This window comes from Mobula birostris, chromosome 4 (genome assembly GCF_030028105.1).
Source record: "Mobula birostris isolate sMobBir1 chromosome 4, sMobBir1.hap1, whole genome shotgun sequence".
NCBI lineage: Eukaryota > Metazoa > Chordata > Chondrichthyes > Myliobatiformes > Myliobatidae > Mobula > Mobula birostris.
Genome location: NC_092373.1, coordinates 190,317,596 through 190,577,092, shown reverse-complemented (window position 1 = coordinate 190,577,092; position 259,497 = coordinate 190,317,596). Strand labels below are relative to the sequence as shown.

Below are 259,497 nucleotides of genomic sequence, written 5' to 3'. Positions count from 1 at the left end.
GATGTCCTGGATGCTGGGGAGGCTAGTGCCCTTGATGGAACTGGCTAAGTTTTCAACTTTCTGCTGCTTTTTCCGATCCTGTGCAGTGGCCCCTCCGTACCAGACAGTGATGCAACCAGTCAGAATGCTCTCCACAGTACATCTGCAGAAATCTGAGAGTGTTTTTGGTGACATTCCAAATCTCCTCAAACTCCTAATGAAATATAGCCTCTGTTGTGCCTTTTTTGTAATTGCATCGATATGTTGGGCCCAGGATGGATCCTCAGAGATGCTGACACCCAGGAACTTGAATCTGCTCACCCTGTCCACTTCCGAGCCCTCGATGAGAACTGGTGTGCATTCCTCCAACTTACCCTTCCTGAAGTTCACAATTAATTCCCCCTTGACCAATGCAGCATAAAAAAACACAATAAGCACCAAGAACACAATAAAAAATAAATATAAATATAAAAGCAATCCTGTGAAATACAATGTATATGTAAGTGTTTGAGTGTAACCGTATATATATCAGATTAGCTTAGGTACGTAGGCTGATTGTATGTACATAAAGTGACACTAGGTGCAGAAATATCTGTACATAAAGTGACTCTGACAGGAAGTGACAAAGTGACCCTACGCAAGAGGAAATCAGTGAGGCAGCAGGGCTATCGAAAACTCAATAGGACAATGTCAGAATGAGGTGTGGAGTGTAAGTGTAAAGTGACAACACATGAGGGTTCAACCTTCATATTTCCCATTGTTTAGACAGAAACCCTTGATTTCACATTGAGCCACATCAGTGTAAAATTCTGTCATGATCTCCCTTCGCTTGGGGCTTCTTTACAGAATTATTAATTAATCTTTTCTCATTACACAGCACTACATTGAAAATATCCAGGTTGGTTCCTCATCAGACTGGTCTGGAAATCCATTTTGTGTACATCTGGCCATTTATTTCTGTACTAGTTGGAATTTCTGGCCTAGGCACAAATGTTAAATAGCCTCCTTCTGTGCTGTACATTTCTATGAGTATTTGAAGGATAGAGAACTCCAGAATTCTGAAGAGAAGCTGCATTATTGGATGCTACATCGTTTTTTTAGTAAGTTAAATCAAAGTAAATTTATTATCGAAGTATATATATGTCACCATGGCTCCTTGAGGTTCTCAGGGTCACGAGTGATCATGGGTACAAGCTCCCGCTACCTTTCAAATGCTGTCACTGTTGTGTGCCTCAAATAGCCCCCAAAAATCAAGTCCATCTCCTGGCTTAGCTACTACCCCTGGCAGAACCATTTCTACTGGCAGGAGAAGGAGCAAAGGCGGGTTACTGACACCTTAAAACCTATTGCTTCGGGCAGATGGGGCTCATCAGCCGTGGTTGACGGTTCGTCAAGAAGGAAAAGTCTCTGATCTCAAGTCTCCGCTGCCTTGTTGCTATACCCACTCATGGGAAGGGCTTCCAGAGTAAACCCCAAGGGAAAAATCCGGAGCTGGAGTCCCTTAGGTGTTCCTACGTTGAGAGTAACACTGACTGGCAACTTCTGCAATGCTGCCGGTGCCAAACTGTATCGGTCTCTGCCGTTCCTTTGGGTTCATCAGATGCATGGAGAAGGGGAGCTTACTACATGGGCAACGTCTTCATAGTGTTACGTCTCCGTCTGAATGTGCAAATTATAGTAATTTGTAATAAGTAGTATGTACAATAGGACAGTCAATATAGCATTAAAGTACAATTGTACCAGCATGAATTAATCAGTCTGATGGCCTGGTGGAAGAAGCTGTCCCGGAGCCTATTGGTCCTGGCATTTATGCCTTGGTACCATTTCCCGGATAGTAGCAGCTAGAACAGTTTGTGGTTGGGGTGACTCAAGTCCTCAATGATCCTTCAGGCCCTTTTTACGCACCTGTCTTTGTAAATGTCCTGAATAGTGGGAAGTTCACATCTACAGATGCACTGGGCTGTCCGCACCACTCTCTGCAGAGTCCTGCGATTGAGGGAAATACAGTTCCCATGCCAGGCAGTGATGCAGCCAGTCATGATGCTCTTATTTGTGCTCCTGGAGAAAGTCCTTAGGATTTGGAGACTCATGCCAATCTTCTTCAACCAGCTAAGGTGAGAAAGGCACTTCTGTGCTTTTTTCACCACACAACCGGTATGTAAAGACCAAGTGAGGTCCTCGGTGATGTGTATGCTGAGGAATTTAAAGTTGTTCACCTTCTCAACCCTAGATCCATTGATGTTTGTAGGGGTTAGCCTATCTCCATTCCTCCTGTAGTCCACAACCAGCTCCTTTGTTTTTACCACAATGAGGAAGAGGTTTTTCCTTGATACCACTATGTCAGGGTGATGACTTCTTCTCTGTAGGCTGCCTCGTTTGAGATAATTCCAATCAGTGTAGTATCGTCAGCAAATTTAATTAGATTGGAGCTGTGGGTGGTGACACAGTCATGGGTGTACAGAGAGTAAAAGAGGGGGCTTAGGGCACAGCCCTGGTGAGTGGGGGGTGTTCCTGTGTTGAGGGTCAGAGGGGCAGAGAGGAGCCCACTCTTACCACCTGCCAGTGATCTGACAGGAAGTCCAGATGAAGCTATCCATGGTCGACCCTGGCCGATGAAGACTTGACACATACCTCAGCATATACTATCCTGAGATTTGGTTTTTGCAGGCATACGCAGTAGCAAAAAGAAATACAACAGAATCAATGAAAAACTACATATAAACAAAGACTGACAAACAACCAATGTTCAAAAGAAGTTAAACTATGAAAATACAAAAAAAACCCATAAACAGTAAATACTGAGAATGTGAGTTATGGAGCGGTTGAAAGTGAATCCATAGGTTGTGCTGAGGTGAGTGAAGTTAACCAGGCTGGTTCAGGAGCCTGATGATTGAAGGATAATAACACAAGTTTCTGAACTTGGTGTTGTGGGACCTAAGGCACCTTTATCTCCTTACCGATGGCAGCAGCGAGAAAAGAGCATGACGTGCATGCCGGAGGTCCTTAATGCCTTGTTGTGGAAGTGCTCCTTGTAGATGTGCTCAATTGTGTGGAGGGCTTTTCCTGTGATGGACTGGGCTGTACCCACTACTTTTTCTAGGATTTTCCGTTCCTGGTATTTCAATACCAGGCCGTGATGCAACTAGTCCGGATACTCTCCACTGTCCATCTATAGAAGTTTGCCAAAGTTATAGATGACATGCCGAACCTGCGTTAAGCGTCTAAGAAAGGATTAGCGCTGGGGTACCTCCTCACGGCCCTGTCCACTTGCTCATCAAATACTATCTTGCAGAGAAATCAGACAAGTTAAAGAAGATAGATTCCCTGGCTCTTTTCCCCTCACTGCGGTAACAATAATTTGATGAATTTAATAAGTGTTCCTCCACATTTGGGATTCAAACTGATCCGTTAAAATAATCATTCCTGCTGGTTCAGGTAGCCACCAAGACTGAAAGAGCCTCACGTCTCCATCTAGTGGTAGAGCTGTGCAGCTACAGACTGGAATGTCGAAATCGGGAACTTGGGCAAAATTCAGAATCAGAATCGGGTTTAATATCACCGGCATATGTCGTTAATTTTTTTTTAATTTTACGGCAGCAATGCATTACAGTGCAGAATAAAAATTTATAATTTAAAATAACAAAATATATCTTAAAAAGTAAAAAGTAGTGCAAAAAGAGAGGAAAAAGCAGTGAGGTGGTGTTCCTGGATTTGTTGTCCGTTCAGGAATCTGAAGGCGGAGGGGAAGAAGCTATTCCTGAAACATTGAATGTGTGTCTCCTGTACCTCCTCCCTGCTGGTACGTCCTGGGTGATAGAGTTCCTGAATGATGGGTGCCACATTTCTGAGGCATCGCTTTTTGAAGATGTCCTTTATGCTGGGGAGGTTTGTGCCCAGGCAGAGTTGAGTTTACAACTTTCTGCAGCTTTTTTTTTCTGTACAGCTGCCCCTCCACATCAGGCAGTGATGCAGCCAAGTAGAATGCCTGGTACATCTGTAGCAACTCGACGCTGAGTTTGTTTTCTGTAATTCAATTATAGAAATAAAACTAAAGTCAAACCTCCCTCACAGATACAATATTCCTGATTGATTCGATACCATCTCCCGGCTGTTATTTGACCGCTTCTTACTGTTCATTGTTCTACCCCTGGAAGGGCGATGATTCGCATTTATTTATCTCACGGACATGGAAACGTAGTGAAATGCATCATTTGCATAAACCACCAACGCAACTGTGCAGGGGGAAGCCCGCAAGTGTCCCCACCCTTCCCACAGAGCATGCCCACGATGCCCAGCAGGATAGTACCGAACAGAACGAAGTTCGAAGTACATTTATTATCAAAGTACGTTGTTGTTTTTCCCTTCCACGCCTTGCGGCGCATCGGGCGGCAGTCTTGCCGGTTTGTTTTTAGCAGTTGTTTTTCTTTATGAGGCCGAGTTGCGAGCTTGATGCTCAACCCAGCACGGATGGAAAGTGTACAAGGAGCACCGATTCAACTCGCCTCGAAGATCGATACGGATGCCTTTACACCATCGGACGATCAAAGTACCTACATGTCACCATATACGACTCTGAGATTCGTTTTCTTGTGAGCAACGTAGCACTCCCCCCCCCCCACTCATTATTCCCAACCCATACGTCTATGGAATGTGGGAGGAAACAAGAGCACCCAATTATGGTTGAGAGTGTGGGAAAAAAAACTCCGTATGGACAGCAGTAGGAATTGAACCCCATTCGCAATCACTGGGGCTGTAAAGCGCTACTCTAACGACTGTACTACCATGCCGCAGGAATCTGTATGAATCGCAAAACGTTAGCAAGCGGTCCAACTAATAGATAAGAAGGCAAATGGCATATTGGCCTTTATTGCTAGAGTCTAGAAATAAGGAAATGTAAATACAATTGCATAGAATTCTGGTAATGCCGCAGCACATGGCTTTTATCCCCTTACTAAAGAAAGGATATGGCAGCATTGGAGACAGAGGAAAACAGGTTTGCTAAGATAATTCCTGGAATGACATGACTTTCCTATCAAAAGAGGTTAGAAATGGTTATATTCTTTCGAGCTTCGAAGAATAAGGGGGGATCATATAGAAATATGTAAGATGCAAAGGGGGCACAATAGGGTAAATGTTGAAATGTTGTGTTTGCGTGAGGGTAAATGTTCAAATGTTTTTACTCATGGGATGCTCTTGAATAAAGGGACAGGGTGATATATTAAGAAATTGCCCATTTAAACAAATGTGCGTAGAAATTTCTTCCAGCTGAGGATGGTGACTCTCTGGAATTCACTATCCTAGAGGATTGTGGAAGCCAAATTGCCGGGGAATTGAGAACTGTGGGGAATCTAGCACAGAAGAAGACAAGAGACCTGAGATAGACTGTCCATTATCATGTTGAACGGTGGGCCAGACTTGAGGAGCCTGGTGGCTTACTCCTGATCCTATGTCCTCATGTTCATGAGTTGTCTTGCTTTTTACAATCTTATTTATACTGTATCTTCGTGTGGCAGTGTGGAGATATGTCTCAACCAAAGGAAGTGTAAGGTGCTTAGGCACCTGATCAGGGTCACGTGAAGCTACAGGAGCAGATAGTGGATGGTGGTATGGCAACCACTGAAATCAGGCAGACAATTTCTGAAGAATATTGATAATAACTGGGGTCACCCATCTTGTAAAGTTACTGTCCAGGAGGAGGCAATGGCAAACCACTTCTGTAGAAAAATTTGCCAAGAACAATCATGGTCATGGAAATGTCATGATTGCCCATGTCAGAGTATAAGACCATAAGATACAGGAGCAGAATTAGGCCATTTGGCCCATAGAGTCTCCTCCGCCATTTCATCATGACTGATCCATTTTTTCCTCTCAGCCCCAATCTCCTGCCTTCACCCCTATCTCCCTTCATGCTCTGACCAATCAAGAATCGATCAACCTCTGTCTTAAATACAGTATACATAAAGCCCTGGCCTTCACAGCTGCCTGTGGCAATGAATTCCACAGATTCAGCCCTCTCTGGCTAAAGAAATTCCTCCTCGTTTCCATTCTAAAAGCATGCCCCTCCATTCTAAGGCTGTGTCCTCTGGTCTTAGACTCTCCCACCACAGGAAACATCCTCTCCATATCCACTCTGTCAAGGCCTTTCACCATACGATTAGTTTCAATTAGTTCACCCCTCATTCTTCTGAATTCCAGTGAATACAGGCCCAGAGCCATCAAACGCTCTTCATATCACAAGCCGTTTAGTCCTGGAATCATTTTCGTAAAACCTCCTTTGAACCCTCTCCAGCTTCAGCACATCTGTTTTAAGATAAGGGAACCAAAACTCCTCACAATACTCCAAGTGAGGCCTCAACAATGCTTTATAAAGTCAAAACATCACATCCTTACTTTTATATTCTAGTCCTCTTGAAATGAATGTTAACATTGCATTTATTTTCCTTACCACAGATTCAACCCACAAATGAACCTTTAGGGTATTCTGCACAAGGACTCCCAAATCCCTTTGTGCCTCAGATTTTTCTATTTTCTCTCCATTTAGAAAATAGTCAGCCCTGAGAATTACATCTGTCACAAACAGGATTTATATGGCAATAAAAATGAGCTAACTTATCCTTGGACATATGAGCCCTATGAACCACCTTAAACCGTATCAAGGCGAGTCTGGCACAGATATGTTCTGGTCTTGTCCTCTTAGAAAAATATTGGAAAGATAGTTTTGATATTATTTCAGCAGTTCTGCGTACAGTATTGATTTACAACCTCATCCTATTACTGCAATTTTTGGACTACCAGTGATAGACTCTAGTCATTTATCCAAGTCAGCTTGCCGTCTAATTGCATTTGTTACATTAATAGCCAGAAGACCCATTTTATTTATAGAACATAGAATAGTACAGCAATATTACAGGCCCTTCAGCCCACAATGTTGTGCCGACCCCCAAACCCTGCCTCCCATATAACCCTCCACCTTAAATTCCTCCATATACCTGTCTAGTAGTCTCTTAAACTTCACGAGTGTATCTGCCTCCACCACTGACTCAGGCAGTGCATTCCACGCACCAACCACTCTCTGAGTAAAAAACCTTCCTCTAATATCCCCCTTGAACTTTCCACCCCTTACCTTAAAACCATGTCCTCTTGTATTGAACAGTGGTGCCCTGGAGAAGAGGCACTGGCTATCCACTCTATCTATTCCTCTTAATACCTTGTACACCTCTATCATGTCTCCTCTCATCCTCCTTCTCTCCAAAGGGTAAAGCCCTAGCTCCCTTAATCTCTTGATCATAATGCATACTCTCTAAACCATGCAGCATCCTGGTAAATCTCCTCTGTACCCTTTCCAATGCTTCCACATCCTTCCTATAGTGAGGTGACCAGAACTGGACACAGTACTCCAATTGTGGTCTAACCAGAGTTTTATAGAGCTGCATCATTACATCGCAACTCTTAAACTCTATCCCTCGACTTATGAAAGCTAACACCCCATAAGCTTTCTTAACTACCCTATCTACCTGTGAGGCAACTTTCAGGGATCTGTGGGCATGTACCTGCTCTGCTCCTCCACACTACCAAGTATCCTGCCATTTACATTGTACTCTGCCTTGGAGTTTGTCCTTCCATAGTGTACCACCTCACACTTCTCTGGGTTGAACTCCATCTGCCACTTCTCAGCCCACTTCTGCATCCTATCAATGTCTCTCTGCAATCTTTGACAATCCTCTACACTATCTACAACACCAGCAACCTCTGTGTTGTCTGCAAACTTACCAACCCACCTCCCTACCCCAACATCCAGGTCGTTAATAAAAATCACGAAAATTAGAGGTCCCAGAACAGATCCTTGTGGGACACCACTAGTCACACTCCTCCAATCTGAATGTACTCATTTAAATGGAAAAATTCTAATTCCCCCACTACATTTCAATGGTTTTCCCAAACGATAGCATGCCTAAACTTGGGAAAAATTAGGAGTGGTACTATGGATCCTTCGGTTAAATTTGAAGAAACTTGGAGGCCATTTATTCAATATTTTCATATGATATAAGTTGACCCTTTCTGAATCCTTTAGGTAATTTTTTTCATGTATAGAGGAGCGGAGTTAACAACAAATAATTTTAGCCGAGGTAATATGACAGCCCAAGGTTGTTTGTTTCTTTTTAGTTTGGTTACTTTTTAGTTTAGGGGGTTTTCTTTCTCTCTCTTTATTAATATCTTTTTCATGGTCAATTACTATGAGATTGGGAGGCTAAACTATATTTGCTACTTGGAATTTGTGCTTGTACAGATCAACTGTTATTGTAGTAATCCCGATCTCTATGTATCATTACTATTATTGTTATGTTTAATTTTGAAACCTAATAAAAAGATTGAAAAAGAAAGAAAATAGTCAGCCCTTTCATTTGTTCTACCAAAATGCATGACCATACAGTTCGCAACTTGATATCCCGTCTACCGTTTCTTTGCCATTCTCCTAATCTGTCCAAGTCCTATAGCCTTTCTATTTCTTCAAAACTACCTGCCCCTCAACCTATCTTAATATCGTCCTCAAACTTTGCAACAAAGCCATCAATTCCATCTTCCAAACATTTACAATGTAAAAAGAACTGGTCCCAACACAGACCCCTGTGGAACACCATTAGTCACTGGCAGCCAACCAGAAGCAGCTCCCTTTATTCCCACTCTTCACCTCCTGCCAATCAGCTACTGCTTTACCCATGCTAGAATCTTTCCTGTAATATCATTGGCTCTTAACTTGTCAAAGGCCTTCTGAAGGTCCAGGTACACAACAGCAACCAATTCTCCTTTGGTCTATCCTGCTTGTTATTTCTTCAAAGAATTCCAACAGATCTGTCAGGCAAGATTTTCTCTTGATAAAACCTTGCTGACGACAGCCTATTTTATCATGTGCCTCCAAGTACTGTCCCCTGAAACCACATCCACAGCAATCAACTCCAACATCTTCCTAAACACAGAGGTCAGACTAACTGGCCCATAATTTCCTCAAAACTGACTCGACCTGCAGATGAAGTTTTAGAGGATCCTGCACAAGGACTTCCAAGTTCCTTTGCACCTCAGTTTTTTGTATTTTCTCTCCATTTAGAAAATAGTTATCCCTTTCATTCCTTCTACCAAAGTGCATGACCATACACTTCCCAACGCTATATTCACTCTGCTACTTCTTTGCCCATTCTCCTAATCTGTCTAAATCCTTCTGTATCCTATTTTCTCAAAAGTACAAGCCCTTTCACCTATCTTTATATCGTCTGCAAATTCTGCAACAAAACCATCATCCAAATTATTGACAAAAATCTGACCTCTGTGGAACACTACTAGTCATAAGCAGCCAACCAGAAAAGGCTCCCTATATTCCCACTCTTTGCCTCCTGCCAATCAGCAACTGCTTTATCCATGCTAGAATCTTTGCTGTAACACCATTGGTGCATAGCTTGTTCAACAGCCTCATGTGTGATCACCTTAATAGAAACATAGAAAATAGGTGCAGGAGTAGGCCATTCAGTACGATCATGGCTGATCATCCAACTCAGAACCCTGCACCTGCCTTCTCTCCATACCCCATGATCCCTTTAGCCACAAAGGCCATATCTAACTCCCTCTTAAATATAGTCAATCAACTGGCCTCAACTGTTTCCTGTAGCAGAGAATTCCACAGATTCACCACTCTCTATGTGAAGAAGTTTTTCCTCATCTCGGTCCTAAAAGGCTTCCCCTTTATCCTCAAAATGTGACCCCTCGTTCTGGACTTCCCCAACATTGGGAACAATCTTCCTGCATCTAGCCTGTCCAATCCCTTTAGAATTTTATACGCTTCAATCAGATCCTCCCTCAATCTTCTAAATTCCAGAGTATAAGCCTAGCCAATCCAGTCTTTCATCATATGAAAGTCCTGCCATCCCAGGAATCAATCTGGTGAACCTTCTTTGTACTTCCTCTATGGCAAGAATGTCTTTCCTCAGATTAGGGGACCAAAACTGTGCACAATACTCCAGGTGTGGTCTCACCAAGGCCTTGTACAACTGCAGTAGTACCTCCCTGCCCCGGTACTCGATCCCTCTTGCTATGAATGCCAATATACCAATTGCCTTTTTCACCGCCTGCTGTACTTGCATGCCCACTTTCAATGGCTGGTGTACAATGACACCCAGGTCTCGTTGCACCTCCCCTTTTCCTAATCAGCCACCATTCAGATAATAATCTGTTTTCCTGTTCTTGCCGCCAAAGTGGATAACCTCACATTTATCCACATTAATTTGCATCTGCCATGAATTTGCGCACTCACCTAACCTATTCAAGTCACCCTGCATCCTCTTAGCATACTCCTCACAGCTAACACTGCCGCCCAGCTTTGTGTCATCCACAAACTTGGAGATGGTGCATTTACTGTAATTCCCTCATCCAAGTCATTAATATATATTGTAAACAACTGGGGTTCCAGCACTGAGCCTTGCAGTACCCCAATCGTCACTGCCTACCATTCTAAAAAGGTCCCGTTTATTCCTACTCTTTGCTTCCTGTCTGCCAACCAATTCTCTATCCTCATCAATACCATACCCCCAATACCGTGTGGTTTAAGTTTGCACACTAATCTCCTGTGTGGGACCTTGTCAAAAGCCTTTTGAAAATCCAAATATACCACATTCACTGGTTCTCCCATATCCACTCTACTAGTTACATCCTCAAAAAATTCTATGAGATTTGTCAGACATGATTTTCTTTTCACAAATCCATGCTGACTTCGTCTGATAATTTCACCACTTTTCCAAATGTGCTGTTATCTCATCTTTGATAACTGACTCTAGCATTTTCCCCACCACCGATGTCAGGCTTACCGGTCTATAATTCCCCGGTTTCTCTCTCCCTCCTTTTTTAAAAACCGGGGTTACATTAGCCACCCTCCAATCCTCAGGAACTAATCCAGAATCTGAAAAGTTCTGAAAAATTATCATTAATGCATCCACTATTTCTTGGGCTACTTCCTTAAGCACTCTGGGATGCAGACCATCTGGCCCTGGAGATTTATCTGCCTTCAATCCCTTCAATTTACCTAACACCACTTCCCTACTAACATGTATATCCCTCTGTTCCTCCATCTCACTGGACCCTCTGTCCCCTACTATTTCCGGAAGATTATTTATGTCCTCCTTAGTGAAGACAGAACCAAAGTAGTTATTCAATTGGTCTGCCATGTCCTTGTTCCCCATGATCAATTCACCTGTTTCTGACTGTAAGGGACCTACATTTGTCTTAACCAATCTTTTTCTTTTCACATATCTGTAAAAGTTTTTACAGTCAGTTTTCATGTTCCCTGACAGCTTTCTCTCATAATCTTTTTTCTCTTTCCTAATTAAGCCCTTTGTTCTCCTCTGCTGGACTCTGAATTTCTCCCAGTCCTCAGGTGTGCCGCTTTTTCTGGCTAATTTGTATGTTTTTTCTTTGGAATTGATATTATCCCTAATTTCCCTTGTCAGCCACGGGTGCACGACCTTCCCTGGTTTATTCCTTTGCCAAACTGGGATGAACAATTGTTGTAGTTCATCCATGCGATCTATAAATGCTTGCCATTGCATATCCACCGTCAACCCTTTAAGTATCATTTGCCAGTCTATCTTCGCTAATTTACGTCTCATACCTTCAAAGTTACCCTTCTTTAAGTCCAGAACCTTTGTTACTGAATTAACTATATCACTCTCCATCTTAATGAAGAATTCCATCATATTATTGTCACTGTTACCCAAGGGGCCTCGCACGACAAGATTGCTAACTAACCCTTCCTCATTGCTCAATACCCACTCCAGAATGGCCTGCTCTCTACTTGGTTCCTCGACACGTTGGTTCAGAAAACTATCCCGCATACATTCCAAGAAATTCTCTTCCTCAGCACCCTTACCAGTTTGGTCCACCCAGTAATCGACTCCAACATCTTCCCAACCACTGAGGTCAGATAACTGGCTGATAATATCCTTTCTTCTGCCTCTCTCCGTTCTTGAAAAGTGGAGTGACCTTTGCGATTTTTCAGTCTTCCAGATCCATTACATAATCTAGTGATTCTTGAATGATCATTACTAATGCCTCTACAATCGCTTCAGCCACCTCTCTCAGAACCATCTGGTCCAGGTGACTCATCTGCCTTCAGACATTTCAGTTACCCAAATGAAATATGAAACAGCACGGAATGAATGAATTTAAATCTTCATCTCCAAGCTGCATCGAAGTTTGATATTTCAGAGAACAGGCTTGTTGGACTGGGGTTGAAGCAAGTTATCCTTGACAGTGAGAGAGAGCTTTGGGTTGCTTTCTCCACCCCCTCACCCTCCTGCTTCCTTTATTTATTAACACTCATGTAATAGTTAAATTATTGGATTTTTCTAATCCAGGTGCAAGGATGAGTGATTTGGAAGTGTGATCTTAAATCCTGTAACATTAGCTGGAGGCTTCTCCTTGGAACAAAGAACATTGAGAGGACATTTGATAGAGGTGAACACATTTGTGACAGGTTTAGATAGCTAAATTGAGGAAAAGGAACAGACACAAAATTCTGGAGGAACTCAGCATGTTAGGCAGCATCCACAGAAATGAACAGCCAACATTTTGGGCCGAGACCCTTGTTCAGGACTGGAGAGAAGTGGGGAAGATGCCAGAATAAAAAGATGGGGGGGGGGGAGGGGAAGGAGGATAGTTGGAAAGTGATAGGTGAAGCCAGGTGGGTTGGAAAAATAAAGAGCTGGAGAAGAAGGAATCTAAGAGGAGAGGATAGTGGACCATGGGAGCATAGGAAAAAGAAAGGGACCCAAGAAGAGGTGATGAGCAGGTGTGAAAAGGTAAGAGACCAGAAAGGGGAACAGAAGAAGAGGGGAAGGGGAAAAAATTATCGAAGGGGGGAATTGATATTAATGCCATCAGGTTAAGGGCTACTCAGATGGAATATGAGATGTTGTTCTTCCACACTGAGGGTAACCTCATCATGGCACAAAAGGAGGCCAAGGACTGACATGGCAGAATGAGAATGGGAATTAAAACGTTGGGTCCCCCAATTTATGATAGGTCTCACCAATGAGGGAAGTTAGTCCCCTTAGCGAGGACCGGGAGATGCAACTTTCAAATGAAGAGTAAAATACACAGGGAGAATATGAGGAAAATCTTTTATTACACAGAGAATTGTTATTTTCTGTGAATTAATCAGCTGGGACTGTGGGCAGAAAGTGTTTCCAAAAGGGAACTTGATAGACAATTGAGGGGAAATAATATGGCGAAAGAGCACCACCCTCGTAGAGGTGCACCTTCCTGACAATTGAATGGGTTGTTAGACCATTTGTCAAGATGGGTCTTCATTGCTATCTGTGACTTTTACACTGATGAGACCAGCAACAGATTGGGTGGCCGCTTTGCCAAGAACAATCACTCCATCCGCTGTGGTTGCCTGCATCTCTTGGTGGCCAGACATTTTAATTACTTTTCCCGTTCCCACACCAACATGTCCATCCACAGCTAGGTCAAGGCTAAATGAAAGTTAGAGGAACAACATCTCATATTCTGCCTCGGCGGTCTCCAACCCTGGGGGCATGAACATCAAATTTTCAAATGTCTGATAACCACTCCTCCTGTCCCTTTTCCCTTTTCTCTCTCCTCCTGACCTCAATGGCCCACATCACCCTCTCTCTTTCCCCTCCTCCAAGCTCTCCATCTGCCCCTCACCTGCACACTCCGCACCAGTTCTCCTCCTCACCCTTTATTCCATGATCCACCAAACTTTCCAATCAGATTCCATCACCTTCAGCCCTTTGTCACTTCCACCAAGCATCTCCCAGCTTCTGACATCATTCCCACACTCCCCACCCCCACCTGGATCCACCTATCACCTGCCAGCTTTTGTTCCACTCTTTGCCTCAAATTCTTTATACTGACTACCTCCCCTCTATCTTTCAATCCAGATGAAGGGTGTCAGTTGAAATATTGACAACATTTTCCTCCACAGATGCTACCTGACCTGCTGAGTTCTCCAGTGCTCTGCGTGTTGCTCCAGATTCCAGCACCTGTGGTCTTTCTTGTGCCTCCAATGTGATTCTTCCACCCTTGCTCATTGGAAAAAGGGCAGCACAGTAGCCGGGCAGTCAGTGCACTGCTTTACAGTGATCAGCTGTCGGGGTTCAATTCCCACCGCTGCCTGTAAGGAGTTTGTATGTTCTTCAAAGGTTCAGAAGATTCAAAAATTTAGAGTACATTCATTATCAAAGTATGTGTTCAGAACACAGCTCTGAGATCTGTCCTGCTGCGGCAGCCACAAAACTAAGAAACACCATGGAACCTATTCAAGAAAATATAGAACACCCAACGCATGAAAAAAAGAACAGAATTGTGCAAACGGCAACAAGTGAGTGAACAGCTCATAGAATATCAAACATCAAACCAGGAATCCAGCGGTATTCAGAACCCGGAATCCAGCGGTATTCAGAACCAGGAATCCAGTGGTATTCAGTTCAGCGCTGCACCACAAGTCCACTGCTGGCCACAGGGCCATTCTTCGCCAAAGCGTGGATTCTTGATTGCCAGATCCTCTGGACTCCTTCCACATTCGAAAGATGTACTGTTAGGGTTAGCAAATTCTGATGGTATTACATTGGTGCTGGAAGAGTGGCTGCCCAACACAACGCTCACTAGATTTGAAGTACACAGCACATTTCACTGTATGTTTTGAGGCACATGACACCAATAAAGCTGATCTTTATCTTACATAGAACATAGAACATAGAACATAGTACATACTGGCCACCTGGCCAAACTTCCCTGGATCCCATGCCTTTTGACTTTCTGAATAAGCCTACTGTGTGGAACCTTGTTAAATGCATTACTCAAATCCATATAGATCACATCCACTGCACTCTCTCATCTATATGCCTGGTCACCTCCTCAAAGGACTCTATCAGGCTTGTTAGACACAATCTGCCCTTCACAAAGCCACGCTGACTGTCCCTGATCAGACCATGATTCTCTAAATGCCCAGAGATCCTATCTCTAAGAAATTTTTCCAACAGCTTTCCCACCACAGACATAAGGCTCACTGGTCTATAATTACCTGAACTATCCCTACTACCTTTTTTGAACAAGGCGTCAACATTCTCATCCCTCCAATCCTCCGGTACCATTCCCGTGGACAACGAGGACATAAAGATCCTAGCCAGAGGCTCAGCAATCTCTTCCCTCACCTCATGGAGCAGCCTGGGGAATATTCCGTTCGGCCCCGGGGACTTATCCTTCCTAATATATTTTAACAACTCCAACACCTCCTCTCCCTTAATATCAACATGCTCCAGAACATCAACCTCACTCATATTGTCCTCACCCATATTGTCCTCACCATCATCAAGTTCCCTCTCATTGGTGAATACTGAAGAGAAGCATTCATTGAGGATCTCGCTCACTTCCACAGCCTCCAGGCACATCTTCCTACCTCTATCTCTAATCGGTCCCACCTTCACTCCTGTCATCCTTTTTTGTTCTTCACGTAATTGAAGAATGGTTTGGGGTTTTCCTTTACCCTACTCGCCAAGGCCTTCTCATGCCCCCTTCTTGCTCTTCTCAGCCCCTTCTTAAGCTCCTTTCTTGCTTCCCTATATTCCTCAATAGACCCATCTGATCCTTGCTTCCTAAACCTCATGTATGCTGCCTTCTTCCACCTGACTAGATTTTCCACCTCACTTGTCACCCATGGTTCCTTCACCCTACCATTCTTTATCTTCTTCACTGGGACAAATTTATCCCTAACATCCTGCAAGAGATCCCTAAACATCGACCACATGTCCATAGTACATTTCCCTGCAAAAACATCATCCCAATTCACACCCGCAAGTTCTAGCCTTATAGCTTCATAATTTGCCCTTCCCCAATTAAAAATTTTCCTGTCCTCTCTGATTCTATCCTTTTCCATGATAATGCTGAAGGCCAGGGAGCGGTGGTCACTGTCCTCCAGATGCTCACCCACTGAGAGATCTGTGACCTGACCCAGTTCATTAACTAGTACTAGATCTAGCAAGGCGTTCCCCCTAGTCCTCCTATTAACATATTGTGACAGGAATCCATCCTGGACACACTTAACAAACTGCCCCATCCAAACCCTTGGAACTAATCAGGTGCCAATCAATTTTAGGGAAGTTAAAGTCACCCATGATAACAACCCTGCTATTTTTGCACCCTTCCAAAATCTGCCTCCCAATCTGCTCTTCTGTATCTCTGCTGCTACCAAGGGGCCTATAGAATACTCTCAATAGAGTAACTGCTCCCTTCCTGTTCCTGACTTCCACCCATACTGACTCAAAAGAGGATCCTGCTACATTACCCACCCTTTCTGTAGCTGTAATAGTGTCCCTGACCAGTAATGCCACCCCTCCTCCTCTTTTACCCCCCCCCATCCCTTTTAATGCACTGAAATCCAGAAATATTGAGAATCCATTCCTGCCCTGGTGCCGGCCAAGTCTCTGTAATGGGCACTACATCATAATTCCATGTACTGTATGTATACAAGCTCTCAGTTCATCACCTTTGTTCCTGATGCTTCTTGCACTGAAGTACACACTCTTTAGTCCTTCTACCTTACTACTTTTACACCCTTTATTCTGCTTCACTTTCCTCAAAGCCTCTCTATATGTTAGATCTGGCTTTACTCCATGCACTTCTTTCACTGCTCTACCGCTCTGGATCCCATCCCCCTTGCAAATTAGTTTAAACCCTCCTGAACCATGCTAGCAAACCTACCTGCAAGGATATTGCTCCCCCTCAAGTTCAGGTGCAACCCATCCAATCTGTACAGGTCCCACCTTCCCCAGAAGAGATCCCAATGATCCAAAAATCTAAAACCCTGCTCCCTGCACCAAATCCTCAGCCACGCATTCAACTGCCATCTCCTCCAATTCTTACCATCGCTGTCACGTAGCACTGGCAGCAATCCTGAGAATGCCATCCTTGAGGTCCTGTTCTTCAGCCTTCTGCCTAGTTCCGGAAACTCACAATTCAGGACCTCATCCCTCTTCCTGTTTATGTCGTTGGTCCCAACACGTATCACAACTTCTGGTTGCTTTCCCTCTCGTATCAGGATGTCATGCTCCCGGTCAGAGACATCCCGGACCCTGGCACCCGGGAGGCAACAAACCATGCGGGTGTCCTTCTCACGTCCACAAAATCTCCTGTCTGCTCCCCTGACTATAGAGTCTCCAATGACGACAGCTCTCCTCTTCTCCGTCCCACCCTTCTGCACCACCGGGTCAGACTCAGTGCCGGAGGCCCTGCCACTGTGACTCGCACCTGGTCGGTAGTCCCCGCCAACAGTATCCAGGACCGGTAAACTTATTATTCAGGGGAATGGCTACAGGGGTGCTCTGCACTACCTGTCTGCTCACCATCGCTTTCCCCCCTCTGACTGTCACCCAACGACCTGCTTTCGACAGCCTAGGTATGACTACCTCCCTGTAGCTCTCATCTATGACTGCCTCATTCTCCCTTATGAGTCGAAGGTCATCCAGCTGCTGCTCCAGATTCCTAGCATGGTCTTTCAGATCGCCGAGCCGCATGCACTTCTGGCAGATGTGACTCTGCGGGAGAGGGGAGCTCCCCCACGACTGCCACATCTCACATGAGAGGCACATCACTGTCTCAGGAGGCTTTGTAAAGACTAACTGGGAACAAGCTCGTCCTCCGCCTATTCTCGTTGAAGCCTCTCGAGTCAAAGCCTCAAAGCTCCACTCCTTCACTGGCCCACTCACTCACTGGCCGCTTTATAAGAATCTCTCTCTCTCTCTGCCTTAAAAATAACCAACAACCTTGCTTCCACTGCCTTTGATGAAGAGAATTTGAAGCTTAATCCCACAAGGTGTTGCACTTCAGCAGGGAGGTAGGAACCTCCTGTTGCACCGGGGACAAGCAAGCCTGGTCTGGAAGCCTCCTCAGTGCACCTGGGTGGGACCTTTCTCCAGAAATGTCAGCAACGTCGGGTATAAACTCAATGGGACATGGTCTTGTTGACATTGTAGTTGGGGAAAAGCAGCATGGTGTTTGCCGCATTTCTGATCGAGCCATGTCCTCCCAAGTGATGTTTGACAAATGGACACCCTCTGGAGACCTGTCCTCTGCTGTTTCGGTGATGTAATCCCAGCATAGTTTGAATGCATTATGCACAGTTAACAGCCATTGAAAGTAACAGGTCAACTTCCACAGCCAAGTACTTAGCTAAATGCACTCGGTGGCCACTATATTGGGTACAGGAGTGGAACCCACTGTGGTTTTCTGCTGCTGTAGCCCAGCCACTTCAAGGTTCAATGTGATGTGCATTCAGAGATGCTGTCCTGCACACCACTGTTGTAATGTGTGGTTATTTGAGTTACTGCCACCTTCCTGTCAGCTTGAACCAGTCTGACCATTCTCCTCTGACCTCTCTCGTTAACAAGGCATTTTCACGCACAGGAGTTCACTGGATGCTTATATTTTTTGCACTGTTCTCTGTAAACTCTAGAAACTGTTGCGTGTAAGAAACCCAGATCATCAGCTTCTGAGATACTCAAACCACCCCGTCTGGCACCAACAATCATTCCACGGTCAAGATCACATTTCTTCCTCATTCTGATGTTTGGTCTAAACCTCTTGACCATGTCTGCATGCTTTTATGCATTGAGTTGTTGCCAAGTGATTGGCTGATAAGATATTTGCATTAACAAACACATGTGCAGATGCACCTAATAAAGTGGTCACTGAGAGTAGTTTAAATATGTTTTGTGTATGTAACAGCCATTGAAAGTAACAAGACAACTATTACATCCAGGTCATAGCAAAATATATCATCAGTTGACCTGATTTTCTTTATCAAGGCACATTGCATATCCTTATCCCACCAGGAAAGAAGCTCAAATTAAAGAATTTAGGCCACAATTTTGCATCGACAGTTGTTTTCCAAACTATAGCCCCTTCAGAGCACTGCAGTAGGAGAGCTTAAACTGAATCAGAATCAGAATCTGATTTAAAATTTATTTATTTATTTATCAAGATATAGGGCAGAATAGACCCTTCCAGCCCTGTGAGCTGCAGAGCCCAGTAATCCCCCGATTTAATCCTGGCCTGATCACTGAGCAATTTACAATGGCCAAATAACCTACCATCCGGTTAGTCCTTGGACTGTGAGAGGACACTGGAGCACCCAGAGGAAACCCACACAGTCATGGGGAAAACAAACAAATTCCTTACACAGCAGCAGTTTTCATATAATTATTGTGAGAGAGAACTTTTATACTGTTTGCCAGATTTTTTGGCAATAATTCGTGAATTCCAGAGAGGGAAATTTCCATTTCCTGAACTGCATTCATGCGGGGGTCTCCTGCACTTACTAGTTATTCTGCTGATTCCTATTGCTATCAAAACAATAACCCTTCAAAGCAACACACACAAAATGCTCGAGGAACTCAGCAGGTGAGGCAGCATCTGTGGAAATGAGCACAGTCGACATTTCAGGCCAAGACCCTCCTTCAGGACTGAAAAGAAAGGGTGGGCGGGGGGGAAATGCCAGAATACAAAAGAGGGGAGAGTGATGGATAGCTGGAAGGTGATAGGTGAAGCCAGGTGAGTTGGAAGGATAAAAGGCTGGAGAGGAAGGAATCTGACAGGAGAGGAGAGTGGACCATAGGAGAAAGGGAAGGAGGAGCAGACCCAGGGGGAGGTGATAGGCAGGTGAGAAGAGGTAAGCGGCCAGAGTGGGGAATAGAAGAAGAAGGAAAAAGGTTACTGGAAAGCAAAATCGATATTCCTATCATCAGGTTGGTGGCTACCCAGACAGAATATGGGTGTTGTTCCTCCTTCAATCCATTCATATCCTCTTGTATTATCCATGTTTTTGAATTATTCTTGAAGGCATAGAACTCTATTATCCCAGAGAAGTGAGAAACTGCTGTGGGATCAATATCACAATCAGGTTTATTACCACTGACGTGCTGTGAAATTTGTGATTTTGGGGCAGCAGTAAAGTGCGAGATGTAAAAATCCCTCTAAGTTACAAAGTGAATAAATAGTGCAAAAGGCAAACAGTGAGGTAGTGTTCATGGGTTCATGGACTATTCAGAAATCTGATGGTGGAGGGGAAGGAACTGTTCTTAAAATGTTGAGCATGGATCTTCAGGCTCTGCGTTCTCCCCTGATGGTGGTAATGAGAAGAGGACATGTCCTAGATGGTGAGGGTCTCTTTAATGATGGATATCCATTTCTTCAGGCATCACCTCTTAAAGATGTCGGTTACAGGGAGAAGGTAGGAGAATGGGGTTGAGAGGAAAAATAAATCGGCCATGATGGAATGGTAGAACAGACTTAATGGACCAGATGGCCTAATTGTGCTCCAATGTCTTATGGTCTTCTGTTCTCAATGTTCTCTTTGTTCTCAATGGCGTATTGTGACCAAACCAGATATTTTTGTCACCTTAGCAAAGGACTGTCAATATCGGTCAATCAGAAAATCCTGAAAATACACAGCTGGTCAGGCAGTGGCTGTGGAGAGAAAAGTCGAGGTGATGACTATTCATATTTGATATTGGAAGAACGATCATTAATGTTTCATTCTCCTCCCCAGATATCCCCCGAGCTGCCGTGGAGAGTAAGAGTAACCTGTTACCCATCCTACCCCCAGTTTCTCTTTACATTCCACCTCTAGATATCTGAAAATGAGGGCAGGATGCTACGCAGCAACTCAACAAGTCTCCATAGACAGCACCTTCCAAATCCATGACATCTACCAGCTAACTGGACACAGGCAGTATGGAAACAGCACCACCCGAAAATAGTTTCTTTTCGTGCTGCAGACCATCCTGACTTGGAAATATATCATGATTCCTTCAACATCACTGGGTTAGAGTCCTGGAATTATCTTCCTAATGGGACACATTAGTCTAGCCACACCTCAGGGACTGCGGCAGTTCAAGATGGCAGCTCATCACCATCTTCTCAAAGATAATTAGGGATGGGCAATCAAACACTGGCACAACTTACAATACCTGAATGAATATTTTTAAAAAAGAGTGAAGGTCATCTGGTCTGCTTTGCCACACCCAAAATGGCTGGATATTTCACTACAGACTTCCAAAGGGCAACTTGAAATGGACGTCAGATGTAACCCATGTTTCAAAGAGGTGTTCATTGTAATGGCAATCTCAGTCATAATCTGGTGTCTTTAATTCTGCATTGTTGGGCACTGGCCGAGGGTCTTTATACAAACCAGGAAGAGGGAGTCTTGTATTCAGATGAAAGGTGTTGGTAAAACAATTAAAATGGGCAGACTGTCTCTGCTCCTGACCTACTTAGGTACAAAGTCAATCACTATTTCATTATTTATCCAACTCACAGAACAAGTCTTGAAGATTCAATGCATTAGCAAAATCCGCACATCCTATCAATATTTAAACTCCCAAGGCGTCTGGCTGGCACATTACCTCATCCGCTGCTTCTTGTACATCAGCAACTCGCCCTCCGGGAGTTGGGCAGCCACTGAAACTGTCTTCAGATCAGGAAGAAAGGAAGTGATAATCATGCACAAGAAGGTGGTCTTTACTCTGAAATGAGGGAAAAAAATGAAAATGTGTATTCAATAAATCAATCTATTGTCTGTGTGGATTTTAAACACTTCTTGGATCCATTAAGTTAAATGAGCGCTGGTGGATGGCTGTGGTCAGGGTTCACTTCAGCCAATAATTGAACTGAATTCATTTTTAATTGAGCTCCGTTGCCTCGGGTTTTAATTTATTTGCACCGTGGTGCACAGCTGTGAATTTATTCTGAATGGCGACAGTATGAAGAGATGACATGCAACTCACACAATACTGGAAGATCTCAGCAGGCCAGGCAGCGTCCGAGGAGGGGAGCATAGAATTGACATTTCCTGCTGAGACCCTTCATCAGGACTGACCTGCTGAGTTCCTCCAGCACTAAGTGCATTGGTCGGGATTTCCAGCATCTCCAGAATCTCTCGTGTCCTTGAGGAGATAATGGAACTGCGTGTAGGAGACATGTATCTATTTTCTGTCAGTCTGTATTGTATTCCGTGTTCCATGTTTATTATGGCAGTTAGTAACGTGGGTCGGGGTTTGGTAGAGTTCAGTTATGTATTCATGTTTTGTCTTTAATTCAGCTTAGTTTGGGTAGAGTCAGGAAGTGGGCTGGGGAGGTGATTTTTTACTCTGACTGTTTGTTTCATTATACCACTAGTTTTAGTTTCATAACTTTTTATCACTTCAAGAAATGTACATCGAAACATAGAGTGAGATGCATCATTTGCATCAAATCTAATCAGTGAGGACTGTGCTGAGCAGCCCACAAGTGTTACCGCACTTGTGGCACCGACATGGCAATAACTCGCTAACCCTAACCCTGAGGACTTTTGAATGTGAGAGGAAACCAAAACACCCAGAGGAAACCCACTCGATCACGGGGAGAACATATAAACTCCTTACAGAGAGTGGTGGGAATTGAACCACTGATCTTACATCTGGCATTATAAAGCAATGTGCTAACCTCTGTGATACCACGCTGCCTATTTTTATGCTATCTCTACCTAACCCATTTTATTCTAATTGTGCTTGCATCAACTTCTCGCATTCCAAGCACCCCCATCCTGCTGGACAGGAGATATAGAAGCCTGAAGGATGTACCACCAGCTCAAGGACAGCTTCTATCCTGTTGTCATAAGACTATTGAACTATCCCCTAGTATGAGAAGATAAGACTCTTGACCTCACAATCTACCTCTTCGCCTTGCACCTCTGTCATTGTCACACTAAATTCATATAGTACGTCACCATTTACTACCCTGAGATCCATTTTCTTGCAGGTATTCACAGTTGAACAAAGGAAAACAAGAGAACTAATGCGAAGCTACATACAAAGACGGACCAACAACCAACATGCAAAGGAAGGCAAACGGTGCAAGTTAAAAATGAATAAATAATACTGAGAACATGAGCTGCTGGGTGCTCGAAAGTGAGTCAACAGGCTATAGAACCTGTTCAGAGTTGAGGTGAGTGAAGTTATCTACACTGGTTCAGAAGCCTGATGGTTGGGGTAATAACTTCCTGGACCTGGTGGTATGGGACCTAATGCTCCTGTATCTCCTTCCCAATGGCAGCAGTGAGAAGAGAGCATGACCTGGATGGTAGGGCACCTTGACGATGGATCCCACCTTCTTGTGGCAATGCTCCTGCTTTATTCTACATTCTGTCATTGTCTTCCCTTGTACTACCTCAATGGTAATTTTTTTTACCGTGCCCATGGTCCGTTCTTCATCAAATTACGGTATTGCTTTGCACTGTTGTAACTGTATGTTATAATTATGTGATTTTTGTCAGTTTTTTTTGTCTTGTGTTTCTGTGATATCATTCTACAGGAACAAATTGTATCATTTCTTAATGCATGAATTGCTAAATGACAATAGAAGAGGACTGCGTATCATAATTTAATCTAATCTAATGTACTGATGTGATGAAATGATCTGTGTAGAAGGCATGTAAAACAAATATTTTCATTGTACCTCAGTATCTTAGTCCAATTTTCCCTCTCCCAGATTCTACCACTAACCTACATAACAGTAGTATCTTACATAACCAATTAACCAACCTGTCATGATGTGCGCTGATAATGACTGAACCCAGGTGTGGAGGAATGATAGACTCCCACGTAGAGACAGAAACAAAAGTTTATACATAGCAATTACAACGGAGCATCGGTAGCTCGACTGAGCGACACCACGGGATGAATCATTCTCAAAACAATGACCCTGTGATAAGCACAAGTTGGGAGGCCACTTAAAATATCAGAACGTGGAAAACCCATAGTCAAAATAAACTTGACAAGATTGAGCAGAAAGCACAAGGGGTTAACAACTTTAGTTAAGACTACAATGAACAAATACAGGTTTCCTAGAAACCTCGCAGCCCAGTGGTCTATGGTGAGCCACACATACCTGAGGGGCTTGTGACATTACCACTCCATATTTATTTGGGATGTGGGATGAAACCAAAGCCCCTGGTTTCCAACACTGTCACGGAAAGAATGTGCAACTTCACACAGACAGCCTCGGTGAGCAGGATTGAACCCAGGTCCCTGGAAATGTGGGGCAGCGGCTCAACCAGCTGCACCTCTGTGCCAACTTCAAGTTTTGGGAAAACAATCAATCAGGAGATGGTCGCTGGAAACCTTTTCATCACAATGACTGAAAGTCAGTCTCATTTCATTTTTGCTTCTGATCTTCTGCCTCAAAATACGAGGCTGGCTGGACCTCCTGTGCCGAATAAAGTCACCACTGAGCATATGTTCAGGGTCTCCTGCTGCTGTAGCCCATCCTCATCAAGGTTCAATGTGTTGTGCGTTCAGAGATGCTTTTCTGCACACTACTGCTGTAATGTGCGGTTCCTGTCAGATTGAACTAGTCTGGCCAAACTCCTCTGACCTTTCTCAGTAACGTGGCATCTTTGCCCACAGAATTACCTCTCACTGGATGTTCATAGAAACATGAAAGACCTACAGCACAATACAGGCCCTTCGGCCCACAAAGTTGTGATGAACATGCCCCTACCTTAGAAATTACTGGGGTTACCCATAGCCCTCTATTTTTCTAAGCTCCACGTTCCTATCTAAAAGTCTCTTAAAAGACCCTATCGTATCCGCCTCCACTACCATTGCCAGCAGCCCATCCCACGCACTCACCATTCTCTGTGTAAAAAACTTACCCCTGACATCTCCTCTGTACCTACTCCCCAGCACCTTAAACCTGTGCCCTCTTGTGGCAGCTATTTCAGCCTTGGGTAAAAGCCTCTGACTATCCACATGATCAATGCCTCTCATCATCTTATGCACCTCCATCAGGTCGCCTCTCATCCTCCGTCGCTCCAAGGAGAAAAGGCCGAGTTCACTCAACCTGTTTTCATAAGGCATGCTCCCAAATCCAGGCAACATCCTGGTAAATCTCCTCTGCACCCTTTCTATGGCTTCCACATCCTTCTTGTAGTGAGGTGACCAGAACTGAGCACAGTACTCACTGTACTTCTTTTCCTTATTTATTTATTTATTTATTTATTTTCTTTACACAATTTTCTGTAAACTCCAGAGCTTGTGTGTGAGAATCCCAGGAGATCAGCAGTTTCTGAGATAGTCAAACCACTCTGTCTGGCAACAGCAATCATTCCATGGTCAATAACTCGAGAAAACAAATGAAACTGCAGAGGGATCTCGGCCACCTCAACTGTTTATTCATTTCCTAGGATGCTGCCTGACCTTCTGAGTTCCTCCAGTGAAACTGCAGAAATCTGAAAGAGAATTTTTTTTTTTAAGATTCCAGTATCTGCAGTTGTATTAATTTTCTGAAACTGGAAGGGTTTGGGCAAAAGCTTCTAGTATTTTTTTGTAAAGCACAACACAGAATGCTAGTGTTGCGCTATCATAGTACTAGGGACGCGGGTTCAATTCCACCACTGCCTACAAGGAGTTATAAATTCTCTCTGTGAGTGTATGATTTCCTCAGGGTGCTCTGGTTTCCTCCCACATTCTGAAGATGTACAGGTCAGGAGCATGCTGTGTTGTTGCTGGAAGCTAATCTTTAATCTGTCTGTTCATGCAAATAGACCTTTTGTGTATAGCATTTCTAGTTTGTCACAATTTTATCCAGCTCAGGTAAGTCCTCCCTAAATTTCCTGTGCACCAAAAACACCAAACACAGCCTTTTCAAATCTTTGCAACATGACAACATTCTTATACAATCTCCACTGTGTCATCTTCACTGTGGTCACATCTTCCCCATAAAGTGGTGACCAGAATTGTACACAATACTCAGGTTTTGGCCTGAGTATGAAAATAATTCAGCTATTACACTACCATGCTGCCCCTAACCAGATTTAAAGTAATTGCTGGAAGTTTTAGAGGAGAGAATGCATATAGGCATCCATTAGCCTTGTGAGACCATGGATTTGCGCCCTGGAAGGTTTCCAGGTGCAGGCCTGGGCAAGGTTGTATGGAAGACCATGCTGCATCTCCCCTCTCCACACCACCGATGTTGCCCAAGGGAAAGGCATTAGGACTCATACAGCTTGGCACCAGTGTCGTCGCAGAGCAGTGTGTGGTTCAGTGCCTTGCTCAAGGACACACCACACTGCCTCAGCCAAGGCTCGAACTAGTGACATTCAGATCACTAGACCTAGGCCTTAACTGCTTGGCCATGCGCCAACACACAGAGGAGAGAATGATTAGAATGTTTTCAACCAGAGGGAGTCTCTGTGTAGCAGAGGCACAACTCCTCACTGTATTTGTATAGTGCCTATGTGAAGAGCAGAACTGTGACCCATAGGTCTCATTTCAATTAAAAATAATTGGTCAACAATTTAGGAGGAGAGAAGAGGATTTGTTTTCATCCGAGGACAGGTGGACGTAGAAGCGCAGAAGGACTTGAGCGTGCACTTCAAAATGTGAGCTGTCAGGCTGTGGACCTTGTGCTGGAAGGTGCGATTAGGCTAGGTGGTCTGCTTCTATAGGTATAAATACAGATACAGATACAATGGGTCAATTGGCTTGCTTCAGTTCCCTAATTTTCTATGATGTTGTGGACATCGAGAGTTAACACAGGCAATTCCAAAGTTTACCATTCAGTGCTGCTGCAGAGTCAGGTGGGAGTGCTCAATCATCTCACCAGTTGACGTTTGATCAATTCTGGGAACAGAGTGCGGCAATTTGCAGTCTTATATGCGTGTTTCAAAAGGTTAATTGTACATTCCCTTCTTTCTACTCTTGAAGCATTACTCTGGACTGCTCTGATGATGATTGTCCACTATCAAGACCTTATTCTCTAATGCCATTGTGCAGGAGGTATAGATACCACATCAACAGTTAAACATGAACTTAAAGAGGGGTAACTTTGAAGGTATGAGACGTGAATTAGCTAAGATAGACTGGCAAATGACACTTAAAGGATTGACGGTGGATATGCAATGGCAAGCATTTAAAGGTTGCATGGATGAACTACAACAATTGTTCATCCCAGTTTGGCAAAAGAATATATCAAGGAAGGTAGTGCACCCGTGGCTGACAAGAGAAATTAGGGATAGTATCAATTCCAAAGAAGCAGCATACAAATTAGCCAGAGAAAGTGGCTCACCTGAGGACTAGGAGAAATTCAGAGTTCAGCAGAGGAGGACAAAGGGCTTAATTAGGAAGGGGAAAAAAGATTATGAGAGAAAACTGGCAGGGAACATAAAAACTGACTGTAAAACCTTTTATAGGTATGTAAAAAGAAAAAAACTGGTAAAGACAAATGTAGGTCCCCTACAGACAGAAACAGGTGAATTGATTATGGGGAGCAAGGACATGGCAGACCAATTGAATAATTACTTTGGTTCTGTCTTCACTAAGGAGGACATAAATAATCTTCCAGAAATAGTAGGGGACAGAGGGTCCAGTGAGATGGAGGAACTGAGCGAAATACTTGTTAGTAGGGAAGTGGTGTTAGGTAAATTGAAGGGGTTGAAGGCAGATAAATCCCCAGGGCCAGATGATCTGCATCCTAGAGTGCTTAAGGAAGTAGCCCAAGAAATAGTGGATGCATTAGTGATAATTTTTCAAAACTCGTTAGATTCTGGACTAGTTCCTGAGGATTGGAGGGTGGCTAACGTAACCCCACTTTTTAAAAAAGGAGGGAGAGAGAAACCGGAGAATTATAGACCGGTTAGCCTAACGTCGGTGGAGGGGAAACTGCTGGAGTCAGTTATCAAAGATGTGATAACAGCACATTTGGAAAGCAGTAAAATCATCAGACAAAGTCAGCATGGATTTGTGAAGGGAAAATTATGTCTGACGAATCTCATTGAATTTTTTGAGGATGTAACTAGTAGAGTGGATAGGGGAGAACCAGTGGATGTGGTATATTTGGATTTTCAGAAGGCTTTTGACAAGGTCCCACACAGGAGATTAGTGTGCAAACTTATAGCACATGGTATTGGGGGTAAGGTATTGATGTGGATGGAGAATTGGTTAGCAGACAGGAAGCAAAGAGTGGGAATAAACGGGACCTTTTCAGAATGGCAGGCAGTGACTAGTGGGGTACCGCAAGGCTCAGTGCTGGGAGCCCAGTTGTTTACAATATATATTAATGACTTGGATGAGGGAATTAAATGCAGCATCTCCAAGTTTGCGGATGACACAAAGCTGGGTGGCAGTGTTAGCTGTGAGGAGGATGCTAAGAGGATGCAGAGTGACTTGGATAGGTTGGGTGAGTGGGCAAATTCATGGCAGATGCAATTTAATGTGGATAAGTGTGAAGTTATCCACTTTGGTAGCAAAAATAGGAAAACAGATTATTATCTGAATGGTGGCCGATTAGGAAAAGGGGAGGTGCAACAAGACCTGGATGTCATTATACACCAGTCATTGAAAGTGGGCATGCAGGTACAGCAGGCGGTGAAAAAGGCGAATGGTATGCTGGCATTTATAGCGAGAGGATTCGAGTACAGGAGCAGGGAGGTACTACTGCAGTTGTACAAGGCCTTGGTGAGACCACACCTGGAGTATTGTGTGCAGTTTTGGTCCCCTAATCTGAGGAAAGACATCCTTGCCATAGAGGGAGTACAACAAGGTTCACCAGATTGATTCCTGGGATGGCAAGACTTTCATATGAAGAAAGACTGGATGAACTGGGCTTGTACTCGTTGGAATCTAGAAGATTGAGGGGGGATCTGATTGAAACGTATAAAATCCTAAAGGGATTGGACAGGCTAGATGCAGGAAGATTGTTCCCGATGTTGGGGAAGTCCAGAACAAGGGGTCACAGTTTGAGGATAAAGGGGAAGCCTTTTAGGACCGAGATTAGGAAAAACTTCTTCACTCAGAGAGTGGTGAATCTGTGGAATTCTCTGCCACAGGAAACAGTTGAGGCCAGTTCACTGGCTATATTTAAGAGGGAGTTAGATATGGCCCTTGTGGCCACGGGGATCAGGGGGTATGGAGGGAAGGCTGGGGCGGGGTTCTGAGTTGGATGATCAGCCATGATCATAATAAATGGTGGTGCAGGCTTGAAGGGCCGAATGGCCTACTCCTGCACCTATTTTCTATGTTAACAGTTATTATCCTTCAACCATCACACTCCTAAACTAGCAAGGACAACTTTACTAACCTCAACTCTGAACTGTTGACTTCACCTACAAATCTGTAGATGCTGGAAATCCAACCAACACACACAAATGCTGGAGGAACTCAGCAGGCCAGGCAGCATCTTGGGAAAAAAAGAACAGTCGACGCCTTGGCCCGAAATGTCGACTACCCTTTTCCATAGATGCTACTTGGCCTAATGAGTTTCTCCAGCATTTTGTGGGGGTCTTCTACTGTATCTGGTGCTCCCAATGCAGCCTTCTCCAGACTGTTGAGATCTGACATAGATTAGATGACAGCTTTGTTAAGCACCTCTGCTCCATCCGCAGACCGTGGGATTTCCTGGTGGCCAACCATTTTAATTTTTATTCCTATTCTGACACGGCCTCCTCTCTGCCACAATGAGGCTACTCTCAAGCTGAAGAAGCAACACCTCATATTCCATCTAGGTAACCGTATAACCATATAACAACTACAGCACGGAAATAGGCCATCTCGGCCCTTCTAGTCCGTGCCGAATGCTTACTCTCACCTAGTCCCACCTACCTGCACTCAGCCCATAACCCTCCATTCCTTTCCTGTCCAGCTACCTATCCAACTTTTTTTTTAAATGACAAAATCGAACCTGCCTCAACCACTTCTGCTGGAAGCTCGTTCCACACAGCTACCACTCTCTGAGTAAAGAAGTTCCCCCTCGTGTTATGCCTAAATTTTTGCCCCTTAACTCTCAACTTAACTCTCTTGTTTGAATCTCCCCTCCTCTCCATAGAAAAAGCCTATTCACATCAACTCAATCTATCCCCCTCATAATTTTAAATACCTCTATCAAGTCCTCCCTCAACCTTCTATGCCCCAAAGAATAAAAACCTAACTTGTTCAATCTTTCTCTGTAACTTAGGTGCTAAAACCCAGGTAGCATTCTAGTAAATCTCCTCTGTACTCTCTCAATTTTGTGACATCTTTCCTATAATTCGGTGACTAGAACTGTACACAATACTCCAAATTTGGCCTCACCAATGCCTTGTACAATTTTAACATTACATCCCAACTCCTATACTCAATGCTCTGATTAATAAAGGCCAGCATACCAAAAGCTTTCTTCACCACCCTATCCACTTGAGATTCCACCTTCAGGGAACTATGCACCATTATTCCTAGATCCCTCTGTTCTACTGCATTCCTCAATGTTCTACCATTTACCATGTATGTCCTATTTTGATTAGTCCTACCAAAATGTAGCACCTCACACCTATTAGCATTAAACTCCATCTGCCATCTTTCAGCCCACTCTTCTAACTGGCCTAAATCTCTCTGCAAGCTTTGAAAACCTACTTCATTATCCACAATTCCATCTATCTTAGTATCATCTGCATACTTACTAATCTAATTTACCACCCCATCATCCAGATCATTAATGTATATGACAAACAACATTGGACCCAGTACAGATCCCTGAGGCACACCACTAGACACCGTCCTCCAATCTGACACACAGTTATCCACCACTACACTCTGGCAACCCCACCTAGCCACTGTTGAATCCATTTTACTACTTCAATATTAATACCTAACGATTGAACCTTTCGAACTTTCCGAGTGAAACCTTGTCAAAGGCCTTACTGAAGTCCATATAGACAACATCCACCGCTTTACCCTCATCAATTTTCCTAGTAACCTCTTCAAAAAATTTAATAAGATTTGTCAAACATGACCTTCCATGCACAAATCCATGTTGACTGTTCCAAATCAGACCCTGTCTATCCAGATAACTGTACATACCATCTCTTAAGAATACTTTCCATTAATTTACCCACCACTGACGTCAAACTTACAGGCCAATAATTGCTAGGTTTACTCTTAGAACCCCTTTTTAAACAATGGAACCACATGAGCAATACGCCAATCCTCCGGCACCATCCCTGTTTCTAATGACATTTGAAATATTTCTGTCAGAGCCCCTGCTATTGCCACACTAACTTCCCTCAAGGTCCTAGGGAATATCCTGTCAGGACCCAGAGACTTATCCACTTCTATATACCTTAAAAGTGCCAGTACTTCCTCTTCTTTAATCATCATAGTTTCCATAACTACCCTACTTGTTTCCTTTACCTTACACAATTCAATATCCTCTAACCTGATGGCATAAACATTAATTTCTTCAACTTCTGGTAATTTATTCCCCTCCCTTTTCCCTCTTCTTCAATTTCCCACTATGACCTCTACCTCTTCTCCTCACTTGCCTATCACCTCCTCCTTGTGCCTCTCCTCCTTCCGTTTCTCCCATGGTCCACCTCCTCTCCTATCAAGTTCCTTTTTCTCCATCCCTTTCTTCTTTTCACCCAACACCTCCCAGCTTCTTATTTCATCCCCCTCCCCCACCCACCTGGCTTCACCCATCACCTTCTAGATTGTCCTTCTTCCAATCCCCCACCATCTTATTCTGGCATCTTCCCCTTTTCTTTCCAGTTCTGCTTAAGGGTCCTGGCCAGAAATTGTTGAATATGTTTATTAATTTCCATATTATTAAAGTATACAACTCTGAAATTCTTCTTCTTCGACAGCTATCTGGAGCAATCAAATATCAGAATTGTACAAGCATACTGTACTTTAACAATAAAATGAAAAGTTAACACGTGCAATTCCATCACCTACCTGACAGTGGTGTTGCTGAGTTTGGGAGCAGTGGGGTGAAAGAGCTCACCAGCTCCACCATCTGACGTTTATTGGTATTACCAGCGCCAAATCCTCTCAATTCCTTTCATTATTTGTGATTAGCGAGTTAGTGGTTATGTGGGATGCAACAATTTATATTGCACCTACAAATTTGCTGTCTAATACACATGCTTCAAAAGATTAATTGCACACTTCCTTCTTTCTGATTTGAAAATATTACTCCGGATTGCAGTGCACTGCTGTTGCAAAACAAGTTTCATACCATTTATATCTGTGATAATAAATCCAATTCTGAGTGACCCCCCGAATGGGACCTACAAGATTAAGTTCCCATTAGAGGTTACAGAGGGTGCTGACACTGGCTAAGTAGGCACAGTTCCAGATACCTGGACGTACACAGAAAGAAATTTACGCTCAAGTGCTTGCTAAGAGAGCTGATGGTTCAGAATCAGAATCAGTTTTTTTATTACTGACATAAGTCATGAATTTACGTATGTACTGTACCTTGCAGGGGCACAGTACATGATATAAACTATCACTATTAGTTACAATATAAATAGTGCAAATGTGAAATAGCAAGGTAGTGCTCAAATGGTCAGCTTCAAGGGAACAATTCAGAAGCTGAAAGTACTGCTACACTTCGTGATAATGACTGAACTTCAATCCTCTTTTGAGATGGAGTGTCCTGAACAGTGCTATATTGTTTCATTGGCTGAGATATGAAACTTAAGTTCCTCTAAGTGGGCAGATGCGTTTACTGAAACCGAACAACTGAACACAATAACTGACGTGCAGTTGGCACAACATAGTGAGGCAAGTTCTTTCAAAAGTTCTGTTCATTAGCTATTCATTCACTGTAACGGCTCCAGGGGTGTGGGAGTACAGCTGCAAAGCTAGACTGAAGCTGGGATATTGCACAGAACAAGTGCTGCAGTGCCTCAACTTTCTTGGAAGTTTGTGCTGATTTGACATGTCATCTAAATCTTTTGATATACTTTGACAGATGCACAGTCGAGTGTTTACTGACTGGTTGCATCACAGCCTAATATATGGAAACACCAATGCCCAGGAACAGAAAAGCCCACAAAAAGTGATGGATACAGCCCAGTCCATTACAGAAAAAGCACCCCCAGCCCCCATCTCCAAGCATATCTACTAGGAAGGAGTGCTGCCACAAGAAAGCATCATCCACCATCCAGGGTATGTTCTCTTCTCACTACTACCATAGGGAGGAGTTATTGGAGCCTTATGTCTCACACCACCAGGAAGTTATTACCCTTCAGCCAGCTCCATCACAGTCCCACTACTGAGGACATTTTCAAGAGGCAGTTTCTCAAGCTGGCATCCATCGCTAAGGACCCTTATTATCCAACATATGCCCTCTTCTCGATATAACTATCTGTCAAGTAGGCTGCCGTGCACAATCCTGATTTGATGGAGACAGATGTGAGAGCACGGAGGAACATCTGATGAAACTTCTGAAATGCCTGCTTCGCTGCCGCTGCTACTGTGTGATCCAGAATCTCCAGAGGAGAAGGCCCCCGAGTCCTCGGCCTTGCTTGTTGCTCGGCGGCTGGGGCAGGGTTGAAGCGCTTGGCAGAGGATGGTGCTCATGTCGGAGGCTCAAAGTTTTCGGACGGACTCAGAGTCCGCTGCGGTCCGGTGCTTCCACTGGCGCACCATGGGCAAGTTTGCGGCGCTTGGAGGTTCATGGCAGGGAGAGTTTCTCCCTTCTACCGTCTGCGTGAGATGATGAGGCTATTGAAACTTTGAGACTTTTTTATACCGTGCCCATGGTCTGCTCTTTATCAAATTACAGTATTGCTTTGCACTGTTGTAACTATATGTTATAATTATGTGTTTTTGTCAGTTTTAGTTTTGGTTTGTCCTGTGTTTCCGTGGTATCACTCTGGAGGAACATTGTATTATTTTTTAATGCATGCATTTCTAAATTACAATAAACGAGGACTGAGTGCCCTCATAATCTAAAAAAAAAGACCATAAGACATCAGAGCAGAATTACCCAATTTGGTTATCAAGCCCACTCCACCATTCCTTCACGGCTAGCTTATTATCCCTCTCAACCCCATTCTCCTGCCTTCTCCCCATTACCTTTGACATCTTGACTAATCAACTACTGTTTCAAATATACTCAATAACGGCCTCCACAGCCATCTGGGGCAATGAATTCCATAGATCCTCTGGCTAAAGAAATCCCTCCTCTCGTTATAAAATCAGTGTCCCTCTATTGAGGCTGTGCCTTCTAATCCTAGACTCCCCCACACTTTTCCTGTTCCTCTTCCTCCTCCACAGAATACGGCACTCAACAATTCAGAGATAGCTTCATCCCTCAGTCATCAGATTTCTGAATGGTCCATGAATTCTACCCTGGTATTTCATTCCTTTTCTTGCAGTTTTACTCACTTTATGTCTTTGCACTGTACTGTAGCCACAAAGCAACATCTTTCATGAATTTGATTCAAATTCTGGTTCTGTCAATGTGACAAGCAGGTCACTGGTGTAGTACTCAGGTAGTGAATAGTGGATGGACAGCACTGAGATCTTCTCCGTATAGAACAGTAGTCCTTTCGCCCACAAAAACTCAGAAACCCTTCATCCTTCTCCAACGTCCTGTGAATGCTACCACTCCCCCCTTTTTCCCCCACATTTTTGGCTCCTCCTCTTGCCCCTTCTCATCTACCCACCTGCCTATCACCTCCCTCTGCTGCTCCTTCTCCTTCCCTTTCTCCCGTGCTCGATTATCAGATTCATCCTTTTTCAGCCCTTCACCATTTCCGGCGTTCACCTCCCAGCTGCTCACTTCATCCCCTCTCACCTGGCTTCACCTATCATCTTCCAGCTTGTTCTTATTCTGGCTTCTCCCCTTTCCTTTCCAGCCCTGATGAGGGGTCTCATTTGAATCATCAACTGCTTATTCCTCTCCATTGATGCCGTCTGTCCTGCTGAGTTCCTCCAGCATTTTGCGTGTGTTACCCTTCATACGAGAAGTCACCTTCAATATCAGTGTAGATGTACCTGTAATCGGGTCAGTTGTTTTATTAAATTTATTATCACTATGTTCAGGATTCAATTTAAAATAAAGCACACACAGGCAAAAAAAAAACGCAACAAGGGCAAATCTCCAAAAGGATGCATTTTTATATATATTTTTTTAAAAAGTGTATTGAATTAATTAACTGAGAATTTCCAAGCACCAGTCAGCGGCAGGATGGGCGAGAATCTATAAAACAAACACTGATCACACTAAGCAGGACGGTGGTGATGGGACCTTTAAGGCTGAGAACCCACTACCAGGCTCAGACAAACCTCGAATGACATTAGCAACTGTAAATAATAAGTCAGTTCCCACAGTGACAAGACAGCAATCTCTGGTTCACCAGGGATCTGCAAACAATGGAATACCTCTCAGCCAGGGTTTACACCTTCAGCGAATTAGTGCTTGCCCTGGGAGTCAGAGGGAGCATCTCACGTGGCTTCCCTGACCTAGTCACAATTGCTGCTGTCGACACTGGTACCAGTACCTAGCAACAACAGGCAGTAATACAACTGGATGGGAATGCACACAGCCTAGGCTCTGCTCACAAATCCCTGACCACAATTTCACTGTCAATGTGAGATAGGTGTCCCTTCATCAATGTCTCCGTCAAGAACTGGTCAGTAAACCAGATGACAGTGGAGTGCCAACTCCACGATGTTTCTGAAGATCTGCGCATTCCATCTGCCCCTTCTGTAGTGACACAGATCCACAGAGGCAGCTCGTAATCTAGAAGTCTCAAAGACATACGCTGCCCCATTGCTGGGAGTTGCATCTCAGCCCACTGTCCATTAATCTTCACGCGACCTAAGCACAGATATAACCCACATCTCCGGGCCTTGTATTCAGCAGCACGGAGGCTGAGGTAGTAATCTACGTTGCCCCCACCCAGAATGAACAACTCAAAATAAGGCAACTGTGAACAGCTACTCCCGCAAGGCTGAGTATCTGTCAGGGGCTGCGTAGAAACGATGTTTTAAAAAAAAAGATATTTGGCAGGATAACTTATTGAATCAGAAAGTTTAAGGCAAAGTGATCTTCATATTGAAAGGAAGACTCAGTTCTGGTGGTTCGTCAGTGCAACAGTCTATCCCGACAGCAGACGGTTCCGTCCTTCATTCCAAAGTAAACACGCTCCGCCATGTCGATGAATAGCCCCGTCTCCACCACTCCTGAAGGGGTACAGAATATTTAAGTACCTGTCCACAGAGCACACACTCTCATTCCACATGGGACACATGGCACATTTCTCCCTTCAGCCTACACTGGGGGGGGGCATGTCCAGTTTCAAACATCCTGGGTATCTAAAAAAGCACGGGAAGGGGCTTGCTCCCTTGTTCCTTTGCTTTAGGCAATGCACATGATGATTGGGAAGGTATGCTTTGTGCGCACTTTTAACTAAGTATGTTTATTGAATATTCAGCTTTGTTGTGTCTGTAACTTGGGGAACCTCAACGTTTAGTCAAATTTTTACTGTTTGTAAATAAATGATTAATATACCTATTTGAAGCCAGTGCATTTCCTGTCTCACTTGCTGGACCCACGAACCTGACTGAACATTACATTTGGCACTGTGAGCAGGGTCTGGCTTTTTGAGCAGAATCGAATGTTTTAAAGAGGTTACTTAAAAGAGAGGACCCCTGGTATGAGAGATGCAGAGTCCCAGGGTGGACAGATAATAGTGTGGGCTTTGGAAGTCTTGCTAACTTACTGATGGGTTGTGGAATGCCGGTAGATTGGTCAGACCAGTTAGATTTCACTGGGATTCAAAAGGGACATCTCATTGTTTCTTAGACTAAATCATTGGGTTCTCTCAGGTAAAAAAGATTGCTGGTGGGATGCTTTCTGGCTGTCTGCAACAAATGTAAGGCATCAGTATAAAATGATAGCAAGTCTTAAGAATGAATTGGAAGATCTCAGTCAGCGCTGTTTTATTCTAAGTGAATCACCATTGACGGTTCAGAGTAGGGTTATGAAGTTAGAAGATATGTCGGCTAATGAATGTACAGAATTTAAAGGTGGCTCGAAGGGATCCCGTTAAGTTAATATCAAAGTGGATAGTAAAAGTTTTTTCAAGTATGTTAAAAATAAAAGAGAAATGAGATTGGATATAGGACTGCGAGAAAATGAGGCAGGAGAAATAATAACAAGGGAAAAGGAGATGGCTGACGAACTAAATGAGTATTTTGCATCAGTCTTCATTGTGGAAGACACTAGCAGTGTGCCTGATGTTGTAGTGTATAAAGGAAGTGAAGTGGGTGTAGTTACTGTTACAAGAGAGAAGGTGCTCAAAAAGCTTTAAGACTTAAATGTACACAAGTCACCCAGACCATAAGAACTGCACCCTAGGGTTCTGAAAGAGGTAGCATTAGAGATTGTGGTGGCATTAGAAATGATCTTTCAGAAATCATGCTGCCAGGGGACTGAAAAATTGCAAATGTTACTCCACTCTTTAAGAAAGCAGGAAGGCAGCAGAAAGGAAATTATAGACCAGTTAGCCTGACCTCAGTGGTTGGGAAGATGTTAATAGTCAACTGTTTAGGATGAGGTGATAACATACTTGGTGACACAGGACAAGATAGGACATAGTCAGCATGGTTTCCTTCAGGGAAAATCCAGCCTGACGAACCTGTTGGAATTAAACCACAGAAAACCATAGAAACTACAGCACAGAAACAGGCCTTTTGGCCCTTCTTGGCTGTGCCGAACCATTTTCTGCCTAGTCCCACTGACCTGCACACAGACCATATCCCTCCATACACCTCCCATCCATGTACCTGTCCAATTTATTCTTAAATGTTAAAAAAGAACCCGCATTTACCACCTCGTCTGGCAGCTCATTCCATACTCCCACCACTCTCTGTGTGAAGAAGCCCACCCCCCAATGTTCCCTTTAAACTTTTCCCCCCTCACCCTAAACCCATGTCCTCTGTTTTTTTTCTCCCCTTGCCTCAGTGGAAAAAGCCTGCTTGCATTCACTCTATCTATACCCATCATAATTTTATATACCTCTATCAAATCTCCCCTCATTCTTCTACGCTCCAGGGAATAAAGTCCCAACCTATTCAACCTTTCTCTGTAACTGAGTTTCTCAAGTCCCGGCAACATCCTTGTAAACCTTCTCTGCACTCTTTCAACCTTATTTATATCCTTCCTGTAATTTGGTGACCAAAACTGAACACAATACTCCAGATTTGGCCTCACCAATGCCTTATACAACCTCATCATAACATTCCAGCTCTTATACTCAATACTTTGATTAATAAAGGCCAATGTACCAAAAGCTCTCTTTACGACCCTATCTACCTGTGACGCCACTTTTAGGGAATTTTGTATCTGTATTCCCAGATCCCTCTGTTCCACTGCACTCCTCAGTGCCTTATCATTAACCCTGTATGTTCTACGTTGGTTTGTCCTTCCAACGTGCAATACCTCACACTTGTCAGTATTGAACTCCATCTGCCATTTTTCAGCCCATTTTTCCAGCTGGTCCAAGTCCCTCTGCAGGCTCTGAAAACCTTCCTCACTGTCTACTACAGCTCCAATCTTTGTATCATCAGCAAACTTGCTGATCCAATTTACCACATTATCATCCAGATCATTGATATAGATGACAAGTAACAATGGACCCAGCACTGATCCCTGTGGCACACCACTAGTCACTGGCCTCCACTCAGAGAAGCAATTCTCTACCACCACTCTCTGGCTTCTTCCATCGAGCCAATGTCTAATCAAACTTACCACCTCTCCATGTATACCTAGCGACTGAATTTTCCTAACTAACCTCCCATGCGGGACCTTGTCAAAGGCCTCACTGAAGTCCATGTAAACAATATCCACTGCCTTCCCTTCATCCACTTTCCTGGTAACCTCCTCGAAAAACTCCAATAGATTGGTCAAACATGACCTACCACGCACAAAGCCATGTTGACTCTCCCTAATAAGTCCCAGTCTATCCAAATGCTTGTAGATTCTGTCTCTTAGTACTCCCTCCAATAACTTACCTACTACCGACGTTAAACTTACTGGCCTATAATTTCCCGGATTACTTTTCGATCCTTTTTTAAACAATGGAACAACATGAGCCACTCTCCAATCCTCCGGCACCTCACCTGTAGACAGCGACGTTTTAAATATTTCAGCCAGGGCCCCTGCAATTTCAACACTAGTCTCCTTCAAGGTCTGAGCGAACACCCTGTCAGGTCCCGGGGATTTATCCACTTTAATTTTCCTCAAGACAGCAAGGACCTCCTCCTTTTTGATCTGTACAGTTTCCATGATCTCACTACTTGTTTCCCTTAATTCCATGGACTTCATGCCAGTTTCCTTAGTAATTCTTTGAGGAGATTACAAGTATGATAGATAAAGGGGATGTAGTGGATGTTGTATATCTGGACTTTCAGAAGGCCTTTGACAAAGTGCCACACATAAGGCTGCTTACCATGTTAAGAGCCCACGGTATTACAGGGAAGTTACTAACATGGTTAGAGCATTGGATGATTGGTAGGAGGTAGCGAGTGGGAATAAAAGGATCCTTTTCTGGTTGCCTGCCAGATACCAGTGGTGTTCCGCAGGGGTCGGTGTTGGGACCACTTCTTTTTATGCTGTATATCAATGATTTAGATGATGGAATAGACGGATTTTTTGCCAAGTTTGCAGGTGATACGAAGATTAGTGGAGGGGCAGGTAGTGTTGAGGAAACAGGTAGGATGCAGAAGGACTTAAGACAGATTAGGAGAATGGGCAAGAAAGTGGCAAATGAAATACAATGTTGGAAAATGCAAGGTCATGCACTTTGGTAGTAAAAATAAATGTGTGGAATATTTTCTAAATGGGAGAAAATCCAAGAATCTGAGATGCAGAGGGACTTGGGAGTCCTTGTGCAGAACACCCTGAAGGTTAACTTGCAGGTTGAGTTGATGGTGAGGAAGGCAAATGCCATGCTAGCATTCATTTCAAGAGGTCTAGAATACAAGAGCAAGGATGTGATGTTGAGGCTTTATAAAGTACTGGTGAGGCCTCACCTTGAGTATTGTGAACAGTTTTGGGCCCCCCATCTTAGAAAAGATGTGCTGGCATTGGAGAGGGTCCAGGGGAGGTTCACAAGAATGATTCCAGGAATGAAAGGGTTATCATACGAGGAACGTTTGATGGCTCTAGGTCTGTACTGGCTGGAATTCAAAAGGATGAGGGGTGATTTCATTGAAACCTTTGAATATTGAAAGGCCTAGACAGAGTAGATGTGGAAAGTATGTTTCCCAAGGTGGGAGAGTCTAGGACAAGAGGGCAAAGCAAATTGCAAGTTTAGGGGATAGGTACAGACAAAAAGCTGGCAAAACTTTGGCTGCATGGTTATTGAGGGTATGAGATGAGGGGAGTGCCAGAGTGAGCTTATCTAATGAGAGATGGGTGCCTTAGGGAGCCTATGGTCGCAACATGCGATCAATAACGCCCTGAGAACACCGTTTCCTCTGAGCATACATACATCGCTAGGATTTGGGTAACAGCAGATATTAAACTTAGGTATCCCACTTTCGCCGAATGGAATTTAAAACCTCAAGTAGAGTGGAGCACAGTAGAAGAGGGTACTAAAGTTTTGCATCAGTGGGCTCTTAACACAGATATATACCACAATAGTGGCAGCCCACCAGAGAATGTTGAATCATCTTCTGGAATGATGGGACGTGTGGTTACCTCAGCTGTATTTCCAATAAAAGGGGTAGTGCTGTCTTTAATAGCACCAGCCGTTGGTCATCCTATAAGTACGCAATTCAATTATTACAAGGTTTAGAGTATGCAGAAGAGGGTACGTGTAGCCAGGTACGAAAGTTAGATTAGCAGGCGGGGAGTGGGGGATCCTGCATGCCCTGTACAGAAATGTTTTTTAGCGTTGCAGGTAAATAGGATTCCAGGCCCCATCTTCTATGCCAGGTGAAAATACTGTCAGGAGGAGCAAGAAAGGGAGGCTGCTGAGGGGCAGGGTTATTCTTCAAGTTCTCTGCAGATGAGGGTTCCTTTTGTCCTCTGCCAGATTCCTCACATTCCATTCAGTGGTCCTGCAAACGATATCAGCTAACAATCACCAGCAGTCGGAATTGGGAGGGGGAGGGTTGGGTGGTTAATGTCTCCTTGTTGGAGGGAGAGGGTCATTCGACCTGTATCCAACCTTCCTAGTAAATGGAGTGTCAATGATTTGCATGTGGAAAAATGTGAGGTGTGGCCACAGGTGTCAGTTTGTGCGCATGTGCTCGCGTGTGTGTGTTTGTGTGTGTGCGCATGCGTGACCTTTAAGAGACTGTGAATGTGTTGGGTCCCGCCCAGTTGCTTTTTCCTTACCAGTTGTTCTTTGATTAGTGCTGTTTCTCTGTGAGAATTTAACTGTTTTTTTTGTTGTTCCATGGGAAGTTTTAAAGATGAATACAGCCTGGGCTTTGTGATGTGTTTAATTTAAATCACAAACAAGAGAAAATCTGCAGATGCCAGAAATCCAAGCGACATTTTACATCCTTACCTGGGATCATTTTAATGCCCACATTGACATCTTTCCAATCGGAAATATTGCTGAACTTCCAGTCCAGGATAAAGTTCCCATTATCCGTTACTACTGGTCCCTAGAATAAACCAGCACCAGATGCACAGTTTCATTACCATACAGAACTGACTGCCAAGTGAGTAGTTTCTCCGAGCCCTCCCAGAAGTGTCAGCTACAGTGTTACAGTCCCAGAGCCAGGGTTCTGAACAGCACTCACCTCACAATGGATGTTGTGCTTTCAAGCCCCATTAGATGCTTCATCTCACAATCTACACCAACACTGTACTAAAGATGTAGGCTTTCAGAAAGGGTACTGAATTGGGGGCCCATTCCCACTATCAGATGAGATTAGATTCGATTCGATTCGATTCAACTTTATTGTCATTGTGCCAAGTACAGATACAAAGCCAATGAAATGCAGTTAGCATCTGACCAGAAATGCAAAGAGTTTATTTACAAAATAACCGCGAATAAAAAGTAAGTGCTACAGCACACAAATATAAAAGTACTGAGACAGTACAATATGGGTGCAATACTGTTTAGCGCTGTGATGTGAGGTTCAGCAGGGTCACAGCCTCAGGGAAGAAGCTCTTCCTGTGCCTGCTGGTGCAGGAGCAGAGGCTCCTGTAGCGCCTACCAGATGGGAGGGGAGTAAAAAGTCCATGGTTAGGGTGAGATGCATCCTTGATAATGCTTTTCGCCCTGCCCAGGCAGCGTTTATGGTAGATGTTCTCAATGGTGGACAATTGGGTGCCGATAATCCGCTGGGCAGTTTTTACCACAAGCTGGAGTGCTTTGCGGTCCAATACAGGACAATTGCCATACCACACTGAGATGCAGTTGGTGAGTATGCTCTCAATGGTACAGCGGTAAAAGTCCGTCAGTATCCTGGGACAGAGGTGAGCTTTCTTGATGTTCCGCAGGAAATAAAGGCGCGGATGTGCCTTTTTGATCAGGATGGAGGAGTTCAGGGACCAGGTGAGATCCTTGGAAATGTGGACACCAAGGAATTTGAAGCTTGATGCACGCTCCACTACAAAGCTCCTTAATGACTTCCTCAGGTGGTCTGGCCAATATTTGTCTCTTAACCAACATCTTTGAGCCAGAACTCATTAAAGGTTGTGAATCCTTATGAAGCCACTCAGCCCCTGGAAAGGCAAAGGAAGTACCAATGGATGTAGTGTAGTGTACCCAGACCTGAGTGGGATTTATTGGGTAGTGGAGTGTGCCAGGACCTGCGTGGGGGTGTGCCAGATTGCGTAGCAGGGACCCAAGTTGTGCACCAGGACCCAAGTAAGGAATTTCAGAAGGATAATGAGCAATCGAGCCAGGAACTTAAGCATATAATACGGCCACCTCTTGTCTTCTCTTGGAGTGGATTCTACAATGTACTTCCAAAGTGGATCATTGGATAATGTTTTAACATGAATCCTGGTTCAGAATCAGAATCGGGTTTATTGTCACCTGCATGTGTTACGTTACATAATTCGTTGACTTTGTGGCAGCAACATAATGCAATACATAATAATAGAGGGGGAAAACGGAATCACAGTAAATAAATAATAAATAAATTTTATATATATATTTTTTTTTAAATTAAAATTAGTGCAAAAATAGAAATTTTTTAAAAAGCCTTCATGCTACGCTACGATATCTCCTTCCTAATGGTAGCAATGAGAACAGGGCATGACCTGGTTAATAAGCCGTCTTTTACCTCAGGATGGGACGGGAAGGGAACATTCTGTTATTATTGAATAAATTACTTAATCCAGCACAGGGTGTGAGAGAGGGGGTGGAACACGGGATTCTGCCCCCCACCCCCACCACTTCTATATTGTATATTCTATACTGAGCTGTGCAGATGGCTCACATGGCAGTTAAACAAAGTTAGCCTCTCCTTAAAGGGACCCAACACTGCACTCTGAGCCAAGGTTCAGAGGCCACTTTAAGTGAGCACTCAACTGCTTTGCTGACAGCCATTCGCAGATCTACATTCCCTCCGAACTTAGTGACGATCGCCCTGGTCACAGGCACGTAAGCCATCGGGATGACTTCGATTGGAACTCCTTTCTTCCAGTTCTCACCCAGGTTTTTAGAATCCTTCCTTAAAGTGAAAGGAAATTAACACAGATTATTTGTCACACTTACATGGAAATATACAGTAAAACGCGTCATTTGTACCATTATCACAGTCTGAGGATGAGCTACGAGCTACTGCAGGTGTGGTCATGTTTTCATGCCAACACAGCATGCACAACTTACCAACCCGTACGTCTTTGGAATGTGGGAAGAAACCGGAGCATTCAGAGGAAACCCACGCAGTCATGGAGAGAACGTACAATGTCCTTACGGACATTGGCAAGAATTGAACTGCAATCATTGAAACTGTAAAGTGTTATGCTAGCCTCTACGCTACCAAACTGTGCCTGTAAAGATCTGCCAAAAGATGAAGATACAAGACACTACAATCTTTATTGGTTTATTTGAGTCACTGGAAGGAAGATGGGCTTGACCAGATTCATCCAGACAGGACCTTGGGCCCACTTTGTCCATTGCCACTAATCTCATTTCACTGCATTCAGTTTCAACTTTTTTTTTTAAAAAAAGATTGTTATTTTAATGTTGTAACTGCCCCTACCACCTCCTCCGGCAGCTGGCTCCAGATATACACCAATCCCTCAGTAAGATTCTTGCCACCCCTTGTAAGTAAAGCCATCAAATTCCAGGCATCCAGATGAATCTATTCTGCACTCCAGCACCAGCATATCACCTCTATAGTCATGACCAGAACAACACTCAACAGTGCCTTACCAGTGTCTTATACGGCTGCAACATAATTTTACAACTCTTGGACTTTTGTCACTACGCTATCCACCTGTATCATTACTTTCAGTGAGATATGGACTTGTACCCCAATGTTCTTCTGAATATCAGTGGTTTCCAAGTAGATGTACAGCACAGCAACAGGTCACTGGGTCCACGTCGTCCAATTACACCCATTTGACCAATTAACCTGAATGCCTTTAGAATGTGGGAGCACACCAAGAGCACCAGAGTAACCCATGCAGTTATGGGAAAACCGTACAAACTCCTTATAGACAGCGGCAGAATTGAACCCAGTCATTGGTGCTGTAATAACGTTGTGCTACCATGCAGTCCCATTTCAAAGGTTCATGCAATATACAACTCTGACAATCTTCTTCTACTTCCATCTTTGATATCATTATTTTTCCCTTTCAGGGCTCTTTTAAAGACCCTGACCTGGAGTTACATGCTGACTCCAGTTCTTTGCGGGAATGGGACCAGTTCTCAGGGTTTCACGACTGGCTGTTGTTCTGCATGCCAAGGATTCAGCCTGAGAGCCCAGCCAGGATTTGGAAGCCTAAAATCTTGGGGCTCTGGAGACGGGTGGATCAAAGGCTGGTATCACAGCAGAAGACCCGTGTGTTGTCGGGGGAGCCTGGATATCTGCTATGGGCCCGAAGACCTGGGATCTTTGCTATCTGCAGGCACAGAGCTTGAAAAAAGCGACATAACAGGCCTTTAACATCATAAACCAGTGAATTGTTTGTTATGTCTCCCCGCTCGCTGGGAAAATGGAGACACTTCTTTCTCCATTATTAGGGAGAGGGAGAACCTGTGTTATGTCGTATGCTGGTGTGATACACGAAGTCTTTGGGGTAATTGCAAGCCTCTATCTTTGCTATTGCTTTGCTCACGCTCGAGTGTGATGCTTTCTTTTTGCTGCTGGTGGGGGGAGGGGTGATTGTTGCTCGCGGTCACTTATACGAGGGAGGGGGGAGCAGGGGGGTACTTCGGGATTCTCATATTTGGCTGTCGTTCATTCTTTGGGGGTACTTCTCTATTTTTGTGGATGTTTGCGAAGAAAAAGCATTTCAGCATATATATTGTATACATTTCTCTGACCTTAACCTAGACCTTTGAACCTTTGTGATAGCCACAAAACAAAGAAAAACTATGGAAGTTCAAAGAAAAACAGCAAACCCACCACAAAAAAAATGCAAAAGGAACATCGCCCCCACCCCTAAAACAAAACACAATAAGAACATCGACCTCACACTTATCTGGATTAAATACCTTCTACCACCACTCAGTCCCAATTAAACTATGTCCCACTGCATCCTAAACATCAATATTTTTAACTCCAATTTTTATGTCATCTGCAAACTTACTAAGCAGACCACCTGCACTGCTGACCATACCATATATATTTTAAAAAAAAAACAGAAGTCCCAGCACCAATCCCTGCACTACAGCACTTGTTACAGACTAGTCAAAAAATCAACCATCCACCAGAAGTCTCTGTCTTCTATCGTCAAGCAAGTTTTGGACCCAGTTTCCCAGCATGCCTCAGATCCTAAGCTCCTCTATCTTCTGGACCAGGCCTACCTTATGACAGCTTGCCAAAAGCCTTAACGAATTTCACATAAACAAGGGGTACAATCTGCCTGGGGGACTAATTTGGTGACGTTCCTCCAGAGATTATTTGGAAGTCCCTCTTTTACTAATTCCTTCATGAAGTAGTGTTGCTGCTCAGGGTCAGTAGTTAGAGCCAGCCTTTGGTGGCTTCCTTCTGTCAGAGGCCTATACCTGCAAACAAGACTTGTATCACGAGAGAACAGAAGAGAGGAGTTGGATTTGATTGAAATGGGAGATCTTGGGGATCCTTAACATGATGGGCACGGAGAGGAGATATCCTCAGGTGGGAGAATCTAAAACTAAGAGGTCACTATAAGGAGACACCATTCAACATAGACAAGGAAAATGTCCCCTCAGAGGACCTTTGGTGCTCCCTTCCTCAATGCGTGGTGGAAGTAGATGTTCTTTTATTATTTAAGGCAGGGGGAGACAGATACTTTACCCAGAGGGTGGTTATCTGTGGAATTCATTGGCACAGACAGCTGTGGAGGCCAAAGGAATGGGTATATTTAAAGCGGAGGAGAACAGGTTCTTGATTAGTAAGGGCATTGGATGTTGCAGGGAGAAGACAGGAGAACATGGTTGAGGAAGAAAATAAATCAGCCAGCTCAATAGACCGAATGGGTTAATTCTGCTCCAATGTTTTATGGTCTTATATTTAATAAGCAAATGGGCTGAGAGGTAGATGACAATGTGAAACTGAGCAACTGCGATTACTATCAGAAAATCACTATTTGATTAACTATTAGAGCAGAGTTGAGTGGATACGGTCTGCTTCGTTTCTAATTTGAAGGCACGTACACGCACCATTTTAGCTGAGACTTGACTGCTGTCCTGGACAGGGCAGGCAGCATTCCTTTGGGGGCAGCTAACAGCAGACATGTTCACCATTCCAGGACTACCGTGCTGTAGGTGAACACTTACTCCTGCCCATAGTGTGCCCAGGGTAGCTTCCTTCAGGAAGAATGCAACTCCCAGCCAAACTGCAATAGGAACTGCATTTCAAAATGAGATTCATGTGTGCAGGTGAACCTATCCAGGATTTCAGACCATTGATAGGCACACCATTCCTCTTCATCAAGGAGTAACAGGAATTATTTGGAGAGGTTCTTACCTGTAATCAGCAATAATGATAAACTTCTTCGCACAGCCAGCGACAATCTTCTCCTGAGTCAAGCAGCCTCTGTCAGAAGAGCAACAGTACGTTGTTAGGGCAGAGTGGTGGCAGGGAGCGAGGCACCAGATAGGCAGAGAATAGAGACTGAAGAGCCCTAACACTCAGGCTGCCACCTACTTTATCAGCAGAGAGCTTCTGGAATGATAAACAACAGAAGTCATATGAATCATGACACCGTCTTGACTTCCACCCCCAACTACAGCAATTCACTTACAGACAACACTCAGATTTTTGCTTTAAACTCCCAGTGGGAAGCCAACTCCCATCATAGCAGATGGCCTCCTCTACTGCCATTATGAAGACACTCAGTTTGGAGGAGCAACATCTCATATCCTGTCTTGAGTAGCCTCTGTCTAACCTGACAGGCCAAACATTGATTTCTCTAACTTCCTGTAACTTCTGCCCCTTCTTTCATCTGTCTTTCTCCATTCCCCATTCTGGTTCCCCCTTACCCCTTCTCTTCTCCTCACCCTCCCATCACCTCCCTTTGCTCCTTCGCTCTCCCATGGTCTACTCTGCTCTCCTATCAGTTTCCTTCTTCTTCAGCCCTTTACCTTTTCCACTTATCACCTTCCAGCTTTCCACTTCACCCTCTCAACCCCGCCTACCTTCCTCCTCGCCTGCCAGGTTTGCACTTCTTCCCCAATTTATTCCGGCTTCTTCCCCCTTCCTTTTCCACTGCTTATGAAGGGTCTCGGCCCAAAATGTTGACTGTTTATTCCCTTCAATAGATGCTGCCTGACCTGCTGAGTTTCTCAGTATTTTGTATGTGCTAACTCTGATCTGAGAGACGGAGCATTTCTGTTACAAAACTGCCCAGTTGAACATCTCAGAGGGATGGTGAAAATGGAGCAACAGTAAATCACACACTCCAGCATGGGCTCTTGAACCACTGAGCCAGGTTCAGCAAAGCTCAGTGAAGGGCCATCTCTCCAACAAATTAAAACAAAAAATGCTCCCTCAGCTTTGAAAGCGAAACAGAGTTAACGTTTCACAGTGAAAAACCGTTTGTCATGATCTGAAACAGGAACTCAGTTTCTCTCTCCATTAACACTCACTGACCTGCCAAGTATTTTCAGCATTTTCTGCTTTGATTTCAGATTTCTGTCATCTGCTTTTTTTTTTAAAAAAAGCTTTGCCGATGACATTTTGACTGGTGGAGGAGACTATGTAGGAGCTGGACAACACAAGAGAGTCTGCAAATACTGGAAATCCAGACTAACATACAAAATGCTGGAGGAACTCAGCAGGTCAGGTAGCATCGATGGAAAAGAATAAACTGTCAACATTTCAGACTGAGCTGCCTGACCTGCTGAGTTCCTACAGCACTTTTTCTTGACTAAGTTATTGAAACATCTTCAAACCAAAACTATATTACCGATACTCTCTCCACAAGGTGCTGCCTGACCCATTGAGTATTCTGTTTCTCGATTTCAATTGAGCAGCATCTGTAGTGCTTTGCTTTTAGACAAATAACTACACGAGTTGTTTACATTCTTATAAAAGGGTGGAGTGGGTCAGCAACTATAAAATTCCTCGATGTTATCATTTCAGAGGATCTGTCCTGGGTTCAGCATACAAGTGCCATTATGAGGAAAGCACGGCAGTGCTTCCATTTTCTTAGGAGTTTGCGAAGATTTGGCACGTCACCTAAGACTTTGACAAACTTCTACACATGTACGGTGATGAGTATATGGACTGACAGCATCATAGCTGGTATGGAAAACACCAATGCTCTTGAACAGAAAAATCATATAACAAGTAGAGAACATGACAGCCCTGTCCATCATGGGTGCAACCATCTGCACCACTCAGCACGTTTACAAGAGCGGTGTCACAGGAAAGCAACTTCCATCATCGAGGAGCCCCACTATCCAGGCCATGCTCTCTTCATGTTGCTGCCATGAGAAAGGTGGTATAGGAGCCCCAGGACCCACATGACCAGGTTCAGGAACATTTATCACTCCTCAACCATCAGGCTCTTGAACCAGAGGGGATAGCTTCACTTGCCCCATCACTGAACAGTTTCCAGAACCAATGGACTTACTTTGATAATAAATTCATATTGAACTTTGTAAATAAAATACCTACTAAAACAGCATGTCTTCTTCCATTTTGCCCCAAAGAGCTTTTTTTTTTAAAAAATCAACAGGACACTCAAGGTGTGACAATATCGAAGTTCCTGAGTAGTACTCACCCTCCGCCTTTGATTAAATTGAGGTTACAGTCCACCTCGTCAGCACCATCAATGGCAACATCAAGCTGTGATATAGTGGAAGAATAACACACATCAGTCCAGTACGTATGCAGTGTGACTGTCTCCACTATTCATTAGTCACTCTCCTGGATGCTGCTAATACAGTCAGAATCAGGTTTAATATTACCAGCATTCAGGAAATGTTTTAACTTTGTGGCAGAAGTACATGATAATAGAGGAAAAAAACTGAATTACTGTATGTGTGTATGTATGTAGAATACATAAAATTAAGTTGTACAAAAACAGGAAATAAAAAATAGTGAGGTATTTTCATGGGTTCAAACTCCATTCAGAAATCAGATGCCAGAGGGGAAGAAAGCTGGTCTTGAACTGTTGACTGTGTACCTTCACACTTCTGTACCTCCTTCCTGATGGCAGCAATGAGAAGAGGGCATGTCCTGGGTGGTGGGGGTCCTTAATGATGGGCGCTGCCTTTCTGAGGCACCACTTTTTGAAGATGTGTTGGATACTATGGAGGCTAGTGCCCATGATGGAGATGACTAATTTTACAACTCTCTGCAGTTTACTTTCATCCTGTGCAGTCGCACCCCTCCTCCCCCATACCAGACAGTGATAGCTAGAATAGTTAGACAGAATGCTCTCCACAATACATTTGTAGAAATTTGAGTGTTTTTGGTGACATACCAAATCTCCTCAAATTCCTAATGAAATACAACCATCATACTTTCTTGAGCTACACAGGGCCCTAAGACATATTGACCACATCTGGGGTGACATAGTCTTGTAGCTAGTTATGCTCAAAGCTCCAGGGACCCAGATTCAATGCTGACCTTGTGTGCTGCCTACGTGCAGTTTGCATGGTCTCCCCATGACTGTGAGGTGTTCCGGTTTTCTCCCCAAATCCTATGAACGTATTGGTTGATAGGTTACCTGACCACTGTAAATGGACCTTAGTATATATTGGGGCTGGTTTATCATCGTCACATGTAACAAGATACAGTGGAAAGCTCATCTTGCACACTGTTTTACACAGATCAAATCATTACACTGTGTAATGAGCTAGTACAGGTAAGACAATAACAATACAGAATAGAGTGTGAAAGCTACTGAAAGAGTGCAGTGCTGGTGAACAATAAAGTGCAAGATTATAGTAAGATAGATTGGATTCCAAAGGTTCATCTTACTATACAAAAGGTCTATTTAAGAGTTTTATGATCGCAGGATAGAAGCTGCCCTTAAACCTAATGGTACAGTGCTGTGCAAAAGTGTAAGGCACATATACTGTATATAGCTGGGTTGCCCAAGACATCTGCACAGTACTGTAGTAATTTTGTATTGCACTGTACTGTTGCCACAAAAAAGAAATCATGACATTTGAGAGTGATGATAACCTCGATTCTGATATGGGTCTCTGTTGTGGTTCCAGAGTGGGAAGGGGGCAGGGAAAGTGAAATCATGGTTGGGGGAAGGGAAAGGGAGAGGGGAGGGAGCAGGAAGTACCAGAGGGACATTCTGCAATAATCAAGCCAATTTTTTGGAAGCAAGTGACCTTGCCTGGTGTCTCAGGGCTGGATGTGACTGCAGCTGTGCCATGCCCCTGGCACGCCTTCCCTGCCACCTGTCCCACACCACATGATTCACAACATTCTTGGCTCCTGCCAGATATACAAACTCGCTCTCCGCTCCACATGCCCAAGACTTTTGCACAGTATTGTATGTGCTTTCAGGCCTTTTTAGCTTCTGCCTAATGAGGGTAGAGAACTCAGGACGTCTGGGATGGATGGGTTCTTTGATTATGCTGGCTGCTTTATCTATACTTCTCACTACCATAGTAGAGTCTCAGGCCGGGGGTGGGGTGGGGGGTGCTGGTTCCTGTGACGTACTGGCGATAGAATCCGGGGCAGCTACGGGAACCTGCTGGTTGGTGGGTTCCTCTGCACCTTCTCCCCTCACCTGTGGGAATGGAAAAAGCGGAGCATGTGTGTGCGCCCTGGTTTGTATACTTACACTTGTCTGGATCACTACACAGGACTATTTCTCCCAGCTTGCCTGAACACACAGTTCACGGTAACACGGAATGCCAGAACCCCACCCACCATCCTCCAAAAATAAACAATGTGAGCTCAACAAAAATGTCCTACCTCAGGGTGTCTATCCAGGTCACTGAGGGGCAGCTCATGTTTTAGGATGAGCTGACGAGCCTGCAAAGAAAATAAGAGAGATGCCCCAGCAAGTTGAAACTCCTGTATATAGATGCATGAAAAACCCCAGCTGCTTTGTACAAATAAAATCCCTTAGCAATCACAAGATGAACAGTCAAATCATGTGCTTAAAACTTCCTCTCAGTCATCAAGAAGAAACATTCTAGTATTTACACAAGAGAAAGCCTTGGCTCCTTTCCAAAACTGCTGGACAAAGGACATTTTGTTCTTGGCATTCTTAAATATATTCAACAATCAAGGGTTGGAAATTAAACGCCACAATTGACCTCTGTCACTCCAAATGTGACAAACCAAAACAGGACTTGCATTTATAAATTGCTTTCCACAAAAGACACTAAGTGATTTTTTTAAGTAAGCAGTCATATATCTATGAAATATTTGCAGTGTAATTGTACCGGCAGATCATTTGCATACTGCAGATAGCAAGGTGAGAATAATGTTACAATATTCAGTTCCAATGACAAAGACCCAATGACAGAAATTAGCCAGAGAACCAATCACCCTTCTGAAACAGTGCCAAGGAGAAGACAGGGCCTCAGTTTAATAATGCCTTAGAACACCATCTACAGGACACACAGTACAGCACTTCATGAATATTATCCTGATGTGTCAGCCCAAGTATTTGTTTGCTTGCATGCGTTCATCTGCGGACTGCAGAAAACAGTTTGTTCTTGCTGACATGTCAGACAGGGCCTTGGCTTTTTTTTTTGTATTACTATACGTTTACCGCTCTCATATGTGCTACATGTGCCCTGTGTTGTGTATAAGCGTTGGTATGTTCTCCACCTTGGTCCCAGAGGAACGGTTTCATGTGGCTGTATTCATAGGTATCATGTATGGTTGAATGATAATGAAACGTGAACATAAACATTCTCCCAGACTACCGATGTGAGCCTTAGGTCCCACACCACTAGACTCCGCTACAGTTATTACCCTATAACCATCAGGCTCCTGAACTTCACTCACCCCTAAACTGATTTCACAACCTATAGACTCACTTTCAAGGACTCTGCAACTCATGTTCTCATTGTACTTACAGTTGTAAGTGAAAGTTTGCGAACCCTTTGCAATTACCTGGCTTTCTGCTAGGTAATAACATAAACAATTGCACTTCTCGTCAATACCGAGTACACCATTTAATCTATCACAGTCCAGGCTGGAAAATGTATATGAACCCTTGTACTTAATCACTGGCAGAACTTCCTTTCGCAGCAATAACCTCCACAAAACATTTCCTGTAGCTGCTGATCAGACGCACATGGCGAGGAGGAATTTTAGACCATTCCTCCATACAAAACTGTTTTGGTTTATCAATATTTTTGTGATACCTTGCATGAACAGCTCTCTTCAAGTCTTGCCACACCAACTCAATTGGGTTCAGATCTGGACTCTGTCTTGGCCATTCCAAAACACAAATTTTCTTCTTTTTAAACCATTTGGTTGTTGATTCACTCTTGTGTTTCGTATCGTTGTCTTGTTGCATCTTCCAATTTCTATTAACCTTTAGGTGATGGACCACTACCCTGATACAATTTTGAACTCATTGCTCCCTCAATGATCGCAAGCCGTCCAGGCCCTGAGGCAGCAAAGCAGCCCCAAACCATGATGCTCCTTCCACCATGCTTCACAAGTTAGCATGAAGTTTTGGTGGTTGGTGTGCAGTGTCCTTTTCTCTCCAAACATCATGGTGTGCACTTCTGCCAAGAAGTTCAACTTTTGTCTCATCTGTTCACAGAACATTGTCCCAGAAGCATTGTGGTACATCCAGGTGGTCTTTTGCAAGCTTGAAACGTGCAGCAATGCTTTTTTTTGGAAAGCAATGGTTTTTTCCATGGTGTCCTTCCCGTGAACATTTTTCTTGTTCAGTGTTTTTCTTATAGTGGACACATGAACAGAGGCTTTAGCAAGTTTTATGGATTTCTGCAGGCCTTTTGCTGTTAACCTTGGGTTCTTTTTTACCTCCTTCAGCATTGTACATTGTGCTCTTAGTGTGATCTTTGCAGGATGCACACTGCTAGGGAAAGCAGCAACAGTACTGAATTCCCTCTGTTGGTAAACAATTTTACCTTACTGTGGACTGATGAATACTCTGGGCTTTAGAAATGCTTTTGTAGCCTTTCCGGCTTCATGCATCTCTACAATACTTCTAAGGCCCTCTAAAAGTTGTTTTGATTGAGGCATGATGCACATAAACAGATCTTTCCTGAGAAGAGCAGGTTTGGTCAGTAATCTGACTGTGTGTGTCTTTTTTTATAGGGAAGGGCACCTATATAACCCACACCTCCAATCTCATCTCTTGAATGGAACACCTGACTCCAACTACTTTTGTTGAAGGCACTGCCCCAGAGTTTCACGTACTTTTTTTTAAACCTGGACTGTGATTGTTTAAATGGCGCACTCAGTATTGACAAGAAGTGCAGTTGTTTATGTGTTATTATTTTAGGCAGATTGTTTGTCTATTATTGTGACTTAGAAGAAGATCAGAGTACATTTTATGAGTAAATAATGCAGAAAAACAGGTAATTGCAAAGGGTTCATAAACTTTGCCTTGCAAGTGCACTTATTAATTATTACTATGTTTTTTTATTTGCAGTCTTTTGCAATTTGTTGTTTTGCCAATCTTTGTGTTTAGTTGTTCCATCAAGTCCATTGTATTTCTTTGTTCTACTGTGAATGCCTGAATGAAAATGAATCTCAGGCTTGTATCTGGTGACATATACTGTACTTTGATAACACATTTCGTTTGAACTTTATCCATGGAGTGATTCGCCACCCGATAACACTCAAAGCTTGGAGGGAAAGGTGTTACACAGCTAGCTCAAGCCCCTTTTATTAATCAATAGCCATTGATCCATGCTGATCAGCATCAGCACACAAGTCAAGGTGGACCCAGATGAACTTCATTCCACTGACCCCATTCCAATCATTGCACTGCCATCATATTTGGGACTAAGTGCCTTAATACAGTAGGGCTGTCTTGCTCTTTCAGCAGGGCACATCAAGAAGGTAAGTTGTTCCTTCCCATCAGTATCAGCGGCAATATTTACCATAAGACATAGGAGCAGAATTATGCCATGGATTCTGATTCAACATTTCATCATGGCTGATTTATTATCCCTCTTAACCCCATTCTCCTGCCTTCTCCCCATAACCTTTGAGGCCCTAAATAATCAAGAATTGATCAACCTTCACTTTAAATATACCCAAATAACTTGGCCTCCACAGCTGTCTGTGGCAATGGATTCCACAGGCCCACAACCATCTGGCGAGAGAAATTTCTTCTCATCTCTGTTCTAAAGGGACCTCCTACTATTCTGAGGCTGTGTCCTCTTGTCCTGGACTCCCCCACTATAGCTCCATGTCCACTCTATGTAGACCTTTCAATATTCAACAGGCTTCAGTGAAATCCCCCCACCCCCCAGCGAGTACAGGCCCTGAGCCATCAAACGCTCTTCGTCTGTTAACATGAGCACATGATGACAGCAAGCAACATGGCTGTTTGATTCCCCAAGTTCCTACAATGACCACACTTCAGAAATACGTCCCTGGCTCTAAAACAGGGGTAGGCAACAAAGGTATTTTGAGCGGCCCGAATATTGGGATACTATGCTTATCCGGCCCGCCAGCAATTTTTCCTTATTCTAAGTGTTTCACACGACCACACTGATGGATATGCATGGTGTTTTGTTACACTGGCCCCAAGTTCTGTTTTGTTCCAAACCAAACACTGGTATATACGAATGACGGGAAGGCAGACTACCTTATTAATATGTATTAGGTACTCTCCGTGAACACGCAGGTTTTCAGATGGGATTGTTCAAATTTGTAAACAGAAACAGCGTCACTGTGTTTTAAAAAGAAATCTACGCTTAATATCCAGATATTTACGTGCTACAATACTTGTTGAATAACTCGTGTTTCGAAATAAAAAAATCGAAGAAAAAATTTCCAATGGCAATGAATGCAAAACACAGGAAGGTAGACACTGAGTGCCGAAATTTCCAAGACAGTTGGACACTAGATTACTTCTTCATTGAGCAAGCTGGGAAATCAGTTTGTCTCATTTGCCTGGAAAATGTTGCTGTGAAGGTGGTGACAAATATCAGGCGACATTACGAGATCTGCCATAGTGGAAATTTTAACAAGTTTACTGGGCAAGCAAGGAAAGATGAAGTTGAGCGAATGAAGGCTAGTTTCAGAAAACAAACATAATTTTTTTGCCAAGAAAAGCAGTGAAAATGAAGGAAATACCCGTGCCAGCTACCAAGTCTCAAAATGTATTGCAGAAAAGATGAAGCCTTTTACAGATGGAAAGTTTGTCAAAGAATGCTTACTGGCAATGGTGGATATTGCTGGTCCTGAAAAGAAATCTTTACTTGCATCTATCAGCCTGTCAGCAAGAACGATCACACGGCGAGTGAAGAAATGTTAAAAGTTGTTTAAGGGATGCCTGCAACGAATTGCAATTTTTTTCAATTGCATTTGATGAGAGCACAGGCTTGAGAGCCACTGCTCAACTTCCAGTGTTTGTGCGAGGAGTGACCTCAACTTTATTCAATTAATTCCTATGAAGGACACGGTTACTGGAGCAGACATTTTTGAAGCTTTGTTGAAAATGATGTCAGATATGAACCTTAATGTGTCGAAGCTAATTGGTATCACAACTGATGGGGCACCAGCAATGGTGGGACAAAAAAAAAGGCATCATTACATTGCTGCAAGGACAAATGGAAAACCTTGGAATCGCACAGAAACTGGCTAAAATTCATTGCGTTATCCATCAAGAGGCATTATGTGCCAAGTCTTTGAAATTAAAGGTTGTTATGGACATCGTTGTGAAGGCAGGGAATCTGATCCTATCTCGTGGATTGAATCACCACCAGTTTCAGCAATTTTTGTTGGATACGGAGGCAGAATATGGGGACCTGGCTTATTTCTGCAATGTACGCTGGCTTAGCCGAGGGTCGATGCTGTGAAAAGTATTTACATCGCATGAAGAGGTGGCAGTATTCCTTGAAAGCAAAAAAATGAGGATGCTTCACATTTTCGTGATCCTGATTGGCTTGCAACCTTGGCATTTCTTGGGGACATTACATCTCATTTAAATAACTTGAATTTACAACTTCAAGAAAAAAAAGTCACCGGATACATGAGATGTATGGTCATATTGTGGCTTTTGAAAGAAAGCTGCAATTGTGGGAGTATCAGCTTCAAAAAGGAAATTGTACACACTTTCCCACTTCTCAAAAAAAAGTAAAGCACAAGAATTGAATATGGTCCAAGAATTGAGAGAAGCCTTTTTTTTAATCTCGTTTTGCTGATTTTCGCTTGCATACGAATGAGTTCAAGCTGTTTGCTACTCCATTTGATGTGGAAGTGGACACTGCATCAGAAATTTTTCAAATGGAATTGATTGAGATGCAGTGTGATGACATATTGAGATCCAAATTTCATTCTGAAGATATGTCAGTGCTTGACTTCTATAGAAATTATAGAATTCTATATATTCCTAACTTAGTGCACCATGCAAAAAAGATGGCATCATTGTTTGGCAGCACTTACCTGTGTGAGCAATTACTTTCAAAAATGAAGCACACCAAGAACCATTTGAGAACAAGATTGACTGATGCCCATCTGCATAATGTCTTGCTCCTGGCATCAACAAGTCGGACACCCAATATTGAGAAGCTTTCAAGCAACAAACAACATCCAAGTTTCACACTGATTTATCGACTATTTGCATTAACATTTTCTTTTTTATTATACTTAATTTATCACCATTCAATGCATCATGTTCATATGTTTTATGTTTAAAGATTCTTCATGTCCTTTTAATAGATTCAAAAGATGCCTTGATTGAAATTAATTGCAACTAAACTGAGTTCTTTGATTACTAATTGGCATCCTTGGTTAAGCACAAATGACTTTTGAGCATTTTAATTTGAGGCAAAACATAACTGGATGCATTTAAATGGATTATTCCCATATTTCAAGTTTTTTTTATGGCATTTATCTGGCCCACCGTCCGCTCATTAATACGCAATCTGTCCCACAGAGGCAAAAAGGTTGCCGACCCCTGCTGTAAAACAATCAGAGACTTGATGAGATTATGGAAGGCCTTACAGAAATCCAGGTAATTAATGGAAATGCATGTCTCTGATGTTGCCACATGGCTATGAGGTAGAGAGTTAAGGAAAACAGCTTCACCTCACCTGGAAGGAGGAAGGCACACACACAACTTGTAGATTCTCTTCTTGAACCCGCTTGGCTGCCAAAAAAAAAAAAAGGACAAAGGTTCTTAAAAGGGCAGGACACAAGTCTGGTCGCAGTCTAGATTAGGGGTTCCCAACTATTTTTATGGAATAAAGCAATACCATTAAGCAAGGGTACAAGGGCCAACAGTTTAGGAACCCCTGGCCTAGATAATCATTAAAAGACCAAGTCTTGGGCGCAATAACTGACCTGCTGCAGAAAACAATGTACAGCAATTACTTGCACTGAATAAATCTTACACCTAGTACTCCAGGACATTGCCAAGACTCCAGGGGCAGAATCATAGAGCGAGGTTGAGTAGGTTTGCACTTTATTTCATTGGAGAATGTGGGGTGATCTTAGAGGTTTATTTCTATAGATGCTGCCTGACCTGCTGAGTTCCTCCAAAAGTTTGGATTTCCAGCATCTCTTGTGTATGAGGGGCATGGATTGTGAGTATTGACTTGGTCTTTTTTTTTTCCCCTCCCCAGGGTTGGGGAAAATCAGGAATTTGAGGGCAGAGGTTTAAGCTGTGAAGAAAGAAGTTTTAATGGGAAACCGAGGTGAGACCTTTTCACCCAGAAGGTGGAATGAGTTGTCATATTAAGTGGTTAAAGTAGGTACATGAACAACATTTAAGAGACACTTGAACAGGTAAATAAATAGGCAAGGTTTAGAGCAGGGCTTCCCGACCATCTTATGCCATTGGACCCCTGCCATTAACCGAGGGGGTCTGTGGACCCCAGGTTGGGAACTCCTGGTTCAGAGGGATCTAGACCAAATGTGGGCAAATGGGACAAGGTTAGATGGGCATTTTGGTTGGCATGGACCAGTTGGGCTGAAAGGCCCGTTCCCATGCTGTATGTCTCCATGACTCCAAGTGGTCTACTACGTCAGTGGTGCTCACCTCTGCACGCCTCCCTCTGCTCTCTTTCAGTAAGGTTTTCCGATGTGTCTCGTACAAGATGCCAACTGGTGCTCAGCCGAAAGGACTGCGCCCTCAGAGAGTAGGGGAGACTGAAAGCTCCACTCCAGAGTTTAGACATAAAATACAGCTTAACCATGAGTACTGAGGGAGTACAGTATTGTCAAGGATGACTTCCTTAGCTATAGGCATTACGTTAAGGTCCCATCTGCTTTCTTAAATGAAAGCATCTAAAATGAAATTACGGGAAAGTTACATACCTGGATAGAGTGTTGGCTGATTGGCAGGAAACAGAGAGTGGGAATAAAGGGATCCCATTCTGGTTGGCTGCCAGTTACCAGTGGTGTTCCACAGGGGTCCGTGTTGGGGCCTCTTCGTTTTACATTGTACATCAACGATTTGGATTATGGAATAGATGGTTTTGTGGCTAAGTTTGCTGATGATACAAAGATAGGTGGAGGGGCCAGTAGTGCTGAGGAAACAGAGAGTCTGCAGAGGGTGGTGAATCTGTAGAATTTGTTGCCACGGGCAGCAGAGGAGGCCAAGTCATTGGGTGTATTTCAGGCAGAGATTGATGGGTGTCTGAGTAGCCAGCGCATCAAAGGTTATGGTGAGAAGGCGGGGGAGTGGGACTAAATGGGAGAATGGATCAGCTCATGATAAAATGGTGGAGCAGGCTCGATGGGCCGAATGGCCGACTTCTGCTCCTTTGACTTATGGTCTTAAATGATGAGTATGCAGTGGCATGCAAAGGTTTGGGCACCCCTGGTCAAAATTTCTGTTACTGTGAATAGCTAACTGAGTAAAAGATGAACTGATTTCCAAAATTTCCAAAAGATGACACATATCTTTAATATTTTAAGCAAGAAAACTTTATTTCCATCCTATTCAAAAGGTTCAAAGGAACATCCAAACAAGCCTGATGCATTTTGGAAACAAGTCCTGTGAACTGAAGTTAAAATAAAACATTTTGGCCGCAATGAGCAAAAGTATGTTTGGAGAAAAAAGGGTGCAGAATTTCATGAAAAGAACATCTCTCCAACTGTTAAGCACGGGGGGTGGATCGATCATGCTTTGGGCTTGTGTTGCAGCCAGTGGCACGGGGAACATTTACTGATAGAGGGAAGAATGAATTCAATTAAATACCAGCAAATTCTGGAAACAAAAATCACACCGTCTGTAAAAAAGCTGAAGATGAAAAGAGGATGGCTTCTACAACAGGATAATGATCCTAAACACACCCCAAAATCCACAATGGACTACCTCAACAGGTGCAAGCTGAAGGTTTTGCCATGGCCCTCACAGTCCCCTGACTTAAACATCATCGAGAATCTGTGGATAGACCTCAAAAGAGCAGTGCATGCAAGACAGCCCAAGAATCTCATAGAACTAGAAGCCTTTTGCAAGGAAGAATGGGTGAAAATCCCCCAAACAAGAATTGAAAGACTCTTAGCTGGCTACAAAAAGCATTTACAAGCTGTGATACTTGCCAAAGGGGGTGTTACTAAGTACTGCCATGCAGGGTGCCCAAACTTCTGCTTCGGGCCCTTTACCTTTTTTGTTATTTTGAAACTGTAAAAGATGGAAATAATGTTTTCTTGCTTAAAATATTAAAGAAATGTGTCATCTTTAACTTTGCCTTTTGGAAATCAGTTCATCCTTTACTCACTTAGCTATTCACAGTAACAAAAATTTTGACCAGGAGTGCCCAAACTTTTGCATGCCACTGTATATCCAAAATGGCACAGACGTGCTTTGAACCATTTAGTATGGGTCAGATCAAATTTGGTAAACCAGGATTTAGAAAGCTGTCCCTGCAGCCCAGTTCAGAAAGGCTCAGATCTCCTAGTGTTTCCAATTAACACCTGACAGAATCACATGCAGGAACTAAATAAAGGTCCCCTTACTGCTGTGCTGAGACATAAATATTGCAGATACTGGAATCCGGAGTCACAAACAATCTACTGGAGGAACTCAATGGGTCAAGCAGCAGCTGTGGAGCTGTGGGGGTGGTGAAAGGAATTGTTGGCACTTTGGGTCAAAATCCTGTCATCGCTACAGCCTCCTTGTTCGACCCACTGAGTTCCTCCAGCTACTTGTTCCCCTACTGTTAAAGTAAGTAGATATACACTCAGTGGCCACTTTATTAGATACAGCAGGGTACCTAATAAAGTGGCCACTGAGTGCATGTTCATGGTCTTCACCTTCTGTAGCCCATCCACTTCAAGGTTCGTCGTGTTGTGCATTCAGAGGTACTCTCTTACATACCACTATGGTAATGCATGGTTATCTGAGTTAGTTTCACTACCTTCTCAGTCTGAACCAGTCTGGCCATTCTTCTCTGACCTCTCTCATTAACAAGGCATTTTCACCCACAGAACTGACACTGACTGGCCTTTATTTTTGTTTTTCTGTAAACTCTGCCTGAAAATCCCAAGAGATCAGCAGGTTTTGAAATACTCAAACTACCCTGTCCGGCATCAACAAACATCCCACGATCAAAGTCACTTAAATCCCATTTCTTCCCTATTCTAATGTTTGGTCTGAACAACTGATCCCCTTGGCTATGTCCACATACTTTTATGCATTGAGTTGCTGCCAAATGATTGGCTAACTAGATGTTTGCATTAACGAGCAGGTAGAAAAGTGACCGAATAAAGTGGCCACCGAGCATTCGTCAGTGATAATAAACCTGATTCTGATTAACAGCCTTACAATTGATCTCTCGGAGTCAAAAGTTGTCTGATGTAGTCTTGTGGCCTCTTTCTCCAAACCAAATACTATCTGATGTTAGTCAAATTTAATACTGACTGCTGAAGAGCCCTCCAGAGCTAGGAGCACAAGGATCTAGCTCTGATGTTCTACTGCTGGACTGCCATATTGTTGAGCCACTGCCATTCAGTCTAAATCTTTGTCTAAGAACAGGCTCAACCTCTCTGCTTTACATAAAAGATACCAAGGTATTATTTTAACAATGTGCAGAGGAGTAACCTCCAGATCCCTGATCAATAGTGATCCAGCAGACATGATGAAACATTTTCGACTGTGCTGTGCGATCTTACTGTGTGTGGTTCACTGCTGCATTTTCTACATTGTGACAATGGTTACAACCACTTTGGGAATGTTTTGGCAGGTTCTATGAAAGTTGCTCTGCAAATTCAGGTCTGCATCTCTTCTGATATGAGATACCTCAGAAAAGCTACATGTTCCAGAAGCGAAACCAGCCTCTTCTCCCTTACTGTTGAGAAACGTCACAAATTCAGGAAGTTCAGTAGCGTTTTTGCTTGTTGCTGCTTGCCCAATAATCAGTTAGATATTTGCCACCAAGCTTCACTGCCAGCAGAGCAGAGTGAGACACAAGACCTCACGAGGTGCTACCTTCTGGTATCAGCGGTATAGTGGCGTAGCAGTCAGCATAACCCTTTACTGGGCCAGCAATCTGAGTTTAATTCCCTGCACAGTCTTCAAGGAACTTGCAGGTTCACCCCCATTACCAGATAGGTTTCCAATGGATGTTTGGATTTCCTCCCACAATCCAAACACACACAGATTAAGGTTAGTGAGTTGCAGGCGTGCTACATCAGCCCCAGAAGTATGGTAACATTTAACGGGTGCGTCCTCTCCCAGCTGTCCTTGAGCTGTGTTTGACATCGATGCAAACTGATGCATTTCACTCTATGTTTTGACGTTTCAATGTATATGTTACAAATAAGGATAAACATTATTTCTTTCTCATCCCCTGAAAGATCCTCCTAAAGTGAAATACCAAAATAATCTTCCTTTGTGTTGGCTGAGGAACTTACAATACTGTGCAAAAGTCTTATACATTAACTGTAGGCTGGTTCTTGCTTGAGTTAATATCTGCTTTATTCACATAACTCCAGAATATTCCCTAACAGCAAGAACAAAAGGCATTGAGTTCATCAGGAACCTCATAGTCATACTTTATTGATCCCGGGGGAAATGACATATACAATACTGTACAAAAGTCTTTGCCAGGTTAAGTCCTTGGATTCAGGTCGACTCAAAAAAGAATGTCTTCTACAATGTGAACCCAGAAGGCCTTGCACCATCCAAACCCCACTCACCAAACCTGCTGTGCAATTCAAAACACTTCCACATGCCTAGCATTTCCCTGATATTTCTGAATGTGTTTGGTTAACAAACATCAATCTACCCCAGAAAGAAGTGCTATTTACAGAAAAGCCTTGCAGATTTCTACTGCCCTTGGCCTGTGGAAGTTTCCAAACTTTGGAAGATCCAACAGTGCTGATGAGCATGAAGATCTCGGTGTCCAAGTTCATAGCTCCCTGGAAGTGCCTACACAGGTTGATAGGGTGGTTAAAAAGGCATATGGTATGCTTGCCTTTATTAGTCAAGGCACCGAGTTCAAAAGTCAGGAAATTGTGTTTTAGCTTTATAAAACTCTAGTTAGGTCGCCATAGAAACCTACAGCACATTACAGGCCCTTCGGCCCACAATGTTGTGCCGACCATGTAACCTACTCTAGAAACTGCCTAGAATTTCCCTACAGCATAGCCCTCTATTTTTCTAAGCTCCATGTATCAATCTATGAGTCTCTTAAAAGACTCTACTATACGCCATCTGGAGTATTGCGTACAGTTCTAGTTGTCTCATTATAGGAAGGATGTCGAGGCTTTGGAGAGGGCGCAGAAGCAGCTTACCAGGATGCTGCCTCGATTAGAGGCCATGTGCTATCATGAGAGCTTGGACAAAACTTCGGTTGTTTTCTCTGAAGCAGCAGAAGCTGAGGGGAGATCTGGTGGAGACTTATAATGGTGGTGTCTGAAAAGAGGATGCTGTCCAAGTTGCATGCCATCTTGGACAATGTCTCCCATCCACTACATAATGTACTGGGTGGGCACAGGAGTACATTCAGCCAGAGATTCATTCCACTGAGATGCAACACTGAGCGTCATAGGAAGTCATTCCTGCCTGTGGCCATCAAACTTTACAACTCCGCCCTTGGAGGGTCAGACACCCTGAGCCAATAGGCTCGTCTTGGACTTATTTCCTGGCATAATTTACATATTACTATTTAATTATTTATGGTACAACTGTAATGAAAACCAATTTCCCCTGGGATCAATAAAATATGACTATGACTAACATTATGAGAGGCATAGTTAAGGGTATTTAGACAGTATCCTCTTCCCAGGATTGAAATGTAGAATACCAGAGGGCATGAATTTAAGGCGAAAGGGGGAAGTTCAAAGGAGATGTGAGGGGGAAGTTTTTTTTTGTTTTTACACACAGAGGTGGGTCCCTGGCATGCACTGTCTGGGGAAGTGGACATCAAGGAAAGCCCCCTCTCCCCCTGAGGGACAGGCATCCTATCTGGCTACAGCCAAAATAAGGAGGATCCTAGTCAGGGTAAACCCTTGTAAAGCCATGGGGCTGGACAACATACCTGGTCAGGTGCTGGGGGATTGTGTGGCCCATCTAACAGAGGTCTTAACAGGCATCTTTAATATCTTATTGCAACAGTTCTCTGTCCCTGCAGGCTTCAAGGAAGCCACCATCATTCCAGTGCCCAAGAGAGCGGTGGTAATTGGCCTAGATGAGTACCATCCAGTGGTACTGACTTCAACGATCATAAAGTGCTTTGAGCGGCTGGTAATAGATTATATAAGATCCCACCTTACAGTCACATTGGATCCCTTCCAGTTACCGATCAAACTGATGAACTATAGCTATGGCCCTCCACTCTATCCTGTTCCAGCTAGAAAACAATATCTCATACGCCAGAATGTTCACCAACTTCAGCTCAGAGGCTAGTGGGCAAATGGTCTGTATTGGGACTCAACACCCTTCTCTGTCCCTGGATCTTGGACGCCATGACGGAAAGACCCCAGGAAGTCCGAGTTGCCACAGCAACATCTCAAGCACCATCACATTGAGCAGGGCTGTCTACCAGGGCTGTATGCTCAGTCCGCTGCTACTAATGCTGGGGACTCACGACTGCACTACCAGATTCGGGTCAAACTGCATCAAGTTCACCGCCGGTACTACCGGTTGGCCTCACCAGGAACAAAGATGAGTCGACATAAAGATTTGAGGTAGAGAAGTTTGTCAAATGGTGCGAGAACAACCACCCAATGTGGACAAGACAAATGAGGTGATTGTGGACTTCAGGAGAGGGAAGGTGAACCCACTCCTCATTGCATATCAATGTCTCTGCCATGGGGAGAGTGAAGAGCACCAAAGTTCTTTGGTACACACATAATGAACAATCTAACCTGGACTCACAGCACCCCCGCATCAGTCAAGAAGGTGCAGCACTATCTACACATTCTGAGGAAACTGAGGCATGCAAGGCTTCCAGACCCCATTCTAACAACTTTGTACAGGAACACCATCAAGAGTGTCCTTTCTGGTTTCGTCACTGTGTGGTACAGAAGCTGCAAGGCACTGCAGAGGGTAGTAAAAACCACCATGAGGATCACCGCCCCCCCCATCATTTGTGATATTTACCAGGTGTGTTATATACAAAGGGCTCAAAGCATTGTTGAGGATCCCTATCACCGATCCCACACAGGGAGATAGCATACTTGACCATGGCTACTCTCCCTTCCGCCACGCTTACAAAGTGCTCCTTCATGCTCCCCACCCTGCCAATTTGGAAAATCAGATCACTCCTTCATCTTGTTGTTGCCAAAGTAAGGCAGAAGCTGAAACAAAAGGCATCCATAGTTAAAACCGTCCACAGTTGGTCTGACCGATCAGCCTCCGTGCAACAGGACGGCTGTGATGACATTGACTGGAATATCTTCCATGATGAGGATATCTCCGAGTGCATGGATGGGGTCACAAGTTTCACCTAGAAGTGCATCAAGGAAGTTGTCCACCAGAAATTGGTCAGGGTCTATCCAAACCAGAAACCAAATTCTGCCTCTCTCCCTGATGAGTTAAATATTTTTGATGCTCGATTTGATGTTGCCAATACTGATGAGCACCTGAAGAGACCTACAGCTGACGTGACCTGCAGCTTGGTCATCTCTGAGGCCAAAGTACACAGGTGTTTCCAACGAGTGGACAGTCGCAAGGGTGCGGGACTGGACAACATCCCAGGGCGGGTACTCAGGATGTGCGCGACACAACTGGCAGGTGTGTTTACAGACATTTTTAATCTCTCCCTCTCCCAATGTAGTGCACCCCCCGCTTCAAAATATCCACCATTGTTCCAGTACCAAAAAAGACCAAAGTAACATGTCTGAACGAGTGGCACCCTGTCGCACTCACCTCAATAATAAGCAAATGCTTTGAGAGGCTGGTCAAGGACTACATCTGCAGCATGCTACCACCCACACTGGACCCCCTACAATTCTCCTACCGAAACAATCGATCAACAGATGACACAATAGCCACAACTCTACATACCATCCCTACACATCTGGAGGAGGGATGCTTATGTGAGAATGCTATGCTTGGACTACAGTTCAACTTTTAACACCATAATTCCCTCCAGGTTCGACAAGAAGCTCAGAGACCTCGGCCTTCACCCTGCCTTGTGTAGCTTGATCCTGGACTTACTGTCAGATCGCTGGCAGGTTGTAAGAGTGGGCTCCCTCACCTCTGCCTCTCAACACAGGTGCTCCTCAGGGCTGTGTACTAAGCCCCCTCCTTTACTCTCTGTATACCCATGACTGTGTCACCACCCACAGCTCAAATCTGCTGGCAACACTACATTGATTGGCCCAACCTCAAATAATAATGAGGCAGCCCACAGAGAGGAAGTCAACACCCTAACACAGTGGTGTTAAGAAAACAACCTTTCCCTCAATGTTGCAAAAACAAAGAAGCTGGTTGTGGACTGCAGGAGAAACGGAGACAGGCTAACCCCTATTGACATCAATGGATCTGGGGTTGAGAGGGTAAACAGCTTGAAGTTCCTCAGCATAAACATCACTGAGGATCTCATGTGGTCTGTACATACTGGCTGTGGGGTGAAAAAGGCACAACAGTGCCCCTTTCACCTCAGGTGGTTAAAGCTGCTTGGTGTGGACCCCCAAATCCTCAGAACTTTCCAAAGGGGCACTATTGAGAGCATCCTGACTGGCTGCATCACTGCTTGGTAAGGGAGCTGTACTTCCCTCAATCACAGGATTCTGCAGAGAGTGGTACAGACAGCCCAGTGCGTTGTAGAAGTGAACTTCCCACTATTCAGGACATTTACAAAGACATGTGTAAAAAGGGCCCAAAGGGTCATCACCCCAAACACAAATTGTTCCAGCTGCTACCATCTGGGAAACGTTACCGCAGCATAAAAGCCAGGACCTACAGGCTCCAGGACAGCTTCTTCCACCAGACCATCAGACTGCTTACTTCATGCTAACACAACTATATTTCCATGTTATATTGACTGTCCTGTTGTACATACTGTTATAAATTACTATAAATTGCACATTACACATTATACATTTAGATGGAGACGTAACAAAGATTTTTACTCATGTGAAAGAAGGATGCAAGTAATAAAGTCAATTCAATTCAATTCTTTGACCCACTCCTATCAGGGGATACAGGAAAATCAGGACTAGGACGGCCAGACTGGGTAACAACTTCTTCCCTCAGGCTGTGAGACCAATGAATACCCTGCCGTCACTGAGGGCTCGTCACTTGGACAGCAAGCTGTTTAATGTTTACCTGTGCTCCTCATTAATAATTATAATTCAAAATATATGTAATGTATTTCTGGTACCACCTTGTTTTATGTGCTGTGTGTGATGTATGTTTTCTGGGTGGACTGTGGTCCTGAAGAATGTTGTATATACAAGACCACAAGACAGGCCATTTGGCCCATTAAGTCTGCTCAGCCATTTCATATTTCCACTCAGCCCCAATCTCCTGCTTTCCCCCCCTGTATCCCTTCATGCCTTGACCGATCAATAATCTATCAATCTCTGCCTTAAATATACACAAGGGCTATGCCTCCACAGCTGCCTGTGGCAACAAATTCCACAGATTCACCACTCATTGGCTAAAGAAATTCCTCTCCATCTCCATTCTAAAAGGACACCCTCTATTCCGTGTCTGGACTCTGGACTTGGCCTCTCCCACCATAGGAAACATCCTCTCTATCAAGGCCTTTCACCATTCAATGTTTCAATTTGGTTACCCCTCATTACAGCCATAGAGTCATGGAGAAGTACATCTCAGAAGCAAGCCGTTCAGCCCATCTAGCCCATGCCAAAATCATTTAAACTGCCTACTCCATCAACCTAAACCAGGACCATAGCCTACCATTTCCCTACTATCCATATACCTATCCAAACTTTTCTTAAATGTTCAAATCAAGCTTACATGCTGGCAGCTCATTCCACTCTCACGACCCTCTGAGTGAAGTAGTTTCCCCTCATGTTCCCCTTAATCTTCTCACCTTTCACCCTCAACCCATCACCTCTGGTAGCAGAGCCACCCAACATCAGTGGAAAAAGCCTACTTGCATTTACCTTATCTATACCCTTCATAATTTTGAATACTTCTATCAAATCTCCTCTCAATCTTCTATGTTATAAAGAATACAGTCCTAACCTATTCAATCTTTCCTTTTAACTCAGGTCCTCCAGTCCCAGCAACATCCTTTTAAGTTTTCTCTGTACTCTTTCAACCCTATTTACATCTTTCCTGCAGGTAGGTGACCAAAACTGCACACAATACTCTAAATTAGGCCTCACCCATGTTTTATACAACTTCAACATAACATCCCATCTCCTGTACTCAACACATTGATTTATGAAGGTCAATGTGCCAAAAGTTTTCTTTATGACTCTATCTACCTGTGACGTGATTTTGAATGAATTTTGAGCATGCATTCCCAGATCCCTTTGTTCTACCACACTCCTCAGTGCCCTACTGTTCACTGTGTATGACCTATCCTGGTTTGTCTTACCAAAGTGCAAAGCTTCACACTTGTCTGCATTAGATTCCACCTGCCATTTTTCAGCCCATTTTTCCAGCTGATGCAGAACCCTTTGCAAGCCATGATAGCTTTTCTCACTGTCCACTACACCTTCAAACTTGATGTCACCCGCAAACTTGATGATCCAGTTAACCGTATTATCATCCAAATCACTGATATAGACGACAAACAACAAAGGACCCAGCACCCATCGATCCCTGCGGCACATGATTAGTCACAGGTCTCCAGTCAGAGAAGCAACCCTGTACTACTGCTCTCTGGCTTCTCCCACAAAGCCAATATCTCACCCGATTTACCACTTCATCCTCAATGCTGAGCAACTGAACCTTCTTGACCAGCCTCCCATGCGGGACCTTGTCAGTTGCCTTGCTAAAGTACACATAGACAACATCAACTGCTTTGACTTCATCCACTTTCCTAGCAACTCTTCAAAAAAAACTCTACGATTGGTTACACATGACCTATCACGCACTCCTTAGAGGGAACATTGCTCAGAGCACTAGTCGCACCATGTTCAACCTTCTGATTCCTGACTTTGTCTGAGATCTTACCAACATCGATCTCCACAATTTCTTGACCAACTGTTCTGGCATTCTGGTTCCCATCTCCCAGTAACTCTAGTTTAAATCCCACCGTGCAGCATTAACAAACCTTTCTGCTAGGATCTCCAGTTCAGATACAAACTGTACAGGTCCCACCATCCCTGGAAGAGAGCCCAATGATCCAAAAATCTTATGCCCTTCCTCCTACACCAACTCTTTTGGCCTGATCGCTGTGACTTTCCTCTGTAAGGTCATTTCCCATTCCACCCTCTCCCCCCACCCCACCATCAGTGTTTAAAGCGGTATACCTATTGCTGAGGATGATGGCCACACAGGGGGTACTCTGCACTGGGTTCTTAACCCTCTTCCCCTCCTGACTGTCATCCATTTTCCTGTGTCCTACATCTTGGGTACCTCTCTCCATGTCCTATGTATTCAGCCTCCTGACTGATCCAGAGTTCATCTAGTTCCAGCTCCAACTCCTTAACACAGATAGTTAGAAGCTGCAGTTGGCTGCACTTCTCGCAGTTGTAGTTGTCAGGGACACCGGAGGTCTCCCTGCCTTCCCACATCCCACAAGAGGACCATTCAATTCTCCTGCCTGGCATCTCTACTATCCTGACTGAGCAGATATAACAAAGGGAAAGAAAAGAAAAACTTTAAAAAGGAGCTTTACTTTTTTTTGCTTTCTCTGACTGAAACCTCTCTTCTGAATTCCAGTGAATCCAGACCCAAAGCCATCAAAAGCTCTTCAATCCTGGAATCATTTTCGTAAACCTCCTTTAAGCCCTCTCCAGTTTCAGCACGTCCTTTCTAAGACAATGGACCCAAAACTGCTCACAATACTCCAAGTGAGGCCTCACCAGTGTTTTGAAAAGTCTCAACATTATATGCTTGCTTTTATATTCAGGTCCTCTTGAAATGAATGCTAATTTGCCTTCCTCACCACAGACTCAACCTGCAAGTTAACCTTTAGGCGATCTTGCACAAGGACTCCCAAATCCCTTTTGCCTCTTTTTTTGTATTTTCTATCCATTTGCAAACCCAACTTCCAGAAAAGTTGGGATATTTTCCAAAAATGCAATCAAAACAAAAATCTGTGATATGTTAATTCACAAGAAGCTTCATTTAACTGACAAAAGTACAAAGAGAAGATATTCAATAGTTTTACTGACCAACTCAATTGTATTTTGTAAATATACACAAATTTAGAATTTGATGGCTGCAACACACTCAACAAAAGTTGGGACAGAGTTAAAATAAGATTGAAAAGTTCACAGAAAAGTCATGCTACTGTGACAATTATAGCCACCTGGGCTCAGGAGTACTTCGGAAAACGATTGTCACTCAACACAGTCCGTCGCTGCATCTAGAAGTGCAACTTGAAACTGTATTACGCAAGGAGGAAACCAGACATCAACTCTATGTAGAAACGCCGGCGAGTTCTCTGGGCCCGAGCTCATCTCAGATGGACCGAAAAATTGTGGAACCGTGCGCTGTGGTCAGATGAGTCCACATTTCAGCTAGTTTTGGAAAAAACAGGCGTCGAGTTCTCCGTGCCAAAGATGAAAACAACCATCCAGATTGTTATCAGCGAAAGGTGCAAAAGCCAGCATCTGTGATAGCATGGGGGTGCATCAGTCCCCACGGCATGGGTGAGTTGCATGTATGTGAAGGTACCATTGACTCTGAGGCGTATATTAGGATTTTAGAGAGACATATGTTGCCATCAAGGTGACGTCTTTTCCTGGGATGTCCACGCTTATTTCAGTAGGACAATGCCAGACCACATTCTGCACGGGCTACAACAGCATGGCTTTGTAGACACAGAGTGCGTGTGCTTGACTGGCCTGCTGCCAGTCCAGATCCATCTCCTATTGAAAATGTATGGCGCATCATGAAGAGGAGAATCAGACAACAGAGACCACGGACTGTTGAGCAGCTGAAGTCTTACATCAAGCAAGAATGGACAAAATTTCCAATTGCAAATCTACTACAATTAGTATCCTCAGTTCCAAAATGATTAAAAAGTGTTATTAAAAGGTGATGTAACACAATGGTAAACCTGCCTCTGTCCCAACTTTTGTTGAGTGTGTTGCAGCCATCAAATTCTAAATTTGTGCATGTTTACAAAATACAATTAATTTGGTCAGTAAAACTATTGAAAATCTTTTCTTTGTACTTTTGTCAGTTAAATAAAGATTCACGTGAATTAACATATCACAGATTTTTGTTTTTGTTACATTTTGGAAAATATCCCAACTTTTCTGGAAATGGGGTTTGTAGAAGAAAAGTCTACCCTTTCATTTCTTCTACCAAAGTGCATGACCATACACTTCCTGCCACTATATTCCATCTACCACTTCTTTGTCTATTCTCCTAATTCGTCTAAGTCCTTCTGTATCCTCTCTACTTCCTCAAAACTATTTGTCTCTTTACCTACCTTCATACCATCTGCAAACTTTGCAATAAAGTCATCAATTCCGTCAACCAATCATTGACATATAAAGTAAAAAGCAGTCCCAAAACAGACCCCTGTGGAACACCAATACATACAGACATACATGTACAGCCAGACGACAATAAACTTGAGCTTGGCAGAGGCAGCTACATTGAAGATTTTTAAAGAGATATTTAGATAGGCACATGTATGTGACAGAAATGGAAGGATATGAACATCATGTAGGCAGAAGGGGTTAGTTTTTTTTAGCCATTTGATTATTAATTAATTTGTTCAGCACAACATCATGGGTCAAAGCGCCTATTCCTGTGCCGCACTGTTCTAGGTTCTAACATCACTCCAGGATGCCCTACCGCCATGATTTGGAAAATGACCATCATTAAGGCCCACTCACAAGGAAAGCCAACAATGGAAATGGGACTGAGAACAAGTCACAATTATTATGTGGTAACGCCTTTAAGAAAATTAAGCTGCAGAACAACTGAGATTGGTTTGCACTGCAGCAAAACAGATAAACCAAACAGCTGGTCACCACTTAGTGCCCAGTAACAAACTCTAGTTCAATTTGCTCCTGATGAGCATTTCAGCGTGAGGCCCACTTCAGGGCTGGTCAGAGAACATCAACAGATAAAGTGCAGGGTACCAAGTCCACACGCTGTTCTATGGTCTTTATAATTACACGAATGGGCTTCAGAAAATTGGTAAGACTGAAGAAAGCTGTGTTTCACCCAGAATATGCTAGTGGTATACAGCTCACTGCCTGAGTAGGGAAAACCATTACCATAATCATTACAGGTTTCCCCCACTATCTGAAGGTAGAGCTTTCCTATGAAAACTTCCGTAAGCCGAAATGGCGTAAAGCAAAGAAGCAATTACCATTAATTTATATGAGAAAAATAATTGAGCGTTCCCAGACCCAAAAAATAACCCACCAAATCATACCAAATTTGTACTTACACACGTGCGCAAACACCTGCCCGCACAAGGCTTAGTAGTCATAGTCATACTTTATTGATCCCGGGGGGAAATTGGTTTTCGTTACAGTTACACCATAAATAATAAATAGTAATAAAACCATAAATAGTTAAATAGTAATATGTAAATTATGCCAGGAAATAAGTCCAGGACCAGCCTCCTGACCCTCCAAGGAAGGAGTTGTAAAGTTTGATGGCCACAGGCAGGAATGACTTCCTATGACACTCTGTGTTGCATCTCGGTGGAATGAGTCTGGCTGAATGTACTTCTGTGCCCAACCAGTCCATTATGTAGTGGATGGGAGACATTGTCCAAGATGGCATGCAACTTGGATTGCATCCTCTTTTCAGACACCACCGTCAGAGAGTCCAGTTCCATCTCCACAACATCACTGGCCTTACGAATGACAGTCATTGTAGTCTTTCTCAGGGTAAACACAAGTTTAAAGCGGGCACCTTTTATCGTAAAAGCGAAAATCCTCTTCGGTTTTCTTTCGGTTAGCGAAATCAGGTACAGGTGTCCCCCGCTTTTCGAACATTCACTTTACGAAACCTCGCTGTTACGGAAGACCTACATTAGTTACCTTTTCTCACTAACAGGTGTTTAAGCTGTTACGAAAAAAGGCAGCGCGCGAAAAAAGCAGCATGCGATAAAAGGCAGTGTGTGCCCCGAGCAGCCGGCAGCACCTAATCAATTAACTTGTTTATTTCGGCTTTTTTCTTAAAGATGTGCTGGGTGCATCCCGGTTACTGCTGCATGCTTCGCGGATCGATATCAGTTCGCTGCCCGGAGGTTGGGGACCACTGCACCACCCCAACCTCCGACGACTCAGCCTAACACACCATCATCAGTGTGCTCGGCGCTGTCTTCCAATTCCGGTAAGTGATACTACATTGTACTTACATTATTTCTACTTTATATAGACTGTATTTTTATGTGTTATTTGGTAGGATTTGGCAGCTTCATAGCTTAAAGGTTACTGGAGAGAGTGTTTCTGCTGAGAGCGCTTACGCCGTGTTTCTGCCAAAAGCGCTTGCGTGAGATTTTCACTACGGAGAACAATGCGGCGACGATTGTAGAAAAGTATTTCTACTTTATATAGGCTGTGTATTTATCATATCATTCCTGCTTTTTCTATATGTTACTGTTATTTTAGGTTTTGTGTGTTATTTGGTAGGTTATTCTTGGGTCTGCGAACGCTCACAAATTTTTCCCCATGTAAATAAATGGTAATTGCTTCTTCACCTTACGACATTCCGGCTTACGAACCGTTTCATAGGAACGCTCTACCTTCGGATGGCGGGGGAAACCTGTACTAATATAGGTCTTTTGTAAAAGCAAAGTGGCGTAAAGCAAACTCTCGTAAAGCAGGGTACACCTGTATTTAATTATCAATAACATACAAGAACCAGGCAGTGTAAATTAATGGGATAGTTCTTTTGCAGCCAATATGGATGGAATTAGATTCTCTGATATTAAAATTATACAAACTAAGACTCTAAAACACAGGAGCATTATTACGCCACTTAGCTCCGCCATTCCATTATGACTGATTTATTAGCCCTCCCAACTCCGTTAAAATCACCATCTATGAGGGAAATACAGTGCAAAAACAAACCACTTGAAAGAACTCAGTGGATCAAGCAGCACTTAGCCTTCAGGATGTTGACTGGTCCATGTTCTTCCGGTCGTCTGATTCTGTTCCACATCTCAACATTTTTAGTGGCCCCATTGGACGAAGTGGAACAGGCCTTCGGCCCACAATGTTGTGCCAAGCCCAACAAGTCAATCAAATGGCCAATTAAACTAATCCTTTATGCCAACACAGGGGTCATATCCCTCCCTTTTCCTCACATTCATGTGCCAATCTGAGCGCCTCTTAAAATTCCCTAATGTGTCTGCCTGTAGCAGCCCCCAGACAGCACATTCCAGGCACCCACCACTCTCTGTGTAAAAACCTGCCTCTCACATCTGCTTTAAAATTACCCTCTAAATATACCTGATAGAATGAGGCAGCAAATTGTAGAGTGCTGCCAGGGGGTTGGAGAAAAGCTAAAGTTCTACCATTCTTTAAAAGACAGAGAAGGGTTAAACCAAGTAACTACTAGCCAGTTGTACTTCAGTTATAAGTTATTGGATTCATCTCTCAGGAACAGTATAAACAAGTTGATGTGCCTTTCCAAATGAAGTTATATACTGTGGCTCAGAAATGATGAGAAATTTCTCATCAATTATCAGATACAGTATCAATTACAGAGAAAAGGAGGAATTTCTATGGCTAGGGAGTGGTGAATCTGTGGAATTCACTGTCACAGACATTTGTGGAAGCCAAGTTATTGCGCATATTTAAAGCATTGGTTGATAGATTCTAGTTTAGGCAAGGAATCAAAGGTTACGGGGAGAAGGCCGGTGAATGGAGTTGAGAAGGGTAATAAATTAGCCATTATAGAAAGGCAGGCAAACTCAGTAAGCCAAATGGCCTTAATCTGCTCCTATGTCTTAGAGTTCAATGAGAGCCAATGTAAAGAGATGAGGGGGAGAGGCAATGGCACAAGCTGGCAGGAGATGGGAGATTCTGCGTGAATAAATGGGACACCCGAATGGTATGTTGCCTCCCAGGAGCCAGGGTCAGGGACGGCTTGGATCATGTCCACAGCATTCTGGAGGGGGCGGAAGAGTATTGGTAACAATGACATAGGAAGGAAAAGCAAAGAGGTCCTGAAGAGAGAATTTACAGAGCTAGGCAGAAAACTGAGAATCTTAAAATTGCTGCCTGTGCCACGTGCCAGTGATGGTTGAAATGGATGATTTGGCAGATAAATGTGTGGCTGAGAAGCTGGTGCAGCGCACAGGGCATCAGGTTCTTGAATCACTGGGATCTCTTCTGGGGAGGTATGACCTGTTTAAAAGGGACGGCTTGCACCCGAACGTGAGGGAGACCAATATTATCATGGGCAGATTTATTGGAGCTGTTGGGGAGGGTTTAAACTAATTTGGCAGGGAGATGGAAACCAGAGTGAAGGGACTCAGGATAGGACAAATGGTCAAAAGACAAAGATAGTCAGATTGCTAGGAAGGGTAGGCAGAAAATAAGACACAATTGCAACCAGCAGGGTAAGTATCAGTGCATTAAGGATGCAGAATCAAAAAGGGTAACATATGCAGCACTCAAAGTGTTATATCTCAATGCATGGAGTACAAGAAATAAGGCAGATGATCTTGTTGCACTTTTACAGATTGTTAGGTATGATGTGGCCGTCGCTGAATCGTGGCTAAAGGATGGCTGTAGTTGGGAGCTGAATGTCCAAGGTTACATATCTGAGGGATAGGAAGGTTGGCAGAGGGGGCGGTGTGGCTCTGCTGGTAAAGAATGGCATCAAATCAGGAGAAAGATGTGTCATAGGATCGGAAGATGTTGAATCCTTGTGGGTTGAGTTAAGAAAATGCAAGGGTAAAAGGATCCTGATGGCAGTTATATACAGGCCTCCAAACAGTAGCTGGGATGTGAACTACAGAATACAAGGGGAAATAGAAAAGGCATGTCAAAACAGCAATGTTATGATAGTCATTCGAGATTTTAACATGGAGGCCATTTGGGAAAATCAGGTTGGTAAAGGATCTCAGAGTGAACTTGTTGAATGCCTATGAGATGGTGTTTTAGAGCAGTTTGTCATTAAGCATACCAAGGGATCGGCTATACTGGATTCGGTATTACGTAATGAACCACAGGCAATTAGGGAGTTTAAGGTAAGCCAACTCTTAGGAAACAGTGATCACAATATGATTGAGTTCAGCTTGGAATTTGATGGGGAGAAAGTAAAGTCTGACATAGTAGTATTTCATTGGAGTAAAGGAAATAACTGTGGTATGAGACAGTTCACTAAAGTAAATTGGAAGGAGATGCTGGCAGGGATGACAGCACAGCAGCAATGACTTGCGTTTCTGGGGGAAATGAGGAAAGGTGCAAGATAGGTGTATTCCAAAAACAAAGAAATACTCAAATGGCAAAATAGTACAACCGTGGATGACAAGGGAAGTCAAAGCTCATGTAAAAGCAACAGAGAGGGCATACAACAAAGCAAAAATCAGCAGGAAGATAGAGGATTGAAAAGCTTTTAAAAACCTACATAAAGCAACTAAAAGAATCATTTGGAGGAAGAAGATGAAATACGAAAGCAAGCTAACAAACAATATCAAGGTGGATAGAAAAAGCTTTCTCAAGTATATAAAAAATAAAAGAGATGAAAGTTAATATAGGACCACTAGAAAATGAGGCTGGAGAAATAGTAACAGGGAACAAGATGTCAGATGAACTAAATGCTTATTTTGCATCTGTCTTCACTCTGGAAGACACTGGCAGTGTGCCAGGTGTTGAAGGGTATGAGGGAAGAGAAGTGAGTACAATTACTATAACAAGGGAGAAGGTGCTCAAAAAGCTGAAAGACCTCAGGGTACACAAGTCACCTAGACCAGATGAACTACACACGAGGGTTTGAAAGAGGTAGAGGTGGAGACTGTGAAAGCATTGGAAATGATCTTTCTAGAAAATTGGGACTCTGGCACAGTTCTGGAGGACTGGAAAATTGCAAATGTCACTCCACTCTTTAGGACAGGAGGAACGCAGCAGAAAGGAAATTATAGACTGGTTACAAACAAGAGAAAATCTGCAGATGCTGGAAATCCAAGCAACACGCCCAAAATGCTGGAGGATCTTGGCCTGAAATGTCAACTGTACTTTTTTCCATAGATGCTGCCTAGGCTGCTCAGTTCTTCCAGCATTTTGTGTGTTTACAGACCCGTTAGCCTGAACTCAATGGTTGGGAAAATGTTGGGAGCATTTGTTAAGGATGAGGTTATGGAGTACTTGGTGACACAGGACAAGAAAGGACAAAGTCAACACTGTTTCCTTAAGGGAAAATCTTACCTGATGAATCTGTCGGAATTCTTTGAGGAGATTACAAGTAGATAGATAAAGTGGATGCAGTGGATGTTGTATATTTGGATTTTCAGAAGGCCTTTGATAAGGTGCCACACAAGAGCCCATGGCATTACAGGGAGAAAATAGAAAAATCTGAGATGCAAAGCCACTTGGGAGTCCTTGTGCAGAAGACCCTAAAGGTTAACTTGCAGGCTGAGTCGGTGGTGAGGAAGGCAAATGCAATGTTACATTCATTTCAAGACGTCTAGAATTTAAGACCAAGAATGTGATGCTGAGGCACTGGTGAGGCCCCACCTTGAGTATTGTGAACAGCTTTGGGCTCCTTATCTAAGGAAAGATCTGCTGGCATTGGAGAGGGTTCAGGGGAGGTTCACAAGGATGATTCTGTGAATAAAAGGGTTATCATATGAGGAATATTTGATGGTTCTGGGCCTGTAGTTACCGGAATTTAGAAGGACGATGGGGGATCTCATTGAAACCTTTCAAATGTTGAAAGCCCAAGACAGAGTAGATATAAGAAAAGAAGTTTCCCCATGGAGGTGAAGTCTAAAACAAGAGGACACAGCCTCAGGATAGAGGGGCATCCATTTAAAACAAAAATGCGGAGAAATTTCTTTACCCAGAGAGTGGTGAATTTGTGGAATTTGTTACGACAGGCATCTGTGGAGGCTGGGTCGTTGGGCGTATTTAAGATGGAGATAGATAGGTTCTTGATTGGCCACGGCATCAAAAGGTTACGAGGAAGTGGGGCTGAGGACAGAAAAAAAAAGGATCAGCCATCATTGAATGGTGGAGCAGATTTGACAGACCAAATCGCCTAATTCTGCACCTATGCCCTAGCCCTACAGACAGATGGAACCAGATGATGACTGGCAGATGGAGTTAGGTAGAGGAAACGAAGGGTGGAGGTGGAGTCATAAATTGGAAGATGAAGTGGAGCCAGATAATTGAGGGATGATTGGCAGATGGAACTCATGCATAGGAATAGGAGAGCTAATGATTTGAAGGCTAGGGTGATGGGCAATGGTAACCAGGTGGCAATGGGGAAAGAAACTGGGTAACAAGGGGCCTGGGGGTAAGGTTTGGAAAGAATGGGAGGTGGATCAGAAAGAGAAAGAAACAGATACAGAAAGTGCAGGTACCTGAAATGGGAGTATTCAATGTTTATATGATTGAATGGCAGAGCAGTCAATGGGCTGAACGATGTAATTCCGTTCCTACTTCTTATGGTCGAAATTAGTTCCGGATAGTCAGCATAGATTTTTTTGAGGGAAGGGTTTGTTTTTTTAAGTAGTAACAAGTTAATGAGAGTAGCATGCTTGATATAATCCACATAGATGTTCATAAAGCACTCTGCGGCAAAGGGGTCAGATCAAAATTGGGATGCAAGGGAAGAAGTGGCAGATCAAATCCAGACTTAGAAGCAAAGGGAAATGAATGGCAGGCATTTTGGTGAACTGGCAGCCAGTTGTTCACATGGAGTTCCACAAGCCTGAGCACTCAATCCCTTGCTGATGATTACTGATTAATCATTAACTAAGTATTTTCTGAAGTGTAGCAGAGGTCTAGCACTCCGTGCGTGGAATACTGGCAGAATCAGGAATACTGCTCAGATAAGGTACTTAGAGAGCAGTGATCTGGACTTTGGGCAAAGGATATAATGTAAGGTACATGATGAAGTTTGCATTTTAAAAAAACTAGCCATGTAATACACTACAGGATCAGTAGCATCATCAGTTGGGTGAAAAGGTAACAAATGAAATACAATCCAGCAAAATCTGAGGTAATGTATTTGGAGAGATATAGTACAAATTAGCTTTATTTGTACACCATGTACATCAAAACACAGTGAAGTGCATTGTTTGCGTCAATAACACAGTCCGAGGATATGCTAGGGGCAGCCAACAAGTGTTGCTGTGTTTTTCGCACCAACATAGCAATGATACAAGGGAAGCGTACTTGTATCTTACTAAACCTAACCTGTACACCTTTGGAATGTGGGAGGAAACCGGAGCAACCGGAGGAAACCCACGCAGTCACAGAGTGAACATCCAACCTCTTCACACACAGCAGCAGGAACTGAACGCTGATCACTGGCGCCATTAAGCATGACACTAACTGCTAAACTAATATGCTAAGAAAATTACACCAGCTTATCCAGAAATACAGGAGTATCTTGAAGTTTAGGTTCTCAGGATAAAGATGGTAGGAAAGATTGATGAAGTTTGTTTAAAAAGACAGACAGGATATCTGACTTCATGAGCTATGGTGCAGGATACAAGGGCAGGGAGATTCTGTTACCATTGTATACAATGCTAGTTAAACCACAGCTTGAGCACTGTTCACCAAATTGTTGGATTAATAGGTTTACACAGGAGAATGCACAGAAGTGTATCACCTAAAGAATACTGGAAAATTTTGCTATGAGAATAAAGGGAGAGTGAATGAAGATGTATAATTAAAGCAAAAGTCAGGAAAATTAAATGTAATCGTTAGAATTATTGGTGTGGAGATGAGCGATTTACTTTTCCTGAGGGCTGTGGAGGGTTTTGAACTCACTGCCTGAAGGGGTGGCAGAGTAAGGAACTGTAATCAGATGTGAAAGCAGTTACCAGACCATGGATCTAATGTTAGCATGTGGGAGTCTCATTTCTGACCAGCGAAGGAGATCAAAAGCCTTGCACCATCGTATGACGAATCAAATGCCAGGTTGTAAATGTTCTTTTGATTCGTGGAGAGGCAGGTGGTTAAGTCAGTCCAGTGTGTGGTTGATCTGACAATCTCGGCAGTGCATCATCTGGAGGTCCATCACCTTCCTCCTCATCCCTTTCTTCTGTGTTCCACTCTCCTTAGATTCCTCCTCCTTCAGCCCTTCAACTTTTCCACTTATCACTTCCCACCCACCCACCTTCTGTCAGCCTGTACTACCTCCTCCCCACCTCCCACCACCCACCTTCTTAGTCTGGCTTCTGCCCCTTTCTGTCCCATCCTGATGAAGGGTCCCGGCCAAAAACTTTGACTGTTTATTCCCCTTCATAGATGCTGCCTGACCTGCTGAGTTTCTCCAGCATTCTGCACGTGCTGCTGAAGGTACATCTGTAACTTCAGTGCACAGTTGCACAAGGGCAGATCTGAAAAATCACCCCATTTACACCCAGTCAGCTGCGGTGGTAGCCAGTCAGGAGGTTTTGGGTTCAAGTTGCTCTTCAGACAATTAATCATCGTCACAATTGTCTCAACACAAAATTGCCGACCAACTCTCTTCCTCACCTACCGAGTTCCTCCAGAGTGCAAGAACAGGAAAGGGAGAAGAGCAAAATACTGTGATCTGGAACATGTTTCAAAGGGCAGTTGAAGCAGATTTCAGAAAGGTTTTGAGAAAAACTTACGCAAAGAAACAAGGCATGGTAGTGTAGTGGTTAACACAATGCTTTACAGTTCAGGTGACCCAGGTTCCTGTAAGGAGCATGTACGTGCTCCCTGTGACGTGGGTTTCCTCTGGGTGCTCCAGTTTCCTCCCACAGTTCAAGGACTATACCAGTAGGTTAACTGGTCATTGTAAGTCGTCCCATGATTGGGCTAGGGTTAAACTAGGGGGTTGCTGGGCAGTGTGGCTCGAAGGGCCAGAAGGGCCTATTCCACACCGTATCTCAATAAAATTTTTAAAAAGTTAAAAATCAACAAATTCGCTAAGACATGTTGGAAAGCTGCAAGCTCCCTAAAGGAAATGGCTGAACAGTCTCTTGCAAGGTCTTACAACCTTAAGACTTGACAGGGTCCTCACCATGAAAGACAAAGACTAATTCTAACTTTCTTTAGCCCAGACACCACTGCACGCCGAGCTCACTGTGACTCATCAGATTGCCAATTAAATGAAAGATGATGCAGCCGCTCCCTCCATCAGCCCGGTTCTCCATCTCTAGAGCATGCTGGATTGTGAAATACCCAATAACAAAGCTCAGCTACTTACCAGACAAATTCACCAAACACCATGGCAGAAAAATGGAGCAAAAGCAATTTCCTACTGATCATTATTACCTGTACATCTTAACAGAAAAAAACATGAGGCACCCACCTAATCTCTCCACAGCAAAGACTATTGTGGATCCACTCCCGATACCCAACGCTTGGTTATTCTAGGGGATAAACACAATAAGCTGGGTCAGTGTTTTCTTGCTAACATAATGCTGCACTTCTAGCTGTGATGGACTAAACTAGAAGCTTAATTTCCCCAAAACAGCGTTAGACAGCATTGTAAAAATTGTCAATGCAAAGCATTTGTACAGATGCTGTTGTACACCATTTGTTCACAATCAGGTTTATTGTCACTGACACGTCATGAAATTTATTGTTTTATTGTTTTGTGATAACAGTAAAGTGCCGTACAGAAATACTACAATAAGAATATAATAACCAAACAGTGCTAAATCATGAGATAGTATTAATGGACCATTCAGAAATCTGATGGCAGAGGGGAAAGCAGCAGTTCCCAAAACACTGAGTGTGCATCCTCGGGCTCCTGTATTTCCTCCCTGATGGTAGTAATGAGAAGAGGGCGTGCCCTGGATGGTGAGGGCCTTTTATGATGGATGCCACCTTCCTGAGGCATCATCTTTTGGAGGTGTCCTCGATGATGGGCAGGCAAGTGTCCATGATGGAAATGCTGATGACACTTGTTGGCCACTGGCCTATGGAAGCAGTGGTCAGCTTACACTCCTGATCAGCCACTTCTTATCAAGGTTTTTAAGGACCAGATCATGAAAGGCAATAGCTATTTCCAACTTTCTGTCCGGACACCAACATAAAACAAAGCAATGAGTTCTGATGACTTGACATGATTCCAGGAAAGGACCTCAAAAGACGTTGACTGTGGGCTGAAAGTGATGCAATTCCTGGGCAGAGTGCCAACCCCAGATCCGTATGACCACACCATGAAAGGCCAAGGAGAGTACCAACTTTCTTCAGCCCAGCTGTCAATATAAGCTGAGGTCATGGAGTGCAAAGGAGGCACAGTGCAGCAGCTGCTCACGGCACCAGTAACTTTGTTAAAATCTTAACACTAGGTGCAGTCTGGGTGGAGTTTGCAAATTCTTCATACAACATAGTAAAGCACAGCACATTACAGGCCCCTTAGCCTACGATGCTGTGATGACCTTTGAACCTCTGCCACGATCAGTCTACCCTTCCCTCCTACAAAGCCCATAACTCACCATTTTCCTTACATCCACGTGTCTAAGAATGTCCTAAATGTTACCATTGTATCAGTCTCTAGCAGTGCATTCTAAGCATTTACTCTGTCGGTTTCTTGAGACGATGTTGGTTTCTTCAAAGTAAGTTTATTATCAAAGTACATATACGTCACTGTATACAATCCTGAGATTCATTTTCTTGCAGGCATACTCAATAAATCTATAGAATAAAAACCATATCAGAATCAATGAAATACCGCCCAACTTGGATGTTCAACCAGAGTTCAGAAGACAACAAACTGTGCAAATGCAAAAAGAAATAATATTAAGTAATAAATATCAAGAATATGAGAGAAGCATCCTTGAAAGTGAGTCTATTGGTTGTGGGAACATTTCATTAATAGTGAAGTTATCTCCTGTGGTTCAAGAGCCTGATGGTTGAGGGGTAGTAACTGTTCCTGAAACTGGTGCTGTCACGAGGCTCCTGTACCTTCTTCCTGATGGCAGCAGCAAGAAGAGAGCATGCCCTGGGTGTTGGGAGTCCCCGATGATGGTTGCTGCTCTCCTACAACAGTCTTTCATATAGACGTACTCAATGGTGGGGAGGGCTTCCTCTGCTAGCCTGAAGACATGGCTAACTGGCCACTGTAAATTGTCCCTAAGTGAGAGTTAGAATCTGGGTGGGAGTTGATGGGAATTTGGGGAGAATAAAATGGGATTAGCATAAATGGTTGCTTGATGGTCCATGTGGTCTCAGTGGGCTGAAGGGCTTGATTCAATGGTGCTAAGGCACAGTCTAAAGTGTTTCACAAAAATTGAGAGTTTGTGTTCTATAGCCATGCAGCATTGAATCAGCCTCTTCAGCCACCATGACCACAGCACCATCACCCATATCAATCCCTGATCTGTGGCTTTGCCCATGAATCTCTTAGCAATAGAGGGTATGCAGCTGCCAGTAAATATACTCCTGCCTGCGTCAGTTTTGTCCACCTTCGCCAGTGCTTGACAGAGGAGCCAACTTGACCGAGCATTAATGAAATGGTGAGATCTAGCACTAAAAGTGAACAATTAACATATTAAAGTGGCTGGTTATTGTGGTGAAATCCTTCACTTAAATAATGAATAAAATGAGATTCCTGTTGGTTTTGGTGGACAATTGTCCCTAGGAATTTAATTACACATAGCTGCAGTGGAATCTCAGCAAGTCTGTGGAACAGCCCCCATTCAACAGCAATCAATCACTGTGATAACCAGGAAATGCTGGAGCATTCTGCAGGTCAGGAAATGTGTGCAAACAGAAACATGAGTTACAACAAAGAGTCTTCAACAAAACACCAACTTCCATTGCTTTTTCCAGAGATGCTGCTGACCTGTTGAGTTTCCACCACATTCCAATTTTATTTCGGGTCTTGTAAAGAAGAGGCTTACAAAGGCAAATGGTTCAAGATTGTTTTATGTCATTATTTAGTACTCAAATCATTATTTAGTACTCAAATATAAAGGAGGAAGTGACTGCTATTCCAAATTCAATGCAGCTTTAAAAAGACAATAAAAATAATAAATATAAATGCATCATTCATTTGTCATGTGCCACGTCGTATGATGTAGGCGATCATGGTGCTTCCATGACCATGGTTGTTCTTGGCAAAATTTTTCAAAAGAAGTGGTTTGCCATTGCCTCCTCCTGGGCAGCATCTTTACACGATTGACCCCAGACATTATCAATTCTCTTCAGAGATTGTCTGCCTAGTGTCAGGGATCATATAACCAGGACTTGTGATATGCAGCAGCAGTTCATATGACCATGTGACCCTGATGGGTGGGGTGGGGACTAAGCAGGTGACCTTTGGTAGAGATACAACTCCACCCCGTCACCCAATAAATTAGCTCATATACATAGACTGACTGTACGTACAATCAGATGGTACAAATGGTGGTAGAGCTTTTCAATTCTTTTCCAGAGTTGGATGTTCAAAAATTCAAACACAAACATTAAATCCAGACTTCCGATCCCTGTATTAAAAAAACAGAGGTATGGAGCTGAAGCCAGGTGTTTGAGGTGATCAGCCATGTTCGGGTTGCCTGCTGGAGAAGGGTTGAGCAGTCGAATAGCTTGTTTCTTACGCCCTTCATTTCTTAGGGGGTGATGGTCACTTGGAACACACCAAGAGAGTGGAAGGGGCCAGATAAAACAATATCAGAAATCTGTTAATCCAACATCTTTGAAGGAAGTTAGAATACAATTTAAGCAACACACACGTATGCTGGAGGAACTCAGCAGGCCAGGCAGCATCTATGGAAAAGAGTACAGTCGATATTTTGGGCTTGGACCCTTCAGCAGGACTGGAGAGAAACAGATGAAGAGTAAAGTTAAAAGGTGGGGTGGGGGGTGGGGGAGAGAAACTCAAGGTGAAACCGGGAGGGGGAGGGGTGAAGTAAAGAGCTGGAAAGTTGATTGCTGAAAGAGATACAGAGCTAGAGAAGGGGGAGTCTGATAGGAGAAGACAGAAGACCATGGAAGAAAGAAAAGGCAGAGGGAGCACTAGAAGGAGGCGATGGTCAAATAAGGTGATAAAGTGAGAGAGGGAAAAGGTGATGGGGAACAGGGGGGGGAAGGGGGGGAAGGGGGGGAAGGGGGGGAAGGGGGGGAAGGGGGGGAAGGGGGGGAAGGGGGGGAAGGGGGGGGAAGGGGGGGGAAGGGGGGGGAAGGGGGGGGAAGGGGGGGGAAGGGGGGGCCATTACTGGAAGTTCAAAAAATCGATGCTACCCAGACAGAATAGGTGTTGTTCCTCCAACCAGAATGTGGCCTCATCACAACAGTGGAGGAGGCCATGGATGGACATATTGGAATGGGGATGGGAAGTGGAATTAAAATGGTGGCCACTGAGATCCCGCTTTTTCTGGCGGACAGAACATAGGCGTTTGGCAAAGCGGTCTCCCAATCTACGTTGGGTCTCACCAATATACAGGAGGCCACAACAGGATTACCAGTAACAGTATAACCCCAACAGACTCACAGCTGAAGTGTCACCTCACCTGGAAGGACTATTTAGGGCCCAGAATGGTAATGAGGGAGGAGGTGTAGGGGCAGGTGTACCACTTGTTCTCCTTGCAAGTCCCAGGGTGGGAAACAGTGGGGAAGGATGAATGGGCAAGGGAGTTGCATAGGGAGTGATTCCTGTGAAAAGCAGACTCTGATACATCTATTCATGGCCTCCTCCACTGTCGTGATGACAGCTTATATTCTATCTGAGTAGCCTCAATTTGATGGCACAAACATCGATTTCTCGAACTGCACCCCTCCCTTCACCATTTCCCATCCCCTTTTCCCTCTCTCACCTTATTTCCTTGCCTGTCCATTGCCTCTCTCCAGTGCTCCTCCCCTTTTCTTTCTACCATGACCTTCTGTCCTCTCCTATTAGATTCCCCCTTCTACAGCTCTGTATCTCTTTCACCAACTTCCCAGCTCTTTACTTCAGCCCACCCCCACCCGAATTTCACTTTGTTTCTCCCTCCCCTCCTCCCACTTTCTAACTCTACTCATCTTTTTTCTCCAGTCTTGCTGAAGGGCCTCTGCCTGAAACGTCAACTGTACTCTTTTCCATGGGTGCTGCCTGGCCTGCTGGGTTCCTCTAACATTCTCTGTGTGTGTTGCTCAGATTTCCAGCATCTGCAAATTTTCTCTTGTTTGTTATTAGAATAGGATTCAGCCACGTTTCCCCTATCAGTAAAACCAATGTTCAGATCCTCTAGTTAGTGCAACTGGGATAAGCGTACATAGCATGGAAGCAGAGAGGTGGCAGCGTGAGCAATTGCTGTACATTTGCGCCATATTGGAACAAGTAACAGTCATTCTCAAATGTTAACAAACTTTTCTCATTCCTGATTTGTTTATGCGTGCGGTATTCTTGAAGCTTTACAAGTATCCATCCCAGCAACTCACCCACCCATATCCAGCACGCCACTGGAGAACATATACACACAGGACACCAATACAGGGCGTCGCAACACGCATAGCATACATCCCACCAACTTCAACTATCCACTCCTAAGGCCAATCATACCCTCTCGCCGCTAGAAACCCTTTCGTAAGTCACCCTCCAAAACCCCATTCCATATCTTCACTCACCTTCCAGAGCATCCCAAAAATAACCCTCTACTCCATTCCCTATTTAACTCACCTCACTCCATTCCAACCCCTCCAATGCCCCCTCACCCACCATACACTCTCTCCTCGTCCCAACAACCCCACTCCAAACTTACCTCCCCCCATTCCTTGCAACCCCCAGTGGTAGCTAAAGCCGGAGGCGGCTCGGCTCACCTGCACATGGTTGTCCACGGCCATGTAGCCAGCCTTCTGCTTCGCCGCTGCCTCCATGCCTGCGCTGAACTTCCCGCTGCCTAACGTGCACAGCCGACGGTGCAGCTGTGCACCTCCCCCGATCCTGAGCCTTAAAGTTAGGAGTCCAAACAGCCCTTGCCACATCGCCACACCCCCCACTTCCTTGCAGGCGGGCCGGCCGAACTCACCTTCCCCCCACACGCCGTTCCGTCCCCTTCCCCACTCTGGGAAATGTAGTCCAGCCCCTGCGCACTACAACTCCCAGGCTGCACTGTGCACGCTACCAATTGGTTATCACGTTAGCAGGTAGAATATGCTGCGATCAGATGCTGGAATCTTGGAGGAAACAAACTAATCATCAAGTTAGGAAACACACGAGGCTGGGGATGCTGAATTCCTAGAACAAACAAACTGTTTATCAAAAATTGTTACTTTCCCCAGGCGGTAAGGCTGATCAACACCTGCTCTACAAGCCCACTCCTCCTCAACCCACAACCACTACTTTAATAGTTTTTGTCAGTCACCTTATATACTCCTGTGCCTATTGTATATAATGTATATAAGCTAGCTTATATATTTATATATATGCAAACACGAGAAGATCTGCAGATGCTGGAAATTCACAAAGATGAAGGTGTTTCAGGTCCTGACTAAGGGGTTCAATCCGAAACGCCGACTGTTCTTCCTATAGATGCTGTCTGGCCTGCTGTGTTCCACCAGCATTTTATATTTATATATATTGTGTTTTCCTTATTATTGTGTTCTTTATCTTATGGTGTTTTTATGTTATTGCATTGAATCTGGAAAATTTTTTTTCTCCTTTACACTTGGGTACTGGAAATAACATTAAACAATTTTGAAAGTTGAAGTTAGCAAGCACTAGGGACTGAAGATGCTGGAATCTTAAGCAAACAGATTAGTTACAGAATGTCACAGAACACTACAGCACAGGAACAGACCCTTCAGCCCATCTAGTCCATGGCATTAATCTTCCAAGTCCCATAGACCTTCAACCAGACCATAAAGCTCCATAGTACTCATATACTCTCATCCAAATTTCTCTTAAATGTGGAAATCAAACCCACATCTACCAATTCTGCTGGCATCTCATTCCACACTTTCACCACCCTCTGACTGAAGAAGTCCCCCCACTCAAACATTTCACCTTTCACCCTGAACCCATGACCTCCAGTTCCAGTTTCATGTAACCTCAGTGGAAGAAGCCTGCTTGCATTTACTCTGTCTATATCCTTCATAATTCTGTACACCTTTATTAGATCTCCCCTCATTTTTCTATGCTCCAGGGGATAAAGCACCTTTCCCTACAACTCAAGTCCTGGCAACATCTTTGTGAATTTTGTCTGCACCCTTTCAAGCCTGCTGATGTGCTTCCCGTAAGAGGCAACCAAAACTGCACACAATACCTCAAATTAGGACTCACTAATGTCCTATACAACCTCAATACAACATCCCAACTCCGCACTCAATACCCTGACCATGAAGGCCAACGTGCCAATAGCCTTTTCCATAATCCTATCCACCATGAACTACGGATCTATATTCCTAGGTTCCTCTGCTCTACTATACTCTTGTGCCCTACCACTTACCACCATGGCTGGTCCTCCTGAAGGGCAAGAGCTCGAACTTGTCTTCATCAAACTCCATCTGCCTTGCTTCAACCCATTTATAAATAAATAAATCATGCTAAATGGGAAAAGCAAGGTCATGATCATAGGTTTGTAGACTGTTCAGAATCTGATGACAGATAGAAAGAAGCTGTTCGGTCCTTGGGCTCCTGTAACTCAGTCCTGATGGTAGTAAGGAGAAGAGAGCATGTCCTTTATATGGCCGAATTGTGGCTCTGCCTTTTGAAGATGTCCTTGATGATGGGAAGATTTTTGCCGGTGTAGGAGCCAACAGATCTTGATCAGTGAGGGAACTGGGCTAACGAGTGGCAAATACAGATACATGTACGGTGATGCATTTTGGAATGTCATGAAGGGGAGGGTGTTGGAGGGATACGGGAAGAATGTGGGCAACTGAGACTAGCAGGGAAGATGCAGTGTTTGCTATTTGGAAGTTGCTTTGGAGTCACCGCTGTGAACCTACTGCTGTGATGAGGCCACACAGGTTGGAGGAGTGACACCTTATACGTATTCCATCAGGGTAACCTCCAACCTGATGGCATGAACATTGATTCTCAAGCTTCCAGTAATTCGCCCCCCTTCATCATTCCCCATTTCTGTTTCTCTCTCCCACTTTATCTCCTTACTTCCACATCACCTCCCTCTGGTGCTCCTTCCCCTTTTCTTTCTTCCATGGCCTTCTGTCCTCTCCTATCAGATTCTCCCTTCTCCAGCTCTTTATCTCTTTCACTAATCAACTTCCCAGCTCTTTACTTCACCTCCGACCCCTCTCCTGATATCACCTACCACCTTTCTCCCCTCCCCCCACCTTCTTACACTGACTTCCCATCTTTTTTTCCGGACCTGATGAAGGACCACAGCCGAAAACGCCGACTATTCACTCTGTTCCATAGATGCTACCTGTTCAAATTGGGGTGCTAATTTTATATTGAAAACACATAAATTTTACAAAGATGGAATAAAAGGAGGAAAAGGAAGCAACATTCTGTAGGTCAGGCAGCAAGACAGATGGAGTATACATTGTTGAATTGAATTGACTTTATCTCTTATATCCTTCACATACATGAGGAGTAAAAATCTTTACGTTACGTTTCTGTCTAAATGCGCAATGTGCAATCATAGTAACTTATAATAAATAGAACAATTAATGTAACATAGAAATACACTCAAATCAGCGCGAGTTAATCAGTCTGATGGCCTGGTGGAAGAAGCTGTCCTGGAGCCTGTTGGTCCTGGCTTTTATGCTGTGATACCGTTTCCTTCCTGGATAGTTGCAGCTGGAATAGGTTGTGGTTGGGGTGACACAGGTCCCCAATGATCTTTCAGGCCCTTTTCTCACACCTGGCTTTGTAAATGTCCTGAATCATGGAAACTTCACAACTACAGATGCGCTGGGCTGTCCGCCCCACTCTTCGCAGAGTCCTGCGATTAAGGAAGGTACAGTTCCCATACCAGGCAGTGATGCAGCCAGTTAGGGTGCTCTCAATTGTGCCCCTGTAGAAACTTCCTAGGATTTGGGGGCCCATACCAATCTTCCTCAACCGTCTGAGGTGAAGGAGGTGCTGGTGCGTACAGACCACGTGAGGTCCTCGGTGATGTGCATGCCAAGGAACTTAAAACTGATTACCCTCTCAACCCCAGATCTATTGAAGTCAATAGAGGTTAACTCGTCTCCACTCCACCTGTAGTCCACAACCAGCTCCTTTGTTCTTGCGACATTGAGGGAGAGGTTGTTTCCTTGACACTATTAGGGTCAGAGGGACACATTTTTCTCTTTCCTGGGATGTTGTCTGATCCATTGAGTGATTTCAGCATTTCTTTTATATCTTTTTATGGATGATATCTGCTCCTTCACATGAGAATTGCTGAAACTCAAGCACTAAAACAAACTGCTGGGTGAATTTAATGGGCCAAGTGGTACCTATGGAGGGAAATGGACAGTCAACATTTCCAGTTGAGACCCTTTATTCTGTTATGGTTATAATTCCATGGGTGTATTGGGTATGCCCATAAGAAAATGAATCTCAGGGTTGTATATTGTGACATATACAGTATGTACTTTGATAATAAATTTACTTTGTACTTTGACTGATAGATGGAAGAGAGTGAATACAGGCTGTTACTTGACCTGAAACTTCAACTGTTATTTCCCTCAACAGAAGCCGCCTGTTACACTTCTGTTCTCTCCAGCTCTTTGCGTGTTTTATTAAACAGCATAAGTGATCTCACAATCAAGCAATTAGTTTAAGTTTCTATGCATATTGATAGGATTGTTAAGAAGGCACTTGGTGTGTTGCCTTTCATTAGTTGGGAGGATTGAGCTTAAATCCTTGGCTAATGTTGCAGCTCTACAAGACCCTGGTTAGACCACAATTAGAATATTGTGTTCAGTTCTGATCACTTCATTATAGGATGGATGTGGGAGCTTCAGAAAGGGTGCAAAGAAAATTTGTCAGGATGCTGTATGGACTGCAGGGCATATCAAATGAGGATAGGTTGATTGAGATAGGACTTTTCTCTTTGGAGAGAAGGAGAATGAGTGGTGACTTGATAGAGGTGTACAAAGCATAGATTGAGTGAATAGCAAGAGACATTTTCCCCAGTGTGGAAATGGCTAATACAAGACAGCATAATTTAAAATTGATTGGAGGGAAGTACAGTGGGGGTGGGGATATCAGAGGCAAGTTGTTTTTGTGAAAAACAGAGTGGTGGATGCCAGGAGTAATGGTAGAGGCAGATACATTAGGACGCTGCAGCAGAGATCCAATCGCAGAGCCAGTACTATACACACAGTGATATTAATTGAGTAACAAATCCCGAGGTGCAAACAAAGTCAGCATCAAATTTCAGGCAGAGATCCAGAGAAATCCAAAGACCAGAATCAGGAAACAGGCAGAGTCGATATTCAGACAGAGGTAGTACAGATACTAATGCTGGAAGGGCTTAGGAAAATCTGGCGACAAACAAGAGGAAACACAGGACTGAAATCCACTGAGCAATAAGCAGATGATAGGTGGAGCACAATGAGACAGAAGTGGCAGCAAAACAGGTAATAATGAGAAACAGGTGAGAGGCGGAGTGCTCAGTAATACAGGGGCCGGAGTAGAGCAGGAGATGGGGAAAGAAAAACAAACAAGAGCACATGGCAATACAAAACCACAGACTGATGGTTGGGGGAAAACACATAAAAAGACGAAGTTCAACTGGAGGTACTGACATAGGGACAGTTAAGAAACCCTTTAATAATAACATGGATGATATAAAAGCGGAGAAGTATGCAGGAGGGAAGGGTTAGATTGATCTCAGAGTAGGTTAAATGGTCCGCACAACATCGTGGGCTAAAGGGCCTGTATTGCACTGTAATGTCCTATCTTCTATTAATTCACTATGCCTGGTCCTGAATGATGATTAGGCAATTAAATAGCTCCAAGAGCATGATATCAGGGTCCTGCACATGAGTACTAAAGCAAAGGCTGAAGCAAAGTTCAGTCAGGAGTGCCAAATATGCGATCCCTCTTGCTTTCCTCATGTGACAGACGTCAGTCTCCAGTCAATTTGATTCGCTCCACACAATGTCAGGAAATGGATACAGCAAAACCCACCAGACCAGATAACATTAAAAGTGTGGCACCAAAGATCCATGCACCAAACCAGCCATGCCTCTACCCAGTAAAGTTACAGGACTGAAATTTACTCAACCATATAGGAAATAGTCATGTATGTGGAACAGGACAAATCCTTAGCTGCTAATTACCACCTGATTATCTACTTTTTGTCACCTCTGTCCCAAATCCTGACTGGAGGAGTTCTTGAGAACTGCCCCAACCTCAACTATCTTCAGCTGCTTCATCAATAATCTTCCATCCATAAAATGATCAGAAGTTGCAATATTTGCAGAATACATAACTCTCAATGCCATTTGCAATTCCTTAGCAAGTGATGCAGCCAAGTGGCAAGTCCTAGTTGATATTTGGTCTGGATTGATGGGTAGAAAGTGACGTTGATGCTATTAAACTGCCAGGCAGTGACCAGCCCCAGCACAAGAGGGGGTGACCACTTTCCTTTGATATTCGATGGCATCACCATCCCTTCCCTGCCAGAAATGCTGCCTGACTTGACAAGTCATTCCAGAATTTTGTGTGTGTTGCTCAAGATGTCCAGCATCTGCAAAATCACTTGCACTAATGCCCCTCATAGCAGTACAGACCTCTATCAGGATGCTCACTCATCCGCTGATGCTCCAACTTCAATTCCGTCCAACTGCTGCTTATAGCTACTACTCTATAATCCAGGCAGTTTCTTCTGCACCAGCTCTAAAGCCTCATCTTCTTTCCTGTAATGCAGTGAACAGGACGGCGCACAATACTCCAAGTGTGGCCTGACCAAAGTTTCATGCAGCTGGGCATATCTGTCAGGTATCATTTGATACCCAGTGAAGGAAGTTCAGGTCTCACTGACATTGGACAGGGATCACCGCAGCCCCATAGTCCCTGAATTTTGTGCCAGGTCTTAGGTTTTAATCTTCAAAACACCCTTTCTCTTAAATTAACCAAAAGCAATGGTGAATTTCCACATTGAGATCTGTAGAGAGATTGCTCCTTGTATTCAAGATTGTTAATTGTCAATCTTCAGTACACCAGGGTAAAGAAGAGTGAAATAATTGTTTCTCTGATCTGATGCAATATAAAAAATGCATTAAGTATAAAAAAGACAAGGAAAACATATTAAATATAAACATAAAAGCAATCCTATATATTTGGAAACTTGATTGTCAGAGGGTTGTGGTGTGTAGTGTCAAAAAAATTGGTACTTTTGTCTCAGGGACGTTGACTAAGTCCCTTTCTCTTGTTTACTTTACAGAATGAAATACCTCAAGCTCGGAACTCTAATACCGTGCAAACACAAGTATCATCTCCATAATTTACTTCAATGATTGAGGTTTGGGTAATGTTGATTCTGAAATGTACTCACTATTGGTTGAAGAGTTTCACATTTGTTCTGAAGATTAGTTCCACCACTGCAGAGAATGCAACATTGCAGCGAGAAAGATTGAACAAAATATTGTATCAAATGAAGCAGCAAGTCATAGAGACAAGAGATTCAACAGACGGCTGGGAGTCTGGAGCAACACAGAAAATGCTGGAGGAAGTCAATGGGTCAGGCAGCATCTACAGAGGGAAATAAACAGACCTTAATGCTGACTGTTCGTTACCCTCCATAGATGCTGCCTGACCAGCTGAGCTCCACCAGCATTTTGTGTGCGCATCCATGATGTAGATTTGTTTGACACCAGTCTTTACTGAAATGGGCTCTGTCGCAGAGATGGTTAGGATCATAACCACAAGAGATTCTGCAGATACTGGAAATCCAGAGCAACACACACAAAATGCTGAAGGAATTCAACAGGTCAGGCAGCATCTATGGAAATGAATAAAGAGTCACCATTTTGGGCTGAGACCCTCCATCAGGACTGGAAAGGAAAGGGAAAGAAGTCAGAATCATATTTGTAATTGGTTAGGATCATAGTTTGTTACCATCTTGAAGCAAAGGTAAAATGATGACAAATTTCTGTGGGTAATTGTATTTCAGTTCTTTATCCCCTGTGATTGATGGAGTCACAGGATTTATTTAAATAAAAACAGCCACAGTGGTTGTTGTTGTCCTCACTTTTTTCTTGGAGTAGTTGTGGGGTTAAAAACCATATTCACTGTCCCTTGAGATGGATGGAATCCACACTAAGATTCAGGCAGCACCTTTTCTGCTGGCTAACAGACAACCCATCTATCGGCCTTTTCCCCACCTCAACATTAAACCAGGGGATAAATATCTCTGAGTCCACCCGGTTACTAACTGGGTCTTTAGAACCATCTGTAAAGATAGGCAAAAAAGGAAAAAATACTGCTGTCTTAAATGACCAGACACCCTCTCACCGCCTACAACACTCTGTCCATCCCGTCAAATCTATTCCCACATCTGGAAATTTCTACATCGGAACTCCTGGCCAGGCTAGTTGGGCTAATCCGCAAATCCCCGAGACTCTACTCCCATATTCCCTAATTATCCACCCAAATTATTTACCAATTCTGTTCAACCAACACACATAAAAGTTGCTGGTGAACGTAGCGGGCCAGGCAGCATCTACAGGAAGAGGTACGGTCGACGTTTTGTGCCCAGACCCTTCGTCAGGACTAACTGAAAGAAGAGCTAGTAAGAGATTTGAAAGTGGGAGGGGGAGGGGGAGATACAAAATGATAGGAGAAGACAGGAGGGGGAGGGATGGAGCCAAGAGCTGGACAGTTGATCGGCAAAAGGGATACGAGAGGATCATAGGACAGGAGGACTAGGGAGAAAAAAAGGGGGGAGGGGAGAAGCCCAGAGGATGGGCAAGGGGTATAGTGAGAGGGACAGAGGGAGAAAAAGGAGAGAGAGAAAAAGAATATGTGTATATAAATAAATAAATAACTAACGGATGGGGTACGAGGGGGACGTGGGGCATTAGCAAAAATTTGAGAAGTCAATGTTCATGCCATCAGGTTGGAGACTACCCAGACGGAATATAAGGTGTTGGTCCTCCAACCTGAGTGTGGCTTCATCTTTACAGTAGAGGAGGCCATGGATAGACATATCAGAATGGGAATGGGACGTGGAATTAAAATGTGTGGCCACTGGGAGATCCTGCTTTCTCTGGCGGACAGAGCGTAGGTGTGATATATCTATCCACGGCCTCCTCTACTGTAAAGATGAAGCCACACTCAGGTTGGAGGAACAACACCTTATATTCCGTCTGGGTAGCCTCCGATCTGATGGCATGAACATTGACTTCTCAAACTTCCGCTAATGCCCCACCTCCCCCTCGTACCCCATCCGTTATTTATTTATTTATATATATACACACATTCTTTTTCTCTCTCTCCTTTTTCTCCCTCTGTCTCTCTCACTACATTCCTTGCCCATCCTCTGGGTTTCCCCACCTCCTCCTTTTCTTTCTCCCTGGGCCTCCAGTCCCATGATCCTCTCATATCCCTCTTGCCAATTAACTGTCCAGCTCCTGGCTCCATCCCTCCCCCTCCTCCTACCATTTTGGATCTCCCCTCCCCCTCTCAAATCTCTTACTAGCTCTTCTTTCAGTTAGTCCTGGCGAAGGGTCTTGGCCTGAAACGTTGACTATACCTCTTCCTAGAGATGCTGCCTGGCCTGCTGCGTTCACCAGCAACTTTTATGTGTGTTGCTTGAAATTCCAGCATCTGCAGATTTCCTCGTGTTTGCGTTTACCAATTCTGTTGGTATATTCCCAACAATCCATTAAAACCAAATGGGTCCAATGGGACACACCCCATCCTACTAAGTAAGTCCAGTATGCAAGGCTCAATTTTCTCTCTGCAGATCAAGGGGCATCTCGGCTAATTCAACCCCAATGCATCTCTAGGTGTGATCCGGAATGCTCCACTACAGAGTCTAAGGCACTGGCCTGTAAAACATCTAACTTATATAAAACAAAACGAGCTGCCTCCACATAGATCAAACAACCATAATCTGGATAATAGCGTATTAAAGTGCAATAAATTGTCAAACCCCTAGAAGTGCCCTAGTCATACCCAGCCATACAGAACATAAAGTTAATCACCTGCTTACGTTTATCCTCTAAAAACTTTTTGTGTTCATCTAGTCAATCTCGCATCCAGCCATCATTATCATCAGCCTCCATGCCCAGTTTGAGCTTTGACTGCCATGGTCCACATACTCCTGTTTCAGGTCAAGTGGATCAATTCATTGGTATTCATTTCCAGATCTCTGGCCGCTGTCTCCAACATTATTTTTTCTTTGCCTTCCTCTTGCTTTCTTCCCTTCAATCTTTCCCATAATTACTGTGCATTCTAACTCCTCTTTCGTAATCACATGTCCAATGAAGTTATGTTCCCTTTTCATGACCTCACATATTATTTCTCTTTTTGTGTTTGCTCTGTTCATGACATCCTCATTAGATATTCGTTTCATCCATGATATTCTTTGCATCCTCCTCAAAAACCACATCTCTGCTGCTTCAATTTGTTTCCTCATGTTACTAGATATTGTCCAACATTCTGAGCCATATGTCATAACTGGATAAATGTAACATTCAGTACTCTGAGGCAGGTTGTCATGCCTAGTTTAGTATTGGTCAGTATACTCTTCATTCTCGTAAGAGTGTCTTTTGCCATCCTTATTCTTCTTTTGATGTCCATGTTGCACCCGCCATCTGATGTCACCCAGCTTCCTAAGTAGCAAAATTTCTGTTCTTGTTTTATGTCTTCCCCGTTTATTCTCAGCCGGCAGATAGGATTCTCCTTCTTTTTGGATATCACCATACATTCTGTCTTTTTGCAATTGACAGATAGACCCATTTTTTCACTTTCTTCAACAATTGTATCGATTAAGTTTTGTAGTTCTTCCTCCGTACTTGCAATTAACACAGTATCATCTGTATATCTGAAATTATTGATGTTTTCACCGCCAACTTTGATTCCCAAGATGTCTCTGATTTTCTGTAATATTGTTTCACTGTACACATTAAATAAATCAGAGGAGAAAACACACCCTTGTCTAACGCCTCTCTTGATTTTCATAAACTGACTCACTTCTCCATCTAGTCTTATAGCGGCAATTTGTTCCCAGTACAAATTTCTGATTAGGTGGAGGTCTTTCAAATCTAGATCTAGAGTTTTCTGTAATATTTCAAATAACTTATTGTGCTTCACTTTATCAAATGCTTTTGTGTAGTCAATAAAACAAATCTTTTTGCACTTGAATAGCTCATTCTGATAGTATCCTTAACATCAATACTGCGTTTCTTGTACAAAACCACATTGTTCTTTACCTATTTCAGCTTGTTTCTTACTTTTAGCTCCTGTCATCAAAATTCTTAGAAGTATCTTGGTGATATGACCCATTAAACTTATGGTCCTATGTAATTCACATTCTATCGCTCCATATCCAGGTGCAGACTGTAATAGTGACCATAACCCAGTAGTACGTCATGTAAAATTAAAACTTAAAAACTAAACAAAAAAAGCAAAAACCTGAACATCCAGCCATAGCCTCAAATATTTAAACATAGGAACCCTAGACAGCGAACACCCAGAGTAAGGCGAACATAATCCACACTATGTTTCCGAGTAAGAACCATATATTTTGATAGAAACAGAAAATTTGAAACCCCAGTCCAAGGATTAAAGGCTGTTTACACAGACCTTATCACATAGGTTGTTAACACCCCTTTTCCACAGAGCCACAGCATCAATGTATAAAGGTCAAAATGAACCCAGACCCAACACTATCAAAATATCATTAATTATCAGATTAAACAATATTAGACTAATACTACTACCCTGAAGATCCCACTATCCACTATAAACTCTAATAAAACTTCTTCACCCACTCTCACTAGAAACAACCTATTAAAGATGGTCCGGCTCTAACCTCTGCTGAACTACAAATCCCAGAATCTCATTCGATCGCCAGGGCCGATCCCCGCCCCAAATTTCGGACGACCAGAGAGATTGCCCGATTGTAGTTAAAAAATAAAGGAAAGGGAAGTAAGACCAAGAGTCAGGGATTGGAGGAAGATAGACCAATTATAAGCGGCAGGTATCGAGGGGAGGTTGTTGTCGGGTGGCGGGGTGCGGGGTACGGGGGCTGGACTCTGGCGGGGCTTGGGCTCCCCTCCTCCCGGGTCCTCGGGCTGTCATTGGCGCTGACCCCGGGCCGGGTGGTGGAGATGGCGCACGCCGGGCGGCTGCTACGTCTTCTTGGTAAGTGATCTGTTCACGGCCACCATCCGGCCGATTCTGACTCACGGGGAAGCTCTGTGGCTCGGAAAAACTATAAGAGACGTACACAGGCTGGAACTTAACATCTAAGGATCTGGCGGGCAAAGGTCAGGGGTACTGGTTAATGATCAAGATGTATAATGGGGACAGGGACAGGAGCTGGGAGTTAATATCTGGGGGACGAGGGATTCAATTCAATATCTGTGCAACGTGGGATTGGGTTCAGTAATTGTACAACGGGAGATTGAGCAATGCAGCCTTGGGTTCTGCGCCTGGGGGAAGCGGGCTTGGGTGTAATACCCGAAATAGATGGAGGAAATGGGCAGGTGTAATGTCCTGTGCTGGATAGGAGCAAATGGACTTGGGTTGCCTATCCTTGTTTATTGTAGAGCTTTTGCTTCTCTCTACCTACCTGCAAATATTAGCACGAACTATTTCCATATTTCCATGCTTATTAATTGTACTTTAAAATAAACTTACAGATACTGCGAATGTGCGATTGATACCAAATTCAGGAATATTGTGTGGTACTTTAGATTTCCCTATTGGATTCACTTCTCACCTGTGGCATATTTCAGATGTTTTCTGCACTATTAGATCTGCAAGTACTCTAAAATCTGTTATTAATTATAGTTGTCCAGGACTAGGTAATCACTACTATCTGTAGACAATTCTTTGATTCTTTTTCACTCGTATTGTTGCTCCTTTAGTTGATCGAGAGGATAGTAACTTTCTTTCATTTGAGACTGCTGCTGGGTGAGTAGTAGAGAGATAACATACATTGAAACTGCCTCATTGACTATCTAACAGTAGCACTTAAATTCAGTGTGATGAAGGGCTTTGAGAGTTCGGTGATGAAGTATATCAACTCCTGCCTGAGGACCCACTTGAATCTGCTCCAGTTTGCCCATTGTTACACCAGGTCAACAGCAGATGCCATTCCATTTGCTCTGCATTCAACCCTGGGACATCTGTAGAGTGAAGATGCATACATCAAGATGCTCTTCGTTGACTACAGCTTGTCATTCAACACTATCATCCTCTCCAAACTAATCAATAAACTCCAAGACCTTGGCCTCAATATCTCCTTGTGCACTCGATCCTCAACTTCCTCCCTTGCAGACCCCAGTCAGTTTGGATTGGCAACAACAGTTCCTCCACAATCACCGTCAGCACAGGTGCACCACAAAGCTTAGCTCCCTGCTCTACTCGCTTCATACTTATGATTATGAGGCTAAGTACAGCTCCAATACCATATTTAAGTTTGCTGACAACACTACTGTTGTTGGCCAAATCAAAGGTGGTGAGGATACAACATCTAGGAGGGGAATTGAAAATCTAGCTGAATGGTGTCTTAACACAACCTCTCATTCAATATCAGCAAAACAAAAAGCCGATTATTGACTATCAGAGGAGAAAACCCGAGATCTATGAGTCAGTCCTCATCAGGGGATCAGAGATCGAGAGAATCAATGACTTCAAATCCCTCAGCCTTGTCTTTCAAAAGATCTGTCCTGTATCCAGCTCAGAAGTCCAATTTCAAAGTGATGGTGCCTCTATTTTCTTAGACGTTGCAAAGATTGGGCATGTCATCTAAAACTTTGACAAACTGCTATCGACACATGGTGGAGTGTATGCTGACTAGTTGCATCATGGCCTGGTGTGAAAACACCAACGCCCTTGGATCTACAAAAGGCCGACAAAAAGTAGTGGATACAGCCCAGTCTCTCACAGTTAAAGCCCTCCCCGCCAGTGAGCACATCTACAAGGAGCTCTGCCCCAGGAAAGCAGCATCTCTTTTCAAGGACCCCCATCATCCAGAGCAAGCACCCTTCTCGCTACTGCCACCGGAAAGGAGGTATACGGGAGCCTCAGATCCCACACCACCAGGTTCAGGAGTATTTATTATCGGGCTTCTGCACCAGAGTGGATAACTTCATGCACCTTGAAGCTGAACTGATTCAATAGCATATGGACTCACCCTCAAGGACTTGACAACTCATGTTCTCAATATTAGTTATTACTTACTTATCTATTATTATTTTGTTTTTATTTTTATATGTGCATAATTTGTTGTGTTTTGCACATTGGTTGTTCATCTTTGTAGTTTTTCATTGATTCTATTGTGTTTCTTTGTAATTACTGCGAATGACCACAGGAAAATGAATCTCGGTAGTATATGGTGACATATATGTACTTTGATAATAAATTTACTTTCAACTTTGAACTTTTGACCCATGTTAAAATGAATTTGGTAGCAGCAGTTGGAATGGTCAAAGGGTCAATTAGTTCTTTAGGAGCAATGCTCATTGCTGAAGTATTTTTAAATGATTGTGACCTTATAAGGAGCATAAACAGCCTATTATTTTAACAAGTGTTTTGCAAATTGCTTAATGAGAGGTTTTAAATTTCAAACCTAGATGGCTCAGAAGAGGAGGATAGAAACAAACTTCTACATTTGAGATATTACAGTGTTGCATTTTCTAAAATTGGTTAGGTATTACTTTTTCTTGCTAATGTTTATTACATCTTTGAAAAAGTCTCACATTAAAGTGCAGCCGAGATGGCCTGTTTCCGTGCTGTAATTGTTATATGGTTAAAGTGTACTTAATTTCTTTTGCCTGACATATAACTCTCCTCAGCTCTGATCCCCAAGTATTTTCCCTCCAAGTAATTTGTGTACTATTTGCCTCTTTTATTTTTCACCCCTCCTTCCACATGTTTCCGGCTCATTTTTCTTCCCTATCTTTTGATCAGTTCTCTACTTTTTTTTATCCCTTTCTCCACCCATAACTGACCCTATGTTCAATATTCTGGTCTAACTTGTTCTTTTTCTCACTTTTATTGAAAGTGTGGGTCCATGTTTACTGGTTTCAGGATGAATACGAAGTTGCTGCTAGTCAGGTGTTCCCAGCGTTGGGTCCACGGACCCCTCAGTAAATGGTAGGGGTCCATGGCATAAAAAAGTTGCGAACCCCTACTTTTAATGAAGCTCGCTGTTTGAAGGTTTCAGGCCAGGTTGTCTGGAATCAGCTATTGGCTGTGCTTGCAGAGAGTGGATAAGCGTTCTCAGCACCTCCATGTTGCCTTTTAACAATGCACTTCTCAAAAGTCTGGTGTTTTGTCCATGTGGTCTGGCTATGTAGGAACGACCAGAGTTGGATTTCCTCTTGTTTCGGTGAACCCACCTTACCGCACCTAACAGCCTGCTTGATAGACACCCACAGCCATTCACTCATTTCACCAGCAGCGGCTGTGTATACCATCCACGGGGGACATTGCAGCAACTCCCCAACATTCCTCAGACAACATTTTCCATAGGGAAAACCTCTGCCAGCTTGGAGGACAAGGGCAGCTAAACCATGGGAATACCAACACATAGAAGTTGCCCCTCGAGCTACACACTGTCTTGGGTTGGAGATATAGGACTGTTCCTTCACTGTTGCTGGGTCAGGATTCTGGAACTTTTCCTTAGCAATATTGTGGGTAAACCCACAGTTCAAGGAGACAGCTCACCACCATCTTCTCACAGGCAATTAGGGATAAATAATTAAATACTGTCTTAGCCTGCAAAGCCGACACCCCTTAAATTATTTTTTTAAAAAAAGGTTGCATGCAATCGGCAGAACAGATGCAAAAGATAAGAGGAATTTGAAGTACAAAAGAAATCCAACAGTGGTGCTGCAGTTAAGACTTTGTCTCAGGGCGAGCTCCTGGCCTCAGGTACTGTCTCTGAGGAATTTTCATATTTCCACTGTGCATCCATAAATTTTTGCAGGATACTCCTATTTCCTAAAGATGCACTTGTAAGGCTTTAAGAGATACAGCAGGGCAACTGGCCCAACTGCCCATTTACACCCATTCATTCGTTCATGATGTGCCATGTCATATGATATGGGTAAGCATGATTGTTCTTAGCAATTTTTTCTACAGAAGTGGTTTGCCATTGCCTTCTACTGGGCAGTGTCACTATAAGACAGGTGACCCCAGTCCTTATCAATACTCTTCAGAGATTGCCTGCCTGGTGTCAGTGGTCGCATAACCAGAACTTGTGATACGCACCGGCTGTTCATACGAACCAGCCACCACCTGCTCCCGTGGTTTCACATGACTCTGATCGGGGGATTAAGCAGGTACTCACCTTGTCCAAGGGTGACCTGCAGGCTAGTAGAGGGAAGGAGTGGCTCACACCTCCTTTGGTAGAGACGTATCTCCATCCCGCCACTTACATTTACACCCATGTCACCAATTAACCTACTAACCCATACAACTTTGAAAATGGAGGAAACCAGAGCACCCTGAGGAAACCCACGTGGTCACTGCGGAAAACGTACAAACTCCTTACACAGTGGTGGGAATTGAACCTGGGTCGCTAGCACTGTAACAGCGTTGCGAGGATAACCCGCTATTGTTAACTTATCCCTCAGTGTAGGGAAATAATTAAACAGTAAATGGAGTTGATGGCCTGAGAGAGAGGATAAGGTGCAGGATTACAGGGCAGTGTAGGAACGGGGGTAGGGCTCGTTGATTTGCTCTACCTGATATGGAGAATGACTCCCATGTTGTAATAAATAAGGCTAGAATTTCTGCTGCTTTTATCAGAAACAGAGGAAAGGTGGTCATGAAATTGACAAAATTAGATAGTGCCATTTGCAGCCCTTCCTGGTGATCCTTTGTACTATTCTGTTTTGCTTAATGAGCATGCGTGTGAGGGATGAGCACTTGAATCGCAAGACCTAGATGGGCATTGGCCAGGTGTTGGTAAGTGGAATATAGATGGGCACTGGATGGTCAGAAGACACAGATACTGAAGATGCTGGAATCGGGAGCATTGATAAGACAGGGGTGCCATGATAGCATAGTGGTTAGCGCGATGCTATTACAGCTCAGAGTGTGAGAGTTCGACATTCAATTCCGGCAGCTTCTGTGAGGAAGGTTGTATGTCTTTCCCTTGTGTGAATGGGTTTCCTCCAAGTGCTCCGGTTTCCTCCCACAGTCCAAAGACTTACCTGGTTAGTAGGTAAATTGTCTTGTGATTAGGCTAGGGTTAAGTGGGTGATTTGCCGGGCAGTTGGCTCATTGGAAGTTCCCCCTTATGTTCCTCTTAAGTATTTCACCTTTCACCCTTAACCCATGAGCTCAAGTTCTAGTCTCACCCTCGGTGAGTGCCTGTAGCCCTGACTACAGTGATATTTCAGAAAATGGGTGTGCTTTTTGGAGGTTAATCATTCCACTTCATTTCATCATGGAAAACTACTCTTTAGGATACTGTCTAGGTCTAGCCATCTGCTTTTTATTCAGTGACCTTCTTTCTTTCATCAGGTTAGAAGTGGGGATCTTTCCGTATTGCAAAATGTTTAATTTCTTTTGCACCTTATCGACAAGTGAAATAGCAAGACCTTTTATGTACAGGCTGAGAAGAGGCAAGCAAAAGTGATGCAGCAATTGTGCCAGAGAATGATCAGCTCAACGAGAGAGGGTAACTAATCCATTCATGATGTTAAATGTGATCGACAAAAAAAAACACTTTTTTCTTAACAGTTGCTGCTTGATCTAATAATGAGCATTTCTGATTTCTCCATTTTAATCAGTAAATTGTTTGTAGGCAGTATTTTAAAACAAAATCAAATAATTTGGAATTAAAGCAGAAAATGCTGGAGATACTCAGCAGATCAGACAGCATTTGTGTCAAAAGAATTAAAGTTTTCGGGGTTGATAACTTTTTATCGGAACTGGAAAAATGTGAAGATGTGCATGTTATAGGATGAGTGGAGGGAACAAGAGCTGTACACTTAGTGGCCGCTTTATTAGGTATGCCGGCACACATGCTTGTTAATACAAATATCTAATCAGCTGATCCTGTGGCAGCAACTCAGTGCATAAAAGCATGCAGACATGGTCAAGAGGTTCAGTTGTTGTTCAGACCAAACATTAGAATGGAGGAAGAAATGTGATCTAAGTGACATTGGCTGTGGAATGATTTTGGTGCCAGGTGGGCTGGTTTGGGTACCTCAGAAACTACTGATCTGGGATTTTCATGAACTAGCAGCCTCAAGTTTACAGAGAATGGTGTGAAAAACAAAAAAAAATCATCCAGCGAGTGGTAGCTCTGTGGGTGAAAACACCTTGTTAATGAGAGAGTATCACTAACTTCTTTTTGTCTCCCTGCCCCGCCACCCCCCCCACCATTCCCCGTTCCTGTTTCCCTCTCTCACCTTATCTCCTTACCTGCCCATCATCTTCCTATGGTGCTATTCCTCCTTCCTTTTCTTCTATGGTCTTCTACCCTCTCCTATCGGACTTCTCCTCCTCTAGCCCTTTATCTCTTTCACCAATCAACTTCCCAGCTCTCTACTTCACCCCTTCCTTTCTCCTGGTTTCACCTAACTCCTGCCACCTTGTGCTTCTTCCTCTCCTCCTCCCACCTCCTTACTCTAACTTTTCATCTTTTTTTTCCAGTCCTGATGAAGGGTCTTGGCCTGAAACGGCAACTGTACTGTTTTTCATATATGCTGCCTGGCCTGCTGAATTCCTTCAGCATTTTGTGTGTGCTGCATTGTTAATGAGAAGGGTCGGAGGAGAATGGCCAGATTGGTTCAAGCTGACAGGAATGTGACAGTAACTCAAGTAACCATGCATTACCACAGTGGTGCGCAGAAGAGCATCCCTGAATGCACAACATATCGAACCTTGAAGTGGATGGGCTACAGCAGCAGAAGACCACGGACATACACTCAGTGGCCACTTTATTAGATATAGGAGGTACCTAATAAAGTGGCCACTGTGCGTGTCGGCAATTGTATGGACACCAGGTGAATGCTGTTGGTGCCACCTTATAGAGGTGGTGAATGCTTGTTGGTCAGAACTAACAGAATCTCAAGGTGTAATTGGAGGGATATGAACTGTGCAGAGGAGAGCTAAAAACAGTGCTGGAAATGTGAGAAGCAGAGCACACCAGTTGCTGGAAATCTGAAACACAAAGGGAATGCAAGAAGATCAAGTAGCATCTATGAAGAGAGAAAAGACCGACCAAAGTGGATGACCTTGGTGAGGTCTGACACACATGAGAGGCTGCTTATCTGAAATCATTAAATGCTCCTGTTTGTCTCAGAAGTGACCAGTTCTGATCCTCTTGTAACAATAACTCGGATTTTCTCTCTCCAGAGATGTTGCCTGGTCTGTTGATTATCTCTAATGCTTTCTCTTAATATTTCAGATTTCCACATCAGCATTTCTTTCAAAATGAGAATTACAAACGTATGTTTCAAGTACTGGAGCAAAATGATAACTAAAACATCTTGGTCAAATTAACCTCTCCCCTTCAGGTCCAGGGGTACCTCTGATGGCTTCTCCCCTTTCTCAATCTCCCTGTCTCCATCTCTGGAGACAAACTGTCTACTGATACCTTTTATAAACCTACTGACACCTACAGCTATCTTGACGATACCTTCAACAACCATCTGCTATAAAGGTGCATTCCCTTCTCTGCCACATCTTTTCTCAAGGTGAGACTTTCTTTTCTAGGACATCAGAGATGTCTTCTTTCTTCAAAGAACGTGGTTTCCCTTCATCTGCTATTGATGCTACCCTCACCTGCATCTCCTCCATTTTCCGAACATCTCCCCTCACCCGAGGAGAGCATTCTGACAGGCTGCGTCACTGTTTGGTATGGAGGGGCTACTGCACAGGACCGAAAGAAGCTACAAAAGGTTGTAAATCTAGTCAGCTCCATCTTGGGTACTAGCCCACAAAGTACCCAGGACGTCTTTAGGGAGCAGTGTCTCAGAGGGGCAACGTCCATTATTAAGGACCTCCAGCACCCAGGGCATGCCCTTTTCTCATTGTTACCATTGGGAAGGAGGCACAGAAGCCTGAAGGCACACATTCAGCGATTCAGGAACAGCTTCTTCCCCTCTGCCATCCAATTCCTAAATGGACATTGAAGCTTTGAACACTACCTCACTTTTTTTTAATATACAGTATTTCTGTTTTTGCACTTTTTTGTAATCTATTCAATATACATAATTGATTTACTTGCTTATTATTATTATTTTTATTTTATTTATTATTTGTTTCTCTCTGCTAGATTATGTATTGCATTGAACTGCTGCTGCTCAGTTAACAAATTTCACGTCACATGCTGGTGATAATAAACCTGATTTGGATTCTGATCTTCCCAGTGCCTTAACGGGGATAGATAGCTTCTTTTGTTCTCACCTACCACCCCATGAGCCTCCACACCCAGCATATCATTCTTTGCAACTTCTGCCATATTCAACAAGATCCTACCTCGCTCCCACTGTCCACTTCCCATAGGAATTGCTCCCTCCATGATTCCCTTGTTGAGCACCTTTGCTCCATCTGCAAAAACCAGGATTTCCTGATGATCAACCTTTTTAATTCTAATTCCTATTCCCATTCGGACCTGACAGTCCATGGCCTCCTCTACTGCCATGATGAGGCCACTTTCAAGTTGGAGGAATAACACCTCATTTTCCATCTGGGTAGCCTCCAACTTGATGGCATGAACTTTGATTTCTACAACTTCCAGTTATTTTACCCCTGACCTTCCCTCTTCTTCAATTCTCCATTCTGGCCCTCTGTTACCTTTTCTCTTCTTAACTGCCTATCATTTCACCTTAGTGTCACTCTTTCCTTTTCTCCCATGTCAACTCTCCTCTCCTGTCAGATTTTTTCCTCTCCAGCCCTTTACTTTTTCCATCTATCACTCCCAGCTTTTTACTTCATTCCCTCTCCTGCAGCCACCTGGCTTTACCTGTCACTTTCTGGCTAGTACTGATTCCCTTCTCCCCACCTTCTTATTCTGGTTTCTTTCCCCCTTCCTTTCTAGTCGTGATATAGGGTCTCTGCCTGAAACATTCGACTATGTATTCACTTCCATTGATGCATCCTGACCTGCTGAGTTCCTCCAGCATTTTGTGTGTGTTACTCCGAATTTCCAGCATCTGCAGAATCTTATGTGTTTTTGATTAAATTACTCACAGCTTCCATGTTTCAACCAACAATCTGGTTCTGTTAATCTCCAATTTAGTTTTTTCTTGTACTTTGTTTCTGCCTTCTAGACATTTTTAATTTTTAGCTTTTGCCAAATACATACTTTCCAACATACTTTATACTTTATTGTCGCCAAACAATTGATACTAGAACGTACAATCATCACAGCGATATTTGATACTGCGCTTTGCGCTCCCTGGAGTACAAATCAATAGTAAATATTAAAAATTTAAATTATAAATCATAAATAGAAAACAGAAAAGGGAAAGTAAGGTAGTGTAAAAAAAAAGCTGAGAGGCAGGTCCAGATATTTGGAGGGTACGGCCCAGATCCGGGTCAGGATCCGTTCAGCAGTCTTATCACAGTTGGAAAGAAGCTGTTCCCGAATCTGGCCGTACGAATCTTCAAGCTCCTGAGCCTTCTCCCGGAGGAAAGAGGGGTGAAAAGTGTGTTGGCTGGGTGGGTCGTGTCCTTGATTATCCTGGCAGCACTGCTCCAACAACGTGCGGTGTAAAGTGAGTCCAAGGACAGAAGATTGGTTTGTGTGATGTAGTGAGTCCAAGGACGGAAGATTGGTTTGTGTAATAACAAACACAATAAGTGTATGTTACCTCCAGACTTTGTAAAACTTCTACATCCTTCCATTTAAACTTTGAAGCTTTTATTTAATATTGCCCAGTACTTTGATCTGTGGTTGGTGGAATTATTAACCTTTGATCAAGCTCTGATAACCTATCAGAATAAACTACCTTGTGTAATACTTGATCTGCTTCCGATATATTGTGAGACATGTACAAAGCTGAAGTTTCTAACTAACTTAATCTTCTGCATCTTCGTTATATTACAACCTAATTTTCTCTTGTAACACAGGTAAAAGCTTCAAATACTTGTAGACAAAGGCACTTATCCTTCTGGAGTCAATCTAACATTCTGCACAGCACAAGGAATTCCACAGATGCTGGAAATTCAAGCAACACACATCAAAGTTGCTGGTGAACGCAGCAGGCCAGGCAGCATCTCTAGAAACAGGTACAGTCGATGTTTCGGGCCGAGACGCTTTGCCAGGACTAACTGAAGGAAGAGCTAGTAAGACTCTTCAGTTTGTCCTGAAGAAGGGTCTCGGCCCGAAACGTCGACTGTACCTCTTCCTAGAGATGCTGCCATTCTCCACAACAGCAAGTTTTGATGACAAAGTTTTTAACATACTCTGTCCCAACTAGACTTTGATTTCTTGCTGGATCATCAGTTTGTCTGAATGATTTCCTCACATCAGTTCCGATTTTCTTTTTATTCTAGTTTTAAATGATTGTCTTTTTTACCCCCTTTCCCAAGTTTATCTGACTATAAAATGACCTCTATGCCACCTCCCTTCAGTCTTAATTGCAATTGGATAAGCTTCTTGACCTCTTCGTTAATGCTGCAAATTTATTTATCTAGAGCCGGGGTTCCCCGCTGGGGTCCACAGACCCCTTGTTTAATGGTATAGGTTCATGGCAGAAAAGGGCTGGGAACCCTTGATCTAGAGGAAAGCCTACACTCAGTGGCTAGTTTATTAGGTACCTCTATATAGCTACTTGTTAATGCAAATATGTAATCAGCCGATTATGTGGTAGCAACTCAATGCATAAAAGCATGCAGACATGGTCAAGAGGTTCAGTTGTTGTCAGACCAAACATCAGAGCTGTGATATAAGTTACTTTGATTGTGGAATGACTGGGGTGGTTTGTGTATCTCAGAAACTGCTGATCTCCTGGGATTTTCATGCACAACTATCTCAAGAATTAACAGAGAATGGTGTAGGAGCCAAAAAAGATCCAGTGAATGGCAGTTCTGTAAAATGTCTTGTTACTGAGAGAGCTCAAAGGAGAATGGCCAGATTGTTTCAAGCTGACATGGAGGCAACAGAAAATTACCTTGTGTACCGTATAGCCTACATTATAATAAGGGACAGCTGTATGTTCTTAGTAACACGTCGTGGCATGAGCTATTAGGCGCATATTGAGCATGGGCTATTAGGCGCGTATTTGATCTGTATGTGTGTTGTCGAGTTTGGATTCTGCCAGTAAAGAACCATGAAACTTCGCTCCCGTCTCCAGCGTTTTTATTAATAGCATTGTTGTGTAACCAGGCCACATACACAACACCATGTGTTACAACAGTGGTGTGCAGAAGAGCATCTCTGAACACACAGCACATCAATCCATGAAGTGGATGGGCTGCAGCGGCAGAAGACTATAAGCATACCCAGTGGCCACTTTATTAGGTACAGGAGGTACCTAATAAAGTGGTCACGGAGTGTATACTTTATAGTGCACTGACTGTAATGTTTGCTGTTCTTCCCATGATGACATTTCTGTCAGTAATTATACTGGTGAAACTTGTTTGGTCTGAAGAAATTATTGAAAGAACGATATTTCATTTCTCTCCCTGCGTGACTTTTATGGCAGAGCTAGATTTACTGATGTGATCATAAATTCAATTGCAGCATTTAAGAAGCATTTGGACAGATACTTTAATGAACAAGGCAGAGAGGGAAATTGAATTAATGCATACAAGTATGATTAGTATAGACAGGCGTGATGGTTGACAAAGTCACTATGGTTCAAATAACCCATTCCCATGCTCTACAGACTCGGACCCTATAAATGTAGTATTTAAATATCTTTGCTCAGAAAGTATTGGAGTGTATCTGATGCTGGTAACTCACCAATGCTGTCATGCTGTTGTAGGTATGCTTTAGTTGAAAATAGAGCAGAAAAGGAGTGTTCATTATTCACTGTTTGTCATCACCTCATTGCGTTACAGTCAATGAAACAATTTTCAGACAAAGTCATTACTGCAAACTGGACAAAAACAGCGTCCCGACTGAAATGGGGAAAGGGGCTTTGATTTGATGTCCTGGCTGAAATGGGAAAAGGGGCTTTGATTTAGTGTCCTGGCTGAAATGTGGAAAGGGGTTTTGATTTGGTGTCCTGGCTGAAATGGGGAAAAGGCCTTTGATTTAGTGTGCCATCTGAAAGATGACATATCCAACAGTGCATCCCTTCCTCATTGCCTCATTGGAACTATAGTATAGAATTCTTTTTTGACTTGGACTAGAATTCACAGTCTTCTAACTTAGCAGTTTACATGAATTAATCAGTGGTAAATGGTGACAATACCTTCTGTAATTTCTCCTTTTTTTAATATAATTTTAAGTTTTGAGACATCTCAATAAACACTGTAAAACCGGTGATTATTGTCGATTCCTAATTGCTGTTGAGCATTTGGTGATTAGCTTCCTCCTGAAGTTATGTAGTATCTACAATGAGGAATTCAGGATTTAGATGGAATTTCATTGAAATAATGATGTAATCTAAGTCAAGATGGTTTGTGTGACTTAGCAGCAATGTGCTAGTGGTGTTTTGAAATTCTGCTTCTTGACCTATTAGGTAGTAGATGTTGCGGGCTTGAAAGGTGTTGGTGAAGAATTCCTGGTACATTTTTGCATTATGGCTTAGACCACAGGACATAGAAGCAGCATCAGCCTTTCGACCCTTCAAGTCTACTCTGCCATTCCATCATGGCTGATTTATTACCCCTCTCACCTCCTTTCTCCTGTCTTCCCCCCTTAACCTTTGACACACTTACTAATCAAAAACTTCGTAAGCTCCTCTTTAAATATAGCCAATGACGTGGAATCCACAGCCATATATGGCATTGACTGACCAATTAATTTTATTGATTCGATAAAGAAATTCCTCTTTATTTCTGCATCTCTGTTCTGAAGAAACGTTTTTCTGTTCTGAGGCTGTAGTCTCTGGTCTGAGACTCCTCCACTGTAGGAAACATCCCCCCTGTGTCCACTGTATCTAGGCCTTTTAATATTCAATACGTTTCAATGAGATCCCCCTCATTCTTCAAAACTCCAGCGAGTACAGGCCCAAACTCAAATCCTTCTCGTGAATCTCCTCTAGACCTTCTCCCCAGCACATCATTTCTTAGATAAGGGTCTTTAAGATGGTTATGCTATGATAGGCCAATTCTGGCCAATTGTCCTTGTTGGAATTAAGATGGGATCTTCCTGTTAAAAGGAGACTACTCCATCTGACATAACATGCCTTTGCAGGTTTCTTTGAGTTAGGAAATGAGTTATTTGCTGCAGCATGTATCAAGTTGTTGTGATGGAAATTAGGGTGGGTAGAGCGGGTAGAGTCAGTAAATTGGGCTTCCTTAATCATTATATCCTTGCTTTTGTGGTGTAAATGTTTCTTGCTGCTTTTCAGACCAAACTTGGTATTGTTGCATGCAGGAACAGAATAGTCCATTTATCTTGAATGTTAAATGTAAAATGTGTTTTGAAAGAAAACATATTGAGGGTTTGTATTTGATTGTGCCTGTTATTCCTCACTAAAGGAACATGTAACATCTGTTATTTGAAAATTTCGTGAAATGCTGATGTGGAGATTTGAGTGATACTTCCACCCTATTGACTTGCAGAAATTTCTTTCAGTTGAATTGTGGAAATGCCTAAGCCATTGATTTAAAAAACCTTATTCACCAGTTTACACATACATTTTCTGCCGGTGTGTACCAAAATCTGTATACGAAAGTATACAAAATCTGTACCTGAGGCACCAATTCCAGAGAGACTGAAATGGTGGGAGTCAATAACAGAGAGTGAATGCAGTTTTCAGTGCTTGACCCTTGGCTAATATGTTCAGAGCTTGGCAAAAGGAGTCCTTAAATAGCAGTAATTGTGAACAGCCAGATTAGATTCACAAAGGTTAAGTTCCACTTCGAGGCTGCTGTTACGAAGATCTAGACCATAGAATCCTAATGCGCTGTATCACTGCATGCAATGTTCCTTTTAAGGTGTGTGCACGCACACACATCTTTTGTTACTTGCGCACAAAGGAATTTGAACTCTGCACAAAAGGTTGTCACCCTCTATCTTGTTGATACGTTAAGTATATTTCACGATCCACACTATCACATTTCCAGTTTCTGATGTGGTTTTATTTCTTTTAAACAATGAACGACAAACTGGACTTGATAGTTTATTATCCTTGGCATAGCCTCAGGTTTACTTCCACTTAAAAATTCAGTATACTCATGTTGTTGTTACTGGACAAAAAAATGCACAGCACAAGATTTTTGCACACACTGGTCACAACAAATTAGAGGGAACATTGACCGCATGATACAGAAACTGCATTGCTGTGGAGAGGAAAGCTCTATAATAGGTAGTCAAAACTGCCATCGCATCACTGGCACCAGCCTACCCACCATTAAGGACATACTGTATGTACAGAGAGGTGCTGGAAAAAGCCCTTTAACATCATGAAGGATGCCACCCACCCTGCTCATGGGCTGTTTGTCCCATTCCCATTAGGGAAGAAGCTATGTAGCATCCATGCCAGGACCACCAGACTCAAAAAAACAGTTGCTTTTCCCAACCACACACACAGAACTGCCGGAAGAACTCAGCAGGTCAAGCAACATCTGTGGAAATGAATAAACAGTTGATGTTTTGGGCTGAGACCTTTCCTTAGGACTAGAAAGGAAGGGGGAAGATGCTAGAATAAAAATATTGTGGGGAGGGGAAGGAGGACTAGCTAGAAGGTGATAGGTGAAGCCAGATGGGTGGAACTAGTAAAGGGCTGGAGAAGAAAGAATCTGATAAGAGAGGGGAGTAGACCATGGGAGAAAGGGATGAAGGAGGCGCACCAGGGGGAGGGGATTAGCAGTTGAGGAGAAGAGGTAAGAAGCCAGAGTGGGGAATAGAAAAAAAAAGGAATTTTTTTTTAACCAGAAGGAGAAACCAATGTTTATGCTATCAGGTTGGAGGCTACCCACACAGAATATGAAGCTGCCAGTGGTGTAGTGGCATCAACACCAGACTTCAAAGCTAATGGTCAAATGTTTGAATCCTGCAAAAAGGAATAACAACACAGAATATGAGGTCTTGCTTCTCCATCCTGAGACTGGCCTCATTGTGGAAAAATTAGAGGCCATGGACTGACATGTCGGAATGGGGATAGGAATTAAAATATTGGCCGCTGGGATATTCCGCTCTTGGTAGATGGAGCGGAGGTGGTTGAAAAAGCAATTTTACAAGGTTCCTTTCCTTAAACAGTAACACCTCCACCCACTAACCCACACCTCCACAATCCCAACCACCACTACTTTATCATCTCTTATCAGAGTCACCTTATGTACAGACCCTCCTATGCCGAGCATCACTTTATGGACATGCAGTCAATCTATCTTATATATTTATACTTCTTGTGCTTATTTTTATTATTGTGCTCTTTATCTCTTTTTTTTTGTGCTGCATCGGATCCGGAGTATCAACATTAAACAGTCCTGAATCTTGCAGAGTGGTGGTGGCATCCATTAGTCTCGCGAGACCATGGATCTGTGCTTGGATTCTCCAGGGCGCAGGGCTGGGCAAGGTTGTATGGAAGACCGACAGTTGCCCGTGCAGCAAGTCTCCCCTCTCCACGACACGGATGTTATCCAAGGGAAGGGCATGGGCCGATACAGCTTGGCACCTGTGTCATCGCAAGAGTTGCCAGAACGAGGCTGAAGACAACATCGGACTGCTTTAGGGACTCCAGCAACGGATTTGTCCTCAGGGCTTATTCCCGAAGCCTTTCCCATGAGTGGGTATGGCCGCAAGGCAACGGAGGTTTGAAATCAGAGTTTTCCCTCTCTTAGATGGACTGCCTTCCCAGGCTGACGAGTTTCATCTACCCGAAGCACTGGTCTTAAGGCGTCAGGACCCGCCTTCGCCCCTTCTCCTGTCAGTAGATACAGTTCCGCCGGGCTTAGAGGCTAAGCCACACGAGAAGGCCAGGAGTTGGACTTGGTTGTCAGAGGCTATTTGAGGCACGTGCTGTGAAGAGCACTTCTTAGATAGTGGGAGCTTGTCACCATTACCACTCCTTGGCTTGACAACCTTGGAACCCTTGAAGAGTACAGCTCTAGAACATGCCCTTCAAAATGCCTGTGCTGACTGTGCTGTCAAGTTAGACTGCACATCTGCCTGCAATTCCCTGCCTGTTCGTGGGTCTGTCAAAATGTTTCTTGTATCTGCTTGCATCACTTCCTTTGGCAGCGCATTCCCTGCACGTATCGCTTTGTGTGCTAAGAGAAAGAACTTACCCAATAAATCTCCCTCAAACTTCCCTCTTCAACATTAAACTGATGCCCTCTAGTATTTGCCACTTGCGTCCTGGAGGAGAAAACTCTATCCTATCTATGCCTCCAATAATTATCTAAGGGGTGCCATGATAGTGTGGTGGTTAGCACAATGCTATTACAGCTCAAGGTGCTCCAGAGTTCGGAGTTCAATTCTAGCGCCACCTGTATGTTCTCCCCATAAACTCTGGGTTTCTTCCCACAGTCCAGAGACGTACTGATTAACAGGTTAATTAGTCATAATAAATTGTCCTGTGATGAGGCTATGATTATGTAGGTGGATTACTGTGTGGTGTAACTGGTGGTGCTGGAATGGCTAGTTCCACACTGTATTTCTAAATGAATTACCTAAGATTCATCTTCCTGCAGGCAGCCACAAACAAAGAACATCGAACACCCAGTGTATGTGTGTGTGGGGGGGGGGGGGAACAAGTCACACAAAAAGCAAAAAAGAACAACCAAAATCACATGGAACATAATGTACAGAGTCCCCGAAGTGAGCCACAGCCGCAGAGTGCATATGTTACGCATGAAACCACGGTATCCCCAGAAGTGAGTTTACGGCCACGAGCTGCCGAGAATTGAACCTTGAGAATTAGGATTTGAACCTTGCAGCAAGGGACCCAAGAATCCTTTACCTTCTGGCGGTGGCAGCGAGAGGGAGACGGATCAACACAGGCAGATAGTGCTGACACCTGCTTGTTATCCAATCCTGTCCTCGTTGACGTCAAGCTTGGTCAATGCCTTAATCGGCGCAGAGCAATGGAGCCTATCATGGGTTCACAATCTACCATTAAAAATTGATGATTGCCCCTCTCGTCCTCATCAAATCCCCCAGGAGATCGCAAAAGCAATAAATTGTTTGGTTGCCTCAAAAATACGACCTTAAAATGGAAATTACAGGCTGCAATTGATGGCAGTTCAGAAGAAGAAGAGCATCTAATAGTTTTGTGAGCTGTCTGAAGGTTGTCGCGGTTGGTCATTGGCGCCATCTTGTAGGTTCAAGATAGACAGGTTCTTGTTCTGCTTTGCATAACTGACCTTTGTGCTCTAACTAATATTGTTGCCATGTCAAGTTTGCAGCAATGAAATTGGGAGATGTCTGAAGACAGTTAATCCTTTTCAGAAGGATTTAAACTGGTTATCAAACTGATAAATTGAGTTTAATAATGGCAGATATTAACCACATTCTACAGGGGAGCAAAAGGCGTAGTTAACAGCAAGATGAGGAATTCTGCAGATGCTGGAAATTCAAGCAACACACATCAAAGTTGTTGGTGAACACAGCAGGCCAGGCAGCATCTCTAGGAAGAGGTACAGTCGACGTTTCGGGCCGAGACCCTTCGTCAGGACAAACTGAAGGAAGAGCTAGTGAGAGATTTGAAAGTGAGAAGGGGAGGAAGAGATCCAAAATGATAGGAGAAGACAGGAGAGGGAGGGATGGAGCCAAGAGCTGGACAGGTGATTGGCAAAAGGGATATGAGAGGATCATGGGACAGGAGGCCCAGGGAGAAGGAAAAGGGGGAGGGGGGGAGAACCCGGAGGATGGGCAACGGGTATAGTCAGAGGGACAGAGGGAGGAAATGCAGACTGGGAGATCGTTTTGCTGAAACGCAAACTGGGAGATCGTTTTGCTGAACACCTACGCTCTGTCCGCCAGAGAAAGCAGGATCTCCCAGTGGCCACACATTTTAATTCCACATCCCATTCCCATTCTGATATGTCTATCCACGGCCTCCTCTACTGTAAAGATGAAGCCACACTCAGGTTGGAGGAACAACACCTTATGTTCCGTCTGGGTAGCCTCCAACCTGATGGCATGAACATTGACTTCTCTAACTTCCACTAATGCCCCACCTCCCCCTCATACCCCATCCGTTATTTATTTATATACACACATTCTTTCTCTCTCTCTCCTTTTTCTCCCTCTGTCCCTCTGACTATACCCCTTGCCCATCCTCTGGGTTCCCGCCCCCCCCCGCCCTTTTTCCTTCTCCCTGGGCCTCCTGTCCCATGATCCTCTCATATCCCCTTTGCCAATCACCTGTCCAGCTCTTGGCTCCATCCCTCCCCCTCCTGTCTTCTCCTATTATTTTGGATCTCCCCCTCCCCCTCCCCCTTTTAAATCTCTCAGTAGCTCTTCCTTCAGTTAGTCCTGATGAAGGGTCTCGGCCTGAAACGTCGACTGTACCTCTTCCTAGAAATGCTGCCTGGCCTGCTGCGTTCACCAGCAACTTTGATGTGTGTTAGTTAACAGGAATACTGGACAAATGGAATAGGATTAACAAGCACGTTACTTTAGGAAAAGTCCTTTGGCATTTTGACCTAACACCTCCCAGTTTCTCACTTCATCCTTACCTCCCCCACCCATCTACCTTCCCCCACACCTGGCTTCACCTATCACCTTCTAGCTTGTACTCCTTCCCCATCCCCCACCACCTTAGTCTGGTTTCTTCCCCAATCCTTTCCAGCACTGATGAAGGGTCTTGGCCTGAAACACATTTATTCCTTTCCATAAATGCTGCCTGACCTGCTGAGTTCCTCCTGTATTTTGCGTGTATTCCACTGGATTTCCAGTATCAGCCGAATCTCGAGTTTAGGATTAGCTAAACTCAAGAAATATAGACCATAGAATCCTAATGTGCTGTATCACTACATGCAACGTTCCTTCTAAGGTGTGCGCGCGCGCACACACACATCTTTTGCTACTTGCGCACAAAGGAATTTGAACTGTGCACAAAAGGTTGTCTGCAAATAATAATATATTTTCTGCTTAGGTCTGAACAATGTGACAGGTTGCACAGTGATTAAGTCTAAAAAATAATTTTGGACTTGTTTTTAAACATGGTCAGCTCATGCCTGGAGTACACATGCCCACATTTGGTACTGCCTGAGAAAGAAACTGCAGATGTCAGTAACAAAACTGTCTGCTCATTACAGGCAGGAGAGGTACATGATATTTGTAGCCGAGAGAAAAAGAAATCGAGGAGGGGAAAAAGCTCTGGGTACGCAGGCACAGAAATGGTTCTGTGCTGGGAAAGGCTCACTGAACCAGCGCAAGGGGTCCAATGCATGTTTCATGCGATCACGGTAAATGGCTGCACTTAGACGATGTGTGGTCGCTGCAGTGCTCCAGCTATATAACGAGAATCTGCCAGAGAGTGCCCTTCTCGCCACCAATTTAGCAAGGTTCAGAGGTTCATTCATTATCAAAGCATGTATCCATCTACAACTCTGAAATTTGTCTTCTCCAGATAGACACAAAACAAAGAAAGAACATGAAAATCTTTCGGAGAGAAACATCAAACCCACCACTTCTGCATAAAAAAGAACATCATCGTGATCATTGTCCCTGAACCACCCCCCCCCCCCGCACAAAACAGAGCAGGAACATCAACTCCGTAACAACAACCACTCCCCACACAATAAAACTAACAACATCAACACTCTCCCCTTGCACAACATAATGGAAAAGGAACAAGCAATAAAATGGTCTTGATGCTTGTTTGATTACCTGTTCTGGTGATGACTTTGACAGTCTGCTTGGGGTCCCACCTGACAGGATCCAACAGCTCCTTTTCTTGGAGAGCTTTGAGACATTCCCTGTGGTCAGAAGTAAGAAAAAAAAACTCCCTCTTAGAGTCATAGAAAAGTACAGTATAGAAACAGACCCTTCAGCCCATCTAGTTCATGCCAAACCATTTAAACTGCCCAGTCCCATTGACCTGCACCCAGTCTATAGCCCTTCATACCCTCCCCCCACCATTCATGTCTCTATCCAAATTTATCTTAGACATTTTATCTTAGTCTCTTTTAAGAGACTTTTGGATAGGTACATGGAGCTTAGAAAAATAGAGGGCTGTGGGTAAGCCTAGTAACTCCTAAGGTAAGGACATGTTCGGCACAACTTTGTGGGCCGAAGGGCCTGTATTGTGCTGTAGGTCTTTTATGTTTTCTACATTGAAATTGAGCTCACATGCACCACTTACGCTGGTAGCTCCTTCCACATCCTCATGACCTTCTGAGTGAAGAAGTTTCCCTTCATGTTCCCCTTAAACTTTTCTCCTTTCACTCTTAACCCCTTGACCTCTGGTTGTAGTTCCACCCAACCTCAGTAGAAAAAACCTATTTGCATTTACCCTATCTATACCCCTCATAATTTTGTATACCTCTATCAAATCTCCCCTCAATCTTCTACGTTCCAGGGAATAAAGTCCAAACCTATTCAATCTTTCCTTCTACAATGCCTATAAAAAGTATTCACCCCCGTTGGAAGTTTACTTGTTTTATTGTGTTACAACATTGAATTATAATGGAGTTAATTTGACTTTTTGACACTGATCAACAGAAAGACTCTTTCGTGTCAAAGTGAAAACAGATCTCTACAAAGTGATCCAAATTAATTACAAACATAAAACAAAAAATAATTGATTGCATAAGTATTCACCCCTTTAATGACACACCAAATCATCACTGGTGTTGCCAATTGGTTTTAGAAGTCACATAATTAGTTAAATGGAGATCACCGTGTGCAATCAAGGTGTTTCAATTGATTGTAGTAAAAATACACTTGTATCTGGAAGGTCCAACTGCTGGTGAGTCAGTATCCCTGACAAAAACTACACCATGAAGCCAAAAGAACACTCTAAGCAACTTCACAAAAAGGTTATTGAAAAGCACAAGTCAGGAGATAGATACAAGAAAATTCCCCAGGCAGTAAATATCCCTTGGAGTACAGTTAAGTCAATCATCAAGAAATGAAAAGAATATGGCAGAGCTATAAGTCTGCCTAGAGCAAGTAATTTTCAAAAATTGAGTGACCGTGCAAGAAGGGGACTAGTGAGGGAGGCCACCAAGAGACCTATGACAACTCTGGAGGAGTTGCAAACTTCAGTGGTTAAGATGGGAGAGACTACGTATACAGCAACTGTTGCCCGGGTGCTTCACCAGTCACAGCTTTATGGGACAGTAGCAAAGAGAAAGCCACCGTTGAAAACAACTTGCATGAAATCTCAGCTAAAGTTTGCCAGAAAACGTGGGAGACTCTGAAGTCAGCTGGAAGAAGTTTCTGTGGTCTGTTGAATCCAAAATTGAGCTTTTTGGCCATCAGGCTAAACGCTATGTTTAGCGTAAGCCAAACTCCACACATCATTAAAAACACACCATCCCTACCGTGAAGCATGGCGGTGGCTGCATCATGCTGGGGGATGCTTCACTGCAGCAGGCCTTGGAAGGCTTGTGAAGGTAGAGGGTAAAGTGAATGCAGAAAAAGTGCAGGGAAATCCTGGAGGAAAACCTGATGGAGTCTGCAAGAGAACTGCGACTTGGGAGAAGATTTTTTTTCCAGTAACACAACGAGCCCAAGTATAAAGCCAAAGTTACACAGGAATGACTTAAAAACAACAAAATTAATGTCCAAGTCAGAGTCCAGACCTCAATCCAATTGAGAATTTGTGGCTGGACTTGAAAAGAGCTGTTCACTCATGATACCCATGCAATCTGACAGAGCTTGAGCAGTTTTGTAAAGAAGAATGGGGAAAAATTGTGCAAAGCTGATGGAGACCCATCCACACAGGCTGCCAAAGGTGCATCTACTAACTACTGACTTGAAGGGGGTGAATAATTATGCAATCAATTATTTTGTGTTTAACAATTGTTATAATGTTAGACCAATTTGTAGAAATTTGTTTTCATTTTGACATAAAAGAATCTTTTCTGTTGATCAGTGTCAAAAAAGCCAAATTAAATCCACTGTGATTCAATGTTGTAAAACAGCAGTCCCCAACCATCGGGCTGCAAAGCATGTGCTACGGGGCCGCGAGGAAATGATACGAGTCTGTTGCACGTTTCCTCATTCCCTGTCACGCACTGTTGAACATAGGGTTGCCAACTGTCCCGTATATCGGGCTAAATTGATTTGTCTCATACGGGACCACCCTGTCCCGTATTTCCCCTGCTTCTGTAGAGCGTTCCTATGAAATGGCGTAAAGCAAAGAAGCAATTACTAGTAATTTATGTGGGAAAAATTTTTGAGCGTTCCCAGACCCAAAAAATAACCTTCCAAATCATACCAAATAACACATAAAACCTAAAATAGCATTAACATATAGTAAAAGCGGGAATGATATGATAAATACACAGCCTATATAAAGTAGAAATAATGTATGTACAGTGTAGTCGGGAAGATTAAGCCAAAACCGATTTGTGGGGAAAAAAAAACACATTTCATGGTCATGGTAGTCTTTCTCTGGGTAAACACAAGTGTCCCGTCAACACACACAAAAAATGCTGGTGAACGCAGCAGGCCAGGCAACATCAAAAGGAAGAGGTATAGTTGACGTTTCGGGCCGAGACTCTTCGTCAGGATTTGACTGCTACTTATGTCCCTTATTTAGGAGTGAGAAAGTTGGCAACCCTAACTGTAAAGGACATATTGAGGTGAGTTTAACCCTACTTGAACACCCCCCCACCCCCCGGTCGGCCGTTTCGCAAGAATATCGTCAATATTACACCGGTCCGCGGTGCAAAAAAGGTTGAGGACCCCTGTTATAAAACAACAAAACAGGAAAACTTCAAGGGGCGGGGGGGTGGTGAATACTTTTTATAGGCACTGTAACTCATGTCCTCCAGACCTGGTAACATTCTTGTAAATTTCCCTTGTACTCTTTCAACCTTATTTATAGCTTTCCAGTAGGTAGGTGACCTAAGCTGCATAAGATACCCTAAGTTAGGCCTGTCCAACATCTCTTGTTGAATCTATATTGATCATGTAGATTCTCTTTTAAGATTTAATAAAATGTGAATTAGGTAACTAGATCGAGTAGATGTGGAGTGGATATTTCCTATAGCGGGCTTGTCTGGAACCAGAGGGATAGCCTTGGAATAGAAGGATGCCCATTTAAAATAGCAATGAGGAGGAATTTCCTCCTTTAACCAGATGGTGGTGAATCTGTGGAATTCACTGCCACAGTCGTTCGTGGAAGCCAAGTTATTGTGTATATTTAAAGTAGAGCTTGACTGGTTCTTGATTGATAAGGGCAACAAAGGTTACACCAAGAAGGCAGGGGAATCAGATTGAGAGGGATATTAATCAGTTATAATGGAATGGCAGAGCAGACTCGATGGGCCGAATAGCCTATTCTGCTCCTATATCTCATGGTCTTATGAAGACACAGTAGCATAGCAGTTAGCGTAACGCTCACTTTGACAGTGCCAGCTGTAAGTTCAAGGTTTTATGTGTAAGGAGTTTGTATATTCTCCTCATGACCACATGGGTTTCTTCATGGTACTTGGGTTTCCTCTGGGTGCTCCGTATTCCTCCCACCTTCCAAAGACATACAGTTAGGGGTAGTGAGCTCTGGGCATGCTAGGTTAGCACCAGAACCATATTGACATATGTGTTCTGCCCAGCAGAATGCTCGATGATTTGATTTGACAGAAATAATACATTTTATAGTGTGTTTCGATGTACATTTGACAAATAAGGCAAATCTTTTCCTTTTTTAAAATTTTTATTCCCTGTTTCTCTATGCTTGGCCTTTTCTGTTGTGTTGTATTGGATGTCACTGCCCAAATGTAGGCACCTTCTTAATTTGATGCATCCATAATCAGAGAAATGGGAACCTATTGTTGACCTTCACGACTTTTTTTTCGACCTTTGCTAGTCTTGACATTGTGATTTTTGTCAGAAAGTTGGGAACAGCTTCTTTACCTGCCCCCTTCCCCCCACCCTATTGCATATGGAATTCAGAAGAGTTTGCCTTTACAAGCAACCGAATCATTTTGGTGTTTCAAATGCACTGGTACGTCTACTTCATTTCTCATGCAGAGCTTATCATGAAGTACCATCAAAGGTATGGTTCTTTGCATATTTCACTTTACTTGTGCTTAGGTTTTCATATCACATTAATAATGGAAATCTCTGCCTGCTCCTACATGAGATTTTCTGTTTGGATAATTTCTAGGTGTTGCATTAAAAGTTTGTATATTTTTTTTGGTTTATTCTACTTGTGTTTAAAAAAAAAAGCTGGACTGTGTCTGGTTTCTGGAGATAATACTTTCACAGTAGTTTTTGTTGCGGTATCAGAGTTGACGAGAATAAGATAGTCATTGTGTGTTTTGACCTTCAGAGGTTTCTGATAAGGTGCCACAGGATAAATTTATCAGCAAAGCAGGGGCATGCGGCATAGCTAAGTCAATGATAGCATGGATAAATGACAAATGGTTGTTTTTCGCAACGGAGGAAAGTAAATGGTGGCATTCCCTAAAGATCAGTGTTGGGGAAGGTACTCTTTATCCAGCAGGTGGCGTGGCACGGCAGCAGCGGCCCTTCGGATCTGGTGTTACTTTAATTTAATTTTAAGGCATAGTTTTTGATTAGGGTGCATGGATAACAGGGTGACTGTCTACCATCGCCAGATACTTCTACAATACAGAGATTGCCCAAAAACAAACCTTCATGAAGATCTGCTGGTTAAATTACGCGACCTTGGCTTGCTGAGGGGATCGGGCCTATAGTCCTTGGAGTCGCCTGATGCCGGTGGCTGGAGGTGGAGGTGCTGTAAGCAGTGTGTGAGGTAGTGGAAGCGAGGCAAGCGGGCAGGAGTCCGTGCCAGGCAAAAAGCAAACCCTAGCCAGCTGGCTCTCCCGTCCATTCTGCTCTCCAGTGTCCGCTTCCTGGACAATAAATTGGACTACATCCGACTCCAACGAAATACTCGGTGGGAGTACAGAGTCTGCTGTGCGTATGCTTTCACAGAAACGTGGCTCACTGATGGAATCCCAGACGCCGCCATCCAGCTGGACGGGCTCGTCTTGTTTCGAGCGGACAGAGATGCAGCTCTTTCTGGTAAGACTCGCGGTGGTGGCTTGTGTGTTTACATCAATATGGAATGATGCAAAATACTGCTCATCGCTAGTGGAGTTTGTGACTGTTAGATGCAGACCATTTTATTTACCACGGGAATTCACCACTGTCCCTATAGTCAGTGTCTACATTCCCCCCAGTGCTAATGCTAAGGAGGCGCTCTGTGAACTGTTTGGGGCTATTAGCAAACTGCAGAACGCACGCCCTGGTGGACTGTTTATTGTTGCCGGAGATTTTAACCACACAAACCTTAAGTAGACTTTGCGACGAGAGGGGAGAACGTGTTGGACCTTGTTTACACAAACATTCCGGATGCGTACCGGGCGGAGCCCTGTCTCCACCTCGGTTACTCAGATCACATCTCTGTAATGCTAATCCCAGCATACAGACCGCTTGTCAGGCGCTCCAGACCAGTTGTGAAGCAGGTGAAAACCTGGCCAGCAGGAGCCATCTCTGCTCTTCAAGAGTGCTTTGAGCACACTGACTGGCACATGTTCAGGGAGGCCGCAACCGATGGTGACTCTACCAACTCAGAGGAGTACACAGCATCAGTGACTAGCTACATCAGCAAGTGCGTCGATGACATCACTTTGGCCAAGACCATCACTACACGCGCTAACCAGAAGCCACGGATGACCGCGGAGGTGCGTGCACTGCTGAGGACCCGTGACTATGCCTTCAGAGCAGGCGACAAGGCAGCCCTAACAACAGCGAGGGCCAAACTGAACCGGGCCATCAGAGAGGCAAAGCATGCACACGCCCAGCGAATCCACAGCCACATCCAGGACAGCTGCGACACGCGGCGCATGTGGAAGGGCATTCAGGACATCACCAACTACAAGACAACATCACCTGACTGTGCAGGTGATGCCTCCCTCCCAGATGCTTTGAATAACTTCTATGCTTGTTTTGAGGTGGAAAATGACATTGTGACGAGGAAGAGCACCTCTCCTCCAAACAACCAGGTGCTGTGTCTTACCATGGCCGATGTGAGGAGAACCCTGTGCAGGGTCAACCTATGAAAAGACTGCTGGACCAGACAATATTCTTGGCAGAGTGCTTAGAGGATGTGTAGACCAGCTAGCTGAGATTCTCACTGACATCTTCAACATCTCCCTGAGCAGTGCCGTCGTTCCTGTGTGCTTCAAGGCCACCACCATTGTCCCCGTGCCGAAGGAGTCTTCAGTGCCCTGCCTCAACGACTACCATCCTGTTGCACTCACATCCATCATCATGAAGTATTTTGAGAGGCTCATCATGAGGAACATCAAGACCCTGCTGCCCCCTCACTGGACCCCCTGCAGTTCGTGTACCGTCCCAACCGTTCAGCAGACAACGCCATTGCCATCACCCTCCACCTGACCCTAACCCACCTGGACAAAAAAGACACATACATTGGAATGCTGTTCATAGACTTCAGTTCAGCATTCAACACAATCACCCCTCAGAAACTGATTGGAAAGCTGAGCCTACTGGGCGTGAACACCTCCCTCTGCAACTGGATCCTAGTCTTCCTGACTGGGAGACCTCAGTTGGTCCGGATTGGAAGCAGCATCTCCAACACCATCACACTGAGCATGGGGGCCCCCCAGGGCTGTGTGCTCAGTCCACTGCTGTTCACTCTGCTGACCCATGACTGTGCTGCAACACAGAGCTCGAACCACATCATCAAGTTCACCGATGACACGACCGTGATGGGTCTCATCAGCAAGAACGATGAGTCAGCATACAGAGAGGAGGTGCAGCGGCTAACGGACTGGTGCAGAGCCAACAACTTGTCTCTGAATGTGAACAAAACAAAAAAGATGGTTGTTGACTTCAGGAGGACATGCAACGACCTCTCTCCGCTGAACATGGACGACTCCTCCATAGAGATCGTTAAGAGCACCAAATTTCTTGGTGTTCACCTGGCAGAGAATCTCACCTGGTCCCTCAACACCAGCTCCATAGCAAAGAAAGCCCAGCAGCATCTCTCCTTTCTGCGAAGGCTGAGAAAAGTCCCACCCCCCACCCCCCATCCTCACCACATTCTACAGAGGTTGTATTGAGAGCATCCTGAGCAGCTGCATTACTGCCTGGTTCGGAAATTGCACCATCTTGGATCGCAAGACCCTGCAGGGGATAGTGAGGTCAGCTGACAAGATCATTGGTGTCTCTCTTCCCGCCATTACAGTCATTTACACCACACGCTGCATCTGTAAAGCAAACAACATTATGAACGACCCCACGCACCCCTCATATAAACTCTTCTCCCTCCTGCCATCTGGCAAAAGGCACCGAAGTATTCAGGCTCTCATAACCAGACTATGTAACAGTTTCTTCCCCCAAGCCATCAGACTCCTCAATACCCAGAGCCTGGACTGACACCAACCTACTGCCCTCTATTGTGCCTATTGTCTTGTTTATTTATTGTAATGCCTGCACTGTTTTGTGCACTTTATGCAGTCCAGGGTAGGTCTGTAGTGTAGTGTAGTTTTCGTGTTGTTTTACGTAGTTCAGTGTAGTTTTTGTATTGTTCATGTTGCACTATGGTCCTGAAAAATATTGTCTCGTTTTTACTGTGTACTGTACCAGCAGTTATGGTTGAAATGACGCTAAAAAGTCACTTGACTTGACTTCTGGTCTGCATTAATGATCCAGACTTGGGAGTGCAAGATATAATTTGTAAATTTATGAATAATACAAAACTTGTGAACTGCAGAGGATAGTAAAAGATTACAGTTTCGTACAACAGGTTAGTAGACTGGGCAAACAGAGGCACGGTTATTAAAGTTAATGTGGAGAAATGTGAGGAGATACATTTTGGTAGGAAGACTGAGGAGAAGCCATGCATCACTGAGGAGATCCTACTATTCTAGAAACTCTACAGAAAGTAGTGGATTCAGCCCAATCTATCACAGGTAAAGTCCTCCCAATCATTGAGCACATCTACATGAAACACTATTGTAGGAAATCAGCATTCATCATCAGAGATCCCCACCACCCAGGTCATGCTCTCTTCTCGTTGCTGCCATCAGGAAGAAGATACAGGAGCCTCAGGACTCACAACCAGGTTTAGGAACAGTTATTACCCCTCTGCATCAGGCTCTTGAACAAAAGGGAATCACTTCGTTCAACTTCACTTGTCCCATCGTTGAAATGTTTCCACAACCAGTGAACTCATTTTCAAAGACTCTTCATCTCATGGTTTTGATATTGCTATTTATTTATGTTTGCATTTGCAGAGTTTGTTGTCTTCTGCACTCTAGTTGAGCATCCTAGTTGGGTTGTCTTTTATTGATTTTGTTATGGTTACTATCCTATAGATTTATTGAGTCTGCCCACAAGAAAATGAATCTGAGGGTTGTACATGGTGACATGTATGTAGTTTCATAATAAAAATTACTTTGAACTGCGAACTTTGAAACCACAATAGCCTAGTGGTTAAGTTACAAGATTAACAGCAAATTTCTGGACCACTGATTCTGTCAATGGTAGTGGGTAGTGGCTCCATATGTCACTACTACAGGGCGTGACGACCCTGCCTTACACAAGTCCCGGGCTCAGCACAGTACCCGGTATGGGCCCCTATCCAGGGTTATGGATCCCACTGCCTTGTGGGTATCTTCGGGAGAAGAGAAGGCTAAGGAGTAAGCCCTACACAGATCCGGAGTGGAGCCCCTAAGGTGGTTGGATGACCTATCATGTCACCTCCCGGCAGCTCCTGCAGCCAAGCTGTGCCAAATGTACTGCTTCGCGTTCCTTTGGACCACATCCGCAAGGCCGAGAAGGGGATCTTGATGTCTGGGCAGCCCAGGATCTCCATATTCATCGCCTTGGTCTAGGCCCCGGAACTAGGTGCGTCCATTGTCTACTTAGACAGACGGAGCCATTAGTTTCGTTTAGATTCTGTCAATCCTTAGATTCTCAAGACTTCAGTCTTGTGATGAGGGAATTGTCCTCTGAGGAGAAATTTGCTGCTCATTGATGAATAGAATGTTCATAGTTCACTGTAAATTAAACATTGGTGAACTAATTGAAACCTGGAGAATCCTGGAAGGGATAGATAGAGTGGAGATTGAATAGTTAACTCATCTGATTTCAGGGTATAGGCAGAGCATAATATCAGGACAAAGGATTAGTTTTTTATGTGTGAGGTGAGAATAGCTTCATATTCATGTTTACATCTTTCCTTAGAATATAAAGGCCATTCAACCCACCCTGTTTATGCTGGTCTGTCACATTCCCTACTTATCTCCCTGTAGCATCTTGCTCATGTGCTCATCAACTTCCCCTGATTCTCTTCACATCCACCTGCACAAGTGGTAGTACACAGGAGGTAATTAATCTGTTCACCCACGTGTCTTTATGTGATGTGGGAGGAAACTGAGTAACCTTTAGAGGAAATCCATGTGATAACCAGGAGAACTTGTAAACTCCACATGAACAGCAGCATTGTTTAGCATTGAATCTGGAGCAATGAGGCAGCAGCGCTAGCTGGTACTCAGGATTATGAATTTATGGAGTACCTCAGAGATGGTAGATGCACGGTGGCTAATTTTAAGTTGTTTGGAGGAAAGTCTGGGGTGGATGTCAGGGGTAATGTTTTTTTTTTACATGGAGTGTGGTGAGTGCATAGAATGCCCTGCCAGGGCTGGTGGTGGTGGCAAGTACATTAGGGGCATTTAAGAAACTCTTAGGTAGGTACATGGATGATAAAAAATAATGGAGGACTATGCAGGAAGGAAGAGTTAGATTGATCTTGGAATAGGTTGAAAGGTTGGCACAACATTGTGGACCAAAGGGCCTGAACTGTGAGGTACTGTTCTGTGTTCTATGTAATTACATTCAAGACTGAGATAGATTTTTGCTCATGGGACTCCAGTGATTTGGAGATTAGGCAGGAGATTAGAGCTGAGAAGATTGGCAACAACCTTATTGAATAGTGGTCAGGCATAAATGTCATCTGGCTACATCCTGCTCCCACTTCTAACGTCCTTAAGAAATAATCAGATATACATATTTTGTGACAAAAAGCATCACAATCATATCATACATACATTGTCGCTTTCCTAGTGACCTCTTAGACAGTCAATATGTACTAAATAGTGTAAAGTTAACTTTCACTTTTTGTCAATTGCAGTGGAACGAAGTGGAGTGAGACACTGCTACACCAGCTCAAGACAAAACCTCTACATAGACAAGACAACAAAGGTCATATGCCAGGGCTTCACCGGAAAGCAGGTGTGTGATATTTGTTTCATGTCTGTCTTTGAGCAGTATTTAACAACAACATTTATTTCTGCCTTGTAACATTTAAGTTTTTCACTTGCCATGAGTATTATTATCTTTTTTGAATTTTCAATCTGAAGTATTAGTATATAAACAGTGGGGCCCTCGTCTGGGCTTTGCAAATCAGTTTTTTTTAAATTTCACATTTCCCTTTTATATATTTTCAGTCTGATAAACATTTTTCCTGAGCCAAGGTTAGCTTTATCATCTCGGAACCAATAGAATTTTTAAAATGTTACACCTATTTTGCATGAAGCAAGATTTCATAAGCAACGTTTTAATGAATAACATGGTCTCTGTTTTCGTGAAGTTGATTGCGGGATGAATATTGTTTAAGGAACTGGATATTACTGATCATAACTAGATATAGAATTCCCTGCTCCTCGTTTCTATGGGAGTCCTTTACAAAAAGTTCACCCCTACCAGCTTCTCTAGAGCAATTGAATGCCAGTTCCAGCAATAAATCAGAGTACGCTCCCGTGGCTGCACTGTACCATGTGGTACAGATTTCTTTACACCAGTTAAAAGGGTAGCCATTGTCTTGATTTAATGCCTCAGCTGAAAGGTGCCAGTTTGGCAATCAGTTGACAGTTTGCAAGATCTTACCATCTGAGAAATAGCGGGAGCCAGTGTATGGTACAAAATTTCTAAGATGTTCAAGAACAATTCTAATTCCAAGCATATCAATAATTTGAAAGGGACACAAGAGACAGTAGAATGCTGGAATATGAAGCAACAAATAATCTGCTGGATGCACCCAGTGGGTTGAGCACCATCTGAGCAGGTGGTAAAGGTGGGAGGAATAGGCACCAGCTCAAAACCCTGCTATGGGCCTAATTGTAGAGGTGAGATGGCCAGTATTTTGGTGGGTGGGAAGGTGGTGTGACAGACGTATTGGCAGATGGGGTGGGAGTAAAGGATAATGGGCAGATTGGATCAGGTTGGGCAAATGAGAAGTTGAGAGATAGAGACAGATGGATGATTGATCGTGGCAGACTACAGAAATGAGATAAGTAGAGCAATAATTTGAAAGACTACTTGGACTTAAGAAGGGTAAGTAGTTCATGATGAGCCTTGTCTCAGTATTTCACTGACCATGTTAGAAAATGTTCTTAAATTCTTGATGTGTGATTAAAATTTTCATCTTCTGTTTGGGATGTATGAATGCTACCGCAGAACCAAGACTGCCTTATTTAATTCTATTGTAACATTTATAAGTTCCAGTAAGAAATCCAGTGAACTTTTTCTGATGCAAGGTTTGACCCACAGCTGCCTGTTTACTTCCATAGATACCCTAAACACAAGAAATTCTGCAGATGCTGGAAATCCAAAGTAATACGCACAAAATGCTGGAAGAACTCAGCAGGTCAGGCAGCATCCATGGAAATGAACAAATAGTCGATCTTCTGGCCGAGACCCTTCTTCAGGACTTCCACAGATGCTGCTGAACCTGCTGAGTTGCTCCAGCAGTTTACCTATTGTATAGATCAGAGTATCTAGTCACTTGTGTCTCTCTTTTCATTATTGCGTGCTCTCTTAGAGGCAGAAAGAATTCCCCTCCAACAAACATTGCGTGACTTTCAATATTTATTCAAAATTTCAAAATAAGCATTTGGATTGTTGTGGACCTGTTCAGATGATTATAGTCACCTCAAAGATGTCTATAAAATCATGAGGGGTATGGATAAGGTAGACAATCATCGTCTTTTTTTTCCCTAGGGTTAGGGAGTCTTAAAACAAAGGGGCACAGATGCAAGATAAAAGGTCCATTTCCCCCTGCATTCAGTGCTCACAATGCTGTTACAAGCTGCTCTGCTAATTAGGAGTAATTGGTCTGAAGCATTAATATTTTTCGATACTCTCTGGAGCAAGGGTTCCCAACCTGCAGTCCATGGACCTGTCAGTTAATGATAGGGACCCATGGCATAAAGGGACCCCTGTTCTAGAGCATGTTACTTAACCAGTTGGCCATTTCTCAGATTCCCAATACTTTGCTGCTTTTCAAGTTCCAACATGTTTTCTTTATTCACCTCGCCTTTCTCTGCTTCCATTGTTAAGGTCATAAGAGCAGAGTTAAGACATTCGGCCTATTGAGTCCATTCCATCATTCCATCAAGGCCCTCTGAACCCCATTCACATATCTTCTCGTAGCCTTTGATGCCCTTGCTAATCAAGAGATTATCAACCTTCACTTTAAATATACCTAGTGACTTTGCCTCCACAGCGATCTGTGGCAATGAATTCCACAGATTCCTCACCCTCTGTCTAAAGCAGTTCCTCCTCATGTTTTAAAGGGACATCCTTCTGAGGCTGTGCCCTTTCTTCCTAGACTCCCCCACTAAAGGAAATATCCTCTCCGAGTCCACTCTATCTAAACCTTTCAACATTTGATAGGTTTCAGTGAGATCCCCCCTCATTCTTCTAAACTTCGCTGAGTACAGGCCCAGAGCCATCAGACATTTCTCATGCGTTAAATCTTTCATTCTTGAGATCATTTTCATGAACCACCACTGGACCCTCTCCAATGCCAGCTCACTATTCATCTCCTTTCATCACTTCTTGGCGATTGGCCATGCTATTCAGGTGAAACAACTTGCTCTTCTGATTTAGTCCATTAGTCTGGTGCTTACAGTGTGCTCACCTGTAAATGGTGTAACCTAAAGCAGGTTGGGTAACCATGTTGTGAAGTACCTTCATTCAAGCAACAAGAAGAGTGCTGAGCTTCCAGCTGGATTTGGTCTCTCACACTGTTTCAGTGAAGGATTTGTGCTTATCTCTCTATGGACGGAATATGGCCTGATGTGCTTTTTTTTTAAAGTATTTTCTTTTCATCAGTTTTGAATTTTTCAGAGTGAGAAGTATTTGTACTGAAAATTTAGTATCAATACTGAGCTGTTCCAGCAAAGGGTTGAAGCTTTTGTCATGCACCATCAGTATGTAACACATATTAAATATAAAACAGATTTTGCTCCTGTCTGGCATTTTTTTTTTCATTTCTATCTGTTGGTGTTCTGTGGCTCCTCGGAAAAGGGATTGCCATATTATGGATGATAAAGTACAGCCAGCCCATGTTTTCTGATAACTGGTTGTCATGAGTCTCACTTAGGATGTCCGAGGCCTCACTTAGCTGTCTTCCTCCTCCTCCTACCTGCATACAGGCAGAAGTTAAAGAGCAAGGCTTCAGAGATAAGCACAACAAAAAAGTGATTGCTGGAGGCAGAGTGGTGGCTCTGGGGTTGTTTGAGTTGGTCAAGGACTCGTCAGGGGATCTGAACCAATACACTGTGGTTGTCACAGACTTTATAAAAACATTCGTAGATGAGTATGTCCCTCCAAAATCATTCAATCTTCCCAGCCAGAAGCCCCGGATGAATCATGAGGTCCGCAATTTGCGGAGGGCCAGAGCAGTGGCATTCAGGTCTGGCTACCAAGGTAAGTACAAGAGGGCCGGGTACGATCTTCGGCAAGCAGTCTTACATACGAAGTGGCAATTCTGGACCAAACTTGAATCACTGAAGGTTACTTAAACGCCGTGGCAGGGCTTGAATGTTATCATTCTCTGATGACCTGTTGTGACAATACACAAATTGGGGTGGATTCAAGTTGCTTCTCAGGCCGGAGTTGAATGTTTCGTCACCAGCCTCTGAAAGCACTTCATCACAGTGCATGTAAGTGTAACTGGGCAATAGGCAATACAGGTGACAACAGGCCTTCACTCCCAGATAAGCTGAATGTCTTTTATGCTCACTTTGACCATCAAATGGAGGCACCTTCACAAACTCACAGGCCCCTGATGATCTGTGATTTCAGTCTTTGCGGTCAATATGAGAGTATCCTTCAGGAAAGTGAACCCATAGAAAGCATCCAGCCTGGATGGGGACCTAGCCAAGTTCTAAAGACCTGTGCTGAGCAAATGGTTGGAGTGTTCACTGAGATCTTTAACCTCTCACTTTGGCAGTCTGAGATACCCACCTGCTTCAAGTAGGCTTCAATTACACTGATCCCTAAGAAGAAGATGGTAATCTTCATCATTGCCTATTGTCCAGTTACACTTGTATGCACTGTAATGAGGTGCTTTCAGAGGTTGGTGATGAGACATATCAACCCCTGCCTGAGAAGTGACTTGCATCCATTCCAATTTGCCCATTGTCACAACTGGTCATCAGAGAGTGCCATTTCATTGGCTCTTCACTTAATCCTGGATCATCTGGACAGTGAAAATGCATACATCAGAATGCTCCTCATTCAGTACAGATCAGCCCTCAAAGCTAATCAATAGGTTCAGGTCTTTGCCCTCAATATCTCCTTGTGCAACTGGATCCTAGATTTGCTCAGTTGCAGACCCCAGTCAGTTAGGAGTGGCAACAACATATCCACCACAATCTCCCTCAGCACAGGTGCACCACAAAACTGTGTGCTTAGCCCCCTGCTCTATTCACTTTATACTTAAGTGTGTGAGGATAAATGCAGCTCCAATACCGTATTTCGGTTTGCTGATGATTCCGCTGTCGTTGACTGAATCAAAGGTGGTAATGAATCTGCATATAGGAGGCAGATTGAAAATCTGCCTGAGTGGTGCCACAACAACAGCCTCTCACTGAATGTCAGTAAGACCAAGAGGATGATTATTGACTTCAGGAGGAGAAAACCAGAGGTCCATGAGCCAGTCCTCATTAGGGGATCTTCAAAAAGTAGAGGATACGCCCCAATCTATCAAGCGTTCTACTCGTAATAGACTGGGCTGTACCCATTGAGCAAATTTACATGGAGTGCTCTCGCAGGAAAGCAGCATCCATCGACAAGGACCCCCACCACCCAAACTATGCTCTTTTCTTGCTGCTGCCATCAGGAAGAAGGTACAGGAGACTCAGGACCTGCACCACTAGGTTCAGAAACAGTTATTATCCCTCAACCATCAGTCTTTTGAACCAGTGGGGCTAACTTTACTCGGTCCATCACTGAGCTTTTCCCACAGTCTACAGACTCAGTTTGGAGGATTTTTTATCTCATATTCTCAATATTTATTGCTTATTTATTATTATTGTTTATTGTTTCTTTCAGTATTTGCAGTTTATTATTTATTTCTATATTGGTTGTTTTCTGTCAGGTTGGGGGCAATCTTCCATTGATTCTACTGTGTTACTCTGAAGGCCCACAAGAAAATTGTTTGAAATTGTACAAGGCATTGGTGAGGCCACATTTGGAGTATTGTATACAGTTTTGGTCACCGAATTATAGGAAAGATGTCAACAAAATAGAGAGAGTACAGAGAAGATTTACTACAATGTTACCTGGGTTTCATCACCTAAGTTACAGCGGAAGGTTGAACAAGTTGGGTCTTTATTCTTTGGAACGCAGAAGGTTGAGGGGGGACTTAATAGAGGTATTTAAAATTATGAGGGGGATACATACAGTTGATGTGGATAGGCTTTTTCCATTGAGAGTGGGGGAGATTCAAACAAGAGGACATGAGTTGAGAGTTTAAGGACAAAAGTTTAGGGGTAGCATGAGGGGTAACTTGTTTACTCAGAGGGTGGTAGCTGTGTGGAACGAGCTTCCAGCAGAAGTGGTTGAGGCAGGTTCGATGTTGTCATTTAAAGTTAAATTGGACAGCTATATGGACAGGAAAGGAATGGAGGGTTATGGGCTGAGTGTGGGTCGGTGGGACTAGGTGAGAGTAAGAGTTCGGCATGGACTAGAAGGGCCGAGATGGCCTATTTCTGTGCTGTAATTGTTATATGGTTAAAATTAATCTCAGTGTTGTATATGGTGACATAAATGTACATTGATAATAAATATACTTTGAACTTTGAATTTTGGGTTGTCATGGAGACTGGGTCATCTATCACTGTGAACTTCTGTGGAATTGTTGACAAAAGGAACTTTTGTTACAAATTAGAAAAATAATTCCCACGTGGAAATTCTTTCTTTTAGTTTTCTTCTACTCTTCCATTATTGAATTAATTCTGAATGACATTGAATAACAAGAGAGAATAGAGCAAATATTCAGCAGGTTATATATTCTTTCAATGGCTCTGCTACGGAGAGGAAAGGTCTGTCACTGGGCCCAGAGAATGTTGCTCAGGTTTTCTGCATTTTGGATGTGGACTTGGACTATAGCCTTTTCAGTCTTATAGTTTTTTATATACTGTATTTTTCACCTGATCTTTCTTGGTTTTTTTTGTGTGCGGGAAGAGGGATTTGGGGATTGATGTGTGTGTTCTGTTTTGTTCATTTTTTTGTGCGGGAGAAGGTATTTCAGGGAATCAATGTACTTGATCCATTTTGTTCATTTTTTTTGTGTGGGAGAAGCGACTTGGGAATCAATGTGCTTGTTCCATTTTGTTTGGTTTTTTTGTGTGCGGGGAGGGAGAATTTTGGGGATTGATGATCATGTTGCCTTTCTTTTCTTTCTTGGTTTCATGGCTACCTGGAGAAGAATAACTTCAAGTTGTATACTTTGATAATAAATGAACCTTTGACATCTCATAGATTCCTCTTAGAATAATACAACAAAGAAACAGTCCCTTCAGCCCAATTGTCCCGTGCTGATTACAGTGTGAAACATTTGAAGATTGATGACAGCTGTAAATCAACAAATCAATTAAAAATACAAGACTTAAAACTTTCATTATTCAGAGGTACTTTTGCATCAGCAGGTAAACACATGATTGTAAATTGCCCACTGTTTACCCTTGTCCGTTGAAGTAGTTCTTTTCTATTGAAATAAGTGAACTTGCTTTTGAGTGGATTTGGTAGATTTCCAAAGTACCTAATCCACTCGAAGGCACTTATTTTTTTTGAGGAGAATTACAGTCTCCCTGCTGGACACCATGAAAAATTCATTGTTGGAATGTAGTTGGGAAAACCCCAGTTTTGAGGGGCTACTAGATTTTGTTCTGTCTCTGTTCTAGGCATGATCAGAGTTGAATGCCTGCCATTCAGAATGGATTTGCCAACTTTGTAAGTATGCTGTGGCCTGTTGTCTGTTTGTAGCAGAACATAGTCTGGTTGGATCTGAGAGAACCGATGGAGTTTTGAGGTACAAATAATCTCTGTGGAAAGCTAAACCATAGACGTTGAACTAGCAAGGTAGAACAGCGGTCCCCAACCACCGGGCCGCAAAGCATGCGCTACCGGGCTGCGAGGAAACGATATGATTTGGCGATAAGAGTCAGCTGCACCTTTCCTCATTCCCTGAGACACGCACTGTTGAGCCATTATGCATGCGAGGTCATTACCCGCGCGTCATCCATATCAGTGTGGGAAGAAGATCAACTCCTCGAGCTTGCAAATGACAGCGGGCTGAAAAGTATGTTTGACATAACATCTCTGCCGGCATTCTGGATCAAGGTCAAGGCTAAATATCCTCAGATAGCCACGAAAGCGCTGAAAACGTTGCTTCCATTTCCAACATATCTCTGCAATGAATGCAACGAAAACTAAATTGCGGAATAGACTGGACATAAGGAACCCCCTTCGAGTATCGCTGTCTCCCATCACCCCTCGATAGGACCGTGTTGTTGCAGGGAGACAAGCCCAGGGCTCCCACTGATTTAGTGATATTGGTGTGTTGCGATTATCTTATATGTTCATATGGGGAAAATATATGCTGTGTGTTTAATATCCAAACGTTACTTAAAATGTTATGATGCTATTGACTTATAAATGACTTGTATAACCATATAACAATTACAGCACGGAAACAGGCCATCTTGGCCCTTCTAGTCCATGCCAAATGCTACACCCACCTAGTCCCACCGACCTGCAATCAGCCCATTACCCTCCATTCCTTTCCTGTCCATCTACCTATCCAATTTTTCTTTAAATGATAATATCGAACCTGCTTCTGCCACTTCTTCTGGAAGTTCGTTCAACACTTACTTCAAGCTCCCCTGTCCTCCCCTGATAATTGACTTATCACTATGTTCATGCGAGGAAAATATGTGCTGTGTGTTTAATAATAAATTCGTTAGATAAACCGTTTTAGAAAAGAAATTGAGTGTATTAGCCACTTAGCACCTGTATTCCGGTCGTGATTAACACCCCCCCCCCCCACACACCCCGAACAGAATCGCCAAAAACGATTTGCAGAAAAAAAAACGGCAGGTACACGCATGTGCACTGGTGCCCGTGCAAGGCTTCATGGTCATTATAGTCTTTCTGGGGGTAACCCAACCTATTTGACTGCTACTCTTGTTCATTGGCAGCCCTACCACCCCGCCACTCCCCGAGTTGGCCGGTCTGCAAGAATATTGTCAATATTAAACCGGTCCGCAGTGCAAAAAAGGTTGGGGACCCCTGAGGTAGAACACAGAATAGTTTATGCATATTGGGTGCACAATTGTTAAGTTTTAAAGCATTGCTGCCATTAATTAGTAGGACAGATAGCATCTATGGTTACTGACCTTTCTGCCAACAGGTGTAGGACACTTTTAAAGCTTTTCTATTAAATTCAAATTCCTGCTCACTTTTATTTTCTGTCTAATATTAGAGCACAGTGCTTCGACATTGCTTTTCCTCCTTGAGCATTTTTTTTCACTTTTTTTTTTGCGTTGTAATCATCTCTGTGAGTTTGCTGTTCTGCTCTAGATCCTGTGACAGATTTATGGATCTGGCATAAAATCATTTATCCACCTTTCAGTGTGTGTGAACTGAAGAGGAACATGAGGTGTGGAGCAAAATGATAATATTTATCTATCCATTTTAGTATTAAAAGATTATCCAGATTTGTGCATTTGTATTCCTTTCATTCTTTTCCATGTCACTTCTGCAGGTGATTAGTAATTTATCATTTTTGAACAATTGTTCAATGGAGTTAAGTAGGGAGGCACGGTAGTGTAGCAGTTAGTGCAGTGCTTTGCAGTTGCCAGCTGTAAGATCGGGGTTCGGTTTCCAGCACTGTAAGGAGTTTGCAAGTTCTCCTTGTGACAGCATAGGGTTTCCTCCAGATGCTCTGGTTTTTCTCCCACAGTCCAAAGACCTACACATTAGGGTTAGTAAATGGTGAGCATGTAGTGTTAGTACCAGAAGCGCGCAACACTTGCGTGCTACCCCAAGAACATCTCCGAAGCAAGCAACCCATTTCTGGATGTTTTGATGTACATGTGACAAATAAATCTAATCTTTATACCTTCAGTCTTCTACATTGACCTTGGTTATCAGAATTTAAGAATTTGTGATACTCTCTTTTGGTACGGTAGATAATTAATTCCTTCTGTGATTAGACTTGCAAATAACTTCATTAATTGCTATATTTGTTGCTGAGTAGGCTTGAGGATTGTAGGTGAGGGATTTAGATTTCAATTCAAAAATCTTAGCAAAACTGCAAAAAGTAGAATTGCATCAGAGTTCAAGAAAACTTTTAAAACAATGAAACTTAAGAAACTGCAGGTGTTAGAAATCTGAAACAGGGTTAACCTGCTTTATTTTAATACAAAGCAAATCTATTTATTTGGGACTCCAGAGCATTAAATCTATCAGATGGTAAATCATTTTCTCCTCAGCTTAGATATAACCTTTGCCTTTTAAGTGGTTATACAGTTTCCCTTAGAGCAATACTCAAAGCTTACATATTTTTTTCCCATAGCAAACACGAGGAACCCTGCAGATGCTGGAAATTCAAGCAACACACGTCAAATTTGCTGGTGAACACAGCAGGCCAGGCAGCATCTCTAGGAAGAGGTACAGTCGACGTTTCGGGCCGAGACCCTTCGTTAGGATTAACTGAAACAAGAGCTAGTAAGAGATTTGAAAGTGGGCGGGGGAGGGGGAGATCTGAAATGATAGGAGAAGACAGGAGGGGGAGGGATGGAGCCAAGAGCTGGACAATTAATTGGCAAAAGGGATATGAGAGGATCATGGGACAGAAGGCCCAGGGAGAAAGAAAAGGGGGAGGGGGGGAAAAACCCAGAGGATGGGCAAGGGGTATAGTGAGAGGGACAGAGGGAGAAAAAAGAGAGAAAGAGAAAGAATGTGTGTATATAAATAAATAACAGATGGGGTACGAGGGGGACGTGGGGCATTAGCAGAAGTTTGAGAAGTCAATGTTCATTAGCGGAAATTTGAGAAGTCCGGTAGTCGGCTGTGGTGATATACTGCGTCCGGTGTTCCCGATGTGGCCTTCTATATATTGGCGAGACCCGACGCAGACTGGGAGATCATTTCACTGAACACCTACGCTCTGTCCGCCAGAGAAAGCAGGATCTCCCAGTGGCCATACACGTCCCATTCCCATTCTGATATGTCTATCATGGCCTTCTCTATTGTAAAGATGAAGCCACACTCAGGTTGGAGGAACAATGGAGGAACAACACCATATATTCCGTCTGGGTAGCCTCCAACCTGATGGCATGAACATTGACTTCTCAAACTGCCCCACCTCCCCCTCGTACCCCATCTGTTATTTATTTATATACACACGTTCTTTCTCTCTCTCTCCTTTTTCTCCCTCTGTCCCTCTGACTATACCCCTCGCCCAACCTCTGGGTTTCCCCCCCCTCCCCCTTTTCTTTCTCTCTGGGCCTCCTGTCCCATGATCCTCTCATATCCCCTTTGCTAATCACCTGCCAGCTCTTGGCTCCATCCCTCCCCCTCCTGTCTTCTCCTATCATTTTGGATCTCCCCCTCCCCCTCCCACTTTTAAATCTCTTACTAGCTCTTCCTTCAGTTAGTCCTGACGAAGGGTCTCGGCCCGAAACTTCGACTGTACCTCTTCCTAGAGATGCTGCCTGGCCTGCTGCGTTCACCAGCAACTTTGATGTGTGTTGCTCATATTTTTTCCCATAATTGAATTATAAATGCTGTGTATAACCCAGGCATTAGTTTCTAGGAGGTTGATTCTTTATGCTGTAAGTTTTATTCACGCTTTCTTCTTCTCATTGTTGCCGTCAGGGAGCAGTTACAGAAATCTGAAGGTACACACTCAGTAATTCAGGATCAGCTTCTTCCCCTCTGCCATCTGATTTCTAAATGGACATTGAACCCATGAACACTAACTCACTAAAAATACTTGTTTTTGCACTACTTATTTTCATTTAACTGTTTAATATACATATATATACCTACTGTAGTACAGTTTTTTAATATTCATCATGTATTGCATTGTACTGATGCTGGAAAGTTAACAAATTTCTCGACATATGCCAGTGATATTAAACCTAATTCTGAATCTGTACTGTGTATGTTAAATGTTACCTTGTTAAAAAAGTTTTTTTTTTAAGTAACACACACAAAATGTTGTAGAAATGAATTGTTACGTAACCGGCAACAATGAATATCAATCGAGACAGGTTCTATAAAAACAACCAAACATTTATTAAACACGGATAAACGATAAGGAAAAAACGAATGAAAGCTTTAACTGGAAGTTAACCGTTATGCAGCCATTCAACAAATCGTCACTCGGCACAGGTTCTTAAAGTGTTAAATGCGAAAACAGTTCTTAAGGCGATACAGTCAGATACAGTTCTTAAAATGGTAAATTCAAAAGTCCAACAGATTTATACGTTCAACTGGGAGAGACTTCTCTGGAGAAGGATTTCTTCACAGACACAACTTTCCTGCTGGTTCTGTCCACAGGATTCACGTGGCAGTAAAATAAACAGTTTCGACCAACTGACCTTAAATTCTTTTAGAGAGAGCAAACCTTCGCATGAACTCTTTGCTCTTTTTGGCAAGAGTTATCTCGATGCAGGTCGCTACTCCTTCAACGAAGACTCAATAAGGTTGATCCTTTGTTAAACTGCCAAACGATGCTGACTCCTCTTGATCCTTCGAGTTCTGTACTTCGATAAAGTCTTCACTCTCCCTTCTACTACTGAGATTGAGTAAATCAGCACATCTAGCCAAAAATTTCCAGTCCAATAATATTGTATCTTGCAATAGAACGCAACACTCCGTTTTAAAAATGAAATTGCGTCACAAAAACAAACACGCAACAGAAACGGAGGCACAGCACGTTCTACCTGGAAATTTACAAACTGAAAATTAACTGCATCATCTGGAGTCAACCCTTATATACCCATGGTGCACATGTCATCACGTGACCTCACATCGGTGGGAAAATTACATCAGGTGACCGCCAAAAGACCATTACATCATTCTCACAAAAAAAAAACAGAGCTCCTTGAGCGTGTAACAGAATAAAGAAAATGTTTCAGGCTGAAACCATTCATTAGTACTGGAAAGTAAGGTGGGGGGGGTGAGTGGGGAGAAACCAGAATAAGAAGTTGGGGGGAGGGGAAGAAGTACAAGCTGGCAGGTGATAGGGTGAAGCCAGGTAAAGGGGAAAATAGATGGATGCGGGAGGTGGGATGAGTGAGAAGCTAGGAGGTGATATGTGGAAAAGGTAAGGGACTGAAGAAGAAGGAAATGGTAGGAGAGGAGAGTGGATCATGGGAGAAAGGAAAGGAAGAGGGGTACCAGAGAGAGGTGATATGTAAGGAGAAGAGAAGGGGTAAGAGGAGATCCAGAATGGGGGAATGGATTTGTGATTTAAGCAATATCTTTGAGCATTTAAAAGGTAATTTAATTCTTTTAGTTCTGTTTACTTTCAAACTCTGTAATGTTCTTTTGCATCCTGTTATTATGGCACTCTGGCTGAAATGTGTCCATTGGATGCACTTGCATGGAGTGGATGGTTGTGTGAAGCGGCAGTTCCATTGTAGATGTAGACCATTGTGATTGGGCTCGTTACACCAGAGCTGCTTTTTGGACTCTATTGAAAGTAAATGTTGGTTAAATTGATTTCTATCTCTATCAATTACCTTTATGTGATATTGGCTTAGCTTGTTTGTTTTACCACCTTCCTTATCCGCTTCTGAGATTGGCGAACAAGTTCAGCCTGACCTGCTGGGAGCATATTTTGCTCTGCATTTCACGACTTCTACATTCTTTTCTCAATGTTATTTTGTCAATGTTCTCACTCTCTAATAGCTCCCATTCACACACTGATCAGAGAACTTTTTTTTCATCTCATTCAACTGTTTCTGTTCCTTGAGTGAATTGACTTTCTTGTATGTTGACTTCTCATGGCAAGTGTAATCCTGTGCCTGACAGATAATCTGCTTGATATACCATAGAGGAGATAATTGAGCAATTTCAGGGTATGGGAGGCATATGCTTAATATTTCAAGATGTCAACCACAAGGGACTGCAGTTGCAATCACTTGCACAGCGCACCATCTCAGCAAAACAGCACATGAGTCCAGGTGATAACACAACAACGTGTAATACGTCCGGATCCATCACTATCTAGCAACTTGCTGATGGGATAGTCTTGCAATACTTGATGTTCTTACTATCTAGCAGTGACTTGTGATCATAAAAAAACATGTAAAGGATGAACCAAATAGACCCTTGATTGTATCTGGAGTGGCTGCTGCATTTGAGCATGCCGCCATATTAACAGAAGCTCTGGGCTGAAATGTCTAATAGCAGAGGACATGCATTTAAGGTGAGATGTGAGGGGCATACTTTCTACACAAGGAGTGGTGGATGTCTGAAATGCGCTGCCTGGGGTGATGATAGAGACAGGTACTTTAAAGACTTTTGAGAGACGTTCGGACAGAATGTGAGGAAAATGGAAGGATATCAACATTGTGATATCCCCCTTCCTGTTCCCCTCCCCCTCTCCTCTGTCACCCTCTCCTCCCTGCCCCCCCCCCCCCCAGTTGTGTAACAGAGCTCACACTAGTTTATGAGTTGTTCAGAGGGTCATGTGAAGAGATGGACATCAGGTGCTACAGAGAGATTATCAGTTTGGTAAAAGGCACTGTTAGGTGTGCCTAAAATGTTGGTCATTCAGCAGAATGCGGATGTCTGTAAGGGAATGCTACGAACTGGCATGATTCAGGGTCCAGGAGTACACACTGAAGCTTGGTTTGGCCAGAGCAAAGACTTTGTGGGGAAGGACCACGGTCAAAGTTCCTTTTGCTACTGGACATTGAGGCACTGAGTCCTGGGAAGCCCTTCAAACAACAGAATGTGCATCACCTCGTGGGGGCCACAAGTAGTCATGAAGCAATGTATAAAATAAATGTGCTAACGTTACTGAAGGTATTGCCCAAATGATGCTAAGAGCTTTATACTGTTGTTTTATTATATGTATTATTGCCAATAAATTTATTTTTGAAATCCTTTTCTTTAAACAGATACACCTTCACCCACTGCATTCCTCCAGCAGATTGTTTCTACCTCAAGATGCTATTTCATTCCGTGTTGATTTATTTTTCCTTATTTTTCATACATTCCAGGGAACATTCCACAGTCAGCAGGCTTTAGATTATGGCACTAATTTAGTAGGAGGTGTCTCACCAGGGAAAGGTGGTAAAAGCCACTTGAATTTGCCTGTCTTCAACACAGTTCGAGAGGTAAGTGCTGTTAATTTTATGTATTCAGTGGTGACTTCTTACTAAAGAGAATTAACCCTGATTCAGTATAATTAGCAAAAATATTATGAGAAAATCGATCACCATTTGTCATGCAGATTTCTCCCGGCAACTAGTGTCTACATGCTGAAGCTTTACTTTTAGAGAGGTGTAAATATGGTATCTGCATAAATCTTAAAATTTGAGTTTTTTCACCATTTCAGAATCAGGTTTAAAATCTATTTTAAAACATTGTTTAAGTATATTGCACAGCATGCCATTAATGGCCAAGCATGTTTTACTGACTAATAACACAGCACTGCAGCATTTTAATTTAAATAGATCTCACATAATCACTTATCCCACAGGCAAAGCAACTACCAGTGTGATGAAAGTTATTTTGCCCCTTGGGATAGTAATCGACTGGACTGAAGTTGTGAAGAAAAAGCAATTGTATTTTTTGTACCATGACCAAAAGGCTTTCACGTTGTTATAGTGGTGATGATCTTAACCGTTAACTGCAGCTCACAAGATTTGCAGCGTAAAATAATTGAGTAAAACTTGCCCCACCAGATAGTTCTTGTTTGAGGCACTCTCCAACATCAGCAATTTACACAAAAGCCCTTCAGAGATGATTACCACAAATATTAGGGTGAAATCAAACCAGAGGAGATGTTAAATAAGTTGGTCAAAAACATGATTGGAGAAGTTGGGATTTAAAGAGAATCATAAAGGATGGCTTTTACAGTGAAACAGCTAGAAAACTGGCAACAAGTAGGATTTTTTGAACTCAGCTGGTGGAATAGCATCCTTGTGGGGAAAGGAATTGTCAACAGTTCAGGTTGAAACCTTGCATGAGAGCATCAGTGGTTCATTTACTCCCTGCAGATACTGTTCAACCCACTGAATTTCCCCAACAGTATGTTTGTTGCTGCATATTCCAGCATCTAAAGTCTCTTGTGTCTTCCAGAAAAAAGGGCAGAATTTACTGAAAGCAAGCTCTCTGTAGTTAGTCAAATACAAGGGAACTGAGGTTGAGGTCTTCAAAGATCCAAGTAAATATATTATCAAAGTACATACTGTAAATGTCACCATACTTATTGCCCATTACACCATGGAAGTTTAGTTCAACAATGAAGGCCCTCCATTTCTGGTGGTGTTTAGGGCTTCCTTTATCATGCCAGTAGCTTCATCTCATCTTTGTATCACCAGACGGAGAAACAGCAGTGTTTGATCTCCTAGCTGGTGTGCTGCAAGGAGACACTCTGGCACCCTACACCTTTATAAGCGACCTTGATTACGCCCTACGTCGAACTACGAAAGATCATGACAAGCTTGGTTTTACCATAAAACCAGGATGAACCAAAAGGGTCAGACCAGTTACGCTCACAGATCTCGATTTCGCAGATGACATAGTCCTACTCTGTGACCAGATGGAGGAAGCACAGCAACTACTGACAAAAGTGGAAATTGAGTGCAATAAAGTTGGACTTCACCTAAACACTAAAAAGACAGAGTACATGTTGTTTAACTGCGACGAAGGTACTCTCAAGACTGTAAAGAATGATACCATTACGAAAGTCTTTGACTACAAGTACCTTGGTCAAGAATGATGAGTTTGGAGAAGGACATAAAGATACAGAAGGCGCTGGCGTGGAGGGCTATGAACGACATGAAGGAAATCTGGAAATCGAAACTGACCAGAGGGCTTAAAAAGAGGATCTTCATAGCAGTCATAACGTCCATTCTCACGTATGGATGTGAGACATGGACACTCACCAAGACTATACGAAAGTCTCTAGATGGTTGCTATACACGAAAGCTCCGGATGGCTCTTGACGTGAGTTGGCAACAGCACATGACGAATGTCAAGCGCGATGACAACCTACCGATGCTCACCACTAAAATCGAGGCGAGAAGACTGCAACTAGCGGGGCACTGTCTACGTCACCCTGAGCTACCTGCCAGCCTAGTCATCATATGGGAGCTCAAGTATGGGAGGATGAACCCTGGGTGCCCTCCCAAGACTATGGTCAACACGCTCCTAGAAGACAGTGGCGCGGCTAATGTAGATGAACTGAACACACTGATCAGGGAGAGGGAGAAGCGGAGAGTCCGTCATTGTGCCTGACGCTAGCCCCCTAGGCCTGAGTCAATGAAGGAATCTTACACTACTGTTATCTGTGGAAGTCCCAGGTGGAGACTCAAAAATACCATCGCACTCCGATATAGAAGGATTCTTCATTGCTGTTTCCATAACAGTTTTATCTTATAAGTTAGGGTTGTTATCCCTGAGCTGAACTCCTGAACCTGGAAGACCAGTGAACCGCTCTTAGTCTGGCCTCTACCTCTGCTTGGCTTGGATGACCCTACCGAGAGCCAAAACACAAAGCCCTGACTCCAGTCATTGCTGGGTCATTGAGGCACGCAAGCCTCCAAACCATGACAAGATCGTCGTCCTGTTAGAAGATATGTCAGCAAATACTACTCTGAGATTCATTTTCTTGAATTCATTCACAATAAAAAAAAGTATAATAGAATCAAGGAAAAAACACACAAAGACTGACAAACAACCAATGTGCAAAAGAAGATAAACTGTGCAAATAAACACAATAGTAATAAATAAATAATTAAATTAATAATACTGAGAACATGAATTGTAGGGAGTTCAGAATTTGAGAGATCTTTGGGGGCAGGATGAAGGTTTTCAATCTAGGGAAGCCAGCGAGAAGGATTCAAACAGGAACCTGAGTTTTAATTAGGTGGAGTTCAGTGATGCTGACAATGTGCAACAGGGATCACAGGCATGGATATACAAGCAGTGTTTTGGATGAGGTGAAGAATGGAAAGCCAGCTTCAGAAGTACTGAAATACATGAAGGCTGATAAGGGTCTCTTGCTAATGTCCTTTGCCTTTGCTCTACTATAAGCAGCTTTGTTTTCAATAAATTCAACCCCATTTTCTGGAACTTACTGCTTAAAATGGGCAACATGGTAGAGCAGTGAAATTTGGGTTCAATTCCTGCCGCTGTCTGTAAGGAGTTGTTACGTTCTCCCCATGACCACGTGTTTCCTCCGGATGCTCCAGTTTCTTCCCACATTCCAAGGGTGTACAGGTTAGTAGGTTAATTGTTCACATGGGTGAAATTGGGCACTACGGGCTCACTGGGATGGAAGAACCTGTTACAGTGCTGTATCTCTAAAAATAATGAAAAAATAAAATCCACTAATCTGCCGCCTTTTGTGATCCCTTGTAAGCCTAATTTCTCTAATCAATTTTTTTGGCCAACTAATGAAATCCACTTACTATTAACACCATTCATTAGTAAGTAGACTTCATTAAGCTCATCACATAATGTATATTTTTAAAGTTATTTGAACATTTTAAGACTTGCTTTCCTTGCAAGTGTATATGTTGTGCTTTGTCATAGACTGAAAAGTATTGGGATGGGCTTATTTGCATTTTGTGTATTCTCCAGTATAAACCATTGCATCTCATGTCAGTTTCCTTGTTGAAGACATGGTGTTTGGTCATTTTGTCAGCAGGGGTTGTGCACGATGTAGGTGTGGTTGCTTTCTTCCTTGTATTTTCTCACCAGGCAGTCTTTAATGCCGATGTGTGAGAATTGGAGCTTGCCGTGATGTGCAAACCCTGTATCATTCTGCCTGTCGCAATATGTTCCATCAGAAATGAAAAGGTTAGCAGCCCAAATTTACGGAACCCCATCAAGAATAAACTTCTCTGATGTCTGTACCTTCAGGCGAAAGAAAGCACAGGAGCCGATGCATCTGTTATCTACGTCCCTCCTCCGTTTGCAGCTGCTGCCATCCATGAAGCAATAGATGCCGAGATCCCACTGGTGGTTTGTATCACTGAAGGCATTCCTCAGCAGGACATGGTAAAAGTGAAACATAGGCTACTGCGTCAGAGTAAGACCCGCCTCATTGGCCCCAACTGTCCAGGAGTAATAAATGTAAGTGTCTTTACCAAGTAATCGATTGCCACTTTAGTGTGATAATAATGACATAAAGTATTTGTGAAACATGCATGGGTACAGGAGCAGACTTGGCAGAGTCTCTGGAGTCTGCTCTGCCTGGAATTACAATTTATTTAATCTTGGTCTTAATTCCACTTTCCTGCCTGTTCCCCACTCCTGTCAACCTTGTTTATCTCAGTACTGAATATATTCAATGACTTACTCGGCTCAGCTCTCTAGGATATAGTCTCGAAAAGCTGTCATCTTCCAGCAGTGAAAGAAAACAAAATCCTTCTTATCTCCTAAAAATGGTGACCACTTATTCCGAAACTACATCCTCCTTTCGAAGTTCTCCCACAAGGCTAAGCACCCTCTCAGCATCTTTAGTGTTCAAAGAAGATCACTTCCATTCTGCCCAACCTTTCCTCATGAAACACTCCCTTCTTCTCAGCAATCTATTGAGTGAACCTTCTCTGAACTACTATACTTCTGCCTCAAAACAAAAAAGAAATCACCTCACATGTCAGTGATAATAAATTTGATTCCTGTTCTCTCAGTGCAAGTATCTCTCTTCAGACAAACCAAAACTGATTGCAGTGTTCCAGGTATGGGCTCATCAAGTCTTACAGTGGTAGCATGACTTCCCTACTTTTGTACTCCACCCCCTTTGTAATGAAGGCCACCATTCCAGTTGCATTTTTGTTAACTTAAATGTGACATACACAAAAGTTTCAAAGTATGTATATACACTGATTTTCGTCTTCTCCACATAGCCACGAAATACAGAACAACCACGGGAGTTGTTGATAGAAAAGACAATAATCCCCTGCCCCGCACAAAAAGGAAAAAGAAACACTCCCTCCCTTGTACAAAAAGAACTAACAGATCGTCCACACGTAAAACAGCAGCTGGAACATCAAACCCCAAATCCCTCACAAACATGTAAATTAGAAGCAGGAGGGAATGGTAAGAATCCTAGTTTTGCCTATTTGCATTCTATGATGGAGAGTTAGAATTAATAAATTTATCTTTTTTACCTGTATTTGGAAATAAAATAACATTGAACTGCTGCTGCTAAGTTAACAAATTTCATGTCACATGCCAGTGATAATAAACATGATTCTGATTCAGATTCTAAATATATATATATATGACCCAAACTAGCTTCGGGTGGTGGGAGTGGACTATACCAAACTTCTCTAAGCTGGCCTGCATGTAACTCCAGAATTCCTGTCCAACAGTGGTGTTATGTTATTAAAGTTGTTAGAACATTAAGGGATGAGTCACAAATACTGTTATTCCCAAATGTTGCTTTGCCAGCAGTGCCCACGTCCCAAGGAGAGGACATTGTGTACTTAGAACAAGCACAATTGCTTTCCCTGTGTAGTACACTGTCATGTTCTTCACTCTGAAGTTGCTATGTATCTGGTTGTCATATATCTCTCTTGTTATAATTAGTTTAGCTAACTTGTTTTTCTCTTGTTGTTTTTGTTGTCTCCCTTAAATGTTTAAAACATTTTTTATTCTTTATATTTTGCTACTTTAACTGCTGTGTGTAAACTTTGGCAATATTTAATCATTTTCTTTTGTTAGCCTGGAGAGTGTAAAATTGGAATCATGCCTGGGCACATCCATAAGAAAGGAAGAATTGGTAAGTACCAGAGCCAAAATGATTTTTTGTTACTGAAGAACTTTTGGCAGTAATGTGTACTAAAGGAAACTTCAATTTGTATTTTTATATTTAATGCAGTTGCTTAAGAAGTAAGGAGAGTATTACGGCAGGTGCTCAGAAGTTTGATTGAGAATAATAAGACATTGAGATGAAGATAGGAATTTGGAAAAGATCCCAGCCTGTGGGATGAAGGTAGCTAAAGGAACCATTGCTAACATTGGGGAGAAGGTAATCTACAAATTGTGGGTTTAAACAAACAGATAGGGTAGGCACATCATAGATGCTGGGAAAGAAATGAGAATTGGAATTAGATTTGTTATCACTGATGTAGATGACATGCAATTTGTTTTGCGGCAACAACACAGTGCAGAGATGCAAAGTTAAATATAACAAACAAAATGAATAATGCAAAAAGAAGGGAATACTGTGTTAATGGACCATTCTGAAATCTGATGGTGGAAGGGGAGAAGCTGCTTCAGAATCATTGAGTGAAGCTATTGCTCAGTCCTGTAAAGTGTGACCACCGACCCGACCCGGGTCCGAATGCACTGATCCGTGGCAGAACGTGCCAGTCCGGCAGCTGATCATCTGGTCAGTTGAATTTTCAGCAATTGGTGATCCATCGTGATCTTGGGATATATGCAAACTATTCTCTTTTTGACTATCCTATCCCTGAAAACTTTTTTTGTTTATTCATGAAATTTTATGTGCCTTTTTAATAATGTACTAAATCATAATTACTGATCACCAATCTCCCTCGCCCTGATAAACTGATTTTTTTTCCACGTGGACTGTCATCCTCCTGATTATTTCAGAATTCAGTGCTTTAAAGCTTTTATTTGAAAGCATTTGTTACATTTTAGCAGTAACCTTAATCTTCAGTGTTTTAGTTCATACACTACTTTATGCAAAATGTTGTAGCTGTTCTGTAAATTGTGCTTTATATTTCCAATATGTGAGAATCCCTCAATGTGGTTGACTGCTCACTGCCACTGAATCCCAGAGAGCACTTAGAACTAGCAGTGACCAGTGATGGGAAAAAAAAAATCAAAAGTTTTGCAATGCTTGCCTCAGATTTTATGACACATGGCAGTAATATTAAACCTAGTTCTGATTTTTATTCAGATCCACGCAAGATAATGGAAAGATTATTGTGACTAGCCTTTCTCAAGGTAGCTGTTACTTTGTCAGCGTCTGCGAAATCCAGACGTAATTATCAGTATCCCGTAAGAGTGGCAAGCAGTAAACTGAGACTAATGGTCAGCTGACACCCACTCATGGGCAGTTTCTAATAGATGTCACTAGGTAGCAGTTCGAAGGACTGTGGGATTTGCTTTAGTTGAGTGTTCAATTTCTTCATTAACTGAAATAATCAAAATAAATTTACAAAGAATATGATTTAACAATTCTATATGAAGTATACTGATTAAAACAAATATTAAATGTTCTTAGTCATCTGTGGAATTAAAATTTTCATTCCTAATATAATTTGCTGCTGTTAATCCGGGGTCTGAAGATCAAGGAGGGCAAAATATGAGTTCAGATTTCTGCTCTGGCTTTCAGTTGAGTACAGTATTGTGCTCAACTTGTAAATTTGATTATTCCAAAACCTGTTGGGCCAAATCATGCTAACTCCGGCATACATTGGTGAGACTGAATGCAGGGGGCTGCAGGGACCAGGCCCCCATACCACGGCATCTCCTGTTACAGCCATCCGGGGAGGAGGTGCCAGATGTGGTGTGGGGGAGAGAGGCACTCTGGAGTCCCTGCTTGGATTGTGAGCTAGCCCGTCCCATCAGTGCTGCTCTCTAGCGTTCGCGTGGTCGAAGGCAAGCTGGATTGCATTCACCTGCAGCTGCACTAGCACTTGATGAGGAACTGCTGCATACTTGTCTTGCAGAAGCATAGCTCCAAGGCAACATGGCATGCACCATCAAGCTTCAGACCATGCCACTCAGGGACTTGGGCTATTTTTTTTAATATAAATACGTGTGCAATCATAACTATATGTGCAAAGTGCTGTGTGTGACTGTATGTACTGAGTTTTGCACTTTGGAAGAATGCTGTTTCACTTAGCTGTATATACGATTATGGTTGAATGATAATTAAACCTGAACTTGAGCATCTTGTGTTGGCTCAGACATTATCTCATTGGCCATACAAGCCTTCTGTTGCCCTATGGGTCTAATAGAGCTTCACTTACCTCAACTCTGAATAGATTCCACGACCTATGGACTCACTTTCAAGGTTTCTTGCTCTCAGTATCTATTTGTCTGTCCATCTATCCTTCCATTCTACCTCACTCCTTTACACATTCATTCACTCCCTCATTCACACACTCATTGGTTTGTAGTCTTTGTTTGTATGCAGAACTTTACAGGGAATTTTTTTTCACCTGGACTACACTGCCTGAAAGAGTGGTTGAAGCAGAGTTGCTCACAGCATTGAGAAGTCTCTAGACAAGCACAAATCATCTGGCCAAGCACTTGAAGACAGGAGTTACACAGACAGGTGTACACAAACTGGTGTGTGACTGTACTTTGGTCAGACCAAGACAGAGCTCCAGCCTTGCAACCTTACAGAACTTCTTGTAGAGTGATAAATCATAGGTACAGGCTCTTTGGCTCAACTTGTCCATGTTGACCAAGACATCTATCTGTGCTAATTCCACTTGCCTGTATTTGACCCATTCACCCTACCTATGACCCTCATAGTTTATAAAGTCACCCCTCAGCCTTCTATGTTCCAACAAATATAGTCCTCTCTTCTTGAGTCTGGCAACATTTTCATGAATTTTCATAGCCTTCTTTCCAGATAATTGAAGTATTTGGTTACAGCTAACCAAAAGTAAAGACACTTAGCTGAGGTTGTTCTCTAATGCAAAGGCGGCATAAATATGCAGCAATTAGTGCAGCTGCTTTAAAGGTTCAGGGAGGCAGATTTGATCCTGACTATTGATGCTGTCTTTGTGGAGTTTATCCATTCTCCCTGTGTCTATGTGGGTTTCCACAGTTGCTCCAGTCTCCTCCCATGCCCCAAAGACATACTGGTAGGTTAATTGGTTAATGTAGTTATCTCTTTGCATTGCAGAAGAATGAAAAGAACTTGATATTTATGTCAGAGGAAATATGTGGCCAAGGTATAAGAAGAGGATGGGGGTGTGGGACTGCTGGGTGGGATTGGTCAGCTGGAAGCCAACATAGACTGAATAAGCTGAATAACCACCACCTGTATCATGAAACAGTAAATAATCAAGGAACTTCCCAGTGGCCAAACACTTGGGTAATTCTGATTCCCACTCCTATTCTGATATGTTGACCCATTGCTTCCTTTTGTGTCAAGATGAGACCACCCTCAGGCAACACCTTATATTCCATCTGGGTAGCCTCCAACCTGATGGCATGAGTATGAATTTTTCCTTTCAGTTAGAAAAAAATCCCGTCCCCTCCCTTCTTCTGTTCCCCACTCTGGCCTCATACCTCTTCTCATCTGCCTATCACCTCCCCATGGATCCTCTCCTCCTTCCCTTCTATGGTTCACCTTCTCTCATCAGGTCCTGCCTGGCTTCTTGCTATCCTCCTTCCCCTCCCCTACCTCATTTATTCTGGCATCTTCCCCTTTCTTTTCCAGTCCTGAAGAAGTATCTTGGCTTGAAACGTTGACTATTTATTCATTTCCATAGTTGCTGCCTGACCTGCTAAGTTCCTCTAGCATTTTATGTATATTGGTTTGGATTTCCAACATCTGCTTAATTTCTTGTGTTTGAGGCCTCAGTCTTGTTTGCTGTTTCTTGAGTGTTGGTGTCATTGCTCTGATCTACACAGCTGAACTCATAGAGGCAACTGTTACACTTGTAATGCACGAGTTAAGATTTTTACTGCTGTGCTGTAGGTATCTCATTTTTGCAGTTCTGTTAGAGTGGTTTGTTCTGCTTTTAACATGCTTAGGTGTGAGCTAAAGATAAGGAGCTATGTTGTTTAACTTAGGAATGTTGCCTCAGCCCATCAGGATGGTGGAATTGGGAGAACGTTTGAGAGAATGCTGGGCAGAAGGCTTTTTGGCAGGAGCTGGGGAAAGATAGGAGGGAAGATGTTTGAGGTTGCTGTCCCTTTTGCACAAGGTGCTTTGTGCAGATGAATGGCTTTAAGGAAGAAGGAACAATGCTCCCGTGGGGGAGCCTGTTTATTTGAGATGTATTTCGAGTGACATTCAGAAGGTGGTGGGTGCTTCACATAGAAACATAGAAAACCTACAGTACTATACAGGCCAAACAACAGGAATTCTGCAGATGCTGGAAATTCAAGCAACACACATCAAAGTTGCTGGTGAACGCAGCAGGCCAGGCAGCATCTCTAGGAAGAGGTACAGTCGACGTTTCAGGCGACGTTTCAACGTCAACTGTACCTCTTCCTAGAGATGCTGCCTGGCCTGCTGCGTTCACCAGCAACTTTGATGTGTGTTGTACAATACAGGCCCTTCGGCCCACAGTGCTGTGCCGAACATGTACTTACTTTAGAACTTACCTAGGGTTACCCATAACCCTCTATTTTTCTAAGCTTCACGTACCTATCCAAGAGTCTCTTAAAAGACCCTATTGTATCTGTCTCCACCACCATTGCCGGCAGCCCATTCCACGCACTCACCACTCTCTGTGTAAAAAAAAACTTACCCCTGACATCTCCTCTGTACCATGGGTCCAGCATGTGAGTTAAAGACAACTTCGAGATGAGCTCCAACTTATGTTCACATTTGGACTAAGTTAATTGTAATGAGCCCTCTTTATTTTTTTCTTTTTTCCTACTAACTGTTTGATAAAGCTGAAATTTGTAAATATACTTTCTTTATAATCGTGTGCAGTGTACGATCTGTTATTTCTTGCCAACGGCTAATTACATTGGGGCAGTATTTACACAGTATTCGCACAGATCAGGGTTTAGGTGGTTGAGACATCCCGACTTCCCGTCGGTGTCATACCGACCCTAGATGTACAGAGTTTGAGAAAGACGGTCTCCTCACTGCTGAGTCCAGTGGCTGTTAGTGAGGGGCTAAGCAGCTGCATCTCTAGAGTTGCCCAGTAAAAAGGGGTTTCACACTGACTTACATTTTTGTTTTTTGAAAATAATGTAGCTCACTCAGTGCAGTCTGTAACCTGGTTTTGTAGCTACAGAGATGTTGTCAACACTGTACTGTACTGATAATAAGGGAGATTCAGTGATGGCAAGGGAGGGTGCATTGATTTTCATATAGAATGTAACTTCTATATGATTGAAAGACAGTTGATTGAGGGAATATACTCAGGTTTGTATTCTGAACAAAAGAGATCATTAGCCAGGATTAATAACTCATGAAATTGAAGGTAAATTGTTGGACTGGCAGGGAAATGAACAGGGGATACGACAGAATAGAGATGGGGACTGAGAAGATGTGGTTTCAATCATCAGGTTCTGCAAAGTTGTTTTGGGATTGCAACTATTCACCAAATATACATTATTAGATAATGAGATTTTAAGAAAGCTTTGTCATGACATAGATCAATGGTTTTGTAAGCAGAACAAATTAAAAGATCAAATTAAGAAGAGTTAAGAGTAAATGAGCTAAAATGTGCCAAATCTGTTTCAGTAAATAGGAGATATCCAGTTTGATCGTGGGACAGGTGGTGGAGAGTATTTTATAAATGGTGAAAAACTAGAAGCAGTGAGTAACAAATGAAAGAGGCTTTACTTAAAGCTTCTGTGTATAGGTCATTAACGTATCAGGGACAAGGACAGGAAATAACCATAATGGCTAATAAAGCAATGTCCTTGTATCTCAGGGACTGGAGAATGGGAGTTATGCTACATCTTGACATAGGGCTTATTGTGTGAATATTTCTAAACACCATAATTTTAGGATAGATACTATACATTGGATTAAAAGAAGGTCAATGCCAGAGTGGTATCCAGATTCCTAAATCTAAATTCTGAGAAAACAATATCTGAAGTGGAGCTTAAGAAGTTAGGGGGTGATTGGATTGGTTTCCATGATTTTACAGAGAATTATGCAATAGGTGTACTGTATGTGAACACCACTGTTTGCAAATTCCTCCCAAGTTGCACCTGTCTTGACTTAGGCATATGTCACAGACCCTTTATCGCTGCTGGACCTAAATTCTGGAACTCCCTAACCAGCATTGAGACTGTCCTTACCAAGACTGCAATGCCTCAAGAGGTGGCTAATCATCATCTCATTTAGAGATAACAGTAACTGTTGGCCAGGTCTTGAACATGAATAAATAATCTCTCAGGAGACCAATAAAAGGAGCTAGGTTAAGAATCAGCCTTGATTTCATTTATTGGGGGAATAGACTAAGTGGATTGAATAGCAACCTGAGAATATATATGAAGGGGAATTTTTTTTTGTGTATCAATGGGAAATAGTTGGACTCTGTATGGGAGTAAACCAGTGTGACACAAATGTTGCCTATCACTTGGCAGCCCAGGCCTTAATATTGTTCGTCAAACTCAGGAAGGCACTGATTGCTTCATTAGCTGAGTAATTACTTGATGTTAAATGCCAGTATTAAAGCCACAGTAGAAACCAACTGAGATCTGCCAATTTAATTCAGATTGAGGATCTTGACTACTTTTTTTCTTCTGGGTCATTCATCGACATAGAGTAATTAAATCAAGGATTGTATGGAGGGAAATGCATGCCAACATGTGTTAAGAACAAATTCACTTGTCATGCTTTAATTAAGCAAATGTACTTGTTTGCAGGTATTGTATCAAGATCTGGTACACTAACATATGAAGCTGTTCACCAGACAACGCAGGTTGACCTGGGCCAGTCTCTGTGTGTTGGTAAGCCATGCGCTTCATTATCAGCATTAGACTTATTCTGCATGCTAGTTTTTTTTTGTGTACAGGTCCACAATCCCTTATCCGAAATTCTTCGGGCCAGTTGCATTTCGGAATTCAGAATTTTTCAGATTTCAGAACCCCCCCCCCGATACCAAAAAAATCACGTACTGTATGCTCAAGTCCTTTATTTAACCTGCCTCAGTGTGATGGACTTTAGGACCCGGCGGTGCACCAAACCTATGCACATCCTCCAGTATACTTTAAATCATCTCTAAATTACATATAATACCTAATACAATGTAAATACTATGTAAATAATTGTTATACTGTATTGTTTAGGGAATAATGACAAGAAGAAATTTTATTTCCAACAAAAACATCCAATAAAACTTAAAAATATACAACTTCAAGCGAACCGAATCAAACACATGGTAAATGACTTATTGGAATAAATGTGGAAAGTCAGTGTCACTGTCACTATAAAACTTCACTAACTTGTCTTTCTGTTTATTTAAATCATACACAGTGGTAGTTCCGACACTATTTTCTTCAGTAAGACGCCGCACAGACACACCACGATCAAGCTTCTGCAATAACTCCACTACCTGCGTTATTGATAATGATAAATGTTTCCTTCTCTTTTTCTCATTGTTACCCATAGGGGTACCTGCAGCTCTTTCTGACATTTTCACAGTGAAGTTAAACACAAAGTCAACAGTGAACACAAAATATCAGCGAACAGCAAATGCACGTGTAACCAGTACGAGCGCTGAGCCACAACTGACGTCTGGCGGCCTCTACTAGTGCTGCCACATCACACCTGAATGACGTCAGCTGGTGACGAGAAAAGACTTCAGTTTTCGGAGCTTTTTGGATTTCAGAATTTCGGATAAAGGAATGTGCACCTGTAATCTTGCCACACGCATCTGTGAAAAGAAAATTTCAAATTAAGTCCGTTGTTTCATGACCTCTTTTGGCATTCTGGTTATTAAGAGTGGAATGTGCATTTTGATTGAAGTTGCACTGTAATATTAGACTTGTTGTTTATCTTTCCCTTATGGACATTCTGGATTACCAGTCTTCCACCAGCCTACAGCTTGTTATTAATGTTACTGGCAGTAACTCAACACCTAGTCTCTGTAAGCAGCAATACAAACAAACTGCAGTGTAGCTGATATAAAAATAGCTCAAACCACTTCTAGAATGAGTTTCATTTGATTTTTTAAATTACTTTATTCCAGAGTCTTTCTTGCCCCTTGGCACCGAGCAATTACTGCCGTGGAAATAATGGGTATTATATGTTAATTAAATGGGAAGACAACACATTTTCTCAGCATTTTTATCTCTCTCTCATAGCTTGGCAGCTTTTTAATAGATGGCATAAACAAGTATTTGCTAGTCTGTGTTTTCCATGGGGTACAAGTTTGGGATAACTATTCAAATGTATGAGAAGATGAAACAAAACACATTTTTTCCTGTTTTTACTTGTTCATCACTGGTGTGCTGGCCCACTTAATTTTAGAGTGAAAGAATCAGATAAATATAATTCTCCAAACTGACCCCATCTGCATCTTACAGCATTGAGAATTATGTTCACTGAGGGTTATGGACAGCAGATTGCAGCATCCCACAATGATGCACAAATTTGTCTGGTCACTGTTGATTTGGAAGCATGTGTCTGTAGGGTGTAGAGAGAGGAATGAATGTTGGTGATCTCTCCTCATGACAGAGTCCGGTTCTCTAGAGCTTCCTTCGTCTTTGTTCATAACACATTAATCTTACAGCTGGTAGAGTGGCTGTCAACCAGAGTCTTTCAATAATGCTCGTCATGATTTAAAAAGAAAGTAAGTCCTTACCCTGTGATCTTTACATCTGGAAAGTGGGCTTGCAGCTGAAACAGCAGAGCTGGAAACTATTCCTGAATAGCTGGATTTGTGAGGCTGAAATAAAGTGCTACAAAAACTTAATTTGTAGTGACAAAGGCCCCAATAATGTTTTTGATTTTTTTTTTAAATCCTAGGAATTGGTGGGGATCCTTTCAATGGAACTGACTTCATTGACTGCCTTGAAGTCTTCCTGAAGGATCCTAAAACAGAGGGCATCATTTTAATTGGAGAGATTGGAGGCAATGCTGAGGAGAATGCAGCAGAGTTTTTGCAACAGCACAACATGGTACGTGCCAGGTTTTCTACTTCAAGAGCCTTGGGAGCCTCTGTTAAATATTCATTTTTGAAAAAGCTACAAGTTCATGTGTTAGTGTGATAATTAGTTTAACATTAGCAGTAGGGAAATAGCTGGAACAAGTTCTGAGGGGCTGGGTTAATCTACACAGCATCACTAGAGTCGACATGATGGTACATCCTATCTGGACAATTTGACTGATAATTTTGAGAGGTGTGCTGATTGGGGTAGTGTGATAAGTATTGTCGGTGTGGACTTTGGTAAGATCTTTGACAGGTTACCACATGGGATACTGGACTAGTAGATCACAGCATTGGGATCTACGGCAATTTGAAAAATTACATCCAAAATGAGCTTGGTGATGGGCAGTAGAGAGTGAGTGATTTTTTTTTAAAAAATCTACAGATTCTGGGATATCTAAAACGAAATCAGAAAATGTGGAAATATCCAGCAGATCAGGCTGCATCTGTAGGAAGAGAACACAGTTAACCGATCAGATCTGACAATGGTTCATTGATCTGAAACATTAAACCTGTTTCTCTTCTCACAGGTGCGGCTTGACATGCTGAGTATTTCCAGCATGTTGCATTCTGGAGATTTTAGGAAGAATTTTTCCATTCAGATGGTGGTTGAAACCTGAGTCTTACTGATTGAGGGGATGGTGGAGGCAGGTACTCTCACAACATTGAATGTTGAGCTCTTGAAATGCCATGCAAATGAAGGCTGAAGGCAGTGTTGGGAAGTTAGATTAACATAGAGCAGTATAGCACAGAAACAAGCCCTTCAGCCTACAATGTCTGCGCTGAATACAGTGACAAATCAACTAAATCTGCCTGTATGTGATCTATATCCCTCTATTCCCCGCATATTCATGCACGTATCAAAAAGCCTGTTAGATCCCATTATCATATCTGCTTCCACCACACCCACAATCAGCCTGTTCCAGGTAGCTACGCGTCTTCTTTCCCCTCACACCTTAAAGTGTATATCTTCTAGTGTTTGGCATTCCTATCCTTGTAAAAGATTCTGGCAGTCTAACCTATCTATGCTTGCCATACCGTATAATCTTCAATCAGATCTCCCGTATGACAACCCAAGTTTTTCCAACTTCTCTGCTAGCCTCCAATCCAGGTAGCATTCTAGGAAACTTCTGCAACCCTTTCAAAACCGTCGCGTGGGGCTACCAGAATTGCACGCAATACTCCCAAGTGTGGCCGAACCAAAATTTTACATCGCTGCAACTTGAATTCCTGACTCGTACTCAGTGCTCTAACCAGTGAAGGCAAGAACGCCATCCTTCTTCATCACCCTGTCTGCTTTCTCAGTATGTTCAGTGAGCTGTTGACTTTGACACCAAGATTCCTTTGTACATCAATGATACTGTGTTCTGCCATTAACTATGTACTTTCTTCTTAAATTTGTCCTCCCAAAGTGTAACACTTGATGCTTCTCTGAAGTGTATGATTTAAGGAAGGTCTTCATAATGGATAGTGAGGGGAAGATTTAAATTATAAAGCACCTTTTGTACTCTTTCAAGATGTCCCAAAGGCCTTTAACTGCCAGTGAAGTACTTTAAACTGTAAGCACTGTTGAACTGAAAGAAATGCCCAAGCCATGCTCTTTTCTTGCTGCTGCCATCAGGTAGAAGGTACAGGAGCCCCAGGACTCGCACCATCAGGTTCAAGAACAGTTACTACCCTTCAACCATCAGGCTCTTGAACAAAAGGGGATAACTATGCTCATTTAAGGACTCTTTTATCTTGTTATTTTATGCTCATTATTTATTTATATCTGCATTTGCACAGTTTGTTTTACAGTTTTCAGACCCTGTTTTACAGTTACTGTTCTATAGATTTGCTAAGTATGCCCACAGGAAGAAGAATCTCAGGGTTGTATATGGTGACACGTATGTACTCTGATAATAAATAAATACTCTGAAAAGCTGCAATCATCCGCAAATACCATTATCACCATTACTGGATAGTCCATCTTAATTTTTCTTATTGAAATTCAATGTTGTTGGTCAGGGGAGGATTCTGGGGAGAATATCCCTGCTGTTTGCTGAAATAGGACTATGTGATCATTTATGCTCATTTAAGAGACCAAACAGAGCTGTATATCAACATCTTCTGAATGTCACCATCTCTAGCTGTGTAGTACTGCTAATAGTTTTGCTTTGAAGTCTTCCCAAGAGTTTTACGCCTTAGGCTCCATGTTAGTGCTTGAAGTGCAATCTTTTCATTCCTAACCAAGAGTGCTGTGCACTGAGCAATAGCTGACCATTTTCATTAGTAAATTTGCATTTTTTTCTCTGCTAAAATGAGAATAAATTTGCTTTGCCAGTTTCCTGGGGCATGGGCGATGAATGCCACTGCTGCTATTGTCCTGAATCATGAAGATCTTTCTATTGTTCTCAGACACAGTACTAGTGAAATTCACTAGAGTTAGCAATGGTGCATCTACGGAGATGTAGAGGAAGGATTTGGGCAGATTTCCCTCGAGGTTGCTATTCGGAGACTTCAGTAGGAACCAGTAGAGCTGAGAGAAGTTCTGAGACGCCGTTCCATACATTTGTAAGCTATCAGCTGGTGTGCAGAATGGTCATGTAATTGTTTCTTTCATTGTCACATGTACCAAGATACAATGAAAAGCTGTTTTTTCTATAAAGAAAGATTTTAAAAAAAGTCACAGATCATATTTCTTCCTCATCCTGATGTTTGGTCTGACAATGTCTGCATGCTTTTATGCATTGAAGTTCTGCCATGTGATTGGCAGGTTAGATTTTGTATTAATAAACAGATGTTCAGGTGCACCTAACAAAGTGGTAACTGCTGCCTTTATGCATTGCCTGCATGCTTTTATGCTTTGAGTTGCTGCCACATGATTGGCTGATTAGATATTTGTATTAATAACCAGGTGTATAGGTGTACCTCATAAAGTGGCAACTAAGTGTATAAGTCATATTTGAGACATCCCATGCCTAAACCATCTGGTCAGTGGTTATATGCAAGTATCTGTAGAAGAAATGCAGTCAATGACATATCCACTGCGTTTCTAACTCTGGATATCTGTAGATGAACAGCAGGAAAATGCTTTTAAAGAAGATTTTAAAAAGTGCTTTTTGCATCCTTTTTATCAATATGGGTTTAACTTGATCAATGTACACGTTTGTAGAGCCAGTTTATAGACAGGGGGAATCCAGGATTGTTTACTGTTCTTTGACATGTTTCTGAGCTGTCTGCCCGGTTTCAATGGAGGCACATAACATGCTTATATAAACAAGACTTGAATGGGGACATGAGAGACTGCAGATGCTGGAATCTGGAGCCACATACAATGCAGAAGGAACTCTGCAGGTCAGGCAGCATCTGTGGAAGGAAATGCACAGTCAATGCTTTGGGTCAAGACCCTTCATCTGCATTAAAATTCAATAGTATAAAAAGGTGGAAGCAAGAGTTGGCAGGGGATAGGTGGGGCTAGGTGAGGGGTGAATGGACAAATGAGGTGGGGATCATGTTGGAAGCTGTGATGTGATAGGTGGAGGTGACAAAGGGTTGAATATTGAATCTCATAGTAGAGTAATGTGGAACATGGGATAAAGGGAGGGAGGTGAGGAGCTGAACCACAGGGAGCAGTGCATTGATGATGAGCAGATGGAGAGGATGCAGGAGGGCACAAAGAGGGTGATGGGAGCTGGTGGATCAGGAAGCGTTTCTGGGTCTTAGAGTGAGGAACAGCCTGAAGTTTGAACAGTTTAAATGTCAGGCCAGATGGATTGAAAAGACAAGGTATCGGGACAAGAGGCGAGAGTCGTGCCAGTTCTGCTCACTGCTCCGCGATGTTCACTCCTGTCTTCGCTGCACTGAGGCTGAGAGTGTGGGCCTGCTCTGGCTGCTGTGAGCGCTGTGTCTGCAGGCTCCGCGACATTTACTCTGCTATGGGCTCCGTATCTGCAGGCTCCACGGCATTTACTCTGCTGTGGGCTCCGTGTCTGCAGGCTCCACGACATTTACTCTGCTATGGACTCCGTGTCTGCAGGCTCCACGACATTTACTCTGCTGTGTGCTGCACTGAGGTTGAGAATGTGGGCCTGCTCTGGCTGCTATGGGCTCCGTGTCTGCAGGCTCCACAACGTTTACTCTGCTGTGAGCTCCGTGTCTGCAGGCTCCACGACATTTACTCTGCTGTGAGCTCTGTGTCTGCAGGCTCCACAATGTTTACTCTGCTGTGGGCTCCGTGTCTGCAGGCTCCACGACATTTACTCTGCTGTGGGCTCCGTGTCTGCAGGCTCTACGACATTTACTCTGCTATGGGCTCCGTGTCTGCAGGCTCTACGACATTTACTCTGCTATGGGCTCCGTGTCTGCAGGCTCTACGACATTTACTCTGCTATGGGCTCCGTGTCTGCAGGCTCTACGACATTTACTCTGCTATGGGCTCCGTGTCTGCAGGCTCCACGACGTTTACTCTGCTATGTGCTGCACTGAGGCTGAGAGTGTGGACCTGCTCTGGCTGCTGTGGGTTCCGTGTCTGCGGGCTCCACGACATTTACTCTGCTGTGGGCTCCGTGTCTGCAGGCTCTACGACATTTACTCTGCTATGGGCTCCGTGTCTGCAGGCTCCACGATGTTTACTCTGCTGTGGGCTCCGTGTCTGCAGGCTCCACGACGTTTACTCTGCTGTGGGCTCCATGTCTGCAGGCTCCACGACGTTTACTGTGCCATGTCTGCAGGCTCCACGACATTTACTCTGCTATGTGCTGCACTGAGGCTGAGGCTGTGGGCCTGCTCTGGCTGCTCCGGACTTCATGTTTGAGGACTCACTTTCCTTCTAAATGCTATTTCATTATTTTTATTGTGTGCACAATGTATTTTTTTTTTCTCTCTGCACATTGAATGTTTGTCTTTTTTTTAACTGGGTTCTTTTGGGTTTCTTGTTCTGTGGCTATCTAAGGAGATGAATCTCAAAGTTGTATAATTGTATACGTACTAGGATAATAAATGTACTTTGCACTTTGAAGAAAGAAAACAGAAGAAAAGGTGAAAAGGGACAGTTTTTAGAGTTTGGGAACTCCAGGTTCGTGCTGCCAGGTGGAATATAATATCATTTAATTGGCGTTTTGCTTTGACTTAGCAATGGACAAGTCTGTAGGCAGATATATTGATATGGGAACGGGAAAGGGAATTGATATTGTTGGCCACCAGGGTACACATGTATGGGATTAGTTAGATTGGTATCATGATCGGTGCAGACATGACAGGCCAATGGACCTGTCTTTGTTCTGTACTGTTCAATATATATAAATCTTTAAGTCTTTTCTAAAGGTAGCACTGTTTTCATGGTTTTTCCCTAATTTTAAATATATATAAACAAAGAAAAAGAAAATCTATGAAGATCTCTGCTGAAAACATTTGCCTGCTGCTTGTAGGGCAAATGTAATTGAATGGTGAAGAGCTTTTTCTGCCTTCAAGCTGATTTTAAATTCCATTTTCATGTGCTTCATATGTTCAGGAATTGATCTGTTGCATATTGAGTTGTTGCCGACTGGAGGTTGTTACCTTCTTCTCCCTGTGTGTATAAATCATTCCTCCTGCATTCTTTTCAAGTTACTCCTGCTACACCTTTATTTTAACCTCGTACGTCTGTGGTTATCCCAGAGTTGAGAGACATGAGATTTATTATACATTGAAAAAGACTGTTGCTTGTCATTCAGTTTGTTCACCTGCTGGGCTGAGATTATACTGTAAAGTTGATGTGGGAATTGAGGAAGGGCTGAGGAGTTCTTCCAAGCCTGTCCCAATTAAAAGTTTGTGACAGGAATTATTTTCTTCTTTCTATTGTTACTCTATGACATGGCACAGTGAAGATTTGTAGAGCCAAAATTTGATGAATCTTCTGGTGGTGGTGCGCTTGGTTGCAGCGGCTTCTCCGGGTCCAACAAATGGTGCAAATGTTTGTCTGCGGTGTTTTTTCTTGTGATCGCAAGACCCTGATGGACATTGGTCATACAAAGTATTACAGGTCTGGTTCATTGGTTCATTGGCGAGATCAATAGTGGGCGAGTTGCATAGCCTTGGTTGTTGCACGGACCAGGCTCTCATGTCTTGGCGTTGCCTGTTTTAAAGTCAACTAGGGGAAGGCACACTGGAGGTGGTGTGGGAGGGAACAGAGGAACTTCTCTGGGTTGGGGGCTGGCCCATGCGGGCTGGCTTTCAGTGTTGCTCTCCAGTGTCTGCTTCCTGGAAGACAAGCTGGATGAAATGAGGAACTGCTACAAGCTTGTTCTTGCAGAAACGTGGCTCCAGGACAACATCCCATGTACCGTCAATCTTCAGGCCATGCTGCTCAGGGACTTGTGCTAATACTATTTTAGGCTATCGCAACTAGCGTGTAACTGTATGTATTGTGATTTGCACTTTGGCCCAGGAGGAATGATGATTTGTTTCGCTGTCTACATGTGTGTGGCTGAATGACAATTAAAGTTATTCTTCAGCTTGAGTCTCGAGTAATCTTATATACATAATCTCTCCTCTAAAGTAATGACGAGCATTGTGTTTAGCTAACGTGCTATATTAAAATCCAAAATGAAAATACTTGCTGAACTGCATTCATTTTACTAATCTGCAACTGTAAATTGGAAAAATAATTAAGGAATAAACTTTGAGATGGGAGAGATCATATCTCAGGAACATCTGAGTGCTTCTAAAGCGGGTGGCAAGTCAGTGAAGGAGAAAGAAATGGATTGTTTTGAAGGGAATAGATGAAATTGGTTGGTGGATGTTTGTGTGTGACATAGTACACTGTCATCGACCAGTTGAGGTGAGTGGTCTGTTTTAGTGCTGTCAATTCAATTTAGAGTGCAGTTTGCAACACTGTTGCTAAACATTCTGCTGTATATGGCAAGGGATTACCAACTGATTATCTTCAATATACAAATATAAATATACACGTTTGTGTGTGTGTGTATATATCAGGTTCAGTAAACCTATCACCCTTTTGTTTGCTGCCCGACATTGGTTCCTGATTCATTGAAGCTTTACACTTAAAATGACTTCATATCGTCAGGTCTCCATGGTGGTGCCCTTCCGTTTTTCTATGACCTTTAAAAGCCGTCAAGCTTTCCAAATTTCCATCCCTTCCAGGTATGGTCCCACTTAGTGCTGTTGCTGCATAACACCAGCGACCGAGGTTCAGTCCTGATCTAGGGAGTTGTCTTTTGGAGTTTGCCCTGTAACCACATGGGTTTACCTGGGTACTCCAGTTTCCTCTCCATCCAAAATAACCCGTGCAGGCTGTTAAGTTTGTGGGCTAATGTAAAGTATCCTTGTCGGGTGGCAGGAGAATTGATGGACATCTGAAAGATCATGGGTTTAAGAGAAGTAACTGCAGCTGATGTGCTGATAATGAGAGGTAGCGTACGCTTGATGGGCCTCCTATGTCAGATGAATACAGGAAACTAGTTAAAAGTAAAATACTCATTGTTAAAAAATAAAATCACCTCCTGATAGTTGCCTGTTCTGATACCTTCTTAGTGTCACATTCTGTTGATGTTCCTGTGATGTGCCTTTTGGCAGTTTTCTCTGGTAAAGGCACTATATTTCCAAGTTTTTGTTTGTTTTAATGGTGGTGAGATGGTGGAGTGGACATTGGACTTCATTAATCCGCGATCAGGTGAATCAAAGTTTCTGTTAGTGTGTTGAATGAAAATACAGTATTTATGAATGGGTTCCACAACTCGATTTTTGTCCATAAGTTGGAAAAACAACAGATTTACTCAATACGGTAAAGGTGTTGTAATACTGTATGCCATGTTGGGTGCAATCTTTCATTTATTCTGATATGTTTATTGGATTTACTGAGTATACCCACAAGAAAATGAATCTCAGGATTGTGTATGGTGACATATTTGTCCTTCGATAATAAATTTACTTCGAACTTTGATGAGGGCCAGTTAACAACATCTTTTATTTATGCCTCCCGCTGCCTAGTTAATTTGGTAAGAATGGGGATGGTCCACACCTTCGGTGCTGGCTTTGCTGGTCTTTAAAGATACATTGAGTAAGGTTGCGCGAGTATCAAAAGAAGATATTGCTTATCAATTTCCAAAGCAACTATCTCTTCAGTGGAAGGTTGCCATAGTGAAACTGGAAACTCCTTAAGAAACTGATTACTACAGAGAGTGTACATGTAAAAAGGATTTCTCCCACAATACTGGCTGTCTTTTGAATTTAATATTTATAGCAGCTTGCCTGTGTTTATGTCCATAAGTTGAGCATTTTATTTTCAAAATTCAGTTTGTCACATGTAATCGAAATTTCCAGTGAAATGTGTCATGGTTTGCCCCCAGTGCACTAAGTGTCGCCACACATTTCGGTATCAACATAGCATGCCCGCAATCCTTGCAAAAACAACACAGGACTCAACAAGCAACAAACTGCAACAGCAAAAGCAAATACACAAGATTCTGCAAATGCAGGAAATTCAAAGCAACACACGCAAAATGCTGGAGGAACTCAGCAGGTTGGACAGCATCTATGGAAATGAATAAACAAAGTTCAAAGTAAATTTATTATCAAAATACATAAATGCCACCATATACAGCCCTGAGATTCATTTTCTTGTGAGCATTCACAGTAAGTACAAGGAACTCAATCGAAACAATGAAAGACTGCACCCAACAGGATGGACAAATAATGTGCAATGGACAACAAACTGAGCAAATAAAAAAAGAAATAGAAGAATAATAATAATAAAGAAAAATAATGAAAAAAATATAATAAAAAAGCAACAAATGTTGATGTTTTGATCTGAGACCCGTCATCAGGACTGGAAAAGAAGGGGGAAGATGCCAGAATGAGAAAGTAGGGGGAAGGGAAGGAAGACAAGCTGGAAACTGATATGGGGGGAATGAAGTGAGAAGGTGGAAGCTGCAAGCACTGTTCTTCCCACCCGCACACATACACAGTTCTTCAAACTCCAGAACAGGCCTCTATCTTCAACCTCCAACAGGTATGAACTCGGGCCTGCAGATTCCAATCTGGGCTTCAGCCTCCTCAATGGACTCGTAGAATTTTGCTGATTCAGCTCCTTCCAATGGGTCTTGACTTCTAGTCTTTGGATTCATCTTCGGACATCGATCCTTGGCATCATTGGTGTCTTGGGACATACCGATCACAGAACACCAGACCTTAGAATCCGGAATATTTAACATGGACAGGGCTTGTATAACTTCACTTTAGTCAGTAGTTGTATTGGTGGAATTGAATTACATGACTAAGGCTACTCCCAGGCTTGTTCCTTGGACTGTGCAGATTGAGCCAGTATGAGTGCCTGTGCAGATTCTGTAGTTGCAACACTGCAGTTCTGCAATCTTTGGCAAGCTGTTAAAGAGATTTTAAGATTAGCTTTATTTGTCACCTCTACATCGAAATATACAGTGAACCACTTCGTTTGTGTCAATGACCACCACAGTCTGAGGGTGTGCAAGTGTCGTCATACTTGCAATGCCAACATAGTGTACCCTCAACTCTAATATGGTTGAACTATTAACCCTAACTCTAACCTATAAATCTTTGGAATATGGGAGGAAAGTGGAGCGCCCAGAGAAACCCATGTGGTCACGGGGAGAATGTACAAGCTTCTTACAGACAACAGTGGAATTGACCCTGGGTCACTGGCACTGAAAAGCGTTACACTACCACTGTGCTACCAGTACAACTCGGGAATTGGGCATGACGTGAGATTAAATCACCTGCTCCTCTTCCCTATTCGGTGCTCCCTTGTGGAGGTTTGGGTGTGCAGAAGTAGATTTTGATGGGGAATTAACTTCAAATTCATTAAGTTTCATGCTTGTGGGATCTGTTAGTGTTTGACTTAGGTTCAGGTATAAATAGCTTCTTATGGAAATATGAGAAAATTCATTCACAACTCCAGGTAGATATTACATTTTTGAAACCTAATTGTGGATTGTTTCTCTTTCTCACTTTGGTTGAATTTGCAGAGCTCCAATTATTAATGTAGGTTAAATTACTGGTGACTTTTACATGTTAGATCATTCCACAAATTCCCCTTCTTTTCTACTCCCGATGAAGGGTTTTGGCACGAAATGTTAACTGTTTATTCCTCTCCATAGATACCGCCTGACCTGCTGAATTCCTTAGATATTTTGTGTGTGTTGTGCTGTAAAAAGAAACTTGTTTAATCAATTTGAGGATAAAACTAAGTCAAGAGTTAAATCACCATTTTCTTTGTCAATTTTCTATTCTACAGAGGAAAGACAATTTCAGCATTGTCCAAAACTATTGGCATTTTAATCCTGGTGCATCAGTTTTTGGACTTAAAGCAATTGACAGGATCCTCTGAATAGGCAGATACAGGAGGTTCACATGGGATCCACTGTGAGTTGGTTGGTTGGATTCAAAGTTGACACTCGTAGAAAACAGTGGGTCATGATGGAGGGTTGTTATTTTGTCTGGAGGTCTGTAGTCAATAGTGTCCTTCAAGTTAAATGCTAGGACATCTTGTTTGTAAGATATGAAAATGTAGGTGATCAAATGATAAGTAGACTGGACAGTGAGAATGGTTGTCAAAAAAAACCAGAAGGATGTGGATTTGGGCAGAAAAGTGACAAATAGGACTTTATTCGAACAAGTTTGAAATGTTGTATTTTGTGAGGTCAAAAGAAAAAGGAAGATATACAGTAGATGGCAGGACTTTTATTTGGGATTGGAGGACCTGAGTTATAAGAAAAGATAGAATAGGGTCAGGACTTTATTCATTCAAGCATAGTAATTGGGGGAAGATTTGGTAGGATAAATGCAAGCAGGCTTTTTTCACTGAGATTGAGTGGGAGTGGCGGTCAAGAGTAAAAGATGAAAAGTTTAAGGGAAACATGGGGGAAAACTTCTTCAGAGGATCGTGAGATTGAAATGAGCTTCTAGTGCAAGTGGTGCGTGCAAACTCAATTTCAACACCTAAAGAGAAGTTTGGATAGATACATGGCCGGTGGGGGTATGGAGGGCTATGATCCCAGTGGGGTTCGATTGGAGTGGGTAGTTTAAATGGTTCAGCATGGGCCAGGTGGGCTGAAGGGGCGGTTTCTGTGATGTACAGTACTTTTCTGACTCTACAATACTTAAAGGCACGTTTTCTTCCACAGAGAGTGGTAGGTGCCTGGAGCAAATGGCAGGACACTGGTAGAAACAGATGAATTAACAATGGTTAATGAAGCATCTATTCATACACTGTGAACAGGCAGGGAACAGAGAGATTAGGAGCTCGTGCAGGCAGGTGGGATTAGTTTAGATTGATACCATGTTGAAGCAGACATGGAGGGTTGGGAGACTTGTTCAGTACTATTCTACTGTATGTTCTATGAATCACATCTGCAACCAAGACCTGGAAGCCCATGTTCTGGTATGTTTTGGCTTTAGCCGAACGAATGATGCATATAGATATAATGTTGCCACCTTGCTTCTGTGCTGCCTCCCTATATACAAACCACAATTTTTAGTGGAAGTGTTCTCTCTTATCTTTCCCTCTAATTTTAAGGCATTTTACCATGTACTGTATGTCGTCTGTGTCCTCACCTTGGTGCTCTTTCCTAACCTAAAATCAAAACAAATAGTTCTTGCTGGGGTATATCTCTGTAGACACTGATTTCTTGGGCAGCTTGTCTGTGCCAACTTATTCATATGTAGATAATAACTACTGAAAACTAGCAAGTAAAGCATTGCAGATGAGCATTCATCCAGTTTCTACAGTATTACTGGACACTGTCAAAGGTGGGAGTACATACGAATTTTATGTATATCCCAGACAAAAATGTAAAGTCTTGAAGGACCATGATACGGTACATGTTGAGAAGTTTCCACTAGTAAAAGTATCAAAGAGGCTTAAATACAAGACAGGTGGGGGTGGGGGGGTCGCGGTGAGTTAAAACGGGAATGTGTAGTGATTTCTTATCACAGATGGTGATGAAAGGCTGGAATTCTCTGCCTTTGATAGTTGTGGAGGCATTTTAAAGGGGAGGTGGATAATTTTTTTGAAAAATTGGTTATTGTGGGCTGTGGGGTCTGGTGTGGAAAAGGAGTTGAGGCCTGGGACAGATACAGTACAGTATACCATAACTGCTTTGAATGGTAGGGCAGGATATGTTGGGGCAGCACAGTGGTTACCAGCGATCTGGGTTCAATTCTTGCCGCTGTCTATAAGGAGTTTCTACATTCTTCCCCATGTGGAAGGCTTTCTCCCACAGTCCAAAGGCGTATCAGTTGCTAGATTAATTGGTCATTGTAAATTGTCCTGTGATTAGGCTAGGATTAAATTGGTGTTGCTAGGCAGTGTGGCTGAAAGGGCCTGTTCTATGCTGTATCTCAATAAAATAAATAAATACATAAAAGGATTGAGGAGCCAGATGGCCAATTCCTATTCTTGTTTGCTGTATTATCATTTTCTCATGTGATTTGAGAAGTGAGTTTAAACTAGATATTGAATCTGAGACCTCCCTGATCAGCTTAATCTAACAGAAGCTCATCATTCAATGTTCTTTCAGCCTTTACCTGATTTCAGTCCGATACTTGAGCTGTGATTTTTATGTTGGAGGAATTTTATTTTGTGCAAGTTTTCTGGGCATTTCCATTATGGCAAATTGAATTTTCTTTTTCAAAAAAAAAATTCCGGATCAAAAGCTTCGATTTGACGGTAACGGCGCTGTCTTGTAAAATTCTTGCTTTTCTTGAGTATTGCAGTGTGTTGAAGTGATGTGAAATGGATGATGAGGATTTGATGCTGATCACATTGAAGACTGTGGTTGGCACAAAGGCCAGAACATAAAGTTAATCTTGATTGCTTCTGTTTCTCTCTGTAGATCTGAATTTGAACATAGTCCAGAGGAGTAAGATGTTGACTTCCTTTTCATTCTGACGTCTCTTCTGTTGCACAAAAATATGTAGTTTAAACCATTGCCAACACAGCATTGTTGGGGATGTTCAAAAAGAGGTTCAGATTTGGCAGATGCTTGTCAGTGGAATTTGGCTCTTGCTGATAATGTACAGATCAGCTCGTAGAATTACCATGTTTTTATGAGTGTTTGTTTTGGTTCTGAACATCTAATTGGATCTAATTAATTTAATCTAATCCCAAACAGCAGCATTCTTGTCAGCCCCCTAAACCCTAGTTTTTGCCAGAGGGCATGGAATTGTAGACAAGCGTCTTGTATCTCTGAAATTTTATTCACCAGCTTGATGTTGTGCATCCGTTTGGATTTCTTCAGCAAGTCAATGTAAATGAGATTACTGAAACACATATGTGTAGTGTAGCCAAGTCCAGAAACAAGATCTAGATGAACTGGGAAAGTGGACCAAGGAATGGCAGGTGGAATTTAACAGGGTCAGTGTGAAGTGTTAATTTTTGGGAAGATAAAGCAGGATAGGACATACTCAGTGAATGACAAGGCCCTGGGGAAAATTGCTTAACCAAGAGACCCAAGGGAACATAGTTCCCGAAAAATTGTGATGCAAGTAGGCAAAGTGGTGAAGAAGGAATTTGGTTCACTTGTCTTCACTGAGTACAAGAGTTGTGATGCCATGTTACAACTGTTGGTGACACTGCATCTGGGATATTACGTTCAGATCGGGTCACCATACTATGGGAAGGTTGTGATTAAGCTAGACAGGGTGCAGAAAATATTTACCAGGACAATGCTAGGACAGGAAGGCTTGAGTTGTAAAGTGAAATTAAACAGACTGGTACCCTTCTCTTTCTAAAGAAAGACGCTGAAGACTTATCCTGTAGAGCTATACAATATCATGAGGGGCATAGAAAATGGATTGTCACCGTCTTTTTCCCAAGATAGGGGAGGCTAAAACTCAATGGCATAAGCTTAATATTAAAGAGGAAAGATTAATATATATCCATACAGAGATATATATGATTAGGAATGATTTAGAGAGATGTATGGGCCAAACACAGGCAGCCTCTCCCTGGGGAAAAAGAAGACTGTGCTTTCACTCTGTTTATGCACCTCATGATCTTGTATTCCTCTATCAGATCACTCTTCAATCTCTTAGATTCTAAGGAGTAAAGTCTTAATCCACACAAGTTGTTCTTGTAATGCAGGTCTCTAAATCCAGGCAATATCCAGGTGGATCTTTTCTGCACTCTTTCTAGTTTAACTTTCACTATAGGAAGGATGTGGAAGCATTAGAAAGGGTACAGAGGAGATTTACCAGGATGCTGCCTGGTTTAGACAGTATGGATTATGATCAGAGATTAAGGGAGCTAAGGCTCCCTTAGGAGAATGAGAGGAGACATGATAGAGGTGTACAAGATAATAAGAGGAATAGATAGAGTGGATAGCCAGCGCCTCTTCCCCAGGGCACCACTGCTCAATACAAGAGGACATGGCTTTAAGGTTAGGGATGGGAAGTTTAAGGGGGATATTAGAGGAAGGTTTTTTACTCAGAGAGTGGTTGGTGCGTGGAATGCACTGCCTGAGTGAGTGGTGGAGGCAGATACACTAGTGAAATTTAAGAGATTACTAGACAGGTATACAGAGGAATTTAAGGTGGGGGGTTATATGGGAGGCATTGTCTGAGGGTCGGCACAACATTGTGGGCCGAAGGGCCTGTACTTTGCTGTACTATTATATGTTCTATGTTTAATGACATCTTTCCTAACAGGGTGACTAAACCTGCGTGCAATATAGTACTCCTAAGTGCAGCCTTACCAAAGTCATGTGTAACTGCAATATAACTTCCTGACTCCTATTCTCATTACCCTGAAAGATGAATAGAGTTTTATACTATTAAAAAATTCAGAATGGGGAAATACAGATTTATTGAATTATTATTCTATATAGTGAATGCAATTTTTTTTACGCAAACAACAGGAATTCTGCAGATGCTGGAAATTCAAGCAACAGACATCAAAGTTGCTGCAATTTTTTTTATCATCTTCTCTAACATGGTTATAATTTACTGCACAAACAATGGTCCTGTTTTAATAGAATCTTTTCTCATGAAGCAGATGTCATTAGCAAAGTTGTCAATTATGCTCTGTCTATCCTAGATACAATTGAGTGCCATGCAAGGTCAATTTAGGGGGAATTTACCATTCATATTGTTAAGGACCAGAGCTGTACATGAGCCAGATTGTGTAATTAAACCTTGACAAGTTTCCCCAAATGTCAAGAAACCATCTGGGGTTTTTAGTGACAATATGTTTATTTTTTTGTTATAAGTAGTCCAATATTATCTTATTTTTAGTCATCTAATTGCTTTTTCTTGTTTTAATAGGGGCCCAACGCTAAGCCGGTGGTGTCATTCATAGCTGGACTTACTGCACCCCCAGGACGGAGAATGGGTCATGCCGGTGCCATCATCGCTGGAGGAAAGGGTGGAGCCAAAGAGAAGATTGCTGCCCTTCAGCAAGCTGGTGTGGTGATCAGTAAGTCTCCTGCCCAGCTGGGCAGCACCATACAAAGGGTAAATATTAGTTTAAGATCTGGAGTTGACAGAGTGTAAGAATTGAGACCTGGATGTTTCTCTGTCTGTAAGATCTGCCATTTTCAACTCCCCTTGACAAACCAGGGTAGGACTTGCACAGTGAGGGCACTGAGGAGTGTAGTAGAACAGAGGGATCTGGGAACACTGATCCATAATCCCTTGAACATGTTGTCACAGGTTGATGGGATGTAAAGAGATCTTTTAGCACCTTGGCCTTCGTAAATCAAAGTATTGAATACAGGAGTTCAGTTGTTATGTAGAAGATGCATAAGGTGTTGGTGAAGCCTGATTAAGAGTATTATGTACAGTTTTGGTCACCTACCTACTGGAAAGGTGTAAATAAGGTTGAAAGAGTACAAAGAAAATTTACAAGGATATTACCAGGACTTGAGCTATAGGGAAAGGGTGAATAGGTTGGACTTTATTCTCTGGAGCATAGGAGAATGAGGGGAAATTTGATATAGGTATACAAAATTATGAGGGGTGTAGATAGGGTAAATGCAAGCAGGCTTTTTCCACTGAAATTGGGTGAGACTAGAAATAGAGGTCATAAGTTAAGGGCGAAATTTTTAAGTGAATGTGAAGGACAATTTCTTCACTCAGAGGGTGGTGAGTGTGTGGAATAAGCTGCCAGAGGAAGTGGTAGAAGCTGGTTTGATTATAGCATTTAAGAGAAATTTGGATGGGTACATGGAAGGAAGGGCTGTGGAGAGCTATGGTCCAGGTATAGATCAATGGGACCAGGCAGAATAACAGTTTGGCACAGACTAGATAGGCCAAAGGGCCTGTTTCTGTTCTGTAGTGCCCTGACTCTACATCTTTCTCAGAAAATAAGTGGATTAGATGCTGTCTATGCATTGGGTTTTTATACAACAATGTTCATCTGGAGGTGCTGTCTGAGAGAGTGGAGTGTGCAAGTCCTTTTATAAGAAGGAACGATTTTCTCTGAGAGAATTATCTCATTTCATTTGGGAAGCGATCTTGTGGATACCTGTGGAACTGAGTCTTTTTTGTTGGAAAATTACAAATCTGGTGTTTTCATACGTTTTTTATATTTGACCCACAAGATTAAGCTGAGGTGACTTTTGCTAGAAGTCATTGCTCAACTGTGATCTAGGACTTTCCATTACCGATTTTGAACTTAAACAAAATATTGCTGTCCTGCTCCCTCTTTCACATGCAACAGATTAAAGGTGCACTGAAAGTATCAAAATTAGTCCTGCTGTTTCTCAGTAACTTATTTTAAAAGAAAATCCTTGTGGAGCACAACTTAAAGCACCATCACTTCCGGTACAGTGCGTTTTCAGGCTTCAAGAAAATGGTGTTTTTAGAGCTCAATTTATAACACAACACAATTATTCCAGGACTTGCTGTGTTCTGACTTGTCAAAGCAGAGTACTCGGCTGACTTGATCGTCTCGCTTCTTTGTTTTCCTACTCCAGCTGCTACCTACCTTGCCGAGCTGCACTCGATGTGGCCTCCTTTTCTGTTGTGTCATTCTCACTGGCATGTTTCTTCTTCTGTCTGTCAGCTCTGCTCATGGCACTGCTCTGCGTGTTACTTTGCACCGCAGGCTGCTGCTTTCCTCGCCGTGGTGCTGCTCTACAAAGCAGCCTGATACACTGTCATTCGTGCTGCTGGGCAGCTTGACGTGCAACCCCGCTAGCTTTCCCTGCTGTATTGAACTGAGACACACATAGATGGGTTCCTGAGATGACTTAAATGAAGACTGCTGCTGTTTTAACAAGAAATACTTGACCCACTGAAAGTTATGATGCAAATGTTTGCATTTTTGCTCTGTCATTGCTTCATCTTGAGTCATTTTATAGGTAGTAATTCCAAGGAAAAGCAATTGATATTGGCTGATTTAGAGCCTTTCTAAACCTTGTCAAACTCCTTTCAATTTGTGCATCTGTTGGCTTTTAAAGCTCTTATAAATTGAGACTAAATGCATTTCAAGATTCTAGATTGTTTAGTACATGTAGTAGTAGTAGTTGTGCGATCACTCGAGTCAAGTATGATGTCCTCCTGAGGGGGTCAATTAGTGGTCCTCAGGTGGCTATGGGATCCACATACTCTGGTGCTGGTGCAGTGTAGGCAAGGATAAATGGTGTCTGTGGTTAGTGGTTGAATCTTTTGGTTGTTCAGTCTCTCATTTTGCAGCTGCGGTTTGTTCATCACAGCACATTGGAGGTTGTTCTCCTGTAGTGCAGCTCCCTCTTGGACAGTTTTCCTCCGGGTGTATCTTTTGAGTGCAACATCTTCCCAGTTATTAGATAAAATATTGAAAAACTCAGTACACGAGTGTAAAGGAGAACAAAATGATTGTTGCTCTGGATCCAATGCAGCATAAATAAAACACAGTTAAGTATAAAGAACACAATAAAAATAACAAATAAAACCCCACAATAAATACAAAAATTCCATTCTGTAAGTATCTGTAGAGTAATTGGGAAAGATGGATCATGCCTAATATGACAGGGCATAATTTTAAGGTGCTTGGAGGAAAGTATAGTGGTGATGTCAGTGGTAATTTTTTTTTAGACAGTGTGGTGTACGTGGAACAAACTGCCGGGGTGGTGGTAGAGACGGATACATTAGGGACATTTAGGAAACTCTTAGATAGGCACATAGATGAAAAAGAATGGAGGGCTATGTGGGAGGGAAGGGTTGGATTAATCTTAAAGTAGGTTAAAGGGTCGGCACTGTATAATGAGCCAAATAGCATATGCTGTACTTTTCTATCTCCTATGAATTTTTAAAACATTTATTGGTTTGATCTAAAGTACTGATGGTGCTGTCCTGATCGTTCACTTGAGATTTCGGGTCACAACAATGGCAGAATGTCACATGGTTACACTGGTTAGTGCGTCAGAGGAAAGATGTGGAGGTACTACAGAGGAGATTTATCAGGATGTTGTTGGATTGGACAGCTTTGGCCAAGTGGAAAAATCTGGAACAGGTAGGGGTTGAAAGGAAGTGTATAAAGTGATCAGGTGCCTAAGAAAAACTTGCTTCCTTGAGCAGAGATATTGTTATTTCACAAGGAATTAGGGCATTAGGGAAAAGTTTTTGACACAAAGGTGGTGAGGGTTTGGAACCTGATGGCAAAAATGGCGATGGAGCAGGGGTGTCTACTGCCTTTAAAGGTTACTTGGGTGAATATTTGAACACCGAGGGACTCACCAAGGCTAGGGTGGCATTCTACTTCTAGAATGGAGGCTTCAGTGTCCAGAATCGACAGGAGCTGTGGATGGTTATGGACTCAGACAGCTCTATCATGGGCACTAGCCTTCCCAACGTTAAGGACATCCTCAAAAGGCAGTGCCTCCTTAAGGGCGCTCCCTATCTGTGACATTCCCTCTCTTCATTACAACATCAGTGAGGAGGTACAAGAGCCCAAAGACCTGTACTCAATGTTTTAGGAACAGCTATTTCTCCTCTGCCACCAGATTACTGAACAATCCATGAACCCATGAACACCTTCTCAGTATTCCTCATTTGCACTATTTATTTATTTTGTAACTTGTAATTTCTGTGTCTTGCATTTGTCATGTACGCCAAGCAGAGGTATCGGACGGATGATGCTAATGAGAGAGATAAGAAAGACAATGGAGAAACATACAAAATGCTAATAAGAGAGAAGAGAGGGATTAACAGGAAAGAAACACAATTCAGATATTGACAGACTGGTTGCTTTGAACCTGAACTGTTTGAAGTTTGATGGACAGGTGATACCCCAGCAGAGGGATAAAAGGAGCAGGTTTGCTAAGACATGCCACGAGACCCTGGAAAGAGCAGTGTGCCCCCACAAGTGGTGGGAGTTTGGAGGACCGGTTCGCGGGAACCGATCAGAGGCTCACAAGGTGTAAAGGTACGATCGGTGGGAACCTGGGGTGTGTGTCCGCCCTTGCCTGGATGCCGGGTTCACCGTGGAAGAACGATCGTGTCCGGAACGGAGGGGTCACAGTTGGTGACCACAGCGGGATTAGAAGACATCAAAAGGTCTGCCTGAAACCAGATTGCATCTCTCCCCCTCTCTCCCCCTCTCTCCCCCTCTCTCTCCCCCCCCCCCAACGGTACAACAACAGCGATTACTGTGAACTGCACTAAACTGAACTGAACTCTGCTTCACTTAAGACTGATCATTTTACCCCTAGACTGCGATAGAGCTTGGTTGATTCCTATTACCCTAGTTCTGTGTATATGTATGTATTATCATTGCTAACCTGTTACATTTATATCCTTACGATTAGTGTACGGTATTACTTATTTCTTTAATAAAACTTCATTAGTTCCTAGTAATCCAGACTCCAGCGAGCGTACCATTTCTGCTGGTTTGATAACCCAGTTACGGGGTATGTAACACATTGTATTGCTGATGCATAACAACAAATTTCATGATTATGTCAGTGATAATTCTGGTTCTGATACTGGACCTAATCTAAAAGGTAGGGCTCGGCTGGATCACTTTACCCACATGATGAAATTGCAGATTAAGTACGTGGAGGATTTGTTTGTAATTTAGTAATAGATATGGATAGCTGCAGTTGTGCAGGCAGCTGGTGAGGCCACACCTGAAATATGATGTGCGGTTTTCATTCCCTTACCTAAATTATAAAAAAAGGATGTAGCAGCATCAGAGGCATGCCAAAGGAGATTCACCAGGCTCATCCTGGAATGTGGGGTTTTCGTACTGTTATATACCCCGATACTCCTGGAGTTCATTTTTTCTGTGGACTGTCACTTTAAAACGCCAAGAGAATGAGACTGGCTTTTGGATTTCTGCTGACTGCAAAATTGCTTGGTTACCGTGGTGAGAGAGGTGGAGTTGTTTGATGGACAATGAATGTTTATGGTTTCTCGCGGCTTGTTTTGAATAAGCAAGGTCAGATGATCCTTTTACAGACACACATAGAGAGACACATGCTCAGAGTCATAATGGTTTCGATCAAGGAAAGACACCAGTAAGTGAGGTCGTTGGTTTAAACTTTCAGTAGCCCAAAAGGGGTGAGTTGAGATTGATCCAGAGTATTGATAAAGGACTCTCACAAGTACTGCAACTAGAAGAAGTTTGCAGAGAAAGAGGAGTGGAGAGAAAGGTTTGAAATAGAAGAAACCCAGTGACGATGAGGTCACTGTTTGGACTCTCTTCTAAGTAGCCCATAAGGGTGAGTTTGATTCCATTCGAATACGAAAGTCTGATTGTTACATAGTTAATCCACAAGAGTGGGTTCCCTGGTGAGGGGAAAATCTTTGTGAATACAATGTGTGTGTTTATCCTTTGTCTGGGTGTGGTATTTCACTGGAAGACGGTACACCTGTGGCAAATCACTGTTGGAGTTATTTCGTATATTGTGGAACTGGGTAAGTGGCTATCACGTTGTGTGTTTGGGGTAACCGTGGGGAATCTGCCGGTGTGTCTACCCTTGCTTAGGTGGTAGTTTTCCCTGGAAGAGGGTCCCCTTTGTGATAAGCTACTATTGGTGATAATCCATACATGGATTCAGTTTGAGTATCCTGTGGCCACCACCTTGGGATGTCCCATAGGTGAATTCGGGTGTGGTACCACTTGTGTTGAAAGGATATTCGTTGAAGATCACTGTTGATGATACTTCGTGTGTGGAGTGGAACAACTTCAGAGATAAAACCTACCGCTATTATTTTGTATTGCTGTCGTGGAATCTGTGGAATATCGACGTAATTGCCTTCTCACAACATTTGCCTTTGGATTACAAATATCTCACATTAATTAACCTGAGGACTGAACTGAACTTTCTTACCACCCCGTCGTAAGACTGTATCACTTACCACCCTTGCTCTGAAATTGTTTGGGGATTTATATATGTATGCCTATATATGCATAACACCGTTAACTCTTGATTTGCCTGGTTTAAGTTACTATATAACATAGTTACAAATAAAATAGTGTTTTGTTAATAGCAAAACCAGACTCCAGGTGTGTTCTATTGCTGCTGATACTTTTACAGGGTTGCGGGTGCGGCAAGACATTTTGGTGCAAGTTTTTAACCAGGTGGTGAAAAAATGGTGTTTGCTTCCTTGTCTTTTATTAGTCAAGGTACTGAGAGGAAGAGTCAGGAAATAATATTGCAGCTTTATAAAAGTAGTTTGGCCATATCTGGAGTACTGCATTCAGTTTTGTTTGCCCCATTTTTGGAAGGAATTGGAGGTTTTGGAGAGGGTGCAGAAGAGGTTTATCAGAATGCAGTCTGGATTAGAGGGCATGTGCTATAAGGAGAGGTTACCACATGTCCTCTGATGGTTGTAATGCTCTCGAGTTCATTATGCCCATTTAGCTGCTGGTGTTTAGAGCATCAGTGCAGGTCCTCCATCTCTGGCAGCGTTCAGGGCTTCCTTCATTGTATCAGTTTTCACTACTGTCAGTCATGCAAGTCCCAGGTGGAGACTCAGGAATACCATCACATTCAGATGTAGAAGGATTCTTGCTGTTTCCATAACCAATTTTGTTTTACCAGTCAGGGTTGCTAGCCCTGAGCTGAATCCCTGAACCTGGAGGACCAATGGACCACTCTTAGTTTGACCTCTACCCTTTGATCTGTTAGGCATGGGTGACCCTACCAAGAGTCAAAGCATAAAACCCTGCCTCCAGCGAAAATAGCTCGCTGGGTCATTGAGGCACGCAAGCCTCTAAACCACGACAAGATTGTGATCCTCTTGGAGTAATGCCCTCTGGAGGGTTTTTCTGTAGTGGTGGATGCTGTAGGGATACCTGATAGAGGTTGGTAAGATTACATGAAGAGGACAGTTTCTTTTTTCCAAAGCTCAAATATCTAATACTAGAGGGTATGCATTTAAGGTAAGAGGGGGAACATTCAATGGTGAGTTACTTTTACACAGAGAGTAGAGAGTGCCTGGAGTGAGCTTCCATGAGGGACATTGGAGGCAAATCCAATAGCAGAGTTTAAAAGGCTCTTATATACATGAATATGCAGAGAATTGAGGGATATATACCATGAGCAGGCAGAAGGGACGAGTGTAATTAGACATCATTAGCTTAATTATTTCAGTATAGTATCATGGGCTGAAGGGTCTGTCCCCGTACCGTGCTGTTCTCTGTATTCCTTGTAGTTTAGAAGAATGTGGGGTGACCATGTTAAAACATACGATCCTGTGAGAGTTTGATCATGTAGCTGTTATGATGTTTTCACTACTGAGAGTGGTACACTACTCTTTTACTCAGAGAGTGGTTGGAGCGTGGAATACACTGCCTGAGTCAGTGGTGGAGGCAGATACACTAGTGAAGTTTAAGAGACTACTAGACAGGTATATGGAGGAATTTAAGGTGGGGGGTTATATGGGAGTCTGGATTTGAGGGTTGGCACAACAATGTGGGCCAAAGGGCCTGTACTGTGCTGTACTATTGGATGTTCTATGAGAGGTGAAACAATAAAAAGACATTAAAATAAGCCATCAGTCATTTAAAACTGAGGTAATTTGAAATTGCTTCTCTCAGTGGGAGTTTTATCTCTGTTGCTGTTTGGGGATCTTGCAATGCATAAATTGGTTGTCAGGATTTTCTGAAAGACGCAGGGAGCTAGATTTTAAGGTAATTCCTATCTTGTGGAACATGCTGGATGATCCTGAAAGTGGTTGAGTGTGAATGCAAATTTGGTTTTCTCTTTTTTTTTGGCATTGCAGTCAAACTACTGTTTCTACTGAGATCTCATATCCACCTTTGCTGTTTGCACAAAATGGCAGTCAGGTGTGGCAGGATTTCATCTGGTTCAGAGTCCCTGTGCAGCTGGGTGCAGGCTGCATACAAGCTCAGTCTAATGGTGGGTAAATAGATAGTCATCATTGTTTCACTTCAGACAAATTAACTCCAGTTATTAATTTGTATTATTGACTGGATGTGCTGGATTTATTGAGGCAAAAGTGCCTTGGGATGAGAAGAATTTGTCAAACAGACTTTTCTGATGTTGAAGACTTGTTTTTGTAAGAGTTACATCGGACTGCTTGATAAAGAGCTGGCACAGGCTCAATGGGCCAAATGCTCATCTCCTGGCTGGAATGAGTTTGTGATTTTCTCAGGTAACTGGCAGGGTCTCGGCTGAATGAAGCCACAGGTTTAATAACAGGTGCTTGAAGCTAACTGATGTAGCCTGCCTGAATCTTCAATGTAGTGTGAAATTTATTCTGGAAAATTTGATTTGTTGCATTGCATTTTCAAACTGGCTGCCCTCAATAAAATCAGTTAGTGATTGTTGTTATCTGGAAGTACGGATGGCCAATCCAGTGAATGCAAGTTCAGATCTCAGTACTGTATCTGAATCCACTTTTTAAGATAAGTAAATATCTGGTATAATTGAATGTGACCAGGGAGCTGTCTTGTCAGTGAAATGGTTTTATTTTAAAATTAAAATGTCCTCTTAGGATGACAGACTGCTCTTGCTATGTTTGGGTAAATGTTGGTTGGCAGTCACCGATCAGTGTGGTTTCTCTTTGAAGTGGTCCAGCCAGCCACTTAGCTGCATGAACACAGCCAGGAGTGGGCAACAAATTCTGGTCCTTGCCAGCAAAACCCAAGTCTCAAAAGAAATTAGCAGAATTGAGAGCTTCAAGATATTGAGTTGTAAAGAAATTGCTTCCTTGCCAGTCTATCACTGTGGAAGCTAATTCATCATGTAATTCTGAGGGTAACTGAAGTGGTTTTAACATCAATTGCATAGCATTAGACCAGGGGTGACTTTATTAATACCCAAGTGGAATTCAAACTGCAATGTGTGCTTGGCATAGGTTGCTTTAGGATTGAGAGCAGCTAATTCCTTTTTAATCACTTTTTGTGGAAGTTGACTGTTAAATGTATAAACCAATCAACCAGTGGTGAATTGATGAAAAAGTATCTGCAGACTCCATTTAAAATCATACCGCATAGGAGCAGAGTTCGGTCAATTGACTCATTGAGCTTGCTCCACCATTCCACCATGAATGTCTTCTTATCCCTCTCAACCACATTCTTGTGCCCTCTCCCATAACATTTGATGTCCTTACTAATTGAGAACCCATCAATGTCCGCTTTAGTTATGCCCAAAGTCTTGGTCTCCACAGCCATCTGTGACAGCCGTCTTTATGGTAATCTGCGGTACAATGGATCTTCATATTGCTCTTTTTCATCCTTTTGGAGTTGGTTTTCCTTTAATATTTTCTCACTTTTGTTCCATTCCATACCGCTGGTCTTTCAGATTCTCTCCAAGGTGGGCATTACATGGTGAGCCAGTGCCCTTGTGACTGACAGCCGGACATTGTCACATGTTCTTCCTCAGCAGCTGATAGTTGATTTTCAACCTGTCCCAGAGAACTTATGGGTCATTACTGTCCCAACTGCGGTCAGCTCACTTAATATGGAATCTTACCTGGGACAGAATCTCATTTCAATATTTTGATGGGTGTATAAATTTCAATCAAAGATATGATCCTAGCTAAAAACGAACTACAGGAAGATTTCAATGGGGCCATCTGTGGAGCCAGTTTGATTGCTCCAGATTACAATATCTGCTCTGCTTATGCCCCCACTTCTTCATAGGAGCTCAAAGCTTTCTAGGTTAAACTACTATGGCAAAACTGACTACAACAGCCCCTAAAATGTATCGATCTTGACTTGTTTGGTCAAACACGGTAGTGTAGTGGTTAGTGTTGTGCCAGTGGCCCAGGTTCAATTCCCAATGCTGTCTGTAAGGAGTTCGTACATTTTCCCTGTGACCGAGTGTGTTTTCTTTGGGTATTCCAGTTTTCTCCCACCTTCCAAAGATGTGAAGGAGTTAGTAAGTTGTTGCCACATCATAAGCACAAGAGATTCTGCAAATTCTTGTAATCCAGAGCAACACACACAGAATGCTGGAGGAACAGGCAGGTCAGGCAGCATCTATGGAAAGGAATAAAGAACTGATGTTTCAGGTCAAAAATCTTCAGCAGGATCAGGAAGGAGGTAGGGAGCAACTAGGATAGAAGGTGAGAGGAAGGGAGACGAAGAAGTAGGTACTAGAAAGTGATAGGTGAAGCTAGGTGAGGATGAAGATGGATGGGTGGGGGAGCGATGAAGTGAGAATCTAGGAGATGATAGGTGGACAAGGTAAGGGACTGAAGAGGAAGGAATCTGATAGGAGAGGAAACTGGACCATGGAAGAAATGGAAGGAGGAGGGGTGCCAGAGAGAGGCAATGGAAGAGGTAAGAGTGGAGCCAGAATGGGGAAAGGGAAAAGGGAGGAGGAGGAGGAGAGGGGAAGATGTCATGTTGACGCCAGAAGCATGGCGATACTTGTTGGCTGATTCTAGTTCATCCTCGGACTGTGTTGGTCATTGAAGCAAATGATTCATTTCACTGCAAGTTTTGATGTACATGTGACAAAGCTAATTTTTTTTTTAAAAAAAAGCAAACCTGATGACTCTTCTTCTAAAGTGCCAATGCTTGTAAGAGCCACTGAGTGGCAGTATTGCACAATGTGTCAATGTCTCTGCTTTGAAAACCAACTCTTGTTTTGAAGGCACGGGGTTATTGTAAGCAGGGACCCTGATGAAATAACTATGCAATTTCAGCTTAATTCTGTGTTATTTGTTTTCTCAACATGGCTAGCTACAGGGTTAAAGACAGACTTTTACCAGATTGAAATGGAGATGTGTAGCCATGTCATTTGGCAAAGACACTGACCCTTTTAATTGTCAGGTATTTTTTGTCATTCTTTAATACGTGAGTGTAAAGGAGAATAAAATGATTGTTACTCCAGGTATAATGCAGCATTAAAAATGCAATTAGAATAGCACAATAAATGAATAAATATAAAATCAATCCCGTAAAACACAATGTACAAGTAGCGGTTATATGCATAGACTGAATGTATGTACATCATGTGAATAGCTAGGTAATGTGTATTTAGTGTGGGTGGAGTGGGTTAATGTGTTATCAGCTTGGGTGAAGACTGTTTTTGAGTCCAGTGGTCCTGGCATGGCTGCTGCATAGCCTCAGTCTCTGATGGGAGTGGGACAAACTGTCCATAAGCAGGGTGGGATCTTCCATGATGCTGGCCTTTTCCAGTAGTGTAGGGCTCCATTTTCATAAGTGCCATTTACTTAGCGCCTTTTTATAACTTAGTAAAAGGCACAAAGTGCAGTGCAGCAAGTGGGGTATTGTTGATGTTATATCAGAGAAAATGGAGCATGTGTGGAAAGGAGTAAACAGCCGATGTTTTGGGCTTAGACCCTTCATCAGAACTGGTGAAGAAGCCACAAACATCGACTGTCTAGTCTTTTTCATAGATGCTGCTGACCTGCTGAGTTCCTCCAGTATTTTGTATGTGTTTCTCTGGATTATCAGCAGCTGAAGAATCTCTTGTGTTATTGAAAATGCAGCTGGTTTGTGCATAGCGAGATCTAGCTTCAGAAACAAAATACGTGACTATAATATGTCTAAGTGCTATTAATGGAAGGATAAGTATTGACCAGGACTAGAGAGAACACCTTTGCTGTTTGTTTTGAATATTACCATTGAATCCTTTTATTCTTCCTGAGAGAACAGGCAGTAGCTCAGACTTTAATGCCTCATCTGACACCACCTAAAGCACAGCTCTCTGTCAGTGCTTCTCCACAGCATTCAATCTAGATTATATCTTCCTGTTGGGCACGATTTGAACTTTGATTTTGTAAATCTGAGACTGGTACTATTAGTGTGAATTTAAAAAGAAAAATTCACCTTTGTATCTATCAGCTAACCCAGACTTATTTTGGAGAACAATCCTTGATCGTCATAATGCAATAGTAGTTTCTGGATGGGAAGGGTCTGCTTCTTTGAATTCTGTGTTTCTGTTCAGGAGAGCAGCTGCATTGATCTTCTAATTGGCAATTTCTGGCAGAGTAATAACGAAATGCAAAAATAATGTGAAAACAAAAGCTAGCAGAGGGAACAGAGGGGAGGAGGAGGACCAGGGGCAGCAAATTCTGCATTACTGATAAATCTAAGCACTCACACAAAGCGCTGCCGGGGATGAAAGGAATAGGAGAGAGAAGATAAATAAATCAAGTTTGCCATTGTTTGCCATTATCCTGCACAGTAAATTGAATAAAAGATTTCTGTACTGTCTGTTGCTCTCCTACAATTTTTTTTCTGTCTTGCCCAAGAGACTGAACCAGAAGGGAATATGCTGCAGGATGAAGGACAGGGAAATATTTTCAATGCATGGACTAGAATTTATTAAAAACTATAGGTAGGCAGCAACTTATTTATTGAGAGAGTTCGGAACAGGTCCTCTCGGACCTTCGAGCTGTGCTGCTCACCAACCCCTGAAACAGACCCTTCCCTAATCACGGGACTACTTACAGTGACCACTTAACCTACCAAACAGTATGTCTTTGGGCTGTGGGAGGAAACTGGAGCACCTGGAGGAAACCCATGTGGTGAAGGGGAGAACATACAAGCTCCTTACAGGCATCGACGGGAATTGAAACCCCGTCACCCGGGTACTGTAAAGCAGTGTGCTAACCACTACGCTACTGTGCCACCTCAATACGTACTGTAGATATGTACTTTAAATCCTGCAACTAAGCTATAGATGGGAAAATATTTTTACTGAAGGTAGAATTAATACGTTTAATAAAAGAACTCCAGGTTAAAATTATTGCAGTAGGTCTTTTCATTTCTCAGAAGCTATTTGTTGCAGTGTGAGTAATTTATGATGAACAGCTGAAAACAGAGTACTTACGAGCTAAGCATCCATAGTTTGCCAGCTGTTGTTGGAGACTTTTCTTGTTTTTTTCCTTTGATTTGTTTGCCCTGACATGGAACGTCATATGATATTATATTGATATAAATGTGAGCTCATCCGAGCTATTAAATAGTGATGGTAAGAATGGTGACTGTAGAACAGTACAGCACAGGAACAGGCTCTACTGCACACCATATATATATTTTTAAAAATCACTTGGCTCACCTTGCTCACCTTCTAATCTTATCATTAAGCTATAGCCTCTAGTATCAGGGATAGAGTTCCTCTTGTCCTCCCCTACCATCCCATGAGACTCTGCACCCAACACATCATTCTCCACGACTTCTGCCACCTTCAACAGGATTCTACCACCAAACACACCTTTACCTCCCCCCCACCCCCACCACCACTCTCTGCTTCCCGCAGGGATCGCTCCCTCTTTGATTCCCTTGTCCATTCATCCCTCCTGGCATCCTTCTGTCACCATCCCAGTTACGCCTGCCCATTCACCCCCTCCCTTACCTTCATTCAGGGCCCCAAGCAGTTCTTCCAGGTGAGGCAAAACTTCACCTTTGAATCTGTTGGGGTTGTCTCTTGTATCTGGTACTCCTAATGCAGCCATCTCTGCATTGGTGAGAATCGAAGAAAATTGGGGAACCATTGTGTCAAGCACCTCTCTTCCATCCATCAAAAGTGGAATTTCCTGGTGACCAGCCATCTTAATTCTTAATTCCTATTCCCATTCCTGTTTCGACATGTTGATCCATGGCCTCCTCTTTTGCCAAGATGAGGCCACTCTCCGGTGGAGGAGCAACTCCTCAATATTCCTTCCAGGTAGCGTCCAACCTGATGGCATGAACATCAATTTCTCCTTCCGGTAATTATTTTCCCTCCTCTTCTCTTCCCCAGTCTTCCCTTTCTCCCGAGGTCCACTCTCCTCTCTTATCTGATTCCTTCTTCCACCGTTTACCTTTCCTGCCCACCTGGCTTCATGGATCATTTTCTAGCTAGTCCTCCTCCCTTTTCCCCTCTCCTTTTTATTCTGGCATCTTCCCCTCTCCTTTCCAGCCCTGAAGAAGTGTCTCTGTGGAAATGTCGACAGTTTATTAATTTCCATAGATGCTACCTGACCGGCTGAGTCCCTCCATCATTTTGTGTGTATTACCCTGTAGTATTAGTCACTGAAGACTCTTGCAAGTTTCTGTAGATGTATGGAGGGCATTGTCATTCGATATATCACAGCCTGGTATGGAGGCTCCAATGCACAGGATCACAAGAGGCTGCAGAGGGTTGTAGACTCAGCTGGCTCCATCACAGGCAGAGCCCTCCCCACCATCAAGAACAACTTCAAGAGGCATTGGCTCAAGAAGATAGCATCCATCATTAAGAACCGTCATGATTTGTGTCGTGCCCTCATTTTTACTATTGGGGAGGATTTACAGGAGACTGAAGATCCACACTCAGCGGTTTAGGAACAGCTTCTTCCCCTCCTCCATTAGATTTCTGAACAGTCCATGAGCACTGCTTTGTTACTTTTTTTTTGCACCATTAATTTTGGAATTCATAGTAATTTTTATGTCTTTGCACTGTACTACTGCCGCAAAACAAATTTCATGACGGTGATAACAAACCTGACTCTGGAATTCTGATTTGACAGTTCCATCTTGTGGGGGGGGGGGGGGACTTAAGACTATCAATCCTAGTTATGAGAGGCTGCCCCTCAGCCTCTGAAACTCCAGAGAAAACAATCCAAATGTGTCCATACTCTCCTTACAGCTAACGCATTGGGAACAGTATCCTCGGATATTTGGAAGGTGTTCTGAGAGATCGGATATACAAGTATTTGGACAGCCAAGGGCTGATTAAGGATAGTCAGCATGGCTTTGTGCGTGGTGGATTGTGCTTAACGAATCTTGTAGAGTTTTTTGAGGACGTTACCAAGAAAGTAGACGAAGGAAAGGCTGTGGATGTTGTCTACGTGGACTTTAGTAAGGCCTTTGACAAGGTCCCACATGGGAGGTTAGTTCAGAAGGTTCAGACACTAGGTATCCATGGAAAGGTTGTAAACTGGATTTGAAACTGGCTGTGTGGGAGAAGACAGAGAGTGGTAGTGGATGATTGCTTCTCAGACTGCAGGCCTGTGACTAGCTGTGTGCCTCAAGGACCTGTGCTGGGATCATTGTTGTTTGTTGTCTATATCAATGATCTAGATAATAATGTGGTAAATTGGATCAGCAAGTTTGCTGATGACACTAAGATTGGAGGAGTTGTGGACAGCAAGGAAGGCTTTCAATGCTTGCAGAGGGATCTGGACCAACTGGAAAAATGGGTCAGAAAATGGCAGATGGAATTTAATGCAGACAAGTGTGAGGTGTTGCATTTTGGAAGGACAGATCAAGGTAGAACATACACAGTAACTGGTAGGGCTTTGAGGAGTGTGGAGGAACAAAGAGATCTTTGAGTTCAGATACATAATTCCCTGAAAGTGGCGTCACAAGTAGACAGGGTTGTAAAGAAGGCTTTTGGCATCCTGGCATTCATAAATCAAAGTATTGAATATAGGAGTTGGGATGTTATGGGGAGGTTGTATAAGACATTGGTGAGGCCAAATTTGGAGTATTGTGTACAGTTCTGGTCACCTAACTATAGGAAGGATATTAGTAAGATTGAAAGAGTGCAGAGAAGATTTACTAGGATGTTGTCGGGTCTTCAGGAGTTGAGTTATAGGTAAAGATTGAACAGGTTAGGACTTTATTCCTTGGAGCGTAGAAGAATGAGGGGAGATTTGATAGAGGTTTACAAAATTATGAGGGGTATAGACAGAGTAAATGTGAATGGGCTCTTTTCACTTAGATTAGGAGAGATAAATATGAGAGGACATGGCTTTAGGGTGAAAGGGAAAGGTTTAGGGGGAACTTCTTCACTCAGAGAGTGGTAGGAGTGTGGAACGAGCTGCCATCTGACGTAAATGCGGGCTCACTCTTAAGTTTTAAGAATAAATTGGATAGGTACATGGATGGGAGAGGTCTGGAGGGTTATGGACTGGATGTAGGTCAATAGAACTAGCGGAATAATGTTTCGGCACAGACTAGAAGGGCCAAATGGCCTGTTTTCTGTTCTGTAGTGTTCTATGGTTCTATGGGGAATCCTCTTCTGCAACCTCTCCAAAGTCTTCACATTCGTCCCATAGTGTGGGACTGCACACTACAGACAGTATTCCAAATGTGGCCCGACAGAAGTTTTATGCAGCTGCAACATAACTTCTTAACTTTTTTCTCAACTTTCTTGCCTTATGTGGACAGGGTGCGCGAGCTAGGGCTTTTCTCTTTGGAGCAAAGGAAAATGAGAGATGATTTGATAGAGGTGTATAAGATGATAAGAGGCATAGGTCGAGTGGATGGCTATTGGGAAGGAAACAGCCGTTATGAAGGGGCATAATTTTAAGGTGATTGGAGGAAAGTATTTTGGGTGGATGACAGAGGTAGATTTTTTTTACACAGAGAGTGGAAGGTGCATGGGATGCCTTGCCAGGGGTGGTGGTAGAGCTAGATACACTAGGGACATTTAAAAGATTCTTGGGCACATGGATGATAGAAAATTGAAGGGGTATAAAGGAAGGAAGGGTTAGATAGATCTTTTACAGTAAGTTGTAAGCTCAACACAACATCAAACACCAAAGGTTTTGTACTGTGCTATAGTGTTCTATGTTCTATCAGTGCCAAAGATAAAGCTGCACCGTTGGAAGAGTCATTAGCTAGAAGTGCCGAGAGGATGATCCATCTCTGCCTCCTCCAGGATGATAATTGCCAATATTCAGCCTCTTCTATTCATTCCAAAAACTGGCAAAAGACATTGTTGGATCAATCCAGGGCAATGAGCCTTGATAGTTATACTGCAAATATCCTCCAGAACTTACTGACCTTTGACCAAGCTGTTCAGTGTGACTGCTACACTGATGTGTACTTGATGTTGTGGAAACCGGCCCAGGTACTCCCTGCCCACTAGAATCATGGAAAATCTAAACTCAGCCAATTACCAACGTTTGATCATCAGCAAAATGACAGTAGAGATAATCAATAGTGTCATTAAATGGCACTTAGAAAAACCTGGTGACAGAAGCTCAGTTTGGTTTGCCACTGTCACTCTGCTCCTAACCTCATTACAACCTTGGTCTAAGGATAGACAGAAGAGCTGAACTCCAGAGGTTTAGTGAGAGTAACTGCCATTGACATCAAGGCAACATTTGGTCAAGTATGGCATCAAGGAGCACTAGCTAAACTGGGGTCGATGGGATCAGGCAGAGTAGCAGTTCATCATGGACTAGATGGACTGTAGTGCTCTATAATGGGAATTGGAGAAAGACTTCTGCGTTTTTGGAATAATATGTAGTACATACTTCGAGACCAAGTCTTGACTTGCATATTTTGCTTCCAAAGATGTTGCTTGACCAGCTGAATTCTTCTAGTGTTCTGAGTTTTTTGTGTAGGAAGTTCAAAATGTGTGCAGAAGGCTGCAGTGTGCCCAGGCAGAGGATCGGGTGCTGTCCTTCAGCTTGTGTTTGGTCTTGTAATGGTGCAAGGAGCCACAGACATGAAGGACAGAGTTGGAGTGGGATTGTGAACTACTGTGGCAGGCACCTGGATGTTCTGGGCCACTCAAAGTTCAAGGTTCAAAGCAAATTTATTATCAAAGTACGTATATGTCACCATATACAACCCTGAGGTTTATTTTCTTGCAGGCATACTCAGTAAATCCAATAATCATAATAGAATTAATGAAAGACTGTCAACAGGACCTACATCTAATGTGCAGAAGACAACGAGCTGTGAAAATGTAAAAGTAAATAAATAAATGAATAAATGAGCAATAAATATCGAGAACACGAGATGAAGAGTCCTTGAAAGTGAGTCCATAGGTTGTGAGAACAGTTCAGTGATGGGGCAAGTGAAGCTGAGGGAAGTTATCCTTTCTATCGTGGGTGGAATATTGGCTGGTTGGCAGAAAGCAAGGAGTGGGAATAAAGGGATCCTATTCTGGCTGGCTGCCAGTTACCAGTGGAGTTCCACAGGGGTCGGTGTTGGGACCGCTGCTTTTTACGATGTATGTCAATGATTTGGACTACAGTATTAATGGATTTATAGCTAAATTTGCCAATGATACAAAGATAGGTGGAGGAGCAGGTAGTGTTGAGGAAACAGAGAGCCTGCAGAGAGACTTCAATAGTTTAGGGGACTAGGCAAAGAAGTGGCAAATGAAATACAGTATTACTTAGCATTCAAATGCAGAGATGCAAAGGGACTTGGGAGTCCTTCTGCAACATACCCTAAAGGTTAACCTCCAGGTTGAGTGGGTTGTGAAGAAGGCGAATTGAATGTTGGCATTCATTTCTAGAGGTATAGAATATAAGAACCAGGATGTGATGTTGAGGCTCTATAAGGCACTCGTGAGACCACACTTGGAGTATTGTGTGCAGTTTTGGGCTCCTTATTTTAGAAAGGATATACTGACATTGGAGAGGGTTCAGAGTAGCTTCACGAGAATGATTCCAGGAATGAAAGGAACATCTGGCAGCTCTTCGGCTATATTCCCTGGAGTTCAGGAGAATGAGGGGGGATCGCATAGAAACATTCCAAATCTAAAAGGCCTGAACAGATTAGATATGACAAAGTTATTTCCCATGGTAGGGGATTCCAGAACAAGAGGGCACAACTTCAGGATCGAAGGACGTCCTTTTAGAACTGAGATGCAGAGAAATTTATTTAGTCAGAGGGTGGTAAATCTGTGTAATTTGTTGCCACAAGCAACTGTGGAGGCCAAGTCATTGGGTGTATTTAAGGCAGAGATAGATAGGTTCTTGATTAGCCAGGGCATCAAAGGGTACGGGGTGAAAGCAAGGGAGTAGTGGGGATGACTAGAAGAATTGGATCAGCCTGTGATTGAATGGTGGAGCAGACTTGATGGGCCGAATGGCCTACCTCTGCTCCTATATCCTACAGGCTTATGGTCTTCTGGTTCAGGATCCTGATGGTTGAGTGGTAATAACCGTTCCTGCACAAGGTGGTATGAGTCCTTAGGCTCCAGTGCCTTCATCCTGATGGCAGCAGTGAGAAGCGAGCATGGCCCGGGTGTGATGATGCATGCTGCTTTCCTGCGACAATGCTCTGTGTAGATGAGCTCAGTGGTGGGGTGGGCTTTACCTGTGATGGATCAGGTGGTATCCTCTACTTTTTGCAGGATTTTCTGTTCAAGTGCATTGGTGTTTCTATGCTAGGTTGTGATGCAGCCAGTCAATGTACTCTCCACCACACATCAATGGAAGTTAGTCAAGGTTACAGATGTCATGCCGAATCTTCGCAGACTCCCAAGGAAGTAGCGGCGCTGCCGTGCGTTCTCCATAATTGCACTTACGTTCTGGGCCCAGGATATGCTTCTGAAATGATAACACCGAAGAACTTAAAGGTGCTGACTCTCTGTACCTCTGATATCGGATGAGGACGAGCTCAGGAACCTCTGGTTTCCTCCTCCAGTTCCTTGGTCTTGCTGATATTGAGGGAGAGGTTGTTGTTGTGACACCACTCAGTCAGATTTTCATTCTCCTTCAATCAAAGGAGCTGATTCATCACTACCATTAATTTGGTCTACGACAGTGGTGTGGTCAGCAAACTTAAATATTGCGTTGGAGCTCTGCTTAGCCACGCAGCCAAAAGTGTAAAGCGTGTGGAGCAGGGAGCTAAGCACGCAGCCTTGTGATGGAACTGTGCTGATGGAAATTGTGGAGGGGATGTTGTTACCGGTCCAAACTGATTGAGGTCTGCAAGTGAGGAAATGGATCCAATTACACAAGGAGATATTAAAGCCAAGATCTTGAAGCTTATTGATAGGTTTTGAGGGGATGATAGTATTGAAATCTGAGCTGTATATGACAGTGAGCATCCTGATATATGCATATTTGCTGTCCAGATGTTCCAGAGTTGAGTGAAGAGCCATTAAAATGGCACCTTTTAGACAAATTAGAGTGCATCCAAGTTGTTCCTCAGCAGGAGTTGATGTTTCATCACCAACCCCTCAAAACACGTAATCATTGTGGATATAAGTGCTACTGGACGATAGTCAATGAGGCAGGTTACCACGTTGTCCTTAGGCACTGGGGTAATTGAAGCTTGCTTAAAGCACTCTTGCAGGTGTACCGCAAAGCAGGCACCAGGACTTCACTGAAGAAAAGATGTAGTCCCAAGGCTGTATAACACATTGGTTAGACCATGTCTGGAGTATTGTGAGCATTTTTGTGCCCCTTATCTAAGAAGGGACGTGCTGGCATTGCAGAGGGTTCAGAGGAGGTTCACGAGAATGATCCCAGGAATGAAAGGGTTAACGTATGAGGAGCATTTGATGCTTCCGGGCCTGTACTTGCTGAAGTTTAGAAGAATGATGGGTGCTATTGAATATTGAAAGGTCTAGGTAGAGAGGACATGCAGAGGATGTTTCCCACAGTGGAAGAGTCTAGGACCAGAGAGCACAGCTCAGAATAGAGGGCTGTCTATTTAGAACAGAGCTGAGGAGGAATTTCTTTAGCTAGAGGGTGGTAAATCCGTGGAATTCATTGCCAGATCAGATGACTGGGTATACTTAAGGCAGAGATTGATAAGTTCTTGATTAATCAGGGTGTGAAAGGTAATGTGGTGAAAGCAGGAGAATGGGGTTGAGAGGGACCGAATGGCCTAATTCTGCTGCAGTGTTGATTAGGTGATTGTTTTGCCAGTTATGTTGCTGAACCAGGGAGAGGTGGATGGAACGTTGGGAATTCGGACTAAGTGTACCACTGGAGATGGGATTGGGTGAGGCAGGCAGATGACCTTCAGTAACAGTGAGGGTTGGAGCGTGGCTGGAGCCAGGTGATGAGTGTACTTACATTTGAGGTCAGGCCCGGGAATGGGACCCAGTGGATTCAGGAGCTGGTGACCAGGAATGAGGCTGCAGATAAGGGCTTCTGTATCCATCTGCTTTTCATTCCTTTGCCATCTGCCTTTATTAAAAATCTGGAATGAACAGGAGGGCCTGTGAATGAAATGCATTTAGCAGCTCGGGTACCATTTGCCCATTTTTCATTTACCCTTCAGGGAAATGCCTGACCTTCTCAGTACGTCCTAGTAGCAGTTTAGCTAGTGCAATACATTCATCATACTGCCTTGTCCGGAACATTCTCTCGCCACTTGCCTGCCTGCTGATATTCAAAACATCCCTTAGCATTCTGTTTTACTGCTCTTCTATATGAGTCAGGTGTGAATGTTTTTGCAAATAGGACCACAAAGCATAGGAGCAGAATTAAGCCATTCGATCCATCAAGTCTGCTCTGCTATTTCATCATGGCTGATTTATTGTCATTCTAAACCCCATTCTCCTGTCTTCTTCACATAATTTTTGACAACCTTACAATTTAAAAACCTATCAAACTGTTTTACCCAAAGACTTGACCTCCACAGCCATCTGTGGCAATGAATTCCACAGATTCAGCACCCTCTGGCTAAAGAAATTCCTCCACATCTCTTTTCTAAAGGGACTTCCTTCTGTTCTGAGTCTGTGCACTCTGGTCCTAAGCTCCCCCCACTGTTGGAAACATTCTCTCCATGTCCACTCTATCTAGGTCTATCTGGACTCTCTCCAATGCGAGCACATCTTTCCTTAGATAAGGGGCTTAAAACATCTCACAATACCCCAAGTGTGGTCTGTCCAATGCCTCATAGAGCCTCAGCATTACATCATTAGTCAAGTCAAGTGGCTTTTATTGTCATTTCAACCATAACTGCTGGTACAGTACACAGTAAAAACGGAGCAATCTTCCTCCAGGACCAGGGTACTACCTGAAACAACACAAAACTATATTAGACTTCAGACCTACACGGGACTACATAAAGTGCACAAAACAGTGCAAGACAGTACAATAATTAATAAACGAGACAATAGGCACATTAAAGGACAAATTACAATATAATAATAAATGATCTAAATGTAAACAATGTAAACAATGTTTTAGCAGGAATTGAGAAAGAAATGAGCAAAAATTGCAAAGGGAGTGGAGTGGTGTTCAGTTGAGTGTGTGTGTGTAGGTTGGTGTCAGACTAGACTCTGGGAATTGACGCTCACAACACGCTGGAGGAACTCAGCAGGTCAGGCAGCATCCATGGAAAAGATTGGTCGACGTTTTGGGCTGGAACCCTTCGCCAGGACTGAAGAGGGAAGGGGCATAGGTCCTATAAAGAAGGTGGGGAGAGGGTGGGAAGGAGAAGGCTGGTGGGTTCCAGGTGAAAAACCAGTAAGGGGAAAGATAAAGGGGTGGGGGAGGGGAATCAGGGAGGTGATAGGCAGGAAAGGTGAAGAAAGAATAGGGGAAAACACAATGGGTTGTAGAAGGAGGCGGAACCATGAGGGAGGTGATAGGCAGCTGGGGGAGTGGGCAGAGTGACATAGAGAGAGGGGAAGGGAATTACCGGAAGTTGGAGAATTCTATGTTCATACCAAGGGGCTGGAGACTACCTAGACGGTATATGAGGTTTTGCTCCTCCAACCTGAGTTTAGCCTCATCATGGCAGTAGAGGAGGCCATGTATGGACATATCTGAATGGGAATGGGAAGCAGAGTTGAAGTGGGTGGCTACTGGGAGATCCTGTCTGTTTTGGCGAACGGAGCGGAGGTGCTTGACGAAGCAGCCTGGGAATTGAGGAGCCTAATGGCTTGGGGGAAGAAACTGTTACACAGTCTGGCCGTGAGAGCCCGAATGCTTCGGTAACTTTTGCCAGATGGCAGGAGGGAGAAGATTTTGTATGAGGGGTGCGCGGGGTCCTTCACAATGCTGTTAGCTTTGCCGATGCAGCGTGTGGCGGGAAGAGACACCCCGATGATCCCTTTTATATTTACTTCTATATTTACTTCTATATTACTTTTATATTCTGCATCTCTTTCCCCTCCTGCACCACCTCCCCAAAAGTATCCCTGACCCTGTAATTAATTTTCTGTTTGACAGTGCTGTATTACATGTTTTTTTTCTAATTCAGAAGAAGGAAGCACACCTCGCTACTCATTTTGTTCAGTGACATGATTGGCATTATTGGAATTAGAGGTCATAGCTTCAGGTGAAAGGTGAAATGTTTACTGGGAACCTGAGGGGGATCTTCTTCACTCAAAGGGTTGTGAGAGTGTGGAACAATTTGCCAGTGGAAGTGATGGATGCGGGTTCAATTTCAACATTTAAGAGAAGTTTAGATGAGTACATGGATGGGGTGGGTGTGGCGGGCTATGGTCCAGGTGCAGCTTGGTGGGACTAGACAGAATAATATTACATCACGGACTAAATGGGCTAATGGGCCTGTTTCTGTGCCGTTGTGCTCTGTGACTCTATTATTGATTGTTTGCCTCCTACACTGACTGTTTGTTAGCCCATTTTAGAGAGCAGTGAAGAGTTAACCATATTGCTAATATTGGCCAGGTAGGTAAGGATGATTTTTTTTTACATTAATCCAGTAACTTCACAGTTATCATTACTGATACCAGTCTTTTCGTACTTAATCACACACAGCTAGAAAGGTGGGATTTTACAAAGTGTTTTAGCATCACTGGGGCTATACCACTCCAGTGACTGTACTAGGCTACTGGACACTGCTTTGTGGGTGTCAGCTGGTAAGACTGCGTCAGTGACTTCCAGTTTGTTAGTGCCTCTCACTGTGTAAAGCTTCCTCTGTGGCAAAAGGGGATTGCCAGACATGAAAATTGCATTAGGTTATTTTCAGCTTGGTCGACCAGCTAGGTTTCAAGGAGGATTTGATGAAGCAGAGAGATTTTAGGGAGGACATTGCAGAGCTTGAGGCCTCATCAGCGGAAAGTGTCAAAGTATGAGGAAAGCGTGAATGCTTAAGAGATTGAATTCTTGACCCACCGACTAGGAGAGAGCTGAGAAGTGTATAGAGTCTGTACGTAGCTCACAAATTTGAACAGTAGAATGAAATTAAATTTGCAATAAGTAACATCTGTTTTAATTGTGGGAAGTATAGTGGAAGGGGGCAGGGGTGAGACTGTTGTATAGTAATCAGAGGTCTAAATACAAATGGACAAGAGGTGACAGGTTTAAAGTAAATAGTTTAGAAGAATGAGGTCAGCGGTGGGGGAGATCTCATTGAAACCTATCAAATATATAAAGGCTTAGATGTGGAGAGGATAATTCCCACAGTGGAGGAGCCTAGAATCAGAGGGCACAGCTTCAGAATAGAAGGATGTCCCTTCAGGGCAGATGAGGAGAAATTTCTTTACCCAACGGGTAGTGCATCTGTGGAGTTCATTGCCAAAGACAGCTGTTGTGAGGCTAAGTGATTGGGTATAGTTCAAGCAGAGGTTGATAGGTTCTTGATTGTGTGGGTGTCAGAGGTTACAGGGAGAAGGCAGGAGAATGAGGTTGAGAGGGATAATAAATCAGCCATGATGGAAAGGCAGAACAGACTCAATGATGGCAATTGACCTATAGGAAGGATGTGGAAGCATTGGAAAGGGTACAGAGGAGATTTACCAGGATGCTGCCTGGTTTAGAGATTATGGATTATGATCAGAGATTAAGGGAGCTAGGGCTTTACTCTTTGGAGAGAAGGAGGATGAGAGGAGAGAAGGAGGATGAGAGGAGACATGATAGAGGTGTACAAGATAATAAGAGGAATAGATAGAGTGGATAGCCAGCGCCTCTTCCCCAGGGCACCACTGCTCACTACAAGAGGACATGGCTTTAAGGTAACGGGTGGGAAATTCAAGGGGGATATTAGAGGAAGGTTTTTTACTCAGAGTGGTTGGTGCGTGGAATGCACTGCCTGGGTCAGTGGTGGAGGCAGATTCACTTGTGAAGTTTGAGAGACTACTGGACAGGTATATGGAGGAATTTAAGGTGGGGGGTTGTATGGGGGGGCCAGAGTTTGAGGGTCGGCACGGCATTGTGGGCCGGGGGGCCTGTACTGTGCTGTACTGTTCTATGTTCTAATTCTGTTCCTATGTCTTACGGACTAAAGTTTATAACTAATCAGGTATTGAAATGCTTCATTTTGCAAGCAAGCAGTTTGTAATTTAAAACTTTACTAAACCATTCTTTATATATTTTTCCTTCTATTCCAGGAATTTGAGAAGAGGAAGTTGCTGTAAATGTCCTACAGAAGAGTTTTTTTTAAAAGAAGCTTCCGAAACGGTTCCTCGATTATCCATCTAACCACTCATTCGGCTGGATGCAATGACTAATCCTTATTGAAAGAGAGCAGAGCCATATGCATGTGGTTTGTCTGTTTTGTCTCAATGTTATACCAGATGAATCCCGCAAAATAAATAATTTCTGAAACCAAGCCTGTTTTCAGATTTAATTGAAGAATGTTTCAGTACAAGTTTTAAGAGCAGTATTTTATAACTAACACTAACACCCACTTATGTTTGCACATCGGTCTCTAACTTACATTGTCACCATATCCTCTATCCTTTCTCAGGAATTGTATGCATTTGTATATCACTGACTGGTAAACTCGACATGTATGGCATTTCCCACAATTTGTTCCACAGGTATTTTCTCCTTTTACAAAATCCGAGTTAAACCTATTTAGGGGTTAGTATGAGGAAAGTGGGAAGTAATTCCTTGTCTCATAACTGTTCATGAATTACTTTAATCTGCACATCAGTTTGTTAAGGAAATATTCCTCTCTATCCAGTCTATCTACACCTGAATAAATTTTCCCATATCCTTTCCAGTCCTGGAAACATTCTGTTTGAATCTTTATCCTTTCTTCTTATGACCTATCTTTCCAATAATGTTGTAACCAAAAATATATTCTATATTCCAGCTGCAGCATAACTAGAATTTTACCTTTTGTAAATGACCTAAGTGCTATTCTGTGTATGTGAATATGGATAATGTCTAGCAGGATTCTCTAAAGAGAGTATCTACAGCTGAATCCAGTCCCACTCAATGCTAACTGAACTGTCAGACCTTTATCCTGGGTTTGGACCTTTACAGACATGCACATCATTCTGTTTGGCTTCTGCTTTACTTGTTGACAGTGCCAAGGAATTAATTCCCACAGTTAGATATGGAGGCCAAGTCATTGGGTATATTTAAAACAGAGGTTGATAGTTCCTTGAGAAGTAAGGACGTCAAAGGTCATGAAGACAGGTGAATGGGACAGGGAGGGAAAATAAATCAGCCAATACTGAATGGCACAGCAGACCTCAATGGGCTTATTGGCCCAATTCTGCCTCAATGTTCAAAATAAATTTATTATCAAAGTACATATATGCCACCATATAGATCCCTTAGATTGATTTTCTTGCAGGCATAATCAATAAATCCATGATAGGATAATAACCATAGCAATCAATGAAAGAATGCACAAACTTGGGAGTTCAACCAGTGTTCAAAAGACAACAAACTGCAAATGCAAAATGAAAAAAATAAAATAAATAAATAAGCAATAAATATTGAGAACATGAGATAAGAGACCTTGAAAATGAGTCCATAGGTTGTGGAACATTTCAAAGATGGAACAAGTTGAAGTTGAGTAAAGTTATCTCCTTTGGTTCAAGAGCTTATGATTGAGGAGAAACTGTTGCTGAACCTGGTGATGTGGGTCCAAATTGCTCCCATAAACTCCAGGCATTTGTGTTTTTGCCGTCATCCCTGCTAATGTCTCCTTCCAAACAACTTTGGCCAGTTCTTCTCTTATACTTCTGTAATTCCCTTTACTCCACTGTAAGATTGATACATCTGACTTTTGCTTCTCCCTCTCAAATTGCAAGGTGAATTCTGTCATAAGTGATCACTGCTTCCAAAGGGTTTCTTTACCTTAAGCTCCTTAATCAAATCCAGTTCATTACACAACAACCAATTCAGAATTGCCTTTCCCTTAGTGGGCTCAACCACAAACTGCTTTAAAAAGCCATTTTGTGAGATCAAGCACCAACACTTTCCCAATCTAACCACATATTGCAACACCCCCCCCATGACAATCGTAACATTTCCTTTTTGACATGTTCTTTCTATCCCCTATTCTGATTTGTAGCCACATACACCCTGACTATTGTTCGGAGGCCTGTATATAACTCATCAGTGTCTTTTTAACCTTGTAGTTTCTTAACTCTACCCACAAGGATTCCATATCTTCCAATCCTATGTCACCTCTTTCTAAGGATTTGGTTTCACTTTTTAATCAACAGAGCCACCCCACCCCCTCTACCAACCTGCCAGTCCTTTTGATACAATGCGTATCCTTTGATGTTAAGCCAACTATAATTATCTTTTAGCCATGACTCAGTGATGCCCACAACATCATAAATGACAATATCTAACTGCGCTTCAAGATCATCTACCTTATTCTGTTTACTGCATGCATTCAAATATGACACCTTCAGTCTTGTATTTGTCAACCTTTTCTATTTTGTCCCCATGTTACACTGCAACTCCACCCACAGGCTACAATTTTGCCCTATCACCTGCCTGTCCTTCCTGACAGTCTCACTAAACACTCCATCTGCTTGTATATTAACTGCCCCATCCTCTGCTGTATAACACTGGTCTCCATTCCCCTGCCAAATCAGTTTAAACCCTCCTCAACAACTCTAGCAAACCTGTCTGCATGAATATTGGTTCCCCTCAGGTTCAGGTGTAACCAATCCCTTTTGTATAGGTTGTACCTTTCCCTGAAGGGATCCCAATGATCCAGAAATCTGAAGCTTTGCCCCCTGCACAAGTTCCTCAGCCACACATTTATCTGCCAAATCTGGTGTGTGGCACAGGCAACAATCTAGAGATTACCACCCTGGAGATCCTGTTTTTCAGCTTTCTACTTAGCTCCCTCTCCAGAATCTCCTCTCTTTTATTACCTACTGTATGTCATTGATACCAATATGTACCAAGACTTCTGTATGTTCACCCTCCTCACTTTAGAATAGCATGGAGGAAATCTTTGAGAAAATTACAAGTAGGCTAGACAAGGGAGATGCGGTGGATGTTGTGTATCTGGATTTTCAGAAGGCTTTTGACAAGGTGCCGCACATGAGGCTGCTAAACAAGGTAAGAGCCCATGAAATTATGGGAAAGTTACATACGTGGATAGGGTGTTGGCTGATTGGCAGGAAACAGAGAGTGGGAATAAAGAGATCCTATTCTGGTTGGCTGCTGGTTACCAGTGGTGTTTCACAGGGGTCCGTGTTGGGGCTGCTTCTTTTTACTTTATACATCAATGATTTGGATTATGGAATAGATGGCTTTGTGGCTAAGTTTGCTGATGATACAAAGATAGGTGGAGGGGCCGGTAGTGCTGAGGAAACAGAGAGTGCAGAGGGACTTGGATAGATTGGGAGAATGGGCAAAGAAGTGGCAAGTGAAATACAATGTTGGAAAGTGTATGGTTATGCACTTTGGCAGAAGGAATAAAGGGGCAGACTAATACTTAAATGGGGAGAGAATTCAAAGTTCTGAGATGCAACAGGACTTGGGAGTCCTCGTGCAGGATACCCTTAAGGTTAACCTCCAGGTTGAGTCGGTGGTAAAGAAGGTGAATGCAATGTTGGCATTCATTTCTAGAGGAATAGAGTATAGGAGCAGGGATGTGATGTTGAGGCTCTATAAGGCACTGGTAAGACCTCACTTGGAGTACTGTGTGCAGTTTTGGGCTCCTTATTTAAGAAAGGATGTGCTGACGTTGGAGAGAGTTCAGAGAAGATTCACTACAATGATTCCGGGAATGAGAGGGTTAACATATGGGGAACATCTGACCACTCTTGGACTGTGCTCCTTGGAACTTAGAAGAATGAAGGGGGACCTCATAGAAACATTTTGAATGTTGAAAGGCATGGACCAGAGTGGATATGGCAAAGTTGTTTCCCATGGTGGGGGAGTCTAGCATGAGAGGGCATGACTTAAGGATTGAAGGGTGCCCATTTGGAACAGAGATGTGAAGACAATTTTAGCCAGAGGGTAATGAATCTGTGAGATTTGTTGCCACGGGCGGCAGTGAAGGTCAAGTCATTGGGTGTATTTAAGGCAGAGATTGATAGGTGTCTGAGTAGCCAGGGCATCAAAGGTTATGGTAAGAAGGCAGGGGAGTGGGACTAAATGGGAGAATGGATCAGCTCATGATAAAATGGCAGAGCAGACTCGATGGGCCGAATGGCCAACTTCTGCTCCTTTGTCTTATGGACCCAATCTGAGATATCCATGACCCTGGCACCTGGGAGGCAACATACCATCCAGGTGTTACTTTCACATCCACAGAATATCTTGTGTATATTCCTCTTACTATGGAATGCCTTATCACTACCACAGTCCTCTCTTCGCCTGTACCCTTCCAAGCCAGAGTGCTAGAGACCCCGATGCTGCAGCTCCCCGCCCGGGTAGGTCATCCCCCTCAGTAGTATCCAAAGTGCCATATTTATTTTGAGGGGAATGGCCACAGGGGTGGTCTGCCTCCCTGTTTCTCCTATCTAGAACCTCCTCATGTTCCTGTATGAGCTGCAGTTCCAGTACCTTAACATGTTCTCTGAGGAGCTGCAGCTCGGTGCACCGGATGCAGATGTGGTTAATACTTGAGGCTGGAGGTCTCCCGGAATTCCCACATATAACACATCACAACAGAGTCCTGGAGCCATTCTAATTGCTCTAACAATGTGCTAACAGAAGAAGAACGAAGAAGAAACTTACTGATACTTACCTTGCCCTACTCTAACACTGGCCCACTCTAGCAATGGGCGCTCTGCTTGCCCTTCCTTATTTTTATTCGTCCTTGTAAATGAATCGCAATGCAATTGGGCCACCAGATAAAGCCAAAAGCTCATGAATGCTACTTTTTAGATCGCTTGCCCCTACCTATGTGGAGCTTCCTCTGTTGATAAGATTAGTCTACTGGGGAAAAAAAATAAATGTGAGTTGGAAAGTGTCCTTGAAAGTGAGTCTGTTAGTCATAGAATCTGTTCAGAGCAATGGTGAATGAAGATATCCACACTAGTTCAATAGCTGATGGTTGCAGGACAATAACTTCCTGAACCTGGTGATAATGAGTACTAAGGCTTCTGAGCCTCCTGCTCGATGGTAGGAGTGAGAAGCAGAATCTTCTATCTTCTCTCAGGAATTGTACCATTTTATATTGCAGGAAAATAAATCACCCCAACAGTTGTGAGAATCTGAAACTATCACCTTGAAAGGATGGTAAACACACAAATGCACTTCATGTTTATAAAGGCCTCCTGACCTGCTGAATTCCCCAGCATGGTGTGTTGCTTCCAAATTCCAGCAGCCGCATTCTCTTGTGTCTCCATAATTCACATGATTGCTTCTATTAGTAATAATGCACCTAGACGGATTTACGATCCTACTTTCACGTCTGGTGGTCAATTAAAATTCCGTTAATTTGAGACTGAATTGACCATCAAGGCCATGAGTGCAACTCAAATGGTCATGGCTGAGTGCTGTTTAGGTTCAGTAAGAACGTAAATGTGATTAATAACTACACCAATGGGAGAAGGGAATACCATTACATTTGGAAGAGTGGAGTTTAATTGACCTTCCCATGTGTTTGTATAACTTTTTATACCATCTGTGTAACTCTTACAGACAATACTGTGGAAATTTTTAATGGACGCTTAGCCATTCAAAAACAGCTTGCTTCTGTTTACTGTTGTCCAGATATGACTAGAGAATAAATCCCCTGATCCATGGGTCATTAGGTTTGTGTTCCTAAATAAAAAACATATTATGTTTATTGTCCTTTTCAATGCGAGTGTTCGTGCCTTTAATTCAATATATTTTTAGTGTATTGTTGTGTAAATGGGAGTCTTGATGTTATCTAGTGCTGTGAAAGTTTAAATTGGTGGATTGGTTGCCACATGTATTGAGGTACAGTGAAAAACTTTGTTTTGCGCGCCATCTCATCAATACGTTCAGGTTGTACAAGGGAAAACAACAGAATACAGAATAAAGTGTTACAGAGAAAGTGAGTGCAGGCAGAATATAAAGTGCAAGGCTATGACGAGGTCGATTGTAAGGTCAAGTTCATTCATTCATTATGTGCCATGTATCAACTGGGTGGTTATGGTCTTTCCATGACTGTGATTGTGCTTGACAATTTTTTCTGCAGAAATCGTTTGCCATTGGCTTCATCTGGGCAGTGTCTTTACAAGACAGGTGACCCTAGGAATTATCAATGCCAGGATTTGAGGGATGGAGTTACAGGGAGAGGTTGTGTTGAAGTTGCAGCAAGGCAAAGGTTAAAATGGTGTGGTGACAGAACAGAGTGCAGACACTGCGGGGTCTCAAGCTGCCCCAAACCTTTGGAGAGATGGACTCCCCTCTGAGTATGGAAGTTGAGTAAGACAAGAGTCAAAAAGATAAGTTGGTAGAGACAGTGTGTAAACACTGTGCAGTCATCCAGGCTGAACAAAGCCCTTGAATGCCTTCTGTTCAACCCTGGGAACCAAGAAAACCAAGTATACCAGGACAAGATACAGATGCAAACAAAGGATTCTAAGGTAACAGTTTACTATTGTGCACTTATTTTACTAATTTTCAAGCGTTATTGGCTTTAACACATAGATTTAGTTGGTTATTAATATCTGAATATATATATTAAGAGTTGTACAAACTTAGTATTTAAATATGTAATTGATGAGATTCAGCAGTGCACAAAAATTCTACTGGATTAATATCTATATCCAACCAGTCAATTCCTGATTAAAATGGCATTTTTGTTCAAACTTTAGAATGATTTAATGACAGGGGGTGAAATGTTCTCCTTGTGCATAAGTAAGTAAATTGTGATTGACAGATGAGTGTGAATTGTCAGAGTCCAGTTAATCAGCAATGACAGTTGGACAGTCTAGGACTTAGAGCATAGGAGACTGAGAGCTGATCTTATCAGAGGTGTATTGCAGAGGGATGAGAAAAGAGCTGGCCAGAATTAATTGGAAAAGAACACTGGCAGGGATGATGGCAGAGGAGCAATGCCTGGAATTTCTGGAAGCACTTCAGAAGGCACAGGATATATACATCCAAAAGAGGAAGAAGTAACCTAAGGAAAAGATGACATAACCGTGGCTAACAAGAGAAGTCAAAACCAACATAAGAACCAAAGAGAGGGCATATAATAAAGCAAAAATTAGTACAAGTTACAGAATTGGGAAGCTTTTAAAAACCAACAGAAGGCAAATAAAAAAGTCAATGAGTAGGTGAAGATGGAATATGAAAGTAAGCTAGTCAATAATATTAAACAGGATACCGGAAGGTTCTTCAGATACATAAAATGTAAAAGAGGCGTGGATGAATATTGAACTGCTAAAATTATGCTGGACAGATAGTAATGGGAGACAACGAAATAGCGGACAAACTAGATGAGTATTTTGCATCAGTCTTCACTATGGAACACACTAAGAGTATGGTGGAAGTTCTTGGTGTCAGGGGGCATGAAGTGTGTGAAGTTATCATAGCTAGAGAGAAGGTTCTTGGGAAACTGAAGGTCTGAAGGTATATAAGTAAATTGGACCAGCTGGTGTACATCCCAGAGTTCTGAAAGAGGTGGCTGAAGAGATTGTGGAGGTATTAGTAATGATCGTTCAAGAATCACTAGATTCTGGAATGATTTTGGAAGACTGGAAAATTGCAAATGTCACTCCACTCTTCAGGAAGGGAAAGAGACAGAAGAAAGGAAATCTGACCTCAGTGGCTGGGAAGATGTTGGAGTTGATTATTAAGGATGAGGTCTCAGGGTACCTGGAGGCATACGATAAAATAGGTTGTGGTCAGCATGGTTTCCTCAAGGGAAAATCTTGCCTGACAAATCTGTTGGAATTCTTTTAAGAAATAACAAGCAGGATAGACAAAGGAAATTTGGTTGATGTTGTGTACTTGGATTTTCAGAAGGCCTTTGACAAGGTGTTACACATGAGGCTGCTTAACAAGCGATGAGCCCATGGTATTACAGGAAAGACTCTAGCATGGATAAAGCAGTGGCAGGAGGCAAAGTGTGGGAATGAAGGGAGCCTTTTCTGGCTGGCTGCCAGTGACTAGTGATGTTCCACAGGGGTCTGTGTTGGACCAATCCTTTTTACATTATATATGTCAATGATTTGGATGATGGAATTGATGGATTTGTTGCAAAGTTTGCAGACAACATGAAGATAGATAGAAGGGCAGGAAGTTTTGAGGAACTAGAGAGGCCACAGAAGGACTTAGACTGATTAGGAGAACAGGAAAAAATGGCAGATTAAATTAGTGTTGGTAATTGTATGGTTATGCACTTTGGTAGAAGAAATGAAAGGATTGACTATTTTCTAAATGGAGAGAAAATACAAAAAACTGAGATGCAAAGGGACTTGGGAGTCTTTTTGAAGGATACCCAAAGGTTAATTTGCAGGTTGAGTCTGTGGTGAGGAAGGAAAATTTAATGTTAGCATTCATTTCAAGAGGACTAAAATATAAAAGCAAGGATGTAAAGTTAAGACTTTATAATTAAACACTGGTGAGGCCGCACTTGGAGTATTGTGAGCAGGTTTGGGCCCCTTATCTTAGAAAGGATGTGCTGAAACTGGAGTGGGTTCAAAGGAGTTCACGAAAATGATTCCAGGATTGAATGGCTTGTCGTATGAAGAGAATTTGATGGCTTTGGACCTGTATTCACTGGAATTCAGCAGTATGAGGGGTTGACATTATTGAAACCTATCGAATAGTGAAAGGCCTTGATAGAGTGGATGTGGAGAAGACGTTTCTTATGGTGGGAGAGTCTAAGACCAGATGACACAGCCTCAGAATAGAGTGGCGTCCTTTTAGTATGGAGATGAGGAGGATGAACTGAGAGCTTGGATACATACATGGAATTATGATGTAGTGGCCATTACAGAGACTTGGCTGGCACCAGGGCAGGAATGGATTCTCAATATTCCTGGATTTCAGTGCTTTAAAAGGGATAGGGAGGGCGGAAAAAGGAGAGGAGGGGTGGCATTACTGGTCAGGGATACTATTACAGCTACAGAAAGGGTGGGTAATGTAGCAGGATCCTCTTTTGAGTCAATATGGGTGGAAGTCAGGAACAGGAAGGGAGCAATTACTCTACCGGGGGTATTCTATAGGCCCCCTGGTAGCAGCAGAGATACAGAGGAGCAGATTGGGAGGCAGATTTTGGAAAGGTGCAAAAATAACAGGGTTGTTATCATGGGTGACTTTAACTTCCCTAATATTGATTGGCACCTGATTAGTTCCAAGGGTTAGATGGGGCAGAATTTGTTAAGTGTGTCCAGGATGGATTCCCGTCACAGTATGTGGACAGGCCGACCAGGGGGAATGCCATACTAGATCTAGTACTAGTTAATGAACCGGGTCAGGTCACAGATCTCTCAGTGGGTGAGCATCTGGGGGAAAGTGACCACCACTCCCTGGCCTTTGTAATTATCATGGAAAAGGATAGAATCAAAGAGGACAGGAAAATTTTTAATTGGGGAAAGGGAAATTATGAGGCTATAAGGCTAGAACTTGCGGATGTGAATTGGGATGATGTTTTTGCAGGGAAATGTACTATGGACATGCGGTCGATGTTTAGAGATCTCTTGCGGGATGTAAGGGATAAATTTGTCCCGGTGAGGAAGATAAAGAATGGTAGGGTGAAGGAACCATGGGTGACAAGTGAGGTGGAAAATCTAGTCAGGAGGAAGAAGGCAGCATACATGAGGTTTAGGAAGCAAGGATCAGATGGTTCTATTGAGGAATATAGGGAAGCAAGAAAGGAGCTTAAGAAGGGGCTGAGAAGAGCAAGAAGGGGGCATGAGAAGGCCTTGGTGAGTAGGGTAAAGGAAAACCCCAAGGCATTCTTCAATTATGTGAAGAAAAAAAGGATGACAGGAGTGAAGGTAGGACCGATTAGAGATAAAGGTGGGAAGATGTGCCTGGAGGCTGTGGAAGTGAGCGAAGTCCTCAATGGATACTTCTCTTCAGTATTCACCAATGAGAGGGAACTTGATGATGGTGAGGACAATATGAGTGAGGTTGATGTTCTGGATCATGCTGATATTAAGGGAGAGGAGGTGTTGGAGTTGTTAAAATACATTAGGACAGATAAGTCCCCAGGGCCTGATGGAAAATTCCCCAGGCTGCTCCACGAGGCGAGAGAAGAGATTGCTGAGCCTCTGGCTAGGATCTTTATGTCCCCGTTGTCCATGGGAATGGTACCGGAGGATTGGAGGGAGGCGAATGTTGTTCCCTTGTTCAAAAAAGGTAGTAGGGATAGTCCGGGTAATTATAGACCAGTGAGCCTTACGTCTGTGGTGGGAAAGCTGTTGGAAAAGATTCTTAGAGATAGAATCTATAGGCATTTAGAGAATCGTGGTCTGATCAGGGACAGTCAGCATGGCTTTGTGAAGGGCAGATCGTGTCTAACAAGCCTGATAGAGTTCTTTGAGGAGGTGACCAGGCATATAGATGAGGGTAGTGCAGTGGATGTGATCTATATGGATTTTAGTAAGGCATTTGACAAGGTTCCACACGGTAGGCTTATTCAGAAAGTTAGAAGGCATGGGATCCAGGGGAGTTTGGCCAGGTGGATTCAGAATTGGCTTGCCTGCAGAAGGCAGAGGGTGGTGGTGGAGGGAGTACTTTCAGATTGGAGGATTGTGACTAGTGGTGTCCCACAAGGATCTGTTCTGGGACCTCTACTTTTCGTGATTTTTATTAACGACCTAGATGTCGGGGTAGAAGGGTGGGTTGGCAAGTTTGCAGATGACACAAAGGTTGGTGGTGTTGTAGATAGTGTAGAGGGTTGTCAAAGATTGCAGAGAGACATCGATAGGATGCAGAAGTGGGCTGAGAAGTGGCAGATGGAGTTCAACCCAGAGAAATGTGAGGTGGTACACTTTGGAAGGACAAACTCCAAGGCAGAGTACAAAGTAAATGGCAGGATACTTGGTAGTGTGGAGGAGCAGAGGGATCTGGGGGTACATGTCCACAGATCCCTGAACGTTGCCTCACAGGTGGATAGGGTAGTTAAGAAAGCTTATGGGGTGTTAGCTTTCATAAGTCGAGAGATAGAGTTTAAGAGTCGCGATGTAATGATACAGCTCTATAAAACTCTGGTTAGGCCACACTTGGAGTATTGTGTCCAGTTCTGGTCACCTCACTATAGGAAGGATGTGGAAGCATTGGAAAGGGTACAGAGGAGATTTACCAGGATGCTGCCTGGTTTAGAGAGTATGGATTATGATTAGAGATTAAGGGAGCTAGGGCTTTACTCTTTGGAGAGAAGGAGGATGAGAGGAGACATGATAGATGTGTACAAGATAATAAGAGGAATAGATAGAGTGGATAGCCACCGCCTCTTCCCCAGGGCGCCACTGCTCAATACAAAAGGACATGGCTTTAAGGTAAGGGGTGGGAAGTTCAAGGGGGATATTAGAGGAAGGTTTTTTACTCAGAGAGTGGTTGGTGCGTGGAATGCACTGCCTGAGTCAGTGGTGGAGGCAGGTACACTAGTGAAGTTTAAGAGACTACTAGACAGGTATATGGAGGAATCTAAGGTGAGGGCTTATATGGGAGGCAGGGTTTGAGGGTCGGCACAACATTGTGGGTTGAAAGGCCTGTACTGTGCTGTACCATTCTATGTTCTATGTAATTTCTTTAACCAGAATGTGGTGAATCTGTGGAATTCTTTGTCACAAGCAGCTGTGGAGGCCAAGTCTTTATGTATATTTTTTTTTTAAATTTTATTTTTATTTTGATAAGGAATTCACAAATATCATGTACTTTTTTCACACATATAACCTTTTCCATTTTTTATATGTATAAAACTACAATTATTTATACATTCTTAAGTACACATTGAGATGATATGAAAGGAAAATAAACATTTAAATAGATAATTATGTACTGTGGTAAATCTAACCTATTAGGCTAAGTAATGGAATTAGTTAAGAAAAATGGTAATAATAGTTTCCATATAACCCTTCTGAACCATTTTCACTGGTCCAAAATGTTGTATATAAACCTATGTATCAACCATTGTAGATGTTTATATCCTAATTTGTTCATGCTTGCTCCTGCCCACAGACATAATTATCCAATCCCTATGTACTTATTTACTTAATTTTTTCATTTTTTTATCCCTTTCCCAAATCTCTCCTTTTACTTGTGTTAATTCTCTATTTTCCAAAAGAAAACAAAAAAAAACAAACATTTAGACTAGGGGTGCTTACGTTAGCAATATTACTGTGTTGATGAAAAGAGCAGTATAAATCATTAGGAGAGTCATCTAAAGTCTGCTCGCATTGGGGTTATATATTCAATCCATTTATTCCAGATTTGATAAAATTTTTCTTTTTGAGTTCTCAGGGAGTAAGTCAACTTTTCCATTTTAAATATTTCCAAGATAATTTCGTACCAATCTTCTAATGTAGGTGGTATTGGATTTAGCCATTTTCTAGTGATTGATTTCTTACTTGTCGCTAAGAGGGCCTGCAGCAACTTTATATCTTCCTTCTGTTCAAGAAACAATACATGCCACAAATAGAGCGTCTCAAAGTTCAGAGGTATCTGGGACCTAAGTACCTTAACTAATGTTCTATGAATACCTTCCCAAAATAGACTTAATTTAGGGCAATCCCAAAAAATATGAAAATGATTTGCCTCCTTGGAGCCGCACCTTCTCCAACACATCGCATTTGTATCTTTATATTTTTCCTGATATGGGGTCTTGAAGTATCTTATAATGTTTTTCCAACAATGTTCTCTCCAAGTCAAAGAATTAGTCGAGGACCATTGAAAGCTGCAGATTTTCTCCCAAGCCTCCTCTGAAAGTACCAACCTCGCTTCTTTCTCCCACTTCTCTTTAATATACAGTGCATTTACATTTTTAGCATGGGAGAGTGCATTATATAATCGAGAAACTGATTTACTATGTATTGAACTGCAAGCCGAATTCAGAATCTTGAAAAATTCTAATTCTACTGTTGATAGGTCTGTATATCTACAACTCTGGTTAACATAGTTTTGTACTTGAAGGTACCTAAAAAAGTCATTATGTTCTAGGCCATGTTTGTCCTGCAGGATTTGGAAACTTTGTAATACTCTTTTATCTATAAATGAGAGGTAGGTTGTAAAACCTTTCTTTATCCATAGCTCAAATCTTTTATCTCCTCTGTTGGGAAGGAATTCGGTATCATATGCACACCATCTAAAGAGTTTTAACATGTTATTAATTCCACATGAATTAACCACCTTCTGCCATACTTTTAATGTAAGATTTATCCAAGCGTTTTTAAATTTTTCCAACTGGGCCATCAATCCTTTGTCAGCTATTGAGGCCTGAAGAGGAAATCTGTCAACTAATCCAAATTCTATTTCCTTCCATCTAGCCTTATATTCCCTATTACACCAATATAACAGAGGGGTTATCTGTGAGGCATAAAAATAATTTCTCAGGCAAGGAAGAACCATACCTCCTCCTTCCTTCCCTAACTGTAAGGTGTTATATTGAATTCTAGGTTTCTTTCCTTGCCAAATGAAGCGGGAAATCCATTTGTCCCATTCCCTGAATTGATTATCATCCACCTCCACCGGTAAAGTACGGAAAAGATACAATAACCGAGGAAGAATATTCATTTTTATAGTATTTATCCTTGAATTTAAACTTAAAAAGGGGATAAGATTCTATCTATGCATATCTGCTTTTATCTCTGAGATTAATGGCCCATAATTTACCTGTGACAGTGTTGAAAGATCCTTCGGCAGGGTTATTCCTAAATATTTTAATGATTTAGCTTCCCACTTAAGATCATATGTATCCTGCAATTTTTTGGATGGTGTATAATTTAGGGACATAACCTGCATTTTCTTTACATTTATTTTATAACCTGATATTTTCCCAAAGTCATCCAACAGTGTAAACAATCCTATAAATGATTTTTCTGGTTCACTCAGATAGACCAAAACATCATCTGTGAATAACGCCACTTTCTTTTCAATCCCTGCCACCTTGATACCTTTTACGATTTCACTCTGTCTTATTAGTTGGGCAAGCGGTTCAATATATAGCGCAAAAAGGAGAGGAGAAATTGGGCATCCCTGTCTTGTGCCTCTCTCTAAGATGAAGGAGTCAGAGAGGTCCCCATTTATCTTAATTCGGGCTGTAGGGCTGTCATATAGAGTCTGAATTACTTTAATAAACTTTTCCTGAAAGCCGAACCTTCCTATCACTCTGTATAGGAATGCCCAACTAACCGAATCAAAAGCTTTCTCAGCGTCCAATCCTACTACCATTGTTTCTGTCTCGTTCTTATTAACCTGTTCTAATATGTGCAGAGTTCTCCTTATGTTGTCCTGTGTTTGTCTTTGTTGAATAAATCCAGTCTGGTCTAAGTGGATTAGGCCAGGTAAAAGCTTTTCCAATCTGCGCGCTAATATAGATGTAAATAGTTTGTAATCTAAATTAAGAACACTAATTGGCCGATAATTGCCACATTCTAGTTTATCTTTACCCTCTTTAGGAATAACTGAAATAATCGCTTCTCTCCAGGAAGGTGGAGTTTCTCCTCTCTGCAAGATCCAATTAAAGGTGTTAAGTAGTAATGGGGCTAACTGTGTCTTCAGGGACTTGTACCACTCTGAGGTAAACCCATCAGAACCCGGGGACTTTCCAGCCTTTAACCTAGAGATGGCCAAGTTCAGTTCTTTGACAGTTACTGGTTCTAATAAACTTTCATTTTGTAAATCTGTAAGTTTAGGTAGATCTAAAAAATTCAATACACTGTCTATATAGGGCTCATTGGGGGCCCGGGGTTGGGAGTACAGCTCTCGATAATATGTTTCAAAACTCTCTTGAATTTTCCCTATTGTACTCTCCACAAGCTTTGTCTTTGGATTCTTTATTTTATAAATTGTATTGTCTGCTTGTTGTTTTCGTAATTTATATGCTAATAATCTAGCTGATTTATCTCCTACTTCATAATTCTTTTGTCTCAGGTAAAGAAAATTTCTTTGAGTTTCCAACGTATAAATATCGTCAATTTCACTTTGTAATTTCCTAATTTCCTGTTTTCAATTTGAATTACTTTTGTTGCTATCTACAACTTGAAGTTGTTTTAATTTTCCTTGAAGGTCTGCTAATTTTTGTGCATTGATTTTTTTCATGTGAGTGGTAATGGAAATAATTTTCCCTCTCAGTACAGCTTTCAATGTATCCCATAAGATCACTGGTGATGTTTCTCCCGTGTCATTAAGGTCTAGATATTCTTTGATTTCTCCCCTTAATCTCTCCATTACTTTCGGGTTATTGAGTATATGTGAGTTTAGCCTCCATAGTGTTTTCCTTATTTTCCTTTCCAGGATTAGAGACATAGAGACTGGGTTATGATCCGACAGATCAATTGTTGCAATATTACAGTTTTTTTATCCTGAGTCTATCTGTGTTAAAGATAAAGAAATAGTCTATCCTTGAATAGGCTGAATGAGGGAAAGAGTAATATGTATAATCTTTACTAGTAGGGTGTAATTCCCTCCAGACATCTATAATCCCCAACTCCTCCATCAATGAATTCACTTAACGAGTCAGAGGTTTATTCTGAGTAACTATTCTTGAAGAATCTCATATAGAATTTAATCTAATATTAAAATCCCCTCCACAAATTACTACCCCTTGAGAACTGACCATTAGGTCAAAAATGTGTCTATAAAATGACCAGTCACAACCTGGAGGAGCATAAACATTCAGCAATGTTATTTCTGTACCTTCTATTCTTCCTGTGATTTTTACGAACCGTCCTTCTTTGTCTCTAGTCTCTGAAATATGTTCATAATTAAGAGTACTTGATATTAAAGTAGCTACCCCTCTTTTGTGACTCAATTTATATGATGAATAAAATACATGCTTAAAGCCCATTCTTTTTAATTTTCCATGTTCAGATTGGTTCATATGTGTTTCCTGGAGGAAAGCTATTTGTGCCCTCTCTTTCTTCAATTTAGACATAATCTTATTTCTTTTAATTGGATTCAAAACCCCATTAACGTTATAGGAAATTATTTTTACCGATTCAGTTTGCATTTTTCTCTAGTAGAAAAAAAAACACTCTCCTTTTCTAACCAAGCAGTAAGCAATCCCTTCTCAACAGTAAACCAAGACATATAACCACACCCTAGACATTTTTGAACGTGCAACATTTGAAAATTTTTCCCGACTTCCCACAGTGAGGCCTGAGCACCGACCCGCCTCAGTTCAGAGGGATAACCTCTATCTTCACCCTGTGTTAGAGGGCCCTCAGCAGTTTGAATAATCATAGAGAATTTTCTCCTATTTATGTCTCGACCATATTGCTATCATTCAAGTTATTCCGTCTAGTTTATTTTCAGTTACCAGTTTTCATTTTACCTTTAAGTCCGATTTACTCTTTTCAGTCATTTCTCTTAATTAATCTGTGTTCTCTGTACATTCGCATCTGAGTATTTGCAGCTTTTCCTTGTAGTTTGACACTCTGGTTCGAGTGGAGCGTCCTCGCCCCACTAACTGCCACGACTTCTGCCGAATCCTCTCCAGTAGCGACTCCAGTTGGGTGATAACTTTAATAGGTGGTCCCCGGTCCGCCAGGTCCAATGTTGCCTCCTCCACCGTAGCGTAAGTTTTTGTCCCTTCGTCGTAAAAGACTCTCAGCCGAGCTGGATACAGGGTCTGGAATCTGATGTTGTCTTCCTTCAGGCCTCTCCGTGTTTCCATATATTCCTTCCGTTTAGCAAGAATCCCCGGTGCGTAGTCGTGGTCTAAACTGATTTTACAGTTGTTCCACATGAAACCTTTCTTTTGCCATGCCCTTTTAAGCACCTCTTCCTTCGTTCTGTAACTGAGAAATCTGACCAGAATCGATCTGGGCTGGGCGCCTGCTGGAGGCTCTGGTGCCAATGCGCGGTGAGCCCTTTCTATCTGTAGGTCTTTTGCGGCCGGTATATCAAGGTTCTCTCTAAGTAGCTTCTCCACGAAGGGAATCATCAATCCAGGTTTACCTTCAGTTCCTTCGGGAACTCCGCAAATCCTCACATTTTCCCTTCTCGAGCGGCCTTCTTGATCTATTAAGTTTCCACTGGAGCTGGTCTTGCAGCTTCAGCATTTCTGCTATCACCTCCTCTGCGTTTTGTAGCTTCTCTTCAATTCCAACAATCCTCGCTTCGGCTTCATCTATCCGCGAGTTAGTTTTTACTATTTCTCCTTTAATACCTTCCAGCTGTTTGCTGTTATCTTGTCGGAACTCGCGAATCTCTCCGAGAATCAAGGACAGAGTCACTGATTCCCCCTCATTATCTCCGTCCTGGCTTGCCGTGGGGGAGCTAGGCCCGTCGCCTTGCTGCGTCTCTTTATGTTTATCAGCCTTCGGAGCGGACTTTTTAATCTTGTTCTTAGACATCATCCTTGCCCCTTTTATTAATATAGTTATGCAATATTAAGTATTTGTCTAAATTCGATTATGGGGCAGTTTACCTTCTTTTTTGTCGAGAGACCTTTTCCTTACGCCGCCATTCCCTTGATGACCCGGAAGTCGTCTTTATGTATATTTAAGGCAGAGTTTGATAGATTCTTGATTAGTCAAGGCACAAAAGGATACTGGGAGAAGGCAGGAGATTGGGGCTGAGGGGACCATAGGATCAGCCATGATGAAATGGCGGAGCAGACGCAATGGGCCAAATGGCCTAATTTTGCTCCTATATTATGGTCTTATGGTGTATAAAATCATGAGGGTCATATGTAGGATGAATATACTCAGCCCACTCTCTCATCAGGCTGGGGCATAGGGCATAGAACGAGCTGCCAAAGGAAGTGGTTGAGCAATGGAAGTTGCAACAAGGCAAGAGTTAAGGTAATGTCCAAGCAAAGGTAGTTTATAGACAGTGTGCAGTAAGGTTCTGACCTTACGTACTGTCTGTGTGGTGTTTGCAAGTTTCCCCTGTGATTGTCTGCATTTCCTAAGGGTATTCCAGTTACTTCTCACACCCTAAGATGTGCAGTTTGGTGAGTTAATTGGCCACTGTAAATAGACCCTAGAGAGTAATGAGTTGTAGAATCTGGGGGTGGTGGGGGGAGGTGGAAATTGATGAAAACGTGTGGAGAATATAACAATGGGATTAATGTCAGATTAGTACAAATGGGTAACTGAAGATCAATGCAGATTTGGTGGGGAGGAGAACTTGTTACTATTCCATGTCTCTCTATGACTCTACGAGGATTTTATTGGCAGTCCTGTAATGCCACACAGGTTAGGTTAACTTGAATTACAACTTTAATGACATTCTGTTAAATCTCAATTTGGAGAAGATTTTAACATCTGCCATTGTTGCCCCCACAGATTGGCGGGGAAGATCAGTAGGGAATGTATTTGATGGGTGCCTTCAGAAGGTTCCCTGGACATAGAGTATTGCAAAGGGTCTTCGGGACATATATTAGAGATAGGTGTACTTCCTAAAGATAGCTTGGAGGGGCTGGCAATGTATAAATAGATCACAATGTCAGCCACCAGTCCTCTCTGTATCACTGTATTTTATGTAGTAACTATAACATTTTCAGTCTTAAGTATATTGGACATCGAATATTACAGCACTGTTCAGGCCCTTCCGCTCACAATGTTCGGTCAACATTTTAACCTACTGTAAGATTAATTCAATGCTTTAGAGGGCTCTCCAATAGTCCTCCATTTTTCTATCATCCATGTGCCTTTCTAAGAATTTCTTAAATGCCCCTAATGAATCTGCCTCTACCACCACCCCAAGCAGGGTGTTCCATCCACCCACTAGTCTCTATAAAAAACGTACCACTGACATCTCCCTATACTTTCCTACAAATACCTTAAAATTATGTCCCATTGTATTAGCCATTTCTGCCCTGGGATGAAGTCTCTGTTTGTTCACTCGATCTGTGCCTTTTACACTTCTATTAAGTCACCTGTTTTCCTCCCAGGAGGCTGGTTTTCATTATTTGCTGAGCTGCGTCCTTGCAGTTTCTTGCAGCCTTGGTCAGAGCAGTTGCCATACCAAGCTGTGATGCATCTGGGTACGAACCTTTCTACGGTGCATCTGTCCCTTCTATCAAGGAGGTTCTCATCAGAGCCCTGGCCTTAAAGCTTATCTACACCCAACACATCTCCAGATTCTGAGTAATATTTCATCCACAACAAAGGTGAAACAAGAGTTCCCAAAATCAGGACCGCTTGTGTACGCCTCGTTTAACATTGCTGCCCATAAATGTCACTGTTAATAATACAGCACTCCATTAGAGCTCTGGGACATTTACATGATAACTACACTCCATACTGCTCTGCTACTTAATGGTTCACAAATTCAACAGCTCCTACACACAGTTTTATATTTTCTCTAATCCTCTGTAGGTGTCCTCTGCAGTATTGTCAGATGACTAAACTAACAAGCCACATATACATATTTCATTCTCGCTTACCGTGTGGGTGGCACGGTGGCGTAGCAGCGCAATCGCCCTACAACGCCCACGACCACTGATCAGGGTTCGTTTCCCTGTCGCTGTCTGTAAAGTGTTTGTACGTTCTCCCCATGACCGCATGGGTTTCCTCTGGGTGCTCTGGTTTTTCCACATTCCAAAGATGCATGGTTAGGGTTAGTAAGTTGTGGGCATGGTATATTGGCGCCAGAGCGTGGTGACACTTGCGCGCTGCCCAGCGCAGTACTCGTTGATTTGATTTGATGCAAATAATGCATTTCGCTGTATATTTTGGTGTTTTAATATGTGGTACTTGTGATAAATAAAACTAATCTTTATCTTTAATGACATCTACCACAATGCCCTTTCCCTGCTATCTCGCCCAATACCTTTGTGCAGAACCAGTTCTGCCAAATTTTTAATTAAATGATTTTCTATCGGTGTCCCCTGGTTTTTCATCTGGCAGGTTTCATCAACCTTATCAGGTCTTTACGCAGTCTTAAGTGATTAAATTTGTTGCTCAGAGAGTATTTCCCAACAGAAAAGCTTGGTTCTTCCTCAGAACTGGGAACCATCTTAAATGAACATCTCTGAAATGTTGTATCATGTAAATTAAGGCGTCACTTTATCTGCGAGTCTAGCAGGGTCATCTTTTGTACTCGGTGCACCTGGTTCGGCTCACTCTACACCGGTGAGACCCAGTGCAGACTGGGGGACCAACTTGTCAAGCACCTTCGCTCTGTCTGCTGCAAGAAGGTAAAAGAGAGTCGAGGGTAGATATACGACCAATAGAAAATGATGCTAGAGATATTGTAATGAGAGATGCAGAGATGGCAGAGGAACTGAATGCATATTTTAAATCAGTCTTCACAGTGGAAGATATCTGTAGTATTCCAGACATTCAAGAGTGTCAGGAAAGTGAAGTATGTGCAGTGAAAATTATGACTGAGAAGGTGCTCAGGAAACTTAATGGTCTGAGGGTGGATAAATCTCTTGGACCTGATGGAATACACCCTCGGGTTCTGAAGGAAGTAGCTGGAGAGATTGTGGAGGCATTAACAATGATCTTCTTAGAATCAGTAGATTCTGGCATTGTACTGGATGTCTGGAAAATTGCAAATGTTACTCTGCTATTTAAGAAGGGTGAGAGGCAGGAGAAAGGAAACTATAGACCTGTTAGCCTGATATCAGTGGTTATGAAGTTGTTGGAATTGATTGTTAGGGATGAGATTATGGAGACCTGGAGGCACAAGACAAGATAGACCAAAGTCAGCATGGTTTCCTGAAAGGAAAATGCTCCCTGACTAACCTACTGCAATTTTTTGAGGAAATTACAAGTAGGGTAGACAAAGGAGATGCAGTAGATGTGGTGTACTTGGATTTTCAGGAGGCCTTTGACAAGGTGCCGCAAATGAGCCTGCCTAGCAAGATAAGAGCCCATGGAATTACAGCAGATTTACTAGCATTGGCTGATAGGCAGAAAACAGGGAGTGGGAATAAAGGAATCCCATTCTGGCTGGCTGCTGGTTACCAGTGGAGTTCCACAGGGGTCAGTGTTGGGACTGCTGCTTTTTACGATGTATGTCAATGATTTGGACTACAGTATTAATGGATTTATGGCTAGATTTGCCAATGATATAAAGATAGGTGGAGGAGTGGGTAGTGTTGAGGAAACAGAGAGCCTGAAGAGACACTTAGATAGTTTAGGGGAATGGGCTAAGAAGTGGCAAATGAAATACAAAGTTGGAAAGTGTACGGTCATGCACTTTGGTGGAAGAAATAAACGGGAAGACTATAATTTAGATGGGGAGAGAATTCAACATGTAGAGATGCAAAGGGACTTGGGAGTCCTTGTGTAAGATACCCTAAAGGTTCACCTCCAGGTTGAGTCGGTGGTGAAGAAGGTGAATACAATGTTGGCATACATTTCTAGAGGTACAGAATATAAGAGAAGGGATGTGATTTTGAGGCTCTATAAGGCACTCGTGAGACCACGCTTGGAGTATTACGTGCAGTTTTGGGGTCCATATTTTACACAGGATATACTGACATTGGAGAGGGTTCAGAGAAGATTCACAAGAATGATTGCAGGAATGAAATGTTTACCGTATGAGGAATGTCTTACAGCTCTTGGGCTCTTGGAGTTCAGGAGAATGAGGGGGGATTTCATAGAAACATTCCAAATGTTAAAAGGCCAGAAAAGATTAGATATGGCAAAGTTATTTTCCATGGTAGGGGAGTATAGGACAAGAGGGCACGACTCCAGTATTGAAAGATGTCCATTTAGAACAGAGATGTGGAGAAATTGCTTTAGTCAGGGGGTGGTAAATCTGTGGAATTTGTTGCCATGAGTGGCTGTGGAGGCCAAGTCATCAGGTACCTTTAAGGCAGAGATAAATAGGTTCTTGATTTGCCAGGGCATCAAAGGGTATGGGGAGAAGGCAGGGGAGTGGGGATGACTGGAAGGATTGGATCAGCCCATGATTGAATGGTGGAGCAGACTCGATGGGCCAAATCGCCTACTTCTGTTTCTATATCTTATGGTCTTATGGATTCCCAGTGGCCACCTGTTTCAATTTGACTTCCTGTTCCCATTCTGTCATGTCTGTCCATGGTGTTCTCTATTGCCATGGTGATGTCACACACTCAGTTTCGAGAGGCAACACCTCATTTTCCATCTGGGTAGATGCCAACCTGATGGCTAAAACACTGATTTCTCTAATTTTCAGTAATTTCTCTCATCTTCCTCCTTCCTCCTTCCCGTCACCACCCCTCATCTTCTGCCCCTCCCTTTCCCGTCCTGATGAGGGGTCTTGGCCTGAAAGATCAACTCTTTATTCCCCACCATAGACGCTGCCTGCGTTGCTGTTCCTCCAGCATTTTGTGTGTGTTGCTCTAGATTTCTAGCTCAAGAATTTCTTGTGTTTATGTAAATGAACGTTTCAATGGAATTATGGAACAACCTCGGTCTCCCAATCTTCCGCCTGGTTTTTGTTCTGCACCCCATGCTTGAGATCTCTGCCCCAGCCCCTGAATTTCATTAGTGGATATCCCTACCTTTACTCACCTTCCTCTCCCAAGGACGGGCTTTGGCACTACTACTGATGGGATGCTTTACCGCAAGAGTTTGGCTGCAGTCTCCTGCCTCTATTTCATGCTCCCATCTACTGACTGGGATGACAATCTGACAAGCTTTTGAGCAGACCCTTGTAGTATCTTAACTAAACTAGGTCCAGTTCTCCAAACCAGCCTCGTCTCCACCCATCTAACCTTTGGATTTTACAACTGAACATTTCTGTTCCTACATCCTGGCTCACACTTGCCTCTATGTTAATAATAGTATTAGACACTAGAAAACAAAAGACATATTAAAGACTAGCTTTGACTTTTAGTGAAAACATACCATGCCCCTCACTTGCTGATCAACACTTGCTCCTTTGGTTTGCCTCAGCTTTTAAACTTCCCTCCTTTCATTTGGGGCTCATGATAGTGTAGTGGTTAGCACAACACTATCACACCACTAGTGACCTGGCTTCATTTCTCTCCCGACGTCTCTAAAGAGTTTGTAAGTTCCCTCCATGACCACATGGGTTTTTAACAGTTGCTCGGGTTTTCTCCCACATTCCAAAGATGTATGGGTTAGTATGTCCTGATGAAGGGTCTTGGCCCGAAACGTCGACTGTACCTCTTCCTAGAGATGCTGCCTGGCCTGCTGCGTTCACCAGCAACTTTTTGTGTATGGGTTAGTAGGTTAATTGGTTACATGGGTGTACCTTGGCCAGAAGGGTTTGCTACCATGCTGAGTTTCTAAATGATATATAAAGTAAACCCTTCCTTGGACTTGCCCTTTGCATCTCAACCAACGTAATGGCCATCAGTTCACTATGAGATTCCAATTGATTTACCAACAATAATAGTGTTTTCAGCTGCTGAGTCCTTAACCTCCGGAATTTCCACACCACTTTCAACTCTCTCTTACTTTTCAAACATCATCTTTTTGCCTTTCCTGTGGTCTGGACAAAATATAAGAGGACTGTGAGATATCTTGACAATTTCATGATGTTACAGCACTAGTAGATGTAAGGGGGAGACACAAGAGAGTGCAGATGCTGAAAGTTGGAGTAACAAAGCAAGCTCTGGGAGGTACATAGTGGATTGAGCAGCACCTGTGGTGGAGAAGAGAACTGAGGACGTTTTGGGTTGAAACCCTGCATGAGGACCAAATGATGCTGAGTTTCAATCTGAAACAACACCCATTGTCCTCTCCTATTAAATTCCTTCTTCAGCCCTTTACTTCTTCCACATATAAACCACCATTTCTTATTTCATTCCCCTCCCCCCAACACACACACACACACACACACACACACACACACACACACACACACACACACACACACACACAGATGCTGCTCAACTTGCTGAGTTCCTCCAGCAGATTGTTTGTTGCGCCAAGGTAAATTTAAATTGTTGTTAATGAGATTTCTTCAATTTGCAGAGTTCTCAAAACTAACAGCTGATCAGATTTAGATTTATTTATCATGTGCATTGAAACTTACAGTGGAATGCGTTAACAACCCACACAGCCAAGGATATGCTGGTGGCAGCCCACAAGTGCCGCCACACATTCTGGCGCCAACATAACATGCCCACCATGCTTGGCAGAATAACACAGAGCACGGCCAAGCAACAAAGTCCCAACAGTGAAACAAGCCATATTTCTTCATTCCTCCCAACGCATGATCATACACTCAGTGGCCACTTTATTAGGTACATCTGCACACCTGCATATTAATGCAAACATCTATTCAGCCAAACATGTGGCAGCAATTCAATGTATAAAAGCATGCAGACATGGTCAAGAGGTTCAGTTGTTCAGACCAAGCATCAGAATGACGAGGAAATGTGATTTAAGTGACTTTGACTGTGGAGTGATTGTTGGTGCCAGGCGGACTGGTTTGAGTATCAGGAAACTGCTGATCTCCTGGGATTTTCACACACAACAGTCTCTAGAGTTTACAGAGAATGGTGCGATAATCAAAAAAGCATGCGGCAAGCTGCAGTTCTGTGGGCGAAAACACCTTGTTAAGGTGTTGTCAGAGGAGAATGGCCAAACTGGTTCAAGCTGACAGGAAGTCGGCAGTAACTCAAATAACCACCGTTTACCACAGTGGTGCGCAGAAGAGCATCTCTGAATGCACAACACATCGAACCTTGAAGTGGCTGGGCTGCAGAGCAGAAGACGACACAGGGGTCCTCTCCTGTGCCTAAAAAAGTGGCCACTGAGTGTAATTCCTTCACAGAAACTGAATTTTGTAGTTAGGAGACAGAATTTTCCCCCCGAATAAGACATGCAAAAAGTAACACACTCAAAATGCTGGAGGAACTCAGCAGGCCAGGCAGCATCTATGGAAAAGAGTAAACAGTTGAAGATTCAAGCCAAGGCCCTTCTTCTGGACTCATTGTTGTGTCCTAATGAAGGGTCTCAGCCCAAAATGCCGACTGTTCACTCTTTCCCATAGATGCTGCCTGACCTGCTGAGTTCCTCCAGCATTTTGAGTGTGTTACTTTGATTTCCAACACCTGCAGATTTTCTCTTGTTTGTGAGACTTGCGAAAAGACCTTGACTGATTAAAGCATCATAACCATCCTCCTGCATTTTATATAGTCTTCAGAACATTTACATTATACAACAGGCAGGAACACACTTACCAGCTGAAAGCATTTGTCTCCCGAGGTAGTAGCTCTTTAAATTAAACCATGCAAGGTAATGATGGTACTTTAATTAATCTTGCGTCTAGGCAGATCAGAAATAACCATCCACAACTTTGCTTTCTCCAGCTGGATAACTTTTGCTTTTATGGTGTGTGAGTATTTTTTTAATATAATGGAAAATGGGAATACTTGAAGTGCAGTGACATTCACTTGTTAAACTTCTAATCAAGGGGCCATACAATGTGCATGAAATTGGATTCACTGTGCATGACAGGTAAAGCTTTCCAGTGCTCTGTTTGTGACTGTTTTAATTACACCGAACCAGAAAACGAATGAATTGAAGTCACTAATGAGGTCCTCGGCTCTGCACTGAGCACACCACCATCCCACATCATGTGAGGGGGATTGCAATTGCACCCCGGGTATTTTTCTGTCTTCCCGCTGACCCCACACAAATCTTCAAAAAAAAGGTTCCGGTTGCATCGAGTTCAGCAAAACATAATTACAGCAGCGACGACCCGACTTTAATTATCACTTCCGCCTGTAAGGAGTTTGCACACTCTCCCCATGACCACGTGGGCTTGTTCCGGCTACTCTGGTTTCCTCCCACGTTCCAAAGAGTTGTGTTGGTCGGTTAATTGGTCACATGGGTGTAATTAGGCAGCACAGGCTTGTTGGGCTGAAGGGCCTGTTACCGCGCTGTGTCTTTACATAAATAAGATAAAATAAAAATAAATCCAAGAACATAGGAGACAATTATTTTACCACGTCTGTTGATTCTTTCCCTTGAGGCTTCAGTGATGCTAACTGTACCGTGGACACAAAGTTCATTGTAAAAATCACAAAGGGTTTACAGTGGTCTATTGTGTGCTCAGTCCACTGCTCTTCACTCTGCTGACCCACGACTGTGCAGCAATACACAGCTTGAATCACATCGTCAAGTTCGTCGATGACACGACCGTGGTGGGTCTCATCAGCAAGAACGACGAGTCAGCATACAGAGAGGAGGTGTAATGGCTAACAGACTGGTGCAGAGCCAACAACCTGTCTCTGAATGTGAACAAAACAAAAGAGATGGTTGTTGACTTCAGGAGGACACAGAACGACCACTCTCTGCTGAACATTGATGGCTCCTCTGTTGAGATCGTTAAGAGCACCAAATTTTTTGGTGTTCACCTGGTGGAGAATCTCACCTGGTCCCTCAACACCATCTCCATAACTAAGAAAGCCCAGCAGCGTCTCTACTATCTGCGAAGGCTGAGAAAAGTCCATCTCCCACCCCTCATCCTCACCACATTCTACAGAAGTTGTATTGAGAGCATCCTGAGCAGCTGGATCATGGCCTGGTTCGGAAATTGCACCGTCTCAGATCGCAAGACCCTGCAGGGGACAGTGAGGTCAGCTGACAAGATCATTGAGGTCTCTCTTCCCGCTAATACAGACATTTACACCACACGCTGCATCCACAAAGCTAAAAGCATTGTGATAGAACCCACACACCCCTCATACAAACTCTTCTCCCTCCTGCCATCTGGCAAAAGGTGCAGACGCATTCAGGCTCTCACGACCAGACTGTGCAACAGTTTCTTCCTCCAAGTCATCAGACTCCTCAATACCCAGAGACTAGACTGGCATCTACATCATTTATTATTATATTTTGTAATTTGTCTTCCACTGTGAATATTGTCTTGTTTATTAATTATTGTACTACCCTGCACTGTTTTGTGCACTTTATGTAGTCCTGTGCAGGTCTGTAGTCTAGTGCAGTTTTTTTATGTTGTTTTATGTAGTCTAGTGTAGCCTTGTGCTGTCTCAACATAGTCTAGTATAGTTTTGTGTTGTTTCATGTAGCAGCAGGATCCTGGAGGAACGTTATTTTGTTTTTACTGTGTACTGTACCAGCAGCTTATGGTCGAAATGACAATAAACTTGACTTGACTTGACTTGGCCCTTGTGCATTACCCCAGACTCCCCCTTTTTCAGCCTGTCACTGTATCCTTTAGAAGTCAGGAGGGCAAAGTGTGTGTCTCTGATGAATATGAATAAGTAGGGCAGTACTAAGTGTGTGTTTATTAATGTGGAGTCTTAAATATTCAGTGGATTCACCAGTTAACTTATGACAATTTGCTTCTGTGAAGCCCATGTGGTGTCTGCTGTGCATTGGCTACTCCACGTTGGGTATGCTAGGTACGCCAGTATCCTCATGGACAATCCCAAAGGCGGCAGACCTGAACAAGGCTCTGCTTTGCAATCAACATCTTTGTCCTGAATGCGAGAGAAAGGACAGCAGATTGTATGCACTGTTAATCACCTCCTGTTTACATCAACGGCACCGAGCTTTAGTGGTCTGAAGGCTTCTCGAAGTAAACATCTCCAATAGACCATCCATGTAGGCACCATAGTCATGTAAGCTAACCTCTTCCTCAGGAGGCAACAGAAATACAACACGTCACCTTTAACCCTCACTAATTTTTATTGGTACTTCATAAGAGGCATCCTATCCAGATGCATAACGGCTTACAATGGCAACTGCTCTGCAGGAGACTGCGGAGGTTTGTGGACAAACAAGCCTCCCCTCCAGGTGCCCTATCTTTACAACAGAACAAAGGATAGGTCTGGCAGAAGTATAAATAGGGATGGCAAAACCATAAAAGGCACCGAGTGTCTGAGAAAGTGATTTGGATATGAAGTGTTGAACTCATTGCTGTGACCAGTCAGAAGATGAGCTGCTGTTTCTGGCTGGTTGTTTGTGGTACTCTTTCCCATTTATACCCCTGCTAGACCCATCTTTTGCTTTGTGACCCACCCCCCTTTTGCCTTGTCATCTAATTGCTGTTTCCATGGTTTTCCCTCACCTTCCCTGCCGTAGTACCCGGTTATCATTGACGTAACATCAGCTGATGTGATGATAGAGGACATTGCCTCGGATGGACCCTTCATCAGGGTGTTGGTCTGAAATGTGGACTGTTTATTCCTCTCTGTCAGGAGTACTCAAACTTTTTAATGCCAGTGCCATTAAACAAGGGGTCTGAAAACTACAGATTGGGAATCCCTGTTTTTCATTGAAGCTGCCTGACCTGCTGAGTTCCTCCAGCATTTTGTGTGTGTCACTCTGGTTTCAAAGTACATTTATTATCACCATATGTCACCATAAGTAACATAGGTAATATAGGTATTATAGACCACCTAATGGGGAGCGAGAATTGGAGGAGCAAATTTGTAAGGAGATAGCAGATATTTGTAGTAAGCACAAGGTTGTGATTATGGGAGATTTTAATTTTCCACACATAGACTGGGAAGCCCATACTGTAAAAGGGCTGGATGGTTTCGAGTTTGTAAAATGTGTGCAGGATAGTTTTTTGCAGCAATACATTGAGGTACCAACTAGAGAAGGGGCAGTGCTGGATCTCCTGTTAGGGAATGAGATAGGGCAGGTGATGGAGGTATGTGTTGGGGAGCACTTCGGGTCCAGTGATCACAATGCCATTAGTTTCAATATAATTATGGAGAAGGATAGGTCTGGACCCAGGGTTGAGATTTTTGATTGGAGAAAGGCTAACTTTGAGGAGATGCAAAAGGATTTAGAAGGAGTGGATTGGGATAAATTGTTTTATGGGAAGGATGTAATAGAGAAATGGAGGTCATTTAAAGGTGAAATATTGAGAGTACAGAATCTTTATGTTCCTGTTAGGTTGAAAGGAAAGGTTAAGAGTTTGAGAGAGCCATGGTTTTCAAGGGATATTGGAAACTTGGTTCAGAAAAAGAGAGATATCTACAATAAATATAAGCAGCATGGAGTAAATGAGGTGCTCGAGGAATATAAAGAATGTAAAAAGAATCTTAAAAAAGAAATTAGAAAAGCTAAAAGAAAATATGAGGCTGCTTTGGCAAGTAAAGTGAAAATAAATTCCAAGAGTTTCTACAGTTATATTAATAACAAAAGGATAGTGGGGGATAAAATTGGTCCCTTAGAGAATCGGAGTGGACAGCTATGTGTGGAACCAAAAGAGATGGGGGAGATTTTGAACAATTTCTTTTCTTCGGTATTCACTAAGGAGAAGGATATTGAATTGTGTAAGGTAAGGCAAACAGGTAGGGAAGTTATGAAAACTATGATGATTGAAGAAGAGGAAGTACTGGTGCTTTTAAGGAATATAAAAGTGGATAAGTCTCTGGGTCCTGACAGGACGTTCCCTAGGACCTTGAGGGAAGTTAGTGTGGAAATAGCAAGAGCTCTGACAGAAATATTTCAAATGTTATTAGAAACGGGGATGGTGCCGGAGGATTGGCGTATTGCTCATGTTGTTCCATTGTTTAAAAAGGGTTCTAAGAGTAAACCTAGCAATTATCGGCCTGTGAGTTTGACATCAGTAATGGAAAAATTAATGGAAAGTATTCGTAGAGATGGTATATATAATTATCTGGATAGACAGCGACTGATTAGAAACAGTCAACATGGATTTGTGGGTGGAAGGTCATGTTTGATAAACCTTATTGAATTTTTTGAAGCGGTTACTAGGAAAGTTGACAAGGGTAAAGCGGTGGATGTTGTCTATATGGACTTCAGTAAGGTCTTTGACAAGGTTCCACACGGAAGGGTAGTTAGGAAGGTTCAATCGTTAGGTATTAATATTGAAGTAGTAAAATGAATTCAGCAGTGGCTGGATGGGAGATCCCAGAGAGTAGTGGTGGATAACTGTTTGTCAGATTGGAGGCCAGTGACTGGTGGTGTGCCTCAGGGATCTGTACTGGGTCCAGTGTTGTTTGTCATATATGTTAATGATCTGGATGATGGGACGGTAAATTGGATTAGTAAGTATGCAGATGATACTAAGATAGGTGGCATTGTGGATAATGAAGTAGGTTTTCAAAGCTTGCAGAGAGATTTAGCCCAGTTAGAAGAGTGGGCTGAAAGATGGCAGATGGAGTTTAATGCTGATAAATGTGAGGTGCTACATTTTGGTAGGACTAATCAAAATAGGACATACATGGTAAATGGTAGGGCATTGAAGAATGCAGTAAAACAGAGGGATCTAGGAATAATGGTGCATAGTTCCCTGAAGGTAGAATCTCATGTGGCTGGACTGGTGAAGAAAGCTTTTGGTATGCTGGCCTTTATAAATCAGAGCATTGAGTATAGGAGTTGGGATGTAATGTTGAAATTGTACAAGGCATTGGTAAGGCCAAATTTGGAGTATTGTGTACAGTTCTGGTCACTGAATTATAGGAAAGATATCAACAAAATAGAGAGAGTACAGAGAAGATTTACTAGAATGTTACCTGGGTTTAAGCACCTAAGTTACAAAGAAAGGTTGAACAAGTTGGGTCTTTATTCTTTGGAGTGTAGAAGGTTGAGGGGGTTTTAATATAGGTATTTAAAATTATGAGGGGGATAGATAGAGTTGACGTGGATAGGCTTTTTCCATTGAGAGTAGTGGAGATTCAAACAATAGGACATGAGTTGAGAGTTAGGGGGCAAAAGTTTAGGGGTAACATGAGGGGGAACTTCTTTACTCAGAGAGTGGTAGCTATGTGGAATGAGCTTCCAGCAGAAGTGGTAGAGGCAGGGTCAATATTGTCATTTAAAGTAAAATTGGATAGCTATATGGACAGGAAAGGAATAGAGGGTTATGGGCTGAGTGCAGGTCGGTGGAACTAGGTGAGAGTAAGCATTCGGCATGGACTAGAAGGGCCGAGATGGCCTGTTTCTGTGCTGTAATTGTTATATGGTTATATTCTACCCTGAGATTCATTTTCTTGTGGGCACTGACAGTTAATGAGGTCGGGGTCAACCATGGATGTTGCGTCCGAGTTGTCTAGATTCGCAAGCCTGGGCAGTACAATGTGGAGAGTAAGCTGTTGCCCACATAGCAAGCCCCCCCTCTCCATGCACCTGATAAAGCTAAAGGAACGACAGCATCGCAGGAGTTGCCAGTCAGTGTTGAACTCAACGAAGGATTGCCTTAGGGACTCCAGCTCCGGATGTTTCCCTCTGGGTTTGCTCCGGTAGCTTTTCCCATGATGGGTATAGCCGCAAGGCAGCAGAGGTCTGAGATCAGTCTTCCTTCTCCTAGATGAGCAGCCAACCGTGGCTGACGAGCCCCATCTGCTCGAAGCAACCGGCTTTAAGGTGTCAGTAATCCACCTTTGCCCCTTCTCCTGTCAGCAGAAATGGTTCTGCTGGGTTTAGTAGCTAAGCCACATATGAAGACCAGGAACTGGACTTGGACTAAGTACAAAGAAACACAATTGAATTGCTAGGATTTCCAGCATGTGCAGAATCGCTTGTGTATGTAATCCAAAATGTCTGGATATTTATCAGGGAATCTGTCACTTCAACAGGTGTGAGGCACGCTACCTTTTACTAAATGTTAGCAAAGTCACAGAGACCATCCAGTGTAAAATATAACCTTCTGTTGAGTTTATGTACTGTAGGGCTATCTTTGATGAGCCATCCTGGGCACCTTAATGTTCACACAATTTGATTTTACATATTGGAGTTCTGAATGGTCGCTCCTAAAAATGTGTTGTATATAACGCTGCTCTCCAGTATATTAACACTCCCACCATGTTCTATGTGATGTGACCATCTCAGACTTTATCCTTCTCTTTTTTGTTTGATTTAAACTCCTCGCTGGTTGGACGTTAACCAGTAAAAAAGGTAAAAATGCCTTTTCAATACATTTCCTCCATGAAAGTCACAGGATAAGGTTGTGAAACGGCAGCAGCAATGTGTAGATTGGACCTTGACTTGTTTTCATTTTCAATTAAGTTGTTATATTCGTTATAGAGATTGGAAGCTCGGGAAAGCCGCTTCGCTTCTGGTAAGATGATGGCGCGCTCAGCTGCAGTGGCCTCTCCGCGTCAAACAAATAGAGCAAATTTTGTCTTGAGTGTTCTTCTTGCGATTGCAAGACCCTGTTGGACATTGTTAATGCAAAATACTGCAGGTTCATTGGTTCCTTAGTGAGACCGACGACAGGGGAGCTGGACCAGGCCCTCATGCCTCAGACACACCTGTTACAGCCACCCAGCGGGGGAGGCTCCAGAGGCAGTATGGGAGGGAACCGAGGCAAGGTGGGCATGCTGGAATCTGTTCTTGGTTGAGGCCTGGTATGGCCCTTGGAGGCCGGCTTTCCTGTTGGTGCTGCTCTCCAGTGTTCGCTCCCTGGAAGGCAGGCTGAATTGCCGTTGTCTGCTGTTGACCCAGCGTGAGATGAGGAGCTGCAATGTGCTTGTTCTTGCAGGAATGTGGCTCCTGGGCTATATTCCATGCATCATCAATCTTCAGGCCATGCCACTCAGGAACTCCGATTGTATGTACTGTGTGTGACTGTGTACTGTATGTGATTGTATGTACTGTATATGATTGTATATACTGTATGTGACTGTGTACTGTATGTGATTGTATGTACTGTGTGTGACTGTGTGTACTGTATGTGATTGTATGTACGGTGTGTGATTGTATGTACTGTGTGATTGTATGTACTGTATGTGATTGTATGTACTGTGTGTGACTGTGTACTGTATGTGATTGTATGTACTGTGTGTGACTGTGTGTACTGTATGTGATTGTATGTATGGTGTGTGATTGTACTGTGTGTGACTATATGTACGGTGTGTGATTGTATGTACTGTGTGTGATTGTATGTACTGTATGTGATTGTATGTACTGTGTGTGACTGTGTACTGTATGTGATTGTATGTACTGTGTGACTGTGTACTGTGTGTGATTGTATGTACTGTGTGTGATTGTATGTACTGTGTGTGACTGTGTGTACTGTATGTGATTGTATGTACGGTGTGTGATTGTATGTACTGTGTGATTGTATGTACTGTATGTGATTGTATGTACTGTGTGTGATTGTATGTACTGTGTGTGACTGTGTACTGTGTGTGATTGTATGTACTGTGTGACTGTGTACTGTATGTGATTGTATGTACTGTGTGTGACTGTGTACTGTATGTGATTGTATGTACTGTATGTGATTGTATGTACTGTGTTTTACATTTTGGACATGGGGGAGCATTGTCTTGTTTAGCTGTATACATGTGTATGGCTGAATTACAATTAAATTTGAAAGTGAACTTGAACTTGAAAAGCTTCCCACTTCCCCCATCCATTAAACAGCAACATGTTTCCTTCCTCCATTTCCAGCTCATTGTGTTTTTTATTGTATTGCAGCATTACAGAACCAAGCCAGAGAAATGGAGCTGCCACACATTTCACCGACAATATTACGAGCTGGTGTGGTGGGAGAATCGTATAGGATCAATGGTGAGAATGTGGCAAGTGGGCAGGTGTCTGATTTATTGTGTGGTGCATTGACTGGACCTCCTACAGGCAGAGGGCTCTCTCTTTATGCGTCGGCTTTCGAGCACGTATATTTTCACCTTGGCGGGCCTGGGTCGTAGCTCCCATACTGTAAGTTGCCTAGCACGTAGAGTGCCTTAACACGACTCAGTAAAAGCATTTATATCTACTGCTCTGTTATCATCCTTGCTCTGCGCATACGCAGCAGTAAGTGTGAGGTGCTGATTTGCCTCACATACATTCCTGTGAATGAAGGTAAGTTTTAGGGTAGAATTGGAGTCAGCAAGATGGCTCCAGTGACCAACGGTGACATGTTGCAAATAGCTCACAAAATTACTGGACACTCTTCGTCTTCTAGATATACTTCTTCTGAACTGCGATCGATGCAGTCTGCAGCCTGTCATTTCTCTTTTAAAGATGTACTTTTGAGATCACTAAATGATCTGGTGCTTTTGTGGCCTCCTACTCCTAGGGGATTTGGCAAAACCAGACTCTCGAGAGTGTAGGTATGGCCAGGGCGGCCATCTCTGGGGTGGATGCTATATCGATAGCTGATGGTGTGACACTGACCTGGGTCAGTTCCACTACTCCGCGCCGATTAAATCATCGAACAAGATTAAAATCGTAGAGGATGAGAGTGGAAAGAAAACAAGTGTTCAGCATCATTTGCCTACATTTGGCCAGTCTCCCTCTCTCCTCGCTACTACTGTCAGGCAGGAGGTGCAGGAGTCTTGGGTCCCACGTTCACTGGTTCAGGAGCAGTTGTTGCCCTGCAGTCAACTCAACTTCACTCAGCTCAGCAGTGCACTGGCTCTGTGGCTGTGGACTCACTTTCAGGGACTCTGCGGTTAACGTTCTATGTGTTATTTAAGAGGTGCATTGTGCTTTTTGACTGCCTGCAAGACATCAAATCTCAAGGTTTTGTACTTAGATCATAAATGCACTTTGAACATTGAACTTTAAGGCAATGCACAAACCATTGAAGGAGCTCAGCAGCATCTATAGAGGGAAATGGACAGTCAGTGTTTCAAGTTGAGACCCTTCATCTGTATGTTTAATTGAGTCAGAGGGAATGTGGGGAAGGTCTGCTCTAACTGCATTTTCTGGTTCGCAGATGACACCACTGTAGTGTGTTGAGTCTTGGGCAACAATGAGATAGGGTACAGGAGCCTATCACTGTGTGGCTTGCTGCGACAGGGGGGTAGGCCTCTCTGCCTTGTGTGGTGTCCCCCTCTTTCAACGAATGTCGATGATACGGTATTGGAGGATGGTATCGTGGTTCTGCGTTTATAGATTGTGGACTTTTTCAGACTTTTGTTTTTTATATTCTGTGTTTTTTTAATCACCCATTCCTTTTCCATTTTGTTGTGCGAGGGGAGGGTGTTTGGGGGTTGATGTTCTGTTGTGTTCTGTAAGTTTTTTTTGTGCAGGGAAGGGGTTGATTTTTGGGGGTCGATATTCCTATTCCATTTTACGCAGGGGAGAGGGGTGTTGGCGGTTGATGATCAGGATGCTGTTCTTTTTTGAGCAGGGGTGGGTAGGTTTGATGTTTCTGAATGTCTTTCATGCTCTTTCCTTGTTTCGTGGCTATCTGGAGAAGACAAATTTCAGAGACGTTTAGGGATAGATGCTTTGATAATAAATGAACCTCTGAACCTCTGATGAAGGGGATAGGGAGCCTGGCAGCATTGTGGAAAGATAACAACTTCACCCTCAATATCAACAAATGAAAAGGTCAGATCATTGATTTCAGGAAGTGGGGCAGAGCACACATTATTGTCTTGATCAATGGCGCTGAGGTGGAGATGGTTGAGAATTTAAAATTCCTAGATGTATACATCACCAACTACTTTTCCTGGTTATGGCCAAAAATGCCCACCAACACCTCTACTTCCTCAGAAGTCTAAGGAAATTTGATATTTCTGTGAAAACTCTCACCAATTTTTACATATGTATCACAGAAAGCATCCTATCCGATGCATCCCAAGGCTTGAAATGTCTAATACCAGATAGTGTGCATTTAAAGTGAGAGGACATAATTTCAAAGGAGATGTGCAGGGCAAGTTTTTTACACAGAGGGTGGTGGGTGCCTGGAATGTGCTGCCTGGGGTGGTAGTAGAGACTACCAAGAGATGTTTGGATAGGAAAGTGAATGCGAGGAAGTGGAAGGATATGGACACTGTGTAGGCAGAGGAGATTTGTTGGCCATATGATTACTAATTTAATTGGTTTGGCACGACATTGTGGGCTGAAGGGCCTGTTTCTGTGCTGTTCTCTTCTGTCTTCTGAGTTCTAAGTCTGCAATATGTTGCAGGTAGTTGTGAGCATAGTTCAGTCTATCACACAACCAGCCTCCCCACCATGGGCTTTGCATGCACATCCTGCTGCTTTAGGTACCTTGACGCCCTCTGTTGTTCGAGCTGACGTGCGCTAGCTGTCAATGTGAAATGCGAGCCAGGGCAATACGATATAGAGAGCGAGCCATTGCCCATGCTGCAGGCTCCCCCTCTCCACAGAGCTGATGAATCCAAAGGAACGGCAAAGAGCAATACTGTTTGCACCAGGCGGCATCACAAGAGTTGCCAGTCAACATTGAACTCAATGTAGGACTGCCTTAGGGACCCCAGCTCCAGATTTTTCCTCAGGGTTTACTCCTGAAGCTTTCCACATAAGTGGATGTAGCAGGAAAGGAGCGTGAGCTTGAGATCAGAGCTTTTCTTCAGAGATGAGCTGCTGACCACAGCTGACGAGCCCCGTCTACCTGAGGGTGGTGATGAATCAGCACAAAGGAGGGAGATTGAAAATCTGGTCGACTGGTACAACAGCAACAACCTCTTACTTAATGTCAGCAAGACCAAGCAGCAGATTATTGACTTCAGGAGGAGGAAAGCAGAGGTTCATGAGCCAGTTGTCATTGGTGGATCAAAGGAGGAGAGGAGCAACTTGAAATTCTTCGGTGTTTTCACCTTGGAGGACCTGTCTTGGGGTCAGCATATAAGTGCAATTACAAAGAAAGCATGGGAGGGCCTCTGCTTCCTGAAGAGTTTGTGAAGATTTGCATGACATCTAAAACTTTGATAAACTTCTGTAGATGTTTGGTGGAGAGCATATTGATTGGCTGCATCACAGCCTGGTATGGAAACACCAATGCCCTTGAATGGAAAATCCTACAGAAAGTAGTGGATATGGCCCAGACCTTCACAGGTAAAACTCGCCCTACCATTGAACACATCATGATGTGCTGTTGAAGGAAAGCAGCATCCATCATCAGGGACCCCCACCACCCAGGTCATGCTCTCTTCTCGCTGCTGTCATCAGGAAGAAGGTACAGGAGCCTCAGGACCTACTCCACCAGGTTCAGGAATAGTTATAGCCCATAGAAACCATAGAAACTACAGCACAGAAACAGGCCTTTTGGCCCTTCTTGGCTGTGCCGAACCATTTTCTGCCTAGCCCACTGACCTGCACACAGACCATATCCCTCCATACACCTCCCATCCACGTATCTGTCCAATTTATTCTTAAATGTTAAAAAAGTACCTGCATTTACCACCTCGTCTGGCAGCTCATTCCACACTCCCACCACTCTGTGTGAAGAAGCTCCCCCTAATGTTCCCTTTAAACTTTTCCCCCCTCACCCTTAACCCATGTCCTCTGGTTTTTTTCTCCCCTTGCCTCAGTGGAAAAAGCCTGCTTGCATTCACTCTATCTATACCCGTCATAATTTTATATACCTCTATCGAATCTCCCCTCATTCTTCTACGCTCTATACCTCTATCAAATCTCCCCTCGTTCTTCTACGCTCAAACATCAGGCTCCTCAACCAGAGGGGATAACTTCACTCAACTTCATTCACCCCATCACGAAACTGTTCCTACAACTGATGGACTTACTTTAAAAGACTCTTCAGCTCCTGTTCTTGTATTTATATCTTACTTACATTTGGATTTGCACAGTTTTTTGCCTTTTGCACACTGTTTGTTTGTCCGTCCTGTTGGTTACAATCTTTCAGCGATTCTGTTGTGTTTCTTGGATTTATTGAGTATGCTTGGAAAAAAAGTAAATCTCAGGGTTATATATCATGACATATGTGCACTTTGATAATCAATTTACTTTGAACTTTGATTACGTAACATTCAGCGAACCAGAGATCATTTCATGATTATACATTATTAAGTTTGTCTTCCTGCACAAGATCTTTAGAGAAAAACTATCCTTTCTGCCCCAATCAAATGACAACACAACCTTCTGGTATTTTACAGGATTTGTCATGTACTTGTTCAGTTCTTAGTTAAGATAAGTAAAATGCCCTGCTAGTCTGTAACGACTAAAGCTGTTTTTACAAAATATTTTACCCTGACATTTTCACAGGGAATTGTCATGCTCCAAAGGTTTAATCAGCTTTTGTTTATGTATTCTTCTCTAACTGAGAAAGCTTTAGTATTATGTTTCCCTTGTAATAGATGCTCAATGTTCTAGACAATAGCTAAAAGGCCATGACATACATTTACTGAGCAGTAGTAGGAGTCAGTGTGGTTTACCATTGCATGCCTGATACCTTGCGGACTTCCTTATGCTGGGTTGAACATTGCCAGCACAACATAAGACCAGAAGACAGATGAACAGAATTAGGCCATTTGGCCCATCAAGTGTGCTCTGCCATTCGATCATGGTTGTCTTATTTACAGCTGGCATTGTAATAGTGAGGCTACCATGCCCAGCGGATTATTGGCACCCAATTGTCCACCATTGAGAACATCTACCATAACCGCTGCCTAGGCAGAGCAAAAAGCATTATCAAGGATGCATCTCACCCTAACCATGGACTTTTTACTCCCCTCCGATCCGGTAGGCGCTACAGGATCCTCCGCTCCCGCACCAGCAGGCACAGGAAGAGCTTCTTCCCTGAGGCTGTGACCCTGCTGTACCTCACATCACAGCGCGAAGCAGTATTGCACCCATATAGAACTGTCTCAGTACTTTTATACTTGTATGCTGTAGCACTTACTTTTTATTCACAGTTATTTTGTAAATAATACTATTCTTTTGCACTTCTAGTCAGATGCTAATTGCATTTTATTGGCTTTGTACCTGTACTCAGCACAATGACAATAAAGTTGAATCTAATCTAATCTAATCTAATTAGGCACCCGATTCATGTTTCATTGCAATTTAAAAGGGAATCTTTCTTACCGTAAGACCATAAGATGGAAGAACATAATTAGACTATCTGGCCCTTGAGTCTGCTCTGCCCATTCCATTGTGGCTGATTTATTATCCCTCTCAACCCCATTCTCTTGCCTTCTCCCTGTAAACTTTGATAACCTTACTATTCATGAATCTATCAACATCTGCTTTAAACATACTCAATGACTTGGACTCCACAACCATCTGTGGCAATGAATTCCACAGATTCACCACCCTCTGGCTAAAGTAATTTCTCCTTTATCTCTGTTCTAAAGGGACGTTCTTATATTTTGAGGCTGTTCCATCTGGTCCTCGACTTTCCCCGTGGCATTCCTTACCTTTGCAAACAGCAGTAATGGGTTCAAACCCCATGACGGTTCATTGTATAGATGCACAGGGCCGCAAACGTGGAAATCTCAAAGTTCAAAGTAAATTTATTATCGAAGTACAACAGTATATGTCACCAGTCCATCACAGGTAGAGCCCTCCCCACCATTGAGCACATCCACACGGTGCATTGTCGCAGGTAAGTTACATCCATCATTAGGGACCCCCACCATCCAGGTCATGCTCCCTTTTCGCTGCTGCCATCAGGGAGAAGGTACAGGAGCCTTACTACTCACACCACCAGGTTCAGGGACAGTTATTATCCTCAACCATCAGGCTTTTAAACCAGAGGGGATAACATCTCTGAACTTCACTTGCTCCCACTACCTTACTTTTAAGAACTTTTTATCCCATGTTCTCGATATGACACGGAGGGCGGAGCAAAGTCAAGATGGTGCTAGACGGCGGCTCCTTTGCTTGCATCTTCGGAAACGGCTTTATTTCTATCTTTGATATCTCTACTTTTCCTTTTCAATGTTCTTTTGAAGGCCCTGGCCTGGAGTTACAGTCTGACTTTGGTTCTTTGCGAGAATGGGACCCACTCTCAGGGCCTCACGACCAGATGCTTTTCACAAAGACAAGCGCGTCTTCAGGGTGCCGGATTTTTGTGGCTCTGGAGATGGGCTGATTCAAGGCCGTGCCCCTGATTGAGGTGTCGCGGGAGAACACGGAACATTGGGAGCAACTGGCTGTGTCTCCAGAGACCTGAGCCCTGGGGGTGACTCCCTGGGCGCAAAGCTCGGGAAAAGTGATGCAACAGACTTATAAAATTATAAATCAGTGAGTTGTTTGTCATGTCTCCCCTCTCGTTGTGAAACGGGACATCTCTTTTTCCCTTATTAGAGAGAGAGAGAGAGAGCCTGTGGTATGTTGAAATACCGGCTGAACAAGTAATCTTTGGGGCACTGCAAGTCTGTGTCTTTATTGATGCTTTGCTGCACGCTTGAGTGCTCGGTGGGGGGCGCCGATGCTTTTTTTTGCTGGTGGGGTGGGGTTCGTTGCCTTGCTGCTGCTTGTGTGTAGGGAGGGCTTTGGGGTTTTAATGTTTAACTGTCATTCATTCTTTGGTGCACTCCTCTGTTTTCGTGGATGTTTGTGAAGAAAAAGAATCTCAGGATGTTTATTTGTATACATTTCTCTGACATTAAATTACTTATTGATAGTTACTGTTTATTTATTTATTATTATTTCTTTATTTTCTTTTGTACTTGAACAGTTTTCTCGTTTTTTGCACACTGGTTGTCTGCACTGATTTCACAGTTGATTGTTTGCCTGTCCTGCTGGGTGTGACCTTTCGTTGATTCTATTGTGTTTCTTGTACTTATTGCGAATGCCCACAAGAAATTGAATCTTAGGATTGTTTACAGTAACATATATGTTCTTTGATTATAAATTTACTTTGAACCTCGAAAAAATCAGACCGCTGGAGGGATTCAGCAAGTCAATCAGCATCTGTGGAGGAAAATGAAAAGCTGACTGTCTGCCCCAACCTATCCCCAACTCTATGGATACTGCCTGATCTGCTGAGTTCCTCCAGCAGTTTTTGTGTAATGGCACTATTCATCTCAACATGGGCCGTGTTTTCAGTGTTTCTGACCTGATGTTAGATGTCAGCCTTGGCGTTAAATAAAATTTTCAACTCCGTGGATACTAAATTCATGTTAACAGGTTCCGCTACTCTCTAGCAACCCACATCAAAGTTACTGGTGAACGCAGCAGGCCAGGCAGCATCTGTAGGAAGAGGTGCAGTCGACGTTTCAGGCCGAGACCCTTCGTCAGGACTAACTGAAGGAAGAGTGAGTAAGGGATTTGAAAGTTGGAGGGGGAGGGGGAGATACAAAATGATAGGAGAAGACAGGAGGGGGAGGGATAAAGCCAAGAGCTGGACAGGTGATTGGCAAAAGGGGATACAAGAGGATCATGGGACAGGAGGTCCGGGAAGAAAGACAAGGGGGGGGTACCCAGAGGATGGGCAAGAGGCATATTCAGAGGGACAGAGGGAGAAAAAGGAGAGTGAGAGAAAGAATGTGTGCATAAAAATAAGTAACAGATGGGGTACGAGGGGGACGTGGGGCTTCAGCGGAAGCTAGAGAAGTCGGTGTTCATGCCATCAGGTTGGAGGCTACCCAGACAGAATATAAGGTGTTGTTCCTCCAACCTGAGTGTGGCTTCATCTTTACAGTAGAGGAGGCCATGGATAGACATGTCAGAATGGGAAAGGGATTTCAAATCCCTTACTCACTCTTCCTTCAGTTAGTCCTGACGAAGGGTCTGGGCCTGAAACGTCGACTGCACCTCTTCCTACAGATGCTGCCTGGCCTGCTGCGTTCACCAGCAACTTTGATGTGTGTTGCTTGAATTTCCAGCATCTGCAGAATTCCTGTTGTTTCCGCTACTCTCTACCTTGTTTTATGATTCAATCATATTTACGTTGTAGTCCTTTGCTTGCAAGGTCAGCATTTGTTGCCTGTCGTTTGGTGTCCCCGAGGTGAATGGCTTCCAAACGCAATTCAGCAGCTGAGAGCCAGAAAGAGGCCAATTTGTGTAAGGGTATTATATCTCCAATCAGAGTCAGAATCAGATTTAATATCACTGAGATGTTTTATGTCATTTGTTGTTTTGTAGCAGCAGTACAATACAATGTTGCATAAAATTACTATAAATTACAACAAGAATATATATAAAAAAAGTGCAAAAAGAGGCGAATGTGTTCATGGGTTCATGGACCATTCAGGGATTTGATAGTGGAGAGGAAGAAGCTGTTTCTAAAATGTTGAGTGTGGGTCTTCAGACTCCTATATCTCCCCTTCAATGCTGGTAATGAGAAGAGGGTGTATCCTGGTGGTGAGGACACCTCATGATGGAAGCTGCTTTCTTGAGGCATTGCCTGGTATGGAAACACCAATGCCCTTGAAGAATGGAGACTCCTCCAAAAAGTAGTGGATATGGCCCAGTCCATCATGGGTAAAGCCCTCACCACCACTGAGGACATCTAGATGAAATGCTGTCATAGGAAAGGAGCATCCATCATCAGAGATCCCCACCATCCAGAACATGCACTCTAAGTTTTAAGATAGTTATTGATAAGGTTAAGCATAGAACTTGTGGGAGAGTATTAAATTGGAGCAGGGCAAATTATGGAAGTATTTGTCAGGCCTGCACAGGCAGGCACCTCCCAGTCTCCAGCCAGCTAGCAGGAGTCAGCTGCCACTCATTTCCAACTCATCATTTGCAGCCTATTTAAACCCAGCTCTCATCCATAGATTTTGTTTGCCAATTGAACCAGCCAGCTTCAACAAGTTGTTCCTCACCTTCTGTAACCTTGTTGCCTTGTCATGTTAAGTATCTGTTCTCACTTGGTTTCCGGCCCCTTGCGGCTTGTTATTTTGCAGTTTATTATTAGAGTTATTGCTCACCGCTAAGTTGTCTCCACTGCTCTGCAGTTGGGTCAAGACTCCTCTACATTTCCTGACAGTATTAGACAGGAACTCGGGAAGCTATTTAAAGACCAACTACACAAAATACAGGGTAGGTATGTTCCAGTAAGAAGGAAGATAAGGTAGGGTAAGGGAACCTTACAGTTTGTACCTGATGTAACCTTGGATGTTGACAGAGATGATGAATTTAGTCAAGAAGAAGGAAGTGTATGTAGGATATTGAAATCTAAAAAACAAACTGAGTACTTGTGGATTACAAAGATGCTAGAAAAGAACTCAAGAAGGGAAATAGGAGGAACAGCTGAGGCCATGAACAGCCCTTTGCATGCAGGATTAAAAAGAATCCTAAGTCATTCCATACATGCTTCAAGAGCAAGAGAATAACTAGGGAGATAGTCGACCACTTAAAGGTAAGAGTAAGGAATATGTGCTTGGAGGCAGAGGATGTGGATAAGGTCCTAAATGAATGGTTTACATCAGTATTTACCAAGGAGCAGGATGTGGAAGAGAGAGAGATCAGTATGGAGTGTACTAGTATGCTAGATCATTTTCAGGTAACGTATGAGACAGTGCTAGGCTCTTAAAAAATATTAAGATGGTAAAGAACATAGAAGATAGAACAGTACAACACAGAATGGACCCTTCTGCCCAAGATGTTGTTCTGAACATTTAATCTATTCCATGATCAGTCTAACCCGTCCCTCCGACACAGCCCATAACCCTCCATTTTTCTTTCATCCATGTATCTATTGCAGAATTTCTTAAGTGTCCCAAATGTATCTGTCTGCATTCCAGGCACCCACCACTCTCCGTGTAATAAAAAAAATTCAAGCTGTTGAAATTTCCCCTAAGCTTTTTCCTCCACTCAGCTTAATAGGATGTCCTCTGGTACCAGTCATGCCACCCCTGGAAAAAAGGTTCTGGCTGTGCACGCTATTTACACCTCTTATAAGCTCATACACGTCTATCAAGTTACCTCTCGCTCCAAAGAGAAAACCTCTAGCTCACTCAACCCTTCCAAATAAGATATGCTCTCTAATCCAGGCAGCATCAACACTTCAAACTTCAAAGATCAAGTAAATTTATTATCAAAGTACATACATGTCACCATATACAATCCTAACATTTGTTTTCTTGCGGGCATACATTAAGTGCTGCAAGAAACACAATAGAATCAATGAAAGACAGCACCCAATAGGACAGACAAACAACCAATATGCAAAGAACATCAAACTGTGAAATACAAAAGAAAAAAAAAGCAATAAATATTGAGTACATGAGATGCAGAGTCCCTGAAAGTGTGTCCAAGGTTGTGGGAACAGTTCAGTGATGGGGCGAATGAGGTTATCCCCTTTGGTTCAAGAGCCTGATGATTGAGCAGTAATAACTATTCCTGAACCTTCCATTCTCCATCCTCTCTCCCTCTGGAACTACTTCTGTGCCCTGTGAGGATGCAAAGATCATTTACAACACTCAGCTGTCTTACTAGTTTCCATGGTAACCTGGAGTATATCCCTTCCAAGGTAACTTCCAAGGGCCTGATGGGAGAAACCCCAGGTTGTTGAGAGAAGCAAGAGAAGAGGAGGCTGGGGCCTTGATTGAGATCTTAATGTGCTCTCCAGCCACAGGTGAGATCTCTGTAGCTAATATTTTTTCATTATTCAAGAGGAATATTGGGATAATCCTGGAAACTCACATCTCTGTAAAGGAAGTTACTGGAGAAAATTTTTAGGATAGGATTTATGACCATTTGGAAAACCATGACCTAATTAGGGACAGTTAACATGAATTTGTGTGGGACAAGTCATGTCATACTAACTTGATTGAACTTTTTGAGGAGGTGATGAAACTGTGGATGTTGTCTACATGGATTTTATTAAGGCATTTGATGAAGTTCCTCATGGGAGGCTCTTCCAGAAGGCTAAGAAGCAGGGGATCCATGGTGAATTGGCCACTCATATTCTGAATTAGCTTGCCCACAGAAGACAGAAGGTACTAGTCAATGTGACCAGTAGTATTCTGCTGGGATCCATACTGAAATCTCTGCTGTTTATAAAGTATTTGAATGACCTGGATGAAAATATAGATGGGTGGGTGATGCTGTTGATAGTGTAGAAGGTTGTCAAAGGCTACAGCAGGTTATAGATCAGTTGTAATTATGGATGGAGAAATGACAAATGTAGCTTAATCTGGCCAAACATGAAGTGGTGTGCTTTGGGAGATCAAGTGAAAGAGGAGTACTCTGTTGATGGCAAGATCCTTAACAGTGTTGAGGTACAGAGGGAGTCCAAGTCCGTAGATTCCTGAAAGTAGCTGCTTAGATTGATAGGATGGTAAAGGAGACAGATGGCATACTTGTCTTTTTTGTGAGGCATTGAGTTCAAGAGTCAGGAAGGTATAATGTATCTTCATACAACTCTAGTTGAGCCCCTCCTGGAGTATTGCATTCACTTCCGGTCGTCTCATTATAGGAACTTTGGAGAGGGTGCAGAAAGGGCTTACCAGGATGCTGCCTGGATTGGAGGGCCTGTTATAAAAGAGAGGTTGGACAAACTTAGGTTGTTTTCTCTGGAGCAGTGCAGGCTGGGGGAAATACCTGACAGAAATTTATAAGATAAAGGAAGACCTAAGTTAAAGTAGATAGCTGTTACCTATTATCGCCAGGGTTGAAGTGTCTAATACAGATGGTGTGCATTTACTGCGAGGGGGATAAATTCAATGACATGCATCCGGCAGGATTTTTTTTATATACGGAGTGTGGTGGATGTTTGGAAAGCACTGCCAGAGTTGGTGGTGCAGGTGAATGTGTTAGAGGCTTTAAAAAGTTTCCTAGATAGCCACATGGAAGTGCAGAGATTGGAGGGATATGGATGTGGTGTAGGCAGAAGGGTTTAGTTTAGTTAGGCATTTAATTAGTAACTTGATTAGTTTGGCACAACGACGGTCAAAGGACCTGTTCCTGTACCTTTCTGTTCTATGTTCTATATAATCCCAATTTCTTCAAAATCTAACCTAATCTAATCTAATTTGACCTCCTTGTATCATTCAGATAAATCCTCATCCTTCTTGAGACAGGGTGAGCTGATTTAGGTACAGCATTCCAGCTGAGACTGCACAATTAGTTTATAATGCTTTTTTCTTGTTGCTGTAACTCATCCATTAATAAAGTCAGGGTTCCCATGTGCCTCTTTGCAACAACCTACTCTTGTCTGCTTACTGTCAAGTACATGTGTAGGCAAATCTTCTGATCCACCTTTAACATTGTACCTTGTAATCAATATGGCCTCTCTTCTTTTTTCAATTTAAAATACATCACCTTCAGATAATGGGCTAATTTCCCTCATTCTTGGTGTGGACAAACTGACTTACCTATTATATTCATAAAAATACATTTTATATTTCCTTTTGAAGTACAGGGAGGCAATTCAGTCCATCAAGCCTCATAGAGAAATCTCATTCATTCACTTAGATTCCCCGCAATCTAATCTTCCCACATTCCCATCATCAATTCCCTCCAGATTCTACCAATCATAGGCACTTTTTTCAAGAGATTCAAGTTTATTTATCACAAGTACATCAAAGCATATAGTGGAATGCGTGGCTTTGCACTAACAACCCATACACCCTCAAGTGTGCTGGAGTCGGCCTGCAAGTGCCAGCACCAATGCAGCAAGCCCACAATGCTTGGCAGGGCAACTCAGAACACGACAAGCAACAAAGTAACAGCAAAACAAGCCCCTTTCCATCCTCCCACCCTCACACATAGATAGTCCTTAACCCTAGGACAGGCCTCCAGCCTCCAGACTCAGACGGGCTTGGACTTGGGCTTGCAGATATTGGGCATGGCAGCTTTTCAGACTTAGCTCCGGCCAGCAGGCTTCGAGTTTTGGACTTCTGATTCGACCCTCGGACCTCCATCCTTGGCATCAATCCTAAGACTGTTACAAGGACATGGTGGTGGAGTGAACCCAAGTGCTGAACAAGGTTGCGGAGGCCGAGTCAGGAGGTGTTACGGTCGTAACGAATGTGGAATTGGTGTCCAAGAGAGTCTTTATCAGGAGTCTTGGTTTTAGTAGTGAATTCAGGAAGATGCTTGACTTAGAACTGATAGTCCTAAGAACCATGGAACGAGGTTACTCATACACGAGTCAACCAACGAACTGGCAGTTCCTTGTTGTGATCACAGGGCCTTTGTCCCGCAGTTTCTGATGGGAAGCAGATGTGTGTAGTTAGTGGAACCTGAGAATGATTGGAAATTAAATGAGGTGATTGAGGCCCAATTCCTGCCGTAAATAGCAAGGTGGAGGATTGCCAGAAGGGACCATGACAAAGACGTGCCTATCGTTGAACACTAGGCCTGGAACTCCGGACTTGCCAGTGATGGTACCCCAAATACCATGCCTAGAACTCCAATCTCACCAACCCATAAACCCCGTGGGGAATCAGAACTCGTTCCTCTTGCTCTCGTGGAACTCTGATTCCGGAATTTTCTGACCTGGAGGTGCTCTCATCCACTTTTCATTAGCCTGACATCCAACATCTGACCACAGATGTTCTATAACGGTGTCTCTGGCATTCAAGTTCAGAGCAGAGACTTAGATTCTGGCCTGACCCCTCTAATTCCCCCACATCCCAGTCCCTAAACCCTAGCCTGACCCTTAACTCTCCACTCTGTCTCCAAAACCTTCTGGACCTAAAAAAAAAAACAACAATTAAAAAATAATTAAATCTAAGCTGTGACTCATTCGAACTCAGCGCCATCTTGGATTCACATGGAGGCTATAGGGAACAAGCTGTCAGAGGAAGTGGTTGGGGCAGATACAATAACAACATTTAGAAGACATTTGGTCATGCACAGAAAGGAAAGGAAAGGAGCAGAAGGACACAGGTCTAGTATGGATAAGTGGGATTATGGTAGATGTGACCTGACTTGGTCCAACCAAGCAGAGTTCACTGCCAAGAAGGCCCACCAGCGCCTTTACTTCCTGAGAAAACTAAAGAAATTTGGCCTGTCCCCTAAAACCCTCACTAATTTTTATAGATGCACCGTAGAAAGCATTCTTCTAGGGTGCATCACAACCTGGTATGGAAGTTGTCCTGTCCAAGACCGAAAGAAGCTGCAGAAGATCGTGAACACGGCGCAGTACATCACACAAAACAATCTTCCGTCTGTGGACTCACTTTACACTGCACGCTGTCGGAGCAGTGTTGCCAGGATAATCAAGGACGCGACCCACCCAGCCAACAGACTTTTCGTCTCTCTTCCCTCTGGGAGAAGGTTCAGGAGCTTGAAGACTCGTACGGCCAGATTTGGGAACAGCTTCTTTCCAACTGTGATAAGACTGCTGAACGGATCTTGACCCAGATCTGGGCCGTACCCTCCAAATATCTAGACCTGCCTCTCAGTTTTTTTGCACTACCTTACTTCCCATTTTTCTATTTTCTATTTATGATTTATAATTTAAATTTTTAATATTTACTAACTTTAACTATTTTTAATATCTTTAATATTTAATATTTGTAATCCAGGGAGTGTGAAGTGCAGAATCAAATATCGCTGTGATGATTGTACGTTCTAGTACCAATTGTCTGGCGACAATAAAGTATAAAGTATGTGCATTGCACTCAGCATGGACAAGTTGGGTTGAAGGACCACTTCTGTACTGTACGACTATATGACTCTGTGACTCTCTGACCTCCACACTGGAGATAATTTTCAGTTGTCAATTTACCCACCAAACCACAGACCTTTGGGAAGTGGGAGGAAGCAGAGGCATTAGCGGAAAACCCATGGGATCTCACACACACGGATAGCACCAGGGGTCAGGGTGGAATCTCGGTCACTGGAGCTGAATTCAATTCCATAGATTAATAGAAATTCACAACAAGGAAAAAAGGTATTCAACCCATCCCATCCATGCTAGCCAGAGGAAAAATGAGACTAATCTCACAGCTGAGCTGGGTACACGGTAATGTAATGAACATCTCTGCCTCCACATTTCTGTGAGTTCTGCAATCCCTTTACATTTTGGATGATCTATAACTTCCTTCTAATCCTTGAGGAATGAGAAAACCACCTCCATCAACTGTCGTAATGTCTTAGAGTCAATATGGCACTGAAACAACCCACACATCCACGCCAGCCTGTACTGATCAAGCTGGGTGCAGTACACTGGAGGCTACTCAGAATGGAATTGTAGACTCAAGCAAGAGGGCGGTTAAGAAAGTGCATGGTGTGGTAGTGTTTGGAAGGTTGAGTTGAAGAGCTGTGAGGTAATGTTGCAGCTCTGAACAACTCTGGTTAGACCACACTTGGAATAATGTGTTCAGTTCTGGGCACCTCACTAAAAGAGGGATGTGGAAGCTTTAGAGAGGGTGCAGAGGAGATTTATCTGGATGCTACTTGGATTAGAAAACATGTCTTTTTGAGCAAGCTGGGGCTTTACTCTTTGGAGGGAAGGAGGAAGTGAGGTGACTTGATAGATGTGTACGAGATGATAAGAGGCATAGATAGAGTGGACAGTCAGCACTTTTCCCCCAGGGCAGAGATGGCTAACAGGAAAGGGCATAATTTTAAGGTGACTAGAGGTAAGTATAGGTGGGTATCAAAGAGTGGTGGGTGCATGGAACATGTTGCCAGGGGTGTTGATAGTGATAGGTACATTAGGGACAATTAAGAGACTTTGACCATCACCTGAGACAATTGTGAACCCTTCCCCCATCAACTCAGTCCTGAAGGTCCTGGTTCAAAACTCTTGACTGAAGCTTCAAGCTTTCCTTCAGACTGGATCCTTCCTACACCTGCCCCACATCCCATGACCTATGACCTGTGACCCACCTGTTTTCCTCCACTCAGCAGCGGAAGAGGCCTTGAATGCATCTATCGTATGCCCAGCTCTGGTGACTGTGCTCCTCAACACAAGTGCAGGTGGGGAAGAGTCTTGTGAGGATGTTGGCAGGACTGAAGAACTATAGTCCTGGAGAGAGTGGCCAGGCTTGAGGAATAGAGGGGCTGAGCAGAGAGTAAGCTGAGGTGTATACAATGAGGGTGAAGGAAACATTTCCCTTGGCAGAGAGGACAATAACAAGGGGGCTTGGACTCAACCAATTAGTAGGAAGCTTTGATGAGTCTACAACATAGAGTAGAACATAAAACTCTACAGTACAGGCCCTTCGGTCCACAATGGTGTGCCACGCTTTTAACCTATTCCAAAATCAATCTAATGCTTCTCTTCTACATAGCCCTCCACTTTTATGTCTAAGAACCCCTTAAATGTCCCTTAGTATAGCTGATCAACCCTCTGACAGTGTGTTCCATGTACCCAAAATTCAAAGTTCACTCTGTTTTTTTTTTAAAAAAGCTGGAGATCCACTCCCTATACTTTTCTCCAGTCACCTTAAAATGATGCCCTCTCTTATTAGCCATCTCTGCCCTGGGAAAAAGGTGCTGGTTGTCCACTCTAATGGTGCCTTTTATCATCTTATATACCTCTGAAATTCAGAAGAATGAGAGGAGATCTTATAGAAACATATACAATTATTAAAGAGATAGATAAGATAGAGGCAGGAAAGTTGTTTCCACTGGTAGGTGAGACTAGAAATAGGGGACATAGCCTCAAGATTCGGGGGAGTAGATTTAGGATGGAGTTGAGAAGGAACTGCTTCTCCCAGAGGGTGGTGAGTCTGTGGAATTCTCTGCCCAATGAAGCAGTGAGGTTACCTCAGTAATTATATTTAAGACAAGGTTGGATACACTTTTGCATAGTAAGAGAATTAGAGAGTTATGGGGAAAAGGGAGGTGGGTGAGGTAACTCTATGGCCAGTTCAGCAATGATCTTTTTGAATGGCGGGGCAGGCTCGATGGGCCAGATGGTCTACTCCTGCTCCTATTTCTTATCTCCTGTCAAGTTGTCTCTCATCCTCCTTCGCTCCAAAGAGAAAAGCCGCGTGTTGCTCAACCTTTCCTAAAACATCTCTCTAATTCAGGCAGCATCCTAGTTAATCGAGGTAAATCTCTTCTGCATCCTCTCTAAAGATATAACACAATGTGACAATAATAAAGCAAAAAAAAAATGCACAGAAAAGGCCCTTCGGCCCACAGTTGGTGCTGACCATGATGCCAAACTAAACGAAATCTATTTGTCTGCACATGGTCCATAGTACTCCAATCCTTTCATACTGTGTGTCTGTGTAAATGATTTTTGAAAATCAATATCATGCCTGCCTTCACCAGTCATCCCTGACAGCACATTCTAGACTCACTGTGGAAAAAAAAAGTTGCCTTGAACATCTCCTTTAAACTTCTCCCTGTCACCTTAAAGATACGTCTTCTAGTATTTGACATTTCCACCTAGGGGAAGCTATCTACTCTTTTTATGTCTGGAATGGCAACTTCTCTGCCCACAAGAAACTACAGAGAGCTGTGGACACAGCTCATCACAGCACAGAAGCCAGCCTGCCCACTATGGACTCGGTCAAAATCTCTCACTGCCTCAGTAAAGCAGCCATAATAATCCAAGATCCTGCCCAGCCCAGACATTTTCTCTTCTCCCTTCATCCTTTGGGCAGAAGATACAACAGTCTGAGGGCATATGCCACCAGACTCCAGGTCAGTTTCTATCTCAGTGCTATCAGACTCTTGTATGATAAGGTGGATTCTTGACCTCCCATTCTACCTCATTCTAAGCATTGTTTCCCTGCTCTGCACTTTCTCAGTAGCTTTTGACATTTTATTCTGCATTGTTATTGTTTTATTGTGTTCTGCCTCAAATCACTGTGTCATGATTTGTTCTGTACGAACAATGTGCACAACAAGCTTTTCACCGTTCATGTGACAATAACACAATCTCCAACATGCCTCTCGTAATTGTACTCTATCAAATTGACCCTCAGCTTCTAGGCTGCAGAGAAAACAGTTGAAGGGAGATTGGCGCATTTGGTGAAAGAAAGTTTCACTCAGCAAGCTGTGACTGTGAATGCACTGCCTAAGAGGCTGGTGATGGTGGTGGTGGTGGTTGACATTCATCTGTCTTGAAGGCCAAGGGTGACGATCATCATCATCACAAGCCTGGGCGGAAGGTAGGGAGATCCTGAGATGCCCAGTCATCAAGATCCCTCTCTTGGCCTCACCAGTGTAGCCCAAAGGAAAGCTTATGAAGCAATACATTTGGCACCAACTTGGCTGCAGGAGCTGCTGGAAGGATGTTCAATTACATCTGGCTGCCTTAGGGGCTCCACTCCGGGTTTGCAGTCTGGGCTTACTCCTGTAGCCTTTGTCTCTCCCGAGGCTGCCCACAAGGCAGTGGGGCAATTTACCCATAGCTGGGGATCTGGGTCACAAACACCAGGGTCTGTCCAGCTATGTGTTCAGGGGCCAAACGTCCTCCCTGTCCTCTGTAGTTCAGCTCGAGTCCAAAAGGAGTTCAGTTTGCATGTGTTGCCAGCAAGGAGGCGCTACATGAGGCTTGCTGCTGGAGAGGCTATGTACTGACAGGGAGAGGCTTACACACTCAGCTCTCCTTTTAGCAAGACTGCTAGCCAGCGGTGGAAGCTGAAAGTGAGAGCAACAAGCCCTACCCACGACACTACCACACTAGACACACCACAACAGCCATTTTGACACCAGTGGTAACAGATGCAATACCAACTTTTAAAAGAATGGTTGGGGATCAGCTTGGAAGAGCAACACCTCATATTCTGTCTGGGGAATCTCCAACCCGATGGCATGAACATTGAATTCTCTAATTTCTGGCAATTTCTCACCCTCCCCCTTCTCTCTTTTTTTTCCATTTCCCATTTTCTCTTCTCTTTTACCCCTTCTCTTCTCCTCCTCAACTGCCTATCCTCTCCCTCTGGTGCCCCTTCTCCTCCCTTTCTCCATTAGTCCACTATCCTCTCTCATCAGTTTCTTTCTTCTTCAGCCCTTCACGTTTTCCAGCTATCACCTCCCAGCTTCTCACTTCCTCTCTACTCTCCCACTCAGCTGCCTTCCTCCTCAGCTGGTTTCACCAATCACCTGCCAACTTGTATTCCTTCCTCTCCCCCACCTTCTTATTCTGGCTTCTTCCCTCTTTCTTTTCTGTCCTGATGAAAAGGAAGGGGGAAGAAGCATTTTTGCATAGTAGGGGAATTAAGGGTTATGGGGAAAAGGCAGGGAGGTGGAGATGAGTCTATGGCCAGATCAGCCATGATCTTACTGAATAGCGGAGCAGGCTCGATGGGCCAGATGGCCTACTCCTGCTCCAATTTCTTATGCTCTTATGTTGTTATGATGAAGGGTCTCAGCCTGAAATGTCGACTGTTTATTCATTTGCATGGATGCTGCCTGACCTGCTGCGTTCCTACAGCACTTTGTGTGTGTTGCTTTGGATTTTCCAGCTTCTGCAGACTTTCTTGTGTTTGTGCTGCCTAATCCGGAAAGTCCCTTCATCATTTTGTGTGTGTGTGTGTCTTGTCTTGGATTTCCAGCATCTTTAGAATCTTTTATGTTTTGGGAAGAACAATACATTTCAGGGCTCCTGGGAAACAGCAAGAGGACTAATTGGATAACTTCTTCAAAGAGCTAGTACAGGGATAATGAGCTGAATGGCCCCATAGTGCACGGCATGATTCTTGGTTACTATGGAAACGCAAACCCTTGCCACTGAACTTTGCAAGCAGAGGCAGGGAATTGTAGGCTGCTTATTGGATGAATGAGGATAAATGGCTTCAATCTAACTTCATTGCTAATCGTACAAAGTCCTTTGAATGTTAGGTGGAACCAATAAAATGTAGAATGATGAGCAAGATAAACAAAAGCTACAGCATTAATAAGGTGAATCTCTCCAAATGGCCTATAAAAGTAAACTTGCCTTTTCAAGATGAGGGCCAGAGGCTGAAGCGATTAGTAGCAGTTTAATGGATGGAGAAATCAGATAATAAGGGAGGGGGGCCATTCCTTAATTGTTAACTAAAATCTCCTTAGGGGTTGCTGCTCAACGTGACATGAATGGTGATAATTACTTCAGATGTCTGACTGAAATAAGCTGTGCTTGGTGTAACCTGTGTTGTGTTAACTCCAAAGATTTCAGATAAAAGTAATTGCTGTTTCTGTTTGGAAATTCTAAGTGCAGGACTTTGTTATACATTTTTGGTAACAGATGACACATTTCACCTTGAGATTTGGACCTGTGGCAGGAGGCTGTAAATAAGAAAGCATACACAAAGTGTTGGAGGAACTCATTAGGTCAGGAGTCATCTATAGAGAAGAATAAAGACAAGACATTTCGAGCTGAAACCTTTCATTAGAGTTGGAAAGGAAGGAGGAAGAAGCCATTTACTTTTTCCACCTATCACCCCCCAGCTACTCACTTCATACTCCCTTTCCTTCCCCCTCAACTGGTCTCAACTATCATCTGCCAGCTGTACTCCTTCCCTTTCCCCCACCTGCTTATTCTGGTTTCTGCCTCCTTCCTTTTCAGTCCTGATTAAGAATCTCAGCCCAAAATGCCTGCTTCATAGATGCTCCTGAGTTCCTCCAGCATTTTGTGTGTGCTATGCTAGATTTCCAGCATCTGTAGTATGTTCTGTATATATGATACTCCTGTACCCTGTTTCTAGAACCATACAATTTTCACCTCTTTTGTTATTAACCAATTCCATTTTTCCAGCCTGATGGCATGAACATCGATTTCTCAAACTTCTGTTAATTTCTCCCCTTCCCCCTTCTCTCTTTTTCCTTTCCCTATTCTGTACCTGACAATATTTAATTTATGCACTTTACATTGTTTATTTATGCATAGTTCCTCTGTAGATTTTATCCTTACTTTCATACATACTTGTATTTTATATATGTGTTACGTTTACTTCTGTGCTTCACACCCTGGTTTGGAGAAATGCTCTCTCATAAAAGATGAAACCCCCTTACAGATGGTATACATGCATAGATTTAGAAGACAATAAATTTGAGACTTGTTTTCCCCCTCGCCCCTTATTCTCTCTTCACCTACCTATCACCTCTTCCTGGTACCTCTCCTCATTCCCTTTCTATCATGACCCACTCTCCTCTCCTATCAGATTCCTTCTTCTTCAGCCTTTCTCCTGTTCCACCTATCACCTCCCAGCTTCTTACATAATTCCCCTGCCCCACCCACCTAACTTCCCCCTCACCTGGTCTCAACTATCACCTGCCGGCTTTCAGTCCTCCTCCTCCCTCTCCCCCTCCCCCTCTCCCATCTTCTTATTCTGGTTTTGGCCCCCTTCCTTTCCAGTCCTGGTGAAAGGTCTCAGCCCAAGACATCCATTGTTTATTCCTCTCCGTATATGCTGCCTGATTTGCTGAGTTCCTCCAGCATTCTGTGTGTGTGTGTGTGTGTTGCTCTCAATTTTAGAATGTTAAAATTGAGTCTGCTTCTAACCAGCTTTGCATTTTCGCTCTTGACAACCTGCAGTGGCAAGAAACCTCTCCTCTGAGATTTGACTCAATTATCTTCAATCTGTGTCCTCTGATTACAGATCCCCTGCCAATAATTTTCCTCTGTTTGCACTGTCAAAACTCCTTGTCTTTTCGAAACTTACTATTCTGTTTATCAAAATTGCATCACTTCACATTTGAATTCTGCACTGAATTTAATCTGCTGTGCACCTGTCTATCCAGATCCTTGCCTTCTGTCGTGATCCTTCACATTTCCAAGCATTGTGTCTATCATAAGGAAACTACAAGTTAAAATACTCAAAATTTAGTAGATTTAGCCAGTGCTTCTGTGCACAAAAATAGTTTACAATGGTGTTGTCATCTAACCTTTAGGAGTGGTTGGACAAGAGAAGTGTAAACCCTTAAAGTCACCTTCAGAGTATTATGTTGTTGTTCCAAAGTTTGAAATAAAGCACGTCCAGATTTTCAACACAACGTCCAGAATGCAAGATCACTTTGAGCTCTATTCTTTCAAATGTCTCTATGCCTTTCCTGCCAGACCTTTCCTTTCCTCTCTGAGACAGCAAACAATTAAATTTGCTGTCTTGCTTTCTCTCTGAGTGAAAATCATTTTATTGGATCGAACTGTGATGTGCCTAACACAATTCTGTGTTGTAGTTGATTTGATAATCGCAGTGGGATACAGGCAATCCAGCCACAGTCCTGAGCACCCCATACGGGAGCCGGAAAGAAGCTTGGCAAAGGATCATCATAGCAGGAGGTAACTAACTAATGCATTGCTCTCATTCAGATGCTGGGAATGCACAGGTTTAGGCTTGGTGACACAAGGCACAGCAAGTCTACAGCAACGAATGAGCTGTCGGAGGAACTCTGGCAGCACGCATGGAGGGAAGTAGGCATTTGATACTTCGGGCTGAGACCCCTCATCTGGACATAACAATACTATTAATAATGAATGGCAGTGACATGAAAGAGATTGCAGGAGAAGTCAATAGTTTGCTGACGAAAGAATGATAAACATGAGATTCTGCAGATGAAGAGTCTCAGCCCGAAATATTGACGCTCTTTTCCTCTCTGTAGATGATGCCTGAACTGTTGAGTTCCTCTAGCATTTTGAGTGTTGTGTGAAAGAACGATAACACTGGACAGCAAATTTTTTTGGAAGTGTTGCTTCCTCAGAAAACTTTTGTAGATATGATACACTGCTTGAAGCAGAACACAAATATAATTTCAGACTAGTTGAATCATGTAGGAATTTGGAGAAACAGGAAATTAATTTTTATTGAATATAATACATTTAATTGCAAGACACAATTGCTGATGTTTTGCAATGGGTCAACTAAGCTGTTGATGATTGTCATTTGTGCTCAGTATCTGAGGGTTTTCACTTAAGTGTCTGGTGTTGATGGCCTCAGTTGCCCTGATACCGTTTCTCCTCAACTGCAGTGTCCAGGTGAAACCTTTCATCATGCTTGTCACTGACACCACCAAGATTTGCAAGGAAGAAGTCTAAATGGGAATGTAAAAAAATGAATCCTTAATGACATGTTGCACCATGGTTTTGTATGCTTGAAGCATATTGTCAACCAGCTGCACATAGATTGGTGCTCTGTAGTTGCCAAGAATATTTTCAACAACTTTCTTGAATGCCTTCCATGCGATTTTTTCCGGTCCCACTAGAAGTTCTTCGAATTGCCTGTTGTTGATGACCTGTTTGACTTGTAGACCAACAAAAATGCTTCCTTAATCTTGGCATCAGTTATTCTGCAATGTATCTGTCTGTTGCACCGAATGAGGCAAACCCAAACACAGGACACAGGCATGGAGATTGAGTTAGGAAGCAGATGCAGGCGTGAGCGTTGAATGGCAAACAGGAGGGAGTGCAGGAAAACAAGAGGCAGACAGAACCTATCTTGACACAGAGTATAGAAAAGAAAGCGGCAGATAATACTTTTCTTAGCACAGAGAGATGGAGTTACACAGGTAAACCTCGGTGCTGAAGTAAAACTTAGAGCACACAATCCTAAGCGGCCGGGAAATGTTAATTACCACACTGGCAAAACCAACAATCTGGCAACTAGTGGGTGCAAAGCTGGGGCTCTTATGCTGCAGGTCTTGATGAAAACCAGGTGTGCTGCCATCAAAGGAAATTAGGAGAAAATGGGGAATTAATGATCGGAACCATGGCACAATCAAAGGGAATTAGGAGAAAATGGGGAATTAACGGTTGGGACCGTGACACTGTCTCAAAAATCAAAATCCTTTACCTTCCTTCTTTATCGCTTTCACACAATTTTTCATAAACCCCAGCTTTATATGAAGAGGAGGCAAAGTATCTTTATTGGGTCTACAAGTAGCTTATGTGCCACACTTTCCTGCCCTGGAGCCTACTGTTTATGGAGTGGCCAATCCTTTATTAATGTAATGAGATTCTTTCGCATGGTTGTCTCATTCAAAATGAAACAACAGTACTTGGTATATATCCTATCAGCAACACTACAACTTTAGATCACCACAGATGTTCCAGTTGTAGCTTCTGTACTGCATGTACTTCAACAAGACCTCCAAATTTCAGCAATTTTCTTTCATATGTACTGCATAGCCAATTGGTATTGAAGGGTGGACATTGTCTTTGTTTACCAGAACAGCATTCCAGCTTAACACTGAAGAATCAACAAAAAGGTGTAATTGTTGTGGGTCATGCTGGCAACCCAAAGCAGTCAAAAGCCCATTAATGTCAGTGCAGAAACACAGATCATCAGCCTGACGAAAGGATTGCGTCAAGTCTTCTTGGCGGCTGTGAAAGACAGAAATTTTTGTGCCTGGTGATAGTAGATTCCATCCTTGCAGTCTTGAACCCAAGAATTCTGCTAATGCCTTTGACAAACCCAAGTCTCCGACCAGGCCATTTAACTCAGATTGAGTTATCAAATGAAGCTCACTCGACATAAAGGGTTCAAAATCTAGATCAGTATCAGTGTCGTTTTCCATTCCTTGCTTGTGCATCATGGCATCTTCGTCTGCCTCCTCTAGACTCCATGACTCTGGTGGTTTCGGTACTGGAAGATGATTGTCATGTGGCACAGGTCTCATGGCTGAATGGGGATCGGGCTATTCAAGGGTTTTTAGCAGAGAAACCAGACGGTCTGGGCAAGCAGAAGCAGCAGTCTGTCACATGATCTTTCTGCTCTTGCTATAACATTGGGACTGTCGTGAACTGCATTGACTTTTGAGTACCTCTGAGCCAAGCTCTAAGATTGACAGCGCATGTTGCACAACAAACATGAGGAGCCCGGGCTTTGTCTTGATCACCAATTTTACACCCGAAGTAGGCTTTCTTAATAAGAGGAGTTATGCTCTGTCTTTGAGATTTAAGCGTATATTCACCACAAATTTAACAGAAAGTATCATGGCTGTGAGACATTTTGCTATCACAAATACTCCTGAAAGTACAATTACTTTAATATAATGAGTACATACAATATGCTATGTGCGTAGAGCATGCACATCAACGTGATCGCAAACCAGAATACATATTAACACCATGCGTAGAACTGTGTGTGCATGGTGCTTTTATAGCCTTTCAAAAACCTTTTCTGCCATGTAGCATCTGCCCTGCCTAAGCACATCCAGGCATGCCTGGACAAGGTAGAAAACATTTCACCTTGCATTGTGGACAACATTTTAATTGACTTGAATTATTAATTGAAATAACAATGGTGCATGATAGGGAAATTTCATGGCAATTTTCATGCACAATAGCCTAAAATCCAAAAGATACACCCAAAAATATTCAGGAAGCAAAATCTTTGTTGTCCTGTGTAGTAAGAGGCGTATAATGAAAGGATATCACAGGGTGGAACACACTCTTACTCATTCTCAGAAATGACAACCTCTTTCTCAAATGACAACCTGAGTTGCTTTCTCAAAGCTCTAGTGACCTGGGTTCATCTCTGACCTCCGGTGCTGTTGGTGCACAATCCAACATGATTTTCCCTCTGGGTGTTCTAGTTTCCTCCCACATTCCAAATACAGGCTGGTTGACAAGCTAAATAATCACTGTAAATTTCCATCAGATTGTAAATGAAAGGTAGAATCTCATGGGAGGTGATGGAATTGAGTGGAGATTAAATTAGTGTTGTAATAGGAAATGGAGAAGATATTACCTATAGTGGGAGAGTCCATGATCAGAGGGCACAGATTCAGAATAAAAGGATATCATTTTAGAACAGGGATAAAGGAGGAAGTTCTTTAGCCAGAGGATAGTGAATCTGTGGAATGCAATATCACAGACAGCTGTGGAGGCCAAGTCATTGAGTATATTTAAAGTGAAGGTTGATAGGTTCTTGATTAGTAAGGGAGTCAAATGTTATGGGGAGAAGGCAGGAAAATGGGGTTGAGATGGAAAATAAATCAACCATAATTAAATGGGCTAAATGGCCTACTTCTGCTCCTTTATCTTATACTATTACAGATAATTAGATAGGTGCGTTTATTGGTGTTGGTGCGTGGCTGTGGTTAAGGTATTCATCTAGTGATTTGAAGGTCGCTAGTTTGAGCCTTGGCTGAGGCAGCGTGTGTGTCCTTGAGCAAGGCACTTAACCACACGTTGCTCTGCGACAACACCAGTGACAAGCTGTATGGGTCCTAGTGCCCTTCCCTTGGACAAAATCGGTGGCGTCGAGAGGGGAGACTTGCAGCATGGGCAACTGCTGGTCTTCCATACAATCTTGCCCAGGCCTGCACCCTGGAAACCTTCCAAGGCACAAATCCATCGTCTCATGAGACTAACGGATGCCTATTCAAACTCGAGTAGGAAATAAGGGAGTATAATTTACAGGGTCATGGAGAAAGAATGGAGAAGTGGAGTTGAGGGAATTATGTAATTGAATCTGCCATGGGTTTAAAAAGTTAACTCCGGTTCTGAGTCATAACAATTCTATGATTCTATCATCAAAGATTCAGCAAAACAATGCTTCATTACAGAATCATAGAGTTGTTCTAGCACTGAGGGAGTTGAAGTGTATGCGGGGAGTTTGTGGTGCTTGATGGTCAGCACGGACATGGTAAGATAAATGCTGTATGACTCTGCAACCTCCCCTTAGGAGCGTGGACAGTACCATACAGTATTGACACTGCAATCACATAGCTACCCACCCCATCAACTTGTGCAGTAACTTTGAGGGAACTATGGATGTGGATCCTGTATTAACTTGCTTGTGTTAATTCCATATCCTTCTACCCGGGGCTCCCAACTTTTTTTTTGTGTGCCATGGACCCTTACCATTAATCCTTGCGTCTATGCCTTGCTCATTCAAGTACTACGTAAATATTACTGATCCTGTCTCCACAACCTCCTCCAGCAGCTCACTCCAGAAACTAGCTATTCTTTGTGTGAAAAACTTGCCCCACAAATCTTCTTTAAGCTCTTCCTGCTCACCTTAAACCTATGCCATCTAGTTTTAGACATTTAATGGAGGGGACAGAGAGTGCTCTTGTCCTTGATTCTACTTATGTGTCATTATGTATAACTCTGAATTTGACAGGATCTCTTGTCCTCCTGCTAAAAGTACTCTAACTTCAAATAAATATTATATACCATTTACCACTCACTAAGTGCCAGGAGAAAACTGACATGAATGGAACAAGGACAACAGATGCATATATATTATAGACCGCCCAACGTCCTCAACAATTTACTAATGGATTCATTTTGTTTGTGGAACATTCTCAAAGTCACACAATGGCAGGTCCCCTAATGCAAGTAAGACAAGCGGTCTGCCTTTTTGTTGACGTCAGGTTAATCTTCATGTCGGCTGTGGCTCAGTGCAGGGTTGCCTCAGTACATTGATTGAGGGTTCAAGTCCCACTCCAGTGTCTTCACCTCAAAGCCTTTTGGGGTGGTTCTGCCAGGATATGGTACTACCTGATGCCATCGTTAATCAGGTGTTGCCTCCTTCCATTGGTAGAATACTAGTTATGGGATTGGACTAATAGATTAAGCTGTGGGCCCGTGATGCACAGAGGCATGAGTTCAAGTCTCACCAGGGTGGCTGGATAAATTAAACTGAAGTATTGCGATTAAAGGGACAGGTGAGCCCTGGGCTGGATGTCCTGTTCACTTAAGGAAGGTGAAGTGTCTCCCATAGCCTCTTCATTCCAGGTGTAGTGATCACTGCAGGACCACTGTTTGGCTGGCCACGCAGGAGGGCACTCGCATATGGCCTCTCCTACACTACGGTGCCCATAGCAATGCCTTCACATGGCGTCCCTGTTCTTACTGAGTTTACTGGGTCATGGTGTGACCGAGTGTCCAGTGGTATGATTTGGCAGCCAGTCTAGGAAAAGGACACTTCTGATTTCAAACCCGGGTAGGTGGGACTCATTAGCCTTGCCAGGCAGTCTGTCTAGGAGAAAAAAAACAGCTTTGCAGTCGCCACAGTCATCGCAGCTCGCTGTGCCATTGTGGAATGTCCCCCCGCCTAAAGAATGGAACTTGTTTGTGTAC

General features: G+C 43.0%; 2 protein-coding genes across 3 annotated transcripts; one reads left to right on the top strand and one right to left on the bottom strand.

Annotated features, from left to right (window-relative positions):
• Window positions 1–34,946: 34,946 nt before the first annotated feature.
• On the bottom strand, window positions 34,947–87,200 carry rpia (ribose 5-phosphate isomerase A (ribose 5-phosphate epimerase)). The gene is made up of 9 exons (XM_072256708.1): window positions 86,997–87,200; window positions 81,562–81,622; window positions 57,662–57,717; window positions 51,369–51,428; window positions 49,207–49,271; window positions 46,947–47,015; window positions 43,355–43,496; window positions 41,372–41,471; window positions 34,947–36,032 (listed from the first exon to the last, which is right to left on the bottom strand). The coding sequence occupies exons 1-9, from the start codon at window positions 87,159–87,161 to the stop codon at window positions 35,935–35,937; spliced, it is 816 nt and encodes a 271-aa protein (XP_072112809.1). The 5' UTR covers window positions 87,162–87,200; the 3' UTR covers window positions 34,947–35,934.
• Window positions 87,201–98,325: 11,125 nt separating this feature from the next.
• suclg1 (succinate-CoA ligase GDP/ADP-forming subunit alph) lies at window positions 98,326–198,445 on the top strand. Of its 2 annotated transcripts, none has more exons than XM_072256703.1 (9): window positions 98,326–98,451; window positions 128,658–128,758; window positions 143,062–143,178; window positions 146,936–147,148; window positions 148,745–148,802; window positions 155,579–155,662; window positions 157,683–157,834; window positions 173,140–173,328; window positions 198,225–198,445. In XM_072256703.1, the coding sequence occupies exons 1-9, from the start codon at window positions 98,418–98,420 to the stop codon at window positions 198,249–198,251; spliced, it is 975 nt and encodes a 324-aa protein (XP_072112804.1). In that variant the 5' UTR covers window positions 98,326–98,417; the 3' UTR covers window positions 198,252–198,445. The 2 variants fall into 2 exon arrangements, with proteins under 2 accessions (XP_072112804.1, XP_072112803.1); XM_072256702.1 differs by lacking the exon at window positions 98,326–98,451 and adding an exon at window positions 103,885–103,948.
• Window positions 198,446–259,497: the final 61,052 nt, after the last annotated feature.

Coding starts and splice junctions, on each gene's coding strand:
- suclg1 (XM_072256702.1), top strand. CDS start 103,906: ATGCAGCAATTGTGCCAGAGAATGATCAGCTCAACGAGAGAGG. Junction 143,179..146,935: donor TCTTCAACACAGTTCGAGAG/GTAAGTGCTGTT, acceptor CTGTACCTTCAG/GCGAAAGAAAGCACAGGAGC. Junction 157,835..173,139: donor TTTTGCAACAGCACAACATG/GTACGTGCCAGG, acceptor TTGTTTTAATAG/GGGCCCAACGCTAAGCCGGT.
- rpia (XM_072256708.1), bottom strand. CDS start 87,161: ATGTGGCAAGGGCTGTTTGGACTCCTAACTTTAAGGCTCAGGATCGGG. Junction 47,016..49,206: donor AATTTAATCAAAGGCGGAGG/GTGAGTACTACT, acceptor CTCTTCTGACAG/AGGCTGCTTGACTCAGGAGA. Junction 41,472..43,354: donor GAATGGCTGTCAGCAAAGCA/GTTGAGTGCTCA, acceptor GGTTTATTCTAG/GGACCAGTAGTAACGGATAA.